This window comes from Rattus rattus, chromosome 3 (assembly GCF_011064425.1).
Source record: "Rattus rattus isolate New Zealand chromosome 3, Rrattus_CSIRO_v1, whole genome shotgun sequence".
Lineage (NCBI taxonomy): Eukaryota > Metazoa > Chordata > Mammalia > Rodentia > Muridae > Rattus > Rattus rattus.
Genome location: NC_046156.1, coordinates 94,444,990 through 94,733,347, shown reverse-complemented (window position 1 = coordinate 94,733,347; position 288,358 = coordinate 94,444,990). Strand labels below are relative to the sequence as shown.

Genomic DNA, 288,358 nt, shown 5'->3' with positions numbered 1-288,358 from the left:
GAAATAAATGGAGTGGATCCAAAGGGGAAAGGATGGTGTGGAAGAGCTAGGGAGACTAGAGGAAAGGGAAATGATAATGAAGATTATATTGCATGAGAAAAAAATCTATTTTCAATAAAAGTTAAAAATATGAAACACAGGTCAAAAATAAGAGGTACAAGAATAAGACTACTTTTTAGCTTGTTTGTAGCAATATCCTTGGGTCTACGTTGAATAAAATAATAAAATTGGTCAAAAGAGAATCAGCAAAGATACAAACACTAGGAAGATCTCACTTATGTTTGAAATCCATGACAGGTTCCCATAGAACTGACAAGCGTTAAGTCAAGGCAGGGTGAGTTGGTGGTGAACAAACTAGAGGAGAGGTTGAAGAATGAAGATGAATTCACTAACTCCTAGCTCTCTTCACTAAGTCATGTGATAGCAAGTGTATTGTGTAGCCACATCACTGACTTGTGCGATGATCAACAGTGGCAGCAAACATGTTAAGTGCTTCACCTATACCCACATGATAAGGATTAAGGAAAAGGATAATGAAAGCTACATGGCATCAAAAAAACACACAATATCAGATAATTAACTGGAATTTTGCATTTTTAGTACTAGTCAAGTTCTTTTTAAAATTTCAGTGCAATTAAAGAAGGAGCTGTTTCAAAATCATATTTGATCATGATGTTGGAGGACTTCAAGAAAGACATGAAGAACTCCCTTAGAGAAACACAGGAAAACATAAATAAACAAGTAGAAGCCTACAGAGAGGAATCACAAAAATTCCTAAAAGAATTCCAGGAAAATATAAATAAACAAGTAGGGCCCATAGAGAGGAGTCACAAAAAATCCCTAAAAAAGAATTCCAGGAAAACATAAATAAACAAGTAGAAGCCCATAGAGGAGTCACAAAAAATCCTGAAAGAATTCCAGGAAAACACAATCAAACAGTTGAAGGAATTCAAAATGGAAATAGAAGCAATCAAGAAAGAACACATGGAAACAACCCTGGATATAGAAAACCAAAGGAGAGACAAGGGCTGTGAGATACAAGCTTCACCAACAGAATACAAAGATGGAAGAAGAATCTCAGGAGCAGAAGATTCCATAGAAATCATTGACTCAACTGTCCAAAGATAATGTAAAAGCGGAAAAAGCTACTGGTCCAAAACATACAGGAAATCAGGACTCAATGAGAAAGATCAAACCTAAGGATAATAGGTATAGAAGAGAGTGAAGACTCCCAGCTCAAAGGACCAGTAAATATCTTCAACAAAATCATAGAAGAAAAAACTTCCCTAACCTAAAAAAAGAGATACCCATAGGCATACAAGAAGCCTACAGAACTCCAAATAGATTGGACCAGAAAAGAAACACCTCCCGTCACATAATAGTCAAAACACCAAACGCACAAAATAAAAAAAAAGAATATTAAAAAGCAGTAAGGGAAAAAAGGTCAAGTAACATATAAAGGCAGACCTATCAGAATCACACCAGACTTTTAACCAGAAACTATGAAGGCCAGAAGATCCTGGACTGATGTCATACAGACCCTAAGAGAACACAAATGCCAGCCCAGGCTACTGTATCCTGCAAAACTCTCAATTAACATAGATGGAGAAACCAAGATATTCCATGACAAAACCAAATTTACACAATATCTTTCTACAAATCCAGCACTACAAAGGATAATAAATGGTAAAGCCCAACATAAGGAGGCAAGCTATACCCAAGAAGAGGCAAGAAACTAATCGTCTTGGCAACAAAACAAAGAGAAGAAAAGCACACAAACATAACACATCCAAGTATGAATATAACAGGAAGCAATAATCACTATTCCTTAATATCTCTCAACATCAATGGCCTCAACTCCCCAATAAAAAAGACATAGATTAACAAACTGGATGCATAACGAGGACCCTGCATTCTGCTGCCTACAGGAAACACACCTCAGAGACAAAGACAGACACTACCTCAGAGTGAAAGGCTGGAAAACAACTTTCCAAGCAAATGGTCGGAAGAAGCAAGCTGGAGTAGCCATTCTAATATCAAATAAAATCAATTTTCAACTAAAAGTCATCCAAAAAAGATAAGGAAGGACACTTTATATTTATCAAAGGAAAAATCCACCAAGATGAACTCTCAATCCTAAATATCTATGCCCCAAATACAAGGGCACCTACATACGTAAAAGAAACCTTACTAAAGCTCAAAACACATATTGCACCTCACACAATAATAGTAGGAGACTTCAACACCCCACTCTCATCAATGGACAGATCATGGAAACAGAAATTAAACAGAGACGTAGACAGACTAAGAGAAGTCATGAGCCAAATGGACTTAACAGATATTTATAGAACGTTCTACCCTAATGCAAAAGGATATACCTTCTTCTCAGTTCCTCATGGTACTTTCTCCAAAATTGACCATATAATTGGTCAAAAAACGGGCCTCAACAGGTACAGAAAGATAGAAATAATCCCATGCGTGCTATCGGACCACCACGGCCTAAAGCTGGTCTTCAATAACAATAAGGGAAGAATGCCCACATGTACGTGGAAATGGAACAATGCTCTACTCAATGATAACCTGGTCAAGGAAGAAAAAAAGAAAGAAATTAAAAACTTTTTAGAATTTAATGAAAATGAAGGTACAACATACCCAAACTTATGGGACACGATGAAAGCTGTGCTAAGAGGAAAACTCATAGCGCTGAGTGCCTGCAGAAAGAAACAGGAAAGAGCATATGTCAGCAGCTTGACAGCACACCTAAAAGCTCTAGAACAAAAAGAAGCAAATACACCCAGGAGGAGTAGAAGGCAGGAAATAATCAAACTCAGAGCTGAAATCAACCAAGTAGAAACAAAAAAAGGACCATAGAAAGAATCAACAGAACCAAAAGTTGGTTCTTTGAGAAAATCAACAAGATAGATAAACCCTTAGCCAGACTAACGAGAGGACACAGAGAGTGTGTCCAAATTAACAAAATCAGAAATGAAAAGGAGACATAACTACAGATTCAGAGGAAATTCAAAAAATCATCAGATCTTACTATAAAAGCCTATATTCAACAAAACTTGAAAATCTGCAGGAAATGGACAATTTCCTAGACAGATACCAGGTACCAAGTTAAATCAGGAACAGATAAACCAGTTAAACAACCCATAACTCCTAAGGAAATAGAAGCAGTCATTAAAGGTCTCCCAACCAAAAAGAGCCCAGGTCCAGACGGGTTTAGTGCAGAATTCTATCAGACCTTCATAGAACACCTCATACCAATATTATTCAAACTATTCCACAAAATTGAAACAGATGGAGCACTACCGAACTCCTTCTATGAAGCCACAATTACTCTTATACCTAAACCACACAAAGACCCAACAAAGAAAGAGAACTTCAGACCAATTTCCCTTATGAACATCGATGCAAAAATACTCAACAAAATTCTGGCAAACCAGATCCAAGAGCACATCAAAACAATCATCCACCATGATCAAGTAAACCCATCCCAGGCATGCAGGGATGGTTTAATATCTGGAAAACCATCAACGTGATCCATTATATAAACAAACTGAAAAGAACAAAACCACATGATCATTTCATTAGATGCTGAAAAGCATTTGACAAAATTCAACACCCCTTCATGATAAAAGTCCTGGAAAGAATAGGAATCCAAGGCCCATACCTAAACATAGTAAAAGCCATATACAGCAAACCAGTGGCTAACATTAAACTAAATGGAGAGAAACTTGAAGCAATCCCACTAAAATCAGGGACTAGACAAGGCTGCCCTCTCTCCCTACTTATTCAATATAGTTCTTGAAGTTCTAGCCAGAGCAATCAGACAACAAAAAAAGGAGGTCAAGGGGATACAGATCGGAAAAAAAGAAGTCAAAATATCACTATTTGCAGATGATATGATAGTATATTTAAGTGATCCCAAAAGTTCCGCAGAGAACTACTAAAGCTGATAAACAACTTCAGCAAAGTGGCTGGGTATAAAATTAACTCAAATAAATCAGTAGCCTTCCTCTACACCAAAGAAAACAAGCCGAGAAAGAAATTAGAAACGACACCCTTCATAATAGACCCAAATAATATAAAGTACCTCGTGTGACTTTAACCAAGCAAGTAAAAATTTTGTACAACAAGAACTTCAAGACTCTGAAAGAAAGAAATTGAAGAAGACCTCAGAAGATGGAAAGATCTCCATGCTCATGGATTGGCAGGATTAATATAGTAAAAATGGCCATTTTACCAAAAAGCGATCTACAGATTCAATGCAATCCCCATCAAAATACCAATCCAATTCTTCAAAAGAGTTAGACAGAACAATTTCAAATTCATCTGAATAACAAAAAACCCAGGATAGCTAAAACTATCCTCAACAATAAAAAGGACTTCAGGGAATGCTATCCCTGAACTCAAAAACAGTATTACAGAGCAATAGTGATAAAAAACTGCATGGTATTGGTACAGAGACAGACAGATAGACCAATGGAATAGAATTGAAGACCCAGAAATGAACCCACACACCTATGGTCACTTGATTTTTGACAAAGGAGCCAAAACCATCCAATGGAAAAAAGATAGCATTTTCAGCAAATGGTGCTGGTTCAACTGGAGGTCAACATGTAGAAGAATGCAGATCGATCCATGCTTATCACCCTGTACAAAGCTTAAGTCCAAGTGGATCAAGGACCTCCACATCAAACCAGACACACTCAAACTAATAGAAGAAAAAAACTAGGGAAGCATCTGGAACACATGGGCACTGGAAAAATTTCCTGAACAAAACACCAATGGCTTATGCTCTAAAATCAAGAATGCGACAAATGGGATCTCATAAAACTACAAAGCTTCTGTAAGGCAAAAGGACACTGTGGTTGGGACAAAACGGCAACCAACAGATTGGGAAAAAGATCTTTACCAATCCTACAACAGATAGAGGCCTTATCCAAAATATACAAAGAACTCCAAAAATTAGACCGCAGGGGAGACAAATAACCCTATTAAAAATGGGGTTCAGAGCTAAACAAAAGAATTCACAGCTGAGGAATGCGATGGCTGAAAACACCTAAAGAAATGTTCAACATCTTTAGTCATCAGGAAATGCAAATCAAAACAACCTGAGATTTCACCTCACACCAGTGAGAATGGCTAAGATCAAAAACTCAGGTGACAGCAAATGCTGGCAAGGATGTGGAGAAAGAGGAACACTCCTCCATTGTTGGTGGGGTTGCAGACTGCTACAACCATTCTGGAAATCAGTCTGGAGGTTTCTCAGAAAATTGGACATTGAACTGCCTGAGGGATCCAGCTATACCCTCTCTTGGGCATATACCCAAAGATGCCCCAACATATAAAAAAGACACGTGCTCCACTATGTTCTTGCAGCCTTATTTATAATAGCCAGAAGCTGGAAAGAACCCAGATGCCCTTCAACAGAGGAATGGATACAGAAAATGTGGTACATCTACACAATGGAATATTACTCAGCTATCAAAAAAACAATGAGTTTATGAAATTAGGCAGGCAAATGGTTGGAACTGGAAAATATCATCCTGGTGAGCTAACCCAATCACAGAAAGACATACATGGTATGCACTCACTGATAAGTGGCTATTAGCCCAAATGCTTGAATTACCTAGTTGCTAGAACAAATGAAACTCAAGGCGGATGATCAAAATGTGAAGGCTTCACTCCTTCTTTAAAGGGGAACAAGAATACCCTTGGCAGGGAAGAGAGGCAAAAGATTAAAAACAGAGACTGAAGGAACACCCATTCAGAGCCTGCCCCACATGTGGCCCATACATATAGAGCCACCCATTTAGACAAGATGGATGAAGCAAAAGAAGTGCAGACCGACAGGGCAGGATGTAGATCGATCCTGAGAGACACAGCCAGAATACAGCAAATACAGAGGCGAATGCCAGCAGCAAACCACTGAACTGAGAGCAGGACCCCGTTGAAGGAATCAGAGAATGAACTGGAAGAGCTTGAAGGGCTTGAGACCCCATATGTACAACAATGCCAAACAACCAGAGCTTCAGGGACTAAGCCACTACCTAAAGACTATACATGGACTGACCCTGGACTCTGACCTCATAGGTAGCAATGAATATCCTAGTAAGAGCACCAGTGGAAGGGGGGGAAGCCCTGGGTCCTGCTAAGACTGACCCCCAGTGAACTAGACTGTCGGGGGGCAGCAATGGGGGGGGTGGGGAGGGGGAATACCCATAAGGAAGGGAGGGAGGGAAGGGGATGTTTTCCCGGAAACCGGGAAAAGGAATAACACTCGAAATGTATATAAGAAAAATCAAATTAATAAAAAAAAAAAAAAAAAATAATAAAAAAAAAACATTTCAGAAATATGGCTGAAAAAATTAAAAAAAAAAAAAAAGAAGGAGCTGTGTTTAGTTAGGTATGTGTTCATTATCACCAAACCCATAAAATCAAAAAATAAAAGTTCACTTACTGGTCAAGCTTTCAATATTTTCCTCTGAGGTCTCAGAAAACTGTGAGATTCAGAATCCTATTATTTTGGTTTTTTGATCTCTCCAATGTATCAACCTTGCTTTTTCTTAAATTCACAGTTTCTTTTCTTTTCATTGTTGTAACAAATACACACATGCACATATATATTACTCAGAAAAATTTTCATACAATATATTCTGATTATGGTTTCCTTTCCCATAACTCCTCACACATTCTTCCTGCCTCCTCCATAACCACCCAACTCCACAACACTTCCTCTTTCCTTCCTTCTATTATCTTTCTTCCTTCCTTCCTTCCTTCCTTCCTTCCTTCCTTTCTTGCTTTCTTTCTTCCTTTTTCCTTTCTCTCTCTCTTCTCTCTCTCTCCTTCTCTCTCTTCGCTCTCCTCGCTCTCTCTCTCTTGCTTTCTTTGCTCTCTCTCCTTCTCTTTTCTTTTCTTTCTTTTCTTTCTTTTTCTGTCTGTCTTTCTTTCTCCTTCCTTCCTTCCTTCCTTCCTTCCTTCCTTCCTTCCTTCCTTCCTTCCTTCTTTCCTACCTGTCTTTCTTTCAAAAGCAATCATGCAAGCAAACAAAAGAATAAAGAACAACCTCCTAGTGGAGTGATAATGACACCAACCCACCCACAAAACTTCGACTGAAAATTTGTCCTTGTCTAAAAGAAATGCATGGACAAAGATAGAGTAGACCTAAAAGAATGGGCCACCAATACCTGGCCCAACTTGAAACCCATCCCACGGTCAAGCACCAATCCCTGACATTATTAATTATACCCTGCTATGCTTGCTGACAGGAGTCTAGCATAACCATTCTTTGAGAGGCTCAATCCAACAGCTGGCTGAAACAGATTGAAATACCCACAGCCAAACACTGGACAGAGGTCGGAGACTCTTATGAAAGAGTTGTGAAAAGTATTAAAGGTCCCGAAAGGGATGGGAATGTATAGAAGGTTGAATGGAATCAGCTAAACTGAACTGCTGGGAGCTCTCAGAGCCTGAGCTACCAAATAACCAACAACATAACTCACATAAGCTGGAACGAAGACCCCAGCATACATAGTAGCTGTCAATGTACAGCTCAATGTCCATGTAGGCCACCAACAACTAGAGTGGAGGCTAGCCCTAAAGCTGTAGCCTGACTGTGATATCTCTTCCCCAATAGGGCTCCCTGTCTAGCCTCACAGAGATCCTCCATCCATGCCCCTCCCCCTTCTCCTCTGAGAGGATTTCCCCTCAGGTTATCTTACCTCCCTGTGCCAGAATAGACAGATCTTCTCCCGTTGAGGCCCAGAAGGAGGGGCAGCATTTGGGATAAATGAACATAAACGAATTAATGAACGAACGAATGAATAGTAAAGAAAAGGAAAAATCACTCTCACATACATACACACAGAGAGACAGAGACAGAGAGACAGAGAACCAAACAAAACCCGTAATCTGAAACCATAATATAACTGCAAAAGACCAGTAAGACCAGAAATGCCCAAACAAAGCAATATGAGTTAAAAGTCTACAAACATCCCACTGAGCTTCAGTGTCATAGTTTCAGAAAGTTTTGAAAAGAAAGGGAATTGAAAAAAATGCCTCAGCCCAAGTATCTTGTCATAATATTCCCGCCGCCTTTATTAACAAGATCTATGCAAATATCCATTCTTTATGAAAATGATAATCCTTGATTCTGCCCTACAAATCTGACAGCATCGTATCATGAAATCTAGCACCTAAGATTTCTGAAAACTGGGGTGAAGCTTGCCCCATCCATCTAGGATATTGTTTCTCATTTGTGAGATCATGTCTAAATCTCATTATCTTTCTCCATCTCTGTTTATCTAGACTGTCTTTTAAGGTTCAATCTGTCTGCTCATCCAGAAAGCTTTATGCAATTATTCAAACAATCTGCCTGTGCATTTCTCATCCAGGACAAAGGACATTATTTGACTACGTGTTTCTGTTTCTAAAAAAAGATCTGTCTCATGTGATGTGCTAACCCAGCTTACACCTGGCTACAGTCTGCCTCTTAAACAGCAGGGACTCAACCTACAGCTACTAAAGCAAAGCTTGAAATTTTAGGAGAATCTAACCACTCTGCCTCTGAAATTACGTGACCCTAGATGAAAGGATAATGAGATTTCTCACTGATTCTCTGTCCCATGGTTCACTGCAGGCTGATTATTATGCAATTTCCACTTTGTAGTTAGCAGCGATAAAAATTGAACATTTGTAGGTACATGCACATGAAGTAGGATTCTGGCAGAGTGATTGTCAGGTTGCCTGTGCAGACTTATGTATTAAGTCCTCTGACAGGCAGATCTAATACACCCTTCCTCATAATGAGAAAAGTCTTCAATTTCTACATTCACTTCCATTTTATTCTTTCTCTCTTTGAAATTTGTATTGCAGAATCATTTTAATATATTTGTCTCTTTCTCTGGCTTGTGAAATTACTCATCCCTGGAATGTGTAAGTGAGCAGTGTCCTATTACACCAGGGGATTAGAGGCTTTATGAATCATTCCAGATGATAAAAACGTGTTTATGTAAGAAGCTGGATGTTTGTATAAAAGGGGTACAAAGAATTTTTAACAGCCCTGGTTCTTGGTTTAAGAAGTCTTATCAAATTCCATACAAAAGAGGCTGCAGATGCATAGTGTAGGCAACATTTAAATGTAAAAAAAATGACCTGGGAATTCAGCATAAATTTACATTGATTTCTCTTCTTCTGAGAAACCTAATACTTAAATTCATTTGAAGGGAAAGTCTTTAAATCTCATATTAACACATGACATTTCTTTAAAATTGGATGTTAACTATTTTAATCATAGGAGCATATATGGTCAGAGTTAGGTATAAATTGAGAGAAAAGCTCTTAGGATGACTTTTCTTTCCAATGAATAGTGGAGGGAAATCTTAAAGTCTGGTGGGTGTCTGCATTCTCCTTCAAATCATGTGCACTTTCATTAACATGTTCTGAAGCTTAAAGTTTTAAGGAGTAAACTACCATATTTGTATTTGTGTATGTGTGTGATCTTCATGATTTCCTTAAAAACCAGCCTATTCTATTACGACTCTTTTGGAATACCAGTGTCTCTTTGTCATACCAGAAAACATTGTTCTTTTAGAAGAAATTCCTAGGGTCTGAGAGAGAAGAGGTAGTACTGCGGAGCTGGGAGGCTGGTGGGATTGTTCAGTGAGTAAAGCATGAAGACTTGAGTCTGAATCTCTAGCACCTATGTAGAAATATGACCTCATGGTTTGTACCTGCAAGCACAGTCCAGGGGAGACACAAATAGGAAGACCTCTGAGATTTGTCTAGCCAGCCAGTCTAGCTGAATCAGTGAGTTCCAGGAGCAATTGCTGAAGACATTCTGTGTTGACCTCTATCTTCTATGTTTATGTGGTTCATATGAACAGAGGCAGAGGAGGATAGAGAGGAAGAGGAAAACGGAAAGGAAGGAGGAGGAGGAAGAGGAGGAGGAGGAGGAGTGGGGAAGGGGGAGAGAGAGTGATCATGAGAGTGAGAGTGTGGAGGAATGTTTCTGATGCTTTGATTTAATCAAGAATCTGCAAGTACTGAGCCAGGAGGTTCTTGTCCCAACTGGTTTTTAATCAATCAGTAAAGATGCCAGTGGCTAATGGCTGGGCAGAAAGAGGTAGGACTTCCAGGTTCCTTCAGGCTAGGAGAGAGGAAAGAAGTGAGATACTTCAGGGAGAGAGATGAAACAGACTCAGAGCTACAGCGGAGATCTTCCAAAATGTAGGCAGAAAGGGAAAGTAGACCATGAAAGCACAGCCCAAAAGCGTCTTGGGCAGCAAGACCAATGGCTTCACAGAAGGTAATTGGGCAACTAAACTGAGGGCGGTTTTGGAGGTGTTGAGCAAGGAGTAAAGGTAAGGCCATGCTAGCCATGGAAGGCTTAGAAGAACATAGCTATTGAGCCAGTAATGCAGATTAAAAGTGTGCGTGTGTGTGTGTGTGTGTGTGTGTGTGTGTGTGTGTGTGTGTGTGTGTGTGTGTGTGTGTGTATGTTTCATCCACAGATGCAAGATAGCTCCTGGGTGGGCATGAATGTGCAACCAGCCAGGAGCACAAAACAGGACAGTCAAAAGCCTCTCAGGAAAGGAGAGGGAGAGATACACACACATACACTTACATACAAAAAGAAATAGTTAACAGTGGGATGAGTGCTGTGCTGATGAATTATGTGCTTGGGCCGAGAAATTGTCTTTTTGATAATCTTGCATTTTCTAGCATGATTATTTTCAGAAACCTGTGCTCATAAAAAATATGAGATGATGATACACATAAATAGAAATGGAAATTAAACACAACTTGTTACAATTTAATATAGCACATTTCTATGTATACATGTTTTGCTAATTTGACATCCATTTTCTCTTTACCCTGCAACAGCTATCTGGTTTCCTTCTAATCAACCATTTTACCCATAGTACAGGTTCTGAAATTGAGGCAAGTTTCCACAGTGCATAGTTAAAATTTTGAGTAGGAAGACCACTCTATCCAAACATCAAATTTCAGTCCCTAACCACAATAGATAGGTGATAATATGTACCAGCTAGAACAAGTAATTTATTAGCCGGTTTCCTTAGATGTATTAATGAACTTTTAGAGAATAAATAGAATTTTTTCTGGTGTCATGAATTGGTTAAATCTAATTTGTAGCCATTTTTCCATCAGATGGTTGGTCCTACTTCATTATATTTATGGTTACAGTGGTGGTAATGCAGAATCTTAATAATAGAATAATAATACAGAATCTTCCTTGATTGGTGAAAGCATCTCCCAAGCTTTCTGAAATGCTTCTGCTAACTGAATCCAGAAGCGATCTTAAGGGGATGGGGAAGACTCCTTTAATTGTGTCCTCTTCTGGTTCTAAGTTATCTAGCTACCCAATTCACAAAAGGACTTTGACTCAAGACAACACCTTCTTTTCTCTCACTATGGTTCTACAGAGTCATAAGGGCAGAGAGCAGACCTCCCTGAGAAGGATAATTTCTGGGCATTTGATCCCTCTTCTTCTTAGCCCAAGGAAAAGAAAAGAACGAATAAATTCCCCATGAAACTAATACCATTCTGTGGTAATTTGGGTCATAAATTACTCCAAATAAATTAATATTACCCAGAATGGCACAACCACACAGGACTTAAACTTCTCCTGATAGTACCCAAAGAAATATAACCCATGAACAGCTTTAAAATTTGCTCAATGCATCTGTTAAACAGTATCTCAGTGTTATCAAGTGACCTGTCTTTGCGGGTCAGATCTTACATTCCAGCATCAGTGGCCCGCTAGTCAATATGGTAGTAATTCACTTTTCTCAGACATGTTTTATGACACATAGGTCTAACTTCAGGGTGCCCTCTAGGCATATTTGCATTAAAATAAAATTGTCCAATTATCTTGGATTTTTCTATGTAAAAGAAATAGGTTAATTTAAGAAATAAACTTTTGCTTTTGAATATGAAAAATATACTTAGCATCATGGGAATATTAAACTAACCTGCTAAAAGAGAAACTGAACTTATAGATAAATACATTTAGTGTAGATTTTGTTGTTTAAGCTTTGGATATTCAAATTTTAAAAAATAATTTTTATTTACTGGCTTTGTTTTGGTAATGGACAAGTATCCTGGATTTTCAGTCATGTACAATTGCTCTGACAATTTCCTGAAATTTTCTAATGTGTTCCTTCACATCTCTGGAAAAATAGGTTTTAAAAAACACATAGCAGGTATCTAGAGAGATTCCACATACATATATGGTTTACATTCCTATTAGTATATTTTTGTTCCACAATCTTCAAATTCAAATGATTGTTTAATGGGCCAGCTATTTGGTGTAGCAGATAAAGAATCTGACTGCAAAGGCCTTGGTGAGCATAGTTTAGTTCTTGGAACCCATGGTGGAAGAAAAGAAGCAACCCCAATAGTTGTTCTCTGGCACATGCACGCATCCACTGTCACCACCACCACCCATGAAGGAAAGAAGAATGTGTAGCATTTGGGGTTGATGCATCTGATAAACAGAATGTGATATGAAGGTAAGTAACTGTGTTCTTAGTTTATTGTTATGTTTTGATTTTTGTTATTTTCTTTGGCTTTTGTTTGTTTATTTATTCATTTATTTATTGACCAACTTAGTATAAGCTGGAGTCATCTGAGAAGAGGGAACCTGAACTGAGAGACAAAATGCCCACATTAGATTGGCATGTAGAAAAGTGTATTTGGCAATTTCTTTATTGATGATTGATGGGGAAAAGACCCAGCTCACTGTCTACGGAGCCATTTTTGGATGGCGATTCTTTGGTGGATAAAAACCAGGCAGGGCTGACACTGGAGTGAAGGCCACTATGTAGCATTCTTCCATGATCTGTTTCAGTGCCTACATTCCATGTTCCTGCCTTGGGTTCCTGCATTGAGTTCTTGCCTTGGTTTCCCTCAGTAGCCATTGATCCAGGTTATGTAAGCTAAATAACTATTTCCTCCCTAAATTGTTCCTAGTGGTAGTGTTTAACACAATAGAAAGCAAACTAAGACAATAGCTATTCTCTTAAATTCACAGGTGATGTGGTCAATTATCAAACAGTTATTTCAGTTAATTCTCAGCAATCTCTGGAGGGAAAATACTCTTTAAGGAATAAGTATAAGCATGCTTAAACAAATCAACAACTTTTGCAGAGAAATGAAGTTACGTGGCTTTGTGGTATGAAACTGCTGACATCTACGAGTCTCTCACGGTCAGTTTCTTAGCAGTTAATAGTTGTAGAGCTCATGGTTTATTTCCTTTGGCTACACTGAAACATGTTATATTTTCAACCTAATTTAGTTTTCTTATGAGCTTACCTGAGAAGAGACTCATTCTTCAATTTCCACACACTAGAAATAATCTCTTGAACATTACTAGTCAAAGATGGACTAATCATCTCAGCTTTCTAATCAGTTGCTATCCAATATGGAAAATGAAAAAGATTATGCAGTGAGTACAGAAATTCTTTGGGTTTGGACAAGCTACTCTTCCCCACTGATGCCCTGACTGAATACGTGTGGGGCTTTGTAATACTCTATACCTTAGGTTAATTCTTAGGCACAAGAAGGGAAGCCAGATAAGAATCAGAAATCTCCATGCATCATCATTTAGCACCCAGGCTGCTGTCTCAGCAATAAGGCTAGAAGAAGGGAATGTGGGAGGAGCACTGGCCTCCTGGAATCATTAGCTTATTTTCCATTTTTTTTTTTTTTGCCTTTCTAAATACATGACCTCATAAGCTTAGCTATAATAGACCTAAAGTAACCATCTGCTGAAGGAAGATTGGAATTTATGACAGAAGGAAACCATTTATTACAGTTGGAATGAAGAAAGGAAGGATATATTCCATTTGTGATATGCAAATAGGATAAAGCACCAAGAAAACTGCCTTATAATCCAGGATATGGTCTTGAAAAATGGTCTGCTAATCTTCCCTCATCTGACTTCCTCAGCCCTTTGCATTTTAATAAAGAAGCCTAAATTATCAGTACTAGCATTTTCTTCCAGTGTATAGAGAAAATATCCTAAATCTATTAAGGTTTGCGAAGAGGTCAGAGTTATAAAAGAGGGTGGGACAAAAGAGATGGTGGAAAGAGCAGTGTCTTGATAAGTTTTTGTAACCTTGATACAGGGTAATGTTATCTAGGGGAGAAAAAAAAAACCTTAATTAAAAAATATGCCTCTGTTGGACTGCCTACAAGAAAGTCTATAGAACATATATTTTCCCCCTTTTCTTTATTGTCAGTTATGCAATATCAATATGTGAATTTCATATATTTTTATATTTCTTAAATTACAATCTTTCCAAAATTTTCATACATTTTTGTTTAAAACAGAATTCTATCACTTACCATTTTCCCTTTTCTCCTGCTAGCCCTGCTTGCCTGTCCATCCCCTCATATGTTCTATTCTCAAATTTATAGCATCTATTTCTTTGATTATTATTTTTAGATATATATGTGTGTGTATGTAAATGATCATACAAATATAATTTAGTCTGTTCTTCTTGTTTGTGTGTACATGCTTACAAGGCTGACCACATTGTATTAAATAATGAGTAAGGGACTTGTCCTTGAGAAAGGCATTTTCTTTAAGAATGACTGATGTGGGAAGTCCTAGCACACTTTGGCCATTGCCACTGCTGTGCAGGTGGTCTATAAGACAGCATGCTGAGCAAGCCTCAAGGAGCAAACCAGGAAGCACTGCTCCTCTGTGATCTTTACTGTTTCCTGCCTCCAGATTCCTGCTTGAGTTCTTGCCTTAGCTTCATTCAATAATGGTCTCCAGCCTGAGGATTAAAATATAGAACAAGTTCTGCCCTTGTGGGTCTACAAATGCAAGAAATCACCAAATAAAAATATCTCAAAGACTTAATTATGCTTGAAGATTTGAAGAAAACTCATTATATTCACATGAATACTTCAAAAGTACATGTAATACTTCAAAAGTATTACAAGGAAATTACATACTAAAAGCACAGAACTTCAGATTGTAGTCCTGAGTCATCCTATAATCTCTTGAGCTATACTGCGACTACATGCAGGGCCTTCCTCTTCCTTATAGAGATGCTGACAGTTAGATTTGCATAGGCATCTTTGAATCCCAAGATAGATCATGTGTAAAGGGAAAGTTGATCCAGAGTAGTATTTACAGCTTCCAGTGAATGAGTTCTGAATGTGTTCAAGATGGCATGGCATGTAGGTTTGTGGCAGTAAATTTAGGAGGCAAGCAGATGCTCAGATGTGAATTACTATTAAATAAGCTAAGATGTATCGATTAAGTTTGGGAAAGTGAGATCAGAAAATTGTAGTAACATAAAAATATAAATGATGCTGTTGTTTGGGGCCTAATATATATGGTGTGTGTGTGTGTGTGTGTGTGTGTGTGTGTGTGTGTGTGTGTGCGCGCGCGCGCGTGCGCTCTAATGTATGTTTCAGCCATAACATTAAGACCTTCATTGTAATCTCATAATGGTTAGCTTAAGTAATGTCTAAATACTTCTTGAGGCCACAATATCCTATTTTCAGCAACAGACTTGATATGTTTATGATTATACTTCACTCTATCTGCCTCTCTGGGTTAGTATTTAAGGAACTGCCATGGGCTCCTTAAGACTTATTGACTACATTGACTTGGAAGTGAAGCTGAGGAAGGAAGGGTGATTGTAGCTGCTGCTGCAGTGGGCTAATTCAGAACAATTCTCTCTCTCTATCTCACATATGACTGAGTTCGGTATGGGTACTCTTTCTCATTTAGCAAAATCACCTTTGTGATTGCTACAAGGCCAAGAGCTGCCTTTGAAATTACCATGATTTGCAATTGATGAGGAACTATCTCAATTATCAGCACCCAACTGATTATAGTTAAGGGTGGGAAGAATTCTCTGAGACATTCAAGACATCTGCTCTTGATGTTTCTTCTTGTCCACAGTGATGTGTTAGATGCTCACGGTGGAAAGAACACATAATACATTTTAGTGACATCTGTTTCATGTTAGGGTTAATTGCATTCCATTTATGTCCTTATCCTCTCCAAAATAAATATCTATTAGAAGATTAGGAGGTAAAAAAAATCTGATGTGAATGCTTTATAAAGGGAGTAATATTCAGTCAATGTGAAGCTTTATGAAATATTTCATTATACTATGATCCAACCTTGTCAACTATCCCTCATAGCACTATTAAGAGGATTGGCAGTTAGAACTTCCAAGACACTGTGTTTAGAAATCTCCAGTCATTATCTTTATTAAGCACAGTAATTATATGGTGTCACCTCTGTAATTGATCGGATTTGAATGAAGAAAGGAACACCAAGAAGTAAGACCTAGAGAGAGCTCCTGCTCAGACTAGCCTACATAGCTAGACAGCAGAGTCCACGTTGTACAGACTTGGAGTGGGTTTTAAAATGTCATAGTGACCAAAGCATCATATAGCTGCTGACAGTGTCATGTGGTGAGATATTTTCATTACTAGAAACCAACAAGAAACATCACTAAACTGGCTAGTCTGCAATGCTTGTCAATACTTCATAGGGCTTATGGCTGAGTTTTGCTGCAGTAGCCCCAGGGGCTTGGACTCTCTAATCCTTTATGCCTTTGATATTCCCAGGGGAGGTTGCTTCTATCTGCCTGATGTTTCTAGTTGCTCTGAGGATTCAGGGAACTTACCTATATTGCAAATATCTGGAAAATAATTTCCTGATGTGTGGAGTCAAACATTTCTCCAGAAATGGAAAACAAATGTCCTAGTAGAAAAGAGGCGGCAGCATTCGTTTAAGAATTCATTTAAGTGTAGTGCTGCAGTAAATGCTAAGAGGTCAGCAGACACCACTTGTTCTGCTGCAGTCTTGGCTGTCCTTGCCTGATTGTTGAAGTTTGACTCCTCCCTTCACTCCAAATGCAGCCTGGGAAGCTGCTGTTTGTCTTGGAGGAATCCTGGGTTCCCTGCAGTAATTTAGGCTACCACAAGTACAGCGGCCATGCAGGCTCTACCGTTATAAGTTGGAGCAACTCCTGCCAGGCACTGCCATAGTAAAGTGAGACAACAATGGAGATGGCTTTAAATCACTGGTCTGATTAATTCAGTCTTTCTAGAAATCCACTGTAAGAAATACTAGAAAACATTAGCATATTTCAATGAAATACTGTTTGTGAAGTCAGATGACAAAGTAGACATTTCCTCTTTTATTAAACTCGTAGTTATTAAAGAGCCCCCAAGGTGGCACATGATAAGAAATATTTAGAGAATGGCTTGAAATGAGACCCACATGGTTAGTCAGTCGTTCTGGTATCTTGAAGAACATACGCCCATATTTGTCTTGAACAGGAATTCAAATGTTATGATATTCTATGGCAATAGAAAGTGACTTAAATCTCAAGGACATATTCAATGCAGTTCCTTCCTCGGATGAATTAAATCAATCTATTACATCTGAAGGTCCAGTGACCATAACTTCTCCCTTTGTGGATAGGGCCTTAATTTGGCCCAGGTAGGTAGACTTGTCTTCTGATGATATGGTTGGCATTGCCTTTTGCACTCTAGCCGGAGATTTGTTATCTTTCTGGTGATTTCCACCATCTCCTCACCCTCCACCTTGTGCATGATGACCCAGGGCCAGAGATGCTTGAGACGAATTCAGTGGATCTATCCACAATGACACGCATACCCCTTCCCAATTTTCTTCTGGAAAAAATAAAACCAGCAGACTAATGCATCCGATTGCTTATTTCCTTCTGTAATAAAACCAGGAAAGTTAGAGCGTACACAAATATGAGTCTGTTTTTAGAAATAATTCTACAACATAAGCAAAATCTGAAATAATATTTAAAGGTCTGTGAAATAACTTTAATAGATGAATTAAAGCAGCCTGTTCCACCTATTGGGATGAGGAAAAAGAAGTATTAATAAGTTCATGAATATCTAGACCATGAACCCCCGCTACATCATTACATGAGCCATTAATAAAAATAAGTATTTGTCTGTGGAGTTGAAGAAGATTGGGAATTTTTTTTTGTGATCACAAATTTAGTTTCCTATTCCAATATAATAATCTGCAAATTAAAATTTTAAATCCATGGAATTCTGTACCACTCCTAAAATTAAATGTTAGTTAAGGATAATATAATACAGCAAGAATCATTCATATAATTGCTACTTCATGTCCTCCCCTGACTTACTAATTGAACAAGAAAAGTTAGGTAAGCAAATAGTATATTATTTTATAAATAGATCCATTCCAAAGGTTTATCCTTATGTGCTATGTAATACCTATAGGAAATAATTTTGTGAAGAAAATAATAGGTTATTAGCAAAAGATCCACTCAATATACAAATGTCTCTTTTATTCTGGATTCAAAGAGCTGTGGTTCTATTCTTGCCTCTCAAGATAATATTCAAGGACTGTCTGATGTCACCTTTCCTTATAGAGTTTTAAGCAGATTGACTAGTGCATAATTGATATAAATGAATTTTTTCCAGGTTATGGAGTAGATTGCCTAGGTTATAAAGTTAGCTTTTCATAGGCCCTGCTATGTCTTCATCAAAAATGGAGAGGATTCAGTATTAGAGTGATTGTCAGAATCCATGACCTTTGCTTCAGAGTAATTTTCAGGAGATAGAAGATGTGTATCTAAAGGAGGCTCCAGTAAGAAAGCTGAGGCAACCATTGCTAGCTAGCATAGTTCTCAGTGGCACTGTCTTTACTGTTGATTTCACTTAAACAGAGAAAACCCCTTTCTTCACTTCTTTTATCGGTTTCAAGGTTTGATCATACAGTTAATATTCTTTCAAAAAAATTATTCATCTCTTTATCATGATTAATGACCTCCTTATCTCCCTTAGGTGTTTTGAAAACAGTCCAAATAAATGCCCCAATAACCCAAAATGGAACAGGAATCTTGGAATCCTTACACCTAGGTATATGTCTTTTCAATCAGGATCTTTCCCCTTATTATTTTTGCCTTTTCAATGTTCTTTTTGACTCAACCCAATACTTCATCTACTCTTCTGCAAACCAGAGATTAAACATTCTTTTAGAAATAATATTCAAGCTGAACACAATGCAAAGGTTTCCGTCGTTTCTGCTCCATTATTACCACTCACCTTGTTCTCTGAGGGTTCCAACTCTTTTATCTCGTAGGGGACTTCAAGTCCCTGTTTAGGAACCACTTGTTTACCACACTAGTTGTGAACCCGAGAGAGCAGAGCCTAAAAACAAGGTGGACTAAAGTCTCATGCAATAGCCAACTTTATTCAGAGCATCAGACAATTTATACTCTGAGAGTTGAGAATTACTGGAGTAAAGTATACAATCAGAAGTACAAGCCACATAGGACAAAAATATATGTTTTTCCACAGAACCACAGATAACAGCAGCTGAGCTAAATTCACTCTTATCCACGCCTCCTGGGAGCAGCATGGCCACCCACTCCAAGAGGAGTTCTGTGTTTGGAGGAGCTAGGCCACAAGACTCTTATTTTCTCATAAGCATTCAGAATGACTTGCCTGATGGCATTTTTGGACTGTGCTTTGACTCTTGACTGCATTTGTTTAAATTTTATCATCTCCTAGTGTAGTATTTTTAGCCACTGATTTTATATTGTGTAGCACCTCAGAAATCCAATGAAGTAGTAAACCATTACTGTAACATTTGTTTAACATGGAGGAATGTCCAGAAGCTAAGCATAGCACATGGTTGCCATGGTCCACACAACAGGCTTGGAATTGGAATCATTACACTGGATCCCAGACAATGACGGCTTATTGATTAATGTTCTCCCCTTGAGGCAACTTTTACTCTCAGAACTACACGGAACTGTACAACTCCTCTAAACTGAAGAATTTTCAGCTAGCTGCAAACCGTATTAAGGAGTATATAATCCACAGATAATGGAACAGACAGATAGGGACAACCCAGCCTGTCATTATTACTACGTTAAGTGTAAGAATGTAGATCTGTTGCTCGTAGCAGGGTAGACTAGGAAATTAATTAAAACTCCTTCTGAGTTGTCAAGGAGGGTTCCCAACACTAATAAAAACAGAAGAGTCAGCTCAATATTTATCCTAGATGCTCACAAATGACCCATAGCACTGTTACTGTCTGGACTAAGAACTAAACTAGTCCTTGCAGCTCTCCCATGCTATAATAGATCAGATACAGTTTACTAGTAAATATAATACACATATTAAATAATATCAGAAGGTATACAGTATATATAGTTAGTGTATATGTATACATACTATATAATATATGTAGTTATGATTTTATATTTAATATATTATTTTTATAATCATAGTTCTATATATTATAGTTTTCAATGTATAGTAATATATTATAGTTTTGTAGTTTAACCATTCACTGCTTATCACACATGTAGCATGATTAATCCATCCTATTGAAGGTTTTGCTGCTCCTCTGCTTTCTTCTCAGTTGTAACAGCCATTATTGTAACATTGTTTTAGCATGAAGAGACATCCAGAGGCCAAGCCTAGCACATATTTGCCCAACTGGCAACTGGTTGGAATCATTACAATGCATCCCAGTGGGGACCTGAATAAGATGTTCTCTCCATCTTGATAACTCCCACTCACTTTTATTGTATACAGCAGGTGACAAAATTTCATAGAAAGAAAAGGCATGAATGGCCTAATAAATAGTCCCAGAGCTTTCTTCTTCTTTTCTCGACAGTATTAGGAGTGTGGATTTAAATAACAATGTCCATAAAGTCATACAATTTAGTTGAGATTTTTTTTTCCAAAAGTATCACCAATAGCAAAGTCAATGTAGAATTCAACTAATTATTTAATAAGTACTTTATTTATAGAGCATACCCTGCAGGTTGATGTTATTATGCAGATGAAGGCAGGTACAGGATAGAACGAGACCTGTCATTGGACAAGAAAGATGGATGTGCAGGATAAAAGCTTTAGAGGAGAGGAGACCAGAGGAGGAGGGCGCAGCTGAGAGAACACGGCAGCAGATGTTAAGATTTCTCTCTGCACATCTGGCTGATATTACTATTCTTAAGGGATACATGTTCACAGGGCTTTGTATGTCTAGATGAGCAAACTATACCTTATCTAGGTGAGCAATTATATCTTATCAATTGGATCAGAGGGTATTGTGTGTTCATTCATGTAGTGATTTAACTGAGCTCAATACTCAAGAGAGTATGTAGTGTCAGGTCACATTGGGTCCGTTATGGAATTAGGGTGTGTATGTCTTGCAGGGTGGCAACGTGCCTTGGTAACTGGATGGGTAGAGAGATCGTTGCTGGGCTCAGAGAGTAGCCATCAGCAGTGTAATGTGGGATGGAGCCTAGCGGCACTAGTATGGGATAAAAGAAACATTTTTTTTAAAATATACCACAACAATACCAAAGGTGAGACACCAAAAGAAAAAAAGTTTTCTGAAAAACAACTATGTGACCTATATTTGGAAAAGCCATTCAAATGCCAACATAATTCGTGAGCTCAATACAAAATGAAAAATATGACTCTTTATTAAAAGTACTAGGAAATTCAAGAAAGTATAGCACCAAGTATGAGAGCACTCTGTTAAGTTCAACAGATTTGTAGTCCTGTGTCTAAGCCCTGAAATCAAGAACACAGCTTTGATTTTCCTGCTCGTCACAGAGAGCACAAAGTGTGACCAAAATACAACTCCTGCTTTCAAGGAGTTTCCAACATAACACGGAATTATCATGTTCAAAGTCTGTAAGCCAAGGCTTAATAACTACATGTAGACTATTTAACACTTTTTACACTTAACAAATTTTCTTTTGATCCCTAGAAAAGACAAGAGCAAACCCTTGAAGGATAATTCTCTCCTCTGAGTAGTGACCACACCTTATCATTTCTCTGAAGCTTGTCATTGATCAGAAACTACTTTTTCTTCAGACAGAACTCATGTCCACCTGACTATAATTCAGCTCATACCTTGTCTAATCAAAACACCTCTAAATTTAAAATTAAATTAAGATCTACTCGCATTGCTCCCACGGTGATCCTGCCTTCCAGATGTTTGAGATAAATACTGACTTCCGTACATTATTTGATGATTTCGTGTTTCTTTGTTGACCACTTGGTATATGTGGGGCTCTTTCTCCACTGCTGCTATTTTTCATCTATCTGCACACCAGATGCTTCCGGTGAGAGGCAGATAACTATTTAACAGACAGTTATGTAATAAATACCTATTAAATAATATTTTTTAAGATAGTGGAAACAAGAAGCTTAAAGGGAATAAAGTGGAAGCAAAAGGTTGACTGAAAATCGGAACCGGGATGCTGCTGGATAGCGAGATTTGGCTCACCGAAATGGAGGGAAATAAAATACTTTAGAAAGGGCAAGGAACCCACCAAAGTTGGGAAAGCTCAAGTACCTAGCTGTACTAAGCAGGAAACTGAGAAGGTTAATTCAGATTATCTTTTCTTTTCTTTTTTCTTTTTTTTTTTAATTTAATTTTCTTTTTTTTATTGGATATTTTATTTATTTACATTTCAAATGTTAGCGCCTTTCCTGGTTTCCCCTCTGGAAAGCCCCTATTTCATCCTCCCTCCCCCTTCTTCTGTGAGGGTGCTCCCCCACCCACCTACTCACTCCTGCTCCTTGCCCTGGCATTTCCCTACACTGTGGCATTGAGCCTTCACAGGACCAAGGGCCTCTCCTCCCATTGATGTCTGACAAGGCCATCCCCTGCTACATATGCGGCTGGAGCCATAGGTACTCTTTGGTTGGTGGGTTAGTCCCTGAGAGCTCTGGTTTGTTGGTACTGTTCTTCCTATGAGTTGCAAACCCCTAAGGTCCTTCAGTCCTTTCTCTAACTCCTCCTTTTAGGGAATTTCATCCAGTTCACTGCCCTTCTCCAGGTCACCCACTCCCAGAACCCTTTCCCCATCCCCCATCTCCTTCTCCTCTGAGTGGGTGGAGGCAACACTGGCATTTCAAGTCTCTGTGAGGCTAGGTGTTTCCTCTCCCACTGAGACTAGAAAAGGGAGCCCAGATAAAAGAAATTCCACATAATATCAATGCCTTTTGGGACAGCCCCTGCTCTGGTGTGCACATGCTCCATGTGGTGGGAAGGATGAAGGCAGCCCCCAAACAGGGAGTTGTAAACATCAACTGTGTCTGCAAAAAGAAGGTGCATCTGTCAACTGTCCAAGTCTTGGTCATTTTAATAATTTCACTTTGAGATTTTCCTGCTTGTTTTAATTTAGGTTTTACTTTAATATTAGGATCTATAAAATGAGTCATGGTTTTCTAACACCAAGAAGATATTATTAAATTGTCAATATTTTACAGGAGCATAAGGTGAAACACTTTTCTCTCCACCCTGGAATTCTTAAGGATGTGGGACACAGGATATGGTTTAAGGCTAAACAGAACCAGGCAGTGGTGGCACATACCTGAAACTCCATCACTCAGAAAGCAGAGGCACATGATCAAGTTGTCCAAGTCTAGTTTGGTCTACATAGCAAGTTCCAGGCCAAGCAGGGCTGCATAAAGAAATTGTCTAAGGGAGTGGCGAGGGGGAAGGAGACGGAGAGGGTTCAAGCCATACAGACCTGCTTCATAAATCACTAAACCACTGCTGTGTAAAGGAACTAAACTGACACTTGTACAGTATAGCTAATTTGACTAGGAGAGAGCGGCTATAACGACAAACTTACATGGAACAAAAGAACAGATGATCGGATTCAATGAGTTGTTACACTGCTAAGAATGCCCCAAACTTGCTAGCATTGGCTAGGTGTAACTGTTTAACTGTATAGAGTCACCTGCTTTGGCAAACATTCTAGAAAACACATTTGCTGCATCCCTGAGCTAGTTCTGTGATTCAGGAGATGGCACCAAGGCCCAGGAATTTCTAATGAGCATATAAGTAATGCAGTACTTCTGATGATGCAATGGAGAGAGAATGCAGGTAAGCGCTGGCAATGTGAGACAAGGTATACCAGAAAGTAAAAGAATCTGACAGGGATGGAGAATGCCCTATGTGAAGAATAAAAAAGTTAAGAAGAAAAGTAGAATGATAAATGAATTTCTAGACAATAGTAACCAGTACAAGATTCATGAGCCTTTCTGCTTTTCTAACTTCCAAACGGAATCCTTTCATATAAAACTGAGATTGCCTATGCTCTAAGTGGATATAGATATAGTGGAAGATTGAGCATCGTGGATGTGTTCAATTGTGCAATGGGGTGTGGGGGTTTCTCTGAAAGAAACAAAGAAAAGGTGGAGCAAAGAAGCAGGGTTATCTGCCCTTAAGAGTCTGAGTGTAACCTGCCATCTACTATGGGATGCTCGTGCCATGGATAAAAGTCCTGGGGGAAGGCAGCTGAGTGCATCAGGTCCCCACGGCTGCAATTACAGAAGAGGAAAGCAGTATTTATTGCCAGCTCGCTGTGGGCCGTGGTCTAGTCTGGCTGTGCTTTATATGCATTTCTCATTTGTCCTCACTACTGCCTATAAAACAGCATTGTGGCAGCCATTCAGGACGAGGATCTGAGATAGCCTTTGGGACATATCTGGCAAGTGTGACAGTTAGGATTTGAAGAGGCCACTCTTATTCCAATGACCATTTTTGCTTCCTGTTATATTTATGTGGGCTTTCTTCTGCTAAAAAACTGAGAAAAGTTAAAAACTATTTAAACTAATCCTGTACTTAATCCTATTTTTCAGTCTAAAAAACAAAAAACACACTTACATTCCCTTGTCTCAGGAGTCTATAATATAAGCATTACGATGGCAAAGATCTAAACATCAGATTGTATCTTATGTTATTTCCTTAGATTTCTCTGGAGAAGGTTGAGAAACATGGAAAGTGTTACTTGCTAATCTCTCTTCTTTGTTTCTCAGCTTCCCCTTATCTTAACTCCTGTACTTTCCTTTCCTGTTCCTCTTGTCTCTGTTTTGCAATTCTTCTAATCTTTTGCTGAAAAAAAATATCTTTTGTCTCATTATCGCCTTGTATCGTATTTGCTAGGACATATCCTAGAGCAAACAAGCTTTTGGTCTGAAGACACATAGCTTCCTCACAGTCTACAAATCCAATCGTCATGTTTTTTCTTAACATATATAAAATTAGTTTTAATATTTATAATTACTTACTCAGATGGCAAATTATAAAAAATGTAGACAATTATTTGGGAAAGAAAACAAACCTCCAAATCCTATAAGCCACATATATGTATATGTGTAAAAACGTATACATGTGAGCTTTATTCTGCTGAAAAAGAAAATTTGTACATGTATGTATGTATGTATGTATATATATAATATATATGTATACATATGTGACTTGTGTGCTTAGAATTGTTTTACAAATGTTTGTTTCACTTTGTCATACAATGCACTTTTTTCTTTGACATTAGAAAATGGCCACATGGCACTCAATGGTTACACAATATTTCATCATACAGCTATGCCTCCTTCTTTTACGTGTTTATAATTCCCCCTAGGGAAAGAACCACATGAATCTATTTCAGTTGCCATTGCTAGAAAAACAGGACTAATGAGAACAGATCTGGTTGCAAAAGATGCTTCTCACCCAAGAACCTAGAGAAATGCATAGCCAGTGTACAGCTGAGGCTGTTTGGTAGGAGAATTGCTTAAAGTGGCAAAAAAATGTGTTCTCCTGTTCTGACATAGGGACTGGTTTTCAATTATGTGCTACTGATAGCTACTATAAAAATATTCAATGACATGCCATTTTGTTTTTATAAAAATAGCACTCATTCTCTCCCTTTCTTTCTCTTTTTTTTAGACACTTTTATATGTATGAGTGTATTGCTTGAGTGTGTGCACCATGTGCATACAGTGCCCATGGATGTCAGAAGAGGACATCACATGGCCTGACACTGGAGTCACAGAGCCATTTGTGAACTGGCATGTGGATGTAGCAATCAATCTCAGGTCCTAGGCAAGGGCAAAAAGTGTTCTTAACCAATGAGCCGTCTCTTCAACACAGAAATCATTTTCTATAAATATTTTAAGGCAATTAAAGAATGAAAGAAACTTTTATATCTTTATATTCTATGGTAAAGGAAGTACTTTTCAGGATGAAAATATTGTTTCTGGTCTAAAGTGAAATAAACATAGGTCCATTGACAATTTTCTTTACCATTAAAAGATAAAAGTGAACATATTTAACTGTATTTTATTGCTTCAGGATCTAATTGCTCTCTCAGTTCTCTACTCACAGGCAGCTTGTGACTTTGGTCATATTTTCTCACCTCATCTGCAAACAAAAGCACTCAGCATCCCTAAAGCCATCTATTTCCGTGTTATAAAACATTACTTGTATAGCTTCTAGAGAAAGGTATCCAGAACCTGATAATCCTGTAAATGAACACAGCCTTGGTTGGTTGTCCTTGTCCCCTTCAGTGGGTCTTCAGATGTATGATCAGAGCAGGAACAGAGAGGTTCCCACTGACCCCTTCTGATCCAGTCATAAGTGGCCTGACTCCGTGCTCTCCATGCTTGTCTCAGATCACTTAGCTGTCTTCATGAAAAGTCTACAAACGTGTCTGAGACCATACTGTTCTGCTTTGTTGATAGAATGTCTGGCACTGGCCACAGACGGCTTGGAACAGCAACTGTTTTTAATGGCAAGCTACCATGACGCTAGGGGGAAGGAAAAAAAAAAAACCTTTGTATTTTTCCAAGCATGCCTTCCAAGCCACTGTTCATGTCTGCCTTTAGAAGAAGCTCAAAGTGCCTACTCCGTGACAAAAGAAATAACTTCTCTTTTATGCCTCGAAATTATTTAATAAAAATAAGATGCGCCGATTGCCTCTACTTTCGTTTTCACTTGACTCCTCTCAGAGCTTCCTGTCTCTTCAAAACCAAGAAAGGTCGTCTCATTTCAGAAGAAAAACAAAAGAAATGGGGATAAAGCATGCTTTTTCCCCCCTTTCCTATTTTCAAGTAACTCTGTGACAAAGAATCAAGATATGTGTAGACCTGACTGGAAATTCTCTGTTATAAGCTCTTTAACACTGTCGTGTTGCCTGCCTCACAAATGCCTTCTCGGCAGGCCAGGACCTTGAAGAAAGCCATAAAAGGGAAGGAATATAATTTTGTTTGTTGGCACTTACTGAAAAGCTAAAAGAGAATAGTAACAGCAATCCCTTTTGCCAGCTCCAACCAAAGAAGTTATGAGATCACAAGTTAGAGGGGAAACGCACCTCCCATGTTCTCGGCTGTGTTACAGAGGAGAGGAAGGGGTCAGTTTATCAATACCGATCTAAAGCAGCACAGAGCAGGTGAGGAGATCTAAAGTGATTTTACAGAATGCACAGCTGTGTACATGGATGTAGAGCATTTTTAAATGTAGTTTTAATTGGAAACACAATAGTCATTTTTCACTTCTTGGTAAGAAATGGGATTTTTTTATGTTTATTATCAAATACAGAAATGCCAGATTTATAATCATGCATTTTGCTTTCTGAGTAATGAACCTCAAAGATGATAAATAATTTACGATTTATTTTAAAAATTCCAAAATCTTTAAGACAAGTTGAGATGCTAAATCAGGACTATAATAAATGTTCTGCAGTGTTTTTGCTCTTCTTAAATTGAACTCATTGAGTGTCTGAAGAGCAATTTAATCCTTCGAAGCCCAGGAATTTATGTACTGAGATCGCACATATATTTTAAATTTCTTAAATTTTAAGTTGAGCAAATGTATTTGGAATTTTGACCCAAGTAAGAAAAGTTGAAAAAGAACACCACAGTGTCCAAACTATAAAAATTAGTGATGACTCTGGGAAGTTTTAGCTTCTGTAATGCTACATACTTCAGCTCACCTGAAAAAAAAAAGGCATGTGAGCACTGCATACATCCTTACATAGATGTGAAGCATAACATGAAAGCTTTGAGGGAGCATCTCAATTTCTTTTTAAATTATAATGTTCAATCTACATTGTAGACAAGAGAACACAACTGGAATAAGAATCAAATTATATCTCTGTTTTAGTTAATAAAAAGGAAATTAAGCCGTTCTAAAATTACTTTCCAAATCTGTCGGAAGAGGAATTTTTTTAATTTAAAATCAAATATAAAAGATTTCGTCAAAATATGCATGTAGCATTTTCTTCCTTCGAAGATACCTGTTTCCTTTGGGAACAATAACTATGGTCAAGGTTCTCGTGCCAAATTATCTCTAATGTAGAAAGGTTGTTTTGGGGGAACCTGGAACCTCATTTTGTAACTTAGCTACTATGTTGTTTTGGCTTTCCCCAGTGCCCTGCCATATTCAAGTCCATCTTGTCTAATATATATTCTATTTCCTGGTTAATTGGGTCCTTTTTAGACTGGCTAGGGGTGTTACCAAGCGCCAGAGTAACGCAAATGTTATGAAAATGAACTCCATATTACACTGGCTACATGTTAATTAAAGGTACACAACACAACGTTGGGAACTGATTGATCACCTCTGGTGTCTTCTAATACTGAGCTGTTATATGTTTGCAGAATAGATTTAAGCCAGTGCTTCTCAACCTATGGTTGCAACCACATTGGGGGTTGCATATCAGATATCCTGCATATCAGATGTTTACATTCATGACAGTAGCAACATTAAAGTTATGAAGGAGCAATAGAATAGTTTAATAGTTTCACAGCGTGAGTAATGGTATTAAAGGGTCACGGCATTGGGATTGTTGAGAACCACTGGTTTAGACACCATTGCCTAAATTTATATGCATTACTATAGGCAAATGTGATTCCTTTAGACTAAGCAGAGTCAAATATGGTTCTTTTAAATTCAGAAAGCAGACTCTTTAGCCTGCTGCCTTCCATATGATACTCGACTGGGTTCCTAAGCGTGAATACCAGTAAACTGTAATAGGAAGTACACGGCTGCTTAATAGGTTTGCTGGTCTCTTACTCAGCTCTAGGCAGGGATATTTACCGATGTCTTCAAATACTTAAAAATGTAGAAACTCCTGTTTACATTACTTATTAGCCTCTTATCTCATTAGGATTCTTGCTCTATCTTACTTATCAAAAAAGTGTTTTTCTCTACATTTCTCTCTCAATCCCTATATTTCTCTTTCATCCCCAACTCAACTTACTTCTTTGGATTTTTATAATGATGACTATCTATTTGTTGATTCTCTGTGCTCTCAGAAGAGCCTAAGAGTGATTGAGTATTTGAGGAGGAAATAAGAGATTTTAGGTAGGGTTTATTTCCCATCCAAAGAAACTGACATTATACCAGCTCCTCCTCACCCATACACAGAAGTATTCAAGAAATATTCTTTTGTTATCATGAGCAAAACTATGAACTCTCTGAAAATCCTTCCTTACTGGAATGAAAGACTCGATCCCACGTATCTTCCTGTACTGCCTCTCATCCTCTGTCTCATTGGCTCCAGAGTTATAGGAGATAGATGTTGACTGGGATGCAGAAGGAGAAACAGTGGTACCTTTTAAAGAATCTGCCCTTCTCCTACCTGCGACCTAAGTTACTGATACTCCGTGGACAAACCTTCTGCATTTTCAACAGAAGCCACAACTCTTAATTTTGTATGAAATGTTTTAAGTAGCAAATTTTAAGTTAAATGATCCGGTTTAAATAAAATGTGGCCCAATGGTCATTTTACGGCCTCAACCTTAAACTAAGTAAATGCCATAAGGACTTTTATCCCTTGGGGCTGTCTCTGCTCTCTGTTCTAAATGAAGGGAAGGAGCCAGCTGTCATGTATGAAGCACTCGTGACGAAGAGTTCAGCGAGGGTGCTGTCTTAGGCAGCTCTTCCTTTCCGTGCTGAGCATTATATTGTAAAGCAGTCTGCGCTTCAGGGGACCACTGTGGTACCTGCATTTGTGCATACACATACAGTATATTAACCAACTTTAATCAGACAACAGGTCCTCCTTAAGTCAAGTTGGACAATGCGTTCAATGTATTTGGTTTGTTCTCTGATGTCATTTGAAACAACATCGCTGCAAGGAATGTATTAGCAAAAGGGACGGAGCTAGAGGCCAAGTTTTCCATATCTGTTTCCAAAGTTTAGCTGAGAACCATTAAGAAGGGTTCATCTAAAGACATGAGTAAAAGAGATTAAACGAAATTAAAAAGAGACGATGAACAAAATGGTAGGGTGTGGCACCGAGTGTCCACAGAGCTGTTGGTGAGATGACAGAGCACTGATTCAGGATACAGAAAGCAGAAAAAAATTGAAATGTAAGGATAGTTTCAAAGGGCTTATATTATGGTCTGGATGGGAATAAATCATATCATCACATGTTGTATTCTTTTCTCATTTACTACATCCTGAGTGCAGTTTTCTCTCCTTCCACTTCTCACAGCCCTCATGTCCTCTCTCCACCAGATGCATTCTTCCTGTTTCCCTTCAGAGAAAAGCAGGCCTAGGCCTCCCAGTGATATCAACGAAATAGAGCATATCATGTTATAGCAAGGCTTGGCACATACCCTCATGTCAAGGCTGGACAAGGCAATCCAGTAGAAGAAAATGTGTCCCAAAAGCAGCAGAAAAGTCAGAGACAACACCCACTCATTCCCACAATTAGGAGTTTGGGGGTATAGGTGGCTTATTCAGACTCCTAAAACAGACCTAAAATTATCTGTTCTACTTGGCCTAAAACATACTTTAAGACATGGCTTCAGATTGCCTCTTCAGGCCTTGTTCAGCTCTGCAAATGATCCGCATTCTGCATCTGCCTCTTTGTTGTTGCTCAAACATGCTCGTAAATGCCACATGTCTGTCAGTGCTGTGCCCACATCCTCATCCTGTGAGCTCTGGCACTGAAGCTGCTGCCCTCAGAAGTTGATCCCAAGTCCTTGGCAAGGTAAACACTATCTTTTCTCTACTAGAGTAGTTTGTGTTTCTTTCTGTTTTTTTCTAGAGAGGGTTTCTCAGTGTAGCCCTGAACCAGGCTGGCCTCAAATTCAGAGACTCACCTGCCTCTGCCTCCAGAGTGCTGGGATAAAAGGCATGGAGGTCACCATCACATAGCTTACATTTAATTTTTCAATTAGCAATAATTGTGCCTCATATAAACCTCATTGGCTACGATACTGTCACTGCGCAAAGCTTTAATTTTTAATAATAATGTTTTGAGGTTACTTGAAGTTTCCTAGGCCCCCTCCAACATTCAATATACAATTTTGAAAAGTTAGAAAAACAAGTACTTATCAGTGTGAAAAGACTACTGAGTTTTCCTGAGGATATAATGCATATAGGTGTTCCTGCTGCTGAAATGAAGCAGAGGACCTTTCTAAGAGTGTTGAGCTTTCTAGCACTCAGGGAACCCCAAGAAAGAGGAGGCAGAAAGAATGTAAGAGCGAGAGGGAATGAATGGAGGACACCAAGCAAACAAGACCTGCTCAATCAACACGATCAGTGCGCATGTGCAAGAACTCACAAACTGGGCAGTGTTCAAGGGTCTGCAAGGGTCTGCAAGGGTCCCACTGTAGATGGAGTCTTGGACACCGGCCCCCCTCCCTAACTAAGAGGCAATTGTCAATTGGTAGCCACTCGAATATGAAAATTTAGTTTCTTCCAAGGGAGTCTCACTAAGAAAACGAACTATTTTTAGGCAGTAGACAGGCAACAGAAGACTCAGTTGCAGCTCAGAGTTTCCTTGCTTCATAATATCGTGTCAGGGTTCTTTCTCTTTCTTTGTTTTAATTTTATCTTATTATATTTTTATTTTATTTATATTTCCCTTTTTGCCTTACAGGTCCTTTGCATCTATATTATGACTTCCAGTTTAATGGTTTTTGGCCTTCTGGAACGTGAAAATAAAGCAGGTCTCTGCGTCTGTATTTGTTTCTTATTCCTTCTCTTAGGATCCTCCCTGTTTGCTTGTTCAGTCCAATTCCCATGTGTTATATTTGTTTTATCTTATTGTACGTTGTTGTATTAAATTTTATTTTATTTTATTATTATACCATAGAACCCTGAGCTGTGTGGAGTAGAGGGAGGGGAAACTGTAATGAGGATAAATTATGTGAAAACAAATCTACTTTCAATAAAAGGGGGAGAAAGAAGCTTGGGGTTTGGGATTATGGTTAATATTGTGCAGGAATGCAAAAGATATTCAAATAAAATAATTTTATGACATTCTAAAAATTAATTTTCCTTTAATATAGTTTTATTTTTAAGGATTAAATTGTTTAGATGGTTCTAACATAAAAACAATATCTAAAATGTTACACTCTTTAAAACATTAAAATAAAGTTAAATTGCTTATTCTTATACATGAACTGCTTGAATCTAAAGATACTTGTTTCCAATGTAGTTGTAAGTATTCTGAGAAGATTTGGAGACAATAGTTTTTCTTATTAAAATGTTACTTATTATTGTTCTTTTGTAAATTAAGCAAATAATCTGAATTTGGTTCCTTGGAATGGACCATGGGACATGCTGTGGCTTGTATGAAAGTTGTAAGTTGTCCAAATGTTTATCATATTTCCTGAAAGTTTAATATATTTTCAGTTCCTAAAATATTGTAAGTCACTGAACCATTAAATCAAAAACAGTTTTGAAATGTCATCCTTTGTTGTGGGGAATACAGAATTCAATCTTTTGCTTATCACTGTTTTCTCTTTGAATAAAAAGCAGAAACATGATTAAACAGTGACAAGACTGTTACTTACTCTTTTCTTTATGTTGGAAAACAACAGATATGTCAGTTCTGATCTACAGAGCCATTGAGGGGTGGCCCAGAACTCCAGAGGAGGGCAGTGAGGACTAAGTAGCGCTCTTGGCATTTCATGCATGCCAATGGGTCTGCTCATTGAGTCAAAGTAAGCTAAACCCATCACACATGTCTTGTTACACAATGAAATATTTTTCTACACAGGAAAAGACATGTCTCAGCTGGGATGCTAATGTCTCCTTCTGTGATGGTCCATTCCAAATCACCTCCAGTCCCAGGCACTCGGTGTGTACTCAGCATCATGAGTCTTGCCAAGTCTGTTCTAAAACACCAATCCTCCTCAACGTTTGACCACCATTCCCCTGCCTCAGTCTTTCCCAAAATTGACACAACATGCAAGATTATAGCATACAATTGTTTTACATCTTTAATCTGATTATTTAGTGTAGGAAAATTGAGAGAATTCTTCTATTTTGACTAAAATAATCACTTTGAACAAATGGCTAATCATAGTCCCTTCCCCTTGTTTCCAAGATTGAGATGTTTATTGTGAAAGTTAAATGTTTAGTGTTTATAAGGCAGATTTTCAACAAACGCTAAACTCTAACTGGCCAGTGGGTTAACTACAGGAATTTTATATCATAGAAGTAATGTAATTGGGAAAAGTGGGTGAAGGGCAAAAGAAACGTGTAGAGACAATTGTATCACATCGACGATGGCTTTAAGAGCTATTTAGGCTGGAGTTCCAGGAGCTCTTCCCAGAATGCTTCAATAAATACCTGTCATTATCTAAATGATGAGGTATATACTTAATAAAATACTTCATTTTGTCATGATAGAATTAGCAAGATAGGATAATCAGATATTATTCATATTGTCTGTTGTACCATAAGTCTTTAAAATCTCTTTCCTTCTCAAAACCATATCCATTCCAATATGTTTTAAGTCAGCTTCTCACTCCTGACAGTAGACAAGGGACAATAAAAATTGCTGAGGAAATACCTTTTATGTGTTTCTATGCTTCCCAATAGACTCCTCAAAGGAAACTCCCAATGGGAATGCGTTTCTGTAACAATAAGCTGGGTTTTGTGAAAACCACTGAGAATACCCTTGATGGCAGAACACAAACTACACATCAAAGGTCCATGTTCCTTCCAGCAGCCAAAGGCTCCACACTTCAGGAAAACCTTGATCATGCCTGTCCCTTGGGGAGAGAAAGGTAGAAGTGAAAGGAAAGGGCAAAAGGAGAGAGGGGACAGTTAAGACAGAGAGACCTTCTATATGTCCCTTTCAGGATTTTCAGTCACAATGAAGCCATGATTTTCTTACTGTCTTCTGACCAGATCACTTTGTAATAGGCACATCTTGGTCTCACATTCCTCTCTTTGAACTGAAATGAAACTTGCTTCATTCTCTCTCTCTCTCTCTCTCTCTCTCTCTCTCTCTCTCTCTCTCTCTCTCTCTCTCTCCCCTTGAAAACAGTATGTGTTCACTTCCAGTGATTGACTCTTTGCACTCCAGATTATCCATCCCTCCCAGCTTCCCTAACTCAAGTCTGGCTGCAGAATTAGATGCACAAACCCTCCCAACTATATCTTCACTACTGCTGTGCCTCTCACCATTCCGCCTGGAAGCTGATTACTCAAATGTCATCTGGCAGACTATGGCTGGCTTTAGTTGAGCATGATGGCTATGCAGTAGTTAACGCCTATCATCAAAGGCCAGCTCTAGCTGTCTCTAATACACCCCACTTAAATATCAATTGTTCTTATTGTTGTTTTGTGGGGGAATGATATAATTTACCTTCCCATTTATTGTTTATTTTTGATTCTTTTCAAAGATTCTGTACAAATATATGTTGTAAGTTAAACATTTAAACCAGTTCCATGTTCTCTCCTTCCTCCCTCCTTTCAGCCCTCTTGGTCTCCTGGGTGGCTCCATTCCTATTCAACGTATACATGCATGATTTTATGGCTCCACAGGGAAAAAATCTAATGTCCACTAATGACAGAAAACATATATTCTTGTCTTTTTTGAGAATGCTTTAATTCACTGATATGACCTAAATAAAATAATAAAAAAATTATGTCTAAAAGAGATTTATTGTTCAGCCTTTGTGGTCAGAGGTGAGAAGCTCATCACCAATGGCTTATAATGAATGGGGCTTACACGTAGGAGCAAGGGAAGAAAGCTCTTTGGCTCTTCTGGGAGGAGAACTATGCAGTGAAGATTCTGAAGCTCATTGCTTAAACCCACCCCATCCCATGCCTGACCTTTCCTGTTTGGCTCAGGAGAGTTCAGAGGAAGAAAAACAACACAGTTTGCACTGTAATTAATCCCAGTATGTTCTTAAGGGCAAGCTAGGAAAACGTGCTTCTTCTAAATATCTATATTCTCTCCTTCCAAAGTTATGTAGGCCTTTCCCTTTGGCTAATTTCATGGCTCTGCCAGTCCTATAGAATTCCTAAAGGCCCCTGATAAGGTGGGTGTTCATTATGTCTAGGTTATATAACCATTGCTTCTGCCTTAGGTACTCTGAAAGTTTACACCAGTGTCCATTCTTCAGTGTCTTCTTTATACTTATCTGTATCCTTGAGGGTGTCAATTAAGGCTCTAGATTGCTTAGATTAACAAGCCATAGGAAAGGGAACTTTTTATACAATCAGGATAATCACATCATACACACACACACACACACACACACACACACACACACACGCACACACACACACACACATACACACACACAGAGAGAGAGAGAGAGAGAGAGAGAGAGAGAGAGAGAGAGAGAGAGAGGAGAGAGAGATATCTCATGTTTTTTTCTCATTTGTCTGTCTTAAATTTTACATATATACATGAAATTATATATGTACAAGATGGCAAAGATGGCATGACAGTAAAAGTGGAACTGTCCAGGGAACACCAGGGACTGACAAGAGGACAGAGGGTCATGGGTTATGGAGGACTATACAGTGCTTACAACCCAACATAATAAAATTAAATTAAAAGCTAGAGTGAACTCTGACATCAGTCACTGGTGCAGACCATCAGCATAAATTACTAGGTGATCTTTGTCTCTGGCATCCATGACATTTGTTCATGACATTAGTAGATCTTATACTTTCTTGTACTTCTTCAGTGACCAGGACCAAATACCAGACAAAGATGAGAGACAGTGAAATGGCCAACAAAAGTTATACCAGCTGACATGCCTTCAACAAGTTCTCCCTAACTTGTAGTCAATAACCTCTATCTACAGTTCCCTGCTGATCCAAGAGGAACTAAAAGGTGGAATATTTTAGGTACATTCAGCAGTCTTGGTACAAAAAAAATATGCTTTCTTAGGAAGGGAAGGGAAGCAACAAGCACCCTACATCTTTTCTATTAGATACTTAGCTCTCTATTTATAACAGAAGGATCACTGAATTTTTTTATTAAGATTAGATAAGAGGACTAATTTTAGTCAACTTAGCTAGGCCATGCTACTTAGGTGCTGGTCAAGTACCAGCATAAATGTCACAGTAAAGGAACTTTTTTTTAGATGTGATGAAAAGTTTAAATAAAGCAAATAAAAACCCATAGTGCAGATGGCCCTCATCTAACCTGCTGAAGGCCTTAAGAGAAAAATACTAAGGTTCCACACCTGTAAAAAGGAATCTTACTTCTAGACACAAATGATATTGTCTCAAATTTTGGGATTCCAGACTTCTGGACTGCATTATCCCCATAAGCAATTCTTTAGGGTAAATCTTTCTCTTTATGTGTAAAGATAAAAAAAACATATTATATGTTTGCATATACGTTCACACACTATAGGTTCTCTTTCTCTGGCAAACCTAATACATAACATTTAAGTTTGGAATACCAACTACAGTGGCTGAAATCCTTTGAAAGGTGTCTAGGACTCAGAGTTGTTTGACTAAATCAACAGTTAGTACTTTCTATCTAAAGGTGTACCTCAAAGGTGGAGCACCCAGCAGCTAGCACTTGCAATATTCTGGGCTCACTCTCTAGTTCTGCCACCCACATGCACACATACAAATATCAGACCTCAAACATGTGTGTGGTAGATTGATTGGTGTGATGGGATGGGCAGTGGCTGGTGGAAAAGGAGGAGAAAACTTGGATCTTCTCATTACCGTACTCTTATTTCAACTTTCCACCATTTCTACTTAATTAGCCTTTTGAAAAATTTGAGGGAAGTATATATTGCTCAGTGTGTGAAAGTTATTGTAGTACAAGTGTGAGGCGACAGTACAGCCCATGTGAAAAGGTGACTGACCATGCTTCACATAAGCCTATAACCCCACACTATAAGAGGTAGAGATGACATTTCTAGAACTTGCTAACAAGCCAGCCAAGCTCCAAATCACTGTCTTAAAAAATTAGGGAAATACCCATATGGGGGCGGGTGAGGGGAGGGGATGGGAGCTTATGGACAGAAAACCAGGAAGGGGAATAACATTTGAAATGTAAGTAAAGAAATATATCTAATAAAAAATAAAAATAGAAAAAAATTAGGGAGAAAATAATATAGCAGGATACCCAACACCCTCCTTCTCTGACGTCTATACATATGTGCATAGGCAGATATACCTGTACACACATGTGTACATATACCAAAACACATATACCATGATCACATAGATATATACACATATACAACAAATACATACGTAACACACATATAAATAAGCACATGTGCCCATTACATACACACATGACGTATATTTAGGCATATATTTTACCCACCATACATATACCACACTCACATACAGATACACCAAACAACCATAGACACCCACAAGAAATGAGCTTTACAATGACATTGTATTTTAAACTTTAATGTAATATCAATAAACACTGAGTTATCTTTGACTTTCACTCCAGCCCTGATGATGAAGTAGACTCTGCTCATTACTTTCTAGAAATTTCAGGTAGAACATCTGCAATGGTGGGTGGCATGGTAGGAGAGAGTAGATTCCCTGTGAAATACTCAATTAACCCAAAGTCCCACAGTCCTAAGAGTAAGCATGAGCAGACTCGTTACTGGAGAAAGATTCCATCCGGTGAGTACAGGGAACGTCTGCAGTTCTCATGAAATGGTGATAGCTGAAGCCAAGCCAGCTGCAGTGCATTGGGTTAATGCATTGATTAGTTCGGTCTAAGGCTTTAAAGCTACACAAGCAATGTTCCACCTTTGATCCGAGATGGGAGATGACCCAGGCTAACTAGCTCTTGGTCTGATTATCAAAGTGATAGGGGTTAATTTTTGCACCAGGGTCTGATCTGATGGTGTATTATTGTAGAGCTAGTAAGTCTCACACTGGGAGGGGGTGACCTTTTCATTGCTTGAAACCCATTACCCACAAGGTAGACCTAATAAAAGCTTTTAAAGTAAATAAGCTATCTATAACCACACAACATAAAAATGGGCTTCGATGGTCAGGACAGTCTTAGATATAAGTACACTAGATATAAGTTAGATATAAGTGTATTATTCTTAACGTGATATTCTCAGTAGACAAGGTTCATCAAAAATAAGAAAATTATGGCAGACAGTGATGGCCCATGCCTTTAATCCCAGCGTTTGGGAGGCAGAGGCAGACCGATCTCTGAGTCACAGGACAGCTTGCTCTACAAAGTAACAGGATTGCCAAGGCTACACAGGGAAAACCTGTCTCAAAAGCAAACTGAAGAAGAAGAGGAGGAGAAAGAAGAGGAGGAGGATGAAGAGGAGGAAGATTATACTTGAGAAGCCTATCCTTATTTTTCATTTATTAGGACAGTTCTGAAGTAAACGTTAGGGCTAATATGCAAAGTAAACCATGGCATTTTGTATGTCTTACCATATAGTTTTCTTTTTCATTAAGCTACATAGAAAGAGCTCTGTGGAGGTTTGAGGGAATTTTTGTTTTAATATGGTGAAATGTGATAGAAACTGTTCTTGGGGTTGATTCTATCATTGGCCCAAATTAGTTCTTTGTGGAGTCTGGCTGGGCTGTTTTCTGCATTTCCTTTAGCTTATCATGAAGCTATTGCTTCAGTAAAGTTGATATAGACTAAGCACATATCAAGATACAGTTTTAAATTCATAATTTAAAGTCTATGCAAACATATGTGATGAAAGCTTTGTTTGTACTGTGTATTGCTTAATAGATTCTAGTTTCAAACCTTGAATTTGAACTATTTCCTGCCTTTGTACATTAAAATTTTCTTTAAATTTTAATGATTCCATCACCTATTAAGTAAAGATTATAACAATAATAGTAACAGTGTCATGTTCCGATAGGTTCTGACATTGAAGGTTGTATAGAAATGTTCATGTCAAACGCTTAGTACCCAATGCTCAATGAAATTTTCAGAATTTTATAGGCTTTGCAGTTTTCACAATTTAAAACAAAAATGATAGCTCGGATTAATAGGTATAAATTGCTGTTCACTTTAAAATATGAGTGAAATCTTTTTAAGTGGGTATAATTACAATCATCTCTAATAAGTAGAATTTCATGTTCCTACGTGAAAATTCTGACAGTATTGTACTTTAAAATGTTTCCTTTCATTGTGGCTTAAGGAAAATGTTCTCAGGAAATGAGAAAAAGTCATACTTCAGATCAGCAGCACTGAGTCGGAGAGGCTGTAAAGAATGGAGCTCAGTATGAAGAATGAGGAATGGGGAGAGAGCAAACTGTGCAATTAGCCAGGACAACAGACACCTGGAGCCAAGGTCTCAGCACTGGTGCTCATTAATAGCTGTGGTTAGACATCCTCCACCCATCAAGTACAGCTATTACTGGACTCTTATCTTCATATTAGGACCCTTAGGGTTGTAACAAGGGAATGTCTGCCTAAGCTGCTTTCAAAGTACCTGGAGTTTAATAAATTGTCGCCACCATTGTTGTAGTTTATAAATTTGAACTCTGAAGAATCACACATAAGCAAAGACAGGGGCAGTCACAGTGGAAAGGGCTGTACTCAGGAGCAACTGAAGAGAACGCATAGCCGAGTTGCCTAGAGATACATGTTGAATCAGTAAATACCCCGTGATGAAGAAACTGGTTTCTAGCCAGAGTCACAGGACTGAGAGCTGGAACTTAAGGGAGGGAGACAACCAACCACACAAAGGTAAAATCAGGTCCAGCATTCAGAATCCAGGCTAGCTGGGTGAGCTAGCAGCAGAGAGACAATGGTTCTTTCCAGCAGACTGGCATTGCTGACATTCCTTCAGGCTAAGAAGCAAGCCAGGGCATGAGCTGGAAGCCCACACTTGTCAAACTTTCTAAAGGAGCGTTTGGATCAATATGTCTCAAACATTCTGCTGCGGGGAGGTCTGATTCATGTCTTTCTCACTTACCTTCAGTCACTACTCAAGAATAATGTAGCTGTTCTTGAGTCTGTTCTTAACTCAGGTCCCTACTCCATGACATTATTATCCTATCAGGACTAACGCTAGTTTTCATTGTGTAAATAGGCAGACTCCATTTCTGCTTTGCACTTTAAACAATTTGCTGCAATCTGTCCCGATGTTCTGTATCTCAGCCAGAGTTGTGTGTTTAGCAAGCACATGTTTACGTGGAGAACCTTCAGGCAAGTTTTTCTTTTCTTTTTTTAACTGACAAGAAAAGGTCTAAATATCAATATATTGAATATCAATAACATTGAAATCTTGAAATTGCATACTCATCATTGTTTTTATGTCTATTCTGTCTGGCAATGTGGAGATAACATACAGCCAAACAGACCCATTGATGAGTTCTGAAATCCTACTTTTCCATCCCTTGTAACTTTGAGCAAATGATTTAACCTCATCCATCAGCTTAGCATTCTAAAACTGTGAGATGTTGTTTGTTTTCAATTATGTCTTTTTCTTTGCACACACCCGCATGTGCCTGTGTGTGTGTGTGTGTACGTGCGCGCATGCACGTGCACACGTGGATGTGCGTGTGCGTGTGCATGTGTAGATGAGTGCAGTGCCAGTCGAAGCTAGAAGACATCAGATCCCTTGAAGGTGGCCTTACAGGTAGTTTTGAGCTGCCCAGTGGGGATGTTCAGAAGTGATCTCAGTCCTCTCTAAGAACAGTGCACCCCTCCTAGTCATTGAGCCATTTCCATAGCCCTAGATACGGCTAATTTTGGAGAACTTTAAGAATGAAGTTTTAAAAAAAGATGTAATATGATAAATATGCAATTGTTTTCATTATTCTTGTTATCGCTAATTGTATTTTCCCACATTATCAGGTCACTCTCAAGTGTTAAAGGACACAGTTCCCAAAGGAACAGAGTGTGTGGGATGCACATGATGGTGCTGGTATTACCATTGCTTCTAGGAGCCTCGGTGCTGAATTGCACTCTTTAAAACTTTTGTTTTCAGTGACTACAAAAAAAAAAATTTGGTATGAAAAACGGGGGAAAAGGAAGAAAGGATGTTGTAAACAGAACAAAAAAGAGGAGAAAAAGAGAAAGTTGAAGGAAAGCAAGGCTTTGATGGGTTTGGATATTCGACGTGATGACATGGCGGTGGGATGAGAAAAGGGGGCTTGGAGGAGGGGAGATTTTCATGAGAGTCAAAAACTCTGCTGTCTTAAGTGTTAGATCAAGGCTCGGATGAGGAAACTTTATTATTATTACATCAATAAAAATAACACAAAAGAGGTTGAAGTGGGGCCCAAAATTATGGCAGCATAAAGGTCTCTCCATTCTAGTTTAAGTTGAAGCATTATTTTCAGAGAAGCATCTATTTTAAATTCACAATTTTACTGGCTCTGTAGCTATTACTATTTTTAATTCAATGAATAAAATTCTTCAATTTAATATCTCTGAAAACTGTAAGAAATGGAAACTTCTGTTGTTCTAGATATTTGATTTGGATATGGTTGGCAATATTTTTCTAAAAAGAATTTTATTTTCCTGAAAGGAATTTTATTTTCCTTTTCTACTTAATTTAGTGTTTTAGTTGTTTTTGAACGCTTGGGCCATATTATAAGCATTATTCACCCATATCCTTAGCTCAGTCTCTCCAGTAGATATATCAGATATGAATCACATACCACTTTTCATATATATAAAACATTTAAAGCTAGATTTAAATCAATCGAGAGCCACAGATTTCAATGTCTTGATGCATAATCTAATGGACAGGATTACTTTCTAGAGTAAGCTTTTCTCCTGAGCATAATTTAGAGACAAATGTTTACCATACTTTTGTCTCAAGGTTTTAGAAATCAGAGGCAAATATTTTAAATACTAGTGTCTAAAGTTTCTGCCACACTTCATTTATCAGTCATCACTGAGGAAATTGGTAAGTGAAAATTTCACAGAGTAGATCCTTATCCTGTTAGCTGCCTTTGTTTTGCGTTTCAGTCTCTTTGAAGGAACTCTCCCATAATGCATTCCACATTGACTTGCTGTGGGAACAATAACACTAACAGAATGTTTTAATGCTACTTCAAAATTCAGTAACCTTACTAGATCCTGGAGAGTCACCCTAAGTGTCTGAGAGCATTCTTTCTTGTATCTCTCAACACCATTCGTTCCTCACAGATGATCATCACAATCAAGAATTAAACACACACGAAAAAGTCATATAATTATATATAGTGTAGAAAATGAACATAAGCAATAGTCCTCACGACTCCATTGTGGAAGTCATGTGTAAACAGAGATACTTTATTGGCATCCTACCTGGTTTTAAAGGCTTGGGGTTGTTCAATAGTAAGTTCTGATTCAATAAGAGATTACTGCAAATTTTTAGAGCATTTGAAATGTGAGCACTTAAATTCCTTCTGCATGACTCACTTTAAAAGACAATTTAGCAAAGACCCAGGAAAATGCACTACATAAACAAGGTAACTAGTTGGTAGTTTCATGCTGCCATGACAAATTCTTGAGACAGTTTAACGAAGGAAAGATTTCATCCTGTTCTCACTTTCAGATGCCCCTGTCCATGTTCTCTTAAGACTATTGCTTTCTGACACTGTGCACAAGAGGCAGAACATTCCTGGGGAAGCATGAGCTGGAGCAAGAAGCTTACCTCATGGGGGGCAGGAGGCAAAATGCCAGGAAGAAACTGAGGACACGATTTATCTTCCCAGGTTACTCTACTTCCTCCAACGTGGACCCACCGCGTATTTTTCACTATCTCCCAGTAACCTCATCACACTGTGAATCATAAAAGCATTAATCTAAGGATTACATTACAACCTTCAGAATCTGGTTATCTTCCAAAGTCCATCCCTGAGTAACTGAGTCATCAATACATAGCACTATGGGTTCCATTTTCTTACAGACCATAACACCATTGTTTTAAGAAGCCTGGCTGTATTCATCCAGCAGTGACACTTTATGACATGTCATGGGGGTGTTATTTTTTGACTTGTGACCTTTTAATTTTTACATCACTCATACTATATTTCTTGTTTTGGTTCTTTATGATTATTTTTCTTCTAATCCTTCTGTTCTTTGATACTTAAAAAACAAAGCCTAAGGGAAATGGTGAGACACAAACATAAAATTTATATATATATAAATATATATATGTATATATATTTAAGTTGTTAGAGAACAAAAGATGAGGAATAATCCATAAAGCATTTACTGTTGCCATCTTCAAGGGGATCGGATAGATTGCTTGACCCCCACTGTACCTTGCCCTCAAATACATATGAAATCCACTTCTGTCAAGCCTTGTATCCTAAGTCTCCACCTTCATCTTAACTTTCCAATATTCTATCTATCATTTCAGAACAATGGTCCACTGTTTTGCATAAAATGATTCTTGGTTTGTTCGTTTGTGTATTATTTTGTTCTTATTTTATTTTATTTTCCTGCAGTGCTAGAGAAGAAACTCACATCTTCATGAATTCACCATGTGCATGTGAGCTATGCCCAAGCCTCTATAAGTCAATTCTCGGTAGTTCTCAAATATGAAATAGAAACTCTCTTAATGATTTGATGTTTTCTTTTTCTTTTCGTTTTTTTTATTTTTTAACTGATTCTTTGTGAGTTTCACATCATGCACCCATAACCACAATTTCCCATTCCTTCATATCTGCCCTTTGCCTTTACTACCACCCACGAAAGAAAATAAAAAATAAAATTAAAATTAAAAAGAAATAAAACAGAAAAAAAGTCTCACCATGGAAGCTGTGATGTGTCACAGTGTGCCCCACGCCTTATTCTCTTATTCACACATCTTTATTTGCAAGTGTTCATTGCAATGAATCATTGTTCTGATTTGAGGCCTCTGGCTTCTGCTACACTTTCAATAAGGATCCCTCCTGGGACTCCTCTCTGATAACCTGCAATTACCCTGTGTCATAGATATCCTACTGATTTAGACCTAAAGGACTGGCCCTTTTACCCGCTTCAGAAGTTCATAGATAAGATGGATGTTGGGGTGAGCCAGCTTAAAGCCCTAGGTCATGGTAGATGATGCGGTGGGCCCAGTCAAAGTCCTGGATCTGAGCCGTGTTGGTGGCTGAGTTGCTCAGCCTGCCAGTTCTCCTGCACCACACCACAGGGTGAGCTCTCCATCACTGCCCTGGGCTGTCTCACTCAATGCTGAAGCCAGCAAGGAACAGGACCACCTCTCCCTCTCTCATACCTTCAGATTGGCTCCCCTGGACCAACACCACCAGAGCCAGCTCCATTGTGCTATCCAGTCAAAGTGCATGTCCTGCTCTCCTGAGGGCTGCAGTAGGTAAGGGGCTGGGACATCTTTCACTCTTGTGGGTCTTACCTGTGCTTCACCATCAGGGCCAGCTCTACCCTGCTGTCTAGGAGAGGAGAGGTGCAGGGTCTGCCTTCCCAAGTGTGGCAGATGGCAAGTGTTTGGGGAAAGCATCTCTCCTTTTCATTTGGTGTCAGAACCTGGCTCTGGCACTAGTCTTTCAGGTATTTTAAATTTTAATTTTATTTATATTCTTCTGTCACACGACACATTCCAACATCAGCCTCCCTTCCCTCCTCTTCTCCCAGTCACCCACCCCACCTCACCTGCACCCCAGATTCACTGTTTCTCCATTTCTCTTTAGAAAAGGGAAGGCTTCCTGGTAATACCAAACAAACACTATATAACAAGATACAATAAAATTAGGCATATATCCTCATACTGAGGCTAGGATAGGCTATCTGGTAGGAAGAAAAGAATCCCATGAGCATGCAAAAAAGTCAGAGGTACCCCCTACTCCCATTGCTAGGAGTTCAATAAAAACCCTTAGCTCAAGAACCACATCATAGATGCAGAAGGCCTGTTACAGGCCCATGCAGGTTCTTTTGTTGACATGTGAATCTCTCTGAGACCCTGTGAGTGGAGCCTAGTTGATTCTGTGGACCTTGTTCTCTTGGTATCCTTGACCCTTCGGCTCCTACAATCCTGGATCTCCCTTTTCTATAGTTTCCTGAGCTCTGTGGAATATTTGGCTTTGGGTCTCCGTGTCTTCTCCCATCAGGTGCCAGAGCAAGCCTCTCTGATGGTGACTGGACTAGCACTGATGAGGATTGCAAAATATCATTAGGAATAATTTCATTTGTATTTATCTATCACCGATCTCTTTCTTCCTTCTTTCTTTTTTCTTTCTTTCATCTGTCATGTTTAGTTCTACCCTAGGTAACTGAGCCTTTCAGCTTTCTGATCCTATCTATCCAGACCATAACAACATGGGATCCCTCTTGTAATATGGGCCAGAAGTCAGACCAGTTATTGGTTGGTCCACAAGCTCTGAGCCACCATTACCCCCAACATATCTTCTGGGCAGGGAAGGTTATGGATCACAGATTTTGTGATTGGGTTGGTGTCCCAGTTCTACCACATCTTTCAAGTCTTACAGTAGAAAGAAAGCAATACCCAATGCATTCATTATTTTGATTTTTGAATTCAAAGGTTAACAAACTTTCAATTGGCTGAGAGGCTGCAGGAAGACCAAATCACAGCTGCCTATCATCATTTTCAAGTGGGTTTTTGGTGGAAGCTAGGCCTTCTGAATATCAGCATAGTGAGAAGTTACTGTCGGTGCATTTTAATAGCAGAAAACTAAAGTCAGAGGCCTTTGGTAGTTGCTCCAAAGTCAGAAAAGGAAACATTACAGACCTTAGATCCCAGCCAATGTGTCCAATCCCAGGAAGGAAACAGATCATTGTGTTGCTTCATCTTACTTTTTATTGCCAGAGTTTCCATTTTTGCAAACCAACCTGGCATTTCATAAAAGCTCCCTCTGACAAACTTTGTCCTTCTTAATTGCCAAGGCCTTTGGATTCCAGGTTCTTTAGGCCTAAGGACATTTGCCCAATAAATTACAAACAGCTACAGAGGGAAACATCCCTGACACAAAATAGCTATTAACTTGGGAAAATAAGCTCAAGAAAAATTAAGGAACCTGTTGGAATTTCAAGCATTGGACTCTCATCCTTGGAAGACCTTTGGGGCCAATAATAGTTGTTGGAGACACATTATAGACAGAAAAGTACTGCTTAAAATGTGTGTAGCCCAGTATCTACTAACCAGTGAAACTACAAGGTCCCTTCCACATGTGTTTGAGACTACTGTACTAAATGCTTATTTGGCGGGTTAGATGGGTGGCAAGGAAATGGTTGGTACCCCTCTGTTTTTGTATGTAGGTTGAGCAAGAAAGATCAACCAGGAAAAGGTAAAAGGCAGAAAAGGAAGACATGCGAGCTGAATGATATCAGAAGGAATAAAGACAATGGGCCTTCTTTTTTTCTCAGAAGCATTTTCTTCCCATGATGAGAACTGGGAAGTATGATTTTTATGCCTGTATATGACAGGGCAATTGTCTTCAATTTACCATATCTCTCAAGTGCAATACTATCGTAATTGTCACTGTGATAATGATTTTTTTGGTTGTTTAATAATGTATCCAATAGCTAAATATAATATGGCAACTGACCTTGAAAAGTGGCAGATGATTATATGCAACTAATTTTAAATAGTTTAATTAATTTAAATGTAAATACCTTCTCGTAGTCATTGGCTACTACCTGGGATAGTACTCTAATAAATGCTGAGCCTATTTCTCCACTTTCTAATCTTACCAAATTTAATAAGTTTTTGTTTATATTTTGCATTTAATGATTATTATAATTTAGTGGATAATTGTGAGAAATCTAAAATGAATCATGGAGATCAGACTTAAAACACTAAAAATAATTGCATGGGACTGGGAAGAGGTCCCATTGTCACACTTGCTGCCCAAATGTGAGGATCAGAGTTTAGGTTGCTAGAAATCTATATAAATGCCTGATAGGCATGGTGACTAGCCTATATTTCCAGCCCTAGGAGACAGCAAGCTGGCTAGCAAAACTATCCATGTTGACAAGCTCTGAGTTCCACTGAGAAGTCTTTCCTCTATGAATACAATGAAAGATTAAGATTAACCTAGGACGCTTCCCAACGTAAACCTCTGACCTTCACATGCAAGTGCACAACCATGCACATGTACCATCACCATATCCATGTCAACACACACACACACACACACACACACACACACACACACAGAGAGAGAGATTTTTACAAGGGAAAGTCAAACGTCTTTGGTTGGAAGAGACCTCAGTACAGTCTCTCATTAGGGAAGGAAAGTTTTATGACTTGCACAGATATACATACACATGTGTGTGCATATACACACCCACACAAATAATGAATGAATAAATATCAGTAATTCCATAAATATGCCTTAATCATGTCTGGTGTATGTCTATTCAAAGACACAAAGATGAGTTTCATTTATATAAAGCAGCATAGGACATTGAGAATTAAAATTAGTTCTTCCTGTGTCCTGGAAGAATGTGCCATCAGAAAGATCTCAAGCTTCCTAATGGTTACACATGTTTTGTGGGAATCAGAGAGAGTCACAGAGAAAGAGACAGAAAGAGACATAGAAAAAGAGAGAACAAGTAAAAAGAAATAAAAAAAACTGAAGCTTTGCAAGCACAAATGTCCAAGGTATATACAAATGAAGTTTATATGTGACATGCCAAACACCATTAAATATGAGTCTGAGAAAACCCTTAAGCTCCCATCCACAATGTGATTCCTGCTTTGGTCACATCAGGGGAACAACTGCTCCACCCATCAGAGCTCCACCATCACTGCTTCACCCACCTGAGATAGTTTGTTGGTGTTTTCCATGTGCGTTGTGTGTTTGAAGATTATTGTACTAAATGATGTCTACATCTCTTGAATTCCGAGCACCTTTGATTCTCTGATAATAAAGCCACTACATCTTTTAAAAGATGAGAGGAGGCTTTGTTTCATCAAAATCCTAAATCTCGGCGGTTTGATATGCTTTATGACTGCTACAAATACTTAACAGAAGATCTGAGATATTGTTGCATGTAAACACTTTTTCCCATGCAAACTGCCCATTGATTGTTTCATAAGTAAATGATGCAGAACTTCCTAGCAGGGAATAATCAGTAGGTAACATTTCCAAGCTGAGAAAATTTCTAAAGCCTTTGATTGTAAGTGTCTGACAGCATTGAATTCACTTCATTTTATGCTTTTGCTTATTTTTCATCTCCTGTAAAACTGTGACAGTAATTGAAGTCATGGTAACAGTTTATTCCTGCCCATTATAAATCCCCAGAGAGTGTCCGTTGTTCCAGCTTGCTTTCTGTGGCTTCTGACAAAACACTGACCAGAAAAGCAACTTGGAGAGGAAAGTATTTATTTTAGTTTACATTTCCACCTAACAATCCATCACTGAGGGAAGTTAACAGGAACTCAAGTCAGAATTTGGAGGCAAGAACTGAAGAAGAGACCATGGAGGAATGCTGCTTACTGTGCCGCTCCCGGGCTGAGGTTTGGCACCATTTATATACAGCTTAGGCCAAACTTCCCAGGAGTGATACTACCCACGGTGGGTTCAGCCCTCCGACAATCAACACAATTTTGCACAGGCCAATCTGATGGAGGCTATTCCCTGACTGAGGGTTCACTCTTCGCAGGGGACTCTAATTTGGGTCAGGTCGACAACTGAACCTATAACTTCCATGAAATAAATGTCTGTGAAACTAGCTCTTGTCCATCTCCTTCCTTGCATGTAGCAGGAACGGTGGGGGCACCTCTATGTAAACACTGGGGGCATGGAGACCTAATTGAGGAATACCTGGGAAGCTGAGGACTGCTGATGCAGACGATGCCAGCCAATCGGGAACTGATGTTTAGAAGAGATGTTTTCTTGGGACCAATGGGGTGTGGGTGGAGGGTATTAAAGGAGCTTGCAGCAGTGTTCAGATGAGCTCGCTGCTACATTTCTCACCTGCTCCTGGAGTCTGTGTCTTTGACTCTGTGTCATATCGCATCCAATCCCCAAGGGCAGGTAGGGTCGGCGGCGAGTAGTCCAAGGCACGGGCAACACTTGTCTGTACACCAGCTTCTGTTCTCAGACCCAACTATCTCTTTCCACAATTAGTTTAAACTATATGGTAGGACAGCTCACTTTTGGTTCACTTGGCTTCGGAACTATGAGCTTTCCTAATCAGTAACTTCATAATTTTTCAACAAATATGAGAATTTTTGTCCGTTACCTCTGCCCTGTTTTCTCTTTTGCGTTTCTGTGTCTCTAAGGGCCCCTTGGTAATTTTCTCTAAGGCCATCAGAGATAGTTTTCAATCGTCAGTTTTCCTGTGCTTCATTTTAAGTAACTTCTGCTGTCACTGATTTGTGTGTATTCAGTTTCTCTTCTGAAACGAATTCCTGCTGTTGATTCTATCCAGTGGAATTCCCTTTTCAGTTACTCAGTTTCACCACTTCACCATGTGTTTGACTCTTGTTCATTTTCTGTAAGACCCTGAAGGTCTTGGGGAATAGTTATACTTGCCATGTTTACACTGATCTGTCACTGTTTCCTTTCTAGGACAGCTTCTGTCATGTGACTTCTGTCAGGGTGAGCAACCAACCTTATCCATCTTCGTACCCTGAGTAATTTGTATTGGCCGTGAAGCACTGTGAATGTTAAAATGTTAAGCCAGACTTTGTTGTATTATTTTAAAGGACATTATGGTTTGATCACATTTTAGAATGACGATCTTTTAAGGTTCTTTTTCAAGTTATTTCAGTGAAGTGGGAAGCCTTCTCTCCAAGAAATGTTACCTTTAATATTCTGCTGTGAACCTTTCTCTGAGCTTTATTGAATATTTTGTATCCAGGAAAACATATCTGCTCTACTTGATGGGAATTCAAAACCAAGCAATACAGATCGTGTGCATTGTTCATTACGTAATTCCCACCCAGGTCTTCTAAACATAGAATATAATCCTAGCTTGGACGCATGGAGCTTCACAAAATGCATTCATATTTATAACCAAAGAATTACAGAGCCCCTAGTCACATTCAATTTTTGGAAATATTTCTTTACATGGTAAATTCTAAGTGCAGCCACCTGCTTCAGCTGGGATTACTGTCTTTCTTCTCAGGCTGATGGGGCTGCTAGGTTTCTCGCTTACCCATTACTTTTTTACAAAGCTCAGAAAGTGCTTCCAAATTGAAGCTCCAAGGAGTGGGGAGCAGTGGAGAGGGTGGGAGGACATTCTCTTGGAGACATGAGGGAAGAGGAATGGGATAAGAACTGTGGAAGGGGGACCAGGAGGAGGACTGTAAAACAAAGTGAGCAGCGCTTTGGAGATCCCTAGGATCTGTATCTTGCTTCAACAGTGTTTGGACGGAACAGACCCGGGGACTCCCACTTTATTCACTTCCAGCCACCTTACAAGTCTCTAGTCGCAGCTTCTGGGACCATCTCCTTGCTGCCTTTGGCTTCTAGGACCAGCCAGTGCCGTCTTCGCAATTAGCTCCATACTCTGGATCAGCCATGACCTCTCAGATTCTTCAGAATTATTCCACCGAAGTGAAGCTGCGGTGAACCGCCTGGTCAATGTGCACCTGAGGGTCTCCTACACCTACCTCTCTCTGGGCTTCTTTTTTGATCTGGATGAAGTGGCTTTGAAGGTCGTAGGCCACTTCTTCCGCGAATTGGCTGAGAAGTGAGAGGGCGCCGAGTGTCTCCTCAAGTTGCAGAACGAACGCGGGGGCCGTGCATTCTTCCAGTATGTGCAGAAGCCATCTCAAGATGAGTGGGGTAAAACCCTGGAGGCCATGGAAGCTGCCTTGGCCCTGGAGAAGAACCTGACCCAGGCCCTCTTGGATCTGCACGCCCTGGGCTCTGCCCGCACAGACCCTCACCTCTGTGACTTCTTGGAAAGCCACTTCCTGGATAAGGAGGTGAAGCTCATCAAGAAGATGGCAACCACCTGACCAACTTCCTCCGTAGGGTGGCAGGGCCACAACCAGCGCAGACTGGCGTGGCCCAGGCATCTCTGGGCGAGTACCTCTATGAGTGCCTCACCCTGAAGCAGGACTAGGCCTCTGTGCCTTCCAAGGGGCTCCCTCCTCTGCTCTGCACCTCCACCCGAGTGAACCTCTAAAGCCACTAGGCGGCTTTGTAACCGCCATGGAGCCTCCCCCAAGTCTTGGACCAAGTAAAAATAAAGCTTTTTGAAACAGAAAAAATTAAAGTAATAATAATAATAATAATAATAATAATAATAGAATCTTGACTCATTTGATTCATTTCTGAACCGTTCAGTTTCTAAATATAGGTGATTTAAAAATATTTTCTCCTGTTTTATGGATGCTTGTTTTCTTTTTTTATTGGACATTTTATTTATTTACATTTCAAATGTTATCAACATTCCAGGTTTCCCCTCTGCAAACCCCCATCCCATCCCCCTCCTGCTTCTATGAGGGTGCTCCTCCTCCCACTTCACTGCCCTGGCATTCCCCTATACTGGGAACCTTCAAAGGACCAAGAGCCTCTCTTCCTGTTGATAAGGCCATCCTCTGCTACATATGCAGCTGGAGCCATGGTTTCTTCCATGTGTACTCTTTGATTGGTGGTTCAGTCCTTAGGAGTTCTGGGGGGTCTGGTTGGTTAATATTGTTATTCGTCCTATTGGGTTACAAACCCCTTCAGCTACTTCAGTCCTTTCCCTAACTCCTCCTTTGGGGTCCTTTGCTCAGTCCAATGGTTGTCCACGAGCATCTGCCTCTGTATTTGTCAGACTCTGACAAAGCCTCTCAGGAGACAGCTATATCAGGCTCCTGTCAGCATGTACTTCTTGGCATCACCCATAGTGTCTGGGTTTGGTGTCTGTGTATGGGATGCATGCCTCTGTGTATGGGGCAGTCTCTGGATGGCCTTTCCTTCAGTCTCTGCTTCATACTTTGTTCCTGTATTTGCTTCAGACAGAAGCAATTCTCCGTTAAAGATTTGGAGATGAGTGGGTGGCCCCATCCCCCAAGTAGAGGCCTTGCCTAACCTCTGGATGTGGACTTTACAGGTTCTCTCTTCCCTTTGTTGGACATTTCAGCTAATCTCATCCTAGTTGGGTCCAGGGAGCCTCTTGCTTTCCTGGCATCTGGTATTTTCTGGTGGCTACCCTAAGTTCCCCATCCCCCATTGCTATACATCTCTGTTCAAATTCCTGACCCTCTGTATATCATCCCCATCTCCTCCCATATGTGATCCAGCCCCCTTTTTCCCCTCCCCATTCTCTTCCTCCCAAGCCCCCACTACCTCCTGTGGCTATTTTGTCCCCCCTTCTAAGAAGGACTGAAGCATAAACATTTTGGTCTTCCTTCTTCTTGAACTTTACATGGTCTATGAGTTATATCATGAGTATTCTGAACTTTTGCCTAGTATCCACTTATCAGTGAGTACATACCATGCATGTTCTTTGTGACTGGGTCACCTCACTCAGAATGGTATTTTCTAATTCAATTCATTTGCCTGATAATTTCATGAATTCATTGTTTTTAATAGCTGAGTAGTCCTCCATTGTGTAGATGTACCACAATTTCTGTATCCATTCCTCTGTTGAAGGGCATCTGGGTTCTTTCCAGCTTCTGGCTATTATAAATAAGGCTGCTATGAACATAGTGGAGCATGCGTCCTTGATATATCTTGCAGCATCTTTTGGGTATATGCCTAGGAGTGGAATAGCTGGGTCCTTAGGTAGTACTATGTCCAATTTTCTGAGGAACCTCCAGACTGATTTCCAGAGTGGTTGTACCAGTTTATAATCCCACCAATGTAAACATATTGCTAGTCCCTTTGGCCAAAAGCAGAAATCCCCTAGATTTCAATCGTGATTTCTTTGCTCATGATTTTACATTGGTGACACAAAATGTCCCTTCTGGCTGTACTTTTATGTTTATAAAGTAAATATTCATAAATTATTGCTTCCTTTTTTGGTGTTGCCTTTCTACAGTTTCAAGAAAATCCAAAAAATTATTTGATAGAGATATTTGCTAAAAATTTAAAACCGCTTGGGGATAAGATTCTGTCCCTCACAACTTTATTTGTTAGGGATGATACCTTCAGTTTCTGTCTATGAGAAAAATAAATTTTAAGGACTGGGTATGATGTCACATGACTTTAATCCCAGAACTCAAGAGGCAGAAGGAAGTGGATCTCTGTGAGTTCCAGGCTATCTTGGTCTACAGAGGGAGTTCCAGTGCAGCAGAGCTGTTACACAGAGAATCCTTTTCTCAAAACACAAACAAGCAAATAAAAGTGCATGTGCGTGCGTGTGTGTGTGTGTGTGTGTGTGTGTGCGTGTGCGTGTGTGTGTACAGTATCACTTATCCTTACACACATATTATCTCTTGAAAGAGTTAGTGAATTTTGATGTAACAAGTTCTTCTATGGATAGTGCCTGAAACATGTTTTCAAAACAACTGTGAAGTGGGGATGTTAGTACTCACACCAAATATAGAAGTGGATGAGCTCTAGACCTAATCAGTAAGAATTTATCATAATGTTTACCCTGACAGGAAGAAATGTAAAAGTCTTGAAATTCACAGGAGCAGATTCAGCACCCATAGTGTCAGTGAATAAGCAGTTTAAAATACTGTTTCAGTGGAGTCAGTAAATTCACCAGATGTAAGTGGTACATAGAATATTCTGTACCTGTGATTTAATAATAGTGTTTGGGTCTATAGAGTAAATTCAACTAAAACAATTTTGAGTATAAAATTAACACATCCTGAAATAGATGGGAAAGAATACCCAAGTAATTTTTGGCATTGAATCAAACCCTTTGTTCAGGTACACTCTTAGTCTAATTAATATCATTACATTTATAAATTGCATACACACAGTGAAGAATAATTTTTAAATACTCATATTTTCTTAAATCCATTCTAAATAGAATGTACTGAGATAAACAGAAATGTCTTACTACAGCATGAGGGATGATAGAACATTGTTTCAGCCTCATTTCTTGCCTCTTGTGGCACAGTGAAAGCTTCTGTTGTTTTCTTGACGATGCTAAAATAAGCCAGATGTAAGTAAATCAGACAAACATGTGGATTTGACAAACGAGGAGACAGGGCAGAGTTAATGTTTTTTCCCTATTGTTTAGTTTAGCAATGTGAAGCACATTCTGTTACTGTGGACAAGGAGTAATTAATAGTAAAAACTGAAATAGGGAAAATATTAGAACATGAGAGAAACTGGCCAAAACTTGGTACTAAAATCTGGGACTTCTGAATGAGCAGTTTATTCACTAGCTCACTCAAGAGATATTATGTATGTAGTGATATGTAATGCTGAGCTGAAAGACATGAAGGTGTCCACTTACACTACCTCAGAATATAGTGATCCTCACCCACCCCTTCCCGTCTCCCAGTCCAACATTCCCCCACACTGACATTCCTGCTTTATTAGAAAAATCTCAATATTGTGAGCTCTCCCATTGAAAAATGGACAATTGTAAGGGGTCAGAATAGAATACAAAGACTATTTTCATTCTAACAGTTTTCTTTTTTTGCTTTTAATCATTCATGTGTCCATGTGTGTATACATTGTATCAATTATCAATATTGTAATCTTTTTTTAAAATTACAAAAGTACATTTTTTTCTTATTATGTAAGTTTTCTCTTTGTTCTTTTTAAAAATCTTTCTCTCATACAGCGTTCCCACTCACAACTTCTTCCAGTTACCATCCTCCCTCAACCATCCCTTCCCCCAAATCCACTCCTCCTTTGTTTCCCTTCAGAAAAGAGCAGGTCTCACAAGGATATTAATAGAACATTGCTTAATAAGATATAATAAGACCAGACACAGACTCTCCTGTCAAAGCTGGATAAGGCAACCCAGTAGGAGAATAAGGGTCCCAAGAGCAGGCAAAAAAGTCAGAGATACCCCCATTTCCAATGTGAGAAGTCCACAAAAATACCAAGGCAGAACCATAGCTATATACAGAGGACCTATCAGAGGCTCATTCAGGCTCCGTGCTTCAAACTCTGTGAGCCCCTGTGAGCCATGCTTAGATGAATTTATGGACTGTGTTATCCCCTAGATACTACTGTTCTTCCTCTCCCTCTTCCACAAGGTTCCCTGCGCCCCAATGGAAGGGACCCAATGAAGATTTTCCATCTGGGCTCTTTGCCACCTAATGTTTGGTTGTGAGTATGTACATTTGCTCCCGTTAGCTGCCAGAGGAAGCCTCACTGATGATGATTGGGATAGGCACCAATCTACAAGTGTAGCATAATATCATTTGGTCTCTTTGTTGTTATTGCTCTTGTTTATCTGTCCTAGGTCTCTGAGCTACCCATCCTCTGGTACCTGGCCATCCAGGAAGTGCTGGACATGTGCTTCCTCTGGTGGCATCGGCCTAAAATCAGACCAGTAATTGATTGTTCCCTCCCACATGTTCTGTGCCTCCTCTGTTGGCAACATAATACCTTGAAGGAAGAATAGATTGTAGGTGGAAGATATTGTGGCTGGGTTCCTTTACTAGTCCCACCACTGGAAAATGCCTGGTTATAGAAGATGGCCACTTCAGGCTCCATAGCCTCTATTACTATCAGCTCTTGCTAAGGTTACCCTGGGAATTTCTCCTGCACTAGGGTTCCACGTCATCCTAATACCCTCCAATCCAGTCATCTCTCCCTGTGCTTTCTCCTTCCATTCCCCCACCTGATTGCTCCTGTTCCCATTTCCATCCACACCAGTCCACCCCCAAAATCATATTACCTGTGAATAGTGATATTTTGACTTCTTTCTTTCCAGCTTGTCTCCCTTTGATCTTTTTTAGTTGTTTTAACCATCTAATTAGAACTTCGAGGACTGTATTGAGGAGATACTGAGAAAGTGAATAGCTTTGTCTTGCTACCAATTTTATGGAAACTTCCTTGAGTTTCTATTTAAATTGAGGTTGGTTATAGGCTTGCTGATATTGTCTTTATTATACTGAAGTATGTTCTTTGTATCCCTACTCTCTCTAAGATTTTTATCATGAAGGGGTTTTGATTTTGGCAAAAGGCTTTTATGCTTCTAATGAGATTCTGTGAGTTCTTTTTCTTTTGGTTTTTTAATATGGTGGATTAAATTGATAGATTTGCCTACGTTGAACCATCTCTGCAGCTGATGGGCGAAGATCTTTTTTATGTGTTCTTGGATTTGGTTTGCAAGCATTTTATTGAGATTTTTCATGTATATTCATAAGGAAAATTGGTCTGCAATTCTCTTTCTATCTTGAATTTTTGTGTGGTTTGGGAACCTGAGTGACTATAACCTTGCAAAAAAAATGGCAATGTTTCTTCAGTTTCTATTTTGTAGAATAATTTGAGTAGTATTGTCATTATCTCTTCTTTAAAAGTCTAGAAGAATTCTGTCCTAAAATTGCTGGTCCTGTACTATTTTTGGTTGGAAGATTTTTTTTAATGACTACTTCTATTTCCTTGAGAGTTATTTTTTTAATTGTTTATTGGATCTTCATTTAATTTTGGTAGTAGTTTACCTCAGGAAAAGGGAAAAAAATCATCCTTTTTTATTTTTTTAAGATTTTTCCAATTGCGTGTACAGGTTTTTAAAGTATGAACTAGTGATTCTTTGTAATTCTTCAATGTCTGCTGTTATGTACCCTCTTTTATTTTCAGGTATTTTCTCTTTCCCTTTCACATTTGGATAAGTGTTTATCTGTTCTGTGTTTTTTTCCAAAGAACTAATTGTTTCATTGTTTCTTTTATTGTTCTCTTTCTATTTTATTGATTTGGCCCTCGGTTTGATTATTTCCTGAGGTTTACTCCTTTTAGGTATGTTTCCATCTTTTTCTTCTAAATCTTTAAGGTATGTTGTTAAGTTTCTAGATCTCTCCCACCTCACACCCTTTTCAAATGTAAGCAACTAGTGCTATTACCTTCCCTTTTAGCACCACTGTCATTGTGTTTCATAGATTTTGTTAAGTTGTATGTTCAAATTCAAGTTCTAGGAAGTCCTGCATTTCATTTCTGACTTAACCCGTTTTTCAATCAGTGGACAGTTGTCCAGTTTCCATGGCTTTGTAGGCTTTCTGATGTTTCTGCTGTTAGGATCCAGCATTAATCCAGGATGGTCTGATGGGATAAAGATGGTTATTTCAACTGACTTGTAGCTATTGCTATTGCAGAGTATGTGGTCAGTTTTCAAGAAAGTTACATATGGTGCTAAGAATAGAGTATACTTGTCTGTGTGTGAGTGTGTGTGTGTGTGTGTGTGTGTGTGTGTGTGTGTGTGTGTGTGTGTGTGTGTGTGTGTGTGTGTGTGTGTGAAATGTTCTGTAGATATCTGTTAGGCCAATTTGATTCATAACATCTGCTAGCTCCACTAGATCTTTGCTTAGTTTCAGTTTTTGTTTGGATGACCTGTATTGAAGTCTCCAGCTATCAGTGAGTAAAAGCCAGTGCCTGATGTAAACAACAGTAATGCTTCTTTCACAAATGTGTGTGCCTGTGCATTAGGGACATAGATGTTAAGAATGGAAACATCAACTTAGTGTATTTTTTTTCCTTTGATGAGTAAGTATGAAGTGTTCTTTCCTGTTTCTTTTGATTCATTTTGATTTGAAAACTACTTCATTCAATATTAACATGGTTTGCTTCTTAGGTCTATTTGCTTTAAAAATCTCTTTTTAATCCCTTTATACTGAAGTAATGTCTGTCTTTGATGTTAAGGTGTGTTTCTTGTATGCAGCAGAAGAATGAATCTTTTTTGCATATCCATTCTGTCATTCTGCCTGCTTTTGTTAAGGAAATGAGCCCATTGATATTGAAAGATATCAATAACCAATTATTGTAAATTCCTATTATGTTGTTGTTGATAATGATGGTGTGTGTGTGTGTGTGTGTGTGTGTGTGTGTGTGTGTGTCCCTTGTTTTTGTTTTGCTGGTGTGAGAATATTTCCTGTGTTTTGTGGGTGTACTTTACCTCCTTGGGTTGAAGCTTTTCTTCTAATATCTTCTGTAGGGCTAGATTTGTAGATAGATGTGGTTTACATTTGTCTTCATCATGGAATATCTTGTTTGCTACATCTGTGGTAATAGAAAACTTTGCTGGGTATAGTAATATAAGTGGTATCTGTGGTCTCTGAGAATCTGCAGGACATATCTCCAGGGACTTCCATCTTTTAGAGTCTCCACGGAGAAGTCAGTTATAATTGTAATTCATCTGCTTTTTTATGTTATTTAACCCGTTCCCTTACAGCTTTTAATATTCTTTCTTCGCTCTATATATTTAATGTTCTGATTATTATGTGGCAAGTGGACTTTCTTTTCTGGTCTCATGTATTTGGTGTTCTGTAAACCATATATATATGGACATTTTTCTTTTATGATTTTGTTGAAGGTATTTTCTAGTTCTTTTAAGTTTGGTCTTTCCACTGTGTTCCAGATGTCATGGATACTTTGTGTCAGGATTTTTTTTCTAGATTTAACTTTTTTTTCAATGAATTCCTTTCTATTGTATCTTTTACGTCCAAGCTGTATTTTGTTGGTGATGATTAAATCTGTAGTTTTCGTTCACTTATATTGGTTTTTCATTTCCAGAATTTTCTTAGTCTGTGTTTTCTTTATTGCTTCTATTGCCATTTTCACATTTTGTACAGTTTTCTTCCTTTTTTTCAATTAATTTTTTTTAACCTGGCTTTCTTGACTGTCTTTCAGGGATTTATTCATTTCCTCAAACTTTTCGCATGTCTTTTTCTAGATTTTTCTTAAAGGGATTTGTTTATTATCTCTCTAAAGACCTCTATCATCTTCATAAAGGTGGTGTTAAGGTCTTTTTCTTATGCTTCATTTCACCTCTGTTGGGATATCTAAGGCTGGAGTAGAGCTCAGGGCTCTGGCCAGGATGTGCTTTTCTGGCCATTGTTGATTGTGTTCTTTTCTGGTTCTTTTGCCTCTGGGTTTGAGGTGATTATGTAGCTAGATGTTTATTTCTGAACTTGTTCTGGTTGAAAGTATGTTTTATTCCTTTGTTTCTATTTCCTTTCAGGTCTTCTGACCAATATGGCCTTCTCTTTTTCCTTAAATATTAATTTCAGTGTTGGAAAATAGAAGAAAATTTTGAAGTAAAGACCCTATTATTTATTTTATCTCTTTTCAAATATATACATATAATCTGTTTTAAAATATTCAAATAGATTCAAATACATGATAATTTTAATACAATTCTAGAATATATATGAATAAAGAAAAGTCATAATAAGAACACTTGGAAAAGAATGTTTTATAATACAGTTGTGAAAATATTTAAAAAGGAGATATTGATGTATTTTTATTCATTTCTAACTGAATTTTGTTTCTAATTTGACTTTTCCAAGGAAATATTTTATGTTCCCATGGAGAAGAATATGATTCAGCAGTAGCTTAGTTAGTTTTATTCAGCCTTTTGGATTTTTCAATTAAAACAGCTTGAAATTAATTCCACACAAAAGCAGGCTTTAATATTTCTCTATTCCTTATTCTTATTACTTAATAGTAAAAGCAAGCTTGCAAGATATATTATGCTAAAATGCAAAATAATTCATCAAATTAAAAAATTAAAATTGATCCTTAAAGCTAGTTATGAGGGTTCTTTCCTCGATGCAGCCTTGAGAAGGTGGAAACAGAAGGATCAGAAGTTCAAGACCTGCCTGGCTTGCAAAACATCCTGTCTTAAAAAGTATCACATGGTTAAAAATCAAGGATAAATTATTATATATTAATACTTGAACATTTCCTGTACTTGAACATGTACCATATGGATAAGGTGATGACATATACCTGGAAAATACCAATATGTAAACCTGACTTATAGTGCCATAAAAGAACAACAAGCATACAAATCATTTACTTTTAAAAACTCTCTTTACTCCTTAAGAAATTTTGACAATGTGTATGAGTTTTCTGAATGTCTATCTTCTATTTTAAGCAAGCCATGAGATATATAGTTCTCTTCATATACATCAAACATGGACATAACTATTATTCTCAAAGCTAAATAATTTTGATTTCTATTTGTGTTCCACAAAATTTTGGAAAAAGCTTCATATTTTAGTGATATTCATTCATCAAGCAGTAAACTACATGTAGTATTTACAAGGTGAGGAAATGGATGCAAGTTACCAAATTGATTTAAACAGGTAGTTTTTAATCTGTAGGTCATGACCTCTTTGAGGATCCCATATGGGATATTTACATAACTATTTATGACAATAGCATAAATATGGTTATGAAATAGTAACAGAATAATTTTATGGTTTGAGGTCATCACAGCATTTGCTGTGTATTAAATGTGTATTAAATGGTGGCAGCATTAGAACGGTTATGAACCACTACTTTAAACTATCTACCAGCACAGAGAAATCCTATCTTGAGGGGAAAAACTGTCTCCACAAGTCAGAGGTATTAAAAATTCCTTTAGTATAGTTTACTAAATCTTGTCAAATTCCACGATTGGTACCTCATGAGCTCTAGTTTGTGCACTAATGAGACTGTCAATAGCTTAGAGGTTTTTAACAGACACAAAATTAAAATTTATTTTAATCAATTAATAATTAAAACAGTATATTTTCCATTTATAATTTTTAAATCTATGAATATTCTGTCCTTTAGAACCTTTCCTCAATGCCTCTATATATCTGATATCTTTGATCTGATTACACATTGGATAAGATTTGCATCATGGTAACTTTCTATCACTTTCCTTCTAAGTATCTGCACAGATATTTTTTTTCTCTGTGGAAGAATGTTCACGTTTGTTAGACCCCCAACCTCTTTTTCTTCCCACCATTATTAAGGATCCTTTGATCGTAGTTGTCTGTTGTCTAGAGATCTCTGCCTTTTACACATTCCTCATGGAAAGTACTGTCATCCTTAATCCTATGCCCTGGGCTACCATTTTGCATGTCTCAGAGGAATGCTTTAGAAACATAGTCCCGAAGTAAGAGCTGAAAATGACTGGACAAGGGACCGAAGGCTAGAGATGTGGAAGGAACACCTTGACAGGTTCAGGCTGGGATGGCTGCTTGGGTTTTGTTGGGGCTTTAATTTGTGTGTTGCAGAGGGGGGTGTTTGAGGGACTATTTGCATTTGTTTAACTTCCAGTTGATATTCTAAAACATAAAAGCACCAGAACATCTTTCCATTTTAACGACGTTTCAATTTTTGTTCAATTTATCACAAGTAAGACTTACTACTTTTTGTTAGTAAATGCAAATTCCCTAGATGAGGCTGCTCTGTGTCACAGATGGTTGTATGTGCTATTGTTCAATGGTTATGGATACTAGTATGTGTTAATGACATAAATGCAGAGGAAGCAGAGCCTAAGGTAGTCCCCTGGATCCCTGTATGCACACATATTCAATCAGACACTACTTAGATACTACTGTGAAGAATTTGAAAAGGTAATGAAAGGCAAAGTCAGAACGTCACAGGGGAATAATCTAAACACTCATGTCACTTGATGTAGAGTGGGAGATGGGAACACAGAGATTAAATAAGGGAGGAGTTTGACAGTACAGTGCTGTGCAAGGGTGTCTCAAAGATGGAAGGAACGGGCTGGGGAGGTGTGTAATATGAGCACTGCTTCCATCAAAACAAGATGGAAATTGAGGCTTCAACTATAAAGCCACAGAGACCTAATCTGTATCCATACCATCTACCATATTGAGCACTATCGTACAGAAAGAAATACTAATGAACACTGGGACCAGGATTTCAGCAGTTAAAAAGCTGACCATAGAACCTGCCCTGTAACACATGTGTGAGGGTCATAATCTACTGAAAAACTGTATTTTTCAAAGTTTGTGATAACTTGACAACTGTAGAAACAAATAGTGTAATGAGACTACATATATTTATGTAGATATAAAATGAAATATCAGGAAACCACAGGAATTGTTTAAAATCAAATCACCATGCTAATGTGATTGATGTAACAAAGTTAATGAACAATTTGTACTAAGTTTGACATGTTGGGTATTAAGGAAGGGGCAGTCTTGACTGTTTTGCACTGGATCCAAACAGTTTTCATGAGCCAATAAGGAAAACTAACAATGTGCTGAAATAGAAATTTCTTTTTCCCTAGAGATTCAGTTGTGTCATGTGATGATTTCCTGGAAATGGTCTAATAAGAGGATGTGTCACTGAAACAGACAAGCGAGGGGATGTTTGGCTGAGAAGAGACACATGGTGTCTTTCCGGAAGCTGTCTTGTGAAAGCATATGGTGTTTTGCTGGAACAGACACTTGAGAGGGCATGCGATGTTTAGAAAGAACATAAGTATAATCCCTCAGACAATGAGGAGATGTTCTTGCATTGGTGAGCCTTGCAACAGTTTGCAGGTCTTTATTGACACCACTCTCACATTGGTATGCCTCATAATGCTTCACTGATCTTCTCTTGTTGAAACATTGTAGAGAGAAAAACACCAAAGACCTTCTCATAGTATCCCAAATGCATCTTGTCTTTCTTTTGTATCAAGCCACTGCTACTGGTTTATTTGGTGTGTGATGATTGGACTCGACTGCCACTACTGATTCATGTTTGGAATTGCCCCAAAGAACGACTGCTAAACAGGTCCACATTCTCCTTGTCCAATTAAACATCTTTCTCCCACTACCTTTTGCCAATGGGCTGGAAGGAAGAAATTGTTTAAGGACCTTTGTTAAAATAGGTTTGAAAAATCTAAGCCTACAATGTGTACTTTACAAATGTTGAGAATCAAATCAAAACAATTAACATCAAGTTTTGAAACATATTCTCATAAAACCAGAAGTCTGTCTGTAATTGGAAGATTAATTGGTTACAGAGTTGCAATGGAATGACTGTGGACACCAGATTGTTTCAAACATATAGAACATGTTGAATCCTGCTGGAGTCGTTTTCTTTTCTTTGGTGAGCCTGTGCAATTTTGAAGTATGTCAGTGAGTCATGAATGTAAAAGTAAGTGTGTGGCATTAGCATTACTGAATACATGTTTCTCTCAATGGTACTTTTACTCTCTGGGTCTCTTTGATAACCTTTCCTCGGATACTTGTTGCAATGCAAAATTGTGTTTGTTTTCCAGAGTGTTTGGAAACTATTTAGATACCTTATGAAAAAGTCAATATGTCTTCATTCTGATAATTACACAGGTGTTTGGCTGGTTATTTTCAGAAATGCATTTTTTCAACTATGACCTATTGGTCTTCTTCAGAATGAATCTAACTAGATATTTCTTAAATTGCATCTATGACAACCCTGAAACTTAGTCCTGGAAGTACTTCATGTCTTTCATGATTTTCTTTAGATATTATCTCCTGAGAAAAGCTTTCCAAGACTTTGTGGAAACAAATCACTTGTGTATCTCACGTGTATTAATTAGTACCTAGTTCTTGAAGTCACGTAATGGCAGACTTCCAAGCTTGCCTCCTGCAGGCTGGGGCACATCTTCATTTAGAGCAGATACTGTGTGTGTTTGTTAACAACAGAAGCTTTGGCAATTCAGATTGCCTGGAACATGAAGCAACTGATATAGTCACTCAAGCTTGACTTGTTAAAATATTGAAACAGTGGCTCTAAGTTTGTGAATCACAGTTTTTATAAAGGTTTTCAAATCATAAAATTGTATACAAATCATTACATAGCCTTAATGTATGTGTGTCACACACACACAGTGGGGCGGGGGGGCGACAGTGGCTCTGACTTTCTGTGACTACCACCAAGGTCTATTGCATGACTCTCTATATATAAGTGTCTAACACTGCTCTCTGGAGACTATATTCCTTGATCTGATACCCACTTTGTGGCACACGTTCCTCCGCTGTGCATATTGTGTGCAGCACACACATGTTATTTTGTTTATTTGCTTGTGTTTTAATATAGATATAGCAACCTTTTTCCTCATTGGACATCTGAAGGCAAAGGGGGTCGTCAGCATCTTTTTCTGGAATCATATCAAAGATGTGTCTACTCCAACCTCCATGGTCTAATCTGAAAGTAAGGTCTGAATGTGTGCTATCAGTGTTTCTGTCAGTACACAGAGGTCATGGGCTTCATTAAGTTAGTCAAGACCATATCAATCAGTGAAATTGATCATGCTAGTCTTTCATATAAAATCATTTTTAAAAATCCTTAAGACCTTCAAAAATAAAAAGAAAGAAAAGAGATAACAAACACCATCATTCAACTGGCATAACATACATGTATATGTATTATAAATAACATACATATATGCTAAATCTGCATATATTGTTTGGAATGTTCTATAAAGGAACATATACGACTGTTTCAATATTTGAAGTGACTGGGGTAAATGTCTGGTACTTAGAATTAAAATCAGACCTGTGTATGCAAGAGAAAGGTGCGCTACCTGAGCTTAAACCTTATCCTATGAAAAGAATTTTGAAGTATTACCAAACTTATAGTGACCCTCTCCCTATATATTATCTGCTACATTCTATAAATAATAAAAAATATGCAGTTCACAGGATTCTGCTATAATATAATATAGAGAATTTTAAAATCTCAAATTTAAATTTGTGAGATACAAATAGATATAGATACAGATATAGATTAATATAGCTATAGATGAGTCTGGGTGTATATCCAAATAGAGTAGTAATTATACCCAAATTATTGAAATAAACAATAAATTTTAGTCTTCACAGTTTGTCTTTGGATTTCCAAGCTTTTATAATAATCACATTCTATAGCTTCCAACCATAATATAACTGGACAGATAAATACCGATATTTACAGGTAGACAAATGGATTGATACACATACTTGTATGTGTATACCGCTTATGTACACATTTATGCATTTGCACATACATTCTTTAATAAATAGGTTTCTACGGGGCACCGTACATTATTTTGACAGTAAAAAATAAAAAAAAAACCTGCAGAAGTCACTGAGTTAGTTGAGTGTAGAATGATGAATTACTTTCTTTGGCATATGCCATAAATTAGAGGTTTGATAATTTTGTGAATTTTCAGTCACCATAGGACAGAAGTGGTGTCTTAGAAGCTTTATAAAAGCCGGGTAACTGCTGGTAATTGGCTTTAGGGAAGAAAAGGATGCATTAAGCTTCAATTTCTTCATGTTTTACAACAAAATAGTCCATTGTAAAGCTCTTCAGTATGTTAGAATGGCTGTCCAAAGGCTGTCTGGAGTGTCCAGATGGCTGACTATATTTACCATCTACTGTTAGAATTGGTCCTCAAATGTCAAAAATAGTTGATACAATTGAGAACGACATCTGCCTTCAATAAACATGGATCTACTCCCCCACTTAGAAGTACTAAAGCTTTCCAGAATGTGTTACTGTGACTCTCCCTACTCCAACTGCAAATTTCACTACAGCTCCAAATAAACCAACAAAAGGAAATTCTTGAAGCTAATATATCATATATCATACGACGAGAGCTTCCAACACTAGTGGCATTGCACACACTGATAGCAAATGCACACACACACACACACACACACACACACACACACACACACACACACACACACACACTAAGGGCACCTCTGTGTCCTGGAGCTTTGATTATGAAAGTAGCTCAGCGTTTCACTGTGGCTCTGGCTTGCTGCGGCTGCCACCAATGGCTGTTGCACAATCCTCTCAGTGTAAGTATGATATTTGCTACCTCTTCCCTTTGGGTCCTATTTTTCTTGACCTGATCGCCAGTATTCAGTACATACTCCGGTGTTGTACAGATTATGTGCTATGCACACCTATCAGGGTTTTGTTGTTGTTTCACTATAGAAATAATAAACCTGTCTTCATCCAGCTAGCAGAAGGAGAACATTTCACTTACTATCTAAAAATCTGCTCAGTTATTTGAAATGCTTATATGGAAAAAAAAGTGTTTCTTAGCAAAGAAGTGGGAGAGAGAAATTTTATTTTTTTAAAGTATAATCCATTTCCTAAAACAATTCTAGGACTTAGAGATTATATATGCATTTGATTAAAATTTAACAAAATTTCCAGAATAAAAATGTATTACTTTCTTAAATCATTTTATATTTGCATAAAAATGAAGGTCAATCAGAAAATTTAAATCAAGGGCTTTTAAGCATATCAAATTAAAAACTAAAAACTATTTTAATGTGTAATATTTATATTATATATTTAATAAGACTAAAAGGGATATCATTTGCATTTTTTATTTAATATTTCTATTACACAAATATAATTCTTGATACCCTACAATGATGAGGATACATGATGGGCCAGGAACCTTTGGATGAATAAATAATGTGTCTATATATTACATATATGTGATATATATATATGTAAATATATATATGCCTTTAGCCATACTCTTATTCTTATTTGAACAGTTCTCAAATAAAGATTTATCTTTTAGTTAATTCATATGTAAGAAAATATTTGCTATTTTCTTCCTTCCATATTTGACTCCATGTTTTTCTCTTCTTGATGCAGAAATTAAAAAAAATATTGTCCCTACCCGTGATAGGGACGTTCCAAGTTATGACATGGATAAAAGAAAGTATTGAGAGAGCCCTACACAGCATGAGATTGACCAGCTGGGGTGTAGCTCGGTGATACAGTGGGTGCGACATCCAGCGTCTCAGAAAGAAAACAATACAGGTTTGAGATGAGGTCCCTGATTACCATACTCTAAATGCATGAACACTGTTGTCCATTGAAACCTAAAATATATGACAGGAGTGTAGGGAATGGCATCATTGCTGAGCTTTAAGGATGCTATAGCTGCTAGCTTCCTTTCATTGAAACCTAATTTCTCCCGCGTCTTCTCTCAGCTGACTGCTGTTACACCCTAGAAATGACAGTGCAGGACGCTGCTGCCCGATGCTACTGAGCACTTGCAGTGAGGCTAGTGTGACTGAATGCTGAAGTTTTTATTGGGTTTAATTTTAAGTGATTTAAATTTATACTTAAAGGTAGAAATAACATGATTTTGTGTATTTCTCCCTATTGCTACATGTTAAATTATTGTTAAATATCATTTGCTCTATAATAATTCTATAGTATTAGCTTAAATAAAATATTTTATTGATATTCATGCCACCTGTATTTAAGATTCATTTTTACATCTCCCTCTTTCTCTTCCTGGTTCTCCTGTTGCCATGGCTCCTCAGTTTCCTTAAAAAAGAGATGGGTTTCTACTACTATATCTTCTTTGTTGGCTTGAATCATACAGTTGCTGTTGAACCAATCAGAGCTTTGGCAAAGGCAAAGGATTTAATTTATTTGCAGACAGTGATCACATGTTTACTGCAATGCTAACAAGTCCTAGAAGCACCATACCTCGGCAGATACCGGAAGACCTTGCTTCTCTGAGAACTGTCTCAGAGATTCTCTGCAAGGAACAAGCAGTAATGGGCATGAAGGGTGCTGACACACAGCTAACGCATTGGGAGTTCTTTGTTTCCATCTTCTTATGTTTCCTCGGGGTGTATAACGAAACTAGAGACTGTGCGCTAAGCATGGATGCAGTCCTGAGTTCTGCGTTCATGCTTTGCTTTATTCTGTCATTGTTCAGAGGATGCTCTAAGCCCTTCCTACTGCACCGTACATAACTTACTCTTGCTTATATCTGCAGCACTTGTTGCCAATGCTTTTACCAACCTGCGAGTTGATACCACCTAAATAGCATGCTTCACACCACATGGTGAACATTGCACCCTTTCTCTGACTGCAGTATCCTTTTCATCTTGATCCTCCTCACCAGACACCCACATACTCTTTACTGGCTCTTTGGGTCTCAGTTAAGTGATTGCTTTCTATTACTTAGCACACACTCCCTAACCTTGCACCTTTGTATTTCCCCCCAAACTGGATACTTTTTAATGTGTTAAGTTACATTGCCTTTTGATTGCATTCCAAGGTGACGATACATCCTGAATGAGGGCTCCTTGAAATAGTGCACTTAAAAATAACAAGTTGGGGTACACAGAGAAGGAGCTTATAGTTATTGGGATGATGACTAATCTACAAGATTGACAGAGCACCTGGAAGGTTGCCTAGCTAGGTGGTCAGTCCCATTTCAACCATGATCATCAAGGAAGGTCCATGCTATAGGAATCTAGACAGAGCCACAGTAAGGAATAGAAACAAACTAGGGACTGGTGGAGAAATCTAGTCACTTTTGAATATATGCCCTAGCAGTAATATAAAGATACAGGCACTCAAAATTCCTCTACAACCAATGCTCGTGTTTCCACTGGCCAAAGTCACCCAGAAGGAAGAGGATAAGGCATCCTGCCTGGTAAGGTATGGAGAGTCAGCATCTGGCCAAAGAGAAGGATAATAAAGGGCACAAAGACTATTCATGGATTCTGTACCCATTCCTTTGAGTTTTATAACTCCCTACAAAATTGCATATAAAAATATGAAGTAGATAAATGACTCTAAAAAATCTTTAGTATTACTTCAAACAGATTTAATTTTTTAATATTTATAATGTTTTAAAAAACAAATTGACAAGGTAGAATACAATTTTGTCCAATTCTATGGCTGAAGTGAGGTTTGGACATTCCTAGCAGCTTACATATCAGGTTTCGTCTCCTCTTGGCTCTTTATCTCTAGTCATCAGAGCATCCCAGTGCACTAGAATTCTCATTTATAGTTTATGAATAAAGAAAAAAATTGAGATCAGAGACAGTTGAGAATATCAGGCCAAGCCTTCCTTTTCAATTCTTTCACTTAATAAAAACAAAGCCAGAAAATATGTAAATGTTAAAATGTTAAAGCATTTCTTTAGCAAGTTCAAAAAGAAATCTGTGAATGAGACTAGGATTTCCAGGCAGATCCCACACCAGCTGCACTTTCGTGTGGGATAGGATGATACAAACTGCTGTCCTCACACACATGGGACAAGTGCATTGTCCACTGGCTTCCCACTCCAAACCCTTGATGCTTTTAAGTGATATGAATAGACCTGTCCTGAAATATGGAGATTTTGCTTGTACATGATATATGTGGGATTGGGGCCAAGGTCTAAACTCACTGTTCATTTACCTCTCACAGATCTCTTCTATACACATCCCTTATACCCATATCCTTTATAAGGACAACATCAAACAAATATTTTGACTGTGCTCTATTATATGAAGTCAGGAGTAGAATTTTTCACTCATAACACTATCTTAGTCCTCAGATAAGCGTCTGGTTCTTTAGCATTCCAGAATTTAGGTTCTCATAAAGAGATTCTTGATTTGCAGGAGAGAAGAGAGGAGAATGGAGAGAGAAAAGAAATAGCGGAGGGAGAGAGATTTGCAATAGTAAATGAGGATTGAAACAATGGAGAACAAAGAATCTGTGTTCCTCTTCCAGACCACATATAATTTCTTAGAGTATTTTGAACATCCTAAACATGAATGAGGATAATTGTTGTTTTATTGCTTTGCTTTATCAAAATGTCATTTAAATGGAAATACCCCCAATTTCAGTCGAAAATAAATTATTTTCCTACATTGAGTTTATTATCCTCAATTATTTTAATGCACCTTAAGATGCATAAAATTCATGCATATTATAAAGATTTGTATGTGTGCATGTGTGTGTGTGTGCCTGCGTGCGATTATGTATGCACACACGTTTTTCCAAAAATGTTTTGCTTGGAATATAGATGAAATTAAAAGATTTTATATATTTATTTTGATTATTTAAATTATGAATATGTATGCGTGCATGCACGTATGCACATGCTTGTGGGTACGTACACATGAGTATAGATGTTTGCAGACTTAGAGGTGCCAGATCCAGGTTATCCAACACAGGTGCTGGGAATTAAACATGGGTCTTCTGTAAGAGCAGTACAGGCTCTTTAAAATAAGCCCCCTCTCTAATCACCTAGTTAAAGTTTTATTGATTTATTTATTCCAAATTTAATTAAAATGCTATCAATAGCTCAGCAGTAATATGTTACACAGGGGTTTAATTGTGGTTCCCTAAAGAAGCCACGGTTCTTTAGAGAAGTATTTGACTTTAGGTCTGGGGAACAAAATATACAAAATTGGTTCAAGTATCTTGCCCCAGAGGGCAGGAATATTATCAAAGGATATTAGGGTTATCTCACAAGGCTCCATTTGTGGAGAAGAAAGGTCTCAAATTATGCAGAAATGATTAGCAGCATCAGAAGGGATGAGTACAACACGCTAATATGGAATGGCCTATTAACCCAGTAAGAATCAGACAAACATCCAAGACACAAATGAGTGAGATCAGCAAGTGAGCAGTCTATGAAATGACCCCTGTGTGTATAAAACATATACAAAGGTGTCTATAATGTAAAAATATGCTCTACTTCTACTTTGATTAGTAATGTAAACTAAAAGTTTTTAAGACACTGCTTCTTGACCCAAAAGCAACTCCATAAATGTTTCATTGCTAAATAATAGAAGCAGCATGGAATATCAAAAAATTAATGGCAATTTATACTTGTAAAGCCTTTCATTGACTAGGTGGCTTAGTTATAGTTATATACAGATGGTTCAGTAATCCTATTTCCTATACTTGGCTGGGAGAAAGAAGAGAGGCCTTCGTGGTGCTTTTCCTGTCTCCGACACTGTTTTGAATTGTAAACTTCAGTCAATGAAGGAATTCCATATCTACATTAGTTCAAAGTATGTCTTGCAAGGGTTGGGGACTCAATTGATAAAGTGCTTATCCTGCAAACCGGTTAGACTCAATACCCAGAGATAAGATCCCATGCACAAGGACATGAATGATCCTGTAATCCTAGCACTGTGGACCAATGTCCCTGAAACTTCCAGGCCAGCTACTCTAGCTTAATCAGTTAGCTTTAGCTTCAAGGAGAGACCCTGTATCAAAAAATAGGGCAGAAAGATATTGAGTAAATCAAACATTGGTAACTGATAGTCTCCATGTATGCATAGCTATACAAATGTGTTCACATATGAACACACACACACATCTTAGAAATATCTTCAAATTATGCTTTTAAAATACATGAGAAAACATGCAGTGATATTTTAAATTACTTTAAATAACCTCACAAAACAATTTAATTTGTTATATGTTATAAGTTTATAGATATAATTTTATAGGAAACAGGCAGCAGGGATGGAAATATACACATTGGATGACATAGGGTATGTTCTGAGTAGTATGGCTAAAAACAAGATATGCATATTCAATTGATAAAATGAGTAGCTTATATCATGGGTAGCAAAACAATGTTGGAGAGAATTTGAGTGGGCATTTTGTGTTTATGTTACACAACAATCCTTAAGAAAGTACTTTTTGTTTTGTAATCTTCCAGTAATAGTTTTAGGTGAACATTTAAGTCCCTCCCCCCCCTTAAAAATGAGGAAATGACACAGAAATAATCGTGGCCTTGTCATACTTGATGAATAGTGGAAGCTGATTTTTTATTTTATTCTCTTCCACATTACATGGGAACATTCAGGACTTTGTAATGTCCTTCAGGAAAACATGCATTTTGAAAAAAACAGATTAGAAATTCTTATCTTTAGTATTTTCTAATGCAAACAAACTTCAAGTAGAAGCATGTTGACAATACAATGTGATGAGACAGTTCACCAGACTAAATTCTGGAAGTGAGCAACATCTCATGTCTACATAGCCAAAAGTGCCTATGAGAAAACAAGAGAAGTTGATACACTGTCCAGAGAGGTCGAGGAAGAAGCCCAGAATGGAAACTCAACTTCCAGGGAGAGGAAGTGGTCAGTAGAGGGCACGTGCTGAAAAGTGGTCGCAAAAGGGGCCTTTAATGTGTTTGCAGTTTGGTGACAAAGAGCTCATTTCCTGACTAGCAAGGAGACTTATCGAGTAAGAGGAAACAAGAATTCAAATGCAGAAGGACAGTATGACATGAGTAAACCTAATAGTATTCCACTTCCTCCAAACATTGACCGTGGCACTATAGGATGATAGAAAGCTTTGTGTGTGCATACCCAAAAGAACCGGAAGCAGAGACTCAAGCATATCCTTGCACAGCACTGTCTAGGTCAGCATCCTCCATAACAACCCAAGGGAAAAAATAACCCAACTTTCCCCTGACGGATGAAAAAATGTGGCACACGTATACAGCAGAACTCTATCCAACCTTGAGAAAGGAAGGTAACTTGGACGGAGGCTAGATACTTATGAACATAAATGAAATAAACCAGACACAGGAGAGCAAAGGCCATATGAGTCCATTTACGTATGGTACCTAGAATAGTCAAGTCCTGGAAATAGAATGGTGGTTGCTAGGGAGCACAGGGAAGGAGGGAGGGAGGGCAGGGTGTTGTTCAGTGTCCATAGATGAGAAAGTTCCAAAGGCTGATAGCTGACGGTTCTACAATGTGGATGGACTTGATGGCTTCAAAATGCACACATAACATGCCGAGATGCTGAAATCGATGTTACATTTGACATAACCACAGAAGAAAGACATGAGGAAACAGTGTTGGTAATCACCACAGAAATTTCAGAGGAAGAAAAGGAAAGCAGTAAGTTGGATTAGTTAGCTAGAGCAAAAGTTGGGAGGCTGGCAAAGCCTCGAGCATAGTCACCAAAATAAGTACTTAGCATAGAAGCATAAATACCTTTTAGACAGAGGGGACAGAGCACTGATGACAGGAAAGAGACACGATTGCTGTGGTCCACCCAATATCTACAGTAAGATATATTTCAAGATTTCCCCACAGTAGAAGCATGAGAGCAGCTGGCACCAAACCCTGCTTATGCCAATGTTTTCTGTGTCCTTGCCATGAACATTAACGATATCACTATGAGATCTATTTTCTTCTTAAACTGCCAAGAAGGTTCACCTTTTCCTTTGAAAGAGTCCTTTATGGCTTCTCTTGGGTACATCAGAGTGGGTAGAGCATCATTATTCTAGAATGTTGGGGCTATTATCAAGTAAAATACTGTTACTTGAGTACAGGTCCTAAGACCGTGTGATAGGGGTACTAAGAAACCAAATGTATAATAATTAACTGTGGGATTTCATCATGTACAGAATTCTGGCAATTAAATGTTATATATGTTTTAGTTTTTTTTTCCTGTAAAGAGACACCATGACAACTCTTATAAAGGGAAACATTCAGTAGGGATGGGCTTACAGTTCATTGTCATGGTGGGAAGCATGGCGGTATGCAGGTGGATGTGGTGCTGGAGAAGAAGCCGAGAGGTCTCTATCTTGATCCACGGGCAGCAGGAAGAGACCATGTGCCACACTGAGTGCAGCTTGAGCACAGAAAACGACAAAGCCCACCCCAACAGTGACACACTTCCTCCAACAAGGCCACACTTCCTCCAACAAGGCCACACCTACTCATTGTACTATGTACTATGTACATTGTACTTGTACTATGGCCAAGCATTCAAGCACACAAGTTCATAGGAGCCATGCTTATTCAAATCATCACAATATCAGTTCTATAGCTTTCCACATAATGTCTGGATTGTGCTTAGACACTTGTAACTGAAACTTTAGACAGAGAAACTGCGGACGACCGGACACTACTATATCCACAGGTGCTGAGGAGGTAAGACTGGGCATTTAGGGTTGTACAATTCTGGTGTTATACTCACAAAATCATGGTAAAAAAATCACCCAACTAACAATGAATTTCAACAGTAGCATTTCCTCCGTGGACTATTCTCTCTGTATTTCACTAATGAATTCAAGTCCAATTTTATATGATGACACTTTTGTTATTACTGCTTATTTTTTTATATTTTTGTGATATTTCACAACAGGAAACTTTGTTTTAGTTATTTTACTTTCTTGTCAGTTCACATTAAATATATGTGTGGGTAAAATGCAAAATATTTTCATTTTCAATTATTCACCAATGCTTCTGTCCTTCGATTACACCGTTAAGTACAAAGCTTAGAGTGTAGAATTAAGGCCTCTGGGCCTTTCCTCCCTTCAGTGTTAGCATATTTATTTTTGCCCTTGTTCTATTCATGCTTGGGCAGTCATATTGATGAGACTTCATGGGTATAGCTTCTGACAATCCCAGGAGACAGCATCTCAGCAAACTCCCCGATCTTTTGTTTTACAATCTTTCTGGCTCTCATCTACAATGGCCCTGGGTGCAGAGTTATATCGTAGGCTTAGCCATTGCAGCTGTACACAAAGAACTCCAGGCAACTAAGGTAGCTTGACAGCTAATGAAATAGTCCTCCTCAGGAAAGAATGCAAGGATTTGTTATCTAATACCAAATGGTCAGCCCTGAAAACGTACAAGTGATGTCATGCAGGTAATACTAAGGTATTTATAAATATATGTTAAATATGTATATGTGCATATAAAAATTAATGGAAAGAGAGACCATAAACTTGATAAAGAGCAAGGAAGGGGTATGGGAGGGTTTGAAGGGAACAAGCAGAAGAGAGAAATGATGTAACTATAATCAAAATGAAGGAAATTACTTTAGATATTTTTTAAAAAGAAAGAAAATTTAGTGTATTACCCTCAGGTTGATGGTTTCTGAAGTCCAGAAAGTGGTTCTTGCAGTATATGAAGCTTTGCATAATTCTTGTGTTATTCTTGCAATCCACCCCCTCTCTTCCCCAATAAGCAAGTGAAGGTGGGAGGAAGTGCTACCAGTTGGCTACCCATTGGCTTTCATTATCTGTCAGACTGAACCGAAGAGAAATATGCATCAATGTATGTATATAGGAAATGTGTATGACTATCTGCAGAGAGGAATTTTTATTTCATGTTGTCCATAGTTTCCGATTTCATTAGCTCTGAGTAATATTTGTAAACATTTTTTCAGCCCTCTTTTTTTAGATATTTCCATTTATACTTCTAACTGGTAGGAAAATTAGCCAGCTACATGTTTAGCCATACAAGATCCGGGCCTGTTTTTCACTCTTGTGGCTAAAGTTGTGAGAGATGGTGGATAAGTAAGAGTTTCACTTTTGCAGTGCTTTATCTACAAGTAACAGACCACTGCCATGAGAAAGGAAGTTAAGACTTACAGGTAAAGAACCACTACCCCAATTCTGAGAAAACGTGCTAGCTTATTAAGTGCTCTTTCCCTCCCTCCCCTTCTTCTTTCCTCAGTAGTCATGCTCCAATAACTTTAGATTAAGTAGATTTGTAAAAGTAACTTTATGCCCCACATGTCAGTTCCACCATCTCCCCATGGAACAGAAAACTCTTTTCTGGTTCTGCTTTTTTTTTTTTTTCTCTAAGTATCATTTAGGCACAAGGAACTATTTCCTTACACAAGCGAGCAGTGCTTGACAGAGTTTACACATATCAATAACTGGTCTTCTCTAAGTGTATGTAAATATGTGTATGTGTTAATTGTATGTGAAGAGATGCACAAATTACAGCTCAGTCTCCATGATTATGAGGGCCTTGTGAGCCATTTGTCTTCTTTGCAGTATTTATGAAGCATAATGACTGGTATTTTGCAACTTCCTCTTTTCATGCACTCTCCTTTTGCAGAGCAAAGCCCACATGTATTTGCCACTTGTAAAGAGAGTCTAGCAGGAAACAGAACTGTCTGAGGTATCGCAACCAGCAATGGAACAGGTCGACAGGCAGCTGTAAACGGGGCCCAGAGGTAAGAACAATGTGCCTTTTGTTACTTTTCAGTTTATTATTTGTATTCCTATTTCTATGCCAATTATTCAATGATGCGGATGCTGGCAGATTACAAACCAGCCTGTGTAAGCCTCTCATGTAGATAGTAAAATTTTTAAATGACAAAAGTTGAACCAATTTGCCAAGCTTTAACCTTACATTTAAGCTTTTAATAAGCTGCAAAAAAAATTTAAGTTCTTCTTGATCTGAAAGTTATTTTACCTGAAAAATGAAGTATTGTCTTCCTTATTTGTAGGTAACCCTCCACACAGCTAACTCTTGTACAAATGTTTGTACTATTAATAAAATTGAATTTTTTTTTCTTCCACAAGTTGATTTCTGACATTCATAAATCCTCTCACGGCTCTCTTATTCTTCTTATGCTTTATTTATTGAACATTTTTCCTTTAAAAATTCTATTTTCTACACACCATAAAAATGTTATTGAACATGTAGCATTTAGGATTATTGTTTCATTTCATTACATTACGGTACTTTAATTTTTAAAAACTGATTTGCAATGTAAATCAAGTACATGATCTTAAAATCTAAATAAGAAAATCTAACTTTCCTAATAAGAGTAGACTGCATTTAAAAGACTTAATAGACCAAAAAAAAAAAGAAAAAAAGAAAAGAAGAAAAGAAAGATAATTAATATTAGCAATTACGAATCAAACTACTCTGGTTTCATGAGTCAAGTTCTAAAATGCCACAAGTCCTATAAAACACTCTCTTCTAATTTGTGCAAGTCTGAGAAGCTGCTTGTGCACATTAACAATATTTAACTGTGTATTCAAATATAGAAACTTAACAGTCTTTCTTGTAGCATCCTTTGGTATCTTTAAGTTTTCTAAAATTACACTGAAGTTAACAAATAGAATTTTAGAACGAACAATGGCGCTGAAAAGCACCATTCAGCTACACATGTGGGTTTTGCATAGTTTGCTAGTGAAAAATCACAAAACTTAACTTACGAAGATGACATACATCACATATTCACTGTTTGAGATTTGCTAAAGGAAACATCCAGACTCGAATATCTGAGCACGTTTAATTTTACTCTTAAAGGAGATAGTCATGGCCTCCAGAAAAGGGAATCGACAACCTCTCATTTCCTGCAGGAGCTTTTGTTCACAGTGCTAAACGGCAGTGATATCTTGCTGTGCTGTACAGTTCCTGAGACCTACTGACCGTTTAAACCATCACCACACACTGGTCCTTGACCATAATCATTGTCTTCTTATAATGGTTCAGGAAAGCAAATATTTAGTGTTATAAATTCAGGAAAGTAGTTGATAAAGAGAGTTAGACCATCTAACTAGAGTGTAGAATAAGTTGTTAGTGAGTCCAATAACATGGCGTCTCTTTTTCTTTAAGTGTTGCATATTAACTCAACAATACTTCTATCTGAACTTGATTATGTTAATTCAACAATTGTATTTCTAAAGTCTATCAATAACCACATTTTCGAATATCTATACTTTTAATCATGAGACCTTTTGGTATCATTAACTACTGATTATTGGAAGTGTGCTATATATTACAAGGCGTCACAGTTCATATTGAATAAGAACCATGAAAAAATTATAGAGTAAGTTGATCACCCCTTTAACTCAGGGCAGTAAAAGAAGGCCAAGGCTGTAGAGAACATGCTGTCTTCTTGGCAGGGCAGATTTGTTGTTGATGTGAATTATTATGTCTGATTTAGCAGCCTGCTTCTAGATTGTGGAAAATAAGTTTAGAATTTCTTCTTTGAAAACAATCTATTTACGGACAGGAAATATGAGCGCTTGACCGGTTGTTTCCAGGAGACATGTGAACGTTGAAGGGACATTTGCTCAATATTAGTGTTGTGTTTCTTCCTTCAGAAACTCATTTAAGCAGAGCACTTAGAGTCTGCACATGAATCAAAAATGTTTGAAGTTGAGTTACAAAGAAGGTTGCAAGTTATATATGTCTGGAAAACAAATTTTGAATTTTGATACATAAATGTTTCACCAGATTACATTTCTTGACATAATTATAAGAATGATTGTTGAAACTGCATGTCTGCTTTATTACCAAATTTTAACAAGCCCCAGACGTTAAGAACACATGGGTCAAGGACATGTGAGATGATTGGAAGCCTGCTAGATACTAAGCTCAGAACAAGTAGGTGTCTCTCTCTCACTCTGGCCATCCCCAAATTGTCCACTATGAAAGAGAGTGACCTGCTTGTCATGAGTGTTATCCCCCCAACCAGTAGCAAGTGTACTTTAAAAAAAATGATTTTTCTTGGAAATACTGATACTAATTTTGTATGTATATATGTAGTTCTAAAAGAATACCAGCACATTGTGTCTGTCCTTCCTTTCCTTCTTTCTTTCTTTCTTTCTTTCTTTCTTTCTTTCTTTCTTTCTTTCTTTCTTTCTCTCTCTCTCTCTCTCTCTCTCTCTCTTTCTTTCTTATTTTTTTCTCTTCTTTTTTCTATTTTGTTTGTCCTTCATTCAGGCATTTTCCCATGTTCAATAAGAAGAAATTTAGTTGTCTGGTAGAATATGAAATGTGTCCAAACTATGAAAATCTTCTGTCTTTAGAATAGTTGGATCTTCTAGCTTTTCAAAGCCAAATGTATGTCCTATACCTTGGATATTCTCGGCTCTTATTAGTGTAACTCAAAAGTAAGTACCAATTGTAGCATATTTAAAATATATATGGTCCTGAACATTTGGGGAAATAATTATATGTATAAAAATGTAGAGTGCAAGTAAGTGCAAAGAAAGAATGTGCATGTCAATTTATGAAATTATTTGTGTAAACATAAAGATATAAGCAAGCCTATTCTGCTACGGAATGTGTCTCTTTCCAACGTTAATGACGTACAGCTTCCATTTATACATCTGAGCTGTAGGGAAACAGCTAAACGTTTTATTTCCTGGCTTTCACATATTTAAAATATAAATTTGGGGGGGATGACTGTTATATTTTCTTCACTAGCCTGACATTAATGCTGTTGAGTTTTTGTTTACTTGTGTTATTGGTTTGCTTGTTTGTTCGCATTTAGTATTTTGCATGAACTAAAACCTGGGCCCTTAGATTCTATGCTGTCCGTATGCCTTTCACTTTTGTTTCCATCATTGTAAGCATGACTGAAAATGGTTTTACTTTTTTATTTTATATATTTTTACTTTTACTGTTATTGCAAAAACTACCTTTTATTCTTAAATCCTATTTTAAGAGGGAATGGCATTATAGTTGAATACTTAATTTCAGAATCGCAAAAGGTGGTTGAGAATGAAGTTGGCCATTGTGTGGCTACCTGGACTGGAACTGGTTTCTTTCCTCACTGATATTTCACTTACAGATTGTTCATTGGGAGACTTTACTTGTGTTCTACTCTGTTCTTAGCACATCCTCAAATTCTTTGTACCCTGGAAAGAAGTTCTGTCATGTGGTCCACGAAAGCATCATTACGGCTTTTTCTGATTCCGAATAAATAGTGTAAAAATTCATCAGGCACCTTTTTCATTCGATTTGCCTTTGCACAGGAAAATAATTTTAAGCAAGTTATTCATCCTCTCCTTTCATGGCAGACATATCTGAATGAGAAAAGCAACAAAAGCACTCTCCGTGATAACGCTGCCAAGGAAAGAAAACTTACCTCTTTCTCAGACTCACACGCAACTTTCACTAATTTTCCAAGTTATAATTTGAGCGTAGTGATTCACACCTGCACCCCAGCAAGAAGGAGGCTGAAACAAAATAATTTGATTTTGTTTTGTTTTGAGGGTGGCCAGGCTATGTCATGAGTTCAGGGCCATATTTGGATTCAGAGTGATGCCTTTCCTTGAAAACTGATAAAATAAAAAATAATTTCAAACTCCACAGTGTCATGAAATACTTTAAAAGGCATCTGTGTATCTTACTTGGTTTCATAGCCGATCCCCCATCTCTCTTTCTCTCTGTAGTCATTCATTATGCTTTGACCTTTAGAGCACAAGGCTCTTCCCTTCCATGTGCAATCGTATGTACACCAGCAGATAGAAACAGCGGTCCACTCCACACGTCTTTACTGACAGTCCGTTTTCATGGAATCTCCGTCCCTATTTCACTTTTGCTGTTCAATAATATCCTTTATAATGTTATCCCTCCAGTAACCAATTCAATCTAGAGTTGATAATCACATTTAATTGATATTTCTCTTTTTTATTTTTAATTGACAAATAAAATCGTATATATTCATTCTGCACAACATATTGTTTTGAATTGCGTGCGAACTTTAATGGGTTATTTAATTAGCATATGTATTTCTCCACATATTTACTTTATTTTACTGTTGAAACACTCAAGAACTATTTCGTTGGCAGTTTTCACAGATACTACACGTTGTAACTGACAGTCACCATGCTGAGTGCTTTGCCTTCCCACTCTTTAGGTTGGAATATTCTCATGCCTTTATCTTTGGCAAAACTGAAGGAATTAAAGCGTATAATCTTTTCACCGACACCTTTTCTACACATTTTAAATTTTTCATAAAATAAAGTTAGCTGATGTAAAAATTTGCATATAGTATGTGTTGATACAGGAATAAATTGTATAATTTTCAAACAGGGTATATATATATATATATATAAACATATATATGTATATGTATATTTGAAATATATATATATATTTCAAATACTTAGTAATCCCTGGGGGAAAGTATCGCTTCTGATAGCTTTTTAAGAAATGGACATAACTGTTACCCATAACACGCATAATTTTGCTAGCATGTTTCTGTTTGCTGTTACTTTGGCTCGCCTCCTGTTTGGGTAGTCAGACATTTTCTGGGGCAGCCTTGCAGGGGTGTTGCTTCCTCCGGTGCTACCATGTGGAAAGGCTCTTACACTCACTTGTCTTGCACCAGCAGTGTCAGTTTTATTGCCTTTTTGAGGTATTGCCTGCAATTTCCCACTATATAACGACAACTTCCCAAACAAAAACTTTATCTTGGACATAATACTGATATTCTTGTCTAATGTAATCTTTATTGGGAAGTTTAACAAGCGCTTACCTTGCATAAACAGCAACTGTGGTACTTCCTTCATGCTCGCATGTTGTTTCCAAGCTACTACAGACCAAAGATCTTTTCTTCCACACTGGTTTATTTATGTCTTGATCTAAGCTGCTGGGCTCAGGGAGCAGGCAGCTTTTTTCGTGACTTGTAATTGTTTATTACCTTGATGATTTGCTGTCAGACTATACCCATTTGGCCATCAGAGCTCATTTATTCTGCTTTTCTATGTCCTTATGGTATTCAAAAACCATATTAGCGATCTTTATCTTACATTTGGCATGAAAAAGATATACTAAGCTGTCAAAACATCCATTCAGTTCAAGAATCTTTTGCCCTGTCTTTTGTTGGTGGAACTAAAAATATGATCCCTGCCACTCAGATAATTTGCTTCGTGACCCCAGAATACAGTAAAGTATATGCACATGCACCAACACAAACACATAGCTATATATGCTTAAATCAACATACATATGTGAAAATATTTATATCAATGCGTATATTTCTATATTTTCTGGGTATTCTTAACTCATTCTGATTCTCTTTAGGTGAAACCATCTTCATAGGCATTTTTTTTACCCTCCCCTTTCCACATTTTTTTCCTCTCCCAAGATGAGGTCCCTGTAGCCTGACAACTTGACATGCTTGTACACTGGCTCAGTTCCACACAGTGCAGCTAAAATAACATCAGAATTTCTCCTGAGAAGTGAGCCCAGGGATTCTGTGCACATGCTTTTCATCCTCCCCAATATCACCGAATAATTGTTTACACATTCCCTGGCTCGTTCTGTCCTTCCTACCTTCTGTTTCCTTCCCAAGCAGCGTGACTATACTATTAATTAAGCTTGCTTCCGTTCAGTGCTAGGTTCAGGATTTTTAACAATTATATTCTCAGTTTAATTTTATTTTTGGCTTCATTAATTTATTTTAAATGTCTTCTTTGTTTTCAAACTGTACATAAAAACTTGCACCAGCCAGTTCTACGAATGACTCAATATATCCTGACTTAAAGGTTGTGGATATAATCCAGAAACACCTGTTTGAGTTATATGTTGAACTTACATTTCAAGTTAAATACACTAATATTTTCTTAGCTAAAATTATTATTTTGATATTGCAAAAATGAAAACTCCAAAATGTTGTGTACTGAATATGTGTAGCTGTACTTTACAGATTTATCATTCCACAGCTTATGTCTAATGTGCACATGGAATCTCATATACAGAAAAACCATTAATGTAAGGAAGAAAAGCAGGAACCATGAATCTGCACATTCTATGCATGGCAAAAATCTATCATCTGATATGTAATACAGACCATACCGTTATTACGACTTCCCTATAGTCTACTTATGAATTTGCAAGTACAAGCATATCCTTACTGTTTGTGTTAGGAAGCCAAAATACATTTTCAATTTCTATCCATTCACTTACTGACTGCAGTCTTAAGTAAGTGATTTGCTTCTTCTTTTCAAGTATCTAGCCTCAGTCTTCCCAAGCTCATTGAGTCAGGGTTTTGGGGGTTTTATTGTTTTTTTTTTTATTTTGTTTTGTTTTATTGCACATGCTCATTTCTCTTTCTTTAACTTTCCATTGATTTGAAATAATAGAAGAACTACTCTTCCTGAACTGCCTGCCAGTGGACTCGGATATCAAAATGATTATTAACTGGTGCAGTCAGATACTAACAGAAGCCAAAATTCCAACATCCTCCTAGATGGAACCTTTCCCTTCCCACATCTCTCTCTGCCTCGCCCACTGGAATGATCACCAACCAGCACCCTTATCGCAGTTACGCAGTCACCCTCAGCTGTTTTCCACCTATCAGCAAGTTTATGAAGTAGGTCCAAAGCAAGTCTGGAAGGCTTCTCCTTCCACACCCTGTGGACAATATACCACACAGTGCTCTTTGCTCTTGTAGCCTCCTGAAAAACTCTTTTCACTCTTGTGGGCCTGTCAGCATGGCCAAATTACAAATTAAACCCTATTACTCTCTGCTCAGAAATTCTCCAAATGTTTTCCATTTTAATTAAGAAGAGAACCCAAATCTTAGATATGGCTGTGCCTTGATCTCTACATGCATGTCCTTTCTCATACTGACTCTTTGGATCTCCTGGACTGACTTCATTTTTACCACAGCATGCTGCAAGCCCACAACTGACCCAGGTTTTTTCTTTCTTTTCCCCTCATACTCATTTCTCAGTCTCGCTCATGCTCTTCCCATACATGGTGACACAATAGTTTATTCATATCTCAGCTCAAACATCCCCCCCCAGGCATCGCCTCTCATTATCATCCACATGCTTAATTGCAGTAGACTGCCTAGTGGCTTTCTAACATTTTTTTCCTATTTTTATTTTTGGTTTCCTTGAGACTGGGTCACAATGTGTAGCTCAAACTGGCATACAATTCATGCTACTCCTACCTCAGCTTCCCAACTGCTGCAAATATAGTTGTAGTGTGCATGCCACTGGAGCCTTCCTTCTCCTTCCATTCCTCCTTTCCCCCTCCCCCCTCCTCCCTCTTCCCTGCCTCCCTCTGTCTCTTCCCCCTTCTTTACTTCCTTCCTCTTTACTATTTTAATACCACATTTTTTTAAAAAAAATTGTTTTTGCTTTTGTTTTTCAGACAGTCTCATTAAGTAGGACTATCAGACTGCAACTCCCTATGTAGACCAGGCTGGGCTCAAATTCACCTGCCTTAGCCTCTTGAGTGTTGAGATTAAAGAGTGGAGCACCATGGCTGATATTGATCTGTTTTTAAAAGTCTGCTCTTCCGTGTATGTTCTTCTTAACAGACTTCAAGCTCCTTAGTTGTTTGTGCCGTGCCCCTTGTTTTTAGTACATTGCATAGTACATAATTCATGCTCAATAAGTAAATGATAGCCAAATCCAACATTCCACCAATTCTGGGCTACATAGATACACATCAAATCCACAAAATAAAAATAGCTGGATCTCATGGCTTCCAAAGAGAGGTCTTAGTTATGGCTGTACTACATGCAGTTGTCAGGTGGAGAAACTGTCAAAGGAACTGAAACCAAACTGTGGTCCCAGGAGACAGTAAATAGACCAAAATGTTCTTATTTTCTCCCCCTCCCCCTCCCCTGCCTCTGTCATCCTGTGTTGGCTTTTTTCTACTGAGCTAAAAACAGTTGAGTTCGCAGTGTCTCCACTAGCATTTCAGAATTCTGGAGTTGGAGGTAATACTTTGTCTTGCTTTTCCCACTGTCTTCAATTCATTCCCCCACCCTACCACCGGCAAATCCACATGATACTCTTCTTTGACAGTCAGAGGTCATGGCTGTCCATAAGTCTATCTCTGTCAGAATGCTTTTCTGATTAAGCATGCTGCTTTGTAAGACTTCCTGGATCTAGTTTTGATGTTGAGGTTGATTACAGAGCTACTCTAGGGAAACTGACTTTCTTGTGTATTCAGAATATAAAATAGAAAGATATAAACACATGCCTTGGCTCTTGAGATTATCAGACCCAAAATGCTGACAAGATGATGGCGATGATAAAGTACTGAACATTTTTGGGACCATTATTCTTCAAGTACTTTAACTTAACAGCCTCAACAATTCTGTAAAATCAGAGCTACTCACATTTTTCATAAATAAGAAAAACATACAAATTCAGAGAGTGGATTGGTGAATAAAGTCACAAAAACTTGGTCCTGGTGTGTTTATTTCCAAGCTGGATCTTTACTGACTTATGATACCACGTGTACTACTTACTATTTAATAAGGAAAGCAGGTCAACTTATGGCTTGGATGCAGGGAAGGATGTTCGTCTTTATGGTGTACCTCTGACTTAGAAAAACTCTAAATAGGGGAGCACTGTGCACAGACTGCAGCAATGACATACTAAAGGCTCTCTGGAGAATGACACTCGAAATAATATAATTGTGTTATAATCACAAGGACAATTCCTGATATTATTTAATGAGATGCATAAAAATTTGATCTAGATAAGGTAATCAGTTAAGACCAGATCAGGAAATTTCAGAGAAAGTTCAAAGAAGAGAGAAGCAACTCCAGAATTCCAGGACTTTGATATGGAGCCATATGGAGTCATTTTCACAAGCCGTATTCCTACCCAGAGAGGTGGGATGTAACACGAACTACTTTATGTGAAGACTTTAAATCTAGTGACAAGCTTTGGTTTTCATTTTGAAATGAAATGCACTCTCCACGCACTGGTGTACTAAAGCCTGTGGTTTGAGCATTGTTCTAAAGCCAGAGAGGCAGTGATAACTTAGGCCTCGAGGTGCCCACAGTCTAAATGAGAGAAGCACTGGATAAAACAGTAAAGCCCTTTCTGGAGGGTCCTTATGATGGTGACTATGCCCAGGCCATTCAGCAGTTATATAACGGAGACAAAGGATAAGAGCTTTTCTCTTGTGTGGTTTCTCAAGGTTGCTTCTTTAAAGGGATGGTATTTAAGGCAATAACAAGGCCAAAGGAGGGTCATTGTCAGGCCCAGGGCAGGACTGAACTGTACTTGACATATTAGAATGAAGAATGGAGTTTACATTTCAGTGTGTCACAGGAAAGAAGGGTCTTGTACTGATATTCAGAAATGGTTGGGTCATATAGATTGGAGGCCAAGAGACAAAGTTGTTCACTGTGAGCAAACATTGGCAATGATAAGCACATATGTGAACTGGGGGGCAGAAATGCTCAGAGAGATCCATTATCTCTGATTAACACAGGGCAGAGAACACTGCTGGGTGAAAAGCAGCGGCAATTACTACCCAGGTCAGAAGTTTCCTTGGAGATAAATTATTATATTAGATGAATTGCAGATAAGACAGACTTACATTCAGAGGTTAACTACACATTTTTGCCCTTTCATTTCTGTAATAGGTCAAGTTTGATAAAAGGTGTAAAGGGTTCAAAAATTATTTAAATTTGTTAGATTAAGATTTTTGAGAAATTGTTAAGGGATAATGGAGTATTTGTCCTAGCCATTTGAACATATGTATAACGGTATCCAGTGACAGCCGTCATGACCCTTAATTTCTGTATGTAAATGAGGTAGAAAAGGCTATTTTCCAGCGCCGAGAGACAACCTCTCTCAGATACTCTCATTTGTTCTTTCCAGAGTATCAGTGACTGTTGAACCCTAGAAGTACCAGCATGTTTTTTTCATAAGTAGTGATTATAAATTTCCTCTGATAGTTAAAATTACCCCAAGAGATGTAAACAATCTAAATGGTCACCTTTAAGTCATCATTGGTTGGACAAAACTTCTGGGGACCATAGGTTCAGGGGCGTGAACTGCTAAGGAGCTATTGAATACATTACCGAAAAGTATGCTTTTCATTGGTTTAGCAGCCCCAATGCCAGTTAGCAAGGGAGCACAGAACAAATGCTCAGGCTGGGGAGCCATAGTGGATACAGGCAGTGCTGTGCGAGCTGGATCTGAGCTGGAGCCCAGAGCCAGGTGTAGCGGCTCACACCTACCTCCGCACTGGGCTGATGGAAGCAGGAGAATTGCTAGGGCCCTACTGGACAGCCACTCTAGCCGGCTTAGCAAATTGCAGGCAAGTAGTAGACCCTGTGTAAAAAGACAAAATAAAAAAAGTAGATGGTGCCTGAAGAAGGACTCTGAGATAGATCTCTGGTTTTCATAGACATGCACATGAAACTATGTCTACACATCTACACATGTACCCACATCACAGTTGTATACGTAGAAACACTTACATAACACACATGCGCGCGCGCGCGCGCGCGCACACACACACACACACACACACACACACACACACACAGTCTTGCTCTCATACTCTAAAAGTTAATGACATGAAATATGACTCTTTTTATTCCTGGCTTACGTCAAAACCTGGCAATAAAATTTTACTAGCTGGTCTTGGACAAAAGTCTGTGCTAGAAGATTGACCATAACTGAACTAGGGAGTCACACTCTTTGCTTTCCCTAGGGTGAAAGACAAGCACAATGTAGGATTGTAAACTCCACTTCAAACTCTTCTGCCTCCCCCCTACATAAAAACATAAAACAGAACAAGCTTTTGCTGTGCTGGTTCTGCAGAGACATGATGGGCTTACTAGCTAACGGATCCATGCATTTCATCCTACTATTGGTCTGATGACTCACCATATTACAATACTTATTTTTGCCCAATATTAAATGCTATGTGATCCCAAGTGCATGTGTATGGAAGAATAAACTCATAATTATGTACACTGCGTATGAGAGAACATGATGATATTTAGGCTACTTCCTGGCTAGGGCAGAATAATACAGAAGCATGAGAGTTTGAGAACATTTCTGCAGTCGAAAGTGGGATGTACTTTCTTCAGTCACATATCTGTTGACAAGTGCTCAGGTTGACTCCATAACAACTATTTTAATTGTTGTAAAAATGAGCTCTGTAATCAGTCTTCTGTTTCTTCCAAATACTGACTTGTTTCCTTTGCATATATAGGAAATAGTGAGGTTGTTGGATCATATATGAATTTCATTTTCAGTTTTGTACATATGCCAATTCACGTTCTTACCAGCAGTGTAAAGGATTCCTTTATCTATCTTCACATCCTTAACAAAAAATGCTTATGTTTTTGTCTTTTGGGTAATAGCTGTTCTAACCAGAGTGAGGTGGTACTTCATTTCTAAGAGAATTGATATTAAATGTACTCATCACATATGAAGACATGCTAACCATGCGAGGCCAAACATCTGCTAACAAAGCCAGTTGTTACAATTCTAGAAAGTGTAATGTAAGAAACCGTGTTGTGTGCGGAATAAATGCATGCAACTTTATCAGTCTGAAAATAAATCAGTTAATAAAAAAGAGTAGCACAGGTGTGTCGAAATGAACTAGATTCTAGGAAGAGAATGTGGAAGGAGCACATGGCTGGAGGCCTAACAAGTTAGCTCAGGATCTCTACAAAGGGTGCCTTCCTCGAAGCCTCATTGCCTGCCTTGTTTTGCTTTGTTCCTCTAACTCTTTCGTTACTCACCACATAGTAGAAGGATACCTTTCATAGGTAACGTCTTTTTGGTGTGAGTCTATCCTTCCTGGGGCACAAGCATTTGGTATGATTCTCAACAACACATAACCATGATTTACCCCAGAGTTCTGAGCATCCCTTTGACTCATGTTACTCAAAAGACACAAAAGATGACTGAATTTTCCACCTTGGACTAAGTTATTGGAGCATATACAAACAAGCCATGCCATACAATAAGGCCCTTCTGACCCCAAAGACAGTGGTTCTGTCTATTGCAGTCTTCTTAAAATTGGTATACATTATTAATTTAGCTTGGTTTGTTTTCTCATATTCTTTCTTGTAAAGTATTAAGGAATGTTGGATTTTTTAAAAAGGTGTGCATTGGATGACTAGGAGCAATGATTTCCTATTTCGCCCAATACTGTGGTTTGAGCTTGACACTGTTGGTGTTGTGAGACAGGACTGAAGACTGATATTTCTCAGTTATCTTTCATTTAAGAAAATTTTGGAGTGTCTTTTAAAGTTATATCTTACTGATCTATTAAAAGACCTCCAGTAACGTCTTTTTATGACCAGACTCTCTTATGATCCATAGCTGCATGTTTCTTACACTTTATAGTTTGAGTTCTCACATTCTGAACAAATGTGAAGCTTAATAGGTAGTGTTTTTAAGATGCTCTATTTTCTTTTAAAATTAATGATTACTTTCCACTTAAAGTAACAATAGTGACCATAGTATACCAAAGGTCTAATCCCGGAGTCGTGTCCGGTCATAATTTCATGCAGTAGAGGTGTATAGCTGTCTTTGGAAACTGCAACTTGAAGGGATTATTCGCATCTCATGCCTCTTTATTGTTCAGGAACCAACCTTTGAAGGAATAGTACTTCCTTAAGTAACAAACCATTCTTTCTTGATCGGACTCTTCCAAAATTGTTGCTGCATACACAGGCAGGTCCATGTCCACCAGATTATGCCCTGTTGCCAGTGGAAGTCAAAGACTAAGTTAGCAGGCCAGGAAGCAGCCAAGAACATACCTCAGGCACTAAGACTCTTACCAGTGGCAAGTGGCTCAGGTGCTGTATTCAACATGTGTCCACCTTGCTACAAGCTCCAAATGAGTTTTCTGCCTGAGTCACCACTTTGTTCAGCAGTAAACACAGTGATGTCTTTGGCTGCTTCTTTCTCAGTGAGGACAATTTTGGTTGTGTCACAAGCACATGTGCTTCTGTTTCATAATACTGTAGGCTACTATGCATGTATGAGTAGGATGTCAGACTCAAGGTGCCCTTTATTTAAACATGCTCAAGATTCACCTAGCAAAACGAATCTTCCTTTGCCTTCATGAGATACTTGGCGTTTGGGGACCCTGAAATTACTTTCAGTTTCTAGCAGACAGATTCACCAGAACTTTGCAAGAATAGACAGACTACAGAAGATCCCCCAAGAGGGAAAGGCGTCCTGACTAAAATTCTAGTTTACATTATCTTTAGAAAGCTACACTCCATGAAGAGAGATGAGCAGTGGGTCCACCCTCTTTCATATCGTTAGCTTTTCCTTTATTTAATTGTAAAGAATGAATGACAAGCAGGAAAGTGATTTTGGTGGAGCGTGGGCGCTTGAAGCTGTGGGAGGAAGTTACACTCTACACGGCAGTAAGCTTGTGGGTGGCAGTTACAGACTAGTTGAGAATAATCATGCGTAAATGTCTCTACAGTGCTGCCTTGAAAAGATTCAATATGATTCTATTATAGGCACTTGATATATTATTTGAAATAAGCACGTATTAACTTATATCCAGGAACAGATAAATGGTAACTACAACAAGGACAAATAAGTTTTTAAAATTGCTTTTATCTGTGACAAAACAAAAGAAAATATAAGTGGATTTTCAGTTTTTTTCAAACATAATTTTAAAAGCTTGCATGTTACACACCTTGAAGCCATTAAAGCAATATTTGTCTGTTAATGTCACTGCTTTAAAAGGTTCGTTGTACAAAATAAATGAAAGTAACACCAAAAGCCACAGCAAGGACCAGGGTGCAGTAGTAATAATAATCAGGCGTAGATTTCTGATTCCTTGCCCTGAAGGACTGCTTCCCACTAAGAAGAAACAAAGTCACTATTTCATGCAACTAATAATAGAATTCTGTCCTTAGAAAAGAAGAGGATTTGATCATTCACGAGTCTATAAGTCTACACATTTGAATCTGATGGCAAAAGAGAATGATGATGATGATGATGATGATGATGATGATGATGATGATGATGATGATGATGGTGTGGTGGTGGTGGTGGTGGTGGTGGTGGTGGTGATGATGATAAATGGGGCAGAAATAGTGAATCAGTGATTGAATGTTTACTGCTCTTGCTTAAAGAACCCAAGTGTGGTTCCTAGTGCTCACACAGCAGCTCATAAATACCTGTAACTCCAGTTCAAGAAGCTCCACCCTCTCTTCTGAGAGCTACTGCACATGCATGAGTACGCACATATTTACTCAGGCACACACACACACACACACACACACACACACACACACACTTCAATGTATAGTCTCATAGAGATAAGTGTCTAATCAGGCTCATTAGTCCTACACATTTCCTTCCCATATTGATACATGTCACTGGTCATAACTTATGACTTCAAAACCACTGCCACTGCTAGTCTGCAGCCTTCAAGTTGCATAGCATCTACTCTTGTTCACCCTAGGGGAAGCTGGGATTATGCCAGCCATTCTACAACTTCTTATAGCCCAGATAGGAAAATTGATAGCAATAGTGTTTAACATGAGAGCACAGTGTTGTCTGGTGTCCTGGAAGCTAAGAACTGAAAGGTTTGAAAAGGGAAAAGAATGTTCTTCCTTGTCTAAGGATGTGTGGTACTGGGAAGCTGGAGTGTTAGTCTACTGCAGTTCTGCACTACTGACGCCATTTGTAGATACATGGGTGTTTAGGCCCATCCAGTTACAGCTGGTAGTCCATCTGGATTGAGAGCTCCAACTGCATATGTAGCAGAGAATAGCCTTGTTGGGCACCAGTGGAAGGGGAAGCCCTTGGTCCTGCCAAGGCTGGATGGACCCCCCTGTGCAGGGGAATGTCTGTGGGAGATGGATGAGGGAAGAACAACCTTTTGGGGGAGGGGGAAGGGATAGGAAGGTTATGGACAGGAAACCAGGAAAGGGAATAATATATGAAATGTAAATAAAGAAAGGCATCCAATAAAAAGCAAATAATAATAATAATAATAATAATAATAATAATAATAATAATAACAACTTGGATTTGGAACATGTATGAAAGTAAAGGAGTTGTGACTGAAATAGATATAATGATGTATGAAACTGCAACAGCTATAATGACCACACAGCATCATGGAAAATTCTGCTGTAAAATATACCGTGTCGTGTCCAATATAATTACTTCCTTTGGTCCTCTCATACTATTGACAATCATGAGTTTATTCACAAAAGATTCAAAAAGTGGGTATAAAAATAAAAATTCAGTTTCCTGATGGCAATGTAAAAAAAAAAAAGACTTGAAACAGAAGCATCAACTGAAAATCAAGTGAGGCACCTCTTGTTAATATATATGTATGGTTTCCATGTGGACGCATGTTAAAAGAACTTATAAAATGCAGTAGAATATACAAAATTGGATTTGGTTACTTCGTCTTTGAGTACACACAAGGGAAGTGCCAGAACACACTTCTTTCCTCTGATTCCTTGATGTCACTCTTGCAGGTTTTTATGATCTGTTTTTGCAGTAGAGGGAAGGCATGGAATCCAAAGCGACACCAACCCAAATGTTTACAAAGCTGTGGGATCTCAGTGGCTTGTCTACTTTAACACCTGTGGACTAGTGCACACCTAAGGGAGTAACCCTGCTTTGTTTGCCTGAGAAGTACCACGCCAAGCTGCTGTGTGACTGAATGTGTTCTTCCCTCACCAAGGCTACTCTCCACAACCGTGCTAGCCCCCCAATTTCTAGAAGCATATGAATACCAGTTTGCTCAAACCTAACTATTTTCCTACAGAATCTACTGTTTCTATTCAGTGAACTAAACTTTACCCATCCCAAGTAGAAACTGAGCAGATCAATGGATTGCTTCTAATCCCAAGTGACATCATTTCTGAATCATCAGCAGTCTCACACTGGAACCATTTAGAGGGTTTTATGATACCTGTATGCTGGGCCCACTCCCAGGAATCGATTCTGTTGGTCTAGGCTTTTGTCTATTGTTCCAAAATGTTGACAACCACAGACCTGATTTCAGTCACTTCATTTCGAACATTACCCTGTGTACCTCTGTGAGGTTCAACGTCATGTTAGAGTATCTAAGGTCTGAGGATTCAGTAGCTTCTATTCTTCCTTTATTTCAGGAGGGAAATAGAAAGGACAGGGAAAGTATTGAGGAGTTAGCAGAGGAGAGGAGGTGGTATCCTTCCCCAGGGTGCTCAGAGCTATTCTAATTAGCGGTTCATTAGGGTTAACAAGCTGTCCTTTGTAGAAGCAAATACTCTCTGTTCTTGCCTAGGTGCAAATGACTCTAATGAGATAATCTCCTCTCACTTAGTGAAGATTTGTTACTATAGGTTTAAGAAAGCTAGGAGAAAAAGTTGGAAGGAGACTCACTGAGGCAATACTAGGGCCCAGCTGTTTGGCAGTCCAGCATCCGGGAAACAGGCATGACAAATAGGTTTTCATAAGACAACATGATCACACATGCATCTCATCAAATCACTCGTCTCTCTTGGTCCTTTGTGACTTTTCTCTGAAAAATTTCCCCTCTGCCACGAAGCTGTTAACAATGTTGGATAATTTTACCACTTGTCAGCAGCTTAGATGGCCGTGAAGACCAAGGACTTGCCTAGCCCTGTCCTCCTTTCCACCTGTTTACATGGTAAATATGTCCGGCCTATTAGACTTAATGGAATTGCTGCATTTACTACAAGCTTTCCAATTGGTATTCTCACCCAATCTATTCCTATCTTCAGACTAATGGAACACCCTGAGGAAGGTGGGGAGATCACAGAATGATAGAAATGTAGAATAGTATAAAAAATCAGAAGAAAAGAATGTCAAGCATGAGTAGAGACCCATATAATATATTCTGGAGATAAAAAAAATCAAGCCATCTGTTTAGCATATTTATAAGTGTGTCAGCTTTAAGAATTAATAAGGTTGTGGGAGGCACATCTTTCATAGAAAACAATCAGAGACTTTTACAATGAACAGTATTAATAATATATATGCTTAGAGTATGTGAGAGAACTAAATTATATATACTTTAATGTTTTTAGTGATATGATCAACAAGTCACTTCTTTAAAAAGAATTGCCAGGGAATTCTGTATTAAGCAACACCACATCATGTTATGGTATAATAGAAAGTGTTTCACAACGTTGCTTATAATTACACAGCATAAGCAAAAACAGATAAAATGTCTACTTTAGACTCCCTGCCTCTTGTTTCATGGTTAATTTTGTGTGTTTTATTTACTAAAAGGCCATATTATATATTTTGTTTTTTTTAATTAGTCCCCCGACCATGACAGACTTTTATCTTAGACACATTACTTTAAAAATCTGTCGTGTCACTATTACTTAATGCTTTTAGGAATTCCCTATGGAATTCTACAGGACAGAAAGCTTGACCTCATATGAGCTATGAGACTTCAGTCAGAGGATCAACTCTGCAGCCTGATATTATGTGAAAGATGATGATTACAGTGATCAAAACGAGGGATATCCTTTGTTCCATACAGTTGTGTTACAAACTAAAGTTGGGGCTGTGGAGATGACCCAGTGCTTAAAGTGCTTGCCTCATGTGCTGGTTAGCTTGAACTGTCAGCTTGACATAATCTAAAATCACCTGAGAGACTTAGTGAGGAATAGTCTTGATTGGGTGGCCTATGGGCATCTCTCTCTCTCTCTCTCTCTCTCTCTCTCTCTCTCTGTGTGTGTGTGTGTTGTCTTGATAGTTAATTGACATGGCAAAAAACTAGCCCACTGTGGACCACATTGCACTGTAGTTAAGGACCCAGCCCTTATGAGAGAGGAGAGAGCTAGCTGAGTGTTAACAAGGATCTTTTCATTCTTTCTGCTCTTGACCATGGATTCAATGCTCCAAGCTCTTCCCCCTACTCTTTGTTTCATATTTTCTTTTGTATGGTTATACTAATAAGCGTCCCTACAATAATGGACTATACGAAGTATAAGCCAAATCAACCCTTTCTTCCTCTTTTTATCAGGTTATGTCACAACAAAAGAAAGAAAACCAGCACACCTTGTAAACAGCAGGCATGAGGACTAGCGTTCAGAATCCAAGAGCCCATGTAAATGCACACTGGGTCCAGCAAGCTGTCTGTAATTCTGGTACTGAGAAGCCAGGGACTCAGGATCTCTGGTTCAAGGTGGTTGGCTAGTCCTGTTAATGATCTCTGGATTCAACTGGGAGGCACTGACTCCAAAAACAAAGTTGGAAAGTGGGTGAAGAAGGCTCCCTACATCCCTTGTCTCCATGCATGCCCTCACACCTGGAAATGAGTCCAAAATATGTCTCCGGTAACTCTGAATTGTATTTGTAGTGTTGGTCCCAAGCAAGAGATTGGCCACACATGAAGATACCACATATTCCAATTGTCTCAAAGCCAGGGGGGTACTATTGCGTGTATATTCGTCAATTCTAGGGAACAAAATCACAATGCTTGCAGTACTATATTGCTAAATGTGTTTGACCCAATCCCTTTCTGTCGCTGCACTACCTGGGACTTGCTTCCGTTCGACTTTCTTGACATCACTGCTCATTCTCAGCAGTGGCACACTTCCTGCCTTCCATTCTGAGACTAGACCATATCCACTGACAGTGGACAACAACCTGGTCATCTCATAAAGATAACTCCTAAAGGGGCCTCTGCCCCAGCCCACCTCTAATATAGTTAGACATACATGCTCTCCACTGAGCCAAACTGTTGTGGTCCTGGTTTTGCAGTTTGAGAGTGATCCGTGTAAGATTCATGTTTCCTCCTGATTGATTATAAATCCTTGAGGTTAAGTATCCCATTTCTGTTTCTTTGCCCTCAGATTGTCAGCCCCACTGTGATCTTGGGCCTGTTCTTTCTCTAGGCAATCCTTGTGTTACTCAGGACATGACTGGCTCAGTCTGGATTTATCCCATGGAACACACAATTCCCCTCTCAATCTGCCTGGCTTTATTTAAAGTACTCATCTCTATCTGCAAATATGTCTGTGCTGTTCTTTTTATACATTACTTACTTGTTGGCCACTGCTCCACCCAGAGAATAAAATCCTTTGTGGAAAGTGATTGTTCTGGGTTCACTTCCAAACACAGAACCTAGAATTGGTAACTGGTTAAGCTGATGCTCTCTAAAACACTTGGGCAATGAATGGAGGCATTGTGGGCAGGGGTAGGGGGAGTGCTTTCTCTATGGAAAGAAGAGAAAAGGGGATAAAACAAAGAATGAAAGAGAGGAAAGAAGGAAGAATAGAGAAGTAATAGCATTCTTAGAAACCTAAAGCAGCTGATGCTGGCATTAAATGGAGGAAACAGGCCTTTAATAGGACTTCATATTGTTTCCATTGTCTTAAATGCACAGGACAATGAGAATTAAGTATGACAGCACCAATGCGGTCCTGCTTTGCTTCAATGGTTTTGTCCTCCTGTTAAGACAGCAGGTCAACGGTCCCTGGCTTTCCATCCTGACTACCATTCCCTGCTTCTAAAATATTCATTCTGATGTATCCCAAAGAGTTAATCACAATGCTTTTAGGTAACTTATAAAGTATATGATTAAATTAATATATAAAGTGTTTTAATTTTATAAACATTGAAAATATCTTGATTTTATATGAAATTAAGTTTTTGTAATTTTTACAGTCAATGGTGTACGTTTCATGTTGTGTTATATAATATATAGTGTAAGACAATGAACATTTATATTTAGACAATGAACATTAAAAGAACTTACTTTGTGTGGAAAATGCATAATTATCCTTGAAGATAGAAAATAAATAGATTCATACAACTTTTCTGAGTATAGTTATTCAACTGCTGAAGAAGTCTGGATTCAGGCTATGGGACTTACCTTTTTTCTTGTGTGAAAAGGTACAAGCGCATAAGCTTAAAAGTGACTATTCTAGAAGCTTCTTCTTCTAGATATTTTTTTTACTTACGTATGGTAAGAAAGCAAAGGAAATGAGGCTGGGTTCTGGCTTTGATACTATCATACAATGCATTTAATCAGTATTATCTTATATATTATAGTGTTATTCCATAATATATGACTACATTTTTACAATTATTTTATCCTGGTATAATAAAAATTAATTATAGGTAAGTATCTCAAAGGGTTTCTATATTTCTATTTTTATAATTATCTTTCTTAGGTTTAGATGATATGGAAAGAAGAGGAAGAAAAGATGTTATAGAATGAGGCAGTGAGAATTCACTGAGCTGTGGATTCTGGTACAGAGAACAAAGAACATAGTTCATAATGCAAGTTTTAAAGAATATATATATATATATATATATATATATATATATATATATATCACTCTATCTTTTATCTATATTATGGGAAAAGCAGGGAGCTAACATTATCCAAAAAAATCATGTCTCCTGATTGTATTCCTCTTGGAGTCATTGGCAAAATCAAGACTTGAAAGAATTGAAGTATCTCAGGAAGCTGCTGTGAATACCTTTTCCTTTACCTAACATAAATAAATAAATAAATAAATAAATAAATAAATAAATAAATAAATAAATATGTAGCTTTATTTTATCTGAAATTGTTTTCTATAATTTCCTTTTTCTCCTGAGAATGGCCTCCCTTTTGTGCTTATGGATGTGTGCATTCATGAGCCTGCAGACTGTAATGTCAACTCCCAGTATAAGAGAAACCTAAGTGGTCTCCTGGCACTGAAGAACCAGTAGATTCTAAATGGGGTAGCTATTAGCTTTTTATTACTATATAATGATTTTTTTTAACTAGTTTCCACAATTTGAAACATAACTATTGTTCTTGAAGACAACATGCTTTCAAATTTTAACATATGATTGGATATCTCTCCCACCCCCAGTGTTTCAAAATTTTAAATAGTAACAGGTTAGGCTTACTTGATGGCAACATTGTTTCAGGTCTGAATTTATTTTGGCTCCTGTCTGAGGTTTAGATTGGCTTGCTTGCCTTGTCACAGCATTCTTTTTCTCTTTATCTCTGAAAAATAACATTTTCCTTTGATTTGCTCTTTACTAGAACATTCTATTGTTTCTAACATTCAAGGGCCTTTCTTCTGTTTCTTTTTGTTATATGTGTTGGAGCAGAAAATTTGAGTCTGTTTCAATCCTCCATTCGTTTCTAGCAGTTCCCGGTCTGGCAGCTCTGGAGTTGATAGTTTCCCCTCGTGTACTATACATGGGTTCAAAGTCCTGTTTTTCACTCGGTTCAATTGCAAAGGGCAAATTTTCTAGCACATGGGGGATAAAATCATCAAATCTCTAACTCGGAAATGGTCTGAGCACAACTTTAAATGAATACTTCAAACAGGATTAGGTCCTGGCAGTTCCCTGGACTGTCTGAGCAGGGAGACAAGGAGGCTCTAATGTAGCAGCAGGTGCAAAGGTAGCCTGTGTTGTCAGGAAGTCAGGGCTCTGTTGGTAGAAAATGGGAAGCAACTGAAAACACTGAAAGGCTAATAGCAATGCAGTAGGCTAAGCTAGGGCCTTGGGAGTTTCCCAAGGCCCCTCCCTTCCTCCATCCTTGCATGAGTCAGTTTTCCAGTGTGTCTACACCCATTTACCCTTCCTTTGCCAACATCCCAAAATACATTCCCAGTAACCCTCCAAGCATTCGCCAAAGACCTTTCTAGAATGCAAGTCCAGACTCCACCCTTTCGCCCTGGTCCTGCGAACTAGTTCATAGTTTTCTGAATAACGTTGAAACTCTGGCTGTCTCTCCTGCCCACACGTTAATCTCCTCCTTTTACAGAAAGGGATAGAGCAGATGACTGTATTGATTCTACATGGCATTGAAACAGATAGGTTTCTTGCCCGTGCTCTGCACTTTTCTCCACGGTCCCAGGGCCCACTTGTACCCAACTCCCTGTGCTTATGTAAATGAGCACGTGGAAGCCAGAGGTCCTCATCAAGTGTCTTCTGAAATTTACCTTCCATCTTATTATCTGCTTTTGAATGCCTCTCATTGAATCTGGAATTCGGTGGTGGCTAATGGACTATGAATATCTGACATTCTCTACCTGATTCCAGCACTGTCATTACAGACCCTTGCCTAAATGTTTTGGATCTGAACTCAGGTTCTCCAGGCTGAGCTCCAGCTTCTTGACAAATGAGCCATCTCCCTAGCCAGCTAGCTTCTCTAGTCAACTCTCCTTTGATCTTACTAACTTCTGCACATTTTAAGGTAGCACTTGCATCAATTCCTTCAGGGAGCCATCCCTCCTTTTCTCAAGGGCATTTTGTTATTTTGCCCGCCATCTTAGCACCAGCTCTCTGGTGCTCTTTCCTACCATGCTGCTCCACAAAGTACAGTCCTTGTAGTCCATTCTCCCTTACTTACCTCCATCCTACCTAGACTTAATTAACACTTCTGCCATAGTTCACATTCCACCCCTTTGCTGGAATGAATGCGAGAGAAAGTCCCCAGGCGATTAGTGGTTACTAATTGTCAGTTAGAAACTCCCTGTCTCCATTCTCTGAGAAAATGTTAGTTTCATTCTACTTTGTTTCCATTGTTGGGGACTTGGGTACTTTTAATAATTAACATTGAGAAGTGGTAATAGTTAATTAGTTATTTCAGGAAGGGACCAGTAAGCAGCATTAAGTCGGTGTTTCATGAACCAGCAGAGGATCAAGAGCTTAGTCTGTTACTGGTACCTTTGCAAAGTACTTGAGTTAACACCTTCTGGACCTGGACATTTTTTTTTTTTTATTCCGCCTAGGAAAGTATGCCTCACCCTCTCAACACAAACACGTAGGGAGAAATCCAACTACAGTTTGCCTTCGCTCACCGAATCTCCACGTATGTTCAAACCATGAAACAAACGTCTTTTAGTCAAAAATCATCCCTGACGAAGTGATCAGAATTCCTGAAATTCACCGGAAATCCCGTCCACAGATGTTCAAACTTTATCTCTTCTTAGGCACTCATAATTCTTTTCATTCAAAGCCAAGTTACAGGATAGCACCTAGTGAAATAGGGGCTGGTGTTTCATTTGCTCGGGCGGGCAGTTGCCCAGGGCTTGTTTGCGTGGGAGTACCTCTGCATAGCCTAAGATGTTATTTTATTTTAAAAGAGGAAGCTCTGCTTGCTTTCTGTACACCACCCTGCAGAGTTGGAAGTAAGGGAGCCTTTAAACTGCAAGTTTTATTTGCCGACGAGGCGGGAAGGTGGCCTGTGTTTGTGTTTGGGTGACGATCAGTTTTCTCGCAGAACTCCAAAACTGAGCGTTGATTGCTGAGAAAGATACCCACCAACACCCGTGCAGCTTCTTTCCCGCCCTTCGCCTTCCAGGTTCCAGGCGGTGCGGTTCTTCTGCCGCTGCAGGCCGGGCCGCTGACTCTAACCTTCCGTCTAACCTTGCGGGCCTCGCAGACTGGGCGCGGAGTCCCAGGAGCTGGAGCGGCGGTGAGCGGCGCGGGCCCGGGCGAGCGGGCGAGCGGGCGGGCGGGGGCCGGGGCTGCGCGTGGGAGCTCGGCGCGTCCGCGCGCCTTCCTGGCGGGGCTGGCGCGGGGAGGGGCCGCGCAGCGGCGAAACCGGCGCGCGGCGATAAGAGGCTGCACGGCGACATGCCACAGTCTCTCAACGCAGCCCGACGAGTCGGGGCGCTAGCCATGCTCCCGTGACCCGGACCCGGCCAGTTTCCTTTCCCGTGGCGGGCATCCCGGAGTAGCGATCCCACAATGCCCCGGGCAGTCGGGGCCCCGGCGGGCAGCCTGCACGGCCACGTGAGAGGTGAGTGGCGGGGCGGCCGCGCATTGTTCTGCGCTGCGGGCGGCGCTGCGGCGGCCTCGGGTGGCGCTCGGGGGTCCCCGGCTGGCACCGTGGCCGCGCGCTGAGGCTCCCGGCCCTGCCCCGCGCCTCTCTGCGGGCCCCCGCAGGGCGCCGTGGGGCAGGACGGGTGGAAAGGGAGCTGGGGCAGGTGCGTGACCGAGTGCTGTGAACTCTGTGACCTCTGCCAGGGTCGATGGGGACGGCCACCGGTCGCGCGGGTCCCGGCAGCGCCCGCATCCCTCTGCCGGGGCTGCCATCCAGCACCGGCTTCATGTGGGCCAAGTATGTGCACGCAGAGGTTAATGCTCTGCCTGCCACCCATAAATTACGCATGACATGTTTAGTTGGGCTGCCTTATATGGAGAGTGCTGTATTTCAGTCCAGTGTGCTTTTTGCCAAGTTTACAGGGCGGAAGACGCCCTGCTTGAGAGGGCTGCCGCTTTTCCTCCCTTTCTGGTCGGTTTGTAGTGCGTCACTCAAAAAACTGTAAGAAAAGTAAGTATAGAGCTTTTCAGGGTGGAGCCACAGAAGGCTGGAGGAATTGCTTTCATGAAAAGTAGTCAGTATATGGACTGGTTTTTAAATAAAATCAAGACAAATATGTAGCCTTTCCTCAACCTTAAAAAAAAAGACGACCGACTCTAATATTCTTAGTAATGTGTCATATGTTAATATTTTGATTTTAGAGCATGTAACATGAGATTTAAAGAAATTATATATATATAATATATAATATATATGGAGCTGAAGCCTTCCTGGCTAGCCCACAGCATGTTACAACTACAGGGGTGTTGAGACAGGCCTATTAGGCTGCTAAAATGGGTTTATGTGCAGTATACATCCCCAGGATTAAAAACAAAGTTAGAAGCTCCCTGGAAGGTTATTGCTACGGTCTTAGGTTTCTGTGTTCATCAGCCCAAACACACACCATAGCAAGTGATTAATAAAGTCTGCCACACTCTGAGCTATTTCATAAACAAATTAATACAAGGAGAGGGAAGTCATAATTATGGCCTGTGGATATGCCGGATTTCTGCAGCCTTTGAAATAGTACACTAGTGGACACGTTAGACCCCCTTCCTGGGTTTCAACACAGTGTTTACACAAAGAACTTACTTAGTCCATAACTTTCCACACCAGGGTCAGTGTCTCTGTCCACACTCTCTTCTATGCTTTACAGTGTTGATGTTGTTAACCTGGTCCTGTTTTTGACCTAAAATTCTGGTCCCCGAGACAAGTTAAAGTGAAGGTTGAAGGGCTGCAGAATCAGTCAGTACGCAGGATGTGTTGAGTATGTAGTTGGTAGCCTGAAGATAATGCGTTATTTCACAGCGGGAGAAAGCACGTGGCTGTCACTTCCATCTTCTCCACCTGAAAAGTTGGTGACAGCTAAACTAGCTTTCTAGAAACCCATCCTGTTCCAACTTCCTGCATTTGTACAGGGTTACCTTCTCTTTTTATCTCTGTTATGCTTCTTTCCTTATTCAAGATCTAGACATAGTTTTTTTATGTTTCTTTGTTTAATGCAGAGTTTCCTCAGCCAGAGCTACTAAGTTGACTGTTGTGTTCATAGAACAGGTTGGGTCAGCCAGCCGCAGGAAACCTGTTCGTCTGTGTTAAAATTACACCCTCACCAAAGGCATCATATACATCATAGACACATTTTACTATTGGGAGAGACTTAAGCAGACCTCACGTACGCTTCATTGGATATTTTTCTCCTGTAACTGAGAGTGAATTTGAGCATGAGATATACATCTAGGATAGTATTCCGGCACATGCCAAAGGAGAAAGCAGTCTTACATGGCTTGGGATATCATTGCCTGTGTGCACACTTCCACATCTGAGGCAGACTCCAAGTGGAATTCATTAAATTTTGGTTCTAACATTCTGTTCTTGCTCAGGGCATAGAATTCCTTCGAAATGAAACACTTGGTTCTTTTCAGAGCAAGAAGAGATTATCTCAAGGTTTCTCCTTGGGGGTGGAGGAGGCGGGTAGAAACATGCAGTGATGGCTTTCCTTGAGGAAGAGTGTGCCATTCTTATATAATAGTTCCGATTTTTAGTGCAAGTAAGAAAATATTTTTACACATTGCCCCTCCCCCCACCATCGCTGTCACCTTAGGTTAGTCTTGTATTTGATCTACTTATGGAGGCTAAAAGGTTTGTGGCAGCTTCTGGCTTTCTGCTTGTTGATAGATAGGTGTGCAGAGTAGAGAGCTTCTGAGGTCCTGCTTGGAGGAAGCCCAAATGAGTAGGCAGTTGATGTTTCTTGTTGCTGTGTTTTTTTCCCCGTCTCTAAAGGGCGTTAGAGAGACCTGTGTATGATGGTCAGGACAGTAGAGGAAATGAGCAAAATATATTTACTAACTGATTCTGTGTAGGGCTCTAACTGGATGCATTGGAAGGTTTTGGAGTGTCTGGATTTCCAGGAAGTTTAGAATGTGCGGTGAGGTACAGAAGCCACTAGCCACGTGCGCTGCTAGCACTGAGATGTTTTATGTAAAACACATGCTAGCCTGTGAAATATTTGTACAAGGACTGTAAAATACTTGGTTATATCATATTAATTGTTTTGAAGGTAATGTATTAAGTATTGGTTTTGATAGGACATTTTGTTATATTTACTTCTCATTTCTTTTTACTATTTACTGCCCCGCCCCCAAACAACTAGAAAGTTTGATATAACAAATATGGCTTGTGTTCTGTGAGGCGGCAATGTTTTGGAATAATGCAGGAAAGTGCTATTCGGAGAAAAAGCTTAAATTAGAGTTCGCCAGTCAAAATATTCCAAAAGCGATTTTTATTTTTACAAGGTAAAGACGCTTATTATACACACAAACAAAATGACTTGTCTTTCTCATCCATTGTAACCAAAATTTAGCAAAAATACTACCATACGTCTATTTTTATTTCTTCAAAACTGCTATTTAGCTTAGAGAGTTAATGATGAGGTGGTGCTAACAGAGAGAGACTTATAATTAGGAGGATGAGCTTAACACCTCTCAGATGCCAGAATAGGGCATGATTGCTACTCTGAGACACTTAGAAACACTGTACTTAGCATTGTCCTGGACTTACCAAACAGGCGCAAGCCAGTGAAATTTATTTTAAAATAGTGTTCCGTAAACAGCAATTATCTTCAGGTGCCTAATATGTATTTTCCTTTGTTATGACAGCCCTTCCTTAGACAATAAAGACAGCAAACAAAGCCAAACAACTTACAGGAAAGAAAGATTTTCACCTGTGTGGGGTGGGCATTGCTTTGCGTGTAAGCAGAGGCGAAGTTACGCTTCTGTTTTGTTGTTGTGTGTTGTGCCTGTTCTGAGGCAGGCATTCCCAGGCTTTGAGACATAGTCTTTATTCCCGAGAAAGCATCTGCCTATAAACAAAGCACACTCACATTGTCCTGGGCACATTCCTCTCAGATATTTTCATAACCGAAGTACACTTTGCCTTGCATAGTGAGTGCTATGCCAAACAATGTGTTTCTTTTTCCAGCCATGTAAAGTTATGTTTGCCCATATTTCCCTCAAAGATATCAAAGGCATACACGTTATTCTCCCCGCTTCTCTCTCTCTGTCTCTCTGTCTCTCTCTCTGTCTCTCTCTCTGTCTCTCTCTCTCAGTCCCTCGCTCCCTCTCTCTCTCTGACGGTGGAGCCTTATCTCAAATGGAGCCTCAGGGAGAATTCATCCCAACTTGGCCAGCATGGTGACTCTGTCATCTGTGGAAACAGGCATATTTCATGTTAGTGTAAACAACTGTGCTGCACAGAGAGGCAGGGGAAGATCCCTGTTGACTTGTGTTCATATCTGATGAGTCATGAAGCAAGTTAGGTAGAGAATTCATTAATCAAAAAGCAGCTGGATGGAAAGGATCAATTGAGATACATATACCATGTCTATAGACATTTTTGTTTTAAGAATTGAGGTGGGGAAACTGATGTTTATATAGTGTTATCGTATTTATATATTTGTATAAGCACTGGGAGAAATAAAAGTCCTAACATAGCCATGGTTATGGTTTGGTACATATTATTAAATTAAAAAAAAAGCATGACAGACTGCTATCTCTGTTTTCTGTGACACAATGTTAGAAAGGTGCTTGTCAGATGCACCTGTGTGATCCAATAGTCTTTGAGAGACTTTTTTTTTTAAAGTGAGACTATTAGGGCTTTTTAAAATATATATTTTCCTCACTTGTCGAAGGTTCTCTCTCTCTAGGTTTCTGTGATTATTCTTAGTTAAGCAGTACAAGATACATTCTTTGAAGACTAGGGGAAGCCATAATAGCACCAAATAGGTAATTATTTGTCTCTATATATAGTTTGAAAAGAGGGAAGATATAATTTAAAATGATATAGTGGAATTTCATGAGAGTAAGATGATACAGAAGGGTTTTTGTTTGCCTGGTACAGAGGATTACATCTCATTGCTAATCTACTGCTTGAGTAAGCTGTTATCCCCAGCCTGGTATAGAACTTGTTACAAGACAGAGAAAAGTCCTGATGCAGTTCTGCCTAAGGGCATCTTCAGATAAATAAGGACCTGGAAGCCCAAAGTGTTCTTTTAGTTTTCCAGCTTTACCATAACATACCTTTTAAAGCATTCATTACATTCATCCAGTAATGTTTCTCTTTGTTTATATGTAACATTTACACAGAGGATTTTGCTATATACATTGTATTTTTCCAAATGACCTAAACTAGAAAGTTGGTAGCATTGTTTATTAGCATCAGTAGACACTCAATGAAACAGGACAACTTCTGCAGTATAGGTACAAATGTCAGGAAAACCAAAATGGCAGCTGTGGTGAATAAATCATATAGAGAATTTGTAGAAGAGAAAGCAAGATTGAGATTTAGGAGACATTTCTACCAAGGATTTGATGATAGCTTTATTATATACCACAAACATTCCAAGTTCAGCATACCAAGTGAGAAGGGGTTTTGTTAGAGAAAATGAAACTTAAGATACAGAATAAGCAGGCAAGGAGAAGCACATATGAGTAAAGAGGTTTATATAAACAGTTACAATCTCTAACTTCTCAGGACTCAAATGAAAGAAATAGGAAAGTCAAAGAGTATCTGATGACTTTGGACTCACTAGGGAGTAATATTTTGTGGATTCAAAAACAGCAATATCGCTGCCATTTTAAGAAGCAGTCTGGGGAAGGTTTGGTGAAGTCTGATTTCTATTAGGACTCTGGTACTGACATCTGTCCACAGCAAAAGATATGAGAGGTAAGGGAACAGTTTAACAGACATTTTACAAAAGTTACAGGTCGGTGCATATCCTAAGCACGAACTGTGTGGAAGAATGCCAAAGCACTGTGCAAAGCAGGAATACACAGGTGTAAACATTATCATCGAGGACATTTTTTAATCTTGATTTAGTATTAGAATTGCAGACTATTTACAACTGTCCATTTTCATTCTACCCAACAGTAAAAATGAGATGTCAGCATCTCGTCTGATCATAGAAGGAAGCTGTCTGCACAGTAGTTCCTTTACTCATTATAGTAGAGAGAAAGCAGGGAGGTGGTCAAGTGAGGCAGCTCATTGATCTGCTTGCTTTTGGGAGGTTGGTGTGAAGCCCACAGTGTTGGCTACACTGAGCACACTCATCTTCCTCAAAAGGCCGACTCACTCTTATTTGGTTATATGCTTAACCAAATTTTTACTTAAAAGCTAAGTTTGAAAGGATGTAAAAACTCCCAAGAAATACCATATCTAAGTTTCTTTTGAAAGTTCTCTTTTTAATACACTAAAGGTAGAATAATAAAGACCTCCCTGGCTATGATTTCTTTTGTCTGATGCCAACACTATAATTTTATCTTATGTACTTATTGCATTTTATCAATTTCTTGACAAGAACAATAGGTTTAAGAGAACTATTTTCCATCCCATAGTCGATGACATAATTGAATAAGTAACAATTTATAAATTAGTAGAAGTTGCTACTTGTATATCACTTTATACAATCTCCTTAAGTATTCTCTACAGCTATAGCATAGATCTTAGGACTTTTGTTTTAAGGGGTAATCAGAATGACTAGGAGCTTTGGTGATTTCCAGAACCAGAAGACTTGATTTTTTTTTTCTTCAGTAGACACATTTTAACCCTTTAATGCTTTGTCTTGTCCCCAATGTTAAAGAATTGAGATGAGAATATAAGTGCGGATAATACTAGCACTGTGGAGAATGACTTCTGAATGTACAGTGAGGATTTAAAGTAATGCACACATTCCTCAGCAGAGCTTTATGAGGTAGCCCTGCTAATGTCTTGGTTTTGGAGATTGGGAAACTGGGTCAGAGATATTTCAAGTTTATTGCACAAGATTACTTAGTTACTAAATAGCCCAGAGAACACTTGAGCCACAGCCCTTCAGTTTTAGAATATCTGCACTCATGTAAAAGAATAAAGCCAAGTGAAGTATGTGTTTTGGGGGTTGCCAGGTTATTTAAGATATCAAAGATTTGAGATACTTTTTACAAGGGTCATGCAGCAGCACATGGAGAAATGTATAGAGGAAGGGTAAATGGTGGAGGGTAAATAAAAAAGAGATGGAAGGAGGGTAGTACAGGAGAGGAACATAAGGGGTGGGAAAGGGGGTCTGGGGACATCGTGCAACACGTGCAGGTATGTGATGGTGGAGAGCACAGGAGGCTGTTTGCCTAGGGAAGTCACCTCTGGCAGGAAGTTGTACTGCAGGGCCCTGAACAGGGGACGAAGATTCATGGGCAGAGGTACAGATTGGTTGGGAGTAAGTGAAGGGCGTGAGATGGGAAATGCTTTGTGCTGGAAATACAGCTTTTGGCTCTGAAGTGCATACAAATGATTGGATATGTGCAGGAAGAAGATACATTTTTTTTATAGTGACTATTAAGAGGAATTTTAAATTTTACTAAGAACTAAAACACAATATCAATAAAATGTTCTTATTTAAAACTTTATCATTGTTCTAATCATACCGATGCGTATGAGCACCGTTACAGTGGAGAGTCAGAGTCAGCCAGGCATGTTAGTGCATGCCTCCAATCCCAGTGCTCTGGAAGCTGAAGTTGGGAGATCTGGTGTCCCGCTAGGTCATCTAGCAAACTCCTGCTTAAAAACTAAATGCAAAACAACAGCAACAACAATAACAACAACAACAACAAGATTGCCTCTTAAAATACCAATTAGAGAGAAGCACAATTATTGCTTTTCTTGAATAATTCAATTATGAAGAAGTGACAGATTCTTAAAGCATGGCATTGTTGTCTAGTTAGCTTGGAAGCACAGGGTTTGAAGACCACTGAAAACTTTATTCTACATTTGTAATTCTACAGTAAACAAACGAATCTTTATGGATATGTTGTTATTTGCTGGAAAATGTCTTAATATTAATTAGGAATTTTGGTCCCTTAATTTGGTTCACATAGAAGTTCTGTGTTTCCTATCCTCAATGATAAACAAGGTGGCAGAGAGTCATGATAGAATGAGTTTGCAATGTGCTCAATGTGGCTGACATTTAGACTCCTCTGAAGTTGCTATTTAGGGACGGTATCAGTGTGACTGTGGTATTTTTTTTCTCCTGGAAATAAAAATCCTTAATGATCAGTCACTCTTAGAAACTAATAGTTGATTCTTATATAGGCCAAAAAGAAAATGCATTTGCATTGACTTTTATTGGGGGTTAGTAGAATACCCATGCTTGAAGTAGAAGGCCTTACATGTAAGATCCTTTATTATACATTACAAATAAACTGCCTGACATTGTTTCACATAAAATGAAATAAATAGTAGATTATATTTTACTTAATATTTGTAGAGAGATATCTTCATAAAAGCAAGAGAGTTTTCAGAAAGATTCTATTTATAGGAACTGGGAGATGTTCCTGGGTCAAGTGTTTGCTGTACACGTGTGAGGACCTGAGGTCAGATCCCATAACCTCTATTAAAAAGATTAAGGTGGCAGACACCTGCATCCTAGCACTGGGAGGTGGCGGGAGGAGGACCCGGCCAGCCCACTTAGGGGATTGTTAAGCTCAGGGTCAGATACTGTACTTCAAAAGATGAAGGAGAAACAGGTTTAGAGGAAGATGATCTAACCTCTGCCCCCACACACTTAGGACCATGTACATGTGCTGTGTTGTACATAGAACACTCTTTCTGTAACTACTTTATGGTTACTACTTCAGTAGATTCTATTCCATAAAATGGCTATAGAATTGGCACTGTTAATACTCTCAGACTATTTATGCAGAACAAGAGAATAAGTTTGCCTTTTTTATGTCTTGTGGCTATTATGAAAAGTGCACCTTGATTATATACCCTTTCTTCTTGCTATTCAATTCTTTCTTACCTAGCTTCTGCCTTGTGCTGTAGAGATACAATGACAGTGTGCGCTAAGCTTGGAAAGTGTGCCCTGTTAACCAAGACTCACTAAAAGCTCACATGAGTATCTCCATGTAGCTCACTCTGTGATTTTTCATGCAGATTTGAACTAGACAGATTTGCCCTAAATGATTTTGAGCCAGCCTTTGAACTCAAGTATTATAACATTCAGGAAAAATCGCCTTGTTAAGGTAGCAGCACGGACATGAGGCTTTAGTATCAGACGTTTACTGTGAAGATTTCATGAGTGTAGCTAACGAGAGCAGGGACTTTCAGAAGACCCATGACCCGGGTATCGATTCTCTCTGAGGTGTTGTATGACCTTCCCCAAAGCATAATTGGAAAATGCTTGAGACTACTGAAAAATGTATACCTGAAACTTTATTCCGCATGATGCTTTCAATGAGGCCATACTTGCTGAACACTGTTTAAGGGAACTTGCTACCTCAGAGGAGTATAGATCTGAAGCCTCCCCCCTTTAAATGCAAACATTGTATCTTCAAGCAAACATTAGGAAGAAGACTGTTACATTGTCTCAGTTATAGATCAAAGCTTAATAAGTGCTGTTTCCTTTAAATCTTTGCCACTTTGAGCAATAAGAACAGCAATGAGTCTTATCTGTTAAAATGCTCATTAATGAATGTATCTGGGCACCTATTACAGAATCATCTTTGTGGAACGTGGGTGGTAGCTATAAGCACAGAGCTCTCATGTTGGAACATGGGCTTTGTGTGAAAGCTACACTGTTTAAAAAAAAACCCTGGGATGGGAAAAACAGCCTAACAGTTCTGAGTAGATCAGAGCTAGGGGCAGAGCTCATCTTCCTGATATTGATAGGATGTTGAGAATTGCATAGATTCAAACAGCTCATCAGTAGCCAACCAAACGGAAGTCAGGTCACTTCTCGCAGTACCCTCTTTATTTATGTGATGGTGATGGGAATAAGTATGGCATTTATACGATAATTTTTAAATCTTTATTTTATTTTAACTTAGGGACTCATTCTGAGCTACATTCTGCAGTGCAGTTTTTCTCTCCTGACTTCCTGAGAGTTGAGGAAGAGACACAGGGCACCGTGCCTGGTCAAAAAGATAAAGATTTAAGCAAAAATAAAACAAAAGAAAAACACAAAACAAGGAAACAGGACAAAATAAAAACCTTCTTGCTTCAGCATTAGACTGCAAATTCTATAGAGCTCAAAAAGTGCTCAGTCTTGTTTTGTTTTCTTTTGTAAAACCTAAAATCCTTAGATGCTCCCGCTGTCAGCCAGCATGAGAAGGGCTCACCCTTGTGTGGCTTGTCTCTGCACTTGACTGTGGGCACATCAGTTTAGGCTTCTGTTAGAGAGAGCTTTGTGAAGTTCAAATGTGCTCCTCAGGATCCATGTTCACTGTTCTGGGAACCGCCCCACCCCCCCACCTATGGATGGCCAAGCCCATGGGTACTCCAGGTACTCAACAAAATTGCACATGCATGTAGTCCTATATTTTAAACTAGCTCTAGATTCCTATGATAAGTAATACCATACAATATACACATTATTTTCTAAGCATCCTCAGTTCAGGCATAGTTTGGTCTACCAATGCAGAAACCATCAACACGTCTCCCGTATTTCTCCAGCAATAATATGCTACCACAGTATTTTCACTAAGAAGTGATAAGAACAACACATATCCTGACTTCATGGTTCATTCTCACGTTGTTAGTATATGCTCGCTCATTACACCAGTGTGCACTGTGATTGTCCCTGTGGCACAGCACGTGGCTTTAATGGATACTTTTTCATTGAAGACTCACTTTGTAGGGGATCTATCACTTTGCTAACAAATGCCTCTTTCATGAGCTATTAGAACATATAGCAAATAAAAATTTTTAAGAGAAGGAGAATAGTGTTGTCTTTGTCTTGATTTTGGTTTCCAAGCAAGTGTTTTTCTTTAGCAAATACTGTTGAGTGCACTGACCATTTGTGGCCTGTCAGGGTCATCCTTTGTAGATAGGGATGAGCAAAATGTTGTTTCTCAGTGCCGATTTTCAGTGCCACAATAGCAATACTGACAAATAACAATGGTACAAAGCAATGTGGGCACAGAAAAGCTTCTAGATAGTGTAAAATTTGCATAAATCTATTCAGAAAGACAAAACATTTTTAAGGAAGCATGACTCATTTAATGAAAGACAAAGCCAATTTATAATTTGTTAAAATGATGTGACTAAGTATTTAAACTATTTCTTTTGAAGTCCTTCATAAATGAGCATGACCAATCACAGTATCATCTGGCTATGCGGAATTTAATCCAGTTGTTTCTCACTAAATTCTTAAAATTAGCTGTTAATCAACAGATTGAGCAGGCACACACATATACATACATATATGAATGTAATAATAGTTGATGAAAAAGGGGCCATGAATTTGAAGAACAAGGAGGAATATAGGGAGGGTTGGAGGAAGGAAAGGGAAAGAAGAATGAAATATTATAATCTCAAAAATATAAGAAATAACTAAAACAAAAATTCTTTGAGTATTGACCGACAAGTCTCAGAGCCTTAAGTTTTGTGTTAAGAGGAGAGGAAAAGCCTTAAGTGACAATTGAGCTGTTTTTAACTTTATTAACCTAGTGTTCAGATATACAGAATTGGCTTTTTTTTTCTCTACCATTTCTTTGTGTGTAGGAAACAGCATTTTTTTTTCCTTCTTTTCTATCCGCTTTGACAGGCTTGCTTCCGAGCTCTGGGATGGTGACAGTGCAAGTGTGCATATTCTGTAAGACCCCATTCGCCTCTCAAGTGTTTGCTCTTTGTTATGAGGATCCAATCTGCGTTCTAGGTTGGAAAGCCCAGCCCTCTATTTGATTGCTTATCATTGCTCAGTTTAAGTAGTAAATATTTGTTTCAGGACCACTGCACCAGAAGTTTATTGTAGGATTTTGACTGACGTTGGAAACATGGTTTCTGATTTTGTAAAGTGTGTGGCCTATTGTAAGTGAAATAATGAAGACAAGCCAAGCAGAACTGAGCTGACAGCTGTGATCATTTGTAAGTAGCTCCTAACTGGCTGTGTAGCTCTGTTCCTTGTATTGTGGCCATACATAGTTCTTAAGCTCCGTGAGAAGCAGGCATGTCTTGCACTATGGCCCATAGGTGAGGAAACAGATGCTTGGGAAGAATAAGGTCACAGCATTTGCTCCAGGGCCAACAGGAAAGTGCTGTGGAAACCTGGCCTCAGTCCTGCAGCCTGCAGCCTGCAGTTCTGCTCTTTTTTTTTCTTTTTTCTTTTTTTCAGAGCTGGGGACTGAACCCAGGGCCTTGCGCTTGCTAGGCAAGCACTCTACCACTGAGCTAAATCCCCAACCCCTGCAGTTCTGCTCTTAATGTACTCCTTTCTTGCCCTTGATATGGTCTGGATTAAGATAAAACACACACACACACACACACACACACACACACACAAATTCAAGACCTATTACAAGTTAATTATGGAAAGTTAATGAAGAGGTAAGTTGTGAAGAGGTTTTTAAAAAAGTTTTATGGATGTAAACTAGCAGGAGATGGAATGGACATTTTAGTGCCTTGGCTTTGAAATGAGGGCTCTGTGAGATTGCCTACTCTGCCCTGTCATCTGCACCTTGCTTGTCCTCAGTCTAATACCTTTGCCCCAGCATTTGCCAAGACCAGCAAAATCCAATTTTAGACTCAAAACCATTACCCCGGCTTTCTTCCACTTCTATTAAATTTTAACCTATTTACTCATCATTTGTTACTGATATTAATGGACTCAAAAATATTTCCCTTTATTTATCAACAATTTCAAAGATAGCTGCATTTATATTAGTGTTTCTGACATCACTTGTGACAGATACTCGTCCAGTAGCTGTGGTGGCTGGATTGCCTAGTGACCCATTTGAAGAAATGTCTTGAGCCCAATAAGGATGGAGCAAGTACCTGACTGTCTGCTCAACTATATTATTGGGAATTAATTTAATTTCTCTCATCATAAAAGAGACATGTTTTTATCATTAAAGTAATACAAAAATCAAATACTTCTGCAATTCGTAGAGGTTTCTGAATGCTTTACTTCCTTCCCTATTTTCCTTCATGCTCATGTGTTTGAGGTGTGTACTCAATTTGGTGTTACACCCACATGTCCATGTGTAGTCTACAAATGATGACAAAGTATCACAGGAACTGAAGATAAAATGGAACAGGATGAATGTGTCGAAGGGATTGGTTTTCCCACAAATGGGTTAGTTTATAGTTTTGTATTGAAATCTTAAGCCATTTTTTAAGTTTGTATTACTAATGAAAGTTTATGACAATATTGACTATTTCTTCTCTATATAGAAGGAAATAGAAATATTCTAATATGTGCATGCATGTGTAACTACATAACTATGCTCTGATTGTGAAGGATTGACATCATAGTTGATCTCTCCTGTTACTCAGAGCCTTATTAAGATGCTTAAATGACTTAAATTCACTTGCATTTTCTTCCACTTACATTTAATTTTAACCAATTTACTCATATTTTCATTATTGATATTAATGAACTCAAAGATTTCCCTTCATGTATCAACAATTTCAAAGATGACTGCATAGCTGTATCTACATTGGAAAAGATGCTTAGGTTTGGAAATTCCACACTGATGCAGTGTTTAGCAAGGGAATTAAACAGCGTTGTTCCTGTTTAAAGTATCAGAGGGAAGTGAAATAAATTAAGTATGCAGCTGTTGCTGTGTTTACTGACATTGCCCCCCCCCCATATTCTTGATATTGTCCTGGACCTTGAATGCATTTTAGTCCATGTGGATAGTAAGTATATTGTAAAATACAGACATTTTTAAAATTTGAAAGTGACCATTATAGAAATACTGACACTTAGTAGGTACATTAAATGTTTCTAATGTCCCAGCAATTTCAAAATTATAATTTACAGGTGGAAATTAAAATTTATTTAAATTGTGTGCTGATGAAAGATTTACTATGTGTGCCTAAAAGAATATATTTCTTTTCATGTAAAGAAAAATGAGATTTGTGCTTAGAATCAGTACCCCACAATTAACCAGGAGGAACGGCTTCATAAAACTACGCAGAAAGAGAAAATCCAGCTTTGAGTGGCAGCAACATCTCATGAGTTTAAAAGGTCAGGAGGGTGCAGAAGGTGCCAGCTTTGCCACTCAGTGTCATGCAGAACTTTATGACAGCCAGGCTGATACAGCTGAAAATATCTGCAGCCTTGGAAGCCTTGGAAGTTTCAGAAGGTCATTTTGGCATCAGAGTAGCAGTGCTGATTCACAAGGAAGGTCAAACTAGACAGCTGGGTGAAAACAGGTTACTGAACCCAGGGACTGTAGCCTACAGAGCAATTGCCAATTTCATTAACTGGGTATTGTGTACTAATTGGTTATGACTCTCATTGAAATATTTATAGAGTAATGAGATTTACTTAACTTTTAAATACTCTTATCTTTTCAAAGTTTGCTATTCATCTCCAGTTTTATAAACAGGACAAAGGCTGCTTTAGTGTTATTTATATATGATGTACTTCATCAAAACCAAAACTTACTACAGGAAAGTGTGCATCAAACACAATTGTAAACAAACAACTGGTTAGAAGGGAAGCTATGAATAGTGCCATTGAGATGAAATTGAGCATTAAGTTTATCTCCACTCTACTGCAACTAAGGCAAGATTCTTAGGAAATTCAGACAAGAATTCCACTTATTTATAAGATTGTTTTCCCCCTACCCTGCCTTGGGTTTTGATTTTAACCCTTAGATACTCAGTGAGATAGTGCAGCTCTCTCTGCCCTTGGGTTAGATGTTGGAAAGGATAACTTCTCTGCAGTCAGGAAGCGCACACTGACTTCTTCAGCTCAGACCCTTCCAGACTTGATCTCAGTCCAGAGAGCTGTAGCCAAGCCCATTGCATGTAGTGACTTCATAGAGGCCCGTCGGTGGACTCCATGGCCAGGGCCGCCCAGGCCCGACTTTGTTGGCTACTCTTTGTCTTGTTGTCTTTTCCTTGCCAGATGAAACAGTCCTTGTTCCTGTACTAGTGCTGCCGCCCAGTGACAGAGCACCTGACTAGCACGTGCACGGATGTGGGTTCAGCCCCTGGCACTGACTCTCAAAAGCAAAACAACAGCCCTCCCCGCCCCCAACCAAAACCATTCTTTCACATCAACCCTAGATCCCTTGCCCACTTCAAAGCCACCTCTGACCTCTTTAACTCCTTAGCCGGCTGTGTACTTCTAACCTTTTATAATTTAGACCTTAGTTTGTGTCCTTGACTGAGCAGCAGATCCCTTCAGGGCTCGATCTGTTGTCCCTGTGCGTCTCTAGGGCAATGGAAGACAAAGCAGTGCACATGACGAATCTACTCTCAGTTTTTTGTTTATTCATTCAACATGGTCACTGGCAGTTGAATGTGCTTTTTTGTTGTTTTGGTTTTTTGGATTTTTTTGTTTTATTTGTTTTTTAAGGGAAAAAAAAAGAAACCTCTCTTCTAGTAAGAGAAAGAAGTCCGACCATGTGGGAAAGTTAGAGGAATATCTCTTGAGCTCCTGGGAGCTTTTTGCAAGGAGATATTTGGGACTTGAGAACCAGAGTTTTTAATTTTTGTGTTTGTTTTGACTTTCTGTTTTCATGTTATAGACCAATTTGCTGTTTATCATTTCTTTTTGTCAACAGGGAATTAGTGTGGTGTGGATTTAGAAAACATTAAGTATGCCTTTCAAACACTTAACTGCTTCCTTCCTAGACTACTTTCCTATGGCTTTATCAGCTGTTAAAATTAATGTGAAATGGCTGATTTAAACTGTCCCATCTTCTTGGCTGCTCTGTAAACTGTGTTTTGTGGCTTACCCAGATCAGCACTCCTGTGACTCCTGACTTCCTTGTGTTCCAAGCAGCACTTTGCATTGTCCCTGCACACGTTCTCTGCTCACAGTGTTAAATTTCTCTGATGAGAGCAGGAAGGGGGGTCGGCTCCAGGTGTTGCGTGTTGAGTAACAATGTTATACTCAAAGCGTTCATCTCAGTGGTCCCCTGTCAGTCACCTGCTGGGTACCTAGAACTCTGCTCTGCTCAGAACGGAGTAAATGCTACAGTAGAGGGAGAACGAATGAATATGGTGCTGTCGGAATATTCTTATTCTGTGTACATGATGGGCATCTGGTTTCTGCTGTGTGGCTAGAGAAGGTGAGCATCTCAACTCTGCAAAAGAGTTCCCTCCTGTCCTCCCTCCTTCCCTCCTTCCCTTCCTGCCTCCCTCCCTCCCTCCCTCCCTCCTTCCCTCCCTCCCTGGCTCCCTCTCTCCCTCTTGATGTAGTGGTGGGCCCTTCAAGTTACCTACTGCTTCTTGCTCTTTTGCCTTTCTATCACTGTCATTTCTGAGTTTAATATGAAATTGGCAGTGTGTTTTTAATAAAGTCTTGTACTGGAAAACACACGACCTGATTTTGAGTTCATGTTCTTCCATTTGGTTACCTAAGGAGAGTTCAGTGAATCAGTCACTTAGCTATGCACATGTCAGCTGCTTGTTCACAAGTAAGTAAGATAATGAATTTAGCTATCTTTTATATGCATGGAAAACAAGTGGCACATTTTGAAAATAAAAATACCAGTATCACGTATTATTTGACATTATAGAACATGGTGTATTTTATTTTGATTAATAGAAGTAAAGATTTTATTATAAGAAGATCAAAGGATTCTTTAAAAAGAACCTAAGCATTTCTCTTATATGTATTTGTTTAATTATTTATGAGACAATCACATGGTAGGAAAATAGGACAAGTTCTGGCATTGCTATCAGACTATTGTTTTAATCTGTCCCATGTTGTCATTTAGATAGGCCTTTAAAAATCAGGTTGAGTTTTCTTCTTGCCTACTTCCTTGGAGGGGATTGTTGGAAAAGACTAAAAAGTAACTGGAGGCATAATGAACTGTATTATATAGCATCCAGTGTATTTTAGTACCGTGAAGGTTAACGTTTGGATAGTTACAGTTTAAAATACACTAGCTTTCTGGAGCAGATGGCAGAATGTAGCCAAAGACCATGACACAGTCTTTAACACCACTACCCCACTATATGTTCTACGTTTTGAGGAAATTACCAAGTAGCAACACAGTAACAGTGACTGTTGAAAGTAGCCTTTCAGATTTTGGATAATTACAGTTGCAGAAATTTTAAGTGAGAAAGACTAGCCTGAAGATGGTGTACCCATAGGGTTCTAGTCTTCAGCCTCAGCACACATATATGTCCCAGGAATACATACTTTTGATAGTAATGCCTTAATGTGGCCCAAGATTGTTCCGATGCATCCATATCCCAGAAGAGTAAGTGTTGGAACTAATAAGCCATTGGCAGTTATTTACGTTTATTGTTAACTATGGTTGTGTTCTGATTTGCCACAGGAAGGTGGTCATTGGTTTTTAAGAGCATATGATGCTGGTAGAAATTTCATGGAGCTTTAATCACTGTCTCATTAACAGGGTGTAGTCTGCTCTTCATGTTTCTTCATGTGTTACAGCTTCTCCAGAATGCACAGAACCTTGTGTGCAATTAAAATAATTAGGGGAGAGTAGTTGTTTCTCTTTAGCAAAGGGATCAGATTTCAAGCCGCCCTGCTAATTTGGTTAATATGTACTTCTTTTAGAAAGTACCGAGTTCTGATAAATTCCTTGATTTTTATCTCCTGAGAACATGGCTTTATTTCTATCATGACAGCAGCATAAAATCTCGTTATCACAAGAAGAATGGAAGCAGTAGAAACGCTCATGTTCTGCTGTCTGACTGTTTCCCGTCTTAAAGATCCCTCTTCCAATACTTCGTCATATCAATTATTTTATTAGTAACTGAATCCGTGAAGGGGCAGAGCGAGGGGAGGGTGCTTTTATTTCTACCAGGACAGATGTACACAGGAAACCTCTTCTGTGAACACAATCTACCTACTGTGTTAGTGTAAGTGGAAATGCAAGCAAGCTGCTTCCTGAGGAGCCTGCTGCACACTCAGAAGGGATTGGAGGAAGACCCATATGGTATATGTGTTTAGGTTAACATTGGTTTTCCAGATTCTGTTGTGCTGTTATAACAGTTTGAGTTGCTTATGGAAGTTGTTAGAAATATTACCTTTGGTCAGTCTCTGATGAAGAAGGGGGAACAAGACATTTTTACATTTATAGACATAATGTATAATACAAAATTTCTTTAATCGTGACATGATAGTGCTGGAAAGTCTTCATATCTAATGTTCCTGTAGATACTTCCCACTGCTTATCTACTGTTAATAAGAAGCAAACATATTGTCCATTCCCACGATTGTCAATGCAAGTGTTTATTCAAGTTTCTAGACTTGCCTTTCTCACAAATAATTATAAAATTAAAGAAATGAACATATTTATTTTACCGATTTATCTTTTGAGCAACGCGGTACTTTATTTTGAGTTAGCGAGAGCTGGAAACTGAAGTTATAAATGCTCCATTGGTTGGCTGCCATAAGAGAAGCAATATAGAACAGATTTTGGAGATACAAAGAACTTAGTTTCTCTTCACAGGAGAAAGGCATTTCATGCTTCTCTACATGTCCCCACAAGAGAGCATCACAGTGGAGACTGAGGGTTAATGTCTTCTTAAATTACCAGAAACATATCCAAGACTATGCTTTATTGTTGACAAAAAGGTCTGGTCATTGCTTCCTTGGAAGCACCGGCTTGTTCAGACTTAGTCATCCAAGGATTTGTGTGACTTAAGAGATGAGAGCCAACATAAGAGCAGTCTTTCTATGTGCACGTGCAGTCTTGCTGCCAAGTCAAAACCCGACATTGATTTAGGTCACCACTCACAAGGGAAGGGGTACCAAGTGACGGAAGCCCTTTCTTTTGACATAGATCCTTAAAACACATATAGTAATATTAATTCAGCTGTCTATCTATTTTGTATTGGAGTAACAACAACATTTGTTGCCATTTAGCAGCTTGGGCCTAGGTGAATTGTTAATTTAGTTGAAGCTAGCCCCTATTTACAGTACACTGAAGCACCATAGTGAGAGTGTGAGTTGCTGGTGTGTCTTTATTTTCTGACATTTCTTACTGTAAGCAACTGTATGTGAGCTTATGACTTAAAAAAATAAAGCTCAATTTATGTAATATTCTAATGTATTAATATATGAAAGAATTAATATACGAAATCCAGGTTGTTATTAAGGTCAAATCTATTTATCAGTACAAATATTTTCAAGATTGAAATGATGAATTCTGCAGCCATGTGGTTTGTTTTTATGACTTTGGAATAAGAAATGTTTTGGCGAATCAATAGGAGAAGCCCATGGTCCTGTAAAGCCTCTTCCCCAGGGTGTTGAGGTGGGAGTACGTGGGTGGGAGGGGGAACATCCTCATAGAAGCAGGGGGAGGGGAAAACCTGGAAAGGGGATAACATTTGAAATGTAAATACAGAAACTATACAATAAAAATACTTCATTGATTTTATGGAAAGAAGAAAATATTTATGTATGATATTTCCTTATGAGAAGTATACTTATTCATTTGTTAGAATGTTATTAAATAATATATAAAATAACATATACAGATACATTATGCAAATAGTTATATAGTAAATACTTTTATATATCATGGCTTCCTTGATTGCATTATGATGAAAAATTATTATGGATATTTAATTATAAACAATGTCTTCATACTTTCCCCCTAATGATTAATAATGGAGCAACATATTTAGGGTAATTTTCAATAAACATAGTTCAGAAACTTTTTTCTGACCTAGAAGAACTCCCTGTTGAAAATCACAATGTTAGTACCCAGATGTAGTTGACAGTAGTAAGACCAATTGTTACAATTTCAAAAATTTCATAAAACACAGGGTAGATTAAGTCTGGTGCTTACAGAGATGAAATTATATTTTGGGTGGATTTTAAACTATATCTGCCATTTCTTCACATGCCACTTTTATGATTTATGGCACTTGAGTCTGCTAAAATGAAATATGCGTGTTTAATTGCGGAGATTGTAGGGCTAGTAGAAGGGAAGCCAGAGTAGCATAGTGAAGGGGCTCAGCTGCAGATGCCCCGGAAACACTAAGTTCCCTGCAGATCTTATTCTTTTAGTTTTCCTGTTGATCAACTTCATGCTTTGAGTTGTGTGGTGACAGTGACATCATTGCCACTCACCTGTAGCAATGAAGATAATCATCTTTTAAGTCTTTACATAGAAAGATCACTAACTATTATATTTGCTGCTAGTTACTCCTTTGCGCATGGTTTACAGTCACAGTCCGAGACCAGAATATTGCTGGGCCTGACAGCACCACTGTGCTCCAGGGTCTGGTTAGCTCATTTCACAAGGGTGAACTCTGGTGTTTTCAGTGTACTTTTTTTTTTTTCCTGAAAATTCCAGGGAGGTGATTTTCCTGATTTCTTTTTGAAGATTTGATAGCGTGAACTTTATTGTTGCCTGTGTCCTTGTTTCTATTTATCACTTTGAAGTAGTAAATGACAGATGAGATACGCTGCGATAAGGTCTGTGTACTTGAGTAAAGGGTTAGTGTTTCCTCATGAAGAACAGTAAAGGAGCATGCAGTTCTATCTCCTATCTTCTCGGATAACAGAGAGAAATGCTGCACTGCTGGCTGAGTGTCATAAGAAAATGCAAAGGAATTATACTTTATATTAAAACGAATCTTTTAACGTCACAATCAAGGAGGCATTTACATGTGGTTCTATTGTAGCTTTGCTGCCTCCTTGTCTCTTGCCAGTCAGTATTGCTTTCATTTAATTAGAAAGATGAAATTGCCAGTGTTTCACGCTGTGCATCGGGAGCCCACACAGTGTAACTTGTTGAATGTAGTTTGAGACTAGTATTTTTGTGTGCTAATCCGTCTGTATCATCCATGTCTGTCCCTATCTCTGTCTGCTGCTATCATCTCCCTGTCCCTTAGTCATATGGATATCTAGCTACTATCTGTCTACCACCTATGTGCAGTCTTGTCACAGTGATTATTTTTTTCCTCTGGGCCAGCGGAGTTTTGATACTGATTATAGAGAAAAACTAGCCTATGCTCATGGGACTTCTGTGCCCAGAAACAGTCAATGAGATTCATGTCTATTTTCCTTCTCTGCTTCTTCTTCCTTTCCTTACGTCCACTCGTTGATATATGGTGTGATATCATGGTCTTCTCTTACAAAAAGCCCAGACTGCTCTGGGGAAGGGGAGAGGTTGACCACTTTCGGTAGAGGCAGACCAGTGGACTGTTTACTACAAAGCTAGTGACTAGTATGTGAAGCACAGCCACCATTAGGATAAGTACCTTCTCCGGATGTTAATACTTTAAAACTTCTTTTCTTTTTTTTCAGAGCTGGGCATCGAACCCAAGGGCCTTGCGCTTCCTAGGCAAGCGCTCTACCACTGAGCTAAATACCCAACCCCTAAAACTTCTTTTCTTATAGAGATAAATTCAACATCAACTTTTTTAAAACAACTTTTTTTTTTTTTTATTATCCAGTCGTTGTCCCCCTCCTGGTCCACCCTCCCACAGTTCCACACCCCCCATCCCCAGTCTCTAAGAGGGTGTCCCCCGCTACCCCCGACCAAGCCTCCCCACTCCCTGGGGCCTCAAGTCTCTTTGAGGGTCAGGTATATCTTCCCGCACTGATACCAGACTGCCAGACCTGGCAGTCCTCTGCTGTATTTTGCTGTATATGTGTTGGGGACCTCGGTCAGCTGGTATATGCAACATCCACTTTTAAATCACTGCCTGCACTTAAATGCATATTATTTTGTTTAAAAATCATTTTCTAAGTTGAATACAGTTCTGTAATTCTACTCTTCAACAATGATGTAGTAAGTAACTCCTTCACTGTATGTCCTACCACACTCTGTTTGAATGAGGATTCTAAAAGACTGTGTTGACCGACCTCAGGTTCCTAACGCGAGTTAGTAAGCACAACGTTTTCTCGACTTCAACTTCTCTGTACTGTGTTAGACCAGGAGGCCACATTGTTAGTCTCTGCCATCCAAGAGGATGTGCGATTAAAGGTTATCCTTTTCCTTAGCAGTTCTTCATAACTTCAGTCATTTGAAATGTCCCTGTGATTTCATTGCCAACACATTAGCTTGGACTTATTCTTCGGAATATTTTAATTAAAGATTTGTGTCTCTGTCAGTCATCACATGACATGTAACAGGCTGGACAACCCAGAGTCAGCACTCTGGGCACCTATTAAAGTGCCTCAGTGTGCATCTCCTTGCCATGCCCACTGACACCCTGACAAGCCCTGAGTTCAGCAGCTCTGCTCTAAGCAGAGCAATACTTCTGAAGGCTACACCTACCCTTTCTAACCAGCTTCCATATCAGAAAGCACAGCTTGTGACTTTAAGCTGGGACAGTATGGCTGCAGAGCCCCCAGAAACACCTAGGATTATTTTCCCCCTGAAGTCTGTTAATATTTGGGACAAGCGCTGAGAACAATCATTGTGTGAGCTCTCAGTCTTGTTGATACTGGCAACCAGGAAAAACTATTTTGGACAAAGGCCTCCTTTTTATCACCTCCAAACTTACACAGTGAAATAATTCATAATTTCATACTAAAACTATCTTGGTAAGTCAAAATTGTAATGAGACCTCACACAATTCATTTCCTCAATACAAAACATTTCTTAATATCAAAGTATTAGAAAAACATCCATCAGATTTCTTACTGACTACCCTGGGATGTAATTGGAATGACCTAAGTTTGTCTTACAGCTGAAAGGACCAGTAAATGAAGGTGCCTAAGATATTAAGGTCTTCCCTCAAGGCTGCTTAGTTCACTGAAAGAGAATTCCACCTCATACCTGGCAGGCACACGTTTACCTTGTCCTGTACACTGTGTGAGGTTAAATTGATACGCACTCTCCCTAGTGTCAGATGCCTTCAACTTACTAGAACAAAAGAAAGAACAACTGTTAGTGCTTCCTCATGCCTTGCCTTCCCTTCGGCATTTTCAACACTTTATTCTTTATTTTTTCTTTATTATTTTTCTTCTCTTTTCTCTCTTTTTTTGGTAACTTTTAGTGTCTTGGTTATTTCGTGCTGTTACCTATTTCCATTTTTATGTCTACACTACCATAGCATGTGCACATGATTTCACTTTAGGTGAAATTGGTTGTTGTGGCAGAATACATTTGGCTCTAGGGTATGCCATGTGATTCAAGGAAAGAGGTGGTTGGAAATGGATCAGCGAGTCACAGAGAATTGTCCTATAAATATCAGAAAGTTTGAATCTTGTTCCAAAACCTTTAAATTTCCCAAACAAGCATTTTGTTGTTAAGGTAACTTTATTTATTTATAGTATATTGAAATAGAGTCAGAAACATCACAGAGACAATTTAGCTATTATTAAACATCTTAGAAGTAGATTAATTTCATTTAATAATTATTTTAAAAACAAAAGTCTTAGTTCCAGAGAAAAATGTTTTCAAAAATTCTTATAGTTTGTGTATCACCCACCCATACATATAGTTTTCTTTTCTGTTTTTCTGTTCTCTTTTTCTTCTTTGTTTCTTCACCCATCCTTTTCTTTCTCCTCTCCCCTCCTCCCTTTTTGAGACAGTTTTCATCATGTACCTCAGGCTGGGTTGGAATTCACCCTGTAGCTCAACCTGACCTCAAACTCTGGGAAGACCTCTTACCTTAGTCCCCTATGTCTTAGGGCCCATACAGGGTGAAATATTATCTCTGAATGTCTGTAGGGCCAAACACTGTTACTTGTCAAAGTTAGATTTTGAGAATTCAATGTTGATCCAAATCCTTTGCAATATTACTTTAAACCGAGCAGTTTCATGAAATTAAATGTGTACAGATTGATGTCCATTCTCCTTATCCATTCTCTTACCGGCTAATTATAAGCATGCTGATTATCACTTCTGCCTGTGTTCTAATATGATCAGTTTACAAGCATGTTTACAAATTTTAGTTGCAACTTTTGAATATTATCTCCTATATGGATTGGAAATAAAATAAACAAAACTATGAACTGTAGGCATAATTTTAATTAATATATACTTCATACCTAAGTGTAACTAAGCCTGTGGCATGCTAGGTAAGAAAAATAACCAAGACAAGAAATCAGCTTTATATTATTTTATATTCTTAGCCACCAAAGAATATGGATATTTATAATGGTGGCCAATCCTTCTATCTTATGTTGCTTGGATCATGTCCTTTAAAATTAAATATTCCCTAAGGACTTGGTATATGGTTGCCTAAACATATCTGGTTTTTATTAATATGAATACAATTTATACATCTATTAAACATTTAATAATATCTGTTGTGTTTTAGGATCTGGGGTTTAGGAGAAATTGATAATATACCTTGCTGTCAGGGAGATGGTAATTTTAGACAGAAAAACCTAAAGTCATTCCAAACATATTATGGGATGGAATTACGGTGGTTTTTGTTGTTGTTGCTCATAGTTGGTCCAGCTTTATAGAGAAGATGGTATTTGAATAGCAATATAAACAAGAATGTATTTGCTGGGTTGCAGGGCTGTGGGGTGTTCAGACAGATGGAATGATAGTGTGTGGTATGTTGGTGGGGTTCCAGTAGTCTGTTTTGGGCAGAATCTGTGAGAGCTCTTCTCTGTAAAGATATAGGGTGTGGAATCAGAAGCTAAAGAGTGGTGTGTGTTAGTTCATACATGGGAAAATCCCGAGGCGGCACTGAGGTTAAAATGTTTTAGCATTTGTTTTGTACAGGTAGTTTGTCAGTTTTTGTTAAGCAGTAAAGTGACGAGTGTATTGACATGGATTCAGAAGTGAATGATACAGAAGACACAGAAAAGCAACATGTGTAGATGTACTTGTAGCCTTTGGTTGGAGAAGACCTACGGGAAGCAGGATCAAGCACAGATACACAGCCAGGCAAGAGTTTAGTTCTCCTCACAGTGGCCTCTTCAACACTTGTGAGGACTGAGAACCAACCGCTGTTTAATAGAGAATGGGTACCTTTAGGTCTAGAAAAGGAAAGGGTTCTAAAGAAGGAACCAGTCAAAGTGGAAACTTGAAGAAGTTTCATGCTAGGGAGAACTGCAACATAAGATACAGACAGATAAACAGGAAGTCCAGGGAGAACTCTTACCCAAGGGTGACATTTGAACAAAAAAACAGATGTGATACATGAGACTACCAACCAATGAGAGTAAGGGAAACGTGGAGGAGGAGAGAAATGAAGTGGAGAAGACTGGAGGTTGCTGTGTAAGAGAGGGAACCGTTCAATGCTTGCCCAGAGACTGCTAGGCAGAGGAGGGTCTGCATGACCCTTGGATTTGATATGTAGTATGTATTTGATTCCAATCACATGTGTTTACATGGATATAGGGATGTACGTGTGTATGTTACTTTTGCGTCCTCAGATAATCTGAGCCCTGCTGTAGTAAACAAAAGTTGCTTTTGGGACACCAGCTCCCTATCTCTTTTTTTTAAAATCATATTCTCAGGTTGCTGAGATGACAGATGTTGTTTCTGCCCCTGGAAACGTGGTTTAGTGACTTCAGTAAGGAGATAAATGTGCAGGACAGGGACTGCTGTGTAGAGTCAATGCAGAGATGGTGGTATTAGTGTGTAAGTGAATGAGATGACTGTGTCACCTTCTCGGTCTCTCTGTGTGGTGCGTGGTGACTGATGAAAGCAGTAGGGACTGAAGAGGTGGTGACTACATGTGCTCTGTGTTCACGTCCCGGGGGCCCAAAACTTTGTGAGTGCTGAGTAAAGGCGGGTTAGTGGATAGAGTATAGAACTGGACAGAACTGGACAGAACTGGACAGAACTGGTCTTACTTTGACAGAGCTATGCCTTAGGACATGAGGATTTTTGAAAACAACCTTATTTTGAACACTGTGGTTAGATACTTCTGGAGTCCATATCACAAATTGTAGTTTGCCCTGTAGTGTTTTCTAAATATAAGTACTTTTGCTAAGTAGCTTATTTTTTTCTAAACAGTATTGGTATTATATTATTATATTAGTATTATATTATTAGTATTATAAATACTAATATTAATCTTAAAGGTTGAATTCTACTAGATATTCATGCTTTTAGCATAGGTGTCTTCATATCCTGTATTCTAATTTCCAGAATCATAAAGCTACCATTTACAATCAGCTCCTTTAAAAAAGGAGACTAATCGCTATGTGTCGGTGGTGGTTTGAAATGCTCAAGTTAGAAAGCCTTACTTCACTGACAGCATTCAAAATGAAAACAAACCAAAAGCATACATGTTTTTATTTTTGCAACCAGTTAGTTTTTCTGAGATTTTCTTTTTGCCTTGATTGCAAGAGAAAGTGAGCTGTTAAGTGAAACTGCCCTGTTCTACAGAGTGGTCTCCTGAGTTAAGAGGCAGCAACTGCCTCAGCCCTCCTCTCCAGTACGTGGGGCTGAGCCCCTGAAGTGCATCAGACTGCCCAAATCACATTGCCCACTTAATAATTAATGTTCCTGCAATGGGATCGCTTTCTCCCTGGAGGTTGGCTTTCAGATTTACCAGACATCTGACAACACTGCACTCCTTATTCTCGACACAAGACCTCAGCTTCTGCTTTAAAAACGTCTGAATAAAGGATGCTTTTGTTCATACCTCGACTGCCTGTGATGTAGTGATAAAGTGTCTGATGGCTGAATGGAATAGTTTTACAGTATGAGTGCTGCTTTCAGCAGAGGGGCAGGACTTGGGCTTTAGGAGGAAGTGAATTGGATAGGTCAGGAGAATGTACCATTTGTAAACACCCCTTTCCTTTTTTATTCACGTGTCAGGACAGCAACGGCAGGCTGCTGAGTGTCCACCCCTGCACAGAACCAGAGGGAAAGCAGTTGGACTTCAGCTGTAGTTTTTAAACATTGCTTTTGATTACCCGGCCGTGATTGTCAAGTCCTTGTACTTGCATTAGAAGCTGTTTGGAAACTAACATGGTTTAGTCCACTAACTGCATGTTGGGTAAATTCAAAACCCACATGCTCGTCCTCTTGCAGTGGAATAAGTCACATCTGATGGACATTTTCTGTGCTTATAGCATAGTAATGAACATCTGACAGGCGCGACCTTTCATAAGACAACCCACACTATTGGCTTTCTGCCCAGAATATTGCTGCAACACTATCTGTGATTGGTTATCTCTCTATCATGCATTGCTTCACAAGGGGAAACGGCCCCCTTTTTAATAAATCTACGATGGCTGGCTGCAATATGCCTCACTGTAAGTATTGTGTGTGTGTGTGTGTGTGTGTGTGTGTGTGTGTGAGAGAGAGAGAGAGAGAGAGAGAGAGAGAGAGAGAACGAGAGAGAGAGAGAGAACGAGAGAGAGAGAGAGAACGAGAGAGAGAATATGAGGCTGACTTTGAGTTGCTTAGTCTGGTATCACATGGCAAGGTTGTGCTGCTATAGGACATCAGTGAATGCTACTTAGTAAATCTTAACCTATCTCTTTTCTCTACAGGTTGGTACTAAGAAGTGCCTTTCCTGACGTCTCTGCTGCTTGGAACCGCTTCTAGAGCAGCCTCTGCTTTTGCCTTGCTTGCTGCCAGCTAGACTGTGACGACAGCACATCCGCCCTCCACCTCTAGCCCAGACACCCCCATTTCTACTTCTAATCAGGAGAAAAGCTCTGAGTATCTGCCATTGCCCTAGGCTGCTTTAGTTTAGAAGAAAAGTTTGCTGAAAAAGTAAGATACCTTCTGCCAGGAAATCAAGGAGGAAAAAAAAAAATCATTTTCTCGATTTTGCTCTAAACTGCTGCATCTGTCTATGCCAAACTAATCAATACCGATTGCACCACCAAACTCCATCGCAAATCAGCTGTGAGGAGATCCCCTGTCAGACAACTTTGCTGAGAGCAGCTTGGAAATTCGGTGTCAAAGGGTCTGCCACGTTTTCATGCTTGCATTTTGGGCTCCAAATTGGCACTGGGAAGGGGTTACGAGCACAAGGCTGATTCCAGGCCCTCCTTTAAACACCCATCTACTTACAATCGTGGTATTTCTCTAAAAACCAAACCTCTTTGAATTAACAGTTTCATGCTGTGAATTTCTAGCGGAGGTCTCTCCCTTGATATTGAAGTCACACTTTTCCATGTGCCGTTAAAGCGGGGACTGGGGAAGCAGCCTTTCGGACATTTTCAGTCATCTCACACTTCTGAGTTTTATCAGTTCCTATTTTGTTTAGTTTTTGTCTTTTGGTTGCTGATTTTTTTCTTTTCTTTTCTTTTTTTCTTTTTTCTTTTTTTTTCTTTTTTTTTGAGAGGGGTTGGGTTTGTTGGTTTCATTGAACATTTAACTACCTGTAAAATATAAACATGGCTGTTAGTGTCACACCAATTCGGGACACAAAATGGCTAACACTGGAAGTATGTAGAGAGTTTCAAAGGGGGACTTGCTCACGACCAGACACGGAATGTAAATTTGCACATCCTTCGAAAAGCTGCCAAGTTGAAAATGGACGAGTAATCGCCTGCTTTGATTCACTGAAAGTGAGTAAATATTACCTCCTTTTAAGGATATGCAATAATTGATTAACGGTTACGGGTACATGGTTCTCTAAATTTGGGGTTGTGGTTTGTTTTGTTAACACTTTAGTTACTCAGCACGTTCTGGTTCATGAGGCTGGGCTGGGGCACCCAATGAGACTTACAGAATCAAGTCCAGGCAAACTTTGTTGTAAATAACTTTAGCAGTCCTTTAACTCCTAATTCCATGACTTTCTTCCCTTTCTTTTTTTTTTTCCCCTAAGTAGAAACTGTTACATGTTGACGTAGTTGTGACTTAGTGATAGCAAGTCAGAGTCTTTGTTCAGCAATGGTGAATGTTTATGTTCAAGACTTTCATATATAACAAGGCCAAGATTGAATGAATATATGTTGTATTCCTTTGTTGGTAAACTTTGTCAAGCTGTTATAAATGAGTGGCAAATTCTATGTCAGCTGATCATAGGTTACATTTTTACTCTTTTAAAGATTTTCTTTTTTTTTTTATGAGATGATTTTAATAGCTAAAGCCATGTACTTTTGGGAAAACATGACTAGAAGTGAGGTTTTTTCTTTTTTTCTTTTCTTTCCAGTTGCTCTAGTATCTTATACAAACCACATACTATTTTGAATGTAGACTTTGTAAATAGATACAAATGCCTATGTCCTGTTGTTCATGAGGCTTTTCATATTGAGGTAATACTGATGTTCATGTTCTGTGAGACTCTTGCCAGTTGTTACTTACAGTGTTCTAAATCAGAAATGTTAGAATTTAGCCTTGTGTGCTTGATAAGAAGAAATGATTTGTTTATGTTGTCATTTTTTTGACATTCAAAAAACTGTCATTGGATTTGTAAACCAGAGTACTAGTTGAGATGAATAAGGAGAAGGTAGAAATTACTACTTTCCCTCAGCAACACATTTATAAGGGAACAAATTTGAAATGGGTTTTGTAAAGATAGCACATATGTCTTTATTTTGATACAAGGTCAAGACTAGAAATGTGTTCTGGGGTGCTTTAACCTATTTGATTTAATCAGATTAATTTTTGAATACTAAATGCCTTCAGTTAATTCTTTGAGTCTTCCAAGATGGGTCACCATCATATGGAAGTCTGTGAAGAAGTCTCAGAGGTCCAGCATGTCTGTTTAAAATCAAACCATACAGTAATCCAAGTGCTTTCTTACATCACATCAGGGTGAGTTAGAAGTTAACCGTTTCAGCTGTTTGTTTGTAGTTCGCTTGTGATGTTCACTCTGATAAAGTTTTTGCCAAATGTTTAAGATTCAATCTTCACAGTAGGATATGAGGAGGTGTGTGTTAGAAACCACAGACCTCTGTTAAGATGTCAGGCTGTATAGGCAGAGTACTAGTTGAGATGAATAAGAAGAAGGTAGAAATTACTACTTTCCCTCAGCAACACATTTTTAAGGGAACAGTGTTGATACATTTGTGAACATCAGTCCTGAATTAATGCCCACCAGTTCAGGTGTAATGATACAGGGGTCCATGGCATGAGGAGCAAAGGACTAATTGCTTTTGTCTGTAAACAGCTGTGACCATAAGTAACTCCTTTTGACCCAATTCCTAGTAAATCCAGTTTTTAATCCTATAGATAATTGGTGGTAAACTCCTAGCACGATAATGAAGGACGTTAAATTTGGCCTTGACATTGAATGGTTTTACAGAAAACCTGCCGGGCACAGAGTTTGGAAACATTGTGAAACATTAGTATTCAGTTGCTATTTTTCCAGCTCCAAATATTTTTTTAGTTACCGTTCACTTGTGGTCAGAGAACAGTTCCCCTTTGAGTAAAGCAGTAGTCCTGCTTACAGTCACCCTGTGTCCCTAACGGGATTCAACCCCCACAGCAAGGACTTTAAAACAAACAAACAAAGAAAACCACAACAGGAAATAAAAAAAAAAAACAGCAAATAAATTATAATAAGTTTTAAAAATTATTTTTGGAATGAATTTATTATACCAGCAAATCATAGCAAACATCATTCCTTTCTTTTGTTTTTCTAAGAAAAGCTGAAATTTTTAGTTTTAAAATTTGGCAAAACACTTTTTGAGTAGAAGGAAAATTTAACACAAATTTATTTGTGATAGAGCTTCATACCCAGACAATACCTCCAGAGATGTTAGGGAAATAACTGCTAAGAATCAATCAACAGAGTTTGGATATGCAGTTAAGTATTTGTTGGAATTCCACCTTTTAGGTAGTCCTATGCTGTTCAGTTTTGTGGTTAAAATAGATCCAGCACACATCTTAAAACACTTAAAGTATCTGCATGACTCATGCCTGAAGTTCTGAAGTTTGGGAGCATTCTGAGGCTTGCCAGCTAGCAAGCAACAGATCATCTCCATTGTTTCAGTAAACGGAAGGAATTTACAAAACTTAGAATATCTTGACTTCTTCAATGAAATGTGCTTTCTACATTACTTTTCATTTCTGTTCCAGCCTCTTTTGAGTTCTTGAGCCATGAGATGGAAGTAGCTTGTGTAATCTACTATTTTTAGAAAGTTAGGAAAGCAAACCAAATACTCTCAGAGAGGACCCTGTGAAATGGCTGTACCCTTCAGCCATGCTGTTTCAGGCTTTGGCTGCACTCCCAGGGGACTTAGGTTTATAGCTGACTTCTGGTTAGAAGAAGAGAATTCCTTTCTCTCTCTCTCTCTCTCTCTCTCTCTCTCTCTCTCTCTCTCTCTCTCTCTCACACACACACACACACATACAGAGAGAGAGAGAGAGAGAGAGAGAGAGAGAGAGAGAGAGAACAAGTTGAGCAAAAGAAAACTTTTTATTTAAAACAAATCAATATACATAATACTGTAATTTTAAATTTAAGATTGGATAAGACAGTCCAAGTTCATAATAAACGTGTTACAATATGGACTGTGATAAGTGGGAATATATGTGTATGTTAGGCCTTTCCAAATGCAAATAATGAAAACACAAGATGAGTAATAGGTCAAGTGTGTAAATTAAAGAGAATTTAAGCAGTTTATTAACTTAATTTTTATTTTGCTCTTATAGTTTAAATTCATAATAGTGTAAGAGTAAATTCTAGCCATGACTTGAAGTGCTTACAACTTACAGGTCTGGGGGCAGTAGGCACTTCAGATACTCGGAATAATTGATCAAGTGCATTATTCTGTTCTGAAGAGGATTTTTTTTTTCTTTTATGGCTTGTGAATGGTGCTCCAAAAGAGGAGGGAAAAGATTAAAGGAGAAGACTCCAGCACTGCGAGCTGCCAGTAGAATGATGCCATGCTTCAGAAATGGTGTTTCACATAGTGCAGTGTAGTGCCATTCTCTCATGATCTCTTCTTCACAGTTCTGAGTCTAGTGGAACAGAGTGGATGGCATGTGTTTTCACGGTATGCTGAATCTATTACAGTCTCAGAAAATAAGTGTTCACTATATCATCTGTAGCAATAAACCTCTGGTGTTAACATCTGGATTACATGGCCTGACTGACTTGATGAGGTACCCCCAAAGTGGTTGCAGTTAATTTCAGAATACCTTCCATGATTGCCACAGCCTATTTCCCCCAGAGAAATGGTTAGCATCGTTGTTGTTCTTGCAAAGGCACCATTATGGTCTTCTCATCATGTGTTCAAAGCAGTTTTAATTGATGATCCTGAAAAATGAGACACATGAGATCCTCAAGTCCTGGATACACCAAATTCTCCTGCATAACTGTTGGTGAGGATCTGCTGCCTTTCCCTGATGCCGTCCCACAGACGACGCTGCTGACAGCTTTGAAGGGTTCTCACCTCCTGTGTTCTCAGACTCGCGCACACATGTACTGATTGTGTCCTTTAGCAACAGGTTGACACAGCAGAGTCTTCTCTACACTCGTGTCTTCAGATAAGCACTAATGTAAGACACAACTTGTAGAACAGCCTGGATGGGTTGCCTGTTCCTGTTGTATGCAGTAAGCAGAAAGTTCACAACTCCGAGAAGTTGTTCCTGTGCCTGTGAAGGCAAAATCACCAATCCCGACAGCACCATTTCCTTATCAAAATGCTTAGTAATTATAGCTGCCTTAGCAGCACCATACTAACTTCAGACATGTGCTATTCACATTCTTAGATTCTTAAATGCCTGGTTTTATTAATTTTTCTTTTTTAGATTAATATATTTTTTCCTTCCTTTTTTCTCCCTCCAAACCCTCCCATATACTCCTTCTTATATTCTTTCAAGTCCATGGCCTGTTTTTCACTACTTGTTACGTGTATATGTGGACATGTGCACACACACACACACACACACACACACACACACACACACACATTTTTATTTTTCTCTTAAATGCATAAGTGCCACATGCTCAGTCTGTATAATGTAATTTGCATGTATGTTTTAGGGGCTGACATCTTGGTATTGGATAACCAAATGATGTGTTCTTTCTCGGAGAGACAGTTTCTCCCACTCAGAGCATTCCTGTGTTGCCTGTGGTTTTTATGGAGGGTCTAGGCTCCCTGGTATTTCCCCTTTGCTATGTCTACTTTGGCGTGGTGATTGTTGTTGTCCTTGGTTGGCTTATAGTTAAATAGTCATATTGATTACTGATATTACTAGGGGACACAGTCTCACAGCAAACTCCCTGATCTGGCACTTACCAATCTCTCTAACCCCTCTTCAGTGTTTCCTGAGCTTCCGGTGCAGGGCGGTTCTGTAGATGTATCCATTTCAACCGGGTTCCACAACTCTGCTTTTTTTGTTTGTTTTTCGGTTGTGGTTTAAAAAAGACAATCTTTTGACTGAATGAATGTTTTTAAACTGTCAGGCAAACATTGTTAAGGTATAGATTCTTGCTGTTTTGCATTCTTTTGTAAGATTTTAATATACTACTCCTTTTTCCTCATTTAGTCTCACTTCACTGTGCTAGCATGGTCAACCTAAAAACCTATCTAAACCCAAAACAGTGTGGAGTGTAGTAAGCAGGTTCAAAGTGTATCTGCATGTTGGCTATCTAAAACACTTAAATTCTGATTCTAGTCCATAGCCTCATATCAGTTCTGTGTATGAGGCTTTACATCTCTGTGAGGTGTAGGGCAAACATGCTTGCTGAGCATGGCTCACACAAGCTTCAAGATCCAGAATGCTCCTCAGCCCCCAGGAACACCCAGGGCCTTGGATTGGGCTGCCTGTCCTATCGTTTTCCTTGCTAAGGGTAAGTGGAGAGTTTGAGCTGCCAGCATTGCCAATCCATTCCGTTGCATGCTGAGCCGTGTCTCTGCTTCCCTAGAGCTAGACACAGCCCTTTATTTTCTTATAAAGAGGTTCTAATGAGGAAATTACCCCCACCTACCCCTTTAACCTTTGCAGATACACATTCTGTGCTCTTAGATAAGGGGATAATTTTCCATGCTATTACTTAGGTCAGAATTTCTGAGAGTCAGTAGGAATGGGTAACTAAATAGATGACCTTTGACTGTACTGCTGACAGAGATTAGTGTGTAGGAACTCGGGTAAAAGTGACTGGAAAGACTAGGCTGGGAATACTTCGTTGTATTGTATAGCATACTGTATATTAGTGCAGTAATTTGCCGTGAGTTCCACTGACTCAGTAACACTAAACAGTATTCACTCTGGTAAGCATGGAATTTAGCACTCATTTACAGTATGCTAACCAACTAAAGAATTTTGTACCTAACGTATTTCTTGTAAAGTTATCACCAAATATGGTCTGGCATTAATATTTGTTGATAATTTTAAATTTTGATTTATGTTTGATTTGTTAGAAGATTGTGTTAGAAGCTCTCTTTTTCCTTTTTCTCTCTTGAGAATTTAGTGACAGTTTCCAAACTGTAGAACCCATTATATACTGCACCCTTACTGGCAGACTAACTTTAGGGGATCTTTGGACCTGGTCCTTGTGACACATACTTCTCTCTCATCCTGGTAACTGCCAACACAGTTAGTCATTTCGCATTCCACTTCACCTGACAACTGACCTCAGTCCTTATTTAGGGAAGAGTTAAGCAAACTGTATGGTTCTAGAACTGTTGGATGTGATCTTTCTTTATGATTCCCAAAGATGTATCAGGCCCAAATAATTTTGTATGGCAGCAGATTCTGCTATTCCTCTAATTTTTATTTGTACTTCCTTCACAAATACATTTTTCACTTTTGTTTAGAATAAAATGAGCAAATAGTTACTGAATTGCTCTGTGTTGATCATTGTTTTCCTTTTATGATTAGATTGGTCTATAGAACAACTCTGATACTAGTATCAAATTTGACAGATAGGCACAGTGAAGTACAGAGAAACCAGGTGCTGCTCATCTGGGCCAACGAGTAAGCCATGGAACTGATGCCCGGTGGCCTCATTGCAGTTTCCATACTCAATCACATCATACCAAACACTGCTTTTAATTTACATATCCATGAGCTGAGGAATCAACCAAGAAGTCATACCAGTGCTTGAGCATAAGTAAATGATGATTCAAGGTCAATTGGAGGCATAAGGCCAATAACAGTAAATACATATAATTATATTATGCTTTGAATTAACAGGTAGATCAAGAAGGGAAGCCAAGGTAGCAGGAAGATTGTGGCATTAGACACAAAGGTTATGAGTCTGTCCTAAAAGATAAGAAAAATGAGTTTAAGTTTACTACCTCAGACAGTGCCAATGTATGAGCTAGATAGCTGCCTCAGTATCTAGAAGGAGGGGCTGAAGAGATGGCTCAGTGCTTAAGAACACTGGCTGTCCTTCCAGAGAACCCAAGTTTAGTTTCCAGGTCCCATCAATGTTTTATCTGTAACTCTAGTTCCAGAGGATTCTGTGCTTTTTTCTAAACCATGGTTACCAGCCATGCATGTGGTACTTATACATGCATATAGGCAACATACTCATGCATCAAAAATAAGGTCAATATGGGAGAAGAAAAATGGCCCAATGTCTTCATTGTTTAGAACCAACATTGTTAAAGCACTAGGCCTACTCTGAGAAGCCAAAGCAACCAACTATAGGGTTCTTAAACTCTGCTTTAAAACCCTGGCTGTGGATTAAACCAGGGAGACTCCACAAACACAGTGTGAACTCCATTCAGATTTTATGTATGGAGTCACAGACATTAACTATCATCGATGTTTCAAGAAGAAAGTTTGGGTCTTTGGAAATTTAGCTGGGAGTAGTGTCAGGGAATGGACTTCCTAGATTCTTGGGACACTGCAAGCCAGATTTGAGTGGTGCTTGTTTCTGCTGAGGTCTTTGATAGCAGAGTTGAGAGCAGTGTACACATCTTGTAGGCATCACCTCCAAGGTAGGATGGCTTCATTGTCAAAATGCCTTCTAAAAAGCTTCGTGTGCTGGTCTGGATGAACTTTGGAATTCCTCAGCTCTTCCCCTCTGTCTTCCTGTAGCTTCATGAGGTGCTTGCAGTGCTAATCACAGACAGTACTGGTGAGCAAGTCAGATGTGAAGAACAAACATTTGGGTGCTGACAAGATATAAGGATTTAATAATTTAAAGAGGACAACAAGTATATTTGGACTTTGGTAAGGCAGATGTTAAAAATGCTGTCCTCATGGTGCTGATTGTTCATAGGGAGACCTGTGTTAGGAGGTGGTGGGGTGAGATTAGAAGGGAAACTTTCAACAGTAATGGGAAGGTCAGTGTGAGCACAACTTGAAGAAGGGGGAGAGAAATGTCTTTAGTGGTTTAGTTTGACTTTCCTCCACAACTTCTGACTCTGAAACCACAAATGGGAACAGAACCAGTGAGTACCAAAAAGAAAGAAGTTGAAAGTCGCAGGCTTAGGCCTCAGTCTTGGATGACCTTGCTCAGAGGGAAACTCCTTTTAACCTGAGGTCTTAGGTTCAGGGCTAGAAGAATGCTGCAGCTATCTGAGTTTATCTACTGATGCATGTGTTGTATTTTGGGTTATGATAAGTTAACTGTCGGCTTCCCAAACCTTGTTGCTTCAAAGGGCATATGACTCCAGTATGCTTTTTAGACTTATCTCTCTGCCTCCAATACAGACTTAGAGTGGCTGATATCTAAGTCTAGGCTGTTCGCACTTGAGACAGGAAGCATCTGCAGTTAATAGTTGACAGTAAATTGCACAAAATAAAACATGGAAAATTTAAGTTAGCAAAGCTGGGGAATTTTTCTATCATTTTCGATTTCTCTACAGATACGGACATAATTAGTGTTTAGGATCACTCGTGATGGATAAATTACATCTGTAATTCATTCTTGCCATGTTACTGCATTCAGAGAATAATTTGCTTTCAGAAATCATTGCTCATCTAATATTCTAAAATCGTTCTTAGATTGAAAACAAGTTGAGTAGCATGTCCCTATCGAGTAAGCTCTTTTTTATCCATCACTTTCAGCCTAGAAAGTATTGGAGAGCAGCAACCAAATTCCCCTCTGCTAGATGATGTTGTTTCCCAAAAGACTACTCTCCTTAAGGGGAGGCAGCACAAAAGAAAGATGAAGAAGGAAGAACCACGAAGAAATACTTGAAGAATTAATTTTTAAATGAACAATCCTGTTAAGAAAGATTTGTGTTCTGAATGTAATATGGCCGCATTATCTCCTGTTCCTTCATGGCTGTGTGATGACTAATGAGATCTATGTCTAGCCACGAGAGGCCATGAAACCAGATTATCATCATGGTCTTATTTATTGGACTTTTTTCTCTGAAGAACATTTATTACTAGACTTTGCTTCCCATGAATTTTAGCAGAGTTAAAAAACAAGAGGAAATGTCCTTGAAAGAACTCAAATATATTTGCAAGTAAAAATCAAAATAAGCAAATTTCAAACACCACCAAATCTTAAAACTAGAACAAACAAAATCCCCCCAACAACCCTTAGTTTAGCCTCTGATGAGCTATAAATCATTATCCATATTTAAGCAAAGTCATTTACATCGCAAATATTTTCACAGTGGGGTCTACTTAAATAACTTCTATAATACTTGAAATCTATGGTTGAAGATTAGCTTAAAAATTCACTCTTGACTACAAAGGCTTCAACAGGCAGAGCAATATATGCAGAGTGGTTTTAGTGTCTCTATTGCTAGCTACTGTCTCTGCCATTCCTGCCAAGGATGAATAATAACAGAAGTGATTTTCATGAGAAATATTTATCTTGAGAACTTAAGAGGGTTCAAGATGGATTCAGTGGGTCATAGCACGAGCTGTATGTGTGAAGGCTGGAATCCAAGCTCCATATTGGGGGACAGAGAAAAGCAGACGGTAGAAGCCAGCTGGCAGCCAAGCCTAGGTGAAAAGGCAGACTGGTGTTTCAGCGAGAGACACTGTGTAAGGGCCTCCAGGTGGAGCTTTGCCTACCCGCATGGTCACCAGGAGAACCAATTATGTGCTGCTTCCACAGCCTACGTGCAACAGCAGGCGTTGTGCTTCTTGACTGTTTACTTGCTGTGGCAGATAGATATTTGTGAAATCTCGATGGCTTCTTTGGTTGTTGATAGACTAGTGGCTATTATAAGATCATAAAATAATAAAAGTTTGACTTCAATCTGAATTTTTTTTTCTGAAACACCGGAAACAGTCTGTGCAGGAGGGGCTGAATAATTGGCGTGTTTTTATTAGAATGGTCACTGCTGCCAGGACAGTTAGCTAACCTCACCATCAGAGTCTGTCATTCTGTGACACAAACTAGAGCCTTGTCGAATTTTAGGCAACACGTGTAGACATTCTTAAGTTTTCTCTGCTGATCTGTTCACTATCTACCTATTATACAGAGTGAGAGAGTTCAGAGCAGTTAAGTTACTTTTCCAAGGTCACACTGAGAGGCAGCTTCCTGGGGTTTAACACAGTCTGCCTTCATAGCTTATACTTTTAGACGATCTGCTGTGAAATTTGTTTATAAACTATTAATACTGGAGAACCTTATAGCAGGATCTTGTGCATACAGCCTGCATTTAATTATGGAGTAGTTTCTCTCTGACACTGTTGGGCAAGTATTGGTTCAGTTACAGCAGTTGCCTGAGTTTAAGATGAGGGTACTTTAAAAACCTCTTTCAGTGTTTTCTTAACAGTCTCTGAACCATTGCTAGTAAGGGATTCTCATTCAAAGTTAGAAGCATGCCCCTTTGAGCCAGCAGTCTTTTAGAGTATAGACTGTGGTCTGGTTACATTTGCATAGTCTCACACCCTGCAGAGAACAAAGGAGGTAGAACATCAGAAAACAGTTCCTGCTAGAAAATGAAGAACAGACACACCGGTGTTCCTGCCTGCCAGTGCTGTGAAAGGGCAGTCGATAAGGACGCCTCTCAGTTAATCACTGTCCTTAGAGCTTTTGGGTAAAATGGAATCTCTTTTTATTCACTGATGTGTAAGTCCATACAACTGTTGCTATCATTCTGAACGAGACCATAAGTTCATCTTATTTTGTAGTTCTTCTAGGAATTATAATATTGGAAGCAAAATATGTTCTTCAGCAAAATACGTACTTCAAAATCTTTGTTAAATCTTCCATGTATATAACATGACGTTAGAATTTAGATGAAACAACTGAAATCTTTGTTTCCTGAAACATCTTCCTGTCATGGGTTTTATTTATATATTTATGACTCTAATAGGATATTTCAGAAATTATCTAGGACTAAAGATTTTATTCTATGTGTAGCTTCAATACTTAAATCACTATACTATTCATGCCAAAGTAATTTTCATATAATATAAATAATTTCATTAAATATTTTAAAACAGTATATATATACACATATATATATATTTCTTTAAGATTCTTGTACCACGGTTAAATATAATAAAAATAACTATATATAAAAGAATTGATTTCATTTTTATACAAGATGTGGCAGAAAGAGTATGTTGTGCTAAAAGCTCTGGGTTTTAGAATATGAAATAAATTCTTATGCTTCTAGAGATTTAATGAACACTGTAATCCTGACCTCTTATTGAAGATATATTGATCAGATATTAGTGCTGTTGTTGAACAGTATGATGACACACGCGTCTTCCCAGAGCAGTTCATTTCCGCAGTACGAGTTGGTGGGACAAGAGCCTTGCAAGCCCCAGAGGACCAGCAGCTCATCTCTGTTAGCCAGTTTCCACAAATAGCCAATTAGAGATGTTTGTGCATGAAATGAGAAGCCGCATAGAATTGAGGATTCTGATATGCCAAACTGACTTTCTCTCTAGAGCTCTACTTAGATTATAGGGAAACGTGTGTGATATTCTTTGTCCTTTGATTTCATTTTGCTGGATTGTCTGTTTCCTTTATTAATTTGCTATAGATTGAGTTTTGCTTGTCTTGTTCCCTTTGGTGTTTTCTGAGTGTCTAGATTGGACTTCTTTCTGTTTTTCTTGGAGTGAATTTTTTTTCTGAAAACTCTATTATTGCCAATAAATATTGATGCCAAGAGCAATGAGAAAGTGAACACCAGTGGTCCACACTTAGACGCTCCTGCTGCCTCTGGAATCCTAGTTAAATGTGGATCCTCAGAATGACCACACAAAGCCATATGCCATATGTTAGAAACAAAACAAACAACAAAACCTGGTTTCTATGGCACAGACAAGACCTTGTAAAAGCTCAGACAGTAGATCCAGCCAGGCCTTTTATTGCAGAGAAGTTCCTGTGACTTCAGACTTTTTATTGTCTCATGCTATTTTTTTTCTCATTTAGAACATGAATTTGATGCTTCAAAGGATTGAGAAGATTCGATAAAAATCTATTATATCATATAAATCACTAGATATATGGATATACTATACATAAGAGGCATTCATATTGTTCTTGTCTGAATGTTGGTAGTCAGTCTGAAATATCATTTTCCTTTGTATGAGGAACCTTGAATACATGTGACTGTTTCGAATATTGTACTGTATGTAGATTACTGTGCGTTGTTTAATTATGAAATCTAAAATGTCCTCTATGAGATCAGTAGAAATGTGTACTCTTACATAGTAGCTTATTTACTTACCCTTTATGAGCAGGAAACAATCCTCAAACTGAGCATATGTACAACTTCACATTAATGTGGCAGTATTAGTGTAATAAATTCTATCTGTTCCTAAAATCCATTTAATAAATGTAGTTATCTATGAATGGAAAACAGTTATAATCATCTGTTCTTACTTTAATCCTATTGAATATAAATGCCTCTTAGGTCTGTGCTGTTATACAATAATTAATTTATGTTTTACATTTTAAATGCAATATGTGGATTTCATCCTAAAAGACTCGTGTGTTTGAAAGATTTTATTTTTAATTACATAAGTATGTATATGTATACACATATTTTTACATACACACACATACATATACGTGTGTGTGTGTGTGTGTGTGTGTGTGTGTGTGTGTGTGTGTGTGATGCATTTGGTTATGGACATGTGTAGTACAGGTATCTATAGAGACCAGAGGTATTTATTAGATCTCCAGAGTTGGAGCTTCAGATGACTGTGCATCTTGCAGTGTAGCTGCTAGAAGCACAGTTTGGGTCCTTTCAACAGTGGGATGGACTCTTAACCACGAAGTCATCTCCCAAGCCCCATAATCCATAATTGTTAATGTAAAATATATGTTTATTCAGCAAAGTTCCTGCACAAAACAGCATCAACTTCAAGTCTTCCTTTCGTATTTTATTATCTTCTTTTTTTGCTCCTTTTATTGAGTATACCTCAAACTGTAGATTCCGTCAGGATTTCATTAGATTCCAAAGGGTTTCTGATAACGTGAGGTATAAACCTTAGATCTGTCTACACTCCCTCTTTCATGGTGTAAAGGTAGTACCCCAAGCTATTCTGATTGCTCCAACTTCATTTTTTCCTTTTTGTACTTGCTTGTAATTGCCAGGGAAGTGGCGCTAGGTACTAATATAACCCAAGGCATCCAAAGGTTTTAACCTAACTCATAAGTTTATGGTGTGACTTGGGTAAGAGAAGAATCCATAAATTTATTTATTGTTTATTTACTTATTTTGTCAGCATTATATGTAAAAGTTACAATGGCATCCTAAGTATGAGGTGTTCACTGCGTTCTTGGTAAGAATATTACTGGTTATTGCCCAGGCTGCAGTGTTTTGTATTGATTTTGTGTATAGCAATGAGTTAACTTCATTATTTAATGTGAAAGGGGGTTCAGATATGTATTCAATGGATTTGCCTGTAGACTTTTAATTAAATAAGCTATTTGGGATGTTTAGTGTGTGGAGAGACTATTAGGAAAAAAGCAGAGGAGTACCTCTAAGGGCAGGAAAAATAAAATTTATTTTCAATTCTCTAGTTGTTCAAACCTGCCAGGAGGCCTGTAATCAATTTGTTTTTAGTTAGCAGATGCATAAAATTTGAAATCTCCCTTCCATGTTTCTTATAAAAGTCAATGGTCTAAGCACCATGACATGTTCAGTTCTTTTCCTTGAGGAAATCTCACTTGTCTTTAAGAGTAGTTTCACGGTAAAATTGTGGTATAAGATCTATAGTAGGAAGGAAGTTGAGCTGCGCAAGTGTGTTAATGTTTGAGGTGTTGTAGAAATAGAAAACTAAGCTAAGGGTTAAGTTGGGGATCAGACGAGATATTTTATTTACTTACTGGATTGTTTCCTGTTTTGTAAGTTTTTTAACAAATGAAACAGGTAGGACTAATTTTTACTTATTTTCTTTGACATTGGTAATCTGATTTTCCAAACTTTTTCTTTGCATGTGTTTGTCTGCTTGGGTGTGCAGGTGCATGTGCACAGTGTGCAAAGCCACAGTTATGGAGGCCAGTTTTATACCTGTGTGTCACTCTCCATTTATTTACTGAGGAATGGTCTGTCACTGAACCTAGAACTTTCTGATTTGGTTTCCACATCTAGCAGACATGTCCCAGATTGCTCATCTATGTCTCATGAGTGCATCTCAAGTATAGACACATACTCCCCTTGACTGAGCCATCTCCATACCTCCCAAACTTTAGGTAATTCAACTCTCTTTATATAGGAAGGCTACCTTAGAAGGCCACTATGGTCACTTGTGTCTGCTAATGAGCATCACTTTTTATTCTAACAACTCACTTGGCTCCAATTCATGGAAAAGTTTGTTCATCCCATCAGCTCCTAGGTATGAAGCAAAGCAGTGTTAAGGAAACATTTTCAGAAGCCAAGTTTCTCTAGATAAAATCAGTAGTAGATGTGCATATGGTTGTGCTTACACTCCCTCTCTTGTCTTCTCTCTGAATAAAGGCATGCTTTGTTAATCCTAAGTGACAGTATGGTCCCAGTTTTTTTCTTTGATGTTTTTGAGATTAATTTGCTTTGGTTGAACTGAAGCAGAACACTTACATGTACCAGGGCATTCTGACCCACAGCCTTTTGCTGCCCCTGACTTGTTTGACAACTGTATAAATTTTGAAAAGTGACCAAATTTTTGAAATGACTATTAAATATTGGCCTGAGTTGCCCTTCTAGGAATTTTAGCAGGAGTTTTGGGATAGCTTATCTTAAAGGTAGAGAGAATAGGAGGGATGCTATGGGCCAGACAACTTCCAAATGCCTTGGAGAGTCACCTCCCAAGGATGTCATGTTTATAAGGAGTTGAGAAAGTATTTCTCTTAGTAACTGTTCCAGAGAAAAGCAGATTCGCATTGGGGTAAAAGGAAAAATCTCCAACTACATGAACTTTGAGCTCAATTTTAGCAGTAAAATGTATTTATCTTGAAAACGTTCCCGTAAGGATCCTGTTTAATGCCTTTAAAATTGATGAATAGGTCATGAAACCCAGCAGGTAGTTCTGTAATACCATTCATTACCAGTTTTAGTTAGGTTGTCATGTTGGAACTATGGAAATTTTATTTCATGAAGTGCGTGTTACATTCTAATAACATAAATAAAGCCATATCAGCATAAGTAGAAAGATAAAGTGTTTTAGCTGTAAAAAGTTATTGTAAATTTCTTCCACTGTCTGGGTCAATACTGCATTTGAATTAAAATAGGGCTTGATCGATTGGATGTCATTTGCTTGTGGGTTTACAGATCTTATCCTCAGTAGGTTTAAAGATGCATTGTCCAGCAGAGGCTATTCGGCCACACTAGTGCTCTGCGTGAGCTTGATGGATTTAGACCCCAGGTTGATCATTAGTGCTTAGGTCTGGGAAAGGAAAAGCTGCTATCTCATTTCTGAGCTGTGACCCGCTATTAAGCCAATTTGAGAAATAGCAATAAATCAATACAGATTCAGAAAATAACAGATTACAGTGAGCTGTTAAATTATAAGAAGCTTGTTAGCTTTTTGTAATTATTGTATTTTTCAGTATCTGGTCAGGACTTCACATGTGTTACATAGCCTGCCCTACTATTTTACTAGAGAAGAGACTAGTAAGATTTTGGAGTAACCTAGAAGGAAAAGTAGATTCCACTGGCTGCATGAAGTCCTTATTAGAGTAACTAATAGAAAATTAAGTAATCAGACTTTAACATAATTAAAGTGTAAAAAATAAACCTTAGGATGGAAAACTTAGGTGATAGAAAAGAATCTAAGCTTTTTTGGTTTATGCTTAAGGTTTGCTATTCCTTGCATTTAGGTTATTCATGTGATTTTTAAGAGTTTTGCTTAGTATCTACAGATGAGTTTTTCCTTTGCCACTTTCAGCATTAAATTCAAGTGAACCGCAGACTGCTGCCATTATAATTAGAAGAGGCTTAAGGAATGAGGCCATGTGACACACCCACTTTATATGTTAGCCTAGCAAGGAGTGAAAAGGGACAGGCTTAATTATGTTCATAAAGTTGTCAAGGTCACCAGGACCTCGAAACATGCATACTTGCCAAGTCAAATAAAAAACCTGATGACACTGTCTTCATTTTATGACAATAGCATCATCAACACTTAAGAGCTGAAAGTCACTCTTAGGTCCAGTCTAGCTGAGAATTTTTTTATATAGTCTCATGCCTTGTGTGAATCAAAATTCATCCCATATTTTTTCTTAACAAATTCTCCAAACAAATGTATGCATAGATATAGACACATACATATCTGTCTATCCATCTATGTATCTATGTATCTGTCATTATCTATACATGTGAACATTAGAAGTTTTTTAATATCAGCTTGTGGTATCTAGAATGTTGAATTCTATGCGACCAGTACATTCTTAAGGAATGCCATTTTGATTTTTGTCAAACTCTTAGGACAGCAATTCACTTGAATAACCTTCAGTGTCCTCCTCACAAAGCCCCCACATTGTGATAGCTACCAATTGTGACTGCTTCTTAAAGTGGATATTTCTTTCTTCCACGTTCCTTAAATATTATGTGTTATAGAAGAGGCTACACTGTGTTGAATTTTATCGTCAATCTGCCTATTTTTTCTCATAAGCTCTTAAGGCCTTGAAGACTACCAAATTTCCCTTAATAACCTTTGTATATGCGGTTCCTGGGATATCCTATACATTCATTGAATTGATAGTAACATTTTTTTCTTAATCATGGCCAATAATTTTTAGCTGATCATAAATTATTTTAAATTCAGCTTTAGGGAATTTATTGTTGTGCAGCTTTCGATCTCCTCTCTAAGGAGGGTAGCCCCTGTTGTGGAGGAGTTTTCTCCTATAGCATACATATGTCATTCTCTGCAAGCTTTCACGCATCTCCAACTGGTTCTAGTGGAGTGGAGGATCTTTTTCATTCTGTGAAGGAATTGCTGGATCACAACCCCTCTTAGGTGCATGCTATTGTTTATGTGATCTTGCACTGAGGGGGTGCTCGTATGGTTCTACCACGTTGCCTGTCTTTACACCTCAGGTCTCTGTGGAGTGATAAATTGTTTGTTGTAAGTGCATGACCCACATTTGGGTAAGAATATTAGCACCTGCTCATGGATATGTTGTTGGAGAAACTCTGGGGCTTTCATACAGAATGGTGTTTCTCCTCTGACAGCTGCACATGGGGAAATGGTAGCATTATCAGGGCTCATTTTCTTTTGTTTCTATGTTGAGAACATAGTGAACACCTTTAATAGTTTTGTTACATTATGTGAATAACATCTAGAATCCAGACTACAATTATATCACTGTTGCCTTTAATACAGAATAGAAGAGGAATATGATTCTTAATGGAGATTCACATATCTATGCCACACACAAAATTCTCCATATTGTAATAATAGAAAAAAAGTTTTATCTTCTATGTCCAGACATTTTATAGTTTCAAGTTTTTTTTTTTTTATTATTTTTTTCATTTAAAGTTGAAGAGGAAATCCAAAGACATAGAATGTGTTCAGGGCCTGCTAGGTGCTTACTTGCTTCTGTCCTTAACATGCTCACAGCCCTTAAGGGACATATGATAGAAGCCATGCTGTGTACATCACGACCATTTCTAGAGTAGAACCACTCCAGATGAGTATTGGTGCCAGCGGTTCTGCACTTAGGCATCTGCTGCTGGAGCATCTACATTTATCCACTTTAAAAAACGATCATCAAGATGGATTAAAAATTTAGCACTTGAGGCTTATTAAGGGTTAGAGTGGAATAATTATGTATGTAGCTGGAGGTACTGCAGTCCTCACCAGAACACTGTGGTATGTTGGGCACTTCCCGCCTCTCGTGAAGGACCCTCACCGTTTTTATCTCCCTTCGAGTACATCTCCCTGTTCCTTGACTGTCCATGCTTCCTGCTTACTTACTGTGTATGTTGTCAGAGGAGATAAATCTTACTGAAATCCTTCGAACATACAGCTTTATAAGCCGTTTCTCCTTGCTGTGCGGTAGTTGTCTACCTCAGAACAATGAGCCCTTGTTCCTTGTGTGCTCAAAGGGGATGAGTGTGGGCAAGGCCTTCATACTACATCGATTTCAGTTGCTGCTAATTATGGAGCCAGTCATATTTTTTTCTAGTCTTGAAAGTTGAAAAATAAAAGGTAGTGGTGGATCCTGGAATGCTCCTCTTCACCGGCCGGTGAGATGCTTTGTATTGTGACTGTAGTTGTGAGGTTTGGCAAGGGAGTGTATTAACTGTAACAGAAAATTCAGTCAAATCTACTTTTAAGTTCTTGAGGATTTTCGTTTTTTCTTTTCTTTCTTCCTTTTTTTTTTTTTCCGGAGCTGGGGACCGAACCCAGGGCCTTGCGCTTGCTAGGCAAGCGCTCTATCACTGACCTAAATCCCCAACCCCTTGTTTTTTCTTTTAAAAATCTGGATATTTCAATTTCTTCCTAAGAGACCCTTTTAGTCCCTAGTCTGAAGTTTATTCATTCACAGTTTTGAAGATCCAGGTAGTATTGCTAGACTCTAGAAATATTTGTAATATCTTAATATTATATTTTAGATATAGTCATATGACTGTCCCCTTCCTCTTCCTTTCTCCAAACCTGCTCATGTACCCCTCCCTTTGTAAACTTATGGACTCTTTCTTTTTATTGATGTGCTTCTGTGTGTGTTTGTTAATTTATAAATATGATCTGTGTAGTCTGTATAATGTTTTACACACACAGATACACACAGACACACACACAGACACAGACACAGACACAGACACACACACACACACACACACACACACACACACACACACAGGTCTGTTGAGAGCAGGAAAAATAATCTACCCCAGGGGAAAAGGTACCAATTGGTAATGTAATACCAAATGGTCAACCCTGAAAACAATATCAATAACATATTTAAAGGTTGGAGTAGCACAATGTTAAAAATCATATATGTGCTTTCTGTTCTCAATCTGAACTGTCGGAATGGAAAATACATTGATTTAACTAATGAGATCGGCTGAATTATTTTATAGCCTAGACAGCAACATTATGGATTGATTTTTTTTCTCTTTAATCACATTTGTGAGTTTTTATCCCTAATGCAGAAAACTGAAAACATAACTTTTACCTTGCCATGTATAAGCATTAGGAGTGTAAATCAATAATTAAATTAACCCCATAAAGTTTTAGGGTAATACTATTGAGAATTAAAAACAAAAACAAAGAAATGTTCATATAACAGACAATTAATGAAGCTCAGAGGCACCATTTCGTATAAATGTAATAAGCGTATCAGTATAATCAATCACATTTGTTCTTAGTTCCCAGCTGAACAGAGGATTCTGTTAGATCAGTTGTGGGTTTTTAAAAAACAGATTTAGTAATAAGTCAGCAACAGATTTGCCATATGCCAAAAGGGGAACGTGCTAGTCTCACTTCACCTTGCTAATCTCTAGTTGGTTTCTTTTAGTATCATATTCAGTTGTGTGTGTGTGTGTGTGTGTGTGTGTGTGTGTGTGTGTGTGTGTGTGTGTGTGTGTGTGTGATTTACACAACAGCCTCTAACAAACATTTTATATTTCATTTGAATGTTGAAGCTAGAGTAACAATTCTTGCTTCCTGTTTTCCCCATGTGCCCTTATTTGCTAAAGAATTCAAGCCTCTGTCCTGTAAAATGTCTAAAATTATAAATGCAACAGCTTCTATATAGTGTTTATATTCTTTACTTTTTGCATACTAGAAATTGAATCCACAGTTGAGTTTGCTTTTAATGTCATTTGCTTTTGTGAGATAATCCTTTCTACAAGGTCCTGTATACTTGTGATTTCATCATAGCCAAAGGCATAATTTCAATTATCTCCACTGAGGATACTGAAATTCATCATTTCTTCTTGACCCTTGGGTCAAGACCAAGGGTTGGTTGGACCCAGTATTTTTACTTCATTGTTGATCATGCTCTAGAACCATGATATGTTTTAAGGAGTACGAAGGGATGGCTTTCGATTATGCAATTCCTCCTACATTATTACTAGAAAATTTCTAAACAAGTGCTTTTCTTTACTTTTATGATAATGCACTGTGCAATGTAATTTGTATTACATTGGGGATATGCATGAATTTTATCAACTTTTAAATCAAATATAATCTTATAATAAAAGGTCTACATAAATTTCACGTAAATTCAAATTACTCTAGGTTATGGTGTTTCTTAGTGGCTAATGGGCTATCCTGTTAACCTTGGGCCCGGCATCCCAGGCACTGCAGAAATAGAGCTGGAGGATCAGGCTGGAAGCTTACGCTAGCTCTATGGAGTCTAGGCTCCATTAAATTGTTCTAATACATTTCAAGACTTGTCTTTTGGGAAAACATCTTTGAATTGCTTCTCCTAATCTTTGATAATCTATTTTGGTAGCATTACTTTCCCATGGCATCAGGAGTCCTCTGACATTTCATTTCTGTTTAGCACACATGTATTCCTTAGGATTTGACTCCATTTGGGTTTGTTTTGTGTTCAGGATGAAAATGAAAAACATTAGACAAATGCAAAAAAATTCCATATGTAAATCTGGTATTCCTTATTCTAGTATTTGGTGACATAGATATTTAAACTTAAGAGTGTTTTAGCTGACTTCAGATTCCTTGGCCATATTGCCTAGTATCATGAGTAACTGCCACTGACCGAGAGAAACAGAAATGATTATTTAAGGCCTGTGTTACTGTAAAGGAAGTTTCATTTAAACTAATAATTTTGAAGAAGTAAAATTAGAGTCAAGAGTACTGGAAATCCCCCTCAGACTATGCAAATGGGAAGAGCCCATGGGTTTCCATGTGGTGACATCTGAGCTTCAGTTGGCTTCTAGCTTTAGGAAATAAGGAAGAAATATTAGTGGTTTTGTTATCTCTTATAATGTGTATTTTGTACATATTCAAGAGAAGTTTGGGGTTCTTAAGATAATTGTTGGATAGTAAACATGTAGTGTGCTATGGAAATCTGGGATTAGCATTTATGATTCTGTTTTATTAGAAATGTAGTTGTCTAAGAACTTACTTCGTTTATTATTACTGTTTTAGGTGATGCGTGTGTAGTTGGTTATACCGAGGTGTGCCTGTGTGGAACAGAGAGCTAGTTTGTAGGGTGAGCTCTCTTCTCCAGTGTTCTGGAGACTAGACCCCGGCAAATGCTGGCACTAGGCTCGTTAGACACGTACTTCTACCAGCAGCTGTCTCAGCAGCCCCGGGATGTAACTGTTCTGTCGATTTTAGCATGCACTAAACAGTGATGGCATTCTTGATATCTGCTACAGTCCAGAAGTAGTTCCTACCCATATGTTTAGGTACCATAATCCAGCCGTTACAATCACGGTTAAAATAGAGTATAATTTCTTGGCATAAGTTTATTTCTCAATAGGAATGTAGACAATATAGACACATCACATTGAATTTTTTATCGCATATACACATGTTTTATGATGTTACAGAGAAATATTGGGAAGAGATATTTTAAATCACATGGTATTTGTATCCTTTGCTGGCTTGCCTTTTCTGGACCTTTTAAAAGAGGGGAAAACACAGAAAACTGGTTGTGGTCTCTGCTAACACCAAGCATTAGCTGAATTTAACTTTAAGGGTCTACAAATGGATATCTATGTCCTTCAAATAGTTTTGACTGGGAGAAATATTTTCATATGAGTAGCACACACGTTGATGACAAAGTTCACTAAGTCATAGGTCAGGATAGTTTCAGACTATGGAAATGCAAGGCTAGTCCCAGGAAGACAGGAGTTCCAAAAAGAACTGGCAAAAGTAAATGTTATACAACACTGAAAAAATTCTAGGAGAACTGACAGAGCACAACAGGAAGATTAGTCACTTCTAGAAGGAAAAGTGGCAGGGGGCGGGGTGGAAGAAGAGTAGTTCTAGCAGGGTGTTGTCTAATGTGCAGATGCGAACTGAACCCCTTGGGAGCCATACTGGAAAAACAGGTAATGCCAGCAACATCAAAGACACAAGTATAAAGTTTTCAAGAGCAGTGACTAGATCAAAAGTAGGAAAATGTTAGGTTTGAGTTTAAAGACATTTAAAATAAAAGGCTGCTGCTGGTGGTCCTCAGCAGAGCTGACTGGCTTAGCTCAGGCTGCTGTGTTGGTTATCATTGGGGAAAAAGCCTGTCTTCCACCACAAGCTGAGGCTCTGTCCATTCAGATGTATATTGCATGTGAATAGAAGTGCTCTGGGTGGCTTGTTTGTGAGTGCTCTTTGAAACAACTTTTGCTTATACAGAAAAAATTTAAGAAATACTGGTCCCTAAATATTTCAAGAATTATTTCTGTGAGCTCTTAAAAGTATTAGTAGTTGTTACCTGTATGTTTTATAAAAAGGTACTTCAGACTATACAACTGGAAATCAGAAAGTAAACTCTGTGTGTGTGTGTGTGTGTGTGTGTGTGTGTGTGTGTGTGCATGCATTTTATTGAAGTTCTATTAATTTTCCATTCATAGTAAAAGGAGTAGAGCTATTCCAGAATCTGAATTTGTTGAGTCCTCTAATGTGAATAATAAGGTACCTGCCTCAAAAACAGGCAACAATAACGGACTGACCTGGATGCGGGATATAAAATTCACATGACATGCTGTTTTTTTTATTAGTAGATTCCTTAGCCAAGTATGGCCCAACTGGCTTAAATGACATATGTCTCCCTTACAAGAAAGATGGATATTAGCCAGGGACACTCTTCCTTATTCCAGTTGGTGAGGTCGTTGGTTGTGTTACATATATATCCATATTTAATAGACATGTGATTCATACTTGTCCATCTCAGCAATTCTTATAAATTATGTCAAAAACTTTTAAAATTAGATACCAGGGCACAATCTGCACTACTTGGGAAGACATACCTTTTTCAATTAAAAGTAAAAACAAGTAGTCCATATTTGGATCAGATAGAAAAGTGAATTTAGAGATTTTAGATTTCATTTTATTCAGTATAGCTATATGGAATATATATAATTTTGTATCATTGTACTCAGGGAACTGCAGAATGCAGTGAGCCATTCTGATCTGCTGGCTTTTTTTTTTTTTTTACCAATTACAATACTTCCATTGTTCATGTGAACTAAATTTGCTTAGGTAAATCCTAACCTCTAACAAAATAACCAGGTAATGCAAACACTAAAAGTACACTAAAGAGCTAAGTCTTCCTGTTCCCCTGCCCCGTGCATAATAGAAAGGGAAATGCTCATTTTCTAACCTGGAGCAGACAAATGCTCTCTCAGCCACTAAAGTCTTCCCTTGTCCTGGTGTGGACACAGGAAGCCATCCTAAGTCACTTAAGGATTGTAGCCAATTCTATTTAAAGCATAAAATTGTGAGGACAAATGACTCAGGGGTCTATGTTACATGGTTACACATTCTCACTGTCAGGTTACCGGTGCTCCCACAACTCGCTCCATATTAAATATTGGGGGAATCTTTGTTTATCTATTGTGGAAGCGTGTTGTGATAAATATTAAAAAACTGGCAACCTTTTATCTCGCGCTAGTACAGGCTCCCGTAGAGCCACATGGCACTGTGGGGCACCTCTATCCACACTGTCCCCAAGTACTCTCTGACCACAACAGAAGTGCATTAAAAACTCACCTGCTGTGACTCCTGTGCTCTTTACTTATTCTAATTGTCATTAATACATTTGTTTTCATAGGAAGCCTACTCAAGGAATTGAGTAGAAGGAATGGGTCCAGTAATAGCTGATGAATCTCAGAGGTTAGCTTATTTGTCTACAGATGCTGACTTTTCTCAATTTCCTTTTCTTTCTTTCTTTCTTTCTTTCTTTCTTTCTTTCTTTCTTTCTTTCTTTCTTTTGTTTTGTGAAATATTACATGACTAGGCTTGAATCTTAACACCTCCACTGCCCTGCCCCTATTATCAGCAAGAAATAACTATAATTATATGACAGATTGAACAAGTTCTGGATATGCTGAAAAACTATATATATATACATACATATATATATATATATATATGTGTGTGTGTGTGTGTGTGTGTGTGTGTGTGTGTGTGACAGCATAAATAACTGATGGGTTCTCCTAGTTATCACTTCACTGATGCCAAGATAATAAAATCATTTGTTCATGGATATGAATCTCAAAAGTTCAATATCAACCTGGTCCTCATCATGAGATGTGTCATATAGAATAAATCCTTTATCTATCTTATGCAAGAAATCTATGCAGTTAGTTTATTTCCCTCACCAACAATATGAAAGAATATACTCTCTAGCATATGTTTTTTGTTAAATTTGGTGTTCCAAGTAGAGGCTGGAACAGATTTAAATTTGTTATTAGCTGGTGAATAAATCAAGCTCATTTTATGTGATATCAACACCATTATCCAGGGTTTCTGCAGAGAACAGTTGATGAGAGAACTCTCTACCTCCTTTATTTTGATTTCAGAAATAATTGAGAATAAATAAACTCTACATTGTATGTCACTTGAAGGGAGTCCACATAGGCATCTAAATAAACTGTTGGTAGATGCTGCCTGGTGGCTGTATTTCTTAATGCTTATGACTAAATTATAACCAAGGGGAAGTTCATCAAAAGAATACACTCCTAAAGTTTTCATAGATTCTTCTGCTTAGTTTTACCTAAACAAGCAATAACTAGCCCAAAATAGCCTTAGTTAGGCTTACAGCCATTGAAAGAAACAGGTAGACTTCTGTGTTAATTTTGTTAACATTAGGGACCTGGCCACATGGTTTGAACTGTCTGGTCTGGTAGTCATTTGTCTGCAGCAGCTCATTCAAGGAAGGTCCTTTCAGCTCCTGAATATTCAGGGAAGCCCTTGGTCAAAGTTGGTTTCAGCTTGTATCTCATGAGATGGCCCTTTAATTTCTTAAGCTCTGTCTGAATGCATTGTGTCAAATTTGCATTTAGTCAAATCCTTGGGCTGAGCTGGGAATACATGTAAGAATGACTGCAGCGATGGTGGTTCTCCAGCAGAGCAGGCACTGCCCATAACGATGCTTTAGTCCTGCGGGGCCACAAAGATAGGATCTATTTTGAAACATGTGACCACTAGATACATTCTTGACATCCTAACATCTGACAATCATAAAACATGTGAGAGAAATATGTTCACCTGTGTAGATTTATATTCATATTTGTATGTTTCTGAAAGGAAGTGGACCTTAGCAGATCCTCTTTCCGCAGTGGTTCTGACTAGACATAGTATTTATTACTCCCACTCTGAAGAGCTCTAGTACTCAGTTTTTAAGAGTCTATAGAGGATGGAAGAAGGATTCAGTGTTGCAGGTGCATCCAAAGTCTACATTTTTTTTTGATTTTCCAGGATTATGACATTAGGTGACACTTCTTACATCTAGCATTCACCTTGCTGTGTTGAGAAACATGCCAAGAGCCTTGATTCACAAATTTGCAGTTTCACCAATAAGACCAGTTTTCTATTATGCAGAGAATTCATGCATTAGTGTTCATAATTCTCTAATAAGTCTGTGACTGGCATATATTAATCTTTTTTCATTTCCTCTTGAAGTTTTTAAATTCCTAAGAAATAAATCTAGTTATCTTTTCTATGTCTAGAATTGGATTTCTAGTAAATCATCTAAATACTTTGCTAATGCTTGTACATGCCATTGTCCCATCATATTCTAGTGAAAAGAAAGGATCAATAACATCAGAATAGAAATAAAATATAGAAATAGAGAAGCATTGCTCATTCTGTAAAAGTTACAAGAACTGATGTCTCCCCATGTAGTCAAGAGTGTTGTACAATGAAAATAGTAACCTTTGAAAACTGTTTCTATGCCAGAAGGGAGATAAGAGTAGTATTTTAAAATTGAGCAAAATCTCTGAGTAGCAATTATTTTACGAGCTAAGTTTTTTTTTTTTTTTCAGTAACAGGTTTTAGGGCAGTTAATTTGTGTACTAGGAGTGAGGACGAATAAAAAAAAATTATAAAAGGTCTAGTGAGGTTGCCATAATATAAACCTTTGAGAGCCATTTTCTGTATAGAATTGGAAACTGAGTATCTCAGAGTAACAGTGTTTGTATCACTTCCTTGGAGAGCAGATTTACGTATGATCACAGGAAGGCACCTGTCCTGACACTTGGTGTGGGATAAGTGCTAACACATGGGCAGTCTATGTGGGTGTGGAATCAACAAGAATGTTTTTGCTAGCACCCTGCTGGGTGTGGATCTGACAGTGTACTCCAGCTACTCTGCCACCCACTGCTGCAGATACTGAGGAGTGGAAGCATGGCTGACCAGCAGACCCCTAACTCTCAGTTCCATAGCTGTTACACAAGAAGTTTTGGTTAAGGGACCCATCTTGGATCCTTTACGCGCCACCTTGGCAAGCAGAAAAGGTATATTATCTATTAATGATGAAGCATGGAGTTGTCTGAGAGTGGATGCTGGGGAGTGAATGAGGCAAATTAGAAGTCAATTAACTAAGCTAATGTGAGGCAGGCTAGCTTTGCGGGATTCCTTGGGAAGAGAGCCTCTGAGGCAGTGTTCTTTGGGAGCACGTTCCACACTCTAGTGCCCTGATCTGTAGCCTGCTTATACTTCATAAATACAGCTGGCATTTACTCACACATAAGGCTGCTTCTCAAACTGATTGACAGTTCTGCAAATGGGATATAGTTCACATAGAATGTACTAGTCTCTACTTCATCTGTCCTTTACTTAAGATACAGTTATGCTTTCTTAGATGAAAGTAATTGTTTTCATTTTTAATGTACTCCTGCTTTATTCATCCTAGTTGAGTGTAGATTTTAAATGAAATTGTTTGATATGCATGATTTTTGCCAGAAAGGTTATTTTCAAACAGAGATAATTATGTAAGAAGATTATTATAATATATGCTTATATGAATCAGATAGTTGTACAGGCTGTTTCTTACTGTCCTATTTATGCATTAATACTCTGAGTGAGCTAGTATTTTCTGTCTTCAAAATAGAGTTCATTTTGATATAAAGGTATATTTACCATAATTCATCTCAGATGCTAATAAGCTCCCCATTACCCCTGTATTTCATTAATTGGAAGAAATACTAATTTTAAATGTTCACAAGTCTATAGACTGCAAAATTTCCTAGAATAATCATCTTACGTTAATAGATGTTTAAGGCATATTCTCTAAAAACTGTATCAATTACATTTGAGAACTTAAATAGTAAAGGTTCTGGCAAGTAACATAGGAAGAAACATGCTTAAATTTCTTTTCAGTGTTAGCAAGGTTGGCCCTTCAGCATTTACGAGCTGGCACACGCACCTCACCATTAGCATTCTCTGCCTCCTTATGGTTTGTGTAGGTGGTGCTGGGATATAGGTTTTAATGCATTTGCTAGGAGTATTTAGTGCTTCACATTTATTCAAACATCTCGTGTTTTAACTTATTTACTAGCACATTTTATTTGTACAAAACAACTACTCTTTGTTTCTACTGAATGACAAACATGTGGACTAAAAAGGTTTATAAATAAATACATTAATTTTCCCATGTTAGATCACCACTTGCTTCAACAAGCTATTGTTATTGCTTTATTTAGATGGGATTGCAAAATGTATATGCAGTAATGCAAAGTAAAATTGATCTGTTAAATTTAATGTCAGGTGACCACATTATGGTAGAGATTGCCTTCCCTCCTGTTCATGTCAGGGTTCATCCACTGTTTCTTAAGCCTACCTCAGTGGTACAATGTCTGGAAATGTTAAGACTACATTCAAGTCAGTGTACTGAAGCAAAGTTGTTATGGGGAAACATTGAGGCTTTGCACAGTATCTTTGTGTACAAAAGATATTTACTCTACAAACCTGGAGATCCATTCCCAGAACTTACAAACAAGTGGAAGAACAGATTTCACATATAAATCCTCTGCCCTCCTTGTATATACCATGGCACATGTGGATGTGGCTCCACATGCCATGGACACACCACACACATACACACACACACACACACACACACACACGCACACACACACACACGCACGCACGCACGCACGCACGCACGCGCGCGCACGCGCACACGGTAACAATTTTTTAAAAAAAGTAATTGAGATTATTTATCATCCCCCTTTATAAAAGTCCCAATGCTCATTGAGAGTTGACTATATTATAGTATTGGTTTATTTTATAACAATAGCTGGTCTTTGTTGACTTACCAGACATAGATAGACTTTCTCTCAAATAAAGGAGTTCATTTCATATATTGTTAACTGTGTATATTGGAAACAAGAAAGGGAATTAACTTCTGTTTTTAAAAGATTATTAAATCATCACTAAATTACTTGGGTTTTTATATACCGACTAAATGAAACAGTATTAGATTTTAGTTGCTCTGAATTTGAAGTTGATACGGTGTGAAGAGTTACTCACATGTAACTGCTGTTACATAGTAGGGTCCTTTCACACCTACGTCCAAATGTCCAAAACAAGTCTAAAATACTCTGCATAGTTAACTTGCCTCTAATTTTAAAAAGTCAGAATGCCTTAACTATCTCAGTCATTTTCCTTTGCTGTATATTAGATATAATTAACAGCTTCTCGTGCTTATACTTAACTTCTAAGTTTCACCTAGCTTACCATAGCAGAGTTACCCTGACATCTGTCTCCTGCCTGATCTAGCTCTCCCGGGTCAGTGTAAGCCCCTCAAGGCTGTGGGAATTGAAGAGCCATGCGTCCTAGGTATCATGTTCTCTGCACCTTCATGGAAAGTGCAGTGTTGTGAGGCACAGGCCGTCTACAGAGTCTTGTACATTAGAGCTTCAGGCCACTGAACTGACACACTCGCCCTCCCTCTGTTTCCTTTCCCCTTTCTTAGTTCCAGCTCTTGCTCTTCTCTAGCTTGAACACTCCTGGGATACCTGCCTCTTTTCTATCAAATTCTTGTCTTCATCAAACTCCCCATTCACCCTCATCTGGCCCTGGTTGAAAGTGAAGCACTTGATGAAATATGTGTTGAACAATTAGAACGTAATTTTTTTCTCAAGAAGATTTTAAAAAAAAAAAACTAATTGAGTTTAATGTCTGTGTCTTCCTATTTTCTCTTCCAATTCCAGACAGCTTTACCTTTCTACCTCTTGCCTGTGGACCAGCTTCCTGGGATTCTTTTTCTTTTTCTTTTCTTTCTTTTTTTTTTTTTTACATTTATAAATTAATGTAATATAAAGGTTGCAATGACAGGGCATAGTAATCTCATGCGACTTTTGAAATTTTAATGTCACTACAGCAGGCATGCTATAACATGTGTCCCTCACTTTTCTTTCTAGAACTTCATCCATGTTTTGGCTTTTTGTGGGATGCGTGAATGGCTGCCCCTATGTATTTTGTTGCACTTCTCCATTGCTTCTTGTGTTCTGGTGGGAACCTTGGTGATTCTTCTCAATTGCTACCTGAGCTGTGTCTGTGCTGGTTGCTGCTCATCTCCCAGGGCCTTGTGCTGGCTGGTCATGTCTCTACCTCCTTGGCACTGCCCCTTGGCAGAACCGTGGTCCCTGGTTGGCTGCCTCTAAACCCTTGTGAGGGTGGGGAATATTCCTCCCCCTGCTGCTACAATTGAGCTCTGTGCTGGGTACCACAGAGCCCTCTACACCTGCTTTCAGTTGCTAAGGCATCCCGAGCTTTGGCTGTGGCTCCGTGGTCCTGCTGTCCAAACCCTAAAACTTTCCTAGCCTCGACACTCAGTGGTAGCAGCAGGTGTTGGGATTTCTCCAACTTCTAAGGCCTTGGGAGGAAGAGAGTGGCTGTTGACATAGACCTCAAGGATTTTCAGAGTACACCAGGAAACTTCTCCAGAAGATATGTAAAGGTAAGATTCTGATTTCTCTAGGAAGCAGTTTCAGAAGCATAGAAAACAAAACCTCTTGGCATGGGTTAATGTAAATGGATTTTAGGAGATGATAACAGACAAAACTTGTCCTACATTGGGCTACTACTTACTGCAAACACTTCCTGGAGGTGGGGGGTTCTGGGTGAGCTTTACATTTCTATTCTGTTTTACTCTTAAATTTTGGTATTGGACAGATCGTAAAGTCTTGTGCTCAGTGATTTGAACTGAAATTTTGAAGCATTTTGTTTTTTCATGTTACAGTCGTCACTGTGTATTTAGTAAGATCGTTTGTGCGATTTAAAATAGTAAAACATAAGGTAGCAGTCGTTCATTTTACAAAGGTGCCTGTGTTGTAGTTACCTTGCTGTTAATATTCAAAACTAAAAAAAAAAAAATAATTAAATGAGTGTTTTCCCACACTCTGACTGCACCAGCCTTTCCCTTCTTAGAGCTTTCCATTCTCTCCCTCTCCCCTCCCTCCTCTCCCCTTTCTCTTCTCCCACCCCTTTTTTTTGAAGGTGGTCTTGTAGTGCAGCCAAAGCTGTTCTGAAATGTATTCTTATAGTCCAGCCAGCCCCAAGACTTAGTCTCCCAGTCTGCAGTGCTGGGATTACAAGTGGGAGCCACGATGTGGGCCTGTTTACAGTGTTCTTCATGGAGAACACCTATGACTGGGTAAAGAACCCACATGAGGCGCTAGTCTTCTCTGTCTCTTGCTGTGGGAAGGCAGCAGTGCAAACCGCATGTGCAGAAGCAAAAAGCCAGCACCTCACTTTCTTCTAATTTAGGCCTCACCCCGCACTTCCCAGGCACTAACCTGGGAGCTGACTTTCTGATTTCACCCTTACCATCAACTCATGGCATTTTTTTTTAACCTTCTTTGATTTTTAAAAATATGAACTTAATATTTTAGTCAATTCTCTATAGTTGAAGTTAAGGTTCTTATTTCCAAAACCAACCTAAATTTGGTACTACAATTAAAATATTTGCTTTCCAAAAACTTTGGAAACTGAAAATATATTGAATAGTATTTATTTCTATTTTGCCCTATGTTATAGTTCCTCCAGATTGCAAAGAATAAATAATGTTTTGAAGCCTTTATTGTGAATTAAGATGCATATTTGGTTTCTTATGCAAAAAACACAAGAGTGGCATTTTATTGTTCTTATTCTTAATAGTTATAATTAGCTTTCAGTTAAAAAATGCAACTCATTTAATTATTTTAAAAAGTGGCTTGATATGAAGTCCAAGGCTAGGAATTTGCTTTATGGTTAAATGTGCCTTGAGTACACTTCACTTATATTTCTCCAGAAATCTTATTGTCCCTTAAGATGAGAAATCAGATGAAATAAGAATGCGAACTCTTAAAAATAATGAAAAAAACTTACAAATGATAATTATTTCAGAAGGAATGTGGTTTTCTTGTTCATAGTAAGTCTAAAATGGTGCACATGCCTGTTCTCAGAATAGGACTCAGAACCCAGTCAGAGTGTTTCTGTGTAACTCAGATCAGCTTGAAACTTGTGCCTGTGCATCCCTGTTCCCTCTTCCTCTGTGCAGCAGAGACCTCCAAACAGAGGGGGCAGGCAGAATATTTACAGTACATGCTGAATTAAGCAAATATAAGGTTTTTATTATTTAAGGTTCTTTTTAATGTAATAAGGAAGTCAAAGTGTGTAACCTTCATTAGACATGCCCAGTAGAAAAATAAAAAAAAAAAAAAAAAACATACCTGTGTTTTATCAAAGCAACTGAATGGAGAGATGAATATGGGACTGCGACCAGCTGCTGACATTTTTGCTTCTTTATAGAGTTTTGCTGCTCAAAAGCAAAGCGTTCCTATTTATTATCCATTTTATGTAAAATTGAAAGCTTATTGGTTAGTTATACAGAAGTAAAATGATCTTTTAGTTAATTTTCATATTTTATTAATTGTTTACCTTAGAATCATATTCTTTTTGTCTGGAAGACTCGAGGTAGGTATGAGAGGGAGAAGAGAAGAGTGTCAGGGAGTGTGATGAGGGCTCATTTCATACCCATAAGACATTTTCAGTTGAAGTTAACCAGTACAGCAGAAGGCACTCAGGATACTGTTAGTGCACTACACCATAGGGATGAGGAAATTGAGGCTTTCTGAAGTGGGCTCGCTGACACCTGAAAGCATAGATGCAGAAGCTCTTGGCTGAATCCCTCCTCTTTGACCATTCTGGGGTCCAGTGCCCCCTTCTCACCTCATCCTTTGCATAGCTTGGGGCCATCAAGGAGAATCGACACAGCCCCCACCCAGGTCAGGCCAGGCTCTTATTCCTTATCTGGCTTTGTGACCTTGGGATGTTTACATACAGTGTTCTCTAAGCTGTAGTCTCACCCTTTCTAATATACGAATAACATTATCTCCCTGTCAGAGTTTTTTATGAAGATATAATTTAATGAAACAGCTTGTGCCAGTACTTAGCACAGTGGCTAGCATACAGAAAATGGCGAATGTGTGGATGTTACTGTGTAATTTTCCCAAGGTCACACTGCTAGAAAAGGATTGAGTCACAACTGAAACCCAAGTCTCTCTGAATAAAATACTAACTAAAGTGGGAGAAGATGCAGGCACGCGCACACACAGCGTGCTACAGAAAGTTCAAAACAAAGATCATGCTCTTTCTGGACTCTAGTGTTCTCTTCCAACTGATCACAGACATCAGCTGATACACATGAAAATCATAGGCTCAGAGAGCTATTGGCTTTTATTAACAGTTGACTGAGATATAAACACCGCTCTAAAAGTAGAGTGTCTTTATCAGATTGACAGACCTGGTTAGTCAAAAGCATTTACAGATGGGTAGGTCTTCCCCTTTCCAGTCATGTCATGACATAGACTGCCAATGGGAAGGGAGGGAAATGGCAAAGAATGACGCGAATAATTGGAGAGGGGAAGAAGTTCTTTTCATCTTGCCTGATGTTTGTTTCTAACACTGGGCTGTCCCAGGTAGTGAGAGTAATGCCAGTTGTACAGATGATAGAATATTCTTTTGATCTTTATTCTCTGAAGCAGAACACAAACTAGCAGTGTGGGCTTATCCTGAGAGAGACTCATCAAAACTGAAATGTCAGGGTTTAGCTTTGAACACAAGGTAGCCATGGCATAGATTCATGGAGTGCATTTTTTTTTTTTTTTTTTTTTTTTTTTTTTTTTTTCCAGTGAAGTTCTTGCTGCTCTTTGATGTCCCTTACTAGACTTCGAAAAGCATGAGACCAAGAATGGTTATGTATCAGTTTATAATCTCAGCATGATGTCTAGGAAAGAAATGCACATTCAATATATATTTAATTAAGTTAAAGGAAATATATTGCAGAACTGAGTAAGAAGACTAACTTCAGCGTCTAATGGAACCAAAGAGATTAAAAAACAAGGTCTTGGTGTAGATGTGGGGACTCAAGACTCAGTCCAAATTAAGGGAGCAAATTAGGGCAGATGCTGCAGGTTGGGGGAGCTGTGTGTTTGTATTTTCTGATAACTGGCCAAGTATTAGCACAGAAGTAAAGTGTTCAACATCACTCATGAGCACAAGACATACTTGGAGAATGGAAAGGTAAAGGAACTGACTTATAATTTGCTAATGTTTTTCATATGGAAAAGTATTTCTGGCATTAGAAACTAAATTTGGTGCCAGAATATGGAGGGAGAAACAATTAGAAATATATCATTGGTATATATCTCCATTAAGAAACTTTCAAAATATGTTTTAAATGTGCAATATTGTAAAATTGTAGCTTGCAATGCATAAAGTAATGGAGTTATGTGGATGGTAGAGATAGAATGTAATTCTAAAAGCTGAAATACTTATGGAGAATTATTGGAATAGCATTGATGTTTGTCTTGCAATAAAGCTCCCTCTGATCTTTTGATGTTTATTCAGATATAGTGAGGGAAAGGCGTCTCTTAACCTTATGGAAACAAGAACACTTAAAAGAACAAAGAAAAAATGCTTCATTTTAAATCAAATACATTGTGCTGATACAACTAAAACCTCAAGGCAAAAACTAATGCTCCTTTGGGCTGCCCCCCTTCCCAGGAGGCTGTAAGCACACACTTCATGATTAGTTTTTGTGGCCATACAAGGGGGTAAGAACCAACACCATTCACTGGCTGCTACCAAAGGGATTTCAGTTGCACATAAGAGGCACTTGAATGTCTAGGCTACATACAGTCAGTCCTTGTATCCAAATCCTAGGGAGTGTATGCTGTCACCCAAAAAGAGCATGTTTAGAAAATATCAGATGAGAGTAAAAATCAAACCACTCGAGCAAATGTTCCAGGAACATTTGTATCTTAATTTGAAAAGACCATATGTTGCAGCAGTACTCCAGTAAGATTAAGATAGTGCTGAACTTTCCAGAATATCATCAGCACAAACTTAAATTGACTGCACACTTCAAAATATTTTGCTATACAAGTATACATGGATGTGAAGGTAAACATAGGATTGAGTGTGAATGGAGCAAACTTAGAACTACACATGTACCTCATTTTATAAATGTGGGGGTCATCTGGACCATTATTATTGTTACAGACATGACTGTATATGGGCCTCTCCATTTTGTTTTCCTTATTTCTCTGTTTGAATTACATAGTTTCAATGTGGTGGCAAGCCTGTCTTACTTCACTTAACCCATGGTGTGTTTTTGTGTTTCTCACTTTCTTGTACCTGTTTTTAGTTTTTGTTGGCAGCTTGCTATTTGTGTTTTAATTAGGCTGTAATTTGGGTATATTACTGAAGTACTATCTATTAACTAATAAAAATGAAACCCATCATAAAAATCTTTCTCATGTAAAAAATGCAAGCTTCCCCCTCTTAATTCTTTGTCATAGAATGGGTCCATGACAGTTTAATTTGCTTTATTTCTTCCCTGTTATGTTAAGATAGCAAGATCAGTGAGGTCTCTCACTAACGAACATTTTGTCATGAGAAGGAAAAGTTTCCGTGCTAAGGGTCAAATTATTATCAAGTGAATATAACATTTACAGTATATAAGCTATAAATTACAGAAACTTTGTGCTACTTCTAACAGTTAGAAGTGTTCTAGTTTAGCCTTGTGATTAAGAATATCCGTTCCAGAGCCAGGAAAGCCTGGAAACTCTGGATTTACCATGTAATGGTTGTGCTGCCTTGGGAAGTTACTTGATTGTGTCACACTGGGAAACACCAGATTTTTAGTCTTTGTACCGAGTATGATAATACATGATAGAATTCTTTGAGGGTTAGATAGCAATTTGAATCAAGCCATGCCTGGAATACACAAAATGTTGAATAAGCTGTTGTCTTGTTTAACTTCCTCTTAATAAGAGAGAACTGAAGGAAATGAATCTGAAATAAAAAAAAAAATTGGACATAATAAGAACTTATCTTGTCTAGAAGTCAAAGGTGTCAGACCTGAACTGTAGCATGAGGTCACCATCAGGGAGAAGAGAGCTAAGCTAGAGACAGAAATCATGCCACGCCCTGCAGTGGTTGTCACTGTTTCAGTCAAGCCCTGCAGTGGTTGTCACTGTTTCAGTCAAGCCCTGCAGTGGTTGTCACTGTTTCAGTCAAGCCCTGCTGTGGTTGTCACTGTTTCAGTCAAGCCCTGCAGTGGTTGCTACTGTTTCAGTAGTACCCCTTGGAAAGGTTATCATCCCCAACTGAACCTACTCAAGGTCAGCCCTGCATGTTTCCATCACATACCTTGGTGATAACCCTGAATATTCAGTTACTTCCCCTATCACAAGCCAGGTGCATTCATTTTGGAACAATCTTCAGTTATTTAATCTACATTTTCCTCGATTTTTCTGTGAAGGGTTCACTTACTACTTATACAGGAAAACCACTATTTTTCATGCAGTAACTTGAGTGTTAGTTTCTTATTAAACCTCCTGATGGCTATTTTCAGGTTAGGAAAGTGTGGCTCTGCAGTAATATTTTGAAGCTCGTCTAGGCTATTTGAAGCAAACATTATCATGGACTTCAAAAAGTGTAGGCAGCCTGGAAAGGAGGTCAGAGAATCTCCACTGAAAACACTGACATAGTGTAAGCTTCCCAAACTGCCAAAGCCCTCACACCAACTTAGTGCCGTGGGTGGTACATCTTGAAAAAATAGGATTTTATTTTGCATTTCAAAGTTAGATATAAGATTATGCTTGTTTCTCATTTATCAGAATAACTGTAGTTATTCTAACATGTTCGCAAATGCAAAAGTAAAGCACTGTTAACTTTACTAATGTATTGTTAAGATTGCATTATAGACACATGTTCCTTGAAAACGGCATCACAACTCAGACATAGTTGATTTAGAACCATTCTAGAAAGAAAAAAAAATTAATGTGTTTACTGAGGTCAAAGTAACATTTAAAACAAAGAACAAAAATTTGAAGTTGGGCTTAGTAGCACAGTCCTGTAATTCCAACTATGTGGGAGATTGAGGCAGGGTAGAAAGTTCAATGCTTATTTGGGCTACAGAGCAGATTCTCCAGCATGATCAACTTAGCCAAAGGCCTTGTCTCAAAATTAAAAGAAAATAATTTTTTAAGTGTTGAGGTTAGACAATGGTATAGCAGTTGCCTAACATATACAAGCCCTACATACAATACCTAGAACCCCTACACACAAATATAACAACAACAACAACAACAAAGAAAGAAAATAATAACATGATATTTTATAGTTCCTTAAATTGTGTTGGGATTATCCTAATAATATTTAAATTATAGTTTTCCATTTTAAAGTTAGATTGTATTTAGGTTTCATATTTTTCAATAGTTTTTTCTCCTACAAGTTCATATATGCTGATTAATTTGATAACAATCAGTTTCTTCTGAAGGTTTTTAATATACTTGGAGTTTTCAAAGGAATCCAAGAGCCTTACAGTGAAGGAGACTGGAAGTCAAGTAGAAGGACAGGAAGCTAACCCTGGACTGGGAGTGGGTTACCTTTCTTTCTAAGGGAGTTTGGGTCCTTCACAGTTCCCTCAATGGCTGTGTCATCTGGAGCCTACCCAACTTGCTTCCCCAAGGTGAATGGAGGTTTAGAAGAGGGTTCAAGCTAGGCTGTTTTTTTTTTTTTTTTTTTTTTTTTTTAATCATTTTTTTTTACCATTTCTTGGGAATATTAAAATGAAAAGATAATTATTTTTAGAATTGATAGTGTAAATTTTTCACCTGATTAGAATAAGGAGAAGAGTTCCAACTCTGTTTTCCATTTAGCTAAATCATATATGTTTAAAAGAAAAGACAGGTGATCTTTAAAATTTCGTCTCAAAGAATTTCACACATACTTCCTAAGTGAGAAAGTAATGTAATGGGAGGAAGATAGGGTGTAGAAGACAGAGCCATCTGCCCCGATGAAGAAACTGTATTTTTAGCTAACACTAGAGAATGTAGGATGTAGTTTCCTGAAATGGCTGGATACACCAAATATGTGTTAATGAATGAATGAATATGCAAGTAAAAATGTATCTGGGTGGACAAATGAATGACTAAATTTATTAGTTGTGTGTTCTTATGCTTCTTTATGATTTTTTTAGGAAGAATATTCAGCTTCAGGTGCTACAAAATTTATTGAAAAACTTTAAATGGAATTCCTCGTCTGTGTGGGAGTTGCTGGTTACTGCCACAGGGCCAGAGCTGTTTGATTGATATTGCTTCTGTAGGTTGAATTATCCTGCACATGTAGAGGTTTTAGAATAGGGCGAGAAAGCACAGATCCTAAGTGAGGGGGCTATTTTGAGAAAAGTAAATACTAGTTCAAGTGATCATATCCTAAAAATAACCCGTAGAAGAGGATTAATAAGATTACACTGGTTTAAAAGGTATTAATGTGTTGTGCCCCATTTCACTTGGTGTTGGTGGCAATTGTTAGTAAAGGAATACCAAGAGCAATGCCTTTTTAGCAAAGGTTGAGGTTACAGATTACGCACTGTTGTTAGGAGAGTTGGGCTTGTTGAACATCTTAGGACATTGTTGAACCGAGAAGAGTCACTGCAGAAAGGAACCAAGGTTGACTGTTGAGAAAGAGATTCTGCTGAGTGTGCCCCCGCTTAGTGTAGGCATGGTTCTTTTAAGTGGAGCATATAGCTAGAGCACTCTGGGAACACTTGAAACACCTAAATAACACTTCACTGCTTACCATGCAGGTACTTCAAGCGATTGCCCTTACTTAGCTTGGTATAGAATTAGGTTTTAGTCAGTGTAGTTTCTTGATTCCTAGCTGAATAAAATACTTTGTGTGAAACAGAATACAGGAATCACTTCAGTAACTAGAGTAATTGAAAGTTTATTTCTGATTACTCTAAATTAGTAACTTAATGTAGCATTTCACTGTAAAATGAAAAAGAAAAAGATGCTTCGGACAGGCAGCTTATTAAGGCCCTAGCTTTTGTGTTTATCTGTGTTGTACTTTGGTCTGGGAAGAACTGAAGGAGAGAGGCTGGCTGTCATTTCTTACACATCCTAATAACATGGGACTATTTCATAGTCCTCAGAACAGAGTCACACAGTTCACTCATATGTGTATCAGGAAAGCAGAGAGTGCTTTAAAAACTTGTAAAAGTAGGTATAGTAAACATTCTGTATTGTTTACTATTATTACTTCTTTTTCTCTATGGTGGTAAGAAAAAATACCATGCAATAACCCCAAGGATTCAAATGTTGATAATTAGGCTTGGGGCATTGTCTTTGTTAAGATAAGAAACATTCATTAAAAAAATTATTGAGAATGTAATATATGACTATAGTATTGATAGCATTTCCCTTCCAATTTTTTCTCATCTCTATCCCACTCCTCAAATTCACAATCTCTTGTTTTTTAATTATAATTGGTAGGTGGTGGTGGTGGTGGTGGGTGATCATTTAGTGTTGCTCTATGTGTTTAGGGTCCTTATCCCTGGAGAAGACTGAGTCCCACCTCTTTAGCAACTTAATTCTCTGTAGATCTCCCGGCCTTGGAGCCTTATAAGGTTTTATCCCTTGCATTGCCATGTGACCTTGATGGTCTCATTTCTTAGACATTGTTCAGGAATAGAAGTGAATGCCAGCTGCAAATGCAGCACTGCGGAGAAAGCTGTTGGAGAAAGAACAGTGGGATCATGGATTGTTTTTCCCACTAAGTGAGGCCACAGGCATCAGTGGAGAACAGAGCATGAAAGCCTACAACTACAGCAAGTGGGTGGAGTCGGAGAGCAAGTGGGTGGAGTCGGAGAGCAAGTGGGTGGAGTCGGAGCCGATAAGAGCAGGGAGTCCTGGGATTTGAATTTGAAGATAAACAAGATACTCATTTAGGGAAACCTTGAAGGAGACTCTGGGCAGTAAGACTGTTTTTCTTACATTATCAATTCAAAAGCATCAGGGTCTGTGTCCTTGTCTGTGTGATCTACTGCCTCTGTCAAAGCTTTGTTAATGTATTGCCTTAAGTCTTTTTACCTCTTTGTTTCCTTTATGTAGCGCCACCTTGACATAATGTTGTGAGACAGAGGGCCTGACCTGTCCGTAGACACACTGGCTGAACCTCTCCATCCATGGGTTCTTATGGATTTCAGAAGCTGGGTGGGAGTTGACTATCAGGAGATGAACCTGGCAGGCCTGTCCCACAACCACAATGCAAGGCTTGGAGGCCACTTACCTATGCGAACTTTCGTAGCACTTTCCAAATCAAATCCTTAATTTCTAATGAATAAGACAGATTATTATATCAGACATTTTTGATCTTGCTAAGGAAATTACAGTATATTAAAACAGGACTGAGCCCAGAAGTAGATAGTACAAAAGCACATAATTCATTGTAGAAAATGGAAACACTTGACTAAAATAGAAAATAGATAAGACTAAAATTTGTAAAGCAAATAGTTGCTGAATGCTATTTCTAGCAGTCAGAAAATTCCTGAATTGTCATTGTCTTTGGTCTGCACCCAGGAAGGCACAGACCTTCACTAGAATATTTAAATTTATAAGTTAGATTACCATATGGCAAAAGTTAAAAACTGAAAGTCAGACTTGCCTTAATTTTTTTTTCAAGAATTAAAAACTTGTTAATATTTCATTACATTGTAATATCAAAGCTATATTTCTGTTATCTTAGGAACTCCTTTGTTAATATTTATGTATATTATAGTGATATTTAAAATTATACTCTTATGTATAAATGCATGGGGGGAGTCTAATATGGCTGGCATAAAGGCACACTGGTGATATGTAAGCTTGCTGTGTTTTCACACATTATTCTAGATGATATTTTGTACCAACTGTAATTCAGGGCTATATAAAATGGTATTTGAAATGATTTTTAAGAAATGTATAGATGGTGCAGCATGCAAAGCATTCCACTGGTCTCCCATGTGGAAAAGCATCCTTACAGGTTATTACTGCTACATATTGGATCCTATTTTGAGTCTATTTTTGATACCCTCAAGCATTACTCTGAACTTCTACTTCATTTCTACTGATGCATACTGTTTTTTGTTATGAAAAATGTTTCTAGGCATAGACTCTACTATGTTCACGTTTTTTGATTCAACATTATATTTAAAGTGGAAAGTATCGATATTATAATTTCTAAATTATAGATTTTAATGTTAGACACTTGTTTTTATTTTTCATGCAACCTTTGCTCTATTTCTCTTCAGAGTAGTAAAGAAGGAAAGATAGGGAGGGAAGAGAAAATATCTAGTGTGAGTAAATAAAGCTGGCTATATTCACATACTCGTCCATGTGCACATGTTGCTATAGATTATAGTGACTTAAAATACTGATTGATCGTCACTGCTGTGCCATTGATGAATATAGTTTTTTTCAGATGCTCCTGAGAGAGCGTAAGAACAAAGGACCATTTCCTGCCCCGGGCAGTGAGACATTTTATAAAGTGAAACACGTCTTTGCCCCTGCTTACCTCTCTCAGCCTTTCAACCACTCTCTTGACTGTTCTCCTGCCTCCCTGGAGCGTTAAAAGGCATTTCTCTCACATTCCCGCTTCCGCATTCTGTTTTATCTCTTCATAAAACCTTTTCTGAATGAGGATCACAGTCAGCTCCTCTGAGCCTCTGCTGCTCCCTTGCTCAGACACTGAGGGATGTTTCCACATCATCCCACGTTGGTTCCTAGTGTAAGCACTTACCTGAGGTGCAGATAGGACTGACACTTTATGGTACTGGAATGTCTTTATTCTGGAATAGCTGCTTAGTTTTGACATTAAAATATATTTTATGCTTATGTGGGATATACATGGACGGAAATGTTTTGGCTTATGTTCTATGATAGTAAGTCAGTGTAAGTCAGCTTTATGAGTAACAACTTAGAACAGTGTAGAAGTAAGCCTTGTAATAAAGCACAGACCTCACATGTGAATGTTGTGTCAGATACAGCAGACTGTAATCCTCATCCTAGCATCAGTGCTTGGCTCTGAACAGTGCATGTCTTTGAGCAGTTTTGGAGCAGTCAGAGGCCTCCTAGATCTGAAGTTGTCCTACCTCCATTGAACATGCAATTTTTGGGAGTGGCTGAGACCTTGAGAGTTGGGAGAGGAACACTGGCTTCTGTGTATCTGCTCAGAAGTGAAGCCCCCATTTCTCTTTAGGTTGTCTGAGCTAGAATTATCCTGTGCCAACTTAATGCGGCAGAGACTGGGGGAGGATGTCTTTTGCATGCAGAGATATAGGGGAAATGCCAAGAACTTGATACAGGCACTGCATCTTGTTTTCTCCTCTTTTCCAGTTTTCTTTAGAAGGGTACATGATTGCAAGGGGGTGTTATGAAGCAAATGCTACTTGGCCAACTCAAGTGAGAAGCATTAATTCTCTGGAAATGTACTGAATTCTTGTCATTATTTAGCCATATTAATCACAGCAGAGTCTATATATTCTAGCTTTTTGGGATAATAGTAATTTGAAAATTGAAATGTAGCAAAATACAGGGTTCACCTCGAGAATCTCCACAACAATATGTATCAGTTAGAGCAATGGTTCTCAACCTGTGGTTTGTGACCCTCAAAGACTATAGGAAGACACAGATATTTACACTACCATTCATAATAGTAGGAAGATTACAGATATGAAGTAGCAACAAAAATAATTTCATGTTAGAGGGTCCTCATAACATGAGGAACTCCAGTAAAGGATTTAGAAGGTTGAAAGGCAGTGAATTAGAGCTTGGGGCCATACTCCATCCAGTCACAAAGAACAGGAAAAGTGGAGAAGCTGTTTCTTAGAACATGTTTCCTCAGTTTGAGTGGAAGAAGGTCAGTGTACTGCTGTCGAGATAGGAACTAGTGGAGGATGAGAGATGGAGACAAGATTACTGATGCATGCATATTCAGAGGCCAGCTGCGCATGCTCTCAGTGTCTGTCCTCTGTGAGGCTGTAATAATCAAAGGGTTCGACTTCTCGTTCTTAGGGCTGTATTGCAGACATGGCTGTGATCTGTTAATACTTCACATGTTTAAGTTTGTGGATCATAGAGATTAATGACAGCACCACAAAAATATTACCACAGCTTATTTGTACATTCGGGGTTTCCTTATTTTCACAATTATAAGGCAAATATCTTTTATTGCAGTATAATTCTCTTGATTGAAGCAATATGGGTACAAGTGAAAGTATAAAGGGACAAAAGAGAGGTGTGTGTGAGAGAGAGAGAGAGAGAGAGAGAGAGAGAGAGAGAGAGAGAGAGAGAGATTTGGAGCATTTTTACTTCAGTACAAGTACAAACTGGATCCCTGTTTCTGTATGGAGGTCAGAGGTTTAGGATCAAACTCAGCATTTACTCCATGAGCCTCAGCCCACCAAACTTAACACATCATTCGGTCCTTAATTACCAACCTTGCTTTGATATCCTTCTTCACTGCTGGTAGATGTGACTATATTGAGCCCCAAGGCTCGCCCCATTAGGATCTGGAGTCATGGTAGCTGTTGTCAGTGATGCTATTTGGGACCAATCTTTAGAAGTCCATGATTATAGTCAAGTCCACCCCTGCTCATTAATTATAGACTCCTTGATTAGCCACTTCACATCTTGGAGTTGATTTCCTTACCTCTAAAATAAAGGAGCATCTCCCTTAATTACTTTCAATGACTGTTGTGACATATATAGAAAAGAAAATAATAGTGTGCAGTGTCACCAAACAGTTGTGGCTTTCTCAGTAACATATTCTCACTCCTAAGAGGTAGTGTTCTCATGAACAAGAATTTCAGCCAGACAGTTGTGTGGGAAGGCACTGTGAACATGGTTTCCAGTGGTTGAAATTCTAGGTGTATGGGGAGGGGAGGGTTAACAGGAGGAAAGTGTGGAAGTATAACATAAGGAAAGGTATGTAGGAAAACTGTCCAAGGAATGGAAGCTCAGTGGTAGGCCATCCACTTTTCTCACCTACTCTTCCCTTCTCCACAACTATGTCTGGAGACCTCCATATGAGGGATCAAAGTGCTTGACTAAGCTTCAGTGAGAGGAGAAAAGATGATTGTATCCTAGCTGCAAAGGGTTAGAAATAGGTTGGAGATCTGGTGTCACTATATAGCCTAGCAGAGAGTGGGATAAAGTCACATTGAAATGCAAACCGCATATGTAGCAGAGGATGGCATTGTCTGGCATCAATAGGAGGAGAGGCCCTTGGTCCTGTGAAGGCTCTATATCCCAGGAGAATGCCGGGGATGGGGGGGGGGTGGGTGGATGGGAGGAGGAGCATCCTCATAGAAGCATGGGGAGGGGAATGGGATAGGGGTTTCTGGGGAAACCAGGGAAGGGGATAACATTTGAAATGTAAATACATAAAGTATCCAATAAAAAAATAAATAAGTGGGAAAAAGAGAAATGCAAAACCTGGGAACTAAGGGATATGTGGAGCAGAAAAAGGAATAAGGATTCTTATAGGTCATTTTTAAGGAAAAGCTTTAGAATTCCGAATTTTATGTGTCCAGATATCTTCTGGTCAGCTATGAAAAGTCAACTATGAATAAAACAGTCATCAAACTTGTAATCAAAAGATGTAAAGAGTTGTAAGACATTTAAAAGTTTCTTCACTCCTTATGTCATTATCTATGAACACAAGTCTTATTGAAGGTTGGATTTTGTTACTATTCAAACAATTGTTAATGAAGATAATGCTAGTTTGTTAAATCACTGACTTCCTATGTATTGTATAGCAGTGATTGATGAACTAAAAATAAATGAGAAATAATTAAAGAGATAAATTAGAGTGAATATTAATTTTTATATTTAAAGGTCCCATTAAGTCAAATGATAGAAAAGAGGGCAAAGTAAATTTGGAAACATTACATTTTATTCACTTTTAAATATACAGCTTGACACTACCCAAAGACTATACATGGACTGACCCTGGACTCTGACCTCGTAGGTTGCAATGAATATCCTAGTAAGAGCACCAGTGGAAGGGGGAAGCCCTGGGTCCTGCTAAGACTGAACCCCTAGTGAACTAGACTGTTGGGGAGAGGGCAGCAATGGGGGAGGGTTGGGAGGAACACCCATAAGGAAGGGAGGGGGAGGGGATGTTTGCCCGAAACCGGAAAGGGAATAACACTAAAATGTATATAAGAAATACTCAAGTTAATAATAATAAAAATAAAAAAAACAACAACAACAACAAAAAAAAAAAACAAGTCCTTAGTTTGTGAGAATTAAAACATGGGCCAGGGAAAAGAAAAAAAAAATATACAGCTTGAATGTGTTTTCTTTATAACTGTGTCTATCTTTTTGAAGTGAAAATTAATTGAGATGACTGTAGGAGTATTAACGACTTTTCCTTTTATTCATAATTATTAAACAGTTTTAGATTCTTTTCTGGTTATGGATTGAATAAAAATAAGCACAACTATGTCTTTTCTATCAAAGGATCTAATAAAATTGTAGAAGTGCCATTTGCTAAAATCACACTATGTGATTGTGTTTGACTAATTCCCTTTGAAAAGAGTACAACATGACTCATTGAAAAGCTAGATTCATTCTCATAAACAATGACTAAAATCACCCTGGAGATTAAAACTTCATATACCCGGCTAACACAGTTTAAGCTTCTACACCTGTTCTGTCATTTGACCGAAACTACATGTATAAGCAAGAAAGGGTTTTGGCTTTCGTCTTTGCTGACCTCACAGAAACTATATATATATTTTGACCTAGTCACTTGGGCAGGACAAATTACATTGCAGATATCAAAGAGGCATCCAAACTGACTGCCTTGCCAAAGGCGGTTGAACTAAATTTCAATAAGTAAAAAATAAGTACAATCTAAGTTTCTCACAGTTTCCAGTCAGTTTTATTTCGTGACTGATTGTCACTTTGGTTCGTGATTGTTGTGTAGGGACAGACACAGTGGTACAATGATTAGCAGCTTCCTCTGGGGAGAGAGCAGTGCTTTGTTTAGTCAGCTGATTACTGTGGTGTGAATGGCTCACTTTGTTACTGATTTCATGCTACTTCCAAAGTGAAGTGACTGGATCTAGAGTCAAGCAGGGATGCCTAAAAGCTGGGGAGCCCTGCGGGCTGGCCCTAGCACAGCACCGAAAGGGCAAACATCCCAAGAGGATATTGGAGCTAACGTGTGGCTGTAGATACTTCCAAAGGTATCCTTGCAGTGGTTCACAACCTTCCTAATGCTGTGACCCTTTGGTACAGTTTTTAATGTTGTGGCGACCCTCAAACATAAAATTATTTCACTGCTATTACATAACTCTTAAGTTTGTTGCTGTTAGGAATCATCATGTAAATATCAGATGTGTATGATATCTGACATGAGACCCCTGTGAAAGTGCTGTTTGACCATTAAAGGGGTCACGACTCACAGGTTGAGAACCACTGTATTATTGGCTGTGATCACTGTGTTCCAATGGGAAGTTTCCCAGATACTGACCATGATTTAGAAAGCTTGAGGAGAGTCTAGACATTGAGTAAATCATCCCTGGCTTACAGTACCTAACTACCATTTCTGCAGTTAGACCAATTTCTTGGTATAAACTTCTGAGAATAATTTTTTTCCTAGGTTCAGCTTAGGATCCATCTTTTGTGTGGCTCCTCTAATTAGGTGCTTCTGTTTCCCAGACCTAATTAGGGATTCCTCTTCTGTTTCTCCAGTGGATCCCACTATGTTCTATTAATGTGTCATTTTCTCATTTATTATTTTAACTATTGGCTATTTTTTTCATAAATGTTACTTTGGAAAATTTCAAACTTGTTCAAAAATTGCCACATTAATAGAATGAACAGCATTAGAATAGCATTCAGGTGAATTTCTAATTGTTAACATTATGTCACTTTTTTTTACTTTTAACATGTGTGTGTGTGTGTGTGTGTGTGTGTGTGTGTGTGTATTATGGGTACATATATGTGTGTGGTGTATATATGTCATGCCATTCCTGTGAGATTAGAGGACAGATTGCAGGAGTCATTTCTCCTTTTGCAGTGTGTGGGTTCCAGGGATTGAACTCAGGTTGCAAGACTTGGCACGAAGCACCCTCCATTTGACACAGCTCATCAGCCATATTTTGAAAGAACAAAGTGGTTTACACCCACTCCTTTTGTTAGTTAACTTCACCCAGATGCCACTTTGTTTTACTTAGTTATACTTCACAGCTTTTGAAGGTTTCTTTTTGATTCATTTATTTGTCTGTCAATTAGAGCTATAATTAGCAGGAACTGAGGCTAAGCTGTGAAGTAAACAGCCTGACTACAAGTAGAGAGAGAGAGAGAGAGAGAGAGAGAGAGAGAGAGAGAGAGAGAGAGAGAGAGAGAGAGAAAATGAGAATATTTATGCTTCTGTTGTAAGGATATGTTACCTTTGAATGTAGTTATAGGAACCCATATGTTCTTCTCTGTCATTTATCCATTCACTGATTCTTTTATTCAGTCACCAACCCTTTTCATCTAAGTGTAACAGGCTCTATATGCACTGCTGAAAGTCCTTGACTCTTAAGAGCACAATCTGTGTCCAAGAGCAGAGTGAATATTTATTTCTGGGGGATCCTGGGTACTATAGAAAGGGAGACAAGATTTGCCCCTCAGTGTTGCAGACAGCAATTTGTAGTAAGGAGGAATGAACTAAGCAGATAAGGAAAACACCATTATTCTCCAAGCCAAAGAGGCATGAAGCGTACAGAATTTTCTAAGAGCCCAGGGCAGCTTTATGCAGACTGGGATTTGCTGGGGAGCTGTCTTCAGAAAAGAAAGGGCTGCAGCTTGGCTGGGGTGGAGCAGAGATTTCCCAGGCCCAGCCTAAGTGTGCAGAGCAGCACTGAATGAGCCATGATGTGGAGTAGATCTGTATTTCCACAATCTTACCTTGCAAACATCCGAGAAAAGGGCTGATTTTTAATTCTAGGAGCTTAAGCCTGTTTAGTAGCAGCTAACTCTGATATTACCCAGTTCTGTTACGTTAACAAATTATGTCCTTTTACCCTCTCCTGAGGATCTGTTTCTAGTTGTAGCTGCTGCAGGAGGGCGAGTCATTCTTCCTTGAGCATGTGGCCTCTGCTGGCTTTCCCGTGTTCTAGCACATCACCCTACACCTTGCACATATTGGCCATCCTAATTAGATGGAACTAGTGGGTATTTTTGTTTTTGTTGTTGTTTTAGTTTTCTGTTTTTTATAAGAGAGCACGAACTTGGGAGAGGGGGCTAAGTAGAAATTGAGAGGCTGTGGAAGAAATTGGAGGGAATACATGGAAACTGTGGGTGCATAAGGTAATGCTTCCTCTCAGAGAACAAAAACGAAGTTTGCTTCACCTACAATAAGAAGACGTGATGAACAGTTTACAGTTCCCGCCCTTGAAAAGCAAACCGTGCATTTCTCAAGGACATGAGACTGTCCTGGGTTTCTCAGCCTCTGCACTGTCAGTGTGGTATTCCTAATGAGCATTTCTGTAGGGCCAGTCCTTGCTTTAGAGGGCTTGGCAGCATCCCTGGGTGGCCTCTCCCTACTGCATGCCAATATGCCAGCAGTCCTTTCCTCAAATCTCCAGCTGTGATACCAAACATGCAAAGATGTCCTTGATTAAAACCTAGGCACTTAATTAAAAAACAAGAAGAAAGTAGTTTAATTACCTTCCTGTGGTCTCTCTCTCTCTCTCTCTCTCTCTCTCTCTCTCTCTCTCTCTCTGTGTGTGTGTGTGTGTGTGTGTCTGTGTGTAAAGTGTCATGGATGTGTGGATGTGTGTTTTCAGGTATGTGTTTTTGAGTATATGACATTGTCCAATAAGTATTGTGAAGCTTTTATAGACTTAAAAAAAAAAAAAAAAAGTATCATGCCAGAACACAATAGCACGGAAATCAAATTAAGCATGTGATCCTCTATAACAGCTCTACACGTTCACAGAACAGGAGCAGAAACCAGGAAGAATGAGGTCAAAAAATAGTCCTGGCCAATCAGGTATACCATACTGGGATCAGACATTTCTCTGAAAATTGCATTTTTATTGATAAATTTAGTATTCTTGTTTGTATTTTGAAAATTATTAATAGGACCAATAGGATCTGCAAATAGTATTGAGGGATATGAACTGAAGTTCTTAGGCAGACCTTGCATACTGAGAGCCCATTCTTTTCTTTTTTTAATTTTATTTTTCTTGGATACTTTATTTATATTTCAAATGTTATCCCCTTTCCCCCTCCCATACCTGCTCCCCACTCCCCCTGCTTCTGAGGATGTTCACTCCCACCCACTCATTCCCACCTCCATGCCCTGGCACTACCCTACATTGGCCTTCACAGGACCAAGGGCTTCTCCCACTGATGCCAGACAAGACCATCCTCTGCTACATACGCAGCTGGAGCCATGGGTCCCTCCATGTGTATCTTTGGTTGGTGGTTTAGTCCCTGGGAGGTCTGGTGGCGTCTGGTTGGTTGATATTGTTGTTCTTCCTATGGTGGTACAAACTCTAAAGTGTTAACTTGTTAAATTCATGGATCCAGAAGACCTTGGAGGTCAGTGATTCTTAACCTTCCTAAGGCCGTGCTGCTTTAACCCAGTTCCTCATGCTGTCATGACTCTAACTCTAAAATCTTTCCATTGCTACTTCTTTATGTATATGAGTACACTGTAGCTCTCTTCAGACACACCAGAAGAGGACACTGAATCACATTACTGATGGTCGTGAGCCACCATGTGGTTACTGGGATTTGAACTCAGGACCTCTGGAAGAGCAGTTGGTGCTCTTAACCGCTGAGCCACCTCTCCAACCCCCATTGCTATTTCTTAACTGTAGTTTTGCTACTACATTTTACTTTAGCCCAGTGTTAAGCTGTTTTGCATCTTTTATCTCTTCTTCCCTCCCTTCCTCTTCCCCCTTCCTCTCTAGGCCCCACTCTCTGAACCAAGCACACCAGGCAGCCCTCTTACACCGAGTCACTCCTGACCAGATACTCATTATTTGAAGATCACTCAAGGATGGCCTACCAGGCTTCTTGTGCTAAGGAAATGTCCCTTTTGTTTCCAAACCAGTTTAAACATGTGATAAATTTGTTGTACAACTAATAGTCCAGGAAATACAACTTTTATAGAGGTGATAACCATATTCTATCCAAACCCTTTTTTCTAAAATTGGTATTAGACAAGATTTTTTTTTTAATCACAGGATATAGTTTTAAGATTTCTTTACTTTCCATGTATAATTCTTCAAACAGAATTCTCCCTTCTTTTCCTTCTCCATCTAAGCCAGTGCTTCTCAACCTGGGTGTTGTTTTGGTCCTGTTTATCAGATATTCACATTATAACATAACAGAAGCAAAATTACAGTTAGGTGGCAAGGAAATCATTTTATGTTTGGGGGTTACCACACATGCGAAGCTTTATTGCGAGCTCTCAGCGTTAGGAAGGTTGAGAACTTGAGTGAGGAATATAGCCTGCAATATAGTATTCCGGCTTAGCATTGCCTGCTCTGTTATTTAGTATTAGTATTAGTATTAGTATTAGTATTAGTACTAGTATTAGTATTATTTAAATTAGGGAATACAAGGGTTACACGTACAGAGTGCAGCTCTAGTGTGCCTTATGAGAACTTTGTGTCTTTATTATCTCAGAGATCCCTTGCAAGGACACAGTACAGCCTTTGTGACGACTGTTCATTCCCTGCAGTTTTACAGGTAGAGTGACGTGAGGTTTGGAAGGACACATTCATTAGATGCTGTGTAGCAGGAACTGACCCATGTCAGAACACAGGAGGAAGTTGTGACCAACCTGCCATCCTAGCTGCTGGAGTGTCCTTCCCAGCTGAGGATGCTTAAAGGATACTTGATTTGAAGATCCACACATATTTAAGGCGTTTGCTGTGGAATATTTTTCCGTGAGCTTGTTTTCTGAACTCAGTCCTTCGAACAGCTTTTTGAACTGGCTGCATTGGGTTTTGACAAAAATCCTTTGACCTGAGAGGTCAGAGGGTGGGATCAGACAGAGTGAGTGACAGGCTGCAGAAGAATAGAGAGGAAGCCTGTGCTAGCCCGGAAAGGAGTCCAGTTTCCAGTCCTCTGTCCTTCCCCTTGTGGGCCGTAATAACTTGGAGTTCGTGTGGTGATGCAGAGCTGGCAGTGTTGGGACTCTTGGGCTCCGCTCAGTACCCTGCCACACTGGGTGCAGGCTTTCAGAATTGGCCTTTTCTTGGGGGACTTCTGATAATTTTACAAAGAAAAATGGCTTCTGATAATGTTTTACTACGTGTCACCCATTTCATCCCTTAATGAGTGAGAAGCTGTAACGACGTAACTGTTCCTCAGGTGTCAGCAGAGAGCCACACGTTTAACTCACTGCTGTTGGTTTGTTTGTTTTGTTTTGTTTTTGCATTCTGGACATGCTGACAGACTGACAGACTGGCTTGATGCTGTCATTCTCTTTGTTCAGGGTTATTTTAGCCCTTGCATTCTCAAAGCTTGATACCTCAAATTCCAGATATAAGCCTTTAAATCAAGTTCATCTTTTCTGACGAACAGAGAAGTAGCTAAACATGTATCCATGGTAACTTGGCACAGTCTCAATGAAGTTTTCTGGGTTTTTTGTTCTTTTGGTTTTTTTGAAAACTATGAATTCTGAAAGTGGAAAGGAGAACCCTTTTCCTAACTTCACTTTTCATCCTGAAACCTGGTTTTGAACAACTAATATAGCTAGGACATCAGTACCAATGACATTGTGATATTTTAACTGTGTGTGTCTGTTAAGCATATTTTCTTTTTTATTTTATTACAGTTCTAATTTTCCTTTTGTATTAAAATACTCAAACTTATGCAAAAATATAAACCAGTAACTGCCACAATTCTCAGTGTTTAGGTTCAAGAGTTTTTGGTATCTGTTCATTGAATTTTGAGCCAGTGTGACATACACTGTATTACCTATCATTTGATTCACAAATACTTCCAAACTTGGCAGAAAAAATGCTATCATTATACATTCATGTATATATACTGTATAAATACCATTTGTGCATTAACACTTCATCTTTTGAAAGCTTAAAATGGCTTAAAATTTTCAACATGTTCATGTCCTTCCTTTAATCAGATTTTTAAAAAAGATTTATTTATTTATGTATATGAGTACAGTATTGCTCTCTTCAGACACACTAGAAGAGGGTGTCAGATCCCATTACAGATGGTTGTGAGCCACCATGTAGTTGCTGGGAATTGAATTCAGGATCTCTGGAAGAGCATTCAGTGCTCTTAACCACTGAGCCATTTCTCCAGATCTTAATCAGATTTTTGATCAGCCCAAATGAGATTGTGTGTGTGTGTGTAATATCGAATTCAGAATGGAAACTCTCAAAGACATAAACAAAACAGTCTGTGTCAAGAAAGACAGGTAAAGAATTGCCAAGACTACACAAACCTTCAGTTCTTGATCAACAAACTGAGATGGTTGCCTCAAGCAAACCTTTCATTAACTCTTAAGAGCTGCCCCCCCACACACACACACAGAGGGAGGGGAGGGGGAGAGAGAAAGAGAGAGAGAGAGAGAGAGAGAGAGAGAGAGAGAGAGAGAGAGAGAGAGAGAGAATCTTTAATGATTGCAATGAGGCTAAGAGGCAGGTGGATCTGAGTTTGAGACTAGCCTGGTTTACATAGAGAGTCCAAGACAGGCAGGGCCACACAGAGAAATCCTTTCTCGAAAAAACAAAGAAACAAAGAAACAAAAAAACAAAACCAAAACAAACAAAAATGCTAAATAGGCTGGTAATCTTAGCAATCAAAGCCATTTGATTCCGGAGTTACAATATTATAACCTTCAGTTTAGTTACCATCAGATGTGTCTGATTCCATGACCGTGGGTCTCTGATTTCAGTGGCTTTTAGAGCAGGTACGCAGCTTTCATCATGTGGGTTTTACAAGTTGATCTTTATACCACTTAATTTTACTCCATTTTAATCCATTTTTATTTTGCTGTGTGAGTCATCTTGCTTAGTTCTTCAGATTATAATACATTAGCCTTAGCACCTAATAAGAAGGCAGATACTTTTCTATACCTGAATTAAACTAATGCCTCACTTCGTTTTAAGTGCTTTGTTGGAGGATGAATAAAGCCTTTTTTATTCATTGTTAAATTTTGGAAATGAATCAGGTTGATGTTGTGGGGAGGTTGCCTACATTATAACAGATACAGACTGCAGTTTAAATACATAGGCACACCAAAGAGGCGAACAGCGCATCCAATTAGGAAGCTGAGCCTCGAATGTCATTGACATCTTTTGTTATTGTTTGTTCACTAAGAAAATGAGAGGCATCAGAGTAATTGCTTCCTGCTGTCAGTTATCTGAATGGTGAGCAAAGAGCTTCTTTACATACCATCGCATTCATTTGCCCAGCTCATTACTGAGGCTGTAATAGACCACTGTGGGGAAGGAATACTTTGCCAAATATTAGATTAATTACCTTATGTAATAAAGAGAATAAATTGATATAGTATTCATAATTTACAGAAGAAATTGAAAATGTATTATATTTACTCAAAATGACCAAAGTATATAATTCCAAAGTAAAAGTGCATTAAACACTGTTTATATTGGTCTCGTAAGTGATTTTATTAACTTAGGAAAAATGTTGATCTTCCAGTGGAAAGAAAACTTATAAATGGGTTTTCTAGTAAAAATAAAGTAATATTAAAATTAAGGCTCAGTGAATACTGCAAATGACCATGAAACAGTGTTGACTGCTTTTCCTATCTTTGCACTCAGGGCTTTTCCATGCCTTCTTCCTTTGCTTCAGCAGTAGGCTGTTGAAGTTCATGCAAAGCGCTGAGTCATTTATAGCGTAAGCATTGTAACTGACTTTTACACACAGACTTTGTTAGAATGAGCTTCTCCTTTATCTTTTTCAATTATACACCTTTAATTTAAAATAATTATAAATTATAATTAAAATTTAATACCCAAAGACCATATACACGCTCATTTCTATTTTGAATTACTGTTTGGTGTTGCAAATTGTATTTTTAAAATTTCAGTGAAAGACTTCACTTTGGGGTGATTTGGATGGCGAAGGGATATTTTTTTCTTTTCATCTCTTTTTTCTTTTCAATAATGGACAGTGGCAGTGACCCAATGCAAACAGCATGCTCAGAGCGTCCTCAGCTGAGCCATCAGCATCCTTCCTGCAGTCAGTGTCAGCCTCCAGCATCTCCCTGCAGCTCTGCAGTCATTCACCAGTCCTGCTGCAGATCACTGCTGTAGTGTCATCCCACAGCTTGTCTACATGTCCTGGCATTTTCTTTCTGTGCCAGACAACCCAAACTAGGGTATCAGGTTGGAATTGAAGGAAGTAGACTGGAAAATGGGTACACTGATTCTCAGGGAAGTGAAGTGGATGTGCAACTCATGAATAAGATAGGGAAATTCTACGTCAAGGTTTTCAGTGTGGTCTTGAGCGTGCAAAAGCAGTAAGAAGAGAACTTAACATACGGTGCCCTTAACAGACCATAGGGCCATACACCTCTCTCCTGTCCACAGCTCCCAACTCAGAACAGGGATTGGGATGCCAGAGTAATTAATTGTTTTGTCCTTGGACAAAGACAATTGGCATCCATTGTGATATAAAAAGAAGAGCACTTCTAAGACAAAAACATGTGCATTACAAGGTGTCGGGGTTGTTAAGCCTCCTTAAAGAACTGCTCTCTACTCTGTAGTATTATGTCCTCCTGGCATAAAGCATTCATACTAAAAGACTCCTTGTCAACCAGCTTATAATGTTTGCACAATAGAGTGCAGAGGGCTGAAGCGAATTCCCTGAAATCATAATGTGCTGCAGTCAGTAGATCATCAGTCAGACCAGAAAAGCACCGCGATTACCCACTGAATAATGCATACACAAATATTTGCAATCTCCTGAGTAATTAACTCATAAAAATAAATAATTACCATAATGGAGATTGAGTGAATTTCCATATATTTTCCACTCCTAAAAGAGGATATTACCCAGATGTTTGATACTGTTATATTTCTTAATGAGAAATATTTGTGGTAGTGTTCACCACATGTATTTTTTTTCCTGGCTTTAGAAAAACCTCAAAATTTTAAATGTAAGGTTTTTCCTGAGGAAGATTACTTTCTATTAAATTTTTCAGAATTCAGTCAAGTAGGAATTTGACTCTGATATCTGAGAAAAATACACATTTTGTAGTCAGATAAATAAGTTAAATTGTATTTTATCCCTACTGTGTTTATCTTTTGCAAAATATAGTGATATCATTTTGTATATGTAGTTAAAGTCCTATAAATTAAAAGTTTCATTATAAGTGATAATGTTATTTTGCTGTACACCTGAAAGCTAAGGCTGCTTCAGAAGCAAAGTGAAATGTTTACACGAGATTCAGCTTGCTGACTCATAGTAGCTGGAACCTTTCCAATTGCAAGATAATTATGTAGACAACTCTGTTCCCTATATTTGATCTACCGGAAAGGAGAGCCAAACCCTTTGGAATATAGAAGACTGTTTTGTTACCTATTCCTGGGTTTTCAGGAATAAAAGCTGCTGCTGTAAAGGATCTGGAGGCTACAAGTCATGAGGCCACACCCACCTGCTGGCAGATGGTCCGAGGGGTGCTCTGTGCATTGTCTTAGGGAACTCTGGTTTTTGCTCCGCTTGCTCCCCATCTTTTTATATATGTCCCATCTTTTCTCACTTCTTCTTTCCTCTTCCCTTCCCTGTTTTTTCCTCTGTACTTAACAGTGTGATTCAGAGTAGGATTCGTGGTGGGTGATTCACATGCTTACTTCCTGTTCCTTTAAAACACAACTCAAGTCCCCAGTAGTAGGGGTCATGAAGCCTTAGCAGTGAAGCTATCCCCAAGTAATTGAAACATCAAAATAGTGAGAAGCAATTAATAAAGAGTGTAACAGATCTTCGAAAAGGTTTTCATTTTGTAACATGTATAAAATTGTGCTCTGCTATAATACTCATTTCGCTGGATTAGCCTTGCCTTTTGTGCTTATGTGAGCCTTTGAGTCAGGGCTGATTTAAACTTTTCTGTGTGGGCCACAGAGACTTGAACTAGGGTTAACACAGTGTCCTGAACCCATGGAGTGGAGATAGAATCCAATTCAGCCCTGATATGTCCACATAGCCATAGAACATTGGCAATTCAGACTGTTTTCATTTGAAGTCTGTCTTCCTTTGGGCTTCTGTTATTTGTGGATAGAAATTATGCCTCCTGAGAACCGTGAAGTCTTCAGTGAGCTAATGTGTGTGCAGCATGTAGAGCCATGCTCAGCACGTTATGTGATTGTAAATGTATGTGGTAATTATGTGTCCCAAAACAAATTGTTGGTAAATTGGAAACCTGTGTTGTGGCACATATCTTTGTATTTGGAGATCAAATGCATGACTCTAAATCCTTGGCATTTAATCCTTTAGATTTATCTAACATTGCACACCCTACATGTTTCTGTGATCAGATCTGTCACATTAATCAGCTGGGTATTGCATAAAATGTACAGTTGTCAAAGCATAGGCACGAAAACAAATCACTAAAAATATTTCATGCATGTTTTATCTATCAAAAAGATGCTGTGTCATATTTACATATAGTACATATGCTATATATATGTAGGTAGGCACTATAGTATATATAGTGTATATAGTATAACAATATACCATTCTTACAATTCTGAGTCGCCATTTTGTTTTTGATACTTAAATTACAACATACTACAAACCGGTCTGCATTGCTAGTACTGTTCTGAATGCATTTGCATGCTCAGTAGTATATATTTGACTTTTATGTGATAACGAGGCAGACACTTAAAGATACCTCAGGTATGTGTATGTCTTTCTTCACTTTTTTTTTTTTTTGCCATGGAAAAAATTTCTTTAAATCCTTCCCTGATTTTTTAAAATAACTCAAATAATATCATGAAATCCTTCTTAACATGCTGTGTTAGGGCTGGAGAGATGGCTCAGTGGTTAAGAGCACTGACTGCTCTTCCAGAGGTCCTGAGTTCAAATCCCAGCAACCACATGGTGGCTCACAACCATCTGTAATGAGATCTGATGCCCTCTTCTGGTGTGTCTGAAGACAGCTACAGTGTACTCATGTACATAAAATAAAACAAACAAGCAAGCAGACACATGCTGTGTTAATCCACTACTAGGAGTTATAATGATAATGTGTGTGCAATAGAGTGAACAATCTTAGCAGTTACATTTCTAATTGTAAAATGTTTATACTATTTGTTTAACATGTAGTGAATAATGTCAAATTAGGTTGGGAACAATGGAAGTTAAGTATTAAAACTTGTGGTATAAAGTGATACTGACATTCTCGATAGCTTTTGACTGTTTTGTGGATGGATATAGCACGGAGACGAGGGGAACTGAAGCAGCAGTTGCTATGATTAGCTCTCTGCTCTCAGGGCATCTGTTTCACAGGGTTTCAGCTAGGCAGTGAGCATTAATACTGAACAATTGTTATTGTAACATGTGTCTTGCAATAGATGTTTCCTATGAAGACACAGTGATTTTTCTGGTAGTTCCAAACTTAAAGCCATTTTTAGCTTCTTTCAAACTGTTGTTTTGATTTTAGTTTATATTTTTGGCAAGGTGTAGTTTGTTTTCCTGGAAGCATTTCAAATTGCTCACAAATTACCATTATTAAATTTATGTGAACATGGATTTTCTAAATTACATTTACATTTAATAATTACTGCAAATAGGAGCTGAAGAATGGTGACTCTAGTTGGGAAACCCTGCAGATAATCATTGATGACCACGTGTCAGCCCCTAAGGAAGGCCTAAGAGGTATTTGGTGCTTTTGCCTCTTTGCTCCTCAGCCAGAGCACTGGGATAAGTGAGATTTAAGTACCCGTATGGATTACATCAAGTCTTTCTTCTGGGTATTACCACGTTTTTACATGATGTGTTTTAGTTCAAATTTCGCACATTTTTCTGTGTTAAGTCTTTTTTTAGTTATTTTTATTCATGTACATGGAACATTTTGTAAGTCCCAATTTACTATTTTTCCTCTTATAATACTGATCGGCCTTAATTAATTGCTAAATAGAAATACTGGATAAACAAACTATGTGTAAATTCTCAAGGGAATTTTGTATTTGTGCTTGGCTTAGCTTCTAGTAGTTCTAGAGAATATACGGTAGCCATAATTGGGGGTTTGCTTGCTTCAGGTAAACTTTGCTTGCTTTGAGAAATGTTATGGCAATGTATGCATCTGTCCCAAAAGTGGAGGCTCTTAAGCTCATCTGTATCATATAGAGGAGAGTCTGGGTTCCAGCTACATCCCACGTTGTTGTAAAAAGCCTGGATTGAAAATACTACTTGTGCCTTTGGAGTAGTTGTTACCTGTGAAGGAGCAGGTCAGAGACCTCTCTGTTACACGGGTGTCTGGGCACTTAAGGTGGGAGCAGCAAAGCCCAGGGTTTCCTTTCCCATGATGGAATCTGTGAAAAGTTTGTTATCTCTTGTCAAGAAGTTGTTGAGTCAGCTCATTACTTCAGTCTCTTCTTTTGATATTCTAAACTACTTCAGTGCAGGGAGCAGAACATGGTCTATTTGCTAATTGTCTAGGAAATCACTTTAGCTATCTGAAGTATTTGGTGGAACGTAGCCCTGCCTTGCTATAAGGAAAGTAGATGCAGACATGTTTAGTGAGCAGAAGTGATGTTAACCAAGTCAGCAAGCCTGTGCACGGAGTCCTGCAGCTTTCACCCTACCTGACAATCAGGGCCTCCTTCCATTTTCTCTCTCTCAGCTCTCAGGTGAATGGTGAGAGAGGAGAGGAGCTAGCTTTCCACTTGCCTCACCCCATATGTAAATTAAAAGTGCTCAAAAATGTATAAAGCCAAAGGAAACTTCTCTTCGCCAAAATCCTGATAAGTAGAACTATCCAAAAGCATACATTTTACATACAGTACTTGTTGCTTGTTTGATGTCAGGTCATGTAGCATCAAAGGGGACAACAGCTAGAGAAAGCACATTGTTCTGGGTAGAATAATGAAAGATAAAATAAAGCCAGGGTTTCTCTGCCTTTAGATCTTCAAGTAATCTCAAGTATAGAAAAGAAAAGAAAACGTCAAAAATCTAACACAGATGAGGCTCATTTTAACTTTATAGTACTTCCCACACCACACGTTACACTCCCAGTGTTCTGGCATCGATCTCAGTGTCTGTTTGAAAGTATTTGTCTTCCATGGCCAGAAGGAGAGTGGCACCGGCCGATTCTGTTCTGATATTTCTCCTTGCTGCATCAGTGCTTGAGCAAGGGCTATTCTTCCCCTGGTGTTTCCTTATCTCTTAAAGTCAGCTTTCCTTATCTTTTAGCATTGTATCCAGTTCCACTTTATTGCTGGTTTGTTCGTTCCTGACAAGGAAACAGGACTTCCCCTCAAGGGTCACTCCGTATTTACAAGATATTCACAACTCCTCATGCCTCGTCCTAGAGGACAGTTTCTCAGTCCCACGGATTCCAAAAGGGTAGAATTTTGTCCCAACTGAAAGCTGGGATTCTTAGAAATACTCCAAGCCCTTGGTGAAGAGAAAGCTATGGTTGAAAGGTGTTCAGGGTCTCCACCTTCTGTGGTATCACATTTCATTTGTCTTTTTTTTTTCCATCGCATATTTTTTTTTCATTCACGTTTCAAATATGATTCCCTTTCCCTTGTCTTAAGAGTGACACCAGATATAGAGGTTTGCTTCAGAACTGTTAATAAGTCCTTTGCAGAGCCAGATAATGTTCTGAAAGTAAAAGAAATCTGTAAAGTTTTCCCATGGATAATTACTGTTTCATGAGTAGGGGATACGCTGTGTTACAGTAGATGAGCTCCTCTGAAGGATCTATTGTAACCAGATCAACAGAGATTTCTCATCTCTCTGGAAGAGCTGCTGCCATGGAACAAACAGCCGAGCAACGCCTCCAGCCTTGTTTAGTCATCCTAAAGGCAGCCCTTTGGTGTGTTGCTGTATAGAGGGTTGCCTGTGTTCCAGGCACACCATGAAGAGTTTCAGACCTTTTTCTTTTAAAGCTGGTGACAATTTCCAGTTTGTTTTTTGTTTTTTTTTTTGTTTTTTTTTTTTTGAGGTAGAGGATAATATAGTATGTTCTGAATTCCACATGCAGCAATTAAATCAAGCAAGTTAGCCTGAGCATCCCCTCAATTGTTGCTCACTACCCAAAGACTGTACACCGTGTCTCTGTCTAGCACTTCTTGCCATGGTCTGTGCTAGTAAAACAGTAGTAAAAATGACAGAGCAGTTCACCATATCACATCCTGGGGCTGGTCATGGTCATCTGGTTGCAGCCTGCCCCATGTTAATCCCTTGAGTCAACAGTCAGGAACATTCAGTGATATACTCAAAATATTTTTAACATGTGGTATTTAGAATGTTTAGAATGTAAAAGAATCCTTTGTAGTGATCTTTCCCTTGGTGGGGTTCTAAAGGTCTACTATCTGGAGACTTTTATAAAGTGGTTTGGAAGAAAAGGGCTCATTTTTAGGGGGAAATACACTTCACTGGTATATTCCATACACTTCAGTGGTATATTAGTCAATTAACCTCCAAGAGATTCAAGGAACAGTACACGGCTCATTTTTTGGTTGTTTTTCTATGAATAAGAGAATGTGTTTGATTCCCCCCCCCCCAGGGAGCTACACCTTTCTCTGTGGTTGTGTTTTTCATATTTTATGATCAAATGTAAATGATGGAAGAGATAGCGTAACCTATTCATATTTGTCTTAGACTATATTGAATTCAGTTTCTATGGCAACAGTTTTTAATTGGTAAATCCTATTCTGTTAGTACTCTCAAGCCTATTTTTCTTGGGTTCATGGAATTGTCAGAAATGCTTCACACGGTAAAAGTTAGACTTAACTGTTCGTGGGCCAGGATTTATTTCATTTGTTAATTATCTGAACTGTGTTTGTCTGGTTGGTTGCTGTGGCAATTGTGCGTCTATTTCGACACACTGCCTGTGTCAAGAAGTCAGTGACGATTGGAATTTTTGTCTAGGCTTACAAGTAGGTGACAGCTTTTCTTACCCGAAGAAAGAAAGAAAGAAAGAAAGAAAGAAAGAAAGAAAGAAAGAAAGAAAGAAAGAGAGAGAGAGAGAAAGAATAGAAAAGGAAATGAAAGAATGAAAAAATAAATAAAACAGTGTTAGAAAAATCCCCCAAATCCATTTAAGCAGGGTTCTGGGTGATTCTTGACTGTAGTAGAAAAGCTAGACTGACATATGAGAATCACAGTTTTCTTTGCTCATCTTGCACACTCCGTCTCCTCAGTCAGTGTGGTGCAGAATGTTGAAGCAGGTATTTGGTGAGTTGGACTTGGCTACTGCAGTGTTATAAAAATAGATTTGAGTAAACAGACACAGCAGGCCAGTGCAGCTTGGATTCTGAGTCCTCCTGAGACTTAGTATAGCTTTAATAGGCTGTAGTTCTACAGAGAACTATGAATCTCTAGGGTGATTTCAACATTATATAATGAAGGAGGAGCTGTTTTATAGCAAAGAATCAGGTGTTATATCTTTTAAAATAATTTCAGCGAGGTTTATCTGAAAGCTTCAGTTTTTAAGCTATTCTGAGCTATTGTGGACTTCTTTATTTTTTGCCTTGGCTATTTTTAGAGCCCTGCAATAGCATAACCCTGCACCACACAGGGCAGCACGGCAGTTGGTGTTGGATGTAAAATCGCTATTAGACGAAAGCTAACAAAGCAAATCCTTGGAAAGAAGGAACCTGCCTGTATTAAAGACTTTCAACATTTAAAGTTGTAATGTAAAAATTAGAATGCACACAGATAAACAACTCCTTCCGTCTAAGAAGTCGTGACTGTGTTTAGTAGAGAGCCAGAGTGATTGTGGTCGCTTACTACTCCTCGCCACTGCAGACGTTCTGAAATGGTGTTCCTTTCTGAAAATTGATCCATGGCAGTTTTGGATGGTTTTCCCTTTTATCAGAAGTCATAGACAACGTTTATAGCTGAGTATTTCAATTTTGCTCCAATCAGGTTTCATTGTATACTTCTAATCTACATGCTTTCTGAATAATTATGGCACCAGCATGTGTATGTATGTGTTTAGATATCCACATTTTATGGGTTGATCAGACTTATGCATTTATCTCCAGTAGTCTAAGAAAAAGAATGTGTTACCAACTACTTAAGTGTTGAAGCATCTCAAAAGACCATTCTACAGAGGAATTCAGAACTTAGTGGGGATGAGGTGGTCGGGTAACTTCTGCTGAGTGAACTGTACTCAGAGCCCCAGGCCTTGAGCATTATCCTGTGATCAGAATTCTTTTAGATTGTTGATATTTTTTATAGTTTAGCTTTTTGGTTTTAAATATTCAAAACAATACCAAAGAGTCATGACACATAATTCACTGTGTTGGTGCTTGAGAGGAAATTTAAAGGCTCTCTGAGTTGGCCTCGTGTACCTACTTTTCTGTCCGCCTCAGAGTGTCTTTGTTGACTGTTAAGTAGACAGCAGGTCCGCTGAAGTGGAGGTTTGTCCGTTTGGGGATGTTTAGAGGTCTGCCAGGCAAACAGTACTTGAGACGTTAGTGCAGAGCGGTTAGTAGCTGTAGTAGCCTCATTCTGCAGTCTGTAGAATTCTGATTATTGGCTTTTTAACCCTCATTAACCCCATCTGATTGTTGAGAGTAGCAATATAGCGACTTGCCTGCTGTATTCTCCAGCAGTTCCATGCCAAGAGCAGATTTCTTAGTTTGGGAAAGTGTCAGATGTCCTGTTGTTATATCTCCATCCAGGCCAGTCTGACTTTGGGCATTACTGCCTTCAAATACTGTAGGGAAAGGATGGAGAACAGTGTCTCCAAAATGGGCAGGGTTATAGCTCCAGACGCGGCAGGCTGGACAGCTGCACATCTGGACCCTTTACTGATGGTCTCTTCAGGTGCATGTGAAGTACATGTGCCGACCTACAATTCTGTGACGGATAAATGAGCTGGGTTACTAATGAGCTTTCTTCATCATCCAGCATGTTCTAGATGAATGACAAGGAATGAAGATGGTCAGGCAATGAGTTTCCAAGTGTCTAGAAACAGGAGTGTGGTATAAAGTAATGTTACACTTTTTCTTGTTGCAGCCTAATTCATTTGCTTTCATGTTTGCCCAAATTGATATGAAACATAACGTATTTTTTCATATTTTGGGTGCTCATTCTCCATACATAGCCTATCATGTCATGATATACTGATGTCCCTCCTCTGTACACACAAGCCCTGGTGCACATATGCACACACACATAGGCTCACCTGTAACATTTAGGTATTTAGGGTGAAATCAAGTGTTTGGAGATGAAACACAGTTTTATAATCAGGAAGCATAGCCAAGCATCAGCCACACTGCTCTCAGATTGCAGTCCTTTATGCAGGGAGAGAGTCTTAGGGCGGGACCAAGATGCCCTTGTCTAGACCTCCAGGGTGGAATAGAAGCCTGTGCTTTGTGTAAAGTTCCACTGGAGGCAGAGCCACTCGGAGGTTTCCAGACTAATCTGAGTGAGACTGACAGCGTCTAACAGCAGATAAGCCTGCTGGACACACCAGCTTCCTGGCACTCTCTGATTGCTGTACATGGAACCAAGGACTGACAACAGAATTCCACTTACTGCACCCTGTCGCCCTAGCAGGGGGATAATATAGTTATTACCATTTTGTTGATTAGGAAATCAAGGGGCAGAAGACTAAGAAATAAGTGCAATGAAGTCACAGGTAGGAAAGTGCAGGGTTAGGTTTTTAATCTATGTACCTAGTTTTGCTTCTTTGAACCCCACTATTAAACTTTATCCTCATATCAGTTTTAAGGAAACTTGCACTGGAGCATGGCACATCAAAACTAAGGGAGAGCAGTCGGTGTTCGAAGACTGTTGTCTTCGTGGAAGTGCATGCCGTGTCACTGTTTCTGTTCAATCCCTGCCATTCTCCTTCATTTCCCTTTCTTCTTCTAGCTTTCCAGGCCAGTATCAGCCTTGTCATTGTGTTACAACACTGGGTCCTTTGGACTTCGGAGTATCAGCAAGGGAGCATAACTTTTCTTCTAGCTCCAGAAGACTAGAAGAGCGGACCACCTCTGATGACTCACTTACTCACTGCTGTTAGTTCGTGTCTGATAGGCATGTGCCAGGCATTAGCACCGTGACAGTTTCCAGGAAACACCCCTACTCACTTCAGGCTGTTACAGAGGGTATGTGAGAGCCAGAAAAGCAAATCGACCCACCAGTCGTAATGGGAAGCAATGAGGAGTAGCACACAGTTGCCTGAGGCAGGCTGAATGTCTGTCCCTTCCCACCCTACCTCAGAGGCTCATAGCAAATCACAGTTTGAAAATTCTGAGAAATCCATTTCAGTTCTATTTTGGTGGGCAAGGCAAATTTAGAAAATTGGTAATAAAGTGTTGCCAGTCTCTACTGTCATCTCAATGAACCGCAAACCTAAGCTTCTTTTACTGAGCATGGATTACAAATACAGGGAAAATCATCCAGTCCTGGAATTCTGTTTTTAAAAAATTTATCTGCCTATAGTAGAGAGAATTGAACTTATATGTGGCAGGGGTAGCAAAGTCACTTCTCTTTATAGTATCTGGTTCTAGGAAACTCCACTCTTCCAAATTCTGGCAATCGGCCCCTCTACCAAAGGAGCCATTTCCTATCAATGCTAGAAGGGATAAATGGCCAAGTGTGGTGACTATCAGCCAACCAAAACCAGTGCTGGCCTTCATGATCTCACAGTATCACAAGTATGTGTGACTCTTCAGCTCCTCTGATTCCAGGTCCTACTCCAAACTCCTCCATCTCCTGGGCTCCCCTCTTCACCCACCCCTTCCCTCCCTACCCCCGTAGCCTGGACTCATTCATATCTACAATTAAAACTTTCCCATCAACAACACTTCAGAGTGGTCATGTCCTTAGCTCACACATCTAGTGCCTAAACCCTCAGTTTATACATCTGGTGCTGAAATCTCTGTGTGATCCCTTTCAGGGGGCCTTGCCTTTCTATGTAAAACAGGCTGCTGACTTGACTCTCCTAAAAGATAAGTGTATCTTTTTTTTTAAACTCCAAATTCTAAAGTCTCCTTCTTCCCCTGCTTCTTTTCTCCCCTGCTGTACCTCTCCAGTGTTATTAAGGGCAGCACTCTGGCTCCTGGAGCCTGCTTTCCCCTCCTGGGTGCCCTTCACAAATGAAGGCTCTCTCTCCCTCCACCTCCTCCCCCCTCTTCTGTTGAGTAAGTTTAACCACCAAACTTTTGCTTTGTCTCTGTTGGCTTTCTAGAGCTTACTATTACTATAAATGCCAGTCTTCTCAATCTACTGGGCCCCCAAAATATAGAAAATGGACACCTCTCTCTGTGACGTGAGGTATTTCTCTCTGACAAGTCTTTCAGTTCACGTGGGGATGCTCCAGATTGACTTTCTTCTCAGCAGAACACTTACCCTCTCTCTCAGCCTTTTCTCCTTCCCTGCATGTTCTCAGCTCCCTCCTGAGCTTCCTCTTCTCTGCTAGAAGCTGCCTGCTCTCAGTCTCTCCCCTTAGCCTGCTGCAGCCTGCTGCTTCTTCCTTATACCACCCTCACCCCCACCCCTGCCCAGGCCTCCATGATACAGCAACCCTCACTGGGGTGGAGTTCCTGTTTGCAACCCAGTCCCTCCTGCCTTTCAACTTCTTCCTTACTAGAACCTTCCTTCTGGTGGAGTTCCTGGTTTTGCCCTTTTCCCTTTTGCTCTTTGGACCCAGAGATTGTATGAAGCAAAAGCCTTGACCTTAGTTTAGCTCAGTAGCCCCAAACTGATTTGCAAATTCCTACATGTTGTAAAACATTTGCCATCATACAAACAATCTCGAAAAGTCTCCTCTCTCTAAAGCTTTTGCTACCTTCCACTCTTGAAAATACTTGATCTCTATGTTTTTTTCTTTCTGATCTCAAAAATTCTCTTAAAACTATTAAGTAAACTCTGTAACAAAAGCTACCTTAAAACTTGTAACCAAAAGCTTATAATTAAAAAAAACAAAAAACAAAAAACAAAAGACAAAACTACACCTAGGTAATCCTAATTTTCTACCTAACACTATACCCAGATTCGACATGTTTAGAAAAACAAATGTTACAGCATAATATATAGGTGGTGTGTGTGTATGTGTGTGTGTGTGTGTGTGTGTGTGTGTACAATATACAACTCTTGTTAGTACAAACTAAGGCAGCACCATAAAACATCTTAGACCTCCTGAGCCCAAGATTGTCATAGTGTCTCTTTTTACACTAACGAGGCAGCTGCAAGTCTCAAAGACATTTTGGATTAGGATGGCTCTTTATATGATGGTGGAGAGAGTTAAAATTTATAAATGGCAGTGTTAGCAAAATGACTTTTCTTTGCCATACACAGTACATTAGAAACAGTAACTCTAAGCTAAGTACCTTAAGATGAGCCTAAAGCAACAGCAATATCAACCAACCAAACCCTGCCAGAGCTCCCAGGGTCTAAACCACCAACAATGAGTACACATGGAGGGACCCATGGCTCCTGCCACATATGTGCCAGAGAATGCTGTTGTCCAGCATCAATGGGAGGAAAAGCCCTTGGTCCTGTGAAGGCTTGTTTCCCCAGTGTTGGGTAATGCCTGGGGATTGAGGTTGGAGTGGGTGGATGGGAGTGGGAGCATCCCCATAGAAGCAGGGGGAGGAGGGGTTATGGGAGTGGGGGAAAACAAGATGTGCCTAAAGCAATGCTCTGCTTTAGAGAAGAAAGAGGAAAGGGGGGTGGAGAGAAGGAGAGGTAGGTGGATATGGTTAGTTTTTATTGCTATGTGACTTATGAAGTAAAATTTCATGCATCTTTCTAAGACAAAAATATAGAATATAATTGAAAATTTACAGAGTAATAGTAATGGGATACAAAGTTCAATCACGTGAGCCTTTGTACATATTTACGTTTTACTTCAAGTACTGCTTGTAACAACTCTAAAGAGTGGTGGGGGATGAGTGGAATTCTTTTGAAAGTCAGCATGGTTGCCCTACCTCTGCCCGTGAATAAACAACTATCCTAGAATTTGCTCCTTTGCAACCACAAAAGGACAGAACACCCAATGTTAGTCATTAGTTTTTGAGTAATAAACGTCTGATTTAACTTTTCTTAGCCACTTTCTATTTTAGTACGCCCTGGCAAATTATGTAAGAGTCATAATTGGGCAGGGAACTCACTTGAGAAGAAGGCAGATATGTTACAAAAGCAGAGGCTCGGAACATCTCAGTGTTCTGCCAGTACTGTGATGTTCCTATGAAAAACAGCTGCTCCAGCTTGTTATAGTAATGTAAGAAGGGCTCCTAGAAAATGCAGATATATTCCCGAGGGTCCACATTTCTGTTTGTGGCTTTTTTATATCATATTTAAGACATGGGTGGCTACAGTTTTCCTTCTTCATGGGGTATTATGATTTTGAAGTTTTGATTTGTGCAGGTGCAGGCCTGTTGCATTATTCACCAAAGAATAATCCTGGTAGTTTCTTATATTAATAATTTGAGTGTTTTTCTGGTGTGTATGGTGTGGGATGGCTTTTGTGTGCTCCCTTGGCCTACTTTACTTGATCAGTTTCAGCAGCTGTTTTGCCTTAGGTCATTAGGTAGTAAATAAGCATACAAAGTAAGTCTTAGATTTGTTTAATGAGTGCAGTCCTTTTACACCCTTAGGCCATCGTGCCTGGTCTGTGTTCCTGACATCTAAACAGGCAGCTGCAAAGACAGCCAGCAAAGGATTAATCTCTGCTTATATACATGTCCTGTCCTGACACTTGAGTTAGGCCTGCAATACTCTCCCTTAACTCTCAGACCTGGCTTCCCTGCACAAAGCCCTCTCCCTGGCCTGGTTGTTTTACCCATAAGTCAGCTGACTCTGCTGAAAGTTCTACTCTCTGTCTGTCTTACTGTGAAGGCCTCCTGGATCTTTGTTCTTTTGAGAAGTCAGTGTGGCTAAAGAAAAACACAGTTGTAGAATGAGATTCAGACAGATTTGAGAACTAAATGTTTTAGCCCTTTCTGATTTGGGCAAGTTATTTGCTGTCTGTCTGACTTTTTTGTTGTTTGTTTTGGTTTTGATTTTGTAATTAAGCATTTAGTCCTGGGTGAGTTATGTTGCTAATTTTCTATTTTTATGAAATAATATTGGTCTCTCTGTGTCATCTCTACCTCACCCCTTGTCCCAGTTCCTTCCCTTGTTCCTTCTTTTCACTTCCATTTTTTTTTCTTTCATCCTTCTATCCTTGTGTGTTCCCTTGCCTGCTACCTTTTGGAGTAGTTCATTAGATATGAGAAAAATGACTAAATTTCTCAGGAAGTTTGAGAATCATTTATTGTATTAATTCATATGTTCATTTAAGTCTGCAAAGTAACTCAAGGAAATGAGGTGGGAGAAAATGTCTGTGTGTTAAAAATGACTTTACTTAAAGATCCTGTGGAATATACATATATATGGTTCACTTTTAATTTATTTATTGACTGATTTTCTTGCATGGACATGTACATTCCTAAGAAGCAAAAATCTGAACCCAGGTCTTCCACAAGAGGAATAATTGGTCTTAACCCCTGAGCCATTCCACCTCCTCCCCGAAGAAAGATCAGGTTTTTTAAAGGTTGTGGGATGGAGCTTGTTTTAAGTGTCATATTAGAAACATAACACTAGGAAAAATGGAAGTATGGTGAGCTGTCAGGCTAATTCACAGTGATAACACAAGGTGGTGTTTTGAAACCCAAAGTACAACAACATTATGTAAGTCTTATTTTAATGTTTCACTACAATTTTTGTTTGTTTTGTTTTTTTGAGACAGGGTTTCTTTGTAAAGCCTTGGCTATCCTAGAAATCTCTATAGATCAGACTGGCCTAGCACTCACAGAAATCAGCTTGTCTCTGCCTCTAGAATGATGGGATTAAATACATGTGCCACCATTATCTAGCCCTTAAAAAAATCTTTAAGAAAAAGTGGGATAAGTAAGTTGTATTTTGACATTTTGAGATCTCTTTCTTAATAACTGAATAGATTGTGTTTTAAAGACGAATATTAGAACTATGATGATTTGTATACTTTTATTTAAAATTTAAGGCATTTTTGATACTTTCATACTAAAAAATTAAATGTGTGAACCTAATGGACAGGTTCAGTGCTATAATATAACCAGGCATTGGATATAGCTGGAAGAACTCTTAACAAAGACTTAAAAATGTCTGGGAGGAGATGACATTTAACCAGGTCTTTAACTCTACTGAAGAGTTAACCAAGAAGTGGCAGGGGGATGGATACAAGAGCAGTTTATGACTGGGTATACATGGATACAGATATGTCTTGTGCAAGGGCTTAAACCTGTAGATAGTGCATGTGCTGTGCTTCTAGTTAGATCTGCTAAATAATGTTATAGATTTAATGTATTCATAATGATTTCAAGAGACACACATATATATATGTGTGTGTGTGTGTGTGTGTGTGTGTGTGTGTGTGTGTGTTCATTTCCTCTCAAATAGCAAAAGCAAGTTTTACCTAATCAGTAAACACAAACTAAAAATTCTTTTAATCCCTCAAATAGGCTACCTGAATCCATTGGTGAGATATATGATGGCCCCAACACACCCAGCACCTCTAATGTCATAATTTAAATTTTCATGGGCTTGTGGGAAATTTAACTGTTGGAACTTTATTTATTCATTTGCAGTATTAGATTAATAAGAAGTATCTCACAGAATTGTCATAAAGATAACCGTAGGTCTTATAAGAATAAGGAGACACTGTACTTTCGAATGGAATGCCTGTAGTTATTAAATGAAAGTCAAAAGGTATTCTACTCATTTGTCTTCCAAAGAATGTTACATTGATCTTAAGACTTCATTTCTGTATCCTTGAAAATTTATATGTCAATGTACTTTTATGAACAATTACTGAAACTAGGAAAAATTTTTGCTAAACTTACGTATGTTGTAATTGAGCTTGAAAAATCAGTATTGGCTAGTAGTTAAAACATGAATTACCAGAGATGTGAGTGACTGCCTAAGTTATGTAGGATTTATTTATTTATTTATTTATTATTTGATTTATTGCTTTCCTAAATTTCTTTTAGAATTTTTTACTTCATCTGAGCAAAGTGTTCTGAAATAATTTCTAATCGTATAGCTGTTCTTGACCTTTGTCTGGGATCTTATATCTAAAGGAGCTATAAGCAACAGATCTGTCTTGCAATTCGTTGTGAAGAAGTCTTTCTCCTATTTCTCCCACTCAAAGAGCTCATAAATACCTTCAAAACAAAAGTGGCAGTTACTTGAAAGATTATAATAAATCTTGAAGACCCTGACAGAAATTAGTCTGAAAAGAACTCTGCAAGATGAACTCATTGCAAGCCAATGATAGCCTTCACATGTATCTAAAGCACAGTCAAAGCTAGATGAATCAGAATTTCTGGGAGCAGAGAATGGGTATTGGTGTACTTTTAACAGTTTTACTTAAAGGGTCATAGGTGGGGACCATTAATTTGGGTCTTGTAGTTTTCTCTAGATCACACATTACCTGAAGTAGGCAAAATGTCTCTTAGCAACAGTTGTGAAGATGTTTGTGTTAATGAGACTGTGTTAGTCCTATCATCGTCAGAAAGTTTATGCACATGCTGGTATGAATTACCTCTCATCTGAGTTAAAAGCTACTGAAGTCAATACTATCTGTGTATTCTCCCCGACCAAAAAAGTGAAGACATGGAACAGAAGCCACAAAAAGTGACTTGTGAAGATAGCCACTTGTCATAAATAAGTGTGTGAACAATTCATTTTATTGTCACCCCACTTTTCAAGACCGGTGCCCAGATTCTTAACATAAAAGAAGTGAACATGAATTTATTCCTCCTTTGGATGCTAGGTATGCTTCCTCCCCTCACCCCCACACACCTGGATGCAGCCTCCCAGGCAGAGAGTACCATTTGCTCCAGAGTCTAAGTGCCTCAGTGAGCCATCACTGAGGAGTGTCAAGTCAGCCTCACAGTGAACAGTGTTCGTCTTGGCTCTGGGGAATTTTCGTTCCACTAGAGTCTAGATTTGGCATCTGAAGTCACTAGAGACATAGTACATGCTGTCTCATTAAAAGAGACTCTAACTTTGTGAGGATCTGAACTGCTGAAGGAAGAGGAGAGAAAGATGCTTTAAATAAAACATTTCTTTAGAAAGAGGCCCAGGTGATGGAAAGCAAGGCTTGCAAGGCTCCGGTGATGGGGTGAATGTACTAGCAAACGACTAGGATCCAGTCACCTCCATTCATTGTCCAGACCACAGATGAAGTTGGTAGTCATAGGGGAGGAAGTTACACTCACACAGAACCCCTAGTAGATGTCAAAGGTGAAAGGTGAACAGAAAACTTTCTATCACACTGGTGCTCTCTCTCTTTCATATCTACTCTAGGAACCACGTGGCTCTAAGGTCATTGTGGGTCTGAGCTCTAGGACAGGGCTGTATCCATTGAGAGGATTCTACCTGCAGGCTAGCAGGGCTATGCTTGGCCAGCAGTGGTTAGTTACAGAAGGAAAGGGAACATAGGGTTGGAAATTAGAACAGAAAGCAACTTCATTCAAATGGAAAGGTTTGTAAAAGGATGGGAGCCGGTGGAAATCCTGGAGAAGATACAGAAAAGAAAATCTGAGACTCTTTTTCATCAAAATGTCCTTCGTGAATGGATCCACTGTGAATCGACTTTTTTGATGCTTTCTTCTCAGACTCCACAAACTGCTAAACTGTGAAAATAAATTTTTAGTACTTGAAACTCAACTTAAGATAATTGGTTGTGATTCAAAAAGAATAAATACTGTGATATAAAATTAATGGATTTTAAAACAAGCTCCATTATTAACGAATCCTTTCTGAAAAGTCTTGGACTTGGTGACTTTGATCAGCTGACTTAGGCCGTGGGTACAAGAGCTCTGAGGCATCATTACTCCTCTCTGGAAAGCATTTGCTGGGGGAGGAAGATGGGTAAACAGTATACAGGATGAGGAGAGTGTTGCTCAAAGGAAAAGAAAAACAACCTTTCTATTAAGTCCATCTGCTTCTGTGAAAGATGAGTTGCAGGAATGGCGAACATGCTACTTGGTACACAGCAGATCAGCCTGAATATTGTTGATGACTAGGAGAAGAGCATTGTGTGACAACTGCATGTACCATTTCTTTTTCATTCACATTTTAGTGCATTGCAAAAACGGTGTTGTGTGTCTGCTCTTGTGAGGATCCACAGCTCTATCCTAATGACTTAGAACACACTCTGCAGCTTCAGGTTGCCATTTAGAAAACAGCGCCTCGGGAGAAGCAAGCTTTTTTGAGATCTCATGCTCACAGGATGATTCCAGTATCAAACTCATCTATAGTGGTTTTCTATTTCTTTTTGTGGTTTGTATTAATTGATAATATCCCCACACACCCAAAATATGAAATGCGTCTACTGCTTTATTCCTTGAGATAAACTCCAGGTAGAATTTGTTAGGTGTTACTTCTTTAGATATTTGAAGGGCTTCTCTGGCAAGCCAGTGGGAGACTTGGGGGTGAGGAGGGTACACAGAGCAGGAGACAGAGCAGGAGACAGGCTCACATAACTTTGTGTTGTGATACTGTTTTTCGCTTTAAGATCTTTCCCACCCTAATTGCTTATGCTGCTGCAGCCAGCACCCAATGGAGCTGTGTTCTGGGTTCATGAAATCATTTTCTTTCTCTTCATTGCAGTCTTCAGTCAGAGCTGATAGTTGTGCGCAATTTTAGTCGATTGCCATGGGGGTGGGGTGAGGAGTGTATTTTCCTCAGAGGAACAGAACCAGTGTTAGTAAGCACATTTCGTTCAGCTACACAGTGGGTCTGTCAGGGAGAGAAGCTAGTGAAGCAGTCCTGAACACAGTCATCTCACCTTTCCTTCCATCTCCGTCAGTGTCACCTGCACAAAGCAGTAGCATTCCATCCTGTACTTGAATGGCATTTAGGAACACAGAAAGGGTCAGGGTATTTTCAGCTAGGGAATCCCATAGGCTTGCAAAAGACTGCCACTGGACTGTTAGGTAGGAGAGGAAGGATGTCATAGTTGGCAAAGTTAATGATGTATATAAAGCCTGGAGAGGAGGGTGGTGAAGTGATTTTAGTGAGTAAAAGCAGTTAAAACTGTTCACATAGTGTAGGAATTGTTTAAGCACCACTCCATACGTCAGATATATTATCACAGCTAGTAAATTTTGAAGATTTAGAGTAAAAATATTAATATTTGGTGAAACTATAACAGATACTTTGAAAATCGCTATGACTAAATTATGGGTATCACTTTAATATGTGAAAATTTTACTTAAATTTTTTTAAAGCAAAGAATTACTTTATTATATTTGTAAGCTTATTAGGATCTAGCAGTAATAAATACTTTGTCATATCAATATAAGCAGAGTTTACCATTCTCATTTCTTTTTTAGTTTCTTTTATGTCCATGAATAAAAACACAAACCCCCTAAAGCTCACCATGGTTTACTTCTCTCTAGATGCTCTACTGTATGTATATGTACATATATGTATAACATTTATATTAATTCTGATGTATAGAAACCAAACAGGTCCACAAAATACCTCTTACCACTCAGAGTCTCTGGTTGAAACAGAGCGTGGAGTATTACTTTAACTTATTTGGTGGTCCTCTGTTCTCTGCAGTTCACTGTCAATGCTGTGGAAGGGCCAAACATAACAGATAAGCAGACATTCAGAAGCACATTTAATGTTTTTTATTATAGTTTGGAATACTATGTGGACTAACCTCCAAAATCAGTAGCTTACATATTGGAATTTTTTTTTCCTTTGACACCTTACAGTAGAAGAATCCTTCATTTAGTTAGGACCTGTTCTTGCTAGAGCCACTTGTAGTTTTATTTTGAGAGGTCAGTCATTAGGTACTCATAGGTAAAGATGACCAAGCCTAATGCAGTTTGTATGAATGTGTATCCTAGTACAGTGGCTAGGAGCTCCAGCCCAAGGAGTAGACTAGGATCTGCTGGGTTCACTGATGTACTTATGAGCAGTCAGTATATAACTTTGATTCAGCAAAGTAAGGGAAACTAGAATGACTGATGCTGGAGCATTGAGTCATCAGCATCTGTAATGTGCTTAGCATAGTGCTTAACACAGAAGCTGCATGTAAACTGTATTAGTCCTTTATCATAATAAGATGCATCTTTTTATTTTAAATCAATGCTGTATGGAGGGGAGGATACAAGATAGAGGTTTTCTGAGTAAGTGGACCAGGAGCTACCATGTCTATAAAAACAGCTACGTTAGTAATTCTAAGAGCGGGATATGAGAAATGTGTGTGTTTCACCTAAGTTTACCTCCTTCTTATTTCTGTCACATTATCATCCATGTTGTAATATCACAGTGATGAGTTGTGTACTGTTTGTAAGACACTTCAGGTGAAAAACATGTCCTACAAATATACCACCGAAGGTTATTGTGTAAACACTGGGTCTTTTGACTGTTAGCTGGTTTGATTTGGAATCCCTAAAACATCAGAAATGGTTTGGCCATAGTTTAGAAGTCTAATAGTCACTGTGCTGAAAAATAATTGAAGCAATTTGGAAAAAAATACATATACACATACATATACATACATATACGTATACATACACACATACATACACATATACATATACATACATTCATATATATATAAAACAATGATCTGGCATTTCCAGTTTTATGATGCTATAAAAAAGCAGCCAGGACATGTTGGACTGTCTAATGGTACTGGCACCTACCAAATGTCACTGGACTTCACAAGGTCATAGAAACTCCACTTTGGTTCGGGGGTACAGACTGTATCCATCTCTGGAGCCCACAGTGTGTATAGAACCAGGAGTGTTCATGGTGCTGGTAAAGCTTCCATAGCATTAGTGTTTATATATTGTTAGGATTCCATGCCAGAGAGGATAAGTAAAAATCGAGACTGTTTCTATGTGTGCCATCCCATCAGAGGCATCTCTAAATAGATCTGGATTTCTGGCGATGACTGTGCAGATGCAACCTGCTGTCACAGCTGCATGTGTATGTGATCTCTCATAAGCAAAAGCTGCTGGAGGGAGACACGATATTTTTGTCACAAGAATGTCTGTGATGTGCTGCTGTTTCACTTCCTCCCCCTTCCCCCAAGCTACCTACCCAAGGCGCATGCATTCAGAACACCAAGCAGAGGTATAGAGTTTCACTTTTTGTCATTTCCAAGATGATTAATGGAGTTGTGCAATACGAGCTCCTGAGCACTTTGGGAAAGTCACAGTATCCCAGTGAGGTAGAGTGCCTTGATACTGCGTCAGCAAGGAGGGTATTTTGGGATATTGTAAATGTCACTATTGGTTTTAATATACAAGAATCTTCATCATCAAACCTTAGGAATGTTCTACAAAATCCTGCCTAGAATAGCTATTGAGTTCTGTAAATGGCTCTTTAAATAGCTAAAAACTGTTACCTAAAATCTCCCATTTGTGACCAAGTTAGATGTTGATGAAGACAAAGTTTAGTGCATATTAAATGTAACCAGTATCCCTTCAAGTAACCAGTATCCCTTCGGGTAACCAGTATCCCTTCAGGTAACCAGTATCCCTTCAAGTAATTATAAATTACAAAGTCAACAGGCTGTGAGTGAGTGTGGAGTGTGTGTGTGTGTGTGTGTGTGTGTGTGTGTGTGTGTGTGTGTGTGTGTGTAGTAAGAGCTTGTCATGGGACCAGAAAAGAGGATTCTCAGTGCATTCTATTTCAGCTAAATACTTATTTTATATGTATGATAAACTAACTGTAAGTTGAGATATGATTTATCTCTCACTATCCTCTACTAAATATTTTAACTTTTAGAATATTTACAGAAATATACAAGAAAAATAAGTAAATATTGAAACTCATACTTTCAAGGTTTTTAAAGTTTGCAGCTGTTAGTAATTGACTAAGTTAGAGGTAATAACTGGTCAGCCATATGCTCCTTTTCCTTTGAGTTTCTCAGCATATATTTAGTACTTTATGTTTGAGGAAATTTCCAGAATAAACCCTCCATTTAAAATGGTGAAATGTTTAGAGTACATTGAGCTCTCTTCAGAATGTCAGCTATTGTTAGTCGTACATGTCTCTGTCCATGAAGAATCAACGGACTGAAGTCTTCATATCAGGGTAGGTGCGTAAATGAGGTTCTTAAGAATAGAACTAAGATTCACGATGGCCCAAAGACTAGACGATAATCTAATAGAATTGGCGTACTGACAAGAAGAATTACAGGTGAGCTTAGAGAGAGAGTATCTCTGCCTACCTCCCCCATCCCCCTTTCTCCTTCCCTTCTTCCCTTCCTCTCTCTTTCCTTCTGTTTCTCTGATCACTAAGAGAGTCAATATGGAACCAAAGACAGAGGAACTCATGAGGATAATTCTGACTGAAAACTGGAGAGAAAAAGACCTTCATCTTGGGTTTTGAGCTTCTAAAACTAGAAAATTAATTTCTGTTTACATGACCCAGTCTGTAGCATTTTTCTTATGGCATCCCTAGCTGACTCATAAAGCCTTTGTTATATTTCACCGGGTAATAATCAATGTTTGTCTTTCACTGGTGATTGTTCTAATGATGGCCAAGGCTGTTCCAAGCTGGGCATGATTGACTTAGGGGGATGTGGTACAGTGCAAACATCCTGTAATACTACAAACCACCCAACAACATTTGTATACGGTGCTAATTGTCAATAATGCTGGTGTTAAGAAAGCTAGTATGTCTTTTTAGGGTGCAGGTACTCTTGCAAACTTATAAAAACCCTCCATGGGAGCACGGAAGCTATAAAGGAATACTTACTTATGAACTTCAATGCAATCTGTTTTAGTTGCATTGATTTTTTTTCCTCTACATTTGGAAAATCGTATAAAATGATTCCGAATGTTAATTGAATGCACATTCATCTTAAAAAAGAAATTGAAGGATTTATATATGGATGTTGGAAGGGTTTTGGATAAAATATATTTTTCTTACAGTAAATTATATAGACTGTTATAAATCTCCTACCAGTAAATGGTAGAACTTAAAATTATCATTCACATTATGGGCTGCAGCAGTGGCTCAGTGGTTAAAAACAAATCTGTGCTTTCTGAGGGCCTAGGTTCAGTTCTCAATAACCAAATGGTGACTCAAAGTCATCTATCATCTGTAATTCCAGTTCCAGAGGATATGATACCCTTTGAGCCTCCATGGCCCCAAACACACAGTAAACATATGTACATGAAGTCAATTAAAAATAAAAATTAAGCTATATTAATATCACGTAATATCTTATGAGTAACATGGAATGAATAACGAAACAATAAGGTAGATTCATAAGAAAACATTCCTTGGAAGTGAGAAGCTACATGTTTTGATGACCAGTGACATTAATAATCTTATTTTGGGAAAATGTATATCAGCTGGGGAAAAAGAAAGCTGTTAAGTGTCAATTGGAAGCTGCCCATTTCACAGTCAGATTTTCTGGCTAAGTGCTTCAGAAACATGCCTGTCTCTGCTGTCCCAAAGGAAATACTAGTTTCGTTTTAACCACTGAAATAAATGGTTCTAGTTTGAGGAGCCTTACTAGGATCCAGTGGTGCCAAAGGAAGCTGGAACAGGCCTCTAGGGTGGCACCCTATAATCTGTCCATTGACTCCTGTTCTAGAGTCCACCCAGGTCTGACTGGGCAGTGTCTTCCTACTCGTTGTTACCACTTAGCAATTTGATAGTACGTCATTTCAGATTCTGACTATACAAGTCATAGCCATCCTTTTATTTCTGGTTAAGAAAAAAACATTGAAAACTTACTATTGACCTCTTTGTACTATTAAATTTACCTGCCTTCTAACTAACGTACTGCTTTATTTTCAATTGTCGGTAAGTTTTTAAAATAAATATTAAAAATATCTCAGAAACAGCATTTCCGTTTTTCTCAGTTCCTGTCCCTTGATTCACTCGGCCTTATTCGTTTTGTCTTGTTGGCTGCTTGGCCCTTACCATATTCTTTATCTTCCCTCTGCATGTGCTTGTCTTATGGATCACACCCATTTATTTTCCCCATGTAGTCACTACATGTGCACATCCATAGAATTGTTTTAAAATGTGTTTTCCTAAATCCTAAGGTTGAACAATGAACCACAGATTTGTTTTGAAGACTAAACCCGAAGCGCAAATGTAAAATTTTACTTGTTTCAGTAAAAAAGTTTGTTGTAATATTCATAGCTAAATGAGCTTATCTTTACATTCAGAAACATAAAAACATTAATATGAAAACTAGAGTGTGTTCTCTGCCACCTCTGTTGGTTTCAGCTGTTGAACAGTTACCTTAAAATAAGTTTGCATCAGAATCAACACATGTGAAGCACACATCTCCCATGCTAATAGAAGGATTAACGTGGAGTTTTCCTTTGGTGGGTGTTGATTAAAGAAGCAACAATGCCTTCATCATTCCTCCATGATCACTGGCATGCTTTGTCCCTGGGTGCTGTCCTGTATTATTTTCAGTACTTTTTAAAGACACAGAGCTTAATTGAACTGTTTTGTTTATTCTTATTTTAAAACTTCAGGGAAAGAGAAAATAATCAGAGTTATTGAGTGCCCACCATGCCCGTTACCATGTATAAAGCCGACCTGAGCTCTTTTAGGTTTCCGCTACCACAGTGGCAGCGTCTGCTATGGTTATTCTGAAAAGAAGACCTGGCCCCATAGAGTTCACTGATTTCCATGAAGTCACACAAGCAAGTAGCAAAGCCACTCTAAAGCAGTCTTTGTACTGTTCCAATGTATGTGCAACTACATGTGCCTGTAAAACCAAACAGAAATATATTTTGCAGGCTGGGAACTTGGCTCACAGGGCCTGCAGGGCAGGCATGAGGATCTGTGTCTGAAACACCGGCTCCGCATGAGGAGCTAGGCATGGCTGTGCTTACATGTAATGGCAGGATTGGGAGGGAGGAATAGAGAATCCCTGTAGCTGCCTGGCCAGCCAGCCATTGTCCTCCAGGTGCAGTGAGACACTGTCTCAAAAGACAAGGTAAAGAGCAAGTGATGTAAAGACATTGGACACTTTCGCGCACACACACACACACACACACACACACACACACTCACAAAATGTCTTTTATGTTTTCATGTTTTTAAATCCTACATCCCAATTCAATTTGTGCTGAGGTGACATATCCAAATGATTGAAAAGAACAAGTCCTATAGATTTGACTTTGGGCTTGTGTTTTAATGCCTTTTTCTACATATTATGGTGCCAAATACAAACACAATGAATGTGTACATGGATCTCCTGGCCTTCACAACCTGCCTTCTACTGTGTGTGTGTGTGTGTGTGTGTGTGTGTGTGTGTGTGTGTGTGTGTGTGTGTGTATATGTGTGTCTATGCCCCTCATGTGCAGACATACACATGCCTGAGTGCATGTGTGAGTGCACATGTGTGTCCGTGCTTAAAGGCATGTGATGAAATTAAATTATTGTCTGAAAAAAGCATTATTCTTAGTCCAGCATAGTATAAAATACAGACTGGGTGTTAAGTTTAGTTTGTAATCTATGTTCCTTAGCACTAGAATGAAGGTAGAGTACAATTCACCTTTGGACGTGTTATTAGGAACATATCCATTCTCTGTGCAGCTGCTTCCTGGGCGATGGGTCGGGCATCGGGCAGGTGCTGCTGGGGAGATGGATGGGGATGACACTGACTGTGCCTTTATCAGAATTCTCAAAGGAACTTATACTGCTGGTTGGAGGTTTTCATTCTTTTGTGTTTCTAGATTTGTGAGTACTACTCTAGAATGGGATGTTTATTCTGATTTATTCGTGATCTTTCTGTTTGTGGAGCCACAATCATTTATCAGTGCTGTCAGCCTCAAACCTGTTTCAAACTCTCTAATAATGGAGTTTATGAAATATTCCTTACATGGGTTACTGTTACTTTCCCTGTGCGTGTAAATGCAAATTCCTGTGACTTTGCGTAGAAAGTCTTCTGTAGTGTTTTCTACTATGCCAGAACTACCTAACTCCTTGAAAAAACTCACATCCCTGGCCCTAACTTGTGGGCACAGACACTGTGAAGTAACCCTCACTCATTCTCATGTAAGAAACCCCCATAAATACATTGATTTGACAATTTTAACTCTGGTGGAATTGTTACTTTAATCTGACATTTCTTTATGAGTAGATATTTGTTCAAGTGTCCCCAGGAAATATCACAGAACAGTGGATGTACTGTCCAAAACATATTCACAGCTCTATTTTGAAATCGAGGACTCATGACAATAAAACTAAGCCAGGTAAATAGAGTCGGGACCTCTCCCCGCTGAGTAAACGCATAATGGAAGCCATATGTCTAAGCTTCTAAGACGGATGGGCCTGCAAAATAGCGCAGCCGGTAAAGGTGCTTCCTGTCGAGTCTAACAACCTGCACACACGTGATGCAGGGAGAGCACTGACCCCCATAAGTTGTTCTTTGACCTCCATAAGAATGCTCTGACATATAATAAATAAATGTTAAAAACAAAATCCAGAAGTTAGAAAGGATGCACTGGTGCTGAATTTATAGGCAGCACATAAAATCCCTTTCCATTATTCTAGTCCCAGCTGTGTTCCTAGGTAGAGGGTCTGGGTGCTGAGTGGTCAGGAAGTACTGAGAGGGACATTGAGGAAAACAACTGTTTGGGTCCATCCAGTCCATGCTATGCCTCTGCTGTTTGTGGAGCTAAAGCATCGGACCAGAGTGAACTATGACTAAACCATTGGGTCAACTCACCTTCTTATCTGCATCCCAATCCAGTTTTGTGAAAAATCTGAGGTGAAAGTATTGAGAACCAAAAGTTGTGTTAGAACTGTGGTTCTCAACCTCCTCGCCCTTCAGTCCTTTAAGATGCTTTCACATGTTGCAGTGACCATCCTCCCCAACCATAACTTCATAACTGTAATTTGCCTCCTGTTAAAAATCATAATGTAAACATCTGTGTTTTCCAGTGGTCTTAGGTGACCCGCAAAGGGATCATGACCTACAAACTGAGAACCACTGTGCTACAGTCCAATTCTCCTTTATATTGAAATAGGCCTTATGTCTCCGGGAGAACTCGGCCCGGGAGCTCTGTAAACAGAATGTGTGGCCCTTGGGAGCTTATTTACTTCGTCCAGTCATGCTTCAGATTGATTTGTGTGTGCCTCATCATGGGGGGCTAAGTTGTTTCTGAGGTTGTTTTTCACTGAGATGCTTTTAAGCTAACAGTCCTATGAGCACAACATATATCAAGCATGGTTATTTGATTGGAACAAGCCACTTTTTGAAGCACGGGTCTATCAAAATTGTACCTAGCACATAAAGTAGAAATCACATCCTGCCAGCATTGCCTTCTCCTTCCCTTGGATATGCATTTAAGCTGTGGAGGGGACGGGTTTATTGATGTTAGTGGTTTATGCAGTTGGCACAGCTAATGGCTTATAAACTGGGGTTAGACATGCCCACTCTGGGCTATGGTTGAGGGGAAAGCTTTTATAGTAGATATAAGAGAGGGTACAGCTAGAGGCATCCGGAAGAGCAAGGAGACAGAGTAGTAATAGAGTGAACATGGCCTGAAGACTGGAGTTGTCAGTGAGTTGGGTCAGGAGCCAGAGAGGAGAGCAAACAGAGTGTGGACGAAGAACACCAAGAGAGGAAAACAAGAGAGAGACAAAAGGCAGAGGGCAAAGAGGTCAGAATGGTAGGATCATAGGGGAAAGCAGCTGGAGCAAGGGACACTGTGGTCTGGGGAAGTTTAGGTTGGGGACTGGAGTCAGTGAAGCTTTAAAAGGACGCAGGTACTTGTGCTACTGAGAGCCCAGAGGCCAGCACTTGTTTTAGTGTGCTCCTAGAACCACAGATCCATGTATGCTTCTGACAGTGGTGAGGAATGGCTCCATTGGTAGAGGGAAACCGGCCAGAATCTGGGGAATGGGGTTTCCTTTGGATATGCAGATGAGGAAAGAAGCTATAGACGGCTGACAGTCCTAACCTCACAGGGGTGCTCTTATTAACACAGTCTAGAGAGCTGTCCTAAAACATCTTACAGTGTGAGAACCTAAATAGAGCCTTTGGCCTAAAATAGTTAGTTTTTATTGTAAGCATCAGTTTTCCAATTTATTCAAAGTAAAATTAAACAGAATTTACTTTTCTATAGAAAAAAAAAGTAAAATAGGTTATGGAGAACTTAATCCGTGGTATCCTGTGAAGGAACAAGCAGTTCCACCTAGATTCTCTGGTGAAAATCTTCTCAATGTAGTTGTTGAGATTGCCGAACAGTATGTTAGTATGAATGAAGCCGTTCCCACGGTCTGACACATTATAGACTGTAATAAGTGCTTCTGATGAGCCATCCAGGATAGACACAAACTTATTATATACACACAGTTATTATTCGTTAGGGATTTATCTGTTTCTACCTTTCTTGTTGTCAGTTCTTTGCATAGTATGTCATTTTCCTAGTTTGGGGTCATAGGACAATATTTGAAAGGCTCAGATCTAACCAGTATTTGACTATCCTTTAAACCTCTTTGCCGTGAGAATAAGGTAGCTCTCTTTTAGCCATGGAATCTCCAATGTCCGGGGCTTTGTAGCAGTTCTCATTTAATTTGCTCTGGGGTCCCTTTGGAGTCGTATTTCCTGGAGGAACAATGTTCTGTGAGTCCTCTAAGCTAGTTTGTTCGAACTCAGTAGAGATAAAACACCAATGACGAGCTTTCAGGATTCTCTTCATGACTTCATGATGTCAGTGAAGATGTAGCCAGCTTCCAAGGTTCTTTACTTGACTTCTGTGTTTTAGGCTCACTTTTAAGTCAGTAAACTTCTAAACTGGAAACAGTGACACTGAAACTATTAAACTGAAGAAACTTCATTGAGCTTTTAAACTTTTCAGATGTCTTAAACCTTCATTTTAATAATACATGTGCAGTCGAATTCATTACATTCTCTTAATGTGTAAAAATGCTGTGAATGATAAATTGTGGGGAAAACTCATAGATTAAATGACTTGTTTGCATGTCATTCCTACAGTTTGCTCATTTGATGTTATTTAACAATGGTTCTTGCTTCTTTTATCTTTTAGGGTCGTTGCTCCAGAGAAAACTGCAAATATCTTCATCCACCCCCTCATTTAAAAACGCAATTGGAGATAAATGGGCGGAATAACTTGATTCAGCAGAAGAACATGGCCATGCTGGCCCAGCAAATGCAGTTAGCCAATGCCATGATGCCCGGTGCCCCACTGCAGCCCGTGGTGAGCTCACTTTCCACCCACCCCTGTCCGTGTGGCTGTGTTCCGTGTCTGTCCTGAAGCAGTGACTGTATGCAGAGGTAGTGGTCGTGGTGGCAGTTAACTGCAGCATGAACCTGGTGTTTATTAAAGTAGCCATCAAACTTGGTTTAGTTAAAATACATTCCAAATTTCCTTTAAAGATGATAATGATATTTTTCTTAAAAACAAAAGAAAGAAAACTGATAAATGATAAATATGTCTTTAATTTTGAGGCTATTCCTTCCTTGTTCCTTTCCTTGAAGAGAATCCCTGTTGTTTTCTTTCTCAAAAAGGAGACTGTGGAAAACTTAACTTGAAATTACTCCGTAGTCAAACATGGTAGGCAGTTTTTCACAGTGGCGAGTCATAAGCATGGCTTGGAAGTCTCATCCGAAGAAAACTAATCAAAATGACAGAACCCAAGGGCCTTTGAAAAGTAGCTATGACTGATCATAGGCACTTAATGTTTTCCTAGCCATGTGTGTTGGTAACTTGTTTATGAATACACATACCTATTTAAATGTTTAGATTTTTGATGTGCATGTGGTTAATGACTTTAATAATCTTATCTATGTAATAGTTAATGTTTGGTTAAAATGGTGTTTATGTTAATATTATACAGAAATCCTGTTACATATGTGGTAAAAGTTATAGTGATCACAATATGTCTGATTAATTTATCGCTAACTTATTATGAACTTATAAGGTCATGAGAACACATGTTTTTCTAGTTTGTTAATTGTAGCATGTGTGCTAACTGATTTTTTTCCTAATACATTTTAACACCTGAACTCAATGTAATTATCATTCTCTCTTAGAACTTAATGCAACAATCATTCCAAAAAAGAGGGGGGGATTGCATTTCGAGGTGGGAGGGATCCCCATATTACACCGGCAGTGATACCAATTATCAATACTGTACAGTCGAGGTGAGAGAATATTATAATTAATTCTCTATCATGTTAATCTGATTTTTATTTTATGACATTATTGGGGGCTCAGTTAAAATGTGATATCTTTATTTTTATGGCATCTCCTTATTTTATATATCTTTATGGTGATATCATAAATATTTTCATTTGGTTAAGAATGTTTTGTATAATCATTTTTTCTTACAGAAAATTCAGTTCTAAACATCTCTTTTGCACTTGGCCCTCATGTATGGTTTCAAAGATCTAGAACAGTTTCTACTTTAGTACATAAGGTTACCTCTCCTTGAAGTGAGGTCCTTTTTTCCACTTAAACCTCTAAATCATACTTACTGGCGTTCTGTGCTCTCTGTGACCCAGAGCACCTCTGAATCAGGCCAGTGTGGGTCTGGGATGGAGGAGACCAGTCTCCAGTGCGGCCCTGAGAAGTTAGTTCTCCCTGAAGGCTTGGCCCATTTCCTGACCTTGTCCTTAAATCCTGCTCTCATGGCTCATCCAAGGTCATATATGCTTAGCTCTGGAACAAACTGTCAAAGATCTTGATTCTCTTTGAAATGCTAATGACTGGTGTGTTTATATAGTCACTAAATCATAGATCTCTGAAGCCATCCGTATGTAGATTCCTGGTATTTCTGTTAATTTTTTTCTGCATAGACAAAGTAATTATCTGTTTTAGTTATGAGCACAGGCATTAAGTTCATTTCTCCCTCACACCATTACAGTTCAATGGGAATTGCCCTCTACAAGGTACTGTGGAACCACAGAGGAAAAGTCTCTATTCAGGATGACATTTTTGTAATAAGTATTGAAATCACTTCAATTATTCAGACCTAAAGCATTTTTTACTGTGATGACTGTAAGGAAGGCTTTAATCTGAGGAATTTGTCCTCAAAACCCCACCTGAGACTTTCTGATCCTCTTTAGAGTCAGCCTGGTTTTGATGAGGATGACAAAGGGATCCAGAAGTAAATGGATGGCCATAGCCATCTGCTTTCTGGGAATTCAGTTGGAGCTGCCAGTAGGAAATACAAGTGAGCCATGAACTGCCCTGTCACCAGCATAGAGGAGGACTCTGAGCACACACAGGCCTGTTGGAGGCATGGTACAGCATGGACACAGAGCAGGCAGGACTGGTGTGAGTGTGGCTTTCTGTGAGCAGATCCACAGTGTGAGAGCACATGAGGAGACAAAGATTGCAGGTATCAACCAGTTTAGCACCAGACATAATATGGAGGGCAGAAGATGGAGAATGAGAGCAAACTAAACTTACACATCCAGTATTGTGTGCCTGTCTATAGAAGAGGTTCATAACTCACAGACAGAAAAAGAAGGAAGGAAGGAGTGGCCCAGACATCCCTAAACCAGACAGGTTCATAGTGGTCTCTCTGCCTTGTGGATGGAAGGAATTATAACTCAGAACCAGGACACAAGCCAGAGCTTCACTGCCTCTACAGTGGGCTACAGTAGTCGGCTGTTGTCAACAGTGTTTCCAAGGCAAGTGAGGGGATTGTTAACAACAGTCACTGTACCACCAGACCATGACATGGAGCAAGCTTGGTTAATGGAGAAATTCATAGGAGACCTTTGTGCTTTCATTAGGTTACACGCGGTATGCCAATTAAGAAGGAGTACCAGTTTTGAGACAAATAAAACAGTTCGCAGCATCTGTTTTACTCAGCAAGTTCTGTATACGCCATTCTCACAACTTTCCTGTGAGCTAGGAAATGTTATGTCAGGTTTAGGATTAAGGCCCAGAGGTTCAGAGTTTAACTCCATGGCTTAGGTTACACAGCTCATTTTAATCCAGCCGGCCAGATGGAGAGCTCATATGGTAAAAACATACAGTAAACAGGCTCTCTAACTACCTTGGACCTTTGGCTGATTGTTTAAGCTCTTCTATTTTCCACATGGAAATAAAATACAAAATATATTGTCTAGAAAGTCTTTGAAGTTATATAAACATCATTTCCATTTCACAATGTTAATAAAGAAGGAATTGGCTATAAGAAATTTCTTTATATGTCTAATTCATGAAAGTTCACAAAATAAACAGATTTTTAATATTAACTTCTTGGCATTAAGATTTCTAATTAAAATATAAGTGAATTTTTTATCTTTTTATCATATATGATCTTTGAGAATAAGTGAGATTATGATTTGTTTTCAAAATTATAGAAAACTTTCTGCATTCTTTCATGTTGCTACATCATGATAATGAGAAATTTACATACACTGTAACTCACCCTGAACTGCATCTTCTGGATGACAGCCTAGAAGCTCCTGGTGTACTTCTTTAATCCCCAGGATGCTGTTCTTTAGAAACCGTATTGCTCCAAGCTCTCTGCATTGCACAGAGATCTGTGTGGTCAGGGCTTACCGAGAACTCAGCATGAGCTCAGGAGTTCCATTAGTGTGCCATTTCCTGGTTACTTGGGACCTGGGTTAGCAGTGACTTACAGAGTTTCTGGAGCAGCTGCTCCTCAGGTGCACACAAGCCCTGGAGACATAGTAGAAATCCCAGGTATTTAGTGAATCTGGTGTGTGTGTGTGTGTGTGTGTGTGTGTGTGTGTGTGTGTGTGCGGCTGTTCAGAGTTCAAGAGCAGTTTAGTTCCTCTTGTCACCTTGACTTTGCCAATCTTTCATATTCTCGGGGTTTCTTGGCAGTGGATGAAGAATGCTTTGAAGTTATCGTTTGTCAGACTCCCAGACCACCTAGAATTTGCCAGTACTTTCTATGCTTATTGTCTAGTTATCCACCTCATGACAATAAGGCCAGTCCATTCTACAGTGTCTCTAGAAAAATATTTTTCATCAACCGCATTGGCTTGTTCATCTGTTTTGCCATGTATCAGTGATTCTGAATTTCCAAGTAGTCTGTGATCAGTCCCTGAGCTGTAAGAATAGACCTAGGTTCATTTGAAGCCTTTATACTGAGAGGATCTTAAATGAGACTTCACTATTTAAATGTTTGTTTCAATAAAACTGGATCATAGGATAAAGTGAATCAGAGTAAAGAGTGTATTCCTTCCTCTTCCCATTCACAAGCTGTGAGTAGAGTCCACAACACCCTGTACTCTCTTCCAGCCAAATGCTACATTCTTAGACAAAAACCTGAATGTGGATTTATTGATGTTTTATGTTCAAAACAATGGCTCACTAAAACTATTTCTGTATGTTTACAAAATGGTGCTTGCAAAGAAACAGTTGCCTATATTTGGGACATCCTACTATTTTAAGAGCTTGACTTTTCACTGCTTACAAGTTTGACTGCAGCATGTATGTATATACATGTGCAAACATTCTACTAAGCATACATGTGTACACATGTGCATTCTACCAAGCATACACTTGTACACATGCACAAATGTACTACTAAATATACATGTGTACATATGTACACATTTAACTAAGCATACACATATATGCATGCACATATTTCACTGATCATACACATGTATACATAGTCACATTTTACTAAACATATATGTGAACACATGAACACACTCTAGGAAAATCTGACTTGTAAAGTTTCTGTTCCATAAATTTCAAAATGATAAATTTAGAATCATATATATGTATGTATATCTGAACTTTCTGTTTTATAAAAAACACTATTTTTACCATTTTAAAATAAACAACCTTGTGATAGTTACTGGGTTACAGAATAATAGTTAAAATACTTAAGATGTAATATTAATATAAAAGTTAGAAAAATAAGCTTTTAAATATTTATTATAAAGTAAAAACTAAATTCTGAAGTGGAAAAATGATTATATGATTAATTCTCTTTACCATCTAGATATCTGTGCTAGAAATATGTATTTGCTAGTTTTGCTGGCAAAGGAAAATCAGCTAGCAGATCTGTAACTAGTGTATTATTCAGTAGTTACAGAGGTGGGTACGATGCCAGTTGCCAGGTAGTAGGAACAGAGGAAACATTAATGGCTTCAGAATGAGTGCTACAATCAATGAGAGTGAGCTTTATAAGACAGAGGGTGATGGTGTGGTTCCACTGTAAACGTCAAGCGGTAGTGTTCTGGTTCCTGAAGCATATGTAGGAGTTAGATGGGTAGACTGAGAGCAGTGTGGACAGAAACTCATAAATATTCACAAAAAGAGAACCCACTAAGAAACTTGTCTCCTTAGAAACCTTATGTCCAATCAGAAAGAAACTTACTTTTTAAGTACATGGAAATGGAATAAACCTGAAGCTTTGAAAAATACTGCCACCTATAAACCTTCCCTGGGAATTCAGACAAGAGGAGTGGAAATCACATTTTAAAACACCTCTAGGTAATTTTAATTTGCACCTGGTGATTATGTGGGAACCAGACTTCAAACCAGATTGGAATCATACTCAAATGTGCCCAATCCCTGACCTTCCATTCATTCATTTATAATGATGAATGAGCATCTTATTTAGAAATTTAATGTAATGATATCTTCTGACAACGTGGCAGCTCATTCATTGAATGCCTGCTGCAGGCCAGGCATTGTTTTGTGTGGTAGGAACCTAGAAGGGAACTAAGAGATACCTTCTACTCTCCTGACACCTCCCCTCCCAAAGAGGTCAAAGGAAGGAAAGCCCGTAGTAGAAAATTAAATATAACATAAGTAAAGCACTTATCACAGTGTGTCATACCAGGGATAGGGAATTACTAGTAATAATCATGTTTGTATAGTTAACTAGGATGATAATGTGAAATTGAATAATATATTCAGTTATAATGAAGCCTGATAATTCTGTAATGTAACCAGAATGCCTCATCTAAAACAAACAAGTGATAATCAAACAGCCCCAGAATTAGTAACTGGAAAAAGTCCTTGGAACGACAATTCTAAGCCAACCTTCGTTATGCTTTTTTGGAACAAAGGTATCTGTAAGTGACTGCTGCAAGGATGCACTCAGTATCAAATTTACCAGCTACTTAGACATTTTCCAGTCCCTACTTCAGACCAACTAAGGGCTACTTCAAATGCCAGTGCATCCGTTCCTATCTTATGAGCCCTCTGCAGGTCAGCTCCGGTAATGCAGGAGTGGCCACAGTCACAGGCTTTCGTACCAGTTAGGATCCACTCTGAGTAACTAGCCATAACCTTCCACCAACACAAGGTGCTCATAATTTGTGACAGCTGCATTCTATCCACATGTAGGTTTTCACTGTATTTTATTTGATGAGACTAATTGAGACCGAGTTTTATTGGCATACTGTCATTATTGTGTCAAGTCGGAGAACAATTTCTTCATCCTGAATGCCTTTATGAATGCAATAGCCCTAAGTAATTACTATAGTATACAGTGACATAAACATTTCAGTAACTTCCTAAAGTAAGCACCAAATGGGCCTTCTGGAAACTCATTTTAATTTACAGCAATGAATGCAAAGAGGAAGGATATAACTAGCTTTCAATCGTTTAGAACTCTGCTAAATTTATAACAATTCTTCTATCTGCTCTGGGATTCCATGCCCTGTATCTGACTGTGTGCAACAGAATACAAATTTGACTAGAATATTCTTGGAGAGAAGTTGAAGTTTAATGCATGATCACCATGCAGGACTGCCCCTGTCATGGCCCTGCCCTGGCCTCTAGCGCACAAAGAGAAAGCCTGAAATCAGATGCTGTTTGGAGTTTTGCTGAGAGACAGATGCCACTGGACCCAGTTTTACATGTGGATCCAGGTTGTTATTAGTGTGACACAGGGTGCTTTGTATTGCCTGAGGGCAGCTGCTTTGCATTGGTGTAGGTTTGGAGTTTGGAGGCAAAAGACTTACTCTAGGATACTTCATTAGACAAGGGTCACAGACCTGTCAGAGTAACTAAGCATGGCTTTCACAACCACATGCTTGAACATATCAGTGTGAGCTCCGCTGTTAGCAATTCTTCCCAGTGAGTCGGTGTTTGTATTAAACAGTCATACTCTTCTTAGTAGAAACTTGTACACATGCAGAGCTGTCACGTAGGCTGCATGCTCAACAATGGCATAGTCCTGTAAGACCTTAAACTTTCATATTAAACAATGTCATTTACACATAGTAGATCCCTGGATTCTCTCCATCAAATGCAGTAGCACCACCTCAGTCCTGCCTGCTGACAGCCCATCCCGTGTTGCCGGGCATAGTAAATTTTAATAATTCTGTGGCATTTCCTGAGACATATTCTGTCTGTCTTCACATTCCAGCCTTTTTCTGGGGAAGGTTAATTTCCATTGCTCAGCGCCTCACAAGCATGGGATGGGCTTGTAGAGCATTGAACCTTTATTCTGAGAAACTCACATCAAGTGACGAGGCCAAATGCTGTCTCTTCTGTGCTCAAAAGACAATGTAATCATCACCTCTCACAACCCACAAGATCTGATAAATGCGCTGGCTGTAGGACTCGGTGATCCCCGGGGACTTCTGTGTCTGCTCAGATGATAGGCCCTTATAGTCTGTTAACACTTGAGAACAGACGTTTTGAGCGTACGTGACACAGCAGTTACACAGTGTGTGTCTCAGACAGGTTTCTAGGATTGAGTCACAAAGGTGGAGACTGAGTGACCACAAACAATTGTCTGTACTGAGATATTTAAGACGTTAAACCGCAAGTATTCTAGATGCCAAGCTTTGAAAACCCTCTGGAGGTGTTAATGCATAGTCTGCCTGCTAGATTTTGGGAAAAACAATGACCTAGCACATGTCTGTATACTAAAATCTTCTTAGACTAAATTAAAGACAGAATTAAATAGAAATAAAGGAAGAAATGAATGATAAATGAAGAATAAATGATAGTTGTATAAGTATCAATTTGGAATTGAGGCTTGCCATTAAAATTTGCTTTTTGTTTTAATTTCCAGCCAATGTTTTCAGTTGCACCAAGCTTAGCCACCAATGCATCAGCAGCCTTTAATCCCTACCTGGGGCCTGTTTCCCCAAGCCTGGTTCCAGCAGAGATCTTGCCGACTGCACCAATGTTGGTCACGGGGAATCCTGGAGTTCCGGTGCCAGCAGCTGCTGCAGCTGCTGCACAGAAGTTAATGCGGACAGACAGACTGGAGGTAGGATGAAGAGTTGGCCCTTCAAGGTTTCCATTACAGTTCTTAAAGTGTTTGTGGCCAGAATGGCTTTGAAAACTGAAAGAACATGACCTGGTCCAGTATTTGTACTATTTTGTTAGGATATAGTTATGCTGTTTTGGTTAATATAATAGCATCGTGTTTAGGTTCTTAGGTGAGGACTAGGAACTGGGATCAGGGTGTCTCTTATTTCACTTTGTCTCAGTATCCTTAAAATCTTGCACATGGTGCTAATTCTCATACATCAAAGATTTAGAAAAAAATATTTGGCACTGTTGTTTCTGAATGTTTATTGTAGAGATCAATACAATACAATGTTTATGGCAGTGAACAAATGGTTGAAGTCCAGAGCATCTCGTAAACATGGAACGCAGTGGCTACTGTGCACGAACTATTCTAAAACTCTCTGAAGACGTTGTCATAAGCTCTGAAGTCCTTTCATTGAGACAGGCGGTTTTGTGAAATGTGCCCTGATAAAAGCACTTTTTAGTAGACTGTCACTTGATTGTCATAGTCTTGGAGTCGAGGAGGAGTGCATGCTTTATGGTTGCTGACTGAAAAGGAAATTAGAGATATGGTTCTAGTTTGAAATTACTGTTCAGAATTTTAGCATGGCATGAATTAACAGGCTTGATAAACAGTTTCTGTAGGAAAATGGCCTATTAAGTAAAGCCCCACACTGAATGGCCTCTCCTGTCTGTCTGCGTAGGAAGGGCTTGGGGCTGAGATGGCCTGCGTGTACTAATTATGGGGAAAGCAAAGTAGGGTGTACTTGAAGGGTGCCGAGTCTAATAACTTTCTAGGTTATCAGAAATATAATAAAATATTTATTCATTAAAGTTTATTGAAAGAATTAGAAAGGGTATCACATTGCAGCTTTTTTGTCAGGATGTGCCAGATGTAGCCATCACATCTCCTGCCTTTAGAAACGACTGACGGGAAAGATGCTGTCATTACCATTGTGTTACAGAGGAGTCAGGGCAGAGACAGGAATGGCAGGTAGCCTGTCCTTGCATAAAGATACAATCTGCTGTTTGGCTTCTCCTTATTCAAATATAGTAATTCTCTAACAAAAGCTGTCTGCAAATGAAATAGGGCGGCATTTGAAACAAATTTCTTCCTCTGAATCTCCCAAAGAAAACTTGGGATTCTTAATGCATGACTGTTAATTGATTAATGGGACTCAAATAGTCTGAGAGTAATGTCCACATATTAATTATTAATAGGTAATAATATTAAAAACATTAAGAGAATGAACTTAAAGCTGCATTCTCAAAGCTCTGTTCATTCCCTTGAATGTTTTGGTAGATTTCTAGTAGCTGTATTTTGGGATTTTGTTTTCCTTCCCATGAAGAGCTGTTTGTATGTTTTGTCATTTGCCTTTGCTACTGCTAGAATAATTTCTCCTGCATTATATGCATTCCTGATATATGCAGTGGGTGTGCCCTTGCTTCTGTTGACAGAATCTGAGTCATTGTCACAGTCACAGTTGGGGCCTGAAATGGAAACATGCTTGTGTTTCTTTCTGCTCTGCAGTGAGATTCCAGAGCTTACACACACACACACACACACACACACACACACACACACATACACACACACGAGAAAACCAAAAATCCTGGTGCTCCTTGGAGCACTGGAGGATGAAAGACAGAGAAGGAGTGCCCACAATTCTTTTCTCAAGGTTAACATTCTGGTTATTTAGATATTAAAGCCACGTTCCACCTTAAATTGAATTTTCATTTTCTTCTGAGGTAAAGTTGGTCTAAATCAGCTAGGATCTTGGCTTTGTTCTCTTGTTACGTATTTTCCTCCATTTCTACAATTTGTCACACAATAAAGAGATTTCACATGCTTCTGAATAAGTGTATATAATCACTTAGAAGAACTAGCACTGACAGTACCAAAAGGAATACAAAGGTTTGAAGCTGGAAAATAGGAACCCAGGAGACACTGCGTGTGAGGCAGCTAACTACATGAGCTTGGTTCGTCAGACCAGCTTCACACAGCCTATGTGTAATATTTGAGGATTTGCCTGATTTATGTTTAATGTCACAGAGCACTTAAATCATGCACTGATTTTTAGCAGCAGTTGCAATAGGTGTCAAAACACTTACTTCTTAAATGTGTGTGTATAGAAAGTGCACGTCACAGACGCACAGCTTCTGTACCATGCTCGTCCACTCAGTGTTGGATGTTCTTAGGAAGAGTGTATGTTCTGTACTATCAAGCTCAGATTGGTTTTCTCTGAAAGTGAGGCCAATCCGTTAGTCACTAAAGAGATGCTCCTAAAAGTCTCTTTTGTGACCTTGGGGTCCTTTCTGTAATGTCCAACTATTAATTTAATGCTCAAAAGAGCATCGTAAGAAATTATTACAGTGTTTACAAATATTAGAAATTGCTGATCTTTAGGTCATGCCTGTGTTTCATTACAAAGCATTGGTAGCAGTAGAAATCATTGACTTATTGTAAAGAATCACAGCCATTTTTCATGGTGCAAAATAACCGCATGAACGTGTCTGTTCTGCGCTCTCTAGTAGAGAAGTATACTGCACGTCCTTCAAGTTAATGGCACTGTGGATGTCCGTGAAGCCTTTTACGTGTTGTCTATTACCAAAGACAAAAAGTGTTCTCATAAGAATAAAACTGAACTCATAACTGCTGCCCTGTAACTTTAAATGTCAACCCATCAACCTGCTAATAAATTAACTAGTCACAAAAAGGTGCATTCCTGAACTGAGATTTTAGGGTAAGATCATGACATAAGTCATAACAATCTAGAAGAATAGTTTAAACATTTGTTAGCATTCCTCTTGGGGACATGGTGCAGGATAGTCTAGACTCGTGGGCACTGGGATCACTTGGGGAAGTAGTACAAGTGTGGGACCTCATCCATATAGACTTTGTAGGTCAGTGGTGGCTCTCGGGAATTATTTTCACTTATTAGACAAGTGATTATAAAGGCTTCTAGGCACTTGCTGTGTAACTCCCAACTTCTCACCACTTCTTCAGTTATGAGTGACTGAACTGAAAACGTACTTCTATTACAGCACCTACTTTTGCACAGATTTCTAAGTTAGTGAAGGAATTTAGATACTGTGACACTTATTAAAGTAGTTCATACTGCCTGTAGTAAGCAAACACACCTTAGTGACTGCATATTTCAGAGGCTTACTACAACATTGGATAGCTATTTGGTTAATTAATTGCGCCATTTCATGTCATCACCCTTTGTGAGAAGAACATGCTAAATTTCAAGCAAGCTGTGCAAACTTCTTGCCTCCTCCTGTTTTCAGGTGGGGCTTCTTATGAAATAAACAACTCTTTTTCTGTGAAAGCATTATTTTTTTTAAGTATTTGTAATACAAATTTTTACTGAAACACAAGCAGCTGCTAATTCTTTACGTACAGGCAAAATTTAATCTCATTCCTATAACTTGGACAAAGAGTAGCATTTGAAAGCCAAATAGAAGAAACAAGAATATCTAGATTTGTGTGTTAGTGAGCTTGATGAACTTAGTATTATATTAAAACAAAAGTTTCCCCAGATATTAATGGTTCTCCAGTTAAGCTTTTATTGTTCTTCCAGAGACTAGATTTTGGTTCCAGCACCTGTGTGCGATGGCTCACAGCTGCCTGCAAGTCCAAGGGGCTCTGATACCCTTTTACACTCTGTGGGCACCACATTCATGTGCACAAACCCTCACACAGACAGCTAGTTATAAATAAAAAGCTTTATATTCACTAAAGATTAAAAAAGCAGCAACTCTTTTTCGTGTGTGTGTGTGTGTGTGTGTGTGTGTGTATGTGTGTTCTGGAATCGAACAAATGCTTTTAACAGGAAAAGCTTATTGGTCAATTCCTTTCAATTTGTATTTCTGTAGAGGATACATTGCTCCTGCCTGTCTAATACATTACCATCACTAACAATTTAAAGAAATTTTAAAAGTGTACAATTTTTAAATCATAAACTATGTAATTTCTCTCCAAAGTATGCTCATGCCTCTTTTAAACATCTAATAATATTTTCCTGGCACTTACTAATTTTTATAATTAATTTGTTTGCCCAAAAGGTTTTTAACTTGTAATTTACTTTAATATCAGGTAATTACTAACTTTGGCCTGCCTGCTCATTTCCTACTATTTTGCTAACTTTTCATTTAAATGAATATTTAAATTTCTCTTTATTTACAGTTTTTTTTGAAAGAGCAATGAAACATCTCTGAAGTTGTAGACTTTAACGTGTTGATGGCTTCGATGCTGTGCCTGTGTTCTTGTTCTTTTGAATTTGTGCAGCCTTTCCTGGAGTGACCTGAAATGGACTTAATACTTCTTTTGCTGGTCATTCCTACATACTCATAGTTAACTTTGAAGGCATGTAGTTAAATGACATATTTATACATGTATGCAATATAATGGTGCGTACTGCACACACAGTATGATGATATTATAGGTATGTTGTGCCTTCTGGACTAAAAGATGATGATGCCCACATTATAAATTAAAAAATAAAATGCCTATGAGATCTTAACAGAAATCCTGCAAGATATTTAAATAATAGAGTTTTTGTTTGTTTGTTTGTTTTAGAAAAATGAATCAAAATTTATCAATTAGTCAACTGAAACAAGCTTAAGAATGTAATTATAAACATACCTATGATTGAACCATGTGGTTCACCAGAACTTTAAATTTGGAGAACTTAATTCATTTATTGAAAATACAAACAGTTTCTTTTTATTTTTTCTTATATTCTTTTTACAATAAAAATCAGAGTCATAATCAAATTACTGATTATCAAGAATTACTTGAAGTGTTACTTTTTTCTGTTTTTTTTTTTTTTTTTTTTTGCCGTGGTCTCACTGGAACTCAGGATGTAAACCTGGTAGGCTTTTCACTGAGAGACTCCCCTGTCCCAGGGTGTAATGGTTAGAGGTGTGTGACAGCTCAGAGATTTCACCACCAGGAATGCCTTTTAAAGTTAAGGTGATCGTGAGCTTAATAGAAGTGAAGTTCTTGGAAGTTGGTCCCAAAATATTAAGGTCAACCAAGTCCCTGGCCACCGTTATGATTATTTTCCCATTCCTGCTTATATTCTCAATATTGCTGAGTTTATTGCACAGATGTGAGGAAAACAAACATGTGCCCTCTAAAGGGTCTCTTCTGAAAGGCTGTGCAGTCACTGTCCAGCTTTAAAGAGTTCTAGCGTTGGCATGACTTTCCTCAGGCCCCCCAGCTGTCACCATTTAATGAGACATGGAAATCTTACTATTATTTTAAAATATGTTTGTTACATTTTTTAAAATAAAGACTAAACTGTGTAACTGCTTATATTAGATAGATTTGAATGCTGTGTACAAGCTCTTTTCCTTACACTAATTACTACTTATGTTTTAATTGCTGTTGATACTGTTTTCATTTTCTGAAAGTCGTTTTATTTTGAATCTATAATCAGTAAAAATGACATGAAATAATTCCAAAGTAGCAAACTCCATCCGTTTTGTGCTTTGTCACATTTAACCAAGATATTTAGCATTCTGTATTCATATTTTTTTTGGAAATTGGCAGCTTTTTCGTATTGACTATTTAAAGTTTATAATTGCCCTACAAAAGATTTATGAGAAATAGTACTTATAATGTTTTTGGTGAATATTGCAGGGAAAATGCTACATTTTATATTAAAGACGACTTTTGTCCATTTCCCATTACACTGTATGATTAACCTATTTAATGTTAATGGGCAGCATAAGATTCACATTGTTCTTTTTTGATTGAATCTGATTTTGTGTATGGCTCAGACTGATCATCTCTATTGAGGGTTAAGAAATCAAACTACAGGAAATACTTAAAAATTTTGATCCACAAATTTTATTTCTACATATTTACATTAAAAAGTCATCCAAAATGCTTATTATTATATTTCCTTTGCAAAATTATTGGTAATATGAAAAGAATGGGAATAATCTCGAGTTCCACTTAAGAGTCACCCATGCTATGGCCAACGTTTGGTATCTGAGGTGAAATCAGAAATGATGACTGTGACCTCATATAGAAAATGTTGAAACTGCTAAGGCATTGCTTTCTACAAAAGGAAACCAAGTTGTCCTGTGATCACAGCCATGTAAAAATTTGTGCAGACAGAAAACTGCACAAAAGGAAAATAGATGGAGAATATTGGATTTTTTTTAATTTTGTCTATTTGGTGGTAAGTTTCTTAAGTTCTCATCCAGTTTTAAATTATGAAATTAAATACATTGAAATTCTTTAAAAATTTTAATGTAAACTACATCAAAAACGTTTGTCCTGTCTTAATGAGGTTGGTAAACCCAGACTAAAATTTCCTCAGTGTTTTCAGAAAATGAAACAGAGCAAGTCTATATTTAGCAGTCAGCAAATAAACCCCATTCCACTGGTGGTGACTGTTAGGAGAAACTGTGATTTAAAGTTGGCTTCGTTCAGTCTCCAGCATTCCAGAGTCCATCTACCATCTGCCAGACTTTCCCTGCAGGCTCTCACTCGTTAAACTTCTGCAAGAAACTTTCTCCTACACTATTTGCCTAAACTCAAAAACTGCAGCAAAAATGACCAATGGACCTTAAAATCTTAGGAGAGCCTGTTTCCCCAGTGCACTCTGGGCGGATTCCTGGTTATCAACTCCAATTAACTCTTTGTACAACACACCCTGTGTGCATTCCACCAAAGAGTGACGTGTAAATTGTAGTCCAGCAGTCCTTAAACTATAGAAACCATACGTGCACAAACAGAGCTCACCAATGCACCCTCCTTAGGCCATAGGTCTTTCTGCCGGTGTGGCAAGAGTGACACATAGTGTTAAGTCTTCTGCTGTCGGCCCACTCTTCCTCAGACTTAGGAAAGGGGATTACTGAGCACTGACTCAATAGAGAGCACACCCGGGCCTGCCTGAGCCTCATGTTGGATAAAGCTTAAGCAGGAAGGTGACCTTTCTGTTTACAGCATGTCATAGATTTAGCACAAATTGTATTCTATGGAGACGCACACTCACTGCACAGTAATGTATTATTATTCAGGGTATCTGCTTTCCTGGCCCCAGTGATTAGGTCATAGTTTGGAACAGGCTCCTGGAACCTGTGTTTGGAAGGTCGCAGAACTTCCTTTGGTACTAGCTAGGGGGAGTTGTTCTGAACTACAACTTGGTCACATTTGCTTTCTGACTTTTGAGCTGTCAGTTACACATGAGTTTTATTTGTTCCATTCAGGAAAATGAATAATATATTAATAAAACAGTCATTTGTAACTTTCTTAATTGTCTGTATATTAGTTATTCAGTATACTTTAAAATTGAATAAACTAAGTAAGACCTTTGCTGTGCTGTGGAATGCAGGTCTTCAGATAGGTGAAGGTTTCCTGTATTAATTTACAACATGTTTTTTAATATGTAGCCAAACACGAGTTCATACAATATGAACCACTTTCTATAATAATAGGATATTAATAATATAGTAGGGGCTAGGTTTAAATGTGGTCATTTTACTTTCAAAATCATAGCATCTTGTTCTTGCTTAACTAAGAAACAGATGTCCAGTGTTTGCATTTTCCTTGTTTGGGGGGAGGGTATCCATAAAGTATAAAAACTGTGTCTTTGAAGTATGTGATAAAAATTTGAGATTTGAAGCTTGAGTACAAAGGTATTAAGGTCATTCAGTGTTTTAGATTGCCCTCTGGTGGTCAAAAGTTCTAACTCCCAAGTGGAGAGACTTGGAAACTTCAATACAACTCAAACAGCAAAGGAATGGGGAAGAATCCATTTTACCTCTTCCCAGGGATCCCCACAGTGAAATTAACAGATATAAAGCAAGTACAGAGTAACATAAATGAATTTCTTTCTCCATCTGCTTTCTACAGCTACCAAGGGAATTTATAGTGCCCAAAAGTGACTCCCGGAGATATTTTGTTTAGAAATGATTTCAAGCTAAATGGTTTTGTTTTTTACTTGGAACTATTTTGTATTATCCAAAAGTTACAAGTATATAACTTCAGTACTACTTATAAATCCAGACATTTAACTTCCATTTACTATGAATTAAATGATCTATATACCTGAATCAGATTTCATTTACATTTTATTATATTTATTCTTCATTTGTCCATGTGTCCGGTCACATGCATGCGTGCCCCAGAGTGTATGTTGAGATCGAAGGATGGTTTACAGGAGTAAGTTCTGTCCTCCAGCTGTGTGGTTTCAGGAATCAAGCTCAGGGTGTCAGGTGACACAGTATCTCATGGACGCCTGCAGCTGATGTAAGCAGCTGTCCTACCAGCATCCCTTCTCCGGCTGCATGATCTCCAGTCCATGACAGTGACTTAATCTCTGTCTCTGTAATGGCTGTTGCACTTTGAAAGAATGTTTGATTGTTTTATAAAATGCTTCCTATTCGGTTTGTGTGATATTCCTCAGTTTTAACAATAGGGAGTGAAACAAATACCATCGTGTGGTGAGTCCGTTTTGGATCACATCAACAGAGTAGTGTCCCTGTGTCTCATTCTCCGTGTGTCTACTTGGTGAGAATGGTGACTGCTGACTCTCCTCACTATAAAGTCCAGACTTCCCCTCTGATTGATGAGGACACCGACACAGTACTTTTATCAGATGCTTTCCATTTGCCCAGAACACTCCACTGGAAAGGTCTTAATATTCTGATAGTAAGCACTGCTGAATGATGCCTCTGAATTACTCTAGCTTGCCCTTGCCCTCCATATACACCCTTGGTCACCAATTTGGATATTTGGGTTACTGTTTTCAGAAAGGACCTGCCTGTTCATGTTGCCTGAATCCCCTGCGTTTAATGACCCCATAGGTGTGCCGAGAGTACCAGCGTGGCAATTGCAACCGAGGAGAAAATGACTGTCGATTTGCTCATCCTGCTGACAGCACAATGATTGATACCAATGACAACACAGTCACTGTCTGCATGGATTACATCAAGGGGAGATGCTCTCGGGAAAAGTGCAAATACTTCCATCCCCCCGCACACCTGCAAGCCAAGATCAAGGCTGCTCAATACCAGGTCAACCAGGCTGCAGCAGCGCAGGCTGCAGCTACTGCAGCTGCCATGGTGAGTGGAGACAGCAGTGCCCTCCTGTCAGCAGTCAGAAAAAGACAGTAAACAATTTCTCTACTGCAAGCTATTCATCTATTAACCTCTTTCTTACGTTTTGCTGAAGATATGTTTGTTCAGGTATCCCACACAATAAATAAAGAAGCCACCATTCACAGGAGTGAGGATAACTCCTCAAATGGTTCAGCTTGCTCCTCCTCTTAGCCTAACCCCCTAAGACTCTGTCTCATTCTGGATGTAGGGTTTCTGAAATTCCTGCTTCATAAAGCACCACTTGTCTCCTTTCTGACTTAACAACACTGCCATCTCCAGTCTCTGATTTCCGTATACCATCGAGTCAGCCATTGTGCTCCTTGAGTGTGTTCCTCCCCACACCAAGACTCTGCTCTACATTTATCTTGCCTTTAATAACACCGTCTGAAACTATTTAGGAGAACAGCTTCAACAAAATTGTTTCTAAATTAGCCGCAACAATTTGAATGGTCTACTCTCTAGATAGTGTGAAGTCCTACTGTGGCATAAACATGATCTTAAAGTGCCATGGCTTGACCAAGCCATTATACAGAGAAGAGAAAAGCTGCAGCACTCAAGGAGTGTTGTTTAAAGAAAATAGGGATCATTTAGGATAGATGCTAAGTGGTTTTCTTAAGATAAACTTCAATGTGACTTAGTAGCTGAGTTTAAGGAGCCATTTTTTCTTGGCTTAGTCCGTTTTTATATACATATATAGCTTATCCTTAAATATTCATACAAAAATCATTGTCATGGCACAGTAAAATGGTCATGAGAGAGGTCTTTTCTGTGTTTGTTTATGGATACTTGAGCAAAAATACAGAAGGCAGACTCTCTCCTTTTCTCTTTCTTTCACCACCCCCTCTTTTTTTTTCTTTAGAGTATTGTTTGAAATTAACTACAAAGAGGAATTATCCTCCAATAACAACTCAATAGTGCCTTTATTGTGCATGCTTAGTCTTGTTATTCGTTGTATATGGCATTCCGATGATTTGTTTTTTTATTTGTTTTTTCTCACCTACCCAAAATGCACTGCTGCCCCCATGATGCACCTCTGCTTGCTGTTTATGTTAATGCGCTTGAACCCCACTGGCCCATTGCCATCATGTGCTCGCTGCCTGCTAATTAAGACTCAGTCGGCTGTCAAATCACTGAAGCGACCCCTCGAGGCAACCTTTGACCTGGTACTATGACCTTTCACCTTTTAGCTTGGCATGTAGCTTTATTGTAGATACAGGTTTTTTTGTTTTTGTTTTTATTTTGTTTTTGTTTTTTGTTTTTTGTTTTTGTTCTTTTAAACCGGTTAAATATATATAATCCTTTTCCTGTTTAAAGTGGTTAAGTACAATGAAAAACTGAGTGTGGTTTCCTGATAAATGAGCAGAAAGACCTAAAATGCGTACATAGATGGATATGGTACAGTGAACGACTGGACTTCCAGCAGCCCACATTCAGTTTAACTACATTGTAAAGCGTTCTAATGAAATTCTCAGAGGACAAGAAAGTGTGGTTTTCACTCTCTATTCATGTACCTGTGTGGTTAGCATGGCTTTAGTGATAGACTTCTTTTCTTTTTAACATATACAGTGCAGTATTTAAGAAGAGTTTGCATGCTCTGGGACATTTGCATGTGTCAGCAGATTGGGGCGGGCAGAGCTGGCAGGACCCAGCCAGTCACTGTACAGTTCACTATTAACAGTGCTTCTACTCCGCAGTCCTCTGGGGCTTGCACTGCAGCCTTCCTTCTTTCCCAAATGGATGGCTTCTCACAGGAAGCCTGAAGCATTATGGAACATAAAACACCTTACTCATTGTAACATGTGCTCTCTCGTTACTAGTGGGCTTTTGTTGTGGACAAAATAATGCTTCCTTTAAAGCTTTTATCTTGCTTAATTTCTTTAATTGGTTTTGTCAACTGGATTTTTTTCCCATGGGTAGTTGAGTGTCCTGCTGCTTGCTTGCTCGTGCTCCCTAACAGTTCTAGCCTACAACTGATTTTTCTTTTTTTCTTTTTCTCTTTTTACTGGTATTTGTTTTTATACTATTCACTGAACAGGGAATTCCTCAAGCTGTACTTCCCCCATTGCCAAAGAGGCCTGCTCTTGAAAAAACCAACGGTGCCACCGCAGTCTTTAACACGGGTATTTTCCAATACCAACAGGCTCTAGCCAACATGCAGTTACAGCAGCATACAGCGTTCCTCCCACCAGGTAAGGGCGTGGGCTTGCTCCTGGATGCATCTGTTATGATCTACACAGGTTCAGCTGTTAGCGCAGGTAGTACCTGCAGTGCAGGGTAGCTGTTAGTCAGAGAGAGGGTGCATGGTAAGGTAGTCGACCGGGAAGACACATTCAATTCTCTTACGTGGCTTTCCTTTAAAAATGAAAATTGGAGCTTACTGAGACAGACATGCTTTATATATTTTTGGTGTTTATGCTATTTGGAATTGAAATATTCTCTTTTTTTTCTCTTTCCTCAACACTGTTGTATGTTTGTCAAGCTGTGTTATGATGCTCTCCTGCTGTAAGACCCCTTTGCCTTCAAGATTTCACAATTTTATGAAATGACTCAATTTTGACATTTTCAACCTTTAGTTTGCAAAGTAGACAGTAAAAATTTATTTATTCTAGAGCTCTTAAAATGTGCTCTTCATATTAATTATGCATAGCTAAAATTATTCTTGTTCCTGTGCTGAAGTTGAAGTAGCCCTAAGTTCCCTTGGTGTTTTAATTTGCTGTTTAGTCATCCCCTGGTATTCCTGTTTTATGCTGAGTCATGCAGCTATGATTCAGTTAATTTTCAGTTCGGTCACATACATATACTCCATACTAAAAGCTCACTTAGTTGGCTAGAAATTTACTACTTAAATATTCTTAATTTATTTCATAAGTCTTTAAACCTTTTTTTTACCTTATGCTTTGAAATAAATCACCAAGACAGACTAATCTGTTTTTCTTTCTTATACAGTTTTATTTTGAGAACACTGAAAGAAATATATATATATATTTGATAAAAATAATTTGTTAATAGGTTAGTAATGAATGGCTAGTTGTGTGCATCAGGAATCTAGCACATTGGACTCTGGTCACAGTTTTAGACAGTCTCAGTTCTGTGATATTATAAAATGAGATAGTTTATTTTAGACTTATTAGCAAATTAATACATAATGATCGTATTAGATGTTACTGGAAAACAAAGCTTTTTGTATAGTTTATTTCTGAAAACTGACCATTTACACATAGAATCAGCTATATCACATATATTAGCTAGATAAAATATTTCATTAAAATGTTCCAGGATTAAATGATAGGCATACTCTCAAGATACATTGTTCAGACTGCCTGATAGGGGTACCTCAGGACTCATGCGGCTCCATGACCATCCTGTTGTGTTTGTAGATAGGAATGCTTGGGTCGATGCTTCCTAGGGTTGCACAGACAGACACAGCACAAACTTCTGTGTCTAGTGGTTTTTGTTCAGGTTTTGGGGACATTTGTGTACTTATTTACAAATTCTTTGACTTGAAAATGTTGGTAATTTTATCTTTTTAAAATCCTTTTAGAACTAAAGGAAGTCAGTCTTACCATAGGTTCAACTATAATCACATGTGTAATATCTTGGACAAAAATAGGTTCATTTCCCAACATCTAAATATATATATATATATATATATATATATATATATATATATATAGTATTACAGATAAGTGCAATAGTCTATTAACTACAATTTAATTTAGAAGATACACTGCATTTTCCACAGCTGAGATTTTTAGAGCTCTGAGGTCTGTGCTTCAAAAATAACTGTAGATCTGTGTGTTTAATTGAAAGCACAGTGAAGCACAGTTTGCTAACTCTGTACAACAGGCGGCCACAGCGAGTCAGGGGTTAGAGTGAAACTAACCATCCAGCTAAAAGAAAACAAAACAAACAAGCCCACATATTTAAGAAAAGAATTAGACGGACACAGCATCTGTTCATGTGCTCCACCATTCACAATTCTATCCATCCATGTGTCTGTCCATCAGCTCCCTGACCTCTCTTTCCCTCCCTCCTTCCCTTGTCTTTGTGTCTGTCTTGCCTTTGACTTCTTGCTCAGCACACATGATTACATGCCCTGTAGGGTGCTGCTAATTACACTAGAGATGCCAGGCTCCCTACCACCTGGGGGGTGTCCAGAAACAGGTAGAGAGCACGTGCTCCCTAGCCCCACAGGACTCCTTGGTTTTCCACGGTCATTCCAAAGAGCCACGTTTGGCTCAGTGCTGTGCTTGCCAAACACCTTCTCTCTTTTTTTTCTCCAACCCAAAGTTTGGCTTGAGTGTTCCCAGTGAGAAACATGGGGTCTAGTGAAGTGTAGCAGTTTGTCACTAAGTTACATGGCTCTTGAGATTCTTAGCAGAACTTTAAGGGAACTGGGCTTGTGTCTCAGTATCTGTGAGCCTGTTATATAACTACACTAAAAGGAACTTCAGAAAACAGCCCTCACAAACACCAAGCTCCATACCTCTTTCATACCCTTTATCTTATTTAAGTTCAGTGCCGTTTATTGTTTGTTTGATTGATCTTTCAGTTTTAGCTACACAGCTTCTTGTTTTATATTACTCTTCAGAATTAAGTTGATCATTAACACAGACCAGGTATAATCTAGGGCCTCTTTATGCCATAAAAAATGATTTCACCCCTTAGATATGCCAGAAGTAAGATTTTCAGTGACACTGATTTTATTTTATTTTATTTTTGCCTTAAATATAAATGAAGGCAAGTTCTAATTTCACTGGACCTGAAGGAAGTAAAGTGCATCCCTGAGAGAATTTTGAGGCCATCCTCTGGTATCTATCCTCCTCTGTTTCCTCCCTTGTGTAGCCCAAGTTCTGAGATGTTCTCCTGTTTACGTTCCATCCCCATGTCTCACTGTAACCATTACACGTTTGCAAGATCTTGAATACAAGTATCCTGGACTGAACTCATGAGCTCCTATGTAGCCTGTGCCTTAAGAATCTGCCCATGGCAAAGTGATGGGAAAGAATGGGCCTCGGGTCTAACAACTCCTGGCTCCATAGACTTCTGTGTCCACCAGCTTGAGTTTTCCGTAATGTTTTTCCCTCCTTGGAAACATATCACTTCTCTCTACCTACCATATTTCTCTCAACCAATGTTGGCAGACACTTTTTGAAAGAGGTAAACCAGTTTACTTAAAGCAACCTCTCTGTTGGCTCACGTTACAGCACTACAAGAAATAAAGAAAAGGGCAGGAAGGTGATAGATGGTGCTGTAGGTGTTTGGACCAGAGAGGCAGAGAAATCTTTAGCCTGTGGCTTTTGTTATAATCAATATAAGTATAAACATTTATAGTTTTTTTATTTATATTTAAAATATTTATAGATAATAAAAATAAGGAAACTATCAGCATATTTGAATGTCAGTTTTAATATTTTAATTGACTAATTTTAAGTAATAAAACCATATTTATTATTTTTAGAATACCTCAAATTATCTTTAAAGTCCTTTCTATAAACTTAAATAAGCAAAAATTATCATATAGACATTCCAATTAGATCCCTGACTATAACATTTTCTGTCTTCTGTTTATTTTTTCTCCTTAACATATTAGTAATTATACTTTTAATTTGCTTATAAATTATCATCCTATTTTTTATCTTCACACAGATAATTAAAATTTGAACTTAAAAGGTAATGTAATTACAGTGACACATATCTCAGAACCACACCATTCTGCTGTGCAAACATCTTTCTAGGAGAAATTGGCAGTTGATCAAATTCGCAAAAACTTTTGTTATACGAAAACCGAGGGAAATTTTAAATTGACCGTTTGTGCATCATTAGTAAATTAACCCATTGGAAATAGAAATGAATATTATGGTCATTTCAAAAATGGCTTTTGGTTTTGGTAAAAGGGTCCTACAGCACCGTGTCCATATTTGTGAGTTACTGCACCCCAGCCAGTACTTTCCTCGCTGCCTTGTGTTTATTTGCTATGAGTCCCTTCTGAAGCTGTGTGCATTGGTTACGATGATAACGAGGCTGATAACCCAAACTAAAATTCAATCAGGGAGAGTTAAGGTTTTAGAGGCTTTAACTGTATAAGGCCAGCTCACCTCCAGCATGCGCGGGCTCATTTGTGCATGAGGGGATGGAATACGGTAGGCAAACTGTAGCATCGTACTCAATTCAAAACCTATCACTTGGATAATCGTTCAATGGCTTCAGTGTCCCTTAAAGCAGCACACTCTACTGCTTCATTTTCCTTCGCCATTTCTTGTCCCGCCCTCCTGCCCTGGGAGGTAGTGCTCATTCAGAATCTAGACCCAGTGTTTAGTTGTGCTTGCTCTGTTGTCTCAAATTATATTCTGTCATTGGTCTCTTCTGTTGTTCTTGTTGCCCTTTCCCAGGTCTTTATACAGGAGTAGTAGCAAATTACAAATCTACTCAAGTGTCTTAACATGCTGTGTCCCCACAGAATATTAGCTTGCTTCCCTAGATCCAGTATTCAGTTTAATCTGGCCTCCCTGCCCATAGTCAGACACCAATAGCAGAGGAACTGCAGATGTAACTACAATGCCAGTTGAGCGATCTGCACTCCAGCTATGTTTCTCAATGGCAGTTCGGTGTGTAAAACCGCCTCTGACAGGATCAGTTGGCAGATACTTTTCTAACAAATGTTCATCACAGATGTGCTAGTATTTAAACAGGGTGTGCCAAGATTCAGAGATTTAGATCGAAATATAAAACCATTTTATATTTTAAAACTTAGACATCTAAAATAATCTTGTAGCACGAACATGTTCTCCGTATGTGAATGTAGCATGTAGTTGGTAAAAATAGGCAGGTTTTCAGTGCTTGCGTGCCAGAGAACAACAGGAGCATTTGTACTTAGTTCTCACGTTCAGACCACTGGGACTAATGCCTCACTTGAGACCTGTGCATCCTCATTATCTCCCACTCAGGGTCTTATGGAAGTCTAATTAGCAAATTCTTGCCTTTGAGTTTTTGTAAATATTGGCTAATCCAAGAAGTCTTGTTGGTCTAGCAGTGAAAAGCAGTCTCTTTTGCCAGATACCAACAGATAAACTAGTTTGAGATTCCTAAGAAAATATGCTTCCCCACAATACATTTTCTGCATTTGAATTCTAAACTAAAGAAATGAATTTTCACTTTTTTGCATACTGTTTGTTTATTGCTTCATAGCTCTCTAAATAAAGCTTCTGTCTAGATGGTTACAGCTTTGTGTGTGTCTGTATGCTTGCTGCTACAGTGAGCAGAGGAACAAAGCCCAGGAGTTAACATGAGTTTCTGTTCACTCCATTGTCCAGCCAGTTTTGTGCATTGAAGTTTTTAGCATTTTATTAGTAAATATTATTTCTAATTATTCAGTTTATTTAGTCTAGAGAAAACATTAATGTATTCTTGTGTCACATTTGGAAGTAGCATAGCAGTGAGAGAGCTAGCAGCTGGGTCAAAACCAAAGCATTACAGAATTTCTTCTAAAGAATTAAATAGGTGTAAATTTTCTTGAGAGTGCTCTATTTGTAGGCAGCAGTTAAGAGAAACAAAGTATACCAGCACACAGTGAGCTGGCTTTCACTCTTCCCTCGGGACTAGTTCTAACCGACCACTGTGCTACTGTGTGATTTGATCGTGCTGACATGTACATGCCACTGTTCCCAGAATAACAATTTTTCTTCTTTGTTCAAATGAATTTTCTAATTACACGTGTGATGGGATGTTTTAATTCTTTTCCCTTTTCAAATCCACCTTCCTGTTGCAATGCATGATGGGCAGGCTCAATATTGTGCATGACACCCGCTACAAGTGTTGGTAGGTGCCAGCTTTGTTTCTTGATTATCTTAAACCTATGGTGCATCTCACAGCCCCTCAAAATCCACTGCTAAGTTTAACTTTTATCTATTGGGCAAGTCCATTTCCTTTTTACTAACACTTGTCAATTAAATGTCATTTTCTATTTAATTGACATGGTCCCACATAAATGTTTTCTTTCCACACAAGTTTCCTTTAGTCACTATTAGTGGATTTTGATTGGACTATGAGTTCTGGTATATAAAAACAAGTCTATCTCATAAAAGTAATGATTGTATATTTTCATAATAGTGAATAATAAAAAATAACTTATTCAAATGGATAACTGTTCAAAGTAAATACCTATATTTTATTTTATACTCTAATGTCTATAAACACTATATAAAATTCTTGTTTTTTAACTTAGCAAATTAAGCCTGTTTGTGTCAATTTTCTTGATTTAATGGTAACAAGCTTTTCCCCCCTTTTTTTTTCTCTTCCATCCCTCCCTTCCCCTGCTCTCCTTGGAATGTTGTCCTGCTTTGCGCTGTGTTTGCATGCCACTCGCTGGTGATGATGTCCTGTCACATGGCTTCTCGCTATGATCAATACCATGCCCAATGATCTCCTCCATGTTGCCATGGTTTCCATATTGCTACACTCTTCTGTATGTTTGCTTATATGATTTTCCCTCCGAAAGTTCCCATGGTGCACGGTGCTACGCCAGCCACTGTGTCCGCAGCAACAACATCTGCCACAAGTGTTCCCTTCGCTGCAACAGCCACAGCCAACCAGGTTTGCTAATTTACAGCTTTGTTTCTTAAAAACCAACTCTAAGAGGGCCAGTTCAACAGCGTGAACGTTAGCACATGCATCTCCCCTACGCTCAGTGGGAGTCGTGTGTATGGGAGAGCTGTAGAGGGTGCTTTCATGAGCATGGGTTTTCAAAGATACCTCTTGTTGGCCTACACATTCTCTTTATGACTAGCAGCAGATTCCTTTTACGCCATTTGTAAATGCTCCAAAGTTTTCGCAGCTCTTTTTCTGAAGCTACTAAACTGATATTTACACAAGCAATTCTCATTTTCCTTAACTAATCTGTATTTTGGCCAACCAAAATGAAAGCAATTATGATATTATTAAAGCATCTGAAATATATATTTTTAGTTCTTTCCTAAATACTTCATAAAAAAAGAAAATATATAAATGCATTTCTATGCCACAAATGACCACTCTTGTAAATAGTTATTTTTATATAATTTTAATAAGCAAATTGCTTACTAAAATTAATTACTTTTATATATAGCATCGTTCAGCTATGATTCTTGCTGTTTTAAATGAAAAATGAAATTAAGGTCTCTCATTTCTACAATTAACCTGCATAAATGTTGGAGGTATAGAAAAGATAAAGAAATTATGTATGATAAGTAAGTTACCCTATACTCAGTTAAAGTGTGGAGGAAAAGAACATGCAGATATCACCTATATAAATTTAAGTTACATGGGAAAGAATGGACTATTTAAAGTAAAATGGTCATTTAAGGTATTTAAAATTCAAAAATGGCATTACTTCCACCAGCATTCTCTGAATTTTCTTTAAAGAAAATATTTTCTAGATCTGAACTAATTAAGCTCACATTTTAGAATAAATCTACCCTCAACTATGCAGATGTACATGTTAGGATAGCATAGTTCAGTAGGGTTGGTGATGTATGAAGGGCATTAAAACAGGTTACACATGGCCCAGTGACTGAGGTTACATGGAGCCTGGTGAGAGTAGAGAGTCCTTGTCACATGGACTTAGTGTAGCGCCCCTGGGACAAGTGCACCCACTGTGGTTATTATGAGGAACAGACAACTTTTCATTTGTTCAATATATCATTTTTGATGAATTTTCAGCTATTAATATAGTCATTAATAACTTTTAAGAACATAATTCCAAATGGATTTAATTTTCAGTTTCAGACAAGCCTTGAATACTTCTTTGAAAAAAATAGTTTTTCAGACATACAAAAATACACTTGGATTTATACAAACACCTAAGATTCATTTATAAGAACACGAGTGTGTACATATGTGGCATGATAGTTGGCTTAGCAACAAAATATAGACGGACTCAGTACAGTCCATTTATGGTGCACGTGTGTGTCCTATATGACTATAGAATTGCTGGTGTAAGCACAACAATAGCAAAGCAAATTCAACATGCCCTTGGCCACTTGGGTTGTAAGGGACACTTTACTTCTTGCATTGTGCTGTGATCATTTCATGCATAATTCTTGGGTCTTCATACTATTACTATTTTACAAGCAAAGAAAAGAAAATGGATATATATATATACATACATATATTATATCTACATATACATACATATGTATATGCCTACAGTATATTAGCAAGGCTGGAAATAGCTCATGCCACGAAATTCAGCCTGCATGCATGCAGAAGTTTCTAGCTGGCCCTTCATCTGCATTGGGTGGTGTTGAAGGTCCTGGTATGTTCCGACAGCCCCATCCTTGATGCTTCTACACTGTTGGGTACAACATCCCGTCCTGCCGCAGCAGGAACAATGGTATGAGAGCTTCATTATGCTTGCAGCACATTTCTGTGCCATTTGCCAGTACTGTAAAACTGTAAAATGTCAGCTAAGAAACAATTAAAAGGCACATAGTGAAGTATAGTTTTTAGTAGATCGAGATAGTTGAGGATATTAAAATTAAAACAACAAAAGCCTTCAGGAATGTGAGTTCAGTGTTCCCCCAGCAGACTTTCTGAAGTGGTCTTAGTATCTTTGTACAGAATAAGTTTAAACACACTCACCACTTGCTTTGCTCAGGTTCGCACAGCCAGAAACAAATCAGTGTTGGTAAAACCAGTGTCCTCAGTCCTCTGCTACACTCAAGCTGTGGGGTTACCTCTCCCATTTACCAGTCTTTAATTGGAGCTTGAAGGAGAATCAAATCACAAGTTCAATTTCCTGGCTCTTGTGTATTGGAAAAAGTAACCTCTGTACCAGTTTCTTTTTGTGTTTTTCTCCGGCTGTCTGACTACTTGCCTATTTCAAATGCAATGAAATGTGTAGTAATGCTGAAGTCTGCTCAGGAGAAAACCCGTTCTCTTTCCAAGTTATTTTTTAATTGCTGTTTTGTAATTCACACCTGGTATTTTTAATTTGAGGCAAAAGTTAAACACTGATCTGAATGAAGTGTTAGAAATTTGCTTTCACAAAATTAGGCAAGACATTTTTTATTCTTGATCTCAGTATTTCTGCTAAGAATTTGAAACTACGGGGTGTATGCGTGCAAGTGTGCGTGTGTAGGCCAACAAAAAGGGCTTCTTTTAACAACTGCTCTGCATGAAGTTTTGATAGCTGAATTCTCTTAACTTCCTAAGGACTGGTAACATTTGTAGAATAGTGTTTAACATGAAGAGTACAAGCAGTGAGTTACTTCTCTGGCATTCGCATTTACATTAACTTAATGTCATGTTGACCAGATGAGGGCTGTCACTTCACAGCTGAATCTCACTGTTTTTATAAGTTTAATATTAAGATGTTTTCACCTCTTGGTGGTTGGCTTGCTTGCATGGATCATTCATTAAACAATTTTTTATTTGCTAGATACCCATAATATCTGCCGAACATCTGACTAGCCACAAGTATGTTACCCAGATGTAGAGCTGTCGTCACAAAACAGTAAGTTTATTATGCAATGTAACCACTCTATATTTGTGGTTGGAATATGTTAATATTTAAAATACAAAATATTGAAAGACAATGTATTTTGAGTTTTTATTTCATATTACAAATAAATATAAGCACAAATAAAATGTAGCAAAGGTAATTAGAAGACATGAGTTAAGGCTTCATGAGCTTACCTTAAAGGTGCCTTAAAGCCACAGACCAGGATTTTGGGCTATATGGGAATTCATTTTCTGCTGCAGTCTTCCCACACTGGTGTGAAAACAGTGAATATATAAATAAGTGGATGTGACTGTACCTCAAGGAAATGCTTGTTTTCAAAATAGACAGTGGACTGGATTTGGCTCAATAGGCAGTTATTTGGAGACTCGGCATAAGCTATTATTTTATTTTAACTATTATTTCACTCATTCCTATATAAGAATATATACCCACCTCATCTCATGTATGACTGTATACAATACAGTATACAGTAGGGAACAACACTCCATCCATGTCTTTATTTGGAGCTCAAATCAACTATTTATCATTTGAATACTTAGTGCTTCAAGACAGCTAGTCTGATGACTAGAGTTCAGATGCTGCTGCTGTTCCTCTCAGGGGCGTAGGGGCTTCTGCTTGCTTTCCATAGCATTGTTTCCAGTACCTGCAAAGTTGGCTAATTTCCATCCATAGAGCACAGATGTATTCAACATATACAAACTGTAGTTAGATCATGCAGTTAGAAGCATGACAAGAACTTACATTTTTCCATGTACAAAGAGCCATTTAAAACTCAGTCCTGTCAGTGGGCAGATGATGGTTCTTTGTTGCTTCCTTTTATTTGCTCGATGACATATTTGCAAGTAAGGTTTGGCACTGCTCTGTGTTAGTTTCCATGTTAGTGTTTTAATGATGTGAATGATCTCACAACAATCGGAGGACTCGGAATGAGCTTTCTTTGAGGCAGAGGTGCGAGAGCTTCTCTTCTCAGTAGTTATGAAAGAAGGCATTTGGATAGCGAAGGCTTGTGTAAGAGACCCTGACATGGGGACAGAACACAGGTCAGGTCTGCAGAAGTAGTAAAAAACAAGGGAGGAGAATCCATAGCAAGAGCCAGACACATAGGTTCCAGAGGAGAGAGAAAGGAGGCCAGAGGGTGAGAGGCATTTACAGAAGAAATGAGCCAAAAGTGAGGAGCCCTGCCAAAGATATATTGCAGTTGACAGTATTTAAGTAAACCTTTGTCCATTTTGAAAGCTCTGTCAGAGTTCTGGTCAGGCAGGATGGTACATACCTTTCATCCCAGCATGTGGTAAGCAAAAGTGAATGGATTTCTGTGAATTCAAGGACAGCCTGGTCTACATAACAAGCACCAGACTAGGCAGGATATACAGTAAGACCCTGTCTCAAAAAAAGAGAGGGATAAAAAACAGTTCCTTCAGAGTTGGTGAAGCACACACAAGTTGGAATAAGCACACTACTTTGTTGGTTACAAAGTTTAGAAGGAATTTTGGTCAGCATGTTGTCAGCATATGAATCACAATGTGTGTGTGTGTGTGTGTGTGTGTGTCTGCATGTATGTGGTATATGTATATTACTATATATTGAAAAATGTTTTAAGTAATTATATGTTCTAACAAAGTGTCTCTTTTCCTATTCTAGATCATACAAAGAGGAAAGGACAGTGTGCTTGATTAGAGTAAGGACGACGTCATTAGCCATATTGTATATACCGTCAAGCAACACACACAAAAATCCCTCAGCCACAAGACATCCACATATTGCATGTTAACCAGAAGAAAAGACAACATGGGAACCTGCTGCACACTGTTGCCTACACACTTTGTACATCCAATTGGTATTTGTGCTGAGGTGATATTCCTATCTAAAACAACAACATTGTCTTTCTTTTGTAGCACAGAGTTATGCATTAAAATATGCATACATAATTAGTTTCCTATATATTCATGCCATCTTGAAAACACAGACTATGGTGTAACCATGATTCTATTATGTATTGGTACGTCTGTAGACCAAGATATAATTTTTTAAAAATAAGTTTATTTCTTTCAAGGTTTACAAGTAACAAAGGTGCACCTTGTATTTAAAATCGCCATTAGAGCTGAGAGCGCGCATGCACAGTCATTTTTGTTTAAGAGTAATATTTTTACTGTAATAGATTGTAAGACATGGTGAGGGAGGGATCTGACAGAGATGAATGTGCCAAGCAAAACCACAACTGTGTATATTTTAAAGCACATCATGGCTTTAAGTACCATGTTGTTAAGGATTCTCATGAAGTGCCATAGACTGTACATCAGATTAGAGTATTATTTCTTCAGTGTTATTGTTTTCGGAGCCACATTCTGTTGCTTATTTGCTAGAACTAATCAATCAAAGGGCACCATTCTTTTCTTTTTTTTTTTTTTTGTTTTTGAAACCAAAGCTGTCTCAGAAATGGCCAATTTAACTCTACAGTAACAATAGACAGCACAACACAAACTCAATACAGATAACCTTTCACATACTGGAGATATATATAATAGATATATGAAATTATTTTAATGCATTGTAGTGTAATATTTATGCATACTCTACTATATAACATGTTATTCAAAAGGGATATGCCATTTCTGAGACACAATAACAAAAAATGTTTGAGGAAATTATTTTGCTTCTATTTATAGCCTCTGTCAAAAGTCAAAAGACTATAAATGCTTTGCAGAAATGGGTTCACGTTTGCGTAAATGCTTCATCACAGTCACATTCAAAATAGTGACTCTAAACCAAGAGAACAGCACTGTCATCAGATGCATGATAAACCAAAATATGAAAATGGGAAATGTTTAATTAACCTAGTAATTGGGTGGGTTAAGTACATGGGTGAATTTTATATGTGATTCTTTTGTTCAGATTAACTGCTTATAGCCTTAGAAAGCCTTTTAAAAATTTTAAAATAGATGTGCATTCAGTTTTTAAGAATGGATTCATCCAAAGGAATTCCCCTTTTTGTGGTTTGGATGTTACAGCTAGTAAAGGATATTTTTGCTCTGCTCAGCAGTTCTAGAAGTCGCTGAGTAGGGGCCAGGTCACTGGCAGTGCTAGTGTGGGATGGGAGAGGTGAGAGTTCTGTTATAGAACTTTCCATACTCCCAAGTTTACTGCAAGTTTTTACGCTTGAGAGAGACGCTTTCTAATATAAGACTGATGTGTTGATTTTACTGATTGTACTGTACATCTATTAAAGCCTTAGATTATTACATTACGGGTTGGAACCCATACCAATGTAATTTCAATCGTGTTAAGAGAGTAATGGTGACTTCACATGTTATTGTAGTTAGTTACATTATAGAATATTACTTATTTTTCTTGTTAAAATGTAGTTTTTCATTTCCTACATTTCTTAGATTTTCATTTTCTATTAACAGTTGAATACCATTTCAGTTTTTAGACTATTGTTTTATTAGATTTTACCAATGAATTTTTCAAAATACAAAAAAATTAAAGTAGTTTTTTCTTCATAACATAATCAGTTTTAAATTACATGTAGTGTCATATGAATATCCATATTATTGTCAACTAAATGATTTATATTTTACTGATTTAATATTACAGTGTAAGAATGTCAGTCATTGTTCTTGTCTAGTTTTCATTAAAAGAACAAAGATCTTTTATATGGATATCTTATAAATATATAATCATTGCTAAGTAAGAAGTTAAGTTGTTGCTATGGCAACAATCCTGGCAGACAATTGAGTAATATTTTGATGATTTATTTTGTTTGTAATTAGTTATTATGAGAAGATCTAGATCCTAGATATTAGAATAAAATTTATTTTCTACTGTATCCATTTCAAATGTTAAAGTATTGTTTAATATTTTTGAAATCCCTGAATATCAGGCCTTGTTATAAATAAGCTGCATAATCAATAAATAGAACAAGGGACGTTTTGTTGATAATCCAAATACTCAAAGTTTACGTGAGGAGAATTTTAGCGTGTGTGCAAACTCTTGAGGGTTGATGATGCTGCAATTTAGCATGTTGGGAAGTCTAGAGAGAAGGTTGACTTTTTGCACTTCTGTATATAGTCAAAAGAGAGAAACCTGTATAATAGCAAGATCTTATTTTGAATAAAAACGTCTATAATTACAAGGAGTTTTGTTAAGGCTAATGAAATGACAGACTGAGCAAAATTGCTTGCAAAAGTGGCACAGAGTTAGCACTCCATACCCTTCAAACACGTTGCTTTGCTTTTTGTGGACAGCTTGTAGTTTGCCAGGATTTTTCAGGTGGAAAGATTTGCCATCCTTCCGAGATCTCATGACTGACAAAACTCCATTGGGCCAAATCTGCCTGAAGATCATTACCAAAAAATAGCAGGTACTTCAGCCACTAAGACGAAATCGTGGATCAGATATTCCTTACATTGTTTTCAAAACTACTGCATGTTTAAAACTTCAACAAAAAGAGAGAAAGAACTATGCTAAGGACATATATTATTCAGATCGATATCTACCAATTTCAATGGTTTAATGTTCACAAAATGAAATCTTCAAAACAACTATTGACTTTCACAAAATGTAAACCATAAGCAGGCAGACCAGACAGCACACCTGTAGTCGTTCTGTGGTTGTTTTAACCGCTTTAGAGCTTGTTCTTTCCGCAGGTGAAAACAAACTCCAAATTTCACAGTTTTAATTTCCAACTCAGAGCACTCAAAAGAGCAAAATGTGACAATGGCCACTTGTTTAATGACCTGGTTGCCCAGCTGCCCCTCCAGCTGGCTACTGATGTTGCACTTACCAGCAACCCACACTTTCATCTGCTGAAAGGACAATGTGCTCGGCTTTACTATTATGTAATCACAACTTACTTTGCTTGTAGTTGCTTACAATTATGTATTCTGTCTAGGGCTGCGATTTGTTTTATGCTTACTTTATTATTACTGCAGTAGTTGACTTTGCTGTATGGAAAAATAAAGTGAAATTGCCCTAATAAAACTTCTCTTTCTTAAGTATATTTGTGTATGTGAGATTGAGTAGTAAGTTATTTCTGTGCATTGCACATCATCTTGTACATCTTTATGAACATAGCCATGTATAAAATTTCTGGTTTTAAAGGATTGCAACAAAGGCAGTGAATACTTTTTGGGCAGTCATCTCTGGGTGCTGAGACACTAAACTGACTATATCACTGATACTTGACCAGTCTTTCTAAGAAAGCTCAGCTCTCTTCTCCACTAATGCTCTAGTACTTTAAGTGATATGTGAGAAGTGTGTGTGTGTGTGTGTGTGTGTGTGTGTGTGTGTGTGTGTGTGTGTGACTCATTGTATTTGAATGAACTTTAATTTGAAGTCATAATAGCTGGTGATACCTGGTATCCTGTACCTGGTAGCTATGAAGAACAAAGTTTTAATGTAAAGAAATGTGTATTCCTTCATTTAGTTTTATTATGTGTTCACTCTGACCCTTAGATACTTATGGATGGGACAATTTTTTCAAACTGACTGCTCACATGAAAATTGATTCCTTTTAATTTCCAAACTTATTACAAAAAATAATGATGATGATGAATGTGCTGTCATAGATGTGTTATAGATGACAGTTCTATTACTTGTTTGAGTTCTCTCAGACATTTATGTTATTCTTAACATATGCAACTACTGTGCATGGCATTCATCAAAAGGAGAAAGGTTTACAGTTTTTTTTGAATACCATAAAGAACTGGTTCTCCAGTTCATCTTTCTGGTACCTTTGGATTTTTGTTAAAAATTTACCTTATTCTTTTACTTTCATACATGTTTTTCTAACTGTATAAGTATATGCCACATGTGTGTGGATGCCTGTGAGAGCCAGAAGACGATGCCAGATCTCTTGGAGCTGTAGTTGCAGGCAGTTGTGGGTACTGGGAGCTGCATTCAGGCCCTCCTAAGCATTGAGCCCATCTATCCAGGCTCTATTTCAGGTGTCTTTTAATTGATGAAAATACTACCACAAAAATCCACTGTAATATTGACATTACTCCACATGAAGCAACAATAGTTGAACACACCTGAAAATATTACATGTACTATTTTTCCTTTTAAACACATCATTCAGAAGGAATTTTTACTAGAGAAGTCCTCAGCTCATGGGATGGGACCCTCTGCAAGGTACCAGCTCTTTCTTACATGGGAAAAGTAAACTCATTTGCTATGTCCATTGCTTCATCACCCACCCAAAGGGTGGGTGCTTTGGACTGGCCCTGCTGCTCAGCAGTATATAACTGTGCATAATCTTTCTGAGACACTGAAATGGTAGCTTCCTTCATACAGCTAGGCCTCTGCACAGGAAAAAGGAGCCTGCACAGCAACACAGTGTTATTTTTCTGTTTGATATAACTCCATTCACGGAAGCATCTCAGGAGCAATCACTCTAGCACTTGAGGTGGTCCACTATACGTTTGGGGACATATCTGTGTTATAGTGGTGCTTAAGAATTTATAAATATTTGAAAGCTTATGAAATATTCATTTTAAATTCAATCTGAGTGCGTCAAGATGTCTCATTGAAATGACTTTATTGTGGCCTTTATTGAGGATGGTCTTTACCATCCTCAGCCACCCTCTGGCACTGTTTCCACAATGGATTCTAGTGCCAGAAGCAGTGAAGGTGTTCGTTACCAGGACATGTTTGCCCAGGGCCACACTGAATCACAGTCCCACACTTCAGTTCTCAGGAGGCAGCCAGCAGCTATCCCAGGCCTGTGTTTGGGACACCAATAAGGCTGTGTCCACGTGTGGGCTGGTGCTCAGTATCTCTCATTCCAAAGCCTGCTGTCAAACTCCCTTGTGAATGGAGAGATGGGGATGAGCCAGTGAGGCTATGCTTATCTTATCAAAGACTGATAAGAATTGAACCACAGTAGGATGGTGTCATAAGAGGTTTGCTGCTATGTTGGGCACTGACAACTTTCTTTGGCTACAAACTAAAGCCACACTACAGTGGTTAAAATGAGGAGCTTGCAACAGGAACATCTGAGCTTACTTCATGATGCTTTAAGGTTTTGATTGAGATAAATTTCTTCAACTTTCTATGACAGTTTCCAGCTTATGAATTTAGGAGCAAGGGTACAAACATTGCAGGAGGGTTTAGTAGTTTCTAGATGTTTCTCAGGAATTATTTCCAGGATCTCTAAAGCACAGCTTCCCCAGACACCTGCTTTGATAGGGAAATAATTCTTAGGATAACATCTAAAATGCTCTAGTGGGTGCCTAGCATAGAGCAAGTAATGAAAATGTTAACAGGCAATTTTACTGCATCTGTTTTGCAAAGCCCTCCCCCACTTGCATCCAATCTCACACTGCTGACTGCTATTCTCTGAACCCAGCAGCAATCTCTCTACCTATCTAGTTACCGTGGTTGGTCACTGCCACACCAGTTTCATACACATCCCAGCTCTGTAGCAGGCCCCGTGCATCCCACCACCACACTCTCTTGAACTCAAGTTGCCACTCAAAAGAACACACCACATAATAACTTCTGATCTAATTGATAAGATATAATTTGCCCATTTAGACAGCAGAAAACCCTTACACATCCATCCCTTAAAGGTAGTCATAAGACCCTGTATCTATGTGCAGAGAAGAATCTTAACATTTACTGCCATGTTCTCCCAGCTCCACTCCTCACTCTGGCTTTCTCTCTCCTCTTCTCCCTCCCTTCTAAAACCTCTGTTCCTGCCTCCCTTCTTGTCCAATGACAGGCCTCATTTCATCTTGTGTGCCTTCTCCTGCAATATGACATCAACCCACATACCTTGCTTTTTGTTGAAATCTTTTGTTATTCTTTTACTTTTTTCCTTTGAATTTATCTTTTTTTCTTTCTTAGAACATCCTCCCATTTAAATAAGTCAGTTCTTTAAATTTCCATATTTTAAAATAAATGATAAAACATAGCTTTATTTAATGTTGAGAAGGGACCCAGAATGTACTAAATCAGTAAAATTTTATGTTGATTTAATGCCAGAGAGAGAGAGAGAGAAGAAAAGCCCTCCTTAACCAGTGGTCTAAATTATGATTGTGATAGGTTTCCTTGTTACTGCCATCCCTGGTTCATGAATATGAACTAGTTTAAATTTCTATTGTAATTTAGTAATTAAATTATTTATGCATATCTCTTTGTCCTTCTACCTTTCCCTTCTCAAAAAGATGCCTTCCATCATCAGACTTCACCATATCCACTGACAATAATTTTAACAAAAAGTCAAGTATGCTAAACAGCGTGGGCAGATTTGCTAGCAGGTAAGTATGACATAACTGGGGGCACAAGAGCTAGTGCTCTCAGCAGTGACATTGAGCCGAGGCTTGAATGAAGTGAAATGGACATAATGTGACCATGACATCATAGTCTATGTGACATCTTTGTGTGGAATGCTGACTCATCTCCCTGTCAGTATTAAGTGCCACAGAACCCAGGAGCATTCCCCTCACTTCTGATGAAACACGGTAGAAAGGCAGAAAATTAAGGGTCAGAGAAGAGAGGAGACAACACCTATAGGATCTCCCTGGCTGAGATTTGAGAGAGTGCACACATCTTCTTCAAGTGAAATCAACTATAAAGACTGCCTTCATAGGGATATTAGTGCTTTTTGTTTTTCAAACATAATGTTAAAACCTCTAGTAACTCATGCCTAGTGTCATGACCACACTCCAGTTCCATTTGTAAACCTAGGCACTACATCATAAACAACCTTGTACTTTCAGGCACCAAAGGAATGTCTTTAAGATTTAAGATGAGAAATATATACAAATCAACTCATTTATTTAACTTAAACTTCGTTTAAACATTAATCCTGGCTGTAAATTATATCTTTTGAGCCATGTGAATTCAAATGCCACAGAGTGACTTGTTAACAGAGTAACATTGTCAATCCACAGTACCATAAAAGCCAAACCAAACAAACAAAAAACCAGACAAAATGCAAATAAAGCATACTGTTTCTTGGTACATTGCAAGTCTTTGTGATCAGTTATTCTGGAATTCATCAGTAAAAATCAAAATTCTGAACTCAGGAGATAACACAGTAGATGAAATGACTGCCATACAAACATTACAATTAGAGTTTGGATCCCTAGAATACATAAATATTCAGAAAGTGTTGAAAGACATAGAACCCCACCACTGGTCACACTCTGTGGTTAAGAAGGTCAGTAAGACAGGACCTAAACTTTAGTCACCCTCTGAGGTCAGTAAAAGCACTAAGACTAAAACACTACCACCAGCACTCACCCCATGAAGTCAAGGAGTATACCAAGAATCATGTCCAAAGTCAATGTCCACACAAGGCTCTGTTGTTCTTTGTCTTCTGTAGCTATTCCTTATCTACAGTCTATTCAAGATCAGTGTAGCATGGTGCCTGAGCCCTTCCTACCCTTTCTCTTCCTTGTTACCCGTTTACCTCTTTCAAATCGCACAGCTTTTCTCATGAACAGGGATTCTATTGTGACCTTTTGAAAGATTAAACCCATCTTCTTTATCTGAGTCTATGTTACTTCCTTTTTTCCAGTTTACACAAACATCACACAGTATTTTGTTGCTCTTGCCTCTACCCCTCCCATTTTATGAACATCACCTCCTTGACTTCCTACATAGCAGCATAATATTCACTAATCCCAAGAAGCTTTCCTGTTTCCTTTACTTTATTTTCTACACTATACCAAAAATCAATAAACAAATACTCACAGTACTATCAGTGTTTTTTCTCTCCCTAAAACAACTGATAGTTAAGGAGTAGTCAAATTTTATTAAACTACTACTCTGCTTTATGGCTAATGCAGATATCTCTCAACTCTTAGAGAGGTATGGAGTATAGCCTGGTGTTCTGAACATCAGTATAAAAAAAGTCATCCAATAGTACTATACCTTACCTTTCTAGTATCTCAATAATTACAAATAACTCCCCAAAATGAGAAAGAAGACTGTAATTTAAAAAGAAAAGAAAAATAAATTAGTCAATGATGTAATTCCAGATAACCTCAGATGGGCAAATGCCTCACAGGAAACCTAAACACCACATATCTCCTCCAACAGTTAAAAGTTCCACAGCAACTCCCTGTGAGAGTTTTAGATGAACCTCTATAGACACAAATCAAAAGAACAATTATAAATGTGTTGAAAGATGTCAGAGAAGACATGAATGAAGTTAATGAATCCCAAGAGAATAGAAGCAGCTGAATGAATTAAGGATACAGAAATAGAATTTAATAAAGGGAAGTGATGAAGGAAAGCAAAAGTAAAATAAGGTGAAATAGAATGAAAATGGGAAGTCAGTCAAATCAAGCACTCGGCCGAAAGCCTTCCCAAGGGCATGGACCACTGTAGAGGACAACATTGTCAGAGCTTGAAGACAAGACTAAGGAATCAGGTCATTTGGTGACAATATATACAAAGTACATATTTCATTATATATATGTATAAAATGGGTGGCCTGTAAGACAGTACTCAGTAGGTGAAGGCAAGGGGATCAGACATTCTGGGTAATTCTCAACTATATGGTGAGTGTTAAGAAGAACCTAGACTACATAATAAAACTCTGTCTCAAAAAAAACAACAAATGAGAAAATATGAAATGAAAAATGTATAAACAGAACATGCAAGATCTTTGGGATATCATGAAAAAAGAAATTATGGGATTATACATGGGAAAGAATTTAAGGCAAAAGCCACAAAAATTTTTTCAATGATTTCATAGAAGAAAACTTTCATAATTTAGGAAAAGAAATTCATCTACATAAAATAGAGAGAGAGAGAGAGAGAGAGAGAGAGAGAGAGAGAGAGAGGACCAGAAAAGCAACGTGTTATTTGATAGTTATATATTATTGTAAAATTATAAAAATAAAATGCACTCTTTTATCCCCTACTAGTTCCGGCACCACAGTGCCCCAAGATATCTACTTGATATCTTAGTCTCGGTCAGCAAAGCCTCTCTCCTGCTTTGCTCCATCCCATATCTCACTGCTGAAGGCCTCTCTCTGAACCTGGCAGCAATCTGTCTACCTATCTAGTTCCCAAGGCAGGATTCAAATTTCAAAGAAAGAAGTCAAAGTATTTCTGCATGTGAATGATTGTATACACAAAGGATCTTCAAGACCTGAGAAAACTTGCAGAGTTGATAACTCATACAGTTCACAAACCACCAGTGTCCAAACTTAACATATACAAGTTAGTAACCTTCTATACACCTGTGACAAACACTGAGAGAGAAATCAGGGAGACAATCTTATTTACTATAGCCTCAGAAACCATCTTTGGATTAACCTAACCAAGGAAATGAAAGACTCCTGCAATGAACACATGGAAGAAAGAAACTGAGGAAGATACTAGAAAATGAAGACTCATCTCTCTCCTAGGTTGCCAGGATTAAGACCATAAAAATAAATATCTTATCAAAACTGTTTTATTTTAGGTGACTGAAGAGATGGCTCAGCAGTTAAGAACACTTCTTCTTGCAGAGGACCAGGATATGGTTCTCAGAACTCACACAGTAGCTCACAACCATTTGTAACCCTATTTCTAGGAGATCCAATCCTTCTCACTTCCACAGGTACCAGAAATGCCCATGACATAAATACATGCATGCATTCTAAACACTCAAACATAAAAATAAGTTAATATTTTAAAGTGATTTATAAATTCAGTGAAATTATTATCAAAATTCTAGCATCACCCTTTTCAGAGATGTGGAAGACAATATTAAAATTCTGAGCAAAAAGAATACTGCCAGAAACATCACTATCACTGATTTAATTTATACTCTAGTGTTAACTTTTATCTACCTGTGCACATACATGTCTGCGAGACCTAGGATCTGAGGACCTGAAAGAATGGGCAGATTGTCTAATGAATTAGACAATTTTACTTCAGAGTCAATGTACTTTTTTATACGCATATGTAACAAAGAAAGCCATGATCCAAGGAAGGTTGTTTTGAGTTCAGAGAAACATGGAAAGAAAATGTGATCAGAAAAAAGATGTAAATGAATGTCAGGAAGCACATACTAAATATTTACAGAGCAGCGCTTTCCCAGAATTTTCTCAGGACAACTAATTTAAACACAAATGCCTGGCACATACTATAGATTATATCTGGGAAAGCACAAAAGCAAGGCAGAAGGTCTTATCCAGATTCAGGGTACAGTGAGAACAGCATTCAGCATCTTCTTACTGAATTAGATTCTATAGCTCTGTTTTGACATTTAACAAGCATAAACATATCTTAAATTGAATGCACATATTTTTCACAGGAGGCATGAAATAAAGAACAATCCTGGGAACAAAATGCACTTGAGGGAAAAGGCCTTATTTCCTGGAGCCTATCTCATGGTTCCCAAAGCATTATTCTTTTGACCATGTTTGCCCACTCTAGAAAGCTTGGTAATAAAAACAATATGGTAATAGCAGGAAAGCAGACATGTAGAACAATGAATAGAAAAAGAACCGAGATATAAATGTGAGCAGCAACGGTCACCTGAACTTTTACAAATATGCAAAAACTAGTTCAGTGAAGAAATGGTGGCATCATCAACAAATGGGAAGAGGAAAGTTGGATACCTACATTAGACAAATGGGGATCTTTATCTCTCATCCTCCAAACGGATCAAAGACCTAGTGGGAGACCTGAAACTCTGAACCTACTAGAAGAAAATGTAGGGAGTGCTCATCAAGATACGGTCATGGATAAGGACTTTCTGAACTGACTGTGGTTGCTCAGGGCATAAGACCAACAACTGGCAGATGAGAGCTTGTGAAATTAAAACGTTCCATTAGAAAAACAAACTTAGTCAAGTGAAGGGACAGCCTATAGGACTGGAGACAGTTCTTGACAATTATACATCTAATAGAGGTTACTATCAACAATAAAAGCAACTCGGAAAACTAAATACTAAGAAAAGAAATAACTGAAAGTTAAAAAGTGGGCTATGGAACTGAGTGATCTCAAATGAAGAAGCAGAAATACATAATAAATATTTTAAAGTGCTCAATAGGTTCAGCCCTAAGGGAAATGTGAAATCAAATCTGCTTTGAAATTCTATCTCACCACAATCAGAATGGCTGCTACAGGGGGGAAAAAGCAATAAATACTATGTAACCCAAGTATATAACTCCTGGTAATATACCTAAAAGATTCTTTATCCTACTATAGAGATAATTTTGCTCACATAGTATCATTTCTTCTCTACTCAAAATCACCAGATTAAATATCTATCAGCTGATAAATTGATAATAAAATGAAAGCACACAAACAAAATAAAATTTTATTCCTTCAAAAAGAAAAGTTATGTGATTTACAGAAAAGCAGAAGGAATTTGAGAAAATTATACTGAAGGAGGGGGTTTGGGCCAGGATAGACAAATTCCACATATTCTTTCTTGTTCATGTATGAACCTTAGTTTATAATCCTTGCAGTATTGTGTTTACACTGGAGTGCCTGCAAAGGCCAGGAAGGTAGAAAGTCACCATTAGAGGGAGGAGTTAAAATACAGACCTTAGGAAAGGATAGCAGAACACACAGGTATGAAAATGAGGGAGGACAATGCTGACTTAACTGCTGATGGCACTATGGGATAGGAGAGAAGAAAGGAGTATTAGCTAACAACAAGGATACGTGAAAAAGTCATGTGGAAACCTACTATGTCATAAGTTTACAAAAATGATTCTTAAAAAGTAATTGGAATGGAGGAACCGTGCATGGGGTGATATTCTGTCAGAAGGTTAGAGCTATTAAATGGAAATGTAATGTTGGTCTGTAAGCCCCAGAGAGCTCACAAACACAGGCTTCTAATATTGATGCCTTTGGATGCCCACCAACTAGATCTTGAGAACATATTGTTAAAGATGCCACACACTTGAGAGGGGGAGGGGCAGGACATTGAGAGACCAAGCTGCCTCTGAGCCAGAAGTTTTTCTTTTCTGCCTAACTTTTTCTCTGCCGGAAGGAGACAGACAATCGGCTGAGGGAGAAACATTATCAGCAGCCCTACCCAGATATGGACTCAAGGAGCTACCCTAATGACTATATATATATATATATATATATATATATATATATATATATATATGTGTGTGTGTGTGTGTGTGTGTGTGTGTGTGTGTGTGTGATATATAGATATAGATATAGATTGATTGATTGATTGATTAAAAAATGGTATAACTATTATAGGGTGACCAATACATTTCTGAATGAATCTGAAGCCCATTACATAGGAAGGACATTATGCCTATTTCTGTGAATCTGCTGAAGAGCCATGGTTAAGAAGGCCAATGGGCCCTAGGGTAGAGCCTGTTACTGTTGTTTTGCTGAATGGACATGTTGTTAAACTGCTTTCTCAATATTCATTTTTATATTAATTAATGCTGCTTTCAGCCTTCAGTAGGGATGCTTCTTCTTGTAGCAGGTGGTAGTTAATCTAAGGCTGACAGTTGATCAAAGGGTAGAGAATAAATGTCAATCAAATGTGTGTCCCTAAGGAAACCATCTATTTTACCACTTTCCAAGGCTCAGGGGATATTACTGAAGTATGAATAGAAAGATTGTAAGCGTCAGAGGTTGGGAAAGAGGACTGTAAAATAGTGTCTTCTAGACACGATATAGCCATTTCACTCATAGAATCACTGTAGTTATTGTTACCTGCTCAAGAACTTCAGAAGAGCAGGCCTCTTGCTATTTGATTATGTATGAGGAAAGGGTCTGTGTGGCCCTGCCCATCACTGGGGAACTATGGGCCATTGACTAGCACTGGGCCAGAGGTTATAATTTTTTTCAGTGGCATGGCCATTGAAAAAGTTATATACCAATAAGAACTCCTCACTCACTCTCATGCAGGCAACAGTAATTAAACTTGGCGTGTCAAAATATAAGAAAAAAATGGCATGAAAGTAAGAAGAACTTCTTTGGAAGGATAAAGTGTAGTAGGAAAGGGGGTGATAAGAATGTAATGATGTAATAACTTGAACTCTGGTCTCATAAATACACATACAATGTGCATTCAAACAAGCACACATATAACATTCCTTGACTCAAATTCGTGAATAAGATGTTTAAGATGAATAAGGTGTTTAAGAAAATGCATTCATCCTCTGAATCTTCAGATCTACCCCCTCTGCTTTACCCCCAGCTCTGTAACAACCTTCCCTTTGAGCTCCCTATATGCCCTGTGGCTCCCACAGTCACTCCCCTCCTAAATGCCCTCTTCCTGCCCATTGTTTTATCCCAGCCCCCAACTCCAGTAGGTGCACCCCAGTAACTCCTGCCTGGGAAACAGGCAGGTGGATTGCAGATCTTCACGTCTGTTTCTCTTCCAGTCCAAACCCTCCAATCTCATCTCCAGCTCTGTAGAAGAAAACCTGCTGCAGTCTCGATTTCTCCGCTGACCCTGTCCCCAGTGGATCACAAAAATCTACTCCACCATCTTTCCTTCCCCCAACTCACTCCATTATCTGTCTTAAACACCAGCAGGAATTCCGATGGCACATACCTGCTGAGCAGTCCACAGTAACAGATCGAGTGCCAGAGTCTCAGCCCCAGCACTGTAAGAGACTCTGAGGGGTAACTAACTTCTCTTCACTGTCTAGCCCCATTCCAAGGAGAGTAAGTAAGCAGAGTCTGGTTAAACACTCTCCTCTACCCCATTCTGTTGCTCTCTTCACAACCATAGACTATTTCTATTCCTAAGTGTCAGCTCCCAATACTCAGAAATGTATTTTACTGGGAACTGCTAGTGGCCACAGAAAATTTTCTGTTAGAAATCACAGAGCATCACACTCTCCTAAAATTCAGAGAGGAAACAGAAACACTTACCCAACAAAACCAGAATACAGCACCTAGACATACAACAATCCCAAATCCCAGAGGCCAGCATAAAAATGCAATCAATGACAGCCAGGTCCACTAGAGTACAACAATCCTTCCTTGCTGCTCTGTTCATAATAGCCAGAAACTGGGAACAACTTAGATGGTCCTTAACAAATGAGTAGATAAAGAAAATTTGGTACATTTACACAATGGGGTATAACACATCATGAAATTTGCAGGCAAATGGATGAAACTAGAAAAAAAATCATCTTGAAGTAACCCAGAACCCAAAGGATAAATATGGTATATATGTATTTGCATATATGTGACTATAGCCATTAACTAAAATGATAGCCACCCTAGAATCTGTTTCTAGAAAGGTCAGGTACTAAGTAAGGGACTGGACCAGGGCACGTGGATGTCCCTTGGGAATGGAATAGTATAGATCTTTGGGTGGACTGTGGACAAGGGATGGGAATGAGAAAGAAAGGATCAAGTGGGGAGGATGAAGGATGATGAAATTAAGGGAAGGAATGTGGGGAGAGAAAGAAATGAGGGGCATTTGAGGAGTGGTATAGAAATTTAGTGTAATGGAAATTCCCTAAAATATATGAAGGCAATGCTAATGAAATAAAGACAGTCCCAACTGGCTGTCTCTTGCCACCAAAGCTTCTAGTACAGGGACTTGGTTGCATCTAATTGAACTATTGACCAAACTGTCCCATGGAAATACCCAAACAACCCACACTATTGCCAAAATAATAAATAGGTTGCTTTCTGCAAATGGACAGAAAGGGCCCATTGCTGAAAACCCATCCACACAACTTTTTGAACATGGAGAGGTAGAGTTGGTGCCAGCATAGAGTCTTCACTCCTATGTTCTCCTACGTATGGGGAGGTATTCTGCAGGCTACCAACAGGGAAATGTAAACACAAACCCAGTTACAGAACCTTTCATCTACACCCTGTCCTGCTGCAAAAGATACTAGAACAATGGGAGTAACCTAGCAATGACAGTTTTGACCTAAGGCCGACTGCATGAGATGAAACCCATATCTAGCGCTGCTTGGGTGACTAAGAACAAAAGACTAGATGGCACAGAGACATGGGGTAAAACTGGACTAAAAGGACCCCTAATGACATTCTGCTATACTCATCATAGATCAGGGCTTTCTTAAGCCATCATCAGAGAGGCTTCCTTCTGTATCAGATGGGAACAAACACAGAGACCCACCTACAGACTTTATTCAGGAGAGAGAGAGAGAGAGAGAGAGAGAGAGAGAGAGAGAGAGAGAGAGAGAGAGAGAGAGAGCGAGAAAGAGTTCTAATTAGGATGTCTCCATCAAATCCCTCTCCTCAGAGTTCAGGCATGGAAGAGGATGTGGAAAGAGTATGGTAACCAGAGGGGATAGAGGAGACCAGAAGAACAAGACCCTCTAAATCAACTAAGCAGAGTTCACATGAGCTCACAGAGACTGAAGCAGCAAGCACAGGCCTGCACGAGTCTGTACCAGATCCTCTGAATACATATTATGGCTTTCAGTTTAGTATTTTTATGTGATTCCTAAGTGTGTGAACAAGAGGGGTTCAGATTCCTGTGCCTTCCAGTGCTGAAAGGGTCACCGTGCCTTCCAGTTTTGAGAAAATCATTTGTGAGAAATGAAGCGGTTACCTCCTAGCATATGATACTCTGAATTCTCGAACTATTCCCACTAAACAAAATAACCTAAAATACAGTTTTTAATTGCATTAAAACATTTCTCCTTTTGCAACAGGAAAGTTTGCTTATCTAACTGGTTACTAATGGAGAGGAGGAATCTGAACTGGAATTTTCTGAAATATGTTGGAAAGAATATGAAGATCCACTTGTTTTAAAATCTATGCAAAAGGGAGGAGAAACCACCACAGTCCTTTCATCCTTCGAACAGTGTTGACTCTGAACTTGAAGCTTTGGTACTGTGTGCAAAAGCAGTTCTGTGCCACCTGCTAAAATGTTTTCATTTCGGTATTTGTTTCTTTTGCCAGGCATAACAAGCCTGCATCAAACCTATCTTAATTAGCATCAACAGCAGAGCATAGGAGGAGCATAAGGCTTGTGAACAGATTATAGTTATAACAGGGTATATTGATTTTGGAGAACATATCATTTACAGCCGGGGTACTTTTGAGCATTAACTTATTTTAGTTAGTCTTTATTCCTCCATTTAATATAATCTCAGAAATCTCTAGGCTTCGATGGGTACTTTAGGCTGTCTTGGCTCCTAGAAGAATTCTTGTTTTAAAAGAAGGACTGAATAATCCATTTGCTACTGGCTTTATGAAGCCACCCACTCTCTTCCATTCATCTCTCCTTCATCTTCATCTTTTTATTTGTTTTTCCTTAAAGATATACAAAATTCTAATCTGTATCATGGACTGTCAGAGACATTAAAGACGACATTCTCCTGGTGTAATTGTCTCGGAGTATCACTGCCTCCATCTTCTAACCTGGCCTAGTCCTGGAAGTTTCTAGCTTCTGTACAATCTACTCTAGGCCTAGAGTGTTTTCAGCCTCTGAGACGTGAAGCTGAATAATCTCACCCTGTCTAGTTCTTTCTGAACTCTAACTGGCTGGTTCAATTTATGCTCAATTTAGTTCTTCAGACTCAAACTCCTCTCCAAGAGGACTGATATGATCTGGCTTCTCTCTGCTTCTCATGAATCACTCTGTATGGCCTCAGACTAGCTCTGGCGATCTGTTCTATCTTCTGGCTCCTTCTCATTCTCTGATTCATTCTGTCGTCACCTCTGTTCTCTCTGCAACTTTTCTCTGTATACCTGCCTCCCTCTCTCTTCATTAGCCCCAAGATGCTTCCCCTTCCTCTCTCTTCTTGAGAGGGTTGAGCATATCCTGTTCTGTCAAGTCTTTCTCTGATTTATCATTTTGTCTGCCACTTAATTAGATATCACTTTGAAATATGGGAGATCCTTCTACAAACTAACTTTGCCTACATTATTTTGGATCAAAGGTGTGTTTGTATTCCAGCTTGAGGGATTAAAGATTCGTGTTAAGGTTTGAGCCACACCACCACTAGAAAGGTATTTTTTTCTTTTTAGTGAATGACACAATCTTAAGGGTTCATAGTGTGACCAAGTATCCAGCAACATACCATAATAGATCAAAACAAGCATCTAAAATTCCATAGAAGAGAGCTCCAGATAACATGCTAAGAAGTAGTTTAATCAAAGAGTGAGAACTTTATACTAAAATTTATTGAAAAGTGTCTAAGGCAGTGATCCTCAACCTGGGTCATGACTCCTTTGACAGATCTATACCTCCAATATTATATTTACATAACAACTCATCACAGTCACAAAAAGTAGAAAAAAATAATAATAATGTTATGGTTGGGGATTACCACAATATGAGGAACTGTATTAAAGGGCTGGGGCATTAGGAAGGTTAAGATGAAGTAGTCTAGGAAAAGGGTTAGATTTAAGTCTTAATTCTGAACCTAGTACAACCTGGGAATCTCAAGATGAGAGAACCTCAATGAGGGATTTTCCCCATTGGCCTAGCCTATGCTCACATCTGTAAAGGATTGTCTTAATTGTTAATTTATGTAGAAAAGACCAATCTACTGTGGACAGCACCATAGTGAGGCTTTGGGTCCTGGGCAGTCTAGAGAGAGCTATCGACTCATGCAGGTACACTTATTTGTCTCCTGAACTGTATAAGAGTAGACAAAGGTAGCTGAACAGTAGGCAACCTTCATTTCTCTCTACTCTTAACTGTGGAAGTGATGTGACCAACTGATTGACAGCATACCAATGAACTGTGTCCTAAACTGTGAGCTAAAAGAAACCTTCCTCCTTCAAGTTGTTTCTGGTCATGGTATTTTATCACAACAATAAAAATGAAAGCAACATGAATTACCCAAGGTGCAATTCACAGACCACAGGAAGCTCAAGAAGAAGGATGACTAAAATGCAGATGATCCCTCTCCTTCTTAAAAGGGGAAAATATCCATAGGAGGGGATATGGAGGCAAAGTTTAGAGCAGTGACTGAAGGAACAGCCATTCAGAGCCTGCCCCACATGTGGCCCAAATATCTCCAGCCAAAACTAGAAAAGATTGATGAAGCTAAAAAGTGCATGCTGAAAGGGACCAGATATAGATCTCTCCTGAGAGACACATCCAGAGCATGTTCAATACAGAGATCAATGCTAGCAGCAAACTACTGAACTGAGAACAGGACCCCCTTGGGGGAATTAGAGGAAGGATTGAAAGAGTTGAAGGGACTTGCGACCCTATAAGACCAAAAATGTCAACCAATCAGAGCTCTAAACCACTACCAAAAGACCAATCCAGGTCTACAACTGCATATGTAGCAGAGAATAGCCTTCTTGGGGCACCAGTGGAAGAGGAAAGTGGAAGGCCAAGGCTGGACTCCCAGTGCAGGAGAATGTGGGGGGGGGCGGTAAGGGGGTAGATGGGGGGGACAACTGTATGGGGGAGGGGGAGGGGATGGGGGCTTATGGACAGGAAACTGGGAAATGTAAATAAAGAAATATATCTAATAAAAAATGAAAACAGGAAAGCAATGATAGAGAGGAGCCATCGATTTCAAGAGAACTGAAGAAAAGTTTGCAGATGAGTCTATCACTGTTAGAACACTGTTTCATCAAAGTCACTGTTTCTTGGTGGTCTTCACATTTCCTATAACTCCATGAACATGGTCATGTTCACAAAATCAAGGAGAACACTGCTGTACTTTTTCCAAAATTGTACAGTACCTAGGCCTGAAATTTGCCAATTCCGAATATGATTATCACCTACACTCTGACCCTACAAACTTTGATCATTGTTTTTACCTTGATTTGGTTGGATTTTTTGAGGATATAATGTTAAATTCCTGCATTTGTTACTATCAAATGCATATTTACTACTACATGTGGAAATAATTATTTGTAAATGCATATAAGAATTTTGCTGATTTACCTCTTCGTATCTTTCTCAAAAATTAGAATACTAAATTATTGATTTACCAGTCTTATTTCAAATATAAATTATTAGAATTGCTTAATATACTAACTATCTAGGAAATTCACATTTCATCTTAACCTATATACTATCATCATTCTTGTTTTCTCCAGTGTTGTTGTGAATAAAGGATGGGTTATTCTTATCTGATATTGATTTTTTTTCTTTTGCTTTTAGACAATCATTCCTGAAAGTAACCTGTCCTCCAAAGACTTAAACTTATTTGAGCAAGTTAATTATTTTCGAGAGTTCCTAAAGATAGCAATTAGTCTTCGCAACATCAGAACCCAATTCTTCCACCACAACAAGTCCTGGATAATCCAACCCCTATAAAGCAAGATTCAGATCTAAACTCTCATTTCAGGAAGGTGATTGAGGACTTTAAGAAGAACATAAATAACTCCCTTAAAGAAATACAAGAGAACACAAGTAAACAAGGAAAAGCCCTTAAAAAGGAAATACATAAATCCCTTAAAGGAATATAGGAGAACACAATCAAACAGGTGAAGGAATTGAACAAAACCATCCAGGATCTAAAAATGGAAATAGAAACAATAAAGAAAACATAAAGGGAGACAACCCTGGTGATGGAAAATCTAGGAATGAGAACAGGAGTCACAGATGCAAGAATCACCAGCAGAATACAAGAGATAGAAGAGAGAATCTCAGCAGCAGAAGATACCATAGAAAGCATCCACACAACAATCAAGCTAAATACAAAAAGCAAAAATGGGACAAAATGAAAAGACCAAACCTAAGAATAATAGGTATAGAAGAGAGTGATACCCAGGGAGGGAGCCACTGTAGCCACAGCACACCATGATCTGGGCTCTCAGGCTGTTCTGCCCTGGACCTGCCACACCAAGCCATTGGCCCCTCACAGACCGTATAAGATGATGTTAGGAAACACAAGCTTGCTGGGCTCAAAGGACACAGAGATAAGTGTGTGTGTGTGTGTGTGTGTGTGTGTGTGTGTGTGTGTGTGTGTGTGTGTGTGTGTTGTGTTTCCAGCTATGGTTCCTGAAAGGGCAAAGCAGCCTCCTGTTTACAGAAGGTCCACACGAACAATCCTGGTGGCGGGCGATCCTTGTGAACACAGATGCCTTCTCTCGGGGAGACCCCTGCTCTTGGCTGAGTTTTTTCCCATAAGCACTCATACAGATTTTTCGAAGATGTGCCTCTCAGAAGCAAGGACTCTAAAGGCAAGATGCACGACGAGGCCACCTGAGCCCGGGGTTGGAGCATGTATGTATTATTTATATGCTGGAGTTCTACGTTTTTATATAAGCATGAAACACAATCAGTGAGAAAGAGCCAGGACCCGACATGCTGTCTGTTAACGCTGGGTCTGCTGTAGTTCCATTTTGTATGTTGTGTAAAACAAGCATCGATCAAAGCAAAAGGTGATGTGTGTATATCAGAAAACATTAACTGTATATCATTCCAGTACATTCCATTGTACATTTTAGTCTCCGCTTACTTTCTCTTCATTGTTGATAAGACGAAAGGTGAGTCTTGACCAGCTAGTTTAACCCCTACTAGAAAAGAAAGGAAGAAATGCTAGAAGAAAACAGGAGAGAGAGAAAATTTGTGAATTGTGGTCATCAAAAAACAAAACAAAACAAAACAAAACAAAACAAAACAACCAATCTAGCCTAGCTGGACTTATTTGGGAAGTGTAACTGCTTTTAGCATATGGGAGTATTTTTCACATTTTCTTTGTATAAAATTTGTATTAAACTTAAATATCTTTTTTGAAAAAAAAAGAAAAAAGAAAAAACAAGAAAGTAATTTTTTCACAACAAACCCAAAAGAAGAGAAACACACAAACATAATTTTACCTCTAACAACAAAAATAACAGGAAGCAACAGTCATTGGCGCCTAATATCTCTCAACATCAATGGACTCAATTCCCCAATAAAAAGATATAGACTAGCAGACTGGACATGTAAAGAGGGCCTAGCATTTTGCTGCATACAGGAAACACACCTCAGTGACAAAGACAGACACTACCTCAAAGTAAAAGGATGGGAAAATTTTTTCCAAGCAAATTGTCCCAAGAAACAAGCTGGAGTAACAATTCTAATATCAAATAAAATAGACTTTTAACCAAAAGTTATCAAAAAAAGATGGGGAAGGATACTACATACTCATCAAAGAAAAAATTCTTCAAGATGAACTCTCAATTTTGAATATCTACACCCCAAATGCACCCACATTTGTAAAAGCAGCGTTACTAAAGCTCAAAGCACACATTGAACTTTACACAATAATGGTATATTTCAATGCCTTACTCTTACCAATGAACAGATCATGGGAACAGACCCCAGAGACACCGTGAACTAAAAGAAGTTATGAAAAAAAACTGGATTTAATTCATATCTATAGAACATTTCACTACACACACACACACACACACACACACACACACACACACACACACACACCGTCTCAGCACCTCATGGTACCTTCTCAAAAATCAACTATATACTTGAACACAAAACAAATCTCAACAGATACAAGAACATTGAATAAATCCCATGTATTCTATTGGACCACCATGGACTAAGGCTTGTCTTCAATAGCAACAAAAACAACAGAAAGCCCACATATACATGGAAGCTGAACAGCTATCTACTCAATGATCACTTGGACATAGAAAAAGAAAAAGAAAGAAATTAAAGACCTTTTAGAATTCAATGATAATGGAGGCACAGCATATACAAACTTATGGGACACAATAAAAGCAGTGCTAAGAGGAAGACTCATAGATCTGAGGGCCTCCATAAAGAAATTGGAGAGATCTTACACTAGAAGCTGAATACTTCATCTGAACACTCTAGAACAAAAAAGTAAATACACCCAAGAGGAATAGATGGCAGGAAACAATCAAATTCATGGTTGAAATCAACCAAGTAGAAACAAAAGGAACTGTACACAGAATCAACAAAACTAGGAGATAGTTGTTTGAGAAAATGAACAAGATAGATACACCGTTAGCCAGACTAACCAGAGGGCACAGAGACAGTATACAAAATAACAAAATCAGGAATGAAAAGGGAGACATAACAACAGAAACGGAGGAAATTTAAAAAAAAATCAGATCTTCCTACAAAAGTCTATACTCAACAAAACTGGAAAACCTGGATAAAATGGAATGATTTCCTAGACAGATACCAGGTACAAAGTAAAATCAGAATCAGATAAACCATCGAACCAACCCCATAACCTCCAAGGAAAAAGAAGTAGTCATTAGAAGTCTCCCAAGCAAAAAAAAAAAAAAAAAGTCAAGGGCCAGATGGTTTTGGTGCAGAATTTCAAAGAACATCTAATAACAATATAACAATATTCCTCAAAATATTCCATAAAATAGAAACAGAAGAAACACTACCCATTTCTTTCTATGAAGCCACAGTTATACTGATACCTAAACCACAAAAAGATTCAACAAAAGAAGAGAACTATAGACCAATTTCCCTTATATCTATGCAAAAATAATAAAATTCTCATGAACCAAATCCAAGAATGCATCAAAACTATTATCCACCATGATCAAGTAAGATTCATCCCATGAAATATACAGAAATCCATCAATGTAACCCTCTATATAAACAAACTCAAAGAAAAACATCTACATGATCATCTCATTAGATGCCTTTGGCAAAATACAACACCAATTCACGCTAAAAGTATCTGGAAATCAAGGTTCCTACCCAAATATAATAAAAGCAACATACAGCAAACCAACAGCTAAGCATCAAGCTAAATGGAGAGAAATTCAACACAATCCCATTAAAATCAGGGACAAGACAAGGTTGCCCACTCTTCCCCTATCTATTCAATATAGTACTTGAATTTAATACTAGCAGTTAGACAACAAAAGGAGAGCAAAGGGATACAAATTGGAAAGGAGGAAATCAAGATATCACTATTTGCAGATGATATGGTTGTATGAATGAAAGAAACAAAAACATCCACTAGAGAACTCCTATTGCTGATAAACAACTCCAGCAAAGTGTCTGGACATAAAATTAACTCAAAAAAAAATCTGTAGCCTTCCTCTACTCAAAGTATAAATAGGCTGAGAAAGAAATCAGGGAAATGATACCCTTTCACGATAGTCACAAATATTATAAAATATCTTGGTGTGACTCTAATCAAGCAAATGAAATGTGAATATGGCAAGAACTTCAAATCTCTGAAGAAAGAAATCAAAGAAGACCTCAGAAAATGGAAAGATTGCCCATGCTCATGGATTGGCAGTATTAATATAGTAAACATGGCCATTTTACCAAAAGCAATCAACAGATTCAATGCAGTCACCATCAAAATTCTAACTCAAGTCCTCATAGAGTTAGAAAGAGTAAGTCTCAAAATCATTTCAAATAACAAAAACCCTAGGATAGTAAAACTATTCTCAACAATAAAAGAACTTCTTGGGAATTGCCATCCCTGACCTCAAGCTATACTATAAAGTAATAGTGGTATGGTAAAGTAAGCATGGCATTGGTACAGAGACAGGCAGGTAGATCAATAGAATAAAATCGAAGGCCCAGAAACTAATCCACACACCTATGGCCACTTGATCTTTGACAAAGAAGCTAAAACCATTCAGTGGAAAAAAGACAGCATTTTCAACAAATAGTGCTGGTACAACTGGCATCTGCATGTAGAAGAATGCAAATTGATCCATTCTTATCTCTTTGTACAAAGCTCAAGTCAGAGTGGATCGAAGACCTCCACATAAAACCAGATATGCTGAATCTAATAGAAGAAAAAGTGGGGAAGAGCCTGAAATACTTGGGGACAGGGGAAAACTTCTTGCACAGAACATCAATGACTTATGCTTTAAGAACAACAATTAACAAATGGGACCTCATAAAATTGAAAAGTTTCTGTAAAGCAAAGGACACTGTCCATAAGACAAAATGGCAATTCACAAATTGGGAAGAGATCTTTATCAACTTGATATCCGATAGAGGGCTTTCCAAATATCCAAAATATACAAAGAACTCAAGAAGGTAGATTCTAGAGAACCAAGTAACCCTATTTAAAAAATGGAGTACAGAACTAAATAGAGAATTTTTTTTTTTCGGAGCTGGGGACCGAACCCAGGGCCTTGTGCTTGCTAGGCAAGCGCTCTACCGCTGAGCTAAATCCCCAACCCTAAATAGAGAAATCTTAACCAAGGAATCTCAAATGTCTCAGAATCACTTCAAGAAATGACATCCTGAGTCATCAGAGAAATGCAAATCAAAACAACCCTGAGATTTTACCTCATACCAGTCAGAATTGATAAAATCAAAAACTTAGGTCACAGCAGATGTTGGCAAGGATGTGGAAAAAGAGGAACATTCCTCCATTGCTGGTAGGACTGTACACTGTTACAACCACTTTGGAAATCAGTCTGGTGATTCCTGTGAAAATTGGAAATAGTTCTACCTGAGGACCCAGCTATACAACTCCTGGGCATATACCCAAAAGATGCTTCAACATATAACAAGTTTACACTCTTCATAATTTTTGTAGCAGCCTTATTTATAATAGCCAGAACCTGGAACCACCCCAGATGTTCCTTAACAGAAGAATGGATACAGAGTATTAGGCAGTGATTAAAAACAATGACTTCATGAAATTTGCAGACAAATGGATGGAACTAGAAAATATCCTGAATTAGGTAACCCAATCACAGAAGAACAAACATGATATACACTCACTGATAAATGGATATTAGCCCAAAAGCTCACAATGCCCATGATAACCCACAGAACATATAGAACATAAAACAAAAGAAGACCAGGGTGTGGATCTTCAGTCCTGCATTATGGAGGGAACAGGATGATTGTGAAAAGGTGGAGGGAGAAGGGGACTGGGGAGGGATAAAGGAGTGTGATGAAATAAGGGTGGCAGTATCTTGAACTGGAGTAGATGTGAGAGAGGTACAGAGGGTCAGGAAATTGAACAAAAATATGTTGCAGGGAGAATGAGGAACTGGGAATAGCCACTGGAGAGTCCCAGACACCAGGAAAAAGTGAGGCTCCCAGGCATCAATGGGGATGACTTTAGCAGAAATGCACAGAGAAGGGAGAGATAGAAACTGTTAAGACCACCTCCAGTAGATAGGCACAGACCCTGGTCAAGAGATGGGGCCACCCACCCATCTCAAAGTTTTTAATCCAGAAATGTTTCTGTTCAAAGGAAGAACAGGGACAAAAAAAATGGAACAGAGACTGAAGGAAGGGCATCTGAGGATTGCCCCACTTAGGGACCCATCATGTCTGTAGTCATCAAACTCAACTCTGTTGCCATGGTCAAGAGGAACTTGCTGACAGGAACCTAGTGTGGTGGTTCCTGAGGAGGTTTGGCCTGCAACTGACCAATGCAGATGTGGATGTTTGGAGCCAACCATCAGACTGAGCTCAGGGAACCTGGTGGGGGAGCTGGCAGAAGAACTGGAGGAGAGGAGAGGGATTGTAACCCCATTGGAAGAACAACACAGACTGACCACCCAGTTCTCCCAGAGTCGAGACCACCAATCAAGCAGTATACTTGGAGGGCTCCAGATACATATGTAGCAGAGGATGGTCTTGCCTAACAGCAATGGGAGGGAAGGCCCTTGGTCCTGGGGGAAATTTGATGCCCCAGTGTAGGGAGATGCTGGAGCAGTGGGGAAGGAGAGTGTGGGTGGGTTGGGGAGCACTCTATTCAGGCAAAGAGAAGGGGAGGAGGGCAGATGTAGGACGGGGTACGGGTGGAGGGGTAACAGGGAAGTGGGATATTATTTCAGATGTAAATTAACAGAATGATTAATAATGATAATGATAATAATAATAGTAATAATAATAAACTTAAACTAAAGAACTTATGAAATAAAAGTAAAATTAAGTACATCTTAACTTGGAAGATTTATGTCAGGCAGTTAGGATTCACCTTTTCTACAAAATAAAAAAAATTTATGTATGCACATGTTTTTTTCCTGAAAAAACTAAACAAAATAATTTCTTGTTTCAGATAAAAGTAAATTTGGAAATATTTTGTATCTGATTTTTAAAATGTACATACAAACAAGTTAAAGAAGGTGCAGTCTTCATTTAGGCTGTTTCCCAAACATCTAATTCCTGTCACATGTAAAAGAGCAGAAAGAACACTCATGAAAAATGGGCAATAAACTGATACAACTGAATTAGGTGAAAAGAGAGAACTGATTGTTTAAGGTTGGTCTTTGATATTTACATGTTGTCTTAGTCAGGGTTCTCTAGAGTCACAGAACTCATGGGTAGTCTCTATATAGTAAGAAAATTGGTTGATGACTTACAGTCTGTAGTCCAGCTCCCCAACAATGATCAGCAGCAGCTGTGGATGGAAGTCCAAGGATCTAGCAGTGGCTCAGTCCCACGAGGTGGGCAGGCAGGCAAAAAAAGAGAGACTTCCTATTCCAATGTCCTTGTGTAAGTCTCCAGAAGAAGGTGTTGCCCAAATTAAAGGTGTTTACCATTATGCCTGGATCTGGAACTTGCTTTACTCCAGGTGACCTTGAACTCAGAGATCTCCTTGCCTTAAGCTTCTGGGATTCATAGCCACTTTGCCTCAAGATCTCCATACCAAGATGCAGGTCAGAAACTTGTATCTCCCAGCCTCAAGATCAGGATCAAAGGTGAACCTTCCAATTCTAGATTGTAGTTCATTCCAGATATAGTCAAGCTGACAACCAGGAATAGCCACTACAAATGTGTACACATTCACAATGATGATGATGATGATGATGATGATGATGATGATGATGATGATGATGATGATGATGATGATGATACATTCATAAATTAAAATATATCAAATCCATTTTTGGAACCATGCTTGGGGTTGCTCATAGATATTTATCAGCATAAATATGTAATTAAGTATATCTACACACAATGTTTTAAAAAATAGTACACTCAATAGAATAAACACCCAATATTATTCAATTGTATCATTCTTTCATCTGGGTTATAAAGGTTGTTTGTAGGTAGTTTTTAAACATATTGTTTCTGTATATTCTTTTTTCTTTTTAGCTAACTATAGAAGCGATGAACAGTAGGCATTTCCAGCAGGTGTCAGTGTTTGCGTTAGATGGAATTGTCTTCTGTGTGGGGCCCTTACCTTAGGGGTAAAAAGAGTGTGTGAAACCCATAATCATTAGGGAGCATGAAAAGAATGCATTCTGAAGGATTCTGTCATTTCAGGCAACATTTCTCACAGCTATGGCTTCACCATTTCTCTCTCTCTCTCTCTCTCTCTCTCTCTCTCTCTCTCTCTCTCTCTCTCTCTCTCTCTCTCTGTGTGTGTGTGTGATATAAATGTATCAAAATAAGTAAGCAACCGCAGAAGAATATTCAGAGTAACATGCTAAGAAGTAGTCCAAACACAGTGAAAACTTACACTAAAATACTATGAGGAATGTCTAGGAAAAGTTGTATATTTAAGCTTAATTATGAACCAAACACAACCTGGAATCCTCTAGGGGAAGAGAGTCTCCACTGGGTTGACCTGCAGGCATTTCTGTAAAGTAGCAAAATGCTATTACCATTAGCAGAGGAATGCAAAAGTCTTTTCTGGAGTGTTGTTAATTTTGAATGGTTCTGAATTCACAATGGTTACAGTGAAAGATCTTATTGGCACAGAATACAACAACTTCTGTTTCCTACTGTGGCCCTTTTTTCTTTTATAAATTATGTAGTGGAATTTATATAAAGATGTTGAGGTTCCCTGTGGAAGGGCTAGCAGTTTTATTAAAATGGGAAATCAAAACAGAACAAAACAAAACAAAACAAAAATTTGACATTTTTCTCCAGGGAAATGTATTTGGTTCTTTGGCTGGAAGACAAGCCCAAAGGACAAAAAGCCTTTTAGGTTGGATACTTAAGTATTGGGCTGAATCCCAACTCAAGTTCTTGATTATTTCATTATATAGTTTCTAGCATCTGCAGGCATTGGAGACATTTGGTGCCCATATATACATGAAGATAAAATATTCATATACAAAAGTAAGAAAATAAGTAAATAAAAATTAAATTGCATACAATATATTTTGATCATATTTTCTACCTCTCTTAAACCTTTCCAGATCTTCCCTACCTCCCAACATTCCAAGTTCATGTTCTATTTCTGTCTCTCTCCATCTCTCTCTGAATAAAAGAACACAAAAATTAAAACTAATTTAAACCAGTGAAACAAAGGTATCGAAGCAAAATAAAAGAGATCAAATATCACTCAACCTCATCATAGAAACTTCTTTTTTTTTCACAAGACAACAAAAAGATACTTATTTATTTCAAGGTTTTTGATACCTAGTTCTAAAATTAATGGTTTTTTTTCTTTATTAACTTGAATATTTCTTATTTACATTTCGATTGTTATTCCATTTCCTGGTTTCCAGGCCAACATCCTGCTAACCCCTCCCCCTCCTTTTCTATATGGTTGTTCCCCTCCTCATCCTCCCCCCATTACCGCCCTCCCCCCAAAAATCACGTTGGGGTTCAGTCTTTAGCAGGACCAAGGGCTTCCCCTTCCACTGGTGCTCTTACTAGGCTATTCATTGCTACCTATGAGGTTGGAGCCCAGGGTCAGTCTTTGGGTAGTGGCTTAGTCCCTGGAAGCTCTGGTTGGTTGGCATTGTTCATATGGGGTCTCGAGCCCCTTCAAGCTCTTTCGGTCCTTTCTCTGATTCCTTCAACGGGAACCCCTGTTCTCAGTTCAGTGGTTTGCTGCTGGCATTCGCCTATGTATTTGCTGTATTCTGGCTGTGACTCTCAGGAGAAATCTACATCCGGTTCCTGTCGGCCTGCACTTCTTTGATTCATCCATCTTGTCTAATTGGGTAGCTGTATGTGTAGGGGACACATGTGGGGCAGGCTCTGAATGGTGTTCCTTCTGCCTCTGTTTTAATCTTTGCCTCCCTATTCCCTGCCAAGGGTATTCTTGTTCCCCTTTTAAAGAAGGAGTGAAGCATTCGAATTTTGATCATCTGTCCTGAGTTTCATGTGTTCTGTGCATCTAGGGCAATTCAAGCATTTGGGCTAATAGCCACTTGTCAATGAGTGCATACCATGTGTGTTTTTCTGTGATTGGGTTACCTCACTCAGGATGATATTTTCCAGTTCCCTCCATTTGCCTATGAATTTCATAAAGTCATTGTTTTTGATAGCTGAGTAACATTCCACTATGTAGATATACCACATTTTCTGTATCCATTCCTCTGTTGAAGGGCATCTGGGTTATTTCCAGCTTCTGGCTATTATAAATAAGGCTGCTATGAACATAGTGGAGCACGTGTCTTTGTTATATATTGGGACATCTTTTGGGTATATGCCCAAGAGAGGTATAGCTGGGTCCTCAGGTAGTTCAATGTCCAATTTTCTGAGGAACCTCCAGACTGATTTCCAGAATGGTTGTACCAGTCTGCAATCCCACCAACAATGAGTGTTCCTCTTTCTCCACATCCTCTCCAGCATTTGCTGTCACCTGAGTTTTTGATCTTAGCCATTCTCACTTATGTGAGGTAAAATCTCAGGGTTGTTTTGATTTGCATTTCCCTTATGACTAAAGATGTTGAACATTTCTTCAGGTGTTTCTCAGCCATTCGGCATTCCTCAGCTGTGAATTCTTTATTTAGCTCTGAACCCCATTTTTAATAGGGTTCTTTGTCTCCCTGCAGCCTAACTTCTTGAGTTCTTTGTATATTTTGGATATAAGCCCTCTATATGTTGTAAGATTGGTAAAGATCTTTTCCCAATCTGTTGGTTGCCGTTTTGTCCTAACCACAGTGTCCTTTGGCTTACAGACGCTTTGCAGTTTTATGAGATCCCTTTTGTCGATTCTTGATCTTAGAGTATAAGCCACTGGGGATTAGTTCAGGAAATTTTTTCCAGTGCCCATGTGTTCGAGATGCTGCCCTACTTTTTCTTCTATTAGTTTGAGTGTATCTGGTTTGATGTGGAGGTCCTTGATCCACTTGGACTTAAGCTTTGTACAGGGTGATAAGCATGGATTGATCTGCATTCTTCTACATGTTGACCTCCAGTTGAACCAGCACCATTTGCTGAAAATGCTATCTTTTTTCCATTGGATGGTTTTGGCTCCTTTGTCAAAAATCAAGTGCCCATAGGTGTGTGGGTTCGTTTCTGGGTCCTCAATTCTGTTCCATTGGTCTATCTGTCTGTCTCTGTACCAATACCATGCAGCTTTTATCACTATTGCTCTGTAATACTGCTTGAGTTCAGGGATAGTGATTCCCCTGAAGTCCTTTTATTGTTGAGGATAGTTTTAGCTATCCTGGGTTTTTTGTTATTCCAGATGAATTTGCAAATTGTTCTGTCTAACTCTTTGAAGAAAATGGGTTGGTATTTTGATGGGGATTGCATTGAATCTGTAGATCTCTTTTGGTAAAATGGCCATTTTTACTATATTAATCCTGCCAATCCATGAGCATGGGAGATCTTTCCATCTTCTGAGGTCTTCTTCAATTTCTTTCTTCAGAGTCTTGAAGTTCTTATTGTACAGATCTTTTACTTGCTTGGTTAAAGTCACGCCGAGGGGAAGTCCCACACCCTCGGATCCCGCCCAAAAACCGAGAGAGACCTCACCGCCTGGTCAGGTGGGCACTCCTGAGGCCGCACAGAAGAAGACCACCAACACTGCCCATCCCACATCCCTGGCCCAAGAGGAAACTGTATAAGGCCTCTGGGCTCCCGTGAGAGGCTCCAGGAGAGGCCAGGAGCCCTGCCTGAGACACCTTGAACCTGAAGGAACAGACCGGATAAACAGTTCTCTGCACCCAAATCCCCACGTGGGAGGGAGAGCTAAACCTTCAGAAGAGGCAGACACGCCTACGAAACCAGAAGAGACTGCTCTCTGCACACATTACTGATTCAGAGGAAAACACCGAGGCCATCTGGAACCCTGGTGCACGGAGGATCCCCGGAAGGGGCGGGCAGATCTTCCCGTTGCTGCCACCGCAGAGAGCCTGTCGCAGCACCCGAGAGCGAACTGACCTCGAGACCACAGGTAAGACCAACTTTCCTGCTGCAAGAAAGCGGCCTGGTGATCTCGGGACACAGGGAGGCAGAATTCCTCTAGGACCAGGCACGCCCTGTGTTTACGGAAGTCCCACACCCGCTGGATCCTGCCCGTAGGCAGCTCTCTGCTCCCAAAACCCGTGGGGAGAGAGACCTCACCGCCTGGTCAGGTGGGCACTCCTGGCCGAGCCGGGAAGAGACCACCAACACTGCCCACCCCCTGCCCACATCCTGGCCCAAGAGGAAACTGTACAGGCCTCTGGGCTCCCGTGGAGAGGGGGCCCAGGGCGGCAGGAGCCCTGCCTGAGACACCGCCCGAACCTGAAGGAAACAGACCGGATAAACAGTTCTCTGCACCCAAAATCCCGTGGGAGGGAGAGCTAAACCTTCAGAGAGGCAGACACGCCTCTTGAAACCAGAAGAGACTGCTCTCTGCACACATTACTGATTCCAGAGGAAAACACGGAGGCCATCTGGAACCCTGGTGCTCGGAGGCTCCCGGAAGAGGCGGCGCAGATCTTCCTGGGTGCTGCCACCTTGGAGAGCCCGTGGGCAGCACCCCGCGAGCGAACTTGAGCCTCGGGACCACAGGTAAGACCAACTTTTCTGCTGCAAGTCACCTGCCTGGTGAACTCAAGACACAGGCCCACAGGAACAGCTGAAGACCTGAAGAGGGGCAAACTACACACGGCAGAACACTCTGTCCCCATAACTGGCTGAAAGAAAACAGGAAAACAGGTCTACAGCACTCTGGACACACACGCTTATAGGACAGTCTAGCCACTGTCAGAAATAGCAGAACAAAGTAACACTAGAGATAATCTGATGGCGAGAGGCAAGCACAGGAACACAAGCAACAGAAACCAAGACTACATGGCATCATTGGAGCCCAATTCTCCCACCAAAACAAGCATGGAATATCCAAACACACCAGAAAAGCAAGATCTAGTTTAAAAATCATATTTGATCATGATGCTGGGGGACTTCAAGAAAGACGTGAAGAACCCCCTTAGAGAACAAGTAGAAGCCTACAAGAGGAATCGAAAAATTGAAAGAATTCCAGGAAAACACAATCAAACACTTGAAGGAATTAAAATGGAAATAGAAGCAGAAAGAACACATGGAAATAACCCTGGATATAGAAAAACCAAAAGAAGAGACAAGGAGCTGTAGATACAAGCTTCACCAACAGAATACAAGAGATGGAAGAGAGAATCTCAGAGCAGAAGATTCCATAGAAATCATTGACTCAACTGTCAAAGATAATGTAAAAGCGGAAAAAAGTTACTGGTCCAAAAACACACAGGAAATCCAGGACTCATGTCATTAATAGGTATTTTGTTCCCTCACCTAAAAAAAAGAACCATAGGCATTTCCAAATAGATCCAGTGCCCATGTAAAAGTTTAAAAAGCAATAGATGTAACATATAAAGCCCTATCAGAATTTTTTTCTATGAAGGCCAGAAGATCCTGGATTAGTTTGAGTGGAGAAACCAAGATATTCCATGGTTTGGATAATAAATGGGTGAGGTCCCTGATCAAAACACACTTGGAACTCCCCAATAAAAGCTTGTGGATACATAGGGTGATTCTAAGCACACCTCAGATTGATCCTGCATGGTCAAACTTCCATTCTACATGTTGATAAGGAAGGACCTCATCAGTTGAACTCTCAATCTAGCATACCATTTGCTGAAAAGGCTCACACAATAATAGTAGGGAGATTTCAACTTTTTTTCCATTGGATGGACTGAAGAATTTGGACTTAACCTTTGTCAAAAATCAAAATTGGGTCAAAAAAACTATAGGTGTAATCCACATGTGTGCATCCTACACTTCAATGGAATATTACTTCAGCAATGCTCTATCAAACAAGGAAGAAATAAAAGAAATTAAAAACTTTTTAGAATTTAATGAAAGGCGTGAAATTATAGGACACAATAGAAAGCAAATCATAGGTGAGTGCAGAAAGAAACTTATGTCAGAAACAGCACACCTAAAAGCTCTAGAACAAAGAAGCTACACCCGGGGGAGGAGGCGAAATAATCAAACTCAATCACAGAAAGACATACATTGGTTCTTTGATCAACAAGATAGATAAACCCTAGCCAGACTAACCACAGAGGTTGTCATAACAAATCAAATGAAAAAGGAGACATGGCTTGCTTAAAGCCCAAATGCCTTGAATTTCCTGAACCAGATCCTAGGATTAAATCGCAGATAAACCAGTTAAACAACCCCTAACTCCTAAGAAATAGAAGCAAATGAAACCCAGTCAAGAGTGCAGAATTCTATCAGACTTTCAAAATGAATGAAACAGATGGGGCTTTCCTTATGAAGCCAGGTCTCATTAAAACTTAGACGAAATTTCCATATGGGGAAAAAATATAAGCAAGAATACCCACATCAAAAGCAATCATCCACCATGGCAGGCATGCAGAGAATATCTGGCCATCCAAGAAGAACAAAACCACATTCATTTCAAACAGACAAAATTCAACACCCCTTCATGAGTCCTGAAAAGGACAAAGTACATACCATTCCATATACAGAGCTAACTAAACTAAATGGAAAGAAACCCCCACATGTGGCCTCTCTCCCCTATATATATACAGCGGTACCCAATTAGATAAGATGATGATATGATAGTATATTTTAAGTGATCTCAAAAGAAGTGCAGAAGTGGCTGGGTATACAAATTAACTCAAATAAATCCAGCCTTCCTCTACACACAAAAAGAGACACAAGCCAGAATACAGCAACACAGAGGCTCATACTCATGGATGAAGGATTAATAAACAAAAATGTTTACAAAAGCGATCTACAGATTCAATGCAATCCCATCAAAATACCAATCCAATTCTTCAAAGAGAATTTAGGAATAACAAAAAACCCCTAAAACTATCCTCAACAATAAAAGGACTTCAGGAATCAGAACTCAGAAAAGAACTGGAAGAGAGACAGACAGATTGAAGGCCAGACACCCACACTATGGGCACTATTTTTGACAAAAGGAAATGATGCATCAATGGAAAAAAAGATAGCCTTTTAAGAAATGGTGCTGGTTCCAGGACTGTGAAAGCCAATCCATGCTTATCCCTAAAGACAGGACTCCATCAAACCAGACACGACTAAACTAATATAAGAAAAACTAGGGAAGCATCTCTACACATACTGGACTTTCTGAACAAAACACCAAACATGCATCCAAGTAAAGGGGATCTCCATAAAACTGCCTGGCAAAGGACACTGTGGTTGGGACAAAAGCCGATTAAAAGACTTTTAAAACCCCAGTGAACCAAAATATACAAAGAACTCAAAAAGTTAGACCGCGGGGAGACAAATAACCTATTAAATGGGGTTCAGGGAATTCACAGCTGGGAATGCGAATGGGGAGGTTCAGCATCTTTTGGGAGGGAACACCTCACACAGTGATGAAATCAAAAACTCGGGGCAAATGGGGAGGGTGGAGAAGTCCTCCATTGGTGCCGAAACCGGGAAAGGAAGAACTGCCTGAGGATCAACAAATATACCCAAAAGTATATAAAAAGAAACTATGTTCTTAGCCTTATTTATAAAAAAGAAATAGCAATAACTCAGAAAATAAACACAATGGAATATTACTAAAAAAAATAAAGTAGGCAAATGGTTGGAACGGTAGGCCTCAGGTGGTATGCACTTATAAGTGGCCATATTTGGACTATGCCTAGAACCAAATGAAACTCAAAGGGTGCTCAAATGTGAATTTCCTCCTAAAGGGAACAAGAATACCCTTCTTTAAAACAGAGACTGAAGGGACATTTCAAGTGCCCCATGTGGCCCATCAATTTAAGTGGATAGAGGAAGGCTCCTGAGAGACACAGCCATTTGTCTCGGCATTTGACCCCGTTAATTTTATGTACAACAATGCCAGAAAGCAACCACTTTAAGCCACTTAAAAAGACTATACATGGACTGACCCTGTTTATCATAGGTAGCAATGAATATCCTAGTAGTTGGCTCCTGCAAGACTGAACCCCCAGTGAAAGACAGTTTTAAGGAAGGGGGAGGGAGGGATGTTTGCCGCAGACTAACTTTCAAATATACAAGTTAATAAAAAAAAAAAAAAAAACAATAACTCTAAAAGCTAAAAAAAAAAAAATAAAATCACGGGGTACTTTATATTATTTGGACTATTATGAAAGGTGTATTTCCTAATTTCTTTCTCGACATTTCTCTTTTGTGTAGAGAGAGGCTACTGATTTATTTGAGTTAATTTATACCCAGCCACTTTGCTAAGTTGTTTATCAGCTTTAGTAGTTCTCTGGTGGAACTTTTGATCCTTAAATATACTATCTATCACATGTAAATAGTGATATTTTGACTTCTTCTTTTCCGATCTGTATCCCCTTGACCTCCTTTTGTTGTCTGATTGCTCTGGCTAGAACTTCAAGAACTATATTGAATAAGTAGGGAGAGAGTGGGCAGCCTTGTCTAGTCCCTGATTTTAGTGGGATTGCTTCAAGTTTCTCTTCATTTAGTTTAATGTTAGTGACTGCTTTGCTGTATATGGCTTTTACTATGTTTAGGTATGGGCCTTGAATTCCTATTCTTTCCAAGACTTTTATCATGAAGGGGTGTTGAATTTTGTCAAATGCTTTCTCAGCATTTAATGAAATGATCATGTGGTTTTGTTCTTTCAATTTGTTTATATAATGGATCACGTTGATGTTTTCCATATAGTAAACCATCCCTCCATGCCTGGGATGAAGCCTACTTGATCATGGTGGATGATTGTTTTGATGTGCTCTTGGATTTGGTTTGCCAGAATTTTATTGAATATTTTTGCGTCGATATTATAGAAACTTCTTCTTACAATAATTTGCAACTAACACAGAGGCCATGACTGGACAGTGTGCAGGGAGTGAGAGACTTTGGAGAAGTCAGCCCTAAATGAGATGTCTTTATCTATCCCTTCCCTCAATGATCAGGGGAACTATGGGCAGAGAAACAATGATTGTCAAAAACCATAAAAGGAGGAGGATTCCACAGAAACAGCATCATCCAGACATAGCAAAGGTGATGCACACATGAACTCATGAGACCATGACAGTACTCCTTAGACCTGTACATGTTCGAATCAGACAGAAGCACAGTGCTGAGAAGGGCAAGTGGACACTTCTAAAGAGAAAGACATTTGCAATTCATGCATTCTGGGAAAGGGAAACCAGTTTTCTATAATGGAGTGTCTCTGGGTATAACAGCCACATTCCAGGGCAGGCTGCACACTCAGGAGTAGTCAGCCAAAATAAATTCACCTTAAAACAAAACAAGCAAACAACGACAACAAAAACTTACATAAGGAGCCATTTGGGGGTTTTGTAAGCTCTCTGTCCAGAGAAATGGACACAGAGGCTATTTTCCCAGAAACAGTATTATATTTAATTTTTATTTAATTTTTTTGGAGGAAGTGGTTAATTTCAGTTGATGGCTTACAAGCCATCGCTGAGACAAGTCAGGGCCAAAACTGAAGCAGGACCTTATAGGTGGGGCTACCTGCCATTCCACATAGCATTACTTCTGATCAGGGAACTCATACAACGGCCAAAGAAATATAGCAGGAATCATGGAGAATTCTGTGTTGTGACTGCAGAATAGACACAATTCTATGCTTTTACCTTTCTTATACAGTTCAGGACCACTGACTGTACACAGTGGGCTTGGTCATCCTATAGAAATTACCAAACAAGACAGGTGCCCCAACCCAGACATGTCCACAGGTCAATCTAACCTGCAAAATTCCTCAACTGAGGCTCTCCATTCAGGTTATCTTTAGGTTGTGTTAAGTTGACAGTTAAAGCTAATCAAGACTAATCATTGCTAAATATATTCTGGAATATCCAGTACATTCATAGTGTAATACAATGATTACCATTATCTGTAACTAGATACAGCCCACTATCCCAACAGTTCTATTTTATGACAGTTTCATTATTTTTGAAACAGGGTGTCCTATAGCTGAGGATAGCCTGGACTGTAATATGTAGCTAAGGAGAACAAATGCTGCAATCCTAGTCTTTGGAAGATGGAGGCAAGAAGAACAAGCAGAAATATTATGTGCCAACACAGACTCATCATAATAATCTCCCAAAGGCTGAGTCCTAAATTCAATTGGGTTATGCCTTTTATTTATTTTTGACTTCTTTGTGTCTGGTATGTAGTGATATGTAATCTAATTGGATTTAGTTTTTTAATTCCTTACTGGGCATGGCTATTTTATAACCAGAATTTTAAGGGATGATCAGGAAGGTGCTTGTAACAGGTACGTCAAAGCTGCATGCCCATGCAAGGACACTGACTTGAACTCATGATATTGATTGTTTCTTCCTCCTTTTGCCATGGGGAAGGAGGTCTCTTTATGATAACAGTCCCTGGTAATGTTGTAGCTTAGAACAAAACCAGTAATCATCAATCAGCTGCCTTGTTTTAAACTAGGAACAAGCAAACGCCTTGTTTTTATTTTTTCCTGCAGGAAGAGGGAGAAAAAAGCAGGAGAAGGAGCATTAAAAGGCTTTTGATATGGTCAGGAAAAGTAATGTCACTCTATTGGGAGCATGAAAGATCTCATGCTTGGTTTGTGATTAGAAAAATCAGAAGTTAGAACAGGGCATGTTCCAGAACACTTGAGTCAATAGTCATTAGGGTGCCATTTATTCTTTATTGTAAGAGAAGTTAGAGATCTTCCAATGATTCACAGGGTATATGTTTTTCTCTGGGTCTTCAAGGGAAACTTAGTTGGAGATCACTGATTTTATATTGGAGACATGAAGCTAACTTTCATCTCCTATCAGTTTGACAGTCATAATGGTTCTCAGAATGACCTGGTAAGTTCCCTTCACCAAGTACCTGACTATTTTGTGGCTTCTTCCCACAACACTAAAAGAATCCAGATCCTCATGTCTGTTAATAAAAAAATATTCATAAAACTGTTACTTTATTAGAACTTAGAATTTGGAGCAACCCAAATCTGTGTTTCTGGGCACTCATATGCAGCTACAAAATAAAGTACCCCTCAGACCCTATTGGGTAGGAGCTGTGTGTTTGTGATGACAAAGCAAAATGCAAGGACTAAGTAGCTCACTGTCTCTATGTAAATGAATGCTTAGAGCCTGCCATCACTTGACCAAAGTGCTTCAGCAGAAAAAGATATCAGGACCCAGAGACATATCTCACAGGCATTCTCATTGCAGTAAGGTGGTCCTGATATTGCGAATTGACCCTGTTGTACACTGAAAATAGGGAGAGTCCTTCTATTGCCAGGTTACTGCATCCTGATACATCAGAGAATGCCTTACAGCTTGCACATGAAGCAGGTGGGCCTTCAATTTGTTTTTCTATGTCTGACACTTTTTCATGGTAATCCCTTGGTAAATGAATATGAACCATAGTCTCAAGGGCATTGGGGATGGGGTATGCTTCTATCCTCTCCTCTTCTTCCATTGACCTCTGTCATATCTCTCTCTCTCTCTGTGTGTGTGTGTGTGTGTGTGTGTGTGTGTGTGTGTGTGCGTGCTCTGAGTTAAAGAATTTGTGAGGACAAAGCTTTTGTTTTGCTATTAATTTTTTCTTATTGAAGTGAGAAAACAAATTAAATAATTGATCATAAAGATATATTGATGAGTCATTTTAATGGAGGAGAAACAAAGGAATCTGTTCTGGTTTGCTTTCTGCTACTGGAATAGAACATTTAAATTAAAAGCAACTTAGGGGAGGAAAGAGTTCATTGGATCTACATTTCCAGATTACATTCTGTAACTGGGGGAATCAGGGAAAGAACGTAAATGGGAACCTGAAGCAAAAGCTACAGAAGGATGCTGCTTGCTGGTTTGCCCTGTGAATCAATGCCAGGCTCATGATAGTGGGCTTTCCAGGACAGTTGGCTCAAGCAGTGCAGGCTCCCACAATGGTCTGTACCCTCCCATATAAATTAATAACTAAGACAGTATCCTTCAGACACTCCACAAACCAGTCTGACTTGAATAATCCTCTCAATTGACTTTAGGCAGTGTCATGTTAATGACCCTGGACACCATTAAAATGCATATGAATTCAAAGTAATATTTTGTCTTTTACATTTAATGCACAAAAAATATGTATTTGTGACTACTTTTTTCTATAATTTAATCTCCTAATACTTTGCTAACCTTGAAAGAGACAACACACCTTAATATAGAGACTATTCGAGTGTTGAGTTTCTTGCTCTATGGGGCTCCTTCATTATATTAATTTTCTCCCATAAAAGTTTGACAGACTGTTTCTAAAGCCATATGTTCTGCACCAGGAGGGAGCCTTGACGTTAGTATTTAGTTATCCAAATTATTTATAATGTAACTAAGGCAAAGCTCAAGCAGGTGCGTTTATCAGCTTGGCTTCCTCAGTGGGAATCTTGCTGGACATCAGATCAGAGAAGAGGGCAGCAGACAGCTTCCCACACTCCGTTTCTGGGAAATGCTCAGCATGTCACCATGAGGGGATTCAAGCTTGAGGTTGATGGGTAAATTGTACCTGTGATGCCAAATGAAGCTATAGTTATGATAATTTACTTCTCAGTCCCAAATTACACTAAGTCAATTAAGAGATAAATACTCGCCTTACCAAAACAAGTCTGTGAATAGCTATGTTACTGGAATGAGCAGTAGTAACTCTGGGTTTTGTCCCTGAGATATATTTTTTGGAAGGGAAATAAAGGGTATAGTAAAAGAAATACATTTAGCTACTGTAAGGATCTCATATTTGGGGGTTCAAAGGAGTCTGCAGGATGATTGTCTTTTTGAATAAAGGGCTCATTAGGAAAGTTATAATGCCATGGAAAGACAGGGTGAAGTGAGCTCTGAGGAGCAGGAGAACACAGGTTCACAAGGCAATGTCTCTCTTACAAATTTCAGGGACAAGAGAGATGCCCCAATTAATGTAGTCAATGACTGGCTAATGACACAGCTTGTAGGCAAGTTGTCTCCAAATCCTTGGTTTGAGGGAAGATGGCAAGGTTTGGCTTGCTACTCGATAAGCTTCCATCGTATGGGATATGACCCCTGCAGCCTCATTCAGTGTGCTTGTGGATGAGAGGCCCACAGACTTACAAGCACACTCTCATTTTTCTTTGGTAGTGGGGAGTATACAGGTAACTGAGGGTGGAGAGGAAGGTGGTGCTTTATGAAGCAAGGCCTAAGAAACCACTAGGTCAAGCTAATCAATAATTTGAGGCCAATTCTGTTTTGAATTTTAGGCAAAGGGTGCATTTTAACTATTACAGATTTAAGAGATGTGTGTGTGTGTGTGTGTGTGTGTGTGTGTGTGTGTGTGTGTGTGTTTACTTTCAGCTTCATTTTCCAGGTAAACCATGAGCTTCTTAGTCTCGTCTGAAACAAAATTGTGAAACATCTCACTTCACATAAAGCATGCAAACAAGGCCAGAAGAGCTCACACGAGCATTTGGCTGCATGTATGTAATGTGTATGTGTTTCTTAAATTATTTGTGTTTAGAATATCATGTGTGATCAAAGGGGGCCTAGAAAAAAAACCTGGCTATTTGTATTCCTCGTTTATGTTAGCATATCTGCCTGATAAGAGGGATAGCAAATTCCTTCCAACAGTATCACTTTTTAAGATCACTCTCTTCCCCTGAATTATCTACTTTTAGAATAACAGGTCAGAAACGTAAATGGATTTTCCAAGCACAATATTTTTATTTCAGTTTTTATTTCTGTTAGGAATTTTGCATCACTCTAAATGCAAATATCCAATCTTAGGACATGATATATAGATGAGAATCACCAGGGAACAGGAGGAACAGGATTCATCAGCTGAGGGCAACAGAGTAATCCACAGTCTAATGATGCATAGAAATCTCATGGGTATACATGGTGCGGGAGGCATCATGGGCCCATGGGTATATTCAAGTGTATGCTATATGTTTATTTAGGCATTGTACAATGAGAGTCTGGTCTCATTTTTTGATATTTGTTGATGGGTATGCCTTTCTTTCCCTTTCCTTCTTTTGTTTAACATCTGAGCAAGCTGAAGAGAAAAAAAATACCAGTTCTTCCAGCCTTTGATACCTTAAGGGAATTCATTCTGTACACAGGAATGTAACCTCATTCCCATCATTAAAACTGAAATCTATATTTTCCTCCCTCTCTTTCAAATCACTTTTGCACCTGTGTAGAAGACATCTTATATTCTCCAAGATAGATAGATATATTGTGGAAGTAATGAAATTTTTTCATATCCTTTGGCATAGAAATATTCAAACTAAGATGTGATTATTCAGTTCCTGTGGTAGAATGACTAAAATGAGTCTATAAAGACATTCCAATATATCCATAGTACATACACACAGAGAGAAATACAGACTCTCTCTCTCCTCACACAACACAACACACACACACACACACACACACACACACACACACACAGATTTAAGTTGAACTTATAGTACAAAGGCTTACTTAAACTTCACTACCAGAAAGCAAAAAAGCAAAAGTCATAATAATGAAGAGTTGTTTTATATATATATATATATATATATATATATATGTGTATTATATATATATATATTCCTTATTTAAGACACACTATATTATTCATAATCCACAAGAGGAAAATAACTTATAGAATGAGTATATATTAAAGGATATTAATTAGATTGGTTTAAAAGATATATTCTGGGTAATAAAACAATGACAGTCCTTCACATTGGAGAATCTTAGAATCTGATAGCTTCCCAATTAGTAAGGCTGACCTCAGCGGTCCCAATTCGGTAATGAAGGCAAGGATGATTCTGGATAGCTTCAGTCTATGCTCTGATATCAGTTTTGCTATCACATTTTAGTGTCAGTGAAGCAATGACGCAGTAGCAGCAACAACGATAGGGTAAATGACCTTGCCAGCACAAAGGCAAGAAGGCAAAGAACAACTTTCTCCAAGCCTCCTTTTTGTCTGGATGTCAGCAGAAGTTGTTACACACATTTATGTAAGTCTTCGCACTACAAATAATATCATCATTAAAATTCCTTACAGGTGTGTTCAGCTATATCTTAGCTGATTTAGATCCAGTGAAATTGTTAACCAAGATTGATCTCTCTCTCTCTCTCTCTCTCTCTCTCTCTCTCTCTCTCTCTCTCTCTCTCTCTCTCCCCCTCCTCTTCCTCCTCTATCCCTCTATTCTTTTCCTCTCTTCTATCTCTGCCTCCCTTTACACACACACACACACACCACCCCACAAACACACACTAAATACTAATTTTTGGGGGAATTTCCAAGCATCTGAAAAGGTATTTTGGAAGTTATAACTATTTCTGATAAAGGTAGATAACCCCCACCATACTTGAGTATGTAACATTCTTTGATTTTTATAGGAGGCAAAGACATAGATCACTACTTTCTTATACCTACAGGGCTCTCATCCCCATCATACCAAGAACACAGACTGATGTGATAAACAGTGATGAGGTCCATACATGAACTTAACTCTGCAACAGTTGAAAGCACTAGGAGCACCTGTGAGGATTGGTGTGTGCAGTTAAGTGCAGAGTACTGTAACAATACGTGTATAAGGCATTTATCACCTGATGCCCATGGGAAGAGGCATTTGGGAATTTTGTGAGATGGCAGAGAAGTTACATGCAGAGAATTTCATCCTTCAAGAGAGAATATTCCAGACATTTCTGTGTCAGCAACATCCCATGCAATCTCTTTAGAAATGATAAATTCTAAGGTGGCCACCATAGTAGCCTTTCTGGCTCACTCCCATTGGAAAGAAGTGTTTAAGATTTAGATCCTCAGATAAACCATCCAATTTAAGCCTTGGTCTCTCAGAGAAATAATTCTAAACCATATTAAAACACATCCAACTCCCTCAGGCATTATTAACATCTTGTCACTGTATAAATGTTAAGCAGAAGCAGAAGGAAAATTTTATCCTCAGAATCAGTGTGACAAATTATAGTTTGAGGTCTTAGTAAAGGTCATAAAGAGAATTAGAATTCCTTTATCCACATGATTTATCCATTACTGTAGGACTAGCTATACCAAACAGCTACAATACGAATGAGAATTTCCATTTTAATTACATGAGGACCAGATTGCTGAAACCCAGACAATTTTAATTAATACCCAATAGAGATACTCCATAGTGGTTTTAAATAATAAAATCTTCATGTGATTCAAAAGTAGCTAGAATTACATATTTCTGCTTAATACATTTCTTCTACTTACATGAAATGATTTCTACCCTATCTAAGTGAATGACCAAGGCATTCTAGTTTCTAAATGTGACTTTTGGGTACTATATTGTCTTTGGAGACAACAAATATAGTAACATTAGTTATATGAATAGAATTGGGGTAAAATCAGGCAGCCAGATAGACATTTATTCCATTGAGCATCTTTTAAAAACCTTGAAATCATAAACCTACAAAGAAATTACTTCCAAAGAAGGCTTGATAGAACCACAATAGAATCAAAACTAATATTCCATTATTCCTAGTTACTTTTGAGAAAATAGCTATAGATAATGAACAGAATCAAAGTCAAGATTAACATGATTTTGTTAAAACAAAAGAAAGCACTTTCCAGAGAGATAATTGGGCTCTTGAGAGTCAAAATCCAATCTTTTAAACAGTATGAGCTCTCTGTCTTTTTCCTCAATCAATTATTTAAGCCCACTTCGGGAATTTACACAACGAATGTTGCCAAGGTACAGAGATTTTGGAGGACATTGAAATGAAGGACTGAGCACAATTTAGTCTACACTGGAAAAGGCCCCTCCCAACATGTGAGTATTTGCTATAAGGGATGCATGGGATTACTTTCTCCAAATTAAAGTTTGGAAAACAATTAAGTACTTAGTGACTCCCAGTTTGATAAAGCCCAGTTACTTTACTGAAAGTATATTCAGCTATATGACCACATTAATTTATCCTCTCTCTACTTCTCTTCATTTCTCTCTGTGATGGTTAACCTACAGAATTTTGATGAAGCATTGACTTTAAGTAAGGCTTTAACAGCATTGGCAGAGGAAATTGTGTGTGAGTTGGTAAAGTAAGTGAAGAAACTCTACTCTCAATGAGAATGGATATCATCTGACCAGCTGGGGACAAGGATAAAAAGAAATGAGCAAAGTTAAGTTGGTCTCCCTTCCTGGAACATGGACATTCTTCTATGACTCTTCACCGTCTGAACACTGTTCTTTCTGGGCTTTGAGGAAGACTAACACCAGTGGCTGCCCAGCTTCTTAATCCTTCCATCTCAGATTGAGTTGCCTGGTATTTCTGAGACACCCAGATGTAAATTGCATCATGTTATCAGCTTCTTTGTTTCTACAACCTACATGTATCATGAAACTTCTCAGCCTCCATAATAATGTGAATAATACCCTCTTACATGTTCATACCTGATTTTCTGTCATCTACTTTTTATTTGTTAATCTATTTGTCTATTTATATCAATTCTCTATCTACCTTAGTCTCTATCTCTATATTTTATTCTTTGAAGAACAGTTATATTAACTGTTACATGATCATTATTCAGCTATATGACCACATTAATTTATCCTCTCTCTACTTCTCTGTATTCATGTCCCAGTTGCTAAGACTACTAGTAGTATATATTTCATCCAGCTAAGAAAAAATTAAGTAGAAGTATATGAAAACTTGCTCTCTATACAAACATTGTTCCTCATAAATATCTGTAGAAAGATGGTAGCTGTAGGTAAAGGCAGCCTTACTGAAATAAAGTAAGAGCCTAAACAAGATGCTCCCTTGAGTTGAAGGTAAGAAGGCAGACAAGAAACCGACTATTTGTGACCTAGTGAAGGAAAAGAATAAGAAAAACCCCAGACTATTTCAAAGATAGAAAGAACTGTAGAAAATCATAAAGGAAGCAAGAATATATAAAGAAGCAGATCTGTTACAGATCCAGCCATATGAGTCCCTGCTGGAGAGAGGGGAAGCAAAGCCTTCCAAAATGTAAACCAGGCAGCATTGGTGAAATGAAAAACCAAGGCAAGCCCATAGCACTCAGAAGAAGATCTGTAACTTAGAAAAACATTAAGAAATAGAGAAAATGTATACACATGTATGGGGGTATATGCATGTGAGGGGGGTGTGTACAGGCATGTGTGTGTCTGTGAATGTGGAAGCCTGAATTTAATGTTTGATATATTTGTTGATAGCTTTGTACATTTTCAAATTTTTGGAGCCACGGTCTCTCATTGAAACCAAAGTTTAGTCTAGCCCTAGAGAACCCTGATATTAATGTCCCTAGTCCTGGGATTATAAGCAGCAGTCATACATGCTCAGCTTAAAAATAGTGCAATGGTTATTTGATAATTTCTTAATGTACTTAATATGTTTTGATCATGTTCGCAACCAATTCTCTCTCTATTTGCTCTCCTACTTTTATATCTTTTAAAAAGTTAATAACATGTGGAATTTGCTTAGAGCTGCATGCATGAACATGAGATGACATTATTAAAAGAATCATGCGTCGCCTACCATTGGCTGCACACTCAAAGAAAAATTGTTCCTCATCCCTCAACAGCTATTGATGGTCAATAGCTCCTCATCTAGGAATGGGACCTCATGGACCTCTCCCTCATCAGTGATGGAAGATAGACTAGCTTGCTCTTATATAATTCTCACAATGTAACCACATTTCACTGTAGTTCTTCCCATGCTCCAGCTTTTGAATGTTTTTCTGTACTGTCTTCTATGTTATTTATCAAACCTTGAGAGGTTTATAGAGTTCTGTGGTTAGTACTGAACACTCAATGTTCACTCCTAGTAGCACTTTGACCAGTTATGATTCTCCATATTAAGTGCTATGCAACACATTAAGCTTCTCTGGGTAAGAAGTATAAGAGCCAATGAATGGTGGATAACGCTAAGGAAGCAGTGTCTTCCAGGCACAAGAAGACTGATAGACATATACAAGCACAGAAATGGATCCACAGTCTCACCCCTAAATAAGAAGCTATTTTCAATTGATAGCTGTAGGTAAAAGAAAAATCAGTTTCCACCAGTGGAGTATTACTTGTTTATCAACTATACTCCAGGGCAGTCTCCATGCCAAGAAAGAGTTGACTAACCGAAAAGGAACTCCATGGTTTTTTTTTGGGCTTTTTGTTTTGTTTTGGCAACTTTTTTGTCTCATTATTTTGTTTGTTTTGACTTTAATTTGCGTGTGTGTGTGTGTGTGTGTGTGTGTGTGTGTGTGTGTGTGCTAATTGAGAGAGTGAATTTTGGTAAGTAGGAGGTATGGAGGACCTGGGAGTTGGGGAAGAGGAAACATGACAAAAATGTGAAAAATAAATATTTAAATAATAAAGAGAAGCAATAATTTAGATACATAAGCAAAATATGGAGGAGGCATTCTGATGATGTGACCATATGTGGCTCTATTTTTGGGAGATATGAAAAAACAATAACTTACCCCAGATAGAGAAGTTATGTCAGGTCAAAGTACAAATGTCACCACAGTCCAATTTGGTGAACCAATGGCTTTTACTGAACTTATTTTTAGGGGAAAGGAATGACTTGAAAACCTATATATTGCCAAAATCCACCTCAGCATGGGTGGCACAAAGTAGAGAGACTCAAGCATGCCATACAATGTGCAGCTCTACAGACTGTAGAATGTCCTTTCCTGGTAATTCAACCAGTCTGATGCTCTTCTGGACAGCTCAGTTGATCTTTGTTTCAGTTGATCTTTTAGGCAGTTCATCTTGTCTCTGCTTTTTCCAGGCTATTTGGTTGGTCTGAATCTCTTCTAGGTATCTTGGCGTGTCAGAGAGTGACTTCCATCAGTCTTGTCTGTTTACGAACTCTCAGGTAGGGAGGAACCTAGTGAATCTAGCCAGTCTTAAGGACTTCTTAGTGTTTTCTTGAGTTGTTTACCTACAAGTTTAAGGAGTTTCCCTGTGAGGTAGAGTGTTTTACCTCCCCTTTAACATCTGCTGTTTCACCTCATTTTAAATGCCCTATGCCTTAATGAATATTCCTCCAAGATGGAAAGTTCCAACATTGGAGGAGACATCTACACAATACCATTTAGCCAAACATTTGTAGGGTCCCATGTAGGATCTATAATCTCCCCACCCATGTTAAGACCATGTTTATAGAACAATTTTGGGCCTCAAATCCAACCACATATAATACTCATGTCACCATGGACACATCCTGTCTGAAAGATTGGTATTGCACCCTACAGTGTTCACAACTGGGATAGATATTTAGGGCGTTCTTCCACTAGAAGCTTTCATAGATATGTCTAGCACTGTGAAAGCTAGCTAGAATAGTCCATGTCAGTTCCACTTTGATTTCTCAGGGTTGTGCATGAAAAATGTGCGGAGTCTTCAGGAATAGGATTGTAAGGGTTTTGGTGAACAACCAGGAGCAATTCCAATAGCTTATCTTGTTTTCAGGGACAATGAGTCCTCCCTGGGTGATTAACAGGGGTGTGTTTCACACATGGTACGGAGATTTCATTGAGTAACTCATGACTCCTGGGGGTAGCATTATCCACATCAGAATACTTCCGTTCAAAATCTTTTGTGTGTCTTTAGTGTTGATTAACTTCCCCTACCATCTCTTGTCTTCCTGTTCACCTATTTTTACCACCAACTCCTATTCTCACTTAAACACTTTATCCTAGACCATGCTTTATCTACCTTCCTGTCAAGTGTGTTTTACTATCATTTCTCCCTCTGTGGCTTCTTCTGGTTATTTTTTATTCTTGTTTCCTTTTCAAAAGGCTTCCAGACTTACATGGACATTTCAAACACATTTGAAACACTCAAAATTAACATTCAAATTTAATATTTGATATGATTGAACAAATGTAGGAGTTGTATTTCTGCACTCAGGTTATCTCATTCAATGTGATACTTTTCCAATTTCATTTTTCTTTATAGGTGAATAAAAATTTTATGGTATATATGTATCATAATTTCCTTAGTCATTCATCCATTGATCAACATCTAGGAATGTTCTCTTGCCCAGTGGTTATTATTAGAGCAGTCATAAACATGGAGGTTC

The 288,358-nt window shown here is 38.6% G+C and overlaps 2 protein-coding genes and 2 pseudogenes across 15 annotated transcripts; 2 read left to right on the top strand and 2 right to left on the bottom strand.

The window, feature by feature from the left end:
- Positions 1-30,924: 30,924 nt before the first annotated feature.
- Positions 30,925-31,092, bottom strand: LOC116897377 (annotated as a pseudogene).
- Positions 31,093-50,491: 19,399 nt separating this feature from the next.
- LOC116895478 lies at positions 50,492-51,041 on the top strand (annotated as a pseudogene).
- Positions 51,042-96,523: 45,482 nt separating this feature from the next.
- Positions 96,524-99,913, bottom strand: LOC116895861 (translation initiation factor IF-2-like). The gene is made up of 2 exons (XM_032896964.1): positions 98,158-99,913; positions 96,524-97,232 (listed from the first exon to the last, which is right to left on the bottom strand). The coding sequence occupies exon 1, from the start codon at positions 99,911-99,913 to the stop codon at positions 98,951-98,953; it is 963 nt and encodes a 320-aa protein (XP_032752855.1). The 3' UTR covers positions 96,524-97,232; positions 98,158-98,950.
- Positions 99,481-243,393, top strand: Mbnl1 (muscleblind like splicing regulator 1). Of its 14 annotated transcripts, none has more exons than XM_032898328.1 (11): positions 99,481-99,552; positions 209,596-209,766; positions 210,603-210,713; positions 217,550-217,750; positions 226,603-226,860; positions 228,006-228,059; positions 228,932-229,085; positions 234,679-234,714; positions 235,394-235,488; positions 238,313-238,387; positions 240,038-243,393. In XM_032898328.1, exons 2-10 carry the CDS (start codon positions 209,698-209,700, stop codon positions 238,367-238,369), a joined length of 1,035 nt encoding a protein of 344 aa, XP_032754219.1. In that variant the 5' UTR covers positions 99,481-99,552; positions 209,596-209,697; the 3' UTR covers positions 238,370-238,387; positions 240,038-243,393. The 14 variants fall into 14 exon arrangements, with proteins under 14 accessions (XP_032754219.1, XP_032754214.1, XP_032754216.1 ...); XM_032898316.1 differs by lacking the exon at positions 99,481-99,552 and adding an exon at positions 127,216-127,480; XM_032898329.1 differs by lacking the exon at positions 99,481-99,552 and adding an exon at positions 156,351-157,002.
- Positions 243,394-288,358: the final 44,965 nt, after the last annotated feature.

Coding starts and splice junctions, on each gene's coding strand:
- LOC116895861 (XM_032896964.1), bottom strand. CDS start 99,913: ATGGGTGGCAGGCAGAGCATTAACCTCTGCGTGCACATACTTGGCCCA.
- Mbnl1 (XM_032898316.1), top strand. CDS start 127,307: ATGGCTGTTAGTGTCACACCAATTCGGGACACAAAATGGCTAACACTG. Junction 127,481..209,595: donor CCTGCTTTGATTCACTGAAA/GTGAGTAAATAT, acceptor TTTATCTTTTAG/GGTCGTTGCTCCAGAGAAAA. Junction 209,767..210,602: donor GTGCCCCACTGCAGCCCGTG/GTGAGCTCACTT, acceptor ATTCTCTCTTAG/AACTTAATGCAACAATCATT.